The 262,274-nt window shown below is 49.6% G+C and overlaps 4 protein-coding genes across 6 annotated transcripts; 2 read left to right on the top strand and 2 right to left on the bottom strand.

Moving 5' to 3' along the window:
• The first annotated feature begins 37,159 nt into the window (after positions 1–37,159).
• On the top strand, positions 37,160–147,743 carry GNA12 (G protein subunit alpha 12). 2 transcript variants are annotated; one of them, XR_014326835.1, is made up of 5 exons: positions 37,160–37,549; positions 88,009–88,224; positions 145,652–145,702; positions 146,778–147,512; positions 147,618–147,743. XR_014326835.1 is itself a non-coding variant. In XM_082858152.1 (4 exons), exons 1-4 carry the CDS (start codon positions 37,238–37,240, stop codon positions 147,345–147,347), a joined length of 1,149 nt encoding a protein of 382 aa, XP_082714278.1. In that variant the 5' UTR covers positions 37,160–37,237; the 3' UTR covers positions 147,348–147,743. The 2 variants fall into 2 exon arrangements, 1 of the variants encoding a protein (XP_082714278.1); XM_082858152.1 differs by having other exon boundaries at positions 146,778–147,743.
• Positions 147,744–161,049: 13,306 nt separating this feature from the next.
• On the bottom strand, positions 161,050–177,283 carry AMZ1 (archaelysin family metallopeptidase 1; the record flags this gene model as incomplete). Of its 2 annotated transcripts, none has more annotated exons than XM_082856447.1 (6): positions 161,050–161,592; positions 166,241–166,417; positions 166,849–166,994; positions 167,307–167,435; positions 175,701–175,868; positions 176,980–177,283. In XM_082856447.1, the coding sequence occupies 6 exons, from the start codon at positions 177,281–177,283 to the stop codon at positions 161,050–161,052; spliced, it is 1,467 nt and encodes a 488-aa protein (XP_082712573.1). The 2 variants fall into 2 exon arrangements, with proteins under 2 accessions (XP_082712573.1, XP_082712574.1); XM_082856448.1 differs by having other exon boundaries at positions 166,241–166,348.
• Positions 177,284–203,950: 26,667 nt separating this feature from the next.
• Positions 203,951–219,661, bottom strand: BRAT1 (BRCA1 associated ATM activator 1). The gene is made up of 15 exons (XM_082857667.1): positions 219,467–219,661; positions 218,691–218,877; positions 218,466–218,608; positions 214,776–214,930; positions 212,621–212,768; positions 211,747–212,119; positions 211,355–211,468; positions 210,214–210,305; positions 209,389–209,507; positions 209,128–209,314; positions 208,827–208,900; positions 207,673–207,775; positions 207,454–207,552; positions 207,099–207,274; positions 203,951–206,775 (listed from the first exon to the last, which is right to left on the bottom strand). Exons 3-15 carry the CDS (start codon positions 218,590–218,592, stop codon positions 206,077–206,079), a joined length of 2,466 nt encoding a protein of 821 aa, XP_082713793.1. The 5' UTR covers positions 218,593–218,608; positions 218,691–218,877; positions 219,467–219,661; the 3' UTR covers positions 203,951–206,076.
• Positions 219,662–221,921: 2,260 nt separating this feature from the next.
• On the top strand, positions 221,922–261,334 carry IQCE (IQ motif containing E; the record flags this gene model as incomplete). The annotated part of the gene is given in 24 exon segments (XM_082857489.1): positions 221,922–221,956; positions 221,958–222,010; positions 222,013–222,074; positions 228,705–228,752; positions 229,820–229,865; positions 232,102–232,230; positions 233,776–233,846; positions 236,483–236,596; positions 236,716–236,766; positions 238,660–238,730; positions 240,046–240,118; positions 240,318–240,367; positions 242,578–242,741; positions 244,004–244,059; positions 245,255–245,454; positions 247,212–247,316; positions 248,582–248,672; positions 251,204–251,362; positions 252,963–252,986; positions 255,214–255,321; positions 255,788–255,909; positions 256,630–256,730; positions 257,672–257,785; positions 259,009–261,334. Coding segments are annotated over 24 exon segments (2,175 nt in total). The 3' UTR covers positions 259,137–261,334.
• Between the last annotated feature and the right edge of the window lie 940 nt (positions 261,335–262,274).

Genomic DNA, 262,274 nt, shown 5'->3' with positions numbered 1-262,274 from the left:
GCCCTGGGAGGTATGAGTTGGGGGTGGCGGGTCCTAGGAGGGGGCCGGGTTCTCTCCTCCCTGTGACGATCCATCTCTACAGCACAGGGTCTGAGTTTGCCTGGGAGTATGATGCCTTAAAAAAGTAAAAAATTCCTCCAGGGCTTCCCTGGTGGCGCAGTGGTTAAGAATCCGCCTGCCAATGCAGGGGACACGGGTTCGAGCCCCGGTCCGGGAGGATCCCACATGCCGCAGAGCATCTAAGCCTGGGCTCCACAACTACTGAGCCCATGTGCCACAACTACTGAAGCCCGTGTGCCTAGAGCCCATGCTCTGCAACAAGAGAAGGCACTGCAGTGAGAAGCCCATGCAGCGCAACGTAGAGTAGCAGTGAAGACCCAACGCAGCCAAAAATAATAAAATAAATCAATTTATTTAAAAACACAAATTCCTCCAAGAGCCAGTAAGCGATGATGCTTTCTCCAAAACGGCCCCCAGAAACAAGCTGGATGTGCTGGGTCTGGCTGGAGAAGCCATGATTCCAGAGGCCCAGCTGTGACTATTTAGGGCCAGATAAACCGCCACACGAGGAGACGCAGGAGCTGGAAGGTCTTCTGCTTCCATCTTGTTAGAGCTCTAAGTCAAACAGTAAATTTTCCCCAGGCCCGGGCAATCGTGTTTCCACTTAGAAACCGTGCTTCCTGGTAAGTACTTAGAGCCAAGGGGACAGACGTGACTGGAAAGGAGTCCCGGAGTAAAAGGCCTGCTGCTTTATTTATATTTATTTATTTAACTTTAGAATTCTCAGGCTTGTGCAGGATAACCAAACCCGCAACTCGCGTATAATTGGGGGTGGGTGGGTGGTGGACAAGAAGGGGTGAAGACAGGCCACGCTTGGAGAAAATACCTTAAAAGAATGTGTGGTGTGGTGGGGTTTTTTTCCCAAGTAATTTCAGCCAGGCTCCAGGACACAGGGCTGCAGGGTTGTATATATGTTAATCAGCTGGGGTGGGAGGAGAGAAGTGAGGGATGAGTTCCGTGCCCTGGGTCACTCCCTGCACGAAAGAAAGTCGGGAGAAGGCGGTGGGAGGCGGGGTTTGGTACCCCAGGGAGTCAGGCCATGTGAGGATTTCAAAGGAGACCCGTGACAGCATCTGCTCAAGCTCCGGGCTTCCGACTGGCCTGGGAAGGAAAGGGGCCCGCGGGGCTGGGTGGTGAGGGCGCGCGCGGAGCTGCCTGCAAAGTCTGGCTGCAGCTGGAATTGCCACACCAGGGCCTGCAAGCTCAGTGTTTCCTTTGGAGCCAGCCCAGGACGCCGGGAGGCTGCCCTGAGCCACGCAGTGGGGCGTGCAGCCTGCCCAGCGAGCCCAGGCCCCAGGGTCTGGAAACGACCCGGTGCCAGGCGGATGACACCACTGACAGACGCCTGGTCCACCTCCAAGGGCATCAGCCACGCAGCTCAGAGCCCCAGAAAGCATGTTGTACGTGTAGACCTACATTTTTCTCGGGAGAAAGTCCAGGCTTTCTCAGATTCCTGAGGGGTCCTGTAATCCCCAAAAGGTTAAGGACAATTGCTCTTGGGTTGGGCAAATATTAACAAGTTTTTGAGCTCCTACTCTGTGCCAAGCACTTCCTAAATGTTCTTCTACTTACCGATCCCAAAACTCTTCTCCATGTTATATGGGAGAAAATTGAGGCTCAGAGAGGTTAAATGACTTGACCAAGGTCACACAGCTGATGGCTGGAACTCCACCCAGGCCTGGCTGATTGGCTACCTGCAGGCTCTTAACTGGATCTTCTAATTCAGAGGCGCTATTTGGGGCCCTGGTGACATCTGTGTGCCTCTCCTCTGCTCTTCCAGTGACTGGGGAAGTGGTTGGTGTCCAGGGCAGTGTCTGGTCTGGGGCCAGGTCACTAAGTGATCAGATCGAGGATGTGGATTTCCTCTCTTGGACCGAGGCAGCCTTCTCCCGCCCAGCAATACCACCTGGGCAGGCCCTGGGTTTCTACCTAATCAGGCCACAGTCTGGGGGCGAGGTGGGTGGGAATGCAGGAAAGGATGTCTTTGAGCCCCAGTGCCATGCTGTCATGCTGCTCTCAAAAGCCATTGCATCCAAGGGCCTTGTTCTCCTGTAAGTGTGTCCATCCGGGTTGTGTCCCCCTCCCAGCCCTGTTTCGCTCCCTCTCCGAGGTTTGTCTTTGGCCGTCCCGCCAAGGTCAACCAGGATGCTATGACCACGTGATGGGGAGGCCCGGCTCCCAGTGCCCTGCTCCAGCCCATTTTATTATCCAGAGTGTTCTGCAGGGGTTCCAACAACTTCCAGAAAGCCTTGCGTCTGTGCTCTGAGGGCCTGGCACCAGAAGGGGAGAAATGCAAACTCCAGAAGGGGGTTGAGGGTGGGGGTGGGGGGACGCTGCTCCAGCTGAGGCTGAACCTTGGCTTTTAGTTTCAATTTCAAACCCCAGGAACCCAAACCGAAAGCAGCAGGAAGTGTTCCCCACGCCCACTGTTCTGGCTCCCACCCTCCCACCCGCTCAGGCCAGCTTGCTGCCCCCAGAGGCCCGCATCCTTCTGGGGTCACCGGGCTGTGGGTAGCTGGGGAGGAGAAGAGAGCCCCCGGGGGGGCAGCTCCATCCTCAAGGGGCTGTGACCAGCTTGAAAGAAGCAGCACGTGCAGCGCACCTGCCGGGCCCGTCCCCAGGCGGTCGTGGGACACGGGGACATGAGGGCATCCACCCGTCACCTGCACGGTACCGGGAACCTCAGAGAAGGGAGAGGCTTCGAGGAAACGTGGTTCACCATCGTTTTTAATCTGGAATTTCTGTATCTATTTTTAATACAACACCCAGAGTTCAAAAGCCACACGTTCTAAAAGGCCATCCGTTTTAAAATTCTCACCTCTGCCCGTCCTCGTACCCCCCATACACACAGGAAGCCACCTTTCTTAGGTCTGTGTGCCTTTCGCAGTTCTCACGCACAGACAAGCGATACCCACGCCTATTCCCCTCTGCTGCACGACCGAAAACACATTATTCACACTGTTCTCTGCCTGCCTTTATTTATTTTATTCTTTTTACTGAAGCATGTTCCTGGGGGCTCTTTCCTTATTCCTTCTCACAGCTGTCTAGTGTCCCCTGTCTGGATCCCGGCATTTCCTCGGCCGCCCGCGTCGATGACCCAGGGAACAGCTGTGCCTCTGCATCCCTTTGCCCGGAGGCCCTGCAGGACATGCTCCCCTGAGAGGGGGTTGCAGTGGCGTGTTCCCTCGCCTGGTCCACACTGCCCTCTGCCGGCCGCTGCGGGTCCTCACGGCCCGGGGCTTCTGCTGCTGCCGGCCTGGCGCCCCGCCCTGGGACTCTTCCATTCGGGCCCGTCGGACCCGCAGGGGCCGCTGGCTTCCGGAGGGCCGACTCGCCACCACCTTCGAGCCTCGGTTACACTTGGCGGTTCCAAGACCGTGACACCTGGCGCTGCTCTTTGCTGCCAAACGGTGTGTGTGGTTTGTGGACTGTGGTCCCTTCCAGGGGCTCGGGGGCGTGGGGGGGGAGTTTGGTGCTGGGACCCCAGTCCACCTCCACGAGATACAGGCCGGCCCCTCCCCCATCCTCTCAGAGACACTCGTCCACACAGGCCTAAAACTGAATTCACGCCTTCACCCCACCCATCCCTGACCCGGTCACTCAGCCAGAAACCTGGTTTTCGTTCTCTCTCTGTCTTGCCTCTCTCTGTCTTCCTGTCTGTTTCTGTCTCCGTTTCTCTCTCTCTCTCTCACACACACACTCTCACATCACTGCATTCTCCGTCACCTCATCTCACTGATTAAACCCTTTACTGCCTACCACATCGGCTTACCTCTCCCCTGTCCACCGGCCACCACCCTGGTCCAGGTGGTCCTTGTCTCTCACAGGATGGCCAGGAGCCCCTCCCACACCACACTCACCACACCCAACCACATCGGCCCTGTTGCTTTTCCTCTGGACCCTGGGGCCTCACACACACTGTTCCTCTTCTCTGAAACACTGTTCCCTTCACTCTGCCTGATTAACCGCCGCTCAGCCTTCAGGTGTCAGCTGAACCATCACCTCTGGGAGGTGGAGAGGCTCCCTCCCTGGCCTGAGCTGAGGTCCACGCCCCGTCACAACCCTCATCTTCCCGTGTTGGAATGACTGTCGATTGTCTGTCTTAACTGTGAGTGTCACAAAGGTGGAGAGCATGCCTGTTTCGTTCACCCCTCGCCTCCAGTGGCTGGGTGCTGGCGGCCTGCTGGGATGGACACACAATTAAGCAAGTCATTGCATTGCCATTGCAATTTCCCAGGGTCCAGCAAGGATGTTCAAGAGTGATGCGGGCCAGAATAAGGCAATAGGGACAGGTGGGGACCATGGCAAACTGGCAAATACATAATCCATCTAAAAGGGGCAGCTGGAACTCACCCCCAGTTGCTTGGTTGCGGGTAAGAAACAAGGCCCTGTCTTGCCAGAGCTGATTATTCAACAGAGGCGTCCCCCAGTGTTCCTACAGAGTTTGGACCAGGCCGCGTCAGGCATCCACCCCTGGTGCGACCAGCCGTGGGCACCAGCAGGCCGGGGTTGGGGGACTTGCCATTTGCAGAAAAGGAGTCATAAGTGGAGGCCCCCAAGGCACTCCCACAAGCCCCAAAGACGTTCCCCACTCTGTGATTCTGGCTTTCCCTTGTGGCCTTAGCCTTCAGAGGAGAAAAAATCCAAGCAAGACACCAGAGGGATAATTTTCCATGTGGGCGGCTCAGAGATGCAGCTCAGAGAGAAACAAGGCAGCACGTGGCCGCACCCACCCCGTGACCCTTCCTGGGCTCACAGCTAACTTTTCTCTGGGTCCCGTTGTGTTGTTGAATTTTTATGCGTTTTTTAAAATGTAAACTGAAGGGGGAGGTCGCTTCTGTCCACGGGGCTCATGGGGGTCTCCGGGGAGCTGGGCCCGGCCGGGCTCCTCCTAAGGGCCAAGTCCGCCCCTCGCAGGCCGGGTCGGGGATGCAGTTGGCCGGCCCAGAAGCCGCCGCCCTGTGCCAGGCAGCTCCCCGGCCTCTTGTTGGCAGAGCTCTGCTGATGGATGAAGCAGCAGCCCCTGGGCGGGGACGCCATGGCCCACGCAGGCCCCCTCCCCACACTCACATCAATTCCCCATCACCTCCCGTTAATTATTTGTTCGCGCCTGCCTCTGAGCACCGCTTCAGGTGAACCCTGCGGGATTGCTGCTCCCTTTGGGTTGGGGGCCTTAGACCTCTGACCTCAAAAAAGACCCTCCAAACTAGCCGAAGAGCGCCGCCCCTCCAGCGGACCAGTGCACCTACTGTGTGCCAGGCACATTCACGAATGTCATTTCCAAGCCTGGCACCCATCTGCGCCGGTGGCAAGTGTCACCCCATTTAATAGATGGGGAAACTGAGGCTCGGAGGGGACTTGCCGCCAGGAAGGGGCAGAGCTGAGACTTGAAGAGGGAAACCTCAGGACGCTCATCCCAGCTGCCTGGGGCTTGCTCCAGTTTAGGGGCGGGGGTCAAGGTCAGACAAAAGTCAGGGAGGCTGGAGTGCTCAGGAGGGAGCGCTGAAGAGAGATGGGGATGCCCCCAACCCTGTGCTGAGGGGGCCTGTGGGAGAGGCCACAGGTACCGAGATGCAGGTGGGTTTGCCTCCTTCCGTCCTGTCGCCTCACCGGCCACTCATCCGTGCTGACCCCGCGCCCTCACTCCCTGCACTGTCCCTGCTGCCAACAAAGCCCTCTGCCCACAAGAGCACTTGGGCCTGGGTCCCTGGGCCCCTGGGCTTGCCCTCCATGGCAGGGCCGCGGCGAGGCGGCAGGAAGTCTGGGGCTCCCGGACGTGGGCAGAGCCGCAGCTGCCTGTGAAGGGGGGGGGCGGGGGGGGCGCGTGGCGTGGAGGAGGAAGAGGAGAGGAGGTTTCTGGTTTGTTTGGTTACTAAAATTAGCCATTGGTGAATGAGGGGGCCGAGGGCTCACACCGTTCTCTGAGCCCAGGCTGCTTCGAAACCCCAGGTGCGTGGCTAAAAATTGTATTGAAAGTTTCCGAGCCAGTCGGGGTGACTGGAAATGAATCTCTAATACAGGAATTTCTTTCTTTCCTATCACATGTCATGCTCGGTTCTGATCTTGTTTTGACCGATGCTGCATGTCTCCTCCAGCATTTGTGTCTCTGACTGAACGTGAATGTGGGTGCGAGGCTGTGAAATTGTGTTTGCCTCAGGGTGGAGGTGGGGAGAGATGGAGAGAAGCAGAGAAACAGAAAGAGACAGACATACAGAGGAACAGAGCTCAAGACTGAAAGACCCTCATCTCCTCCAGAGCAAGGCCCGCTCTTCCCCTTCCGTGCCCCCAGCCCAAGACCTGGCACGGGGACAGCAGGCATCTCGGTGACAGGTGTGCTCAGGTGTGGCTGCACAGTGAGGGGTCCTTGGGTATCTGTGGGCCGGAGACGCAGCATCCCAGGGATGGCATGGAGACTTCTGAGCTCTAAGATAACTTCCTATGACCCACCCCAGCAAAGGGCATCTGTAAAGTGAGACTGTAAAACCTGGGTGATGTACCACATGGAGTCACTGTGAGGACCAAGCAAGTTCACACAGGGAGCCCTCCACTTGGCATCTCTGGCCCAGCTGTTGCTAACTGCAGGTCTAGTGAGGCCAGGGCCCCTTGGCTTCTCCAGTGGCATTTGCCCAAATTAGATGTTCAAAGCCAAACAAATGTGCCATTTCCCTCCCCAACCTATTCCTCTTCCCCCTCTGTATATGGCATCACACCCTCACCAGTCACTCAAGCTGGAAGGCTAACACTCAGCCTCAATTCACCTGCTCAATTCACCTCAATTAACCTGCTTCTCTCCAGCCCCCACCCCCGGCCAGCCCTCCTGACTGGATCACCCTCTGACTGGTCGACCAGCAGCAATTCTAACCCATTTTTGTGCCATGAACCCTTGGGCATCTGAAAACCCAGAGACTCTCTCAAAATAACATTTTTAAAAATTGAAGTATAGTTGATTTACAATATTGTGTTAGTTTCAGGTGTACAGCAAAGTGATTCAGTTATATATTTTTTTCTTTCCATTATAGGTTATTATAAGACATTGAGTAATAGAGTGCCCTGTGCTATACAGCATATCCTTATTATTTGTCTATTTATATATAGCAGTGCGTATCTGTTAATCCCAAAGTCCTAATTTATCCCTCCCCCCTTTTCCCCTTTGGTAACCATAAGTTTGTTTTCTATGTCTGTGAGTCTGTTTCTGTTTGTAAATAAGTTCATTTGTATCATTTTTTAGATTCCACATATAAGTGATATGATATAATATTTGTCTTTGTCTGAGTTCACTCAGTATGATAATCTCTAGGTCCATCCATGTTGCTACAAATAGCAATATTTTATTCTTTTTTATGGCTGAGTAATATGCCATTGTGTGTGTGTGTGTATATAGATATATATAGATATATATACACACACACATACATCTTCTTTATCCATACATCTGTTGATGGGCACTTAGGTTGCTTCCATGTCTTGGCTATTATAAGTAGTGCTGCTATAAACATTGGGGTGTTTTCCGGATATATGCCCAGGAGTGGGATTGCTGGATCATATGGTAACTCTATTTTTAGTTTTTTAAGGAACCTCCACGCTGTTTTCTGTAGTGGCTGCACCAATGTACATTCCCACCAACAGTATAGGAGGGTTCCCTTTTCTCCACACCCTCTCCAGCTTCAAAATAACCTTTTTTAATGCATAAAATAAAATGCACAGGCTTGCAAAGGAAACTGTCTTTGTTGAAATACAGTTATCAAAATATTTAAAGAGCAAACCCGTAATCTGGTAATTTATGCCTTTGTCGGAAATGCGTTAAATAACAATATTCACCAAGAAGACCCAGTGATGGGGCGGACCGCTGGCATTACCCCAAAGCTGTGATGAGCGTGGCGGCATTTCAGGCCACCTGTGACGGTCACAGGAGACACAGAGATGCCAGGTTTCTGTCAGCAAGCAAGTACCAGAGCTGTGCCCACAACCCTGTGGTCATCGCGTCCGTTCACAGCGGAAGGAAGCACTAACTTTCAGTTAGAGGTTAGAGAAAATGAAGATGTAATTTTTCCAGTCAAAACTCACAGACCCCCCCCCCGCCCCCCCCCACCCGGATCCTGTGCATGGACCCAAGTGCAGAACCCCTGTCGGAGGGGTCTTTCCGGAACACGACGGGGTCACATCATTCCCCTGCTTTAGACCTTCCCCCTGGGAGATGCTGGGGTTGGATGAGAGTGACTGACCCTGGCCCAGCAGCCGGCCCCATCCAGCCCCTTCCGGAACCTTCTTCCTCCTGCTTTCCACATTCAGCCGCGCTGGTCGTGCTCCCTCTGGGTCCCCCAAACTCTTCCTGTCCGAGGCTTGCAGAGATGCTGCTCCCTCTGCCAGGGATGCAGCCCGTCAGCCCTCTCTAACGCCCCATGTCCCCCCAGACAGGTTAGGAGCTAACCCCCAATACCCATGGAGATGCCCTTATTTGGAAATAGCATCTTTGCAGATGTAATCACGTTAAGATGAGGTACACAGTTTCAGTTATACAAGATGCATGAGTTCTGGGAATGTATAGCACAGTGAGAATGGGTAAAAATACTGCATCGTATGCGGGAGTTTGCTAAGAGGATACATCTTAAATTAAGAGTTCTTACAACACACAGACTGGCAACCATGCAAGGTGATGGGTTAGTTATTTAACTTGATGATGGCAATCTTTTCACAATGAATGCATCTATCAAAACATCAAGTTGTACCACTTTGAGGTACACACTTTTTATACGTCAAAGAACTTCTCTGAGTGCAACAAAGGAAAGAGGTCGTATTGGATTGAGGTTGGGCCCTAATCCAATGACTGGAGTCCTCATAAGAGAAACGAGAGGCAGATTTGGATACAGGGACATAGAAGGAAGACGGCCCTGTGAGGACAGAGGTAGGGATTGGGGCGATGCAGCCACAAGCCATGGAACGCCCGGGGGCCCCCAGAGCGGGAAAAGGCAGGAAGGATCCTCCCCTGGAGCCTTGGAGCGAGAACAGCCCTGCAGACGCCTTGATTTCAGGCTGGTGGCATCCAGAGAATACACTTCTGCTGCTTTAAGCCCATCGTTTGTGGTAATTTGTTGCGGCGGCCACGAGAAACAGACACAGGATGTCAACTCCAGCAGAGCCTGGGCTGCCTTCTCGGTCACGAAGTCACACGCCTGGCACACAGTCGGTGCTCACGAAGCGTTCGCAAAGGGTGAACGCGTTTCCAGAGATGCAAACCTCCGTCCCGGCAGGGGCGGTATTTTTGTCCTCAGCGACACAGGCACCGGGTCTCAGTGCTGACCACCCCCTTGACTCGGGCTGGGTTTGCAGTCGGGGTTGGCTCTGCCGCTCCCCACACCCCTGGGAGCCCCTCCTGAGTCACTTTCGTCCTTCTGTTCCCCAAACCTAGCAAAGCCTGGAACCACGAAGTGGTGGCAAGATGGGGGCAGGGAGCCAGTCCTGTACCCACGGTACAGGGACGAGAGACAAGGTCTGGTGTGCGGGGAAGAGCCGAGGACGGAACCAGGGCCCATCGAGCGCACGCTCGGTCCCCAAGCCCTGGCAAGAGAGGGCCCGGGTCCCACGGCAGAGGCCCCTCCAGCCTCCTTACAAGTGGCCCTGACGGTGTGTCTGACCTTGAGCATGGCTGGGGGCCCCTAAGCAGGAAGGAAGGCAGACCTCCAGACAGAGCTTGAGCCTGGGAGGCCTGGCCCAGAATTCACCTCGAGAAAAACCATCCTTCCCTGTCCCTGGAGCCCTGACAGCTTAAAATAAACAACTCCCCAGATACTCACCGGTGCCCTGTGCACCAGATGGGAGGGAGGAAAGCTATGCTGCAAGCCCGGGTCAAGTAAGAGCAGCTCGTTTTGGTCCTGCTTCTCCCAGAGAGACGGCAAGCTGGGGGTGGGACCTGGGCTGCATCCACCCAGGCAGGGGAATCCGGACACGGCAACATCTGCTGGACCCATTTCTGGTCGCAAGTGGGAAGCAGGATGGCCAGCTAAGAGCCAGAGACATTGCCATCTGAAATGCTACTTCTCACCGCCCCCCAAGCTCTCAGTGGTGCAGAAAGAAGTTAGGAGGCAGGTAGGGAAGGAGGTGCCCGGATGCCCCAAACCTGGAGGAGGGGTCAAGGCAGCGGGTGTACGTGTCGGGAGAAATCTCAGAGCAGCCGACTGATCTCGGAAGGAAAGCGTTAAATATCTCTGTTAATGTGGCCCAGCCCCATTCATACTTTATTATGCTCAGCCGCCAGGATTTATAGCCATCGTCAGCTTGAATTGCCATCAACTCCTATATTTTTCTAAGGATTTTCTTTTCTTTTTCTTTCTGCCCTCCCTTCTTTCCTTTTTTTTCTTTTTTGACTGTGCGTGCGTGTGTGTGTACGCGCGCGCCTACATGTGTGCGTGTCAATTTCAGCAAATCAGTTTCTAGGCTGGGAAGACGTCTAGTACCCTCTAGTGGTGAGAAGGGCTTCACTATGCTGTGTAGGTGTGTACACACGTGTGTGTTTGGGAGTGTGTGTACACATGTTTATGTACACGTGTTTGGGTATGCACAGACGTGTGTGTGTGTTTGGGGTGTGCATGTGATCTCTGTGTGTTTGTGTGCTCATGTACAGGCATGCACGTGTGTTTGGGTGTGTGTGCACACACGTCTGCTCATGCTGCAGTGTGGGGTGTCAGGTCTGTGGTGGTGCACACTTGGGTGCTGGGTCCCCGGTCACAGGTCACACACGTGCATGAGGACCCCAGCCCCACTGGTGGCCCGGTTCCCTCCAGGCTTGCCACTTGCCCCCCCGTGCACCCCACCCTCTTCAAATTCTCCAAAACAGGCTGCTGCCAGCTTGGCAAACCCAGCCTCCTGCAGACCCTCTCCCTCAGGCCCACGGCCCACCTTTGCATCAGAGCGACAGGGAGGGGTGGCTGGGGTCCCGTTCCCCCAACCCAGAGTTCTGCAGTCCTTGGTGACATAAATCTCCCAGGATGACGCCTTCCACGGATCTGCGGAGAAGGGGCCTCGCCTGGTCACCCCCGGGGCCACAGACTCCCCGCACCGGCTCCTGGAGCAGGAATCGGTGGCTCACCTCCTGGGAAACAACACGGAGCAGAAAGGCAGGCCATCCTGCCCTCCTCTGAGACCCAGCACTGCCCAGGAGGTCCCCAGACCCTAGAAGTCATCCCGATAAGCCCAATGCCCTCCACCGCTGGCCCAGGGTGGCCTGGCTGGAGGGGAAGCTTCTCTCCGGGCCCCCCCCCCGCGATTACTGAAGGCCCCAGGAACAGGATTTGAGCCTGGCTGGCCCCTCACAACTGTGTGAACTTGAACAGCTGTCTCCGTATTTCCAGCTGTAAAATGGGCACGGATCTGTATGAAACTGGAAAGCAACGCCGCATATATCATATAGGGTCACATACAGTATGCAGTAACAGTGCACATTCATGCAATGGAGAAGGAAATAACCAGTGGGGATGCGGCTCTTTCTCAGGGGAGAGAAGGGAAAGGATTGGGGGAAGGGACGCGGCGAGAGGGGCTTCAGCCACACCTGTCATCGTCGACTTCTTTCATAAAATCCCGGGAGAGCACCTGCACAGGAAACACTGGAACTCTGCAGCTGGAGGGCGGGGGGCCCACGACAGGCTCTGCTGCTGCCTTCTGCGGCCCTCTGTATGTTTGAATTATTCCACGAAAAGATGGTAAAATGAAGCGGGGATATTAAAACCCCTCCAAGAGCTGCTGGGAGGATGGATGCAAGGCATCTAGCCCAGAGGTGCTCACCCGACACCCAGCTCACTCCGTCCCCAGCCCCTGCGGCCAGCACCCCACCTCCTGGCCAGCCCGGACCTGGGCCAGAATGCTCCTCCCCGACCCCAGCAGACCCAGCCCGGCCAGCGCATCCTCGTGAGTGGGTTCGCTCGTGCTCAAGCTGTGCACGTTTTAGCAACACCCGGCATAGCGGCAAGACCTTCACCCGAAAGCACTCAGCCACCGGCTCAGAAAAGGGAGTGTTTCCAACATGCAACACACAAGTGATCTGCGAGGTATGTGGGCTTTTTTAATAAGAAAAAATATAGTATAATGATACATATGTGATATATAGAAATAATATATACACATATACATATATATGTGATATACATTATAATGTAATACTATAAGATGTGTTGAAGACATTTATTTTTATGTTATTGTCTATTTGGGCAAACAATGCTGGTCTCCCTTAAATCATGGCAATGTGTAGTTTTCTTTTATCATCAGTTTGTGTGTATTGAAAAAAAGGTGACTTGAAATGACTTAAAGAAAGACGCAGCTGGGGTCAGGATGGCACGTCGGTGCAGACCAAGGCCTTTTGCTCCAGGGTCTGAGTGGGGCTGACTGTCTGCCTGTGTCCACTCACCAGGCCACACCGGCTGTGGCCGCCCAGAGGATGGGCATCTTTTTCTGTATCTGAAGGAACTGTCCAGGCACCAAAAATTGTAGGGGTGGAATTTGAACTCTGGACCAGATAGGGATGTCGGGACACTCGGCCTCCTTTCTGCCCGATGACACGGGAACAGCCTGCCTTGTTGCCATCCCCCTCATTCCATGGGGCCCACAGGCCCGATGACGCCACACCCGGGTCCATGCCACGGTGGCCCAGGCTGGTCCCACTCTCCCGCTCACTTGCTGTGTGACCTCAGGCAAGCACCTGTCTCTCTCTGGGCCTGTGTGTGTCCATCTGTAAAACCAAAGGTGGGAGCTGGTTTCTAATGTGTGTTTGTTTTTTATTGGAGTAGAGTTGCTTTACAATGTGTGTTAGTGTCTGCTGTACGACGAAGTGGATCAGCTGTATGTATACATATATCCCCTCCCTCTTGGACCTCCCTCCCACCCCCTCCATCCCACCCATCTAGGTCATCGCAGAGCCCCGAGCTGAGCTCCCTGGGCTATACCACAGGTTCCCACTAGCTACCTAGTTTACACATGGTAGTGTATAGATGTCAATCCTAATCTCCCAGTTCATCCCACCCCCCCGCTTTCCCCATCATGTCCACATGTCCGTTCTCTACATCTGTGTCTCTATTCCTACCCTGCAGATCGGTTCACCTCTACCATTTTTCTAGATTCCACACATATGCGTTAGCATACGGTATTTGTCTTTCTCTTTCTGACTTACTTCACTCTGTATGACAGACTCTAGGTCCATCCACGTCTCTGCAAATGGCACAGTTTCGTTCCTCTTAATGACTGAGTAATATTCCATTGTATATATGTACCACATCTCCTAAAGGTGCCTCAACACAGACAGTCTGGGGTTCCCCCTTCTCCCCCACTCCTCTGCCACACACACACCCTGTGTCTAAACCTAGTCAGCTCATCCCAGCTTAGTGACGGGGGCAGCATTGCCTCCTGGCCCCTCCACTGGCCCCTGGTACCTGCCGGCGGGGCTGGAAGCAGGACCGGCCCAGAGGCCCCGTGGGTGCCTGGATGGACGACAGTCAGGGCACAGGGTAGAGAAGAGTCCGCAGACCCTCAGGAGTCAGGCCACCCTCCTGCCTCGCTAACAGGAGGCCTGTGGCCTGCACCTGAGGCAGCTTGCCCGGGGTCACACCAGAAGCCACTGGCACGGCCCGGACGGACATCCAGGTTCCTGGCAGGGCCTCACAGTGGGAGGGGCAGAGGGAGTTCCAGATGTTGCTCCCGGCCTCCCAGGCCAGTCGGGGGAGGCCTCAGCCCCTCCTCGCCCCTCCGCTCTGCCCCTCGGTCCAGCTTCAGGGAAGGCCCTGGCCCTCTGGCCCTGCCCCTGGCAGGGATAACCCCTGCTCCTGGGATGCCCAAACGCCCTCGCCGCTCTGTGAAGCCCCTTCTCACTGGGCCCAAAAGAAGACCCTCATTACACCTTGGCCACAGTGGTGGGTGCTGGTGGCACTCAGCCCGCCAGCCCCACCGTGTCGTCTGCTGAGGCCTGAGCAGCATTTGGGGGGGCTCCACTGAGAACGTGGCCTCCACCGTGGGCCAGGCACTTAGGAACACGCCCTGCAGAACCCTCGAAACACCTGGGATGGAGAAGCTCTCCTCACCTCCAGCCGGGGAAGGGGGAGAGCGGGCAGTGCTTTCCCAGGGCAGGAAACACGCAGCTGGGGTGTGCAGGCAGGCCAGTCTCACCGGCGGTGTGAGATCTGTCACGTGGCCCCGAGAGCACGTGTGTGACGTGTGCGCTCGGCAGAGAGGTCAACGCCGCCCAGGGCGCCCCACGCTTGTCAGGCTTTGGAAAATACCGCATTAATGTGGCAACCAGCAGCAGCAGGTTGGAAAGTGTCATCTTTGGACACCTGTGGACACCTGGACAGGTGAGCTGGGGACCCCCAAAGAGCCCCCCAATCATGCACCCTCCCCTCCCCCAACATCTCATCCCCACCTGGTCCTAGCACCTCGTGGGGCTTCCAGTGCCCGCGAAGGGGCGGGATAGGGACCCTCCCTTCACTGAGCCCACGGGAGGTTTGCACCTGAGCCAGGCAGCTACGACCAGACGGGGCGATGAAGCTCGGGGAGGTCCCACAACTTGCCCAAAGCCCCCCGCTGGCAGGACTTTGAAACTTTGGGGAGCAGATGCCACCCTGGGTTGCCCATCACTCCTTCCTGTAGGGTTTGGCAGCTGGGGCCCCCACCCCGTAGAGGAGCCCCCGTCCCGGGGCTGAGCCCATCTCTGCCCAGGCGCTCCCCACCGCCACCGTGGGCTGGGAATAAATTAAAATTCAATTTCATTAAGCTAGTGAGCGATCAATCTCTGGCTGCGGCTAACGAAGCCGGGCAGGGGGCCTCGCTTCCGCCGCAGCTCACTTGGCCTCCTCCGCTCTTGTTCGCAAACTGCTAGAGCTGCACTTTCGCCCAAATTTATGGCGCTGGCAGAGTCTGGGGCCTGAGTTACAGCTGCAGGCTTGATGGGGACTGCATTATTCTGCATCTAATCTTCACGCCCTGACAGCCAGGGAAGGGCCTGCTGCTCTCCTGGAGCCGGGCATTGTTCTCCCGCTGGCCAGGCGCTGGCGGAGGCCCGGATCCTGGGCCCAGGCCTGAGCCACCCACGCCCAGGCAGAGACCCGGAATCAGAGAGCTCAGCCCACGCGGGTGGTAACACCCGCCGAACTGTCACCCATTTCGTCGTGTAAAGGAGGGCGTGGAATCCCATTTCTCAGGTCAGCAAACCGAGGCACAGAGTTACGTGACCTGCCCAGGAGATCTGGGCCTCAACCCCGGGGCTGGCTGACAGCAGAGCTCCCTGTTGAGCCGAAGCCCAGAAAGCCGGCTCAGCCTCGGCGCTGCCAGGACACTAGGCCACGTGCCCACCAGCTGCGTCCCCGGGTGCCCGGGGCAGGCTTGCCTGTAATTGCCCAAAACAGAAGAACTCAGCAGGCCACAGAGCAACAAATAACGGGACCCACAGAATTCTAGGTTCATGAAGTAAGCGAGGGAGCCCCACGTGTCCTGACGTGCAAAGATGTCCAGGAGACACTGGCAGGTGGAAGAAGCAAACTCTGAAACTGTGTGTTATACGTGCCCAAAGCATGCATATGTCTAAGTGTGCAGGCTTGCGTGTGCACAGAAAGGTCTGGGGACGGAGATGCCACACGTCGACAGGGCGCACCTCTGGGTTTAGGGACTGGAGGCGGGAGGGCAGTGCCCGCTTCCCGCCTTGTCAGGATCTGAATGTTGCAATGAGCACGTAGTACTTCTGTAAAGGTAAACACCATAAAGCACTTCTCAAGACCCTCGTTCCCACTCACAGAGCATCTGGCCGCATCTGGAAGCTTCCACACCCCCATCTGGGCGTCAGGTGTTCAAGTGGGTCCATAGGAGGAGGGCTCGGTGGTTCATGCCCCCCACGCCCACCCCGCTGGGACCCCCTGGGCACCTCCCACAAGGACTGGGATGCCCAGCCAGCCTCCCTGTCCTATGACCTCCTCCTTGGGGGAGGGGAGTGCTGACTCAGGGGCTGCAGAGTCTCAGGGGAGACACTGGGATGGCCAGAGCTGGAAGCCCCAGGCAGGGAGGAAACCAGAAGTGTGGCCCTGACGCAACATCTCTTTCGGAGACGCTGTGGGTTCTGAGTCATCACTTCTGCTCCACTGGGCTCAGCCGGGCCTCCGCTTCTGCCCACAGCCTCTGTGAAACAGGCTGATGACTCCTACAGCGCCAGTAAGTTCCCAGAGCATCGCGTGCTCCACTTTGGGGGTCAGCAGAAGGTGATTCTCTCCCCATTTCACATTTTCCTGTTTCGAGAACGAGTGTTTATGAAAGCCTCTTTCACATCCCTGAGCGCTGCAATTCCCAGACGGGATCCCTGCCCTCCAGGGATTCACGGCTCGGAAGAGCAGCAGAACGCAGTGCATGGAGAGTCAGACAGGGACCCAGGGTGAGCCCGTGCCAGCCTGGGCAGCGGTGCAGCACGAGGGCCACGGGGCAGGGGTGCCACGCACAGTCCTTCTCTCCCAATCATGGCCTCCGCCCCGAGCCCCGGCCACCACCACCTCCCGCTGGACACAGCAAGGGTCTCCTGCCTACACCAGCTCCCTCTGCCCTCCTCTCCTCTCCAACTTCCCCCCCGGGTCCTGCGCGGGAGGGGCGGACTGCAGCCTCTCCGCAAGAGAGAGGAGAGACCCCCTCTGGTGGGACCGAGATGCTCCACGCTCGTTACTGGGCTTCTTTGCGACTTGAAACGTATTTGTCCCGTTCCTAAATAACTCGCTGCCACCCTGCTTGCAGGAAAGCCTCACTTATTTCTGCCTTTCTGCACGCAGGGCACGGGCTATTTAATCTTAGCCAGCGCGGACTCCAGCACACTGTCTCAATGAAATGCAGATCCCTCATCCCGTTCACATTCCTGCCGGCTCTCTTCCATCCTCCCACTGTCCGCAGGCCCAGCCGTCCCGGGCCACCACTGCTGTAGATCACACAGTCTCTCTTTCCTAATAACACCCTCTGCCCTTTGGCCACATCTGTCAGTGCAACTCTGAAAGCAACGGCTGATTGCTCACGCCCGTGGGCAGATCAGGCCTCCGAGAGGCCTGGGCTGGCTAATCCCCTGAGAAGCCAGGTGTCCCCCTAGTCTGGCACCCAAAGCCACGCCCAGATCCCCTGGAGGCACATGATTTCTGGAGCCCTCTGCCGGGGAGCGCGCCCAGCCAACTCCAGGGCAGGCCAGAGGGCTAGAGTTAGCTCAGAGCCCCAACCAAGGAGGGGCGGGAGCAGTGTGGCGAGTTGGTAATCGAAGGAAAAAATAAAAGCCCTGATGGGTAAGGTTCCCCAATTTCTGTGGTGTAAATACTCCTCCCCATGGCCAAGGTCAAGCGAGCTCCATGCTGCTGATGAATGCAACGTTGAGAAGAGATGCCCACCAAGTCTTCAAGGCTGATCTCAGCCGGCTCCACAGGGTGGGAGCGGGTGGGGGAACACCTCAGCCCCTCACCTCCGGGGGTACAGTTCTGAGGCATGTTCCACCAGCCTCGTGAAGATCACCAGCAAGACTGAACTCCAGCAGCCCACAGCTATAACCCGCTCTGTTGTGGGTTGAATTATGTCCCCCCAAAAAAGGTAGGTTGATGTACTAATTCTTGGAACCTGTGCATATGATCTTATTTGGAAAGAAGGTGTTTGCAGATGTAACTAGTTAAGATGAGCCCTGCAGTGGGGAGGGCTCCAATCCAATGACCTGTATCTTTATAAGAAGAGGGAAACTGGGGCACACAGAAAGGAGAACGCCATGTAAAGACATATTCAATGGCTCGAGTGGGAAGGAGGAGACATTTGGGCTGGGTATGAAAGGGTGAGTAGGAGCCCGACAGACAGAAGTGGAGGGGATGGCAGGGCATCTTCCTGGGAGTGCAGGAACAAAGCCAGAAGTACCAGTAACTTTCGTGGCAACTCTTAAATTTGTTTCAGAAATTGCCTGCAGGTCAGGACAGTCTTGACCAAAGCACGCCGCTACCATGGCACCCAAAACGGCATCTGGCATTGCATGAACGCCCTCCTCTGACTGCAGACAGATGGATGGATTTCTCTTCCAGGAGAATGAGCCTCTGAGCTCTACTTCACGATGACAACCACCCAGGTGGTTTTTGACAAGTCGTAAGTTGGGTCCCCCAGACGAATTTTTTTCCTAAAGCATTGAACTACATTCTTCAGAGCCCAGAGGCCCAATGTGCTTTGCAGTCCCATTCAGCCACTCTCTAGAAGTGGGACCCAGACCAAGCCTCTGGATATAAGTCCCCACACCTGTGAAATGCACCTGCCCTAGACCAGCCGTGTTTCTCAAACTCGAGTGGGCATAAGAATGACCAGCAAAGCTCGAACAGTGCAGATCCCTGGACCCTGTCTCCAGAATTCTGATTCTGCCGGTCTGGAGGGGGCCCGAGATTCTGCATTTCCCCTAAGCTCTCCGGTGATGCAGATGCTCTTGCACCACAGATGGCCTTTTGGGTAGCTCTGGACTCCCACCCTCCCCCCACCCCTGCCTGGATGTTCTCCAAACCCCACACAGAAGAGAAGGTTCTTAGACCTCATCCTAGAGCATCAGGCCAGCCATATGGGGCAGGGGGCTTGGAATGCCGGAGAGCACTCAGGTGGGGGTCTGGGACCAGGACCCGCACCAAGTCAGCAGGGGAGGCTTGGTCTGAGGTGGACCGGCTGTTGGAATCAAACAAATCAGAGGACAGCACCAAACCCCCAAACGTGGCCCTCAGGCTCCTCAAGACTGGCCCTTGCCGCTGTCACAGCCTCGCCTCAAACCATGATTCCAGTCCTCAGTTTGCTCCCGAGATGCTCTTTGGTCCAGTCCCTCAGAGATGTCCTGGCCCCTGCCCTCTGACACTCCTGATCAGCCCGGTGCTTTGTGACCACCTAAGGGGTGGGATAGGGAGGGTGGGAGGGAGACGCAGGATGGAGGAGATGTGGGGATGCATGTATACGTATAGCTGATTCACTTTGTTATACAGCAGAAACTAACACAACATTGTAAAGCAATGAAGATGTTAAAAAATATATATATGTTGGCTGTCGGTCATCTCCCCGCCCTCTGCCCTCGGTCGAGAGCCTGATGCGTGAGCCTGTCCCCCTCCCTGTAGCAGTAACGCTGCAGTGCTGTGGTGGCCCCGGGCGCGCACCATTCAGCTCTCCTTCCAGGAGGCAACCGCCAAGACAGCACAGTGAGCTGACGGCCTGGAGCAGCACCTGGGGCGTGAGGGGGCCGTTCCCACCCACCCGGGACCTCACAGAGCCCCTTGGGGCCGGGCCCAGACACTGCCAGAGCTGACTGCAGCCCGACGCTCTTTCTACCCAACCTCCTTCCTCCCCTCTGTCGTTCACAGGCATCAGACCCGCATCAAGGTCCGAAGGTGTTCCCTACCTGTCCTCACACCCTCTCCCCTTTATCTTGCACTGACATCACCTCCAATAAATCTCTTCCTCATCCACCACTGCCTTGGCCTCTGCTTCCCAAACAACCCAAACTGACACGTGTAACCAAACAACTACAACTGTAATGAGTTCCCTGAAATCTGTCCCCCCTCGATGGACCGCAAGCTCCTTGAGGGCGGGACTGCATCTTTCTGGTGCATCACGGAACCCCCAGCATCCAGCGTAGAGTTCCACAGGCCCTATGAGCTCAAGAATTACCCGCTGCATGAACGAGCGAGTTAATGAAGACGTCTGAGCGCAGTGGGGCGTGGACCTCACAGGCTTTCGAGGGACCTGGGACTCCACTCCTCATCAGGCGGATGGTCTCGGGCAAGTTTTAAACACACGGAGCCTCCGTCGCTTCACCTGTAAAATGAGGGTGATCACAATATTCACCTTGCAGAGTTGTTGTAAAAATTCAATAAATGGGGCTTCACTGGTGGCGCAGTGGTTGGGAGTCTGCCTGCCGATGCGGGGGACGTGGGTTCGAGCCCCGGTCCGGGAAGATCCCACATGCCGCGGAGCGGCTGAGCCCGTTAGCCATGGCCGCTGAGCCTGCGCGTCCGGAGCCTGTGCTCCGCAACGGGAGAGGCCACAACAGTGAGAGGCCCGCGTACCGGGAAAAAAAAAAAAAAACCCTGATATCAGTGGATGGACAACAAGGTCCTACTGCATAGCACAGGGAGCTATAGTCAATGTTCTGGGATAAATCATAATGGAAAAGAATATCAAAAAGAATGTAGATGTACATATAACTGAGTCACTGCTGTACAGCAGAAACCAACACAACATTGTAAATCAACTATACTTCAATTAAAAAAACAAAACTGATATCAGATTCAATTATTGGGAAACGTTTAAGTATGTTTGGTCACCTCGTGTACGCTAACCTACTTTTCCGACTGTTAGTTTTGTGAAATCTAAATACAGGTCAAATATTGCTGGATAAAACGTAGCGTCCGGGGCTTCCCTGGTGGCGCAGTGGTTGTGAGTCCGCCTGCCGATGCAGGGGACGTGGGTTCGTGCCCCAGTCCGGGAAGATCCCACATGCCGCGGAGCGGCTGCGCCCGTGAGCCATGGCCGCTGAGCTTGCGCATCTGGAGCCTGTGCTCCGCAACGGGAGAGGCCACAACAGTGAGAAACCTGCATACCACAAAAAAAACAAAAACAAAAACAAAAAAACGTAGCGTCCGAGTTGAGATGTGTTGTAAAACACACGCCAGATTTCAGAGACTTCATGCAAACAGAATAACTTCAGCTATGTCACCAACAACTTTTATATTGATTCCATGTTGAAATGATGACATTTGGCACCTATCGGGTTAAACAAAATATATTCTTAAAATTCATTCCACCTGTTTCTTAATGAGACTAGGAGACAATTTTAGGTTACCTGCATGGCTTGTGTTTGTGGCCTGCGTTCTGTTTGTAAGGTCAGATCTGCTCTAAGAGCGGGAGCAGAAGCCCAGCACGCTGGTAGCCCGCGTTCCCAGCCTGGCTCACACGTGCCCCAGCCCACGGCCCCCAGTTCTTAGGAACGAGGCCACACCCCTGTCCCGTGGAACAGGAGTGGCTCAGAGGGACCAGGTGGAAGGACGTGGAGCGCTAACACACGTGAAGCACATACACACAGGCACGCACGCACGTGCACACACTTCTTTCCGACCCTCCCTGTTGGGCGGGCAGCCATTTCCGCAGAGCAGAGAACTTAATGCAGAACCTTGACCGTTACGTTTTTTACAAAATGTGGTTCTAGAAAGACTTGGGAAGAAAATAAGATCCTGAGAACATCTGGGTTCTCCCCACTCCCAAACGGGATGGAGATCCCTCCAGTGGGGGGATGAGGAAAGGCCCAGGGGAAGCAAGCGGGTCGGATGCTACCAGGGGCTCTGAGTAGGGGTCCTGACTCTCAGGCGGTTGGGGGCACAAGAATCCCCCAGAGGCTGGACACCTGCGGACAGATGGAACCCGGGGAACTGGTAAGAGGAGGCACACACAGGGAGGCAGGGAGGACGAGGGCCCAGAGGTTGGCACGGGCCAGCGAGAACAGGCTGACACAGGGGAAACACTCTCCGTGGAGGACTGGGCACCTGGAGGACGCCTAGGGCGGGGGGATCAGATGTGACAGTGTCCCTTCAGGGGACACCAGCGCTGGGGGGCTGATGGAAAACCAGGCGTACCCCAATGCCATCAGTCCCCATAACACCCTAGAATGTAGCTGCCACTCCAGGCCAAAGGAAGGGCAAAGGGCCACCCTCAAACTGTCTGAGTTCAAATGATCACGTTTACCTGGGGTTGGCCAAGATGACTTTATGCGCCGTCAGTCTGAATAGGGGCCCGGTAGCCGTTGGGTTGAGTTACAGCAACACACAGACCTGGTTTTGCTTCGCCTGAGTCCGTGCAGTGAGAAATGCATCCCCACTGCCTGAGTGACCGCTTCCTTCTCAGGCAGCCAGGAAGCTTCCAGATCTCGGCTGTGTGGCTAAAGACAGGAATGGCCGGACCCCTGGGGCTTGAAGCACACACCCCGCGCTAAGACCCTGCAGAGGGAACAGGGCCGGCTCCCTTGGAGCTGTGTCAGGAGGCTGACCTCCCTCCTCTGGGCCGGCTGAGCGTCCAGAGGGGGCAGCCTCGCACAACCAGCCTTCCCTGGACGGCCAAGGCCAAGGCTGGTGGGCAGGAGTAGTGGTCAGTGGCAGGGCTGCTGGATGAGTGGAAGTGACGGTCACCGGCCTCCCAGTTCTGGCCCCAGTGACCCCTCCCCAAGGCCATCCTGCTTCCTCACCTACCGCTGCCCATAGCTGGGGAGGGGGGCCCCCTCAGCCCGCAGCGCTGGTCACACCTGTCTGGTCCTGGAGGGGGCGCTCCGGGCGCTAGTGAGGACCAATGGCAGCCTGGAGAGCTTGTTTGTGGCCCGCAGATGGGATTTCCCGCGCCCGCTGCGCCCTCGATTCTGGAGCCCCACGCTGGGTGTCCTGGTGTGGTGTGAGCGACACCTGGTGGTTCCAAGCGGGAACTGCAAGTCATGTTCTCCAGAACGCCAGGGACACCCCCCAGGCTGGACCCCACCCTCTGCGGGCAAACGCGGGACCACCACTGAGAACTGCCCGAGGACTTCGCACAGAGGCAGCAAGGTAAAGCTACAGGGACCGCACCTCCCAGTCAGGCGGCGTTCATTCTTTCCCTCCCCCAACACTACTGAGTGCCCCCTGCATTCAGGGCATTTGGGAGAGAGAGAGGTGCCTGGCTTCACGGAGCTCACGCCACAATGGGGGAGGCAGAGGGCAAGCATATAAGTCATGAGACAATGTCATGCTGGGTTAAGCGCCATGAGAATTTACAGTGTTCAGGAATAGAGTCCAGGCTTCCCTGGTGGCACAGGGGTTAGGATTCCACCTGCCAATGCAGGGGACACGGGTTCGAGCCCTGGTCCGGGAGGATCCCACATGCCGCGGAGCAACTAAGCCCTTGCACCATAACTGCTGAGCCCGTGATCTAGAGCCCGTGAGCCACAACTACTGAGCCTGCACTCTAGAGCCCACGAGCCACAACTACTGAAGCCCGCACACCTACAACCCGTGCTCCGCAACAAGAGAAGCCACCGCAGTGAGAAGCACGCGCACCGCAATGAAGAGTAGCCCCCGCTCGCCAACTAGAGAAAGCCCGCGCGCAGCAACGAAGACCCAACGCAGCCAAAAGTAAATAAATAAATTTATTAAAAAAAGAGAAAGAATAGAGTCCAGAATCTTTCTCAGGGCCTCCTGTGAGCCTCGTCTCAGCTTCATCTCCCAACACCAATGTTGACACAGGCCGAGCCCCACCCCCATGGAGCGCCCTGCAGGTCCTGATCTACGGTGCCGTCCAGGCCTCAGGGCCTTTGCACATGCTGTTCCCTCTAGCTGCAGAGCCCTTCCCACCTCATCCCCCGACAAATCCCACTTGTCCTTTACAGCTAAACGCAAGGGTCACCTCTTCCATGAAGCCCACCCTGGTAGTCCACGGGCAGAATCAGCCCTCTTGCCCCCCACCATATTATTCCTGCACCTTGTGTGGACTCTTCCAGAAGGTAAAAGAGTGGGGTGACCATGAGCACTGGACTTGGAGCTGGGGAGACCTCGTGTCCAGCCCTGAATGTCACTCCCTAATTTTGTCACCTTGGGCACCTTTGTTAGCCTCAGTTTCCTTGCCAGTGAAAAGTGGGACTTATAATAGCACACATCTAGTTATGAACATTTAATGCTTTAATGTCAGTAAAGTGCTCAGCACATCTCCTGGCACCCAGAAAACACATTAGGTAAATGTTAGCTGCAGCTGGTATTGGTCTTGCTGTTGGTATTGGTATTGATATTGTAATTGTATCCTGAGGCCAGACAAGCAGCTGTTTGTTGTGTGGCTTCCCAGAGAGACTCTGAGAGTCTTATCCTGTCGCGTTTTGTCTCATGGAGGAGGCTTTTCCTGTTGCCTCTGAGTTGTGGTCTGGGACTCCAAGCTGGCGGCAGAGGGATATCAGGTAACCCCAACCAGCAGCAAAGGGGGTAAGAAGGCTTCTCAGGGCTGAACAGGCGGCCAAAATGCTGCCCTGCCCTCCCCCCACCACCCCCACCCCCCCACCACCCCACCACCCCACCCCCCACCCCACCCCCCCACCCCCCCACCCACCTCCCCACCCCACCCCCCACCCCCCCACCTCACCCCACCCCCCACCCCCCCACCTCACCCCACCCCCCCACCCCCCCACCCCCCCACCCCACCCCCCCACCCCCCCACCCCACCCCACCCCCACCCCCCCACCCCCCCACCCCACCCCCCCACCCCCCCACCCCACCCCACCCCCACCCCCCCACCCCACCCCCCCACCCCCCCACCCCCCCCACCCCCCCCACCCCTCACGCCGAATCCTTCCACCCCCAGGCACATAAGCAGGAGACTGTGGAAGAGGCAGAGGGACCTTCAGGAGTCCTAGGCCAGGGCCACGGGGCAGGGTGCGGAGGGGGGAGGGCTGGGGAGCGAGTTAAGCAGGAGACTTGGGTTTTTCCCTCCCCCAACACCCAAGGCCCAGCGGAGAGGGAGGAAGAGGAAGGAAAAGCGGGCGGTTCCCTCTCTCCCTCCCGGAGAGCAGAGCAAGGCCTGGCTGCTCTGCGGAAGGGGACAGGATGAGGGTGAACTTGGATTGGAGAAGTTTTAGATTCAACCAAACCGGCGATTTTTTTTTTTTTTTTTTTTTTGCGGTACGCGGGCCTCTCACTGTTGTGGCCTCTCCCCTTGTGGAGCACAGGCTCCGGACGCGCAGGCTCAGCGGCCATGGCTCACGGGCCCAGCCGCTCCGCGGCATGTGGGATCTTCCCGGACCGGGGCACGAACCCGTGTCCCCTGCATCGGCAGGCGGACTCTCAACCACTGCGCCCCCAGGGAAGCCCTAAACCGGCGATTTTATTGCTCAAAATTCCCCGGGGAAATGACGGAGTCTGCCCGAGCCCTAGAATAAGGGACAGGAAGCAGAGATTGGAAAGAACGAATCACTAGTGGGGAAAAAATCAAATTATTTCCTTTGCAGTCCCAGCAGGCCAACAGCTCAGCTTGTCTCCCAGCGCCTGGGGCAAGCTGGTGGCCGACCCAGCCTCACTGGAGGACGGGTCACTCCCTCCACCAGGGAGTTCCATGCCCCAGACGCGCTCCCGTGAGGGTCTTGGCCCTGGACGCCCCCTGCCCCCCAGAGCCCATGCTCTCAGCAGACTCAGAGCCCATGCACAGAAATGCCCTGCTTGGTTTGATGCTCTGCTGTCCCCGTCTTGAAACTCTTAAGACCTTTGCGAACAAGGGACCCCACATTTTCCTTTTGCACTGGACCCTGAAAATTATTCAGTTGGTCCTGGAATGGTTACTTTCTTCCCAAGGTCACAGCCAGCGAATGGAACCCACTCCTAGGTCCCAGAGCTCCTGTGCAAACTGCTCCCCACGGCACCTTCCGGGGGTCTCTGAGCCCAGGCAGGCTCCCCACCTTCCTCCTTCCCCAGAAGGAAAGCTCTGAGCCCACCACCCACTTTGCCTCTCTTCTCTGAGAGCCTTGGCCTGCGCAGACCACCAGAAGAGGGGCCCCAGCCAGCAGGAGCAGGTCACCATCGGACACAGCTCTTGCCCATTTTGGGGGGCAGGCGTGGGGTGGGCAGCGCTATAGGTCCTCTAGGGCACAGAAACCTACAGGAAGTTACACAGAATTTCCAGAAGCAGCAATGGAATGAGAAGGCCAAGGGCAAAATGGGAGACAGTCCCACAACAGGAATCAAGTAAGTGCAAAGACTCAGCACTTCCCGGGCGCCAGGCTCTGTGCTGAGTTCCCTACATTACTGGGGTCAGCGTGCTAACCCGCCTAATCTTCACAAGCATGCCGCCCTGACTATTTCATCTCTATTCTACAGAATGGGAAACGAGGCACAGAGAGGTAAGTAACCGTCCAAGAGTCATCGCAGCTAGTGAGTGGCAGAGCCCCCGTGTCCCCGGGGTATACTTTGTGCCCTGGGTGTTTTCCACTTGTTATCTCTAACTGTTGCAATAACTCCACAGTGGTGATTAATGCTAACCAAAGGTTTCGGATGTCTTCGTGGTATGTGGTAAGATGGTACTTTCTGGCCCCTTTGTTGGGGTGAACTCAACTAGATCTGCATTAGTTTGGGGGTTCTCCAGAGAAATAGAACCAGCAGGAGATAATATTCATATAATGTTACATATAATATATATTATATATACAATGATTATGTAATAATTAGACATAATATCGTTCTATGTGTCCGAAGATTTATTTTAAGAAGTTGGCTCGCACGGTCGTGGAGCTGGCAAGCCCTAAATTTGTCGGGCAGCCCAGCAGGCTGGAAACTCAGGCAGGCGTTGATGCTGAGGGCCTGAGACAGAGTTGCATCTCTGGGACACCTCCGTGTTTGCTCGTAAGGCCTTCCAACTGATCGGATGAGGCCCAGCCACGTTATAGAGGGTGATGTCCTTTACTTAAAGTCAACACACCTCCAGAACATTTTCACAGCAGCATCTAGATTAGCGTTTGATTAAGTCACTGGGTACGATGGCCTGGCCAAACTGACACAGAAAACTAACCACCACCAGTTCTGACCAGTAAGCCCAGTAAGCCCTGTGCAGAACTTGCTTGTCACTTGCAGGTTGTGCATTTAATTGTCAGCGCGAAGCCCTCTACAGCTCCTCCTTTTTCTCTGCTCAGTGACCAGCAACGTTCAAGATGGGGGCTGCCAGGTCAGCCTGGGTCCTGGACTGAGGTGACATGAACGAGGTTTCCTATACAACCTTGATGTGATTGAAAGGGAAGCCAGAAAAAAAAACTCTCGGATTTGGGAGAATTTTGTGAAGCTAAACCAGGTCTAAATAAATTGGGTCCCTCTGCTTCACCCTGCATTCGTGCAACCCTCGTGAACTGGCTTGCTGTTTCTTGCGCATCCCCCAGAGGCATCCCCACATCCTAGCCTCCCCTCGTAGGTGGTGTTACGAAAGGCTCCACGCTTGCTACCGAGGATGAAATAACACACACCAACCTGTGATGTCTGAACCTTGGTCAGCGCCAAAATAGCAAGTCACCCAGCTGTCTAGCCTGCTGACCTGGCTCCTAAAATTGCTGACTGTTTGTTCCCATAAATGTTCTCCTTCTGGGGTTTGGAGGACAAATAAGTAGACCCTAGGTTCAAACAGCACCTGAGACCTGGGTCCCAAACAGCACCTGAGACCTGGGTCCCAAACAGCACCTGAGACCTGGGTCCCAAACAGCACCTGAGACCTGGGTCCCAAACAGCACCTGAGACCTGGGTCCCACAACGAACTCTTCCTTTAGAACATGTTGACTTTGGCTGAGATAGTCATCCAGCAACACAACTAATTCTCTCTTCCAAACCATGGCTGGCAGCACCCTGGAGAATCCCCTGGTCCACTTCCAAGAGAAGCGACGAGGCCTATACCCTAAAGAGTGAGCCCTCTGTGATGCTCTCAAGACCCTTGAAGACTATGCCTGCCTGCCGGCCATCCATCTACTCATTCGTCCATCCATCTGTTCATCCACTTATCCATCCACTCATCCACCCATCCATCCATCCATCTACTCATCCATCTGTCCACTTGTCTATCCATCTATCTACTCATCCCTCCTTCCATCCAACCATCCACTCACCCAACCATCCAACCAGCCATCAACTCACCCATCCATCTATCCTCCCATCTTTCCTTCCTCCCTTCCTTCCTTCCTTCCTTCCACTCGTCTACCCAACAAACAGTGATTTGAGTTTCTACTCTGTGCAAGCACAGGGCCTCCAGCTCTACACTGATAGACACAGACCCTGCCTCATGGACGTAGTTGCGGAGACAGACACTCAACATATAATTGCAGAAATAATTTTAAATGTGATAAATGCTAGGGAATGAAAAGTATGGGACACTAGGAGGAAAGATAATGGGAACTGGGCCTGGTTTGGTGGGTGTGGTGGGGAAATTTCGGGTCAGAAAAGGCCTCCTGAGAAAGTACTGTTTGAGCTCAGCTCTAACGGAGGAAAGCCTGGGAGAGAACTGAGGGTGGGAAAGAAATACCGGGCGCCAAGGCCCTGAGGCAAGAGCAGTCTTTCCCAGAATGCGAGCCAGGGTTGCCAAACTCTTCAGAGTGAATGGGCCTGTGCGGAGGCAGGAGGAGGAAACAGGAGAGACCCTCTTCTTAGTCACGTGGCGGGGCTGTGCTGGGGGAGAACCATGATGCTGTAAAGGGAGCATGGGGCTCCAGGTGAGGCCAAAAGACCGGCATTCAAATGCTGGTTTTGCCATTTCCTCAGTGCATGATTTGGGCCAAGAGACTTTACATTGCTAAGTGTCAGTTTTATTGTATGTAATATGGAGTTAGTAATAGTAACAATGATTAACATTTAGTGAGATCTTACTCGGTGCCGGTCATTCTTCTTAGGACTTTACATATGTTATTCAGTCAACAATGATTTCAACCTTGCACTATTGTAGTACTGTTATTATTCCCACTTTACAGATTAGGAAAAGTGATGCACAGTGAGATTGAGAAACCTTCTCAAGGTCACACAACTAGTAGAGCATGGAGATTTGAATGCAGGCCCATGGGCCCTGCTGTCCATGCTCTTAACTATTAGACTACATTGCCACGTGCAAGTTGTATCAGTAAGGATATGTTAGGTTATGAGGCAGTAACAAACAACCCCAGAAACTTTTTTTACTGTGATGCAGTAACAAACAAATTGAACACACTGGGCCGAGTTCATTTAGAAGGTATATTTTTCATTTCTATAACTTAGGAGTTTTTAGAAGATGTATTTATGCTAGTGATATCAAATTTCATTGCACCATGAACAGAGCATGTGGTCTACATGACACCAAGCTTTTAAAATGAGCTGAAACTTGTTTTATGGCCAATTATGTGCTCAATTTTTGAAAATTTTCCTTGTATTTGAGTATAACATTCTCTAATTACCGGGTGGATGGATAGATAGATAGACAGATAAAGAGACATATAGAGAGCTATATGTATATACAATTTTTTTTAGGTCACACTTGTTAATTGTTGCTTCAGTGATCTCATGGTACATACAAGCCACTCCACAACTTAGAGGATTAACACCTTTTCTTTGGTTGTGATTCTGCAAACTGGGCAGGGCTCAGATGGGCAGTTCTACTAGTCCTTCCAGTGGCCGTATTCAGTTGCAGATTGACTGAGGGCTTGGCTCAGCTGGGACAGTGGGGTGGCAGGGGGTCTTTCCGGGTAGTCTCACGGCCTTTACCTTTTCCCGTGGTCTCTCCAGCAGAGTAGCTGGACTTCTTAAATGGCAGCCCAGGACTCCAAAAGCGCAAAAACGGAAGCCATCAGGCTTTCTCAAGACTTAAGCCTGGAACTGGTGGAATGTCACCTCTGCCACATTCTACTAACATTTGTCAAAATGAGCCCCAGGTCTGATCCAGATTCAAGTGGAAGAAGAACCAGAAGTGGTTCATTTAGGTTTAGCGGTTTAGTGGTTCATAACGCAATAGACTACTACGATTGTATTTTTCAACTACGTCAACTATTAATTACTAAAAGAGGCGTATTCAACCCACACCCACATCCCAGCAATGATGGTGGATTCCTCAGTTTCTCCTTGAGATTTGGTCCATTTTTTCCCTTATATATTGGAGGCTATGTTATTAAGGGCATACAAGTTTAGAATGGTTATCAATACATCTTACCAGTGAATTAAACCTTTTATTGTACAAAGTGACTCTTTATCACTAGTAATGCTTTTGGACTTAAAATCTATTTTGCTTCCTATGTATGTAAATATGTCAGACTTATTTTTGTTGGTATTTGCCTGGTAAATCTCTGCATTCTTTTACTTCGCTCTTTTCTGGGTTGTTAGGTATGTCCTTTGCAAGCATGTAGCTGGACCTTGTTTTTATTTTATCCAGTCTGACAATATTGTCTTTTTTTTTTTTTTTTTGTGGTACCCGGGCCTCTCACTGTTGTGGCCTCTCCCGTTGCGGAGCAGAGGCTCCGGACGCGCAAACTCAGTGGCCATGGCTCACGGGCCCAGCCGCCCCGCGGCACGTGGGATCTTCCTGGACCGGGGCACGAACCCGTGTCCCCTGCATCGGCAGGTGGACTCTCAACCACTGCGCCACCAGGGAAGCCCTGACAATATTGTCTTTTAACTATTTTAGTCTACGCACGTTTATTCTGATGAGTCATATATTTGGATTTATTTCCACTTTCTTATTTTTCCCTATTTGTCCTGTGTTTATTCTTATGTTACTTTTTTCTTCATTTTTCACATTCTTTTGTATTGATTGATTTTTGTTTTCCCATTCCATTTTTCCCCTCCGCTAGTGTGGAATTTATACACTCTATTTCTCTACTTGTTGTGTTTACCCTAAAAATTTTAACATGAATATTTAACTTGACAAAGTTTAACATTAATCAAAATATTTATTCTCCTCTCAAACAGTTCAAAGACCTTAGAACACTTTAATTATGACTGTCCCCTCCCTACATATACACCTTTAGTGTCCAGTATTTTAGTCCTATTTTTTTCTTCACTCTGCAAGTTAGAATTATTATTGCTGTTTAATACATTCTCTAATGAGGATTACCTATATGTTCACAAAACAGCCAGCATTCCCTTTTGTGTGGCACACCTTCCTTTGGTGATTATTTTTTCTTCTTCCTGAAGCACATTGCATTAGATCACCAGGGCTGCCATAATAAAGTACCACAGACTAGGGGGCTTAACAACAGAAATTTATTTTCTCAAAATTCTGGAGGCTAGAAGTCTGAAATCAAGGTGTTGGCAGGGTTGGTTTCTCCTGAGGCCTTTCTCCTTGGCTTGTAAATGGCCTTCTTCTCCCTGTGTCTTCACATGGTCTGCCTCTGTACATTTCCTTTTCTTATAAGCACATCCACTGTATTGGGTCAAGGCCGACCCAGTGACCTCACTGTAACTTAATCACTCTTTAAGCTGCTATCTCCAAATACAGCCACTTGCTGGGGTACTGGGGGTTAGGACTTCAACATATGTATTTTGGGAAGGAGACACAATTCAGCCCATAACATACATTATTAGTATTAAATAATCTTCTATTTTTATTTGTTTGAAATGCTCTCATTGTCTCCACTTTCTTGAAAGCTATTTTACTGGGTTTACAATTCTAAGTTAATGGTTATTTTTTTCTCAATTTTTTCTCAACTTTTTTTTTTTTTGGCTGTGCCACAAGACATGAGGGATCTTACTTCCCTGACCAGGGATTGAACCCACGCCCCCTGCATTGGAAACATGGAGTCTTAACTACTGGGCCAACAGGGAAGCCTCTCGATGTTTTTAAGATATTATTTGCCACCTGGCTTCTACTTTTGTCGATGAGATATCAACTCTCCATTTATGCTGTTCCTTTGAAGATTACATGAGTCAGTACATGCAAAGTGCTTAGAATGGTGTCTGGCGCCTAGTAACTATTATATAAATAGTAGCCGTTGGGAATTCCCTGTATTCCCTGGTGGTCCAGTGACTAAGACTCAGCGCTTTCACTGCTAAGGGCCCAGTTTCAATCCCTGGTCGGGGAACTAAGATCCTGCAAAGCAGACCAGAGCAGACAAAAAAACCACACAAATAGCTATTACTATTTTCTCTCTGGATGCTTTTAAGATCTTCTCTTTGTCTTTGATGTCCTTGAATTGCATGATGGTATATCTTGGCCTGGATTTTTTTTATCAAGCTAAGCATTTCATGTCATTTGTCAATTTAAAACTCTCAGCCATTATCACTTCAAATATTTCCTCTTCCTCATTCTCTCTGTCCCCTTCTGGGACTCTGGTTAGATATATGTTCGATATGCTCCCTCTGTCTTTCCTGTTTCTTTCTTATCCTCCATATCTTTCTCTGTGTTGGATTCAAGGTTATTTTTTCAGAGCTATATTCCAGTTTATTCTCTTCATCTGTGTCTTAATCTGCAACTTACCTACTAAGTACCTATTTCAGTTATTATATTTTTTATTTTTAGATGTATTATGTGGTTCTTTTTCACATCTGCCCAGACATTTTTAATATTCTCTTATATTTATACTTTCAATACCCTCTTTTTCTTCTTTAGAGATATTAAATATATTTATTCTATGACCTGTGTTTGATAGTTCCAGCATCTCAAATCCTTGTGAGTGCAATTCTGCTGAATGTAGTTTGGGCGGACTTTTACTCATGATGCTTTATTTTCTTGTGTGTTTATTTTTATTTTTATTTTTATTTATTTGGTTGGACCGGGTCTTAGTTGCAGCAGGCAGTCTCCTTAGTTGCAGCACATGGGCTCCTTAGTTGCAGCTCACAGGCTCCCCAATTGTGGCATGCGATATCCTAGTTGTGGCATGCTTGTGGGATCCAGCACCCTGACCAGGGAATGAACCCGGGCGCCTGCATTGGTAGCTCAGAGTTCCATCCACTGTGCCACCAGGGACGTCCCAGTGATTTTGTTTTTAAATGTAAACTTACTCTCCTTGGCATTCAGTCTCTTGATAAGTGATTGGTATCCATACAACTGAGTTTACTAGTTTACCCTTTCACTGAATGTATAGTCCTTTGTGGTCCTGGGTTTATGCAGTTGTCTCCTATCAGACTCACTACCTTCAATGATCTCTAGGTTTTATCTCCTGTCCCTCACCTGTAGCCAGGAAAATAGGGCAGGTTCACAAGGGTTCAGCAGATGTCCTCAGGGCGGCTGGAGACCACCACTAGCCAGTCTAACTCTGAATTTCTGCTTCTGCTTTGAGTTTGCCCTCTGAGACTTCCTTACTCAGCTTGGTGACTCTTTCAAAAAGTTGTAATATTTTATATAGCATTTTTCATTGTTGCTGGAGGAGGGTTGTAGTGTTTTGGTCTACCACACTGCCAGAAAAGGAAGTCTATTTATTATTTCTCTCCTCCATCTCTTCCCCCGCTGCTGGAACTCTTACCAATCACATGTAACTCTCTGATCATTCCTCTCAAGATTTCCATCTCTTTATACTTTTTTTTTTTTTTTTGTGGTACGCAGGCGTCTCACTGTTGTGGCCTCTCCCATGGCGGAGCACAGGCTCCGGATGCGCAGGCTCAGCGGCCACGGCTCACGGGCCCAGCTGCTCTGCGGCATGTGGGATCTTCCCAGACCGGGGCACGAACCCGTGTCCCCTGCAACAGCAGGCGGACCCTCAACCACTGCACCATCAGGGAAGCCCTCTTTATACTTTTGCTCTGCGTTTTGAGATATTTCCTTCCTTTTATCTTCCAGTTCTCTCATTTTGTTTTCAACCCCTCTCAATGGTTACCGTTCTATCTTCTATGGGAAAAAAAATCATATGTTGTTGTTGTATAATGTCTTTTTATGCCATGAACAATTCTCCTAAGGTGGGGTGATGATGGTGACAGTGATAGTGATGACAGTGGTGATGATGGTGATGACAGTGGAGATGATGGTGGTGGTGGTGATGGTGACGATGGTGTTAGCGATGGTGTTTTCATTTGTTTACCGCTAGTTGAGATGTTCTGTTTTGTCTTCTTCTCTCTGGCACCTGGGTCCCCTTAGGCCTATTTAAATTTTCTTTTTCTTGCTCAGAGCTCTTTGGCCTTCAGTGAAAGCTTTTAGGGTCTCTTTTGCACTGATGAAAGCCGAGGTAACAAGCCAGCTGTTGCTACCCTGACGAGCACTGAGAGGAAGCTCCCAGTTGTCAGTAGCTGCAGTGTGTTGACAAGCTCCCAGGCCCCTCACCCATGCGGCTCTCCCACATCCTCCCCAGGCCAGAGTAGCCCTACAAGCTCACAGGAGACTACAATGGGACCCAAGGGGACCCTCTTCCTTTTAGGAACCCCAGAATCTTGGGCCTTATCCTAGGCTTCTGAGCTCTGATCCCCTCACTCCCACCTAGCTGGAGGGTGAAAGAGTTGGTGGCTGTTCCCTTTTCTAGAGATTCTGGAAGAGCTCTCTGTTCCACATATACGCTCCAGGCCCTGCCATCGGACACTCCCTTCTGGCTGCCCCTTAGCTCAGGAGGTAGAGTTGAATACAAGCCGGGAGGAACTTTCAGGCCACCCTTCCCACCCCCTCTGCCAATTTTTAAACACACAGTGGCCATCTGTTCGCAAATTTTGGTCTTGCTTACTCTTTTTAGGAACCATATGTTATTGCATTTATATGGCTGTGCGTTAATGTATTTAACCTGAGCTTTTCCCAGATTTTGATTTTTAATATCATGCAATGTACAGTCCTTATGAATCTTCATCGTCACGCCATTATTATTATTCTAAATTTGCAGTACCTGATTCCCAAAGCTCCATGACGATGATAATAGAAATGTTAGAAATTACTGAATGCCCATGATGTGCTAGGCCGTTACATGTGTTAACTTATTTAACACTAATTTCACAGCCCTATTTTTATCCTGATTTTACAGATAAGGAAATTAAGTCTCAGAGAGGTTAAGTGACTCATTCAAGGTCACACAGCTAATAGGGAATGGAGGCAAGCTTCAAAGCTCTCATGCCTTCACTATCTCCATACCCTGCATGGAGAACACACTGGGTCAGATTTCCAGTCCAGTTTCTGCAGTTTAATAACCACACTTCCCCTGACAAGTGACATTAGCTTCTTGGGACCTAGATTCTTCTGTTACCATAATCTCTGCCTTGCCTCCCTCCCAGCAGTGTGGAAGAGGTCAAAGAGATCGTGTACGTGGAAGCACTTTAAAAACTATAACGTGCCATACACATAATACAAATACAAATAATTGAGATTCTTTCTGAGTACACATTTCAGCTTCTTGATTTCAAGTGCTGTAGCCCTTTAACAAATGTGAAAGAGATGTCCAGAGATCTAGTCAGATCTCCAAAGTGGATACTATATAATGATTGCAGAAACAAGGCATAGCTGTCTTTAAAGATACAAGGTTATCTGTAAATGCCTGGAGCAGCTGCTCCAAGTGTTTTCTGAATCACCTTTTCTTAATTTCTTTTAACTGAATGACAGACTAACTCTAGTCCACTGCTGAATTCCACATTCCTCTCTTTATTTGTTCAAAATTCCTTTTTGTGTGTGTGTAAGAAACATTGCTTTCTTAGGCCTCTCCACTTCCTCTGCACTTCTGTCATACACTAGTGTTTGGCTTTCTGCGGAAGGCCATTTTCGCAAAGAAACAAGACTTTTATTTTTCATCATTTTGAAAGATGAGAAAGTACTAGATAATGTGTTGATTCATAAGTGGTACAAATTCACACCTCAGTAATCGACAAATGCCACACACCATGGGCATTCAAGGTCCCGAGGGAGTTTATATTTCTGAGTCAAATCCTTGAATACCGCGGTTCTATGGCAGAAACTAGGCACTCCTCTAGTCGGCGCTTTGCCTGGTAACTAGAGCAGCCTGGCTCCCTTACCAAAATGTGAACATCTCTTGATGCAAAGGCTGCATCTTCTTCATCTTCAGATTCTTCTCCAGAAGTCCCCAGTGCCTGGTGTTTTCATGATTATGCAAAACTTACTTGTAGAACTGAATGGCATCACCTTCATGAATTCTTTTTTCCACTGCGCATACCCCTCTCTAGTTAGAGGCAGAGCGGGTTCTTGTTGGCCTTTGTGTGGGACGGCATGTCAGTCATTTGTAGACTGGTCTTTATTTTAGCCACCTGGTGAGAGGGAGGGTTTGGACAGGATGATCTTTAGGACCTGTTTAATTAAACAAGGAGGTGTCCCTAATGCCCTGGCCGCCTACAGGAGCAGACCAAAATTTAAGCCTGTGAATGCTTCAAGGTTATGAAACCAAAAGACAACGCAGATAAGCCTGTTGATTTCAAGCACTTTAGCCTCTTAACAAATGTGAAAGATGTGTTCAGAGACCTTGTCAAATCCCCAAATTGGATACCATAAGCTAAAGACAACCAATCACGAACAGCTAACTAGCCTTTAAGCTGTAGTCAATCAAATAATTTCCTACCTTTGCTTTGCACTTTCTCTGTAAGTTTCCCCTGGCTCCCTGCTGCAAAGTGCTCTCAGCTGGGTTGACACCACCCTATTCGAATTGATTTTTGCTCAAATAAACTCTTAAACTTTTAAAATATGTCTTAGTTTATCTTTTAACAGATCATGGCTCCCAAAGCCCACCAGTCTCCTGGAGATGAAGAGATACCTGAGCTCCTTCCTGGAAGTTCTGACTCCCAATAGATCTGGGATAGGCAAGAATGAGTAATAAGATCAGCTAACACTTATCAAGAACTTGCTTGGGTCTAGGCATGGTGCTAAGTGTTTTACAAGTTCATGTTCTCAGTTTACATCTTCACAACCATCTGAGGTAGTTGCTATTATGGCGCCTATTTTATAGAGGAAGAAATTTAAGCTAAAAATGGGGGGGGGAGGTGGGGGTAGCTGCCTAGAAGGTTATGTAACTAGTAACGGGTCGAGAGGAGATTCCATCTCAGATCCGTGCTACAGGAGCCTTTGGCGGGGTGGGTTGGGGGGGAGGGGCTCCTGGTGATTTTGATGATCAGCCAGCTGTGAGAAACGCCGCCCAGAGGCCCACGCCACCCTTAAAGGATGCATCTGTTTGCAATGTTTGGCCCATCCCCCTCCAGTGTTTCTGGAAAGAACAGCTTTCTCTCTAGACCTAGGACGAGCAGCTGGACCTCTTATCGACATTTCCCAGCCTTCGGGTAACGCCGAGTCCACTCCGCGAGCCTCTGGGTCTCACAGGTTACCCCAGTCTGGGAACCCAGAGAGACTTTCTGTACACCTGGCACTTCTGGTCCCGCCCCGTTTCGCGACACCCCCAATCCTAAGTCCGTTCTTCGCGATTGACGTGACCCCAGAACAGTTATAATTGGTTATAACGGACTGCCGCTCCGCCTCCTCGAAGACTCCGCCTCCCTTTCATTCTGAAAGAAAGAACCTCGGCCCGGGCGCCCAATGAGAAGCGCCCCCACCCCAAAGGTCCCTCCTCTTTCGGCGCCGACTCCGCCCCCGGGGCCGGAGAGATGCCCGCCTTTCGGCGTAGCATGGCCCAATAGGAGGGCGCGACCGTCCGGACGGACGGCAGCCGGCCCAATCCCTGAGCCTCGAGCTGCGTCGCCCCGCCCCTCCGCCGGGCCGAGCGGCGGGCAAGAGCGGGCCTCGGGGCGGCGGCGGCGGCGGACGCGGCCTGAGGGAGCGGCCGGCTGCCGCCTCGCCCGCCGCGGGGTCCATGGCCTGAGCGGCCATGTCCGGCGTGGTGCGGACCCTCAGCCGCTGCCTGCTGCCGGCCGAGGCCGGCGGGGCCCGCGAGCGCAGGGCGGGCGGCGGCGGGGCCCGCGACGCGGAGCGCGAGGCGCGGCGGCGCAGCCGGGACATCGACGCGGGGCTGGCCCGCGAGCGGCGCGCCGTGCGGCGCCTCGTCAAGATCCTGCTGCTGGGCGCGGGCGAGAGTGGAAAGTCCACGTTCCTCAAGCAGATGCGCATCATCCACGGCCGCGAGTTCGACCAGAAGGCGCTGCTCGAGTTCCGCGACACCATCTTCGACAACATCCTTAAGGTACGCTCTCCCCGCGTCCCCGCCCGCACACCTGCGCCCAGGTGCGCGCAGGTGCGGCCCCGCGGACTCCTGCGCCCCGGCCGGCACCGCGGCCCACGCCTTTGTCTGCCCCGGTCTGGCCGCAGCGGCCCCGTGCCCCCAGCTTTGGGGGAGCCGGCCAAGGATGCGCACCCTGTCTCTCCGTCGGCCTGGTGGCCTTCGCCTCTGCTCTTCTCGGGGATTTGGGGACTGAGGAAGCGGGAAAGCCGCACACCTTCTGGGGCTTTGGAGGCGCGGGGGTTTTAGCGGTGGGGAGGGCCCCTCCTGGATTCAGGGTGCCGTCCTTGCCCTGCCCTCCCAGTAGGTTCAGAAGAGCGGTGTAGACTGGGGAGGAAACCGCCGCACGTCTCTCCTTTTAAACTGGTTATTAGGAAAATTTCCAACATATACAGAGTAGAGAAAATAGAAGGAACAGTAAGTACCCAGGCCCCTCTCCACAACTTCAGCAGTGATGGATTCAGCGTCCGTCTTGTTTCACCTGTACCTCTGCCCCTGTGATTTGGAAGCGAACCCCAGACACTGTATAGATTCACTGGAAAGTGTTTACAGAGCTCACAGATAAGCGTACGGTGGTTATGTTTTTTAAAATGATGCCTTATGAACCCTGAAAATTTAATAACTCCTTAACATGGTAAAGTACCCAGCCCGGTTCAGATTTCCTCCATTGTCACATAACTGTTTTGTTTGCGTTAGGATATAAATCTTTGCGTTGCAATTTTTAACATCTCTCTCAGGTGTGTTTAATCCCCAGGTGCTCCTTCTGTCCCTTGCTCCATTTTTATCATTTGCTGCTTGTTTGTAGGAAAAAAAAGCGTAGAACTGACCAAGTTTGGGTTCTAGTTTCTGTGTACTGTGTGAACCTGTAGTAGAGGGCCCCAAAGAAGGGAATTCTGGAGAAACCTGATGAGGGGAAAATAGAGCCTCTCCTGTACCTAGAATAGGGTCATTTCCTTTTTTTTTTTTTTTTCTTATAGTTTCTTACCTCTACCGTTTCCTTTCCCCTTCACCTGCCCTTTCCATGGCCCATTTTGGGGAAACCAAATTACAGGTATGAGGAAAGTTGTCTCAAAACAGAGGTAGAGGGAAGCTTGTCAAACAGAATCCTCTCTGTAGATGAGATCTTGCGGTGCCTGAGGAACTCTAAACTTAGCCAAGGGCTGTATGACCAGCCCATGGGCACATGTCTTTCACTTCACCCATGAGGAAGCTCTGGGCCTTGGTGATGAAGTGGCTCCCCGCTGGGACCTGGAACCCTGGGCTCCAGGCTTCCAGGCCTGCATCAGGAATCTCGCACCAGTATTCTCACTTGCTGTATTTGTTAGTAAAACATTTCGTTTTGATAGAAATAGCTCTTTTAGGATCCTGCCGGGAAGAGAATAATTTGAATGATAAAACACCCGTTTCCTTTTCACCTCTTTCAAAAGCCTCTCTGTGAGTCAGAGCTCTGGCCCAATACTTCATAAACTTTAAAGGCTAGGTGCCCAGTATGATCCAAGGGATTAACTGTGTGTTTAAAATTCCCCTCATCTTCTGGGGTAAAGTTCATTTGATTGTCTTCCTCTGTCACAGAGCTGGATTTTATTTTTGCGGCTTTTCTGGACCTCTTAACCAAGCAGGTTATAAGATTTGGCTGATGGACTCGCAGTTTCTTTCAACTCGGGAGGCAGAGAAAATACTTAGAATCTTAAATCTAAATCAGTGTATTAAGTGCATTTTTAGAAAACTCAGTCTTAGCTTTTCCCAATACATACAGACACTAACTTTTACTAACTTCCTTACCAGCAAGAAACAAGATTTGTTGTTAATCAGTATCCTATTTTCCTTGTCAACTTTTTTTCTTTTTTAATAATTGTAATTCCATATTAAGCTCACTTTGTCTGTTTTGACCATTTCAATGAGTAGTTAGCAATTCATCTTTCACTGTAAAACCAATAATTACCTCTCCCCTCATTTTTATTTGGACAGATCACTTTGGGAAGAGACTTTTTAAATAAATTGCTTTGTAGTGGCTCTAGTAGCAGATATTTGAATAATAACTCTTCAGAATAATATTTGTGTCTACAAATAGAGTTCGTGTTAACGGGCTATTTTTAAAGCACTAGCTTTGTGCCAGGCCTTTTCATATATGGCCTTTAATTTTCCTAATGCTTCAAATGGTATTGTCGCAGCGTAAGGTCAGTTACCTAATTCGTAGGTGACACAGCTGGGAACCAAACCTGATCTTTTTTTTTAAATTAAACTTTTAATGCTGAGAGAACTGTAGAGTCCCATGCAGTTTTAATAAATAATAGAGAGCTCCTATGTACCCTTTAACCAGTTCCCCACAACGGTGAGATCTTGTAAAACTAGTACAATATCACAACCAAGATACCGACGTTGAGAAAGTGAAGACACAGAACGTTCCCATCACAACAAGTATTCCTCACGTTGCCTTTTATAGCCACTGCCACCCTTCGCCCTCCCCCGACCTGGCAGTGACTGATCTATTTTCCAATTCTATAATTTCGTCATTTCATGAATATGATATAAATGGAGTCTTGCAAGATGTGACCTTTTGGAATTGGCTTTTATCACTCAGCGTGATTCCCTAGAGATACACCCCAGTTACTGTGTGTGTTCACAATCAGTAGTTCCTGCCTTTTAATTGCTGAGTAGTATCCATGGTAAGGATTTACCACCGTACACCATTTAACCATTCGCCTGTTGAAGGACATCTGGGTTGTTTCCAGTTTCTGCCTATTATGAATAAATCTTCTATGAACACTTGTGTACATGTTTTTTGTAAGTACATAAATTTTCATGTATCTGGGATAAATGCCCAAGAGTGCAGTTGCTCAGCTGTGTGGCAGGTGCATGTTTAGTTTTTTAAGAACCTGCCAACCTGCTTCTGAAGTGGCTGTACTATTTTATATTCCCACCAGCCGTGTATGAGTGAGTGATCCAGTTTCTCTGCATCCTTGCTAGCATTTGGTGTTGTCACTATTTTTTATTTCAGCCATTTCTGATAGGTGCGTAAGTGCTATGTTACTGCCATTTTAATTTGCATTTCCCTGTGGCTAATGATACTTTCCTGTGCTCATTTGCTGTCTGTATATTCTCTTTGATGAAATGTCTCTTCATACTTTTTAGCCGTTTTGTAATTAGGTTCCTTGTTTCTTTATTGTTGAGTTTTCAATGTTCTTTATATATTCTGGGTACCACTCCTTTGTGAAATACGTGTTTTGCAAATATTTTCTTCCAACCCGTAGCTTGTTTTTTCATCCTTTTTAACAGGGTCTTTTGCAGAGCAAAAGTTTTTAATTTTGATGAGGTGCAGTTTATCAGTTTTTCCGTTTATGGATCATGCTTTTCGTGTCAAGTCTAAGAACTCTTTACCTAACCCTAGATCCCAAAGATTTTCTCCTATTTTTAAAAAAAATTTATAGGTGTACATTTTACTTTTAAGTCCCTGATCCATTTTGGGTTAATATTTGTATAAGGTGTGAGGTTTAGGTGGAGATTTTTTTGTTTTTTCTCTATGGATGTCCAGTTGTTCCAGGATTATCTGTTGAAAAGACTGTCCCTCCTCCTTTGAATTGCTTTTGCATCTTTGTCAAAAATCAAGTGGGCATATTTGTGTGGATCTATTTCTGGGTTTTCCATTCTATTCCACTGATCTATCTCCTCTTCTGCCAATATCACACGATGTTGATTGCTATCGCTATATAGTAGGCTTAATATCAAAGTGATTTCTCCCACTTCATTTTTCAAGATTGTTTTAGCTATTCTAGGGTCTGTGCCTTTCCATTGTAAATTTTAGAATAAGCTTTCTTATGTCTGTATTAAAAAAAACAAAACTTGCTGTGATTTTGATAGCATTTGCATTAAACCATAGATCAGTTTGGGGAGAATTGACATCTCTCCTATGTTGAGTCTTCCAATTCATGAACATAGTATGTCCTCATTTATTTAGGTTGTCTTTGATTTCTTTCATCAGCATTTTGCACTTATCAACATACAGATCCTGTACATGTTTTGTTACATTTATACTTAAGTATTACATTTTCTTTAGAGCAGTTGTAAGTGATACTGTGCTTTTATTTTAAGTTTCCACATATTCATTGTTACTGTATAGCAATAGGATTGATTTTTGTGTCAATCATGTGTCCTGTGACCTTGCCAAATACATTTAATGGTTCTAAGAGCTTTCCTATAGATTCTTCGGGATTTTCTATGTAGATCATCATGTTATCTGCAAATAGGGACACTTATTTCTTCTTTCCCTAAAGTTAGGTATGCCTTTATTTCTTTTTCTTGCCTTACTGCAGTGGCTAGAACTTCCAGTATTAAGAGAGGTGAGAATAGTCATATCTTATGTTTCTTTCCTGATGTTGGTGATTTGTGTCTTCTCTTTTTATTTTTCTCAGTCTTTTAGAGGCTTATCACTTTTACTGATTTTTTTTTCCCCTGAAAACTGGCTTTTTATGTCATTGATTTTTCTGTTTTCAGTTTCATTTATTTCTGCTTTTTATTATTTTTTTCCTCTTACTTGCTCTGATTTTATTTTGCTCTTTTTTTTAAATTTCTTGAGGTAGAGACTTAGAATGTTTACTTGAGACCTCTCCTCTTTTCTAATGTAAACATTTTAAGTGCTATAAATTTCCCCCTCAGCACTGCTTTTAGCTGTAGTCACATATTTTGATATGTGGCATTTTAATTTTTATTCAGTTTCGTATGTATTTTTCTTGCTTTTGAGATAGCTTCTTTGGCCCATAGATTGTTTAGAAGTGTGTAGAGAGAGTAGAGAGATTTTCCTGTTATCTTTCTGTTCCTGATTTCTATGACTCCATTATGGTCAGAGAACATACTTTGTATGACTTCAGTTCTTTTAAATTTTTTGAGGTTTGTTTTATGACTCAGAATATGGTCTATCTTGGTATATGCTCAGTGGGCTTACGTTGGTGACTGTTCCATGGGTACTTGAAAAAAAATGTGTATTCTGTTGTTTGGTGGCGTTTTCTGCATATGTTGATTTGATCGGTTGCTTGATGGTGGTGTTGAGTTCTGTATCCTTGCTGATTTTCTTTTTAGTAGTTCTATCAGTTGCTGAGTGAGGTGTTGAAGTCTCCAACTATAATTGTCCATTTCTCCTTTAGTTCTATTGGGTTTTGCTTCATGTATTTTGAGACTTTGTTGTGTGGTACGTAAACATTTAGGATTATTATGTCCTCCTGATGGGTTGGTCTTTTTGTCATTACGTAATGTCCCTTTTGGTCTCTAGTAATTTTCTTTGCTCTGAAGTCTACTTTATCAGCTATTTTAACATAGCCACTCTTTTTTTTTTAATGAATGCTTTCATGGTATATGTTTACATCCTTTTGACCTACCCACATTGTTGTTTTGAAATGAGTTTCTCATAGACAGCATATTGTTATATTTTCTTATCTACTCTGCTGATCTGTTAATTTGTATATTCAGATGATTTACGTTTAAGGTAATTATTAACATGTTAGGGCACAAGTCTCCTATTTTATTATTTCATGTTTTTGTTTCTTCTGTTTCTATGCTTCCTGCAGGTTATTTAAACATCTTTATTGATTGATATTTTGAGTAGCATATCAATCAAAGCTTTGTATCATTTTCTTGGTGGCTGCTCTAAGCTTACCATATACATATGCAATTTATCCCAGTCTACTGGAAGCTGTGTTTTACAGCTTTAAGTGAAGTGTGGGAACTTTATTTCCATTTAGATCCCTTTACCCTCCCCACCTTTTAAAAAATGTTTATTTATTTATTTTTGGCTGCATTGGGTTTTCGTTGCTGCGCGCGGGCTTTCTCTAGTTGTGGCAAGTGGGGCCTACTCTGTGTTGTGCACGGGCTTCTCATTGTGGTGGCTTCTCTTGTTGCGGAGCACAGACTCTAGGCACGAGGGCTTCAGTAGTTGTGGCTCACAGGCTTAGTTGCTCCACAGCATGTGGGATCTTCCCGGACCAGGGCTGGAACCCACATCCCCTGCATTGGCAGGTGGATTCTTAACCACTGCGCCACCAGGGAAATCCTTACCCTCCCCACCTTTAAAATATCAGTGTCTTAAGTATTTCTTATACTTTGAGCACCACATCAGATGGTTTTACTTGAGTCATCAAATAGGATTTAAGAAATGCACGAGAAATAGGAGAATTTGTTATATTTATGCCTGTTTTTACCTATTCTGACTGTGTCCGTTCCTTGCTGAAGTTCTAGCCTTCTCCTGTTACTCTCTCCTTTCTCTTTGGAGAATTTCCCTTAGCCAGTCTTTAAGCATGGATTTGCCTGCAACAAATTCTCTCAGCTTTCCTTGTCCAAGAATGTCTTTATTTCACCTTTAATCTTGAAGGATGTCTTAGCTAGCGATTGGACTCACAGCTGACACTTATTTTCTTTTAGTCCTTGAAAAATGTGCCACCTCCTTCTGACCTCTGGTTTCAGACGGGAAATCAAATCATTCGAATTGCTGTTCCTCTGTAAGCTTGTCATGTCTCTCTGGCTGATTTTAAGATTTTTCCTTTGTCGTTGGTTTCCTGAAGTTTAATTATGATTTGTCTGGACATAGGTTTCTTTCAGCTTATTATATTTGGGGTTTGCTCAGCTTCTTAAATCTGTATATTTATGTCTTTTGCCAAAATTGGGACATTTTCTGCCATTATTTCTTCACATACTTTTTCGGTCCTGCTCTTTTTCTCCCTTCCTTCTGGGACTCTGTCGATAGGCATCTAGCTCTTGTTCCTGACCTCTGGGTCCCTGAGACTCTGTTTCTTGTGGAAACAGAGGGGTTTGTGGGGTTCTAGCTCCGGCTCTCCCTAGGCCTGGCTGACACCAGGGAAGGCGAGGGGGCGGAAGTGACACTTGGCCCAGTCCCCCCCCACCTTCTACCCTCTGGGACTGGGTGGGGTGGAGGCTCAGCTCCCCCTCCCCCAACACTGCCCTGGTTGGGGGTTGGGAACACTTCCTGTGTGTCTAGGCAGGGATGGGCGCTGAGGTCCCTGTGTGGCCCCACTGCCAGCACGACGTGGTGGGCCACTTGGAACATGCCTGGTTCTGAGGCACAGGAAGGGGATGTGGAAGGTCAGCTTCCCTTTCAACCCCACTGAAACCTCAGAGGACGATTCTGCAGTTTTTCTGTTGGTTTTTGGCTGGAATAGGGTGGGTGTTGTTAAAAACGTTTTCTGTTGTAAGACCACCCTTTTCCTGGCCCTTTGGCTGGGGAGACAAGCTGCTCTTGGAGCTCTTTCCATCTGCCTTTTGGCTTTTCCAGCTTGGAGGCACTGGCAGCACCTTATCCTGGGCTGGTAGGGACAGTCAGGACACCTGGGGGACTCGCTGCCACGTCTTTCCTCAAGTCCTGGGTCCCAGGCAGCCTGCCACCTTCTTCCCACCCCCTTTCCTATGCGTGTTTTGTTGTGTTGTTTCTAGAGCCTTTTCACTTGTAGTGGGGAGGGCCTGGGAGGAATGGAGCTACTCTGTCTTGGCAGAACCGGACCAGACGTCTTCATCTTCCTGGTCCTTGATTCCAGGTTCAGGGCTCTTCCTTCGTGATCACAGTTGTGCCTGAGTTTGAGCACATTGTTTCTTTAACTTCATTGCCTCACTCTACCCCCTTGATGGATTATTTGAATCTACTAGTTGCTTTGACTTCCTGTAACTATTATCCATAAGACTACCTAATCTTTCTTTTTATTTTATTTTATTATTATTATTATTATTTTTTTGCGGTACGCGGGCCTCTCACTGCTGTGGCCTCTCCCATTGCGGAGCACAGGCTCCGGATGCGCAGGCTCAGCAGCCATGGCTCACGGGCCCAGCCGCTCCGCGGCATGTGGGATCTTCCCGGACCAGGGCACGGACCCGTGTCCCCTGCATCGGCAGGCAGACTCTCAACCACTGCGCCACCAGGGAAGCCCTCTTTTTATTTTTATAATCATTTTTTTCTTACCATCTTTATTGGAGTATAATTGCTTTACAGTGTTGTGTTAGTTGCTGCTGTATAATAAAGTGAATCAGCTATGTGTATACATGTATCCCCATAACCCCTCCCTCTTGCGTCTCCCTCCCACCCTCCCTATCCCACCCCTCTAGGTGGTCACAAAGCACGGAGCTGATCTTTCTGTGCTATGCGGCTGCTTCCCACTAGCTATCTATTTTACATTTGGTAGTGTATATATGTCCATGCCACTCTCCCACTTCGTCCCAGCTTACCCTTCCCCCTCCCCGTGTCCTCAAGTCCATTCTCTACGTCTGCATCTTTATTCCTGTCCTGCCCCTACGTTCTTTAGAACCTTTTTTTTTTTTTTAAGATTCTATATATATGTGTTAGCATACGGTATTTGTTTTTCTCTTTCTGACTTACTTCACTCTGTATGACAGTCTCTAGGTCCATCCACCTCACTACAAATAACTCAATTTCGTTTCTTTTTATGGCTGAGTTATATTCCATTGTGTATATATGTGCCACATCTTCTTTATCCATTCATCTGTCGATGGACACTTAGGTTGCTTCCATATTTTTATAATCTTAAAGATGCTAGTCTGTCACTTCCCAAGTGGGCTTTCCCAAATGTTCATGTATTTGGTGCTTCAGAAATTATTTAATAACGCCTCTGGTGCTAGCGAGTGCCTCAGTGCATGTGTGGAAGGCTTTAAACCAGCTTGGCTTTATCTCACCGTGCTTTCCACTCCCTCATCTGTAATTTCAAGAACGATTTTTAATTAACCGATTTTTACATCCAGTTAGAGGTGAGTAAAATGTTAGCTGTGTGAGCTGTCCTTTGTTACGTGGACTGGAAATCAAATGCAGAATCGCATGGGTGCATCATTTAACCACACAAAGGCAGACTTTCCTTGTATATATACATATTGATGATTTTAAAACCTTGTGAGTAATTAAATTATTAGAATTAGTGGTCTTTTGTTGGCACTGAAACGAATTCAATTCAACAAAATTTTTGGACCGTATATCCAAGGATTTGTGCTCTGTGCTGGTGGGGAGAGGGACATTATTTATTTATTTATGGCGGTACGCGGGCCTCTCACCGCCGTGGCTTCTCCCGCTGCGGAGCACAGGCCCAGCGGCCATGGCTCACGGGCCCAGCCACTTGGCGGCACGCGGGATCCTCCTGGACCGGGGCACGAACCCGCGTCCCCTGCATCGGCAGGCGGGCTCTCAACCACTGCGCCACCAGGGAAGCCCAGAGACAGATATTTAATGACAAGTCCTGCCCAGTCCCTACCCTGCAGGCACTCTGACTAGCTGGGGAGACAGTTGCTCTTGTAACTAGTGTTCAGTCTGAGTGTAACCAGACTCAACGCCAGTGCAGAGGCAGGGAGGCGGCCCAGTGGTGAGCAGGGAAGGTTAACTGGCTGAGGTACCCAGGAAAGCCTGCCAAGGAGGCATGATGTGAGCTGGCTTGTGAGGGCCCTGCAGGAGTTCAGCAGGTGGAGAAGAACTCACAGCTGAGACCATCTCAGTGCCCTACGTTTGTCTATCAGTTAAGACAGAGTTCTAGTAAGTAGAGGTATTAAAGAATGAATGTAGGAGTGAGACAGAACTTTCTAGTGCCAAGGACTTGTAATGAGACGGCTTGCTAGGCACCTGTGGTCACGATGCTCTGTGGCTGAAAACTGGACCTTCTTCCTATGAAATCTGTGTGTGTGCATACAGTTTCAAGGAGCTCCCTGGACATGCTGAATCCCAAGAGTGGGCCTACATGTGCCCTGTGGACTGCAGTTGAAGAACTTTTGTTGTAGAATACCAAGGTTATGTTAGGTTTTAAAAAATCTTTTATTATTGTTTTTTTAGAATTGTTTGCTACATTATATTTACCTTTTTGCTAAGGTGAAGAAGACTTAGAAGAAGCCTCCACTGCTGTCTGGAATTTTTAAGCACTTTGAAACTCTTGACCTGCAGAATCTTTGTTTCTTGGGTTCCGAAGCAGCACTCTGGGCTTGATGCTACAGTGGGTTTGCGTGAGAGGGAAGCACAAATGTGCTTCTGGGGTCTGGAAGAACAGTTGGGTTTTTATTGCTTTTTTGGCAAATTGCATTTAAGTAAGCAAGTTTACTTTTACACGTGGACACAGATGGTTGGTCCTTTAGTAATGCCAAAAAACAAAAACAACAACATCTTTTTCCATTGGTTAAAAAAATCCAGAGACTGCCCTCTGGCCATTGTTGGGGATTCAGAGCACATGGACAGTTGGTTTTCCCCTCCAGCTTTCAGGTTGACATGTTGATTATTTTAACCAAATCTATTTTTCAGGGCGCAGTATTTGACCTTTAGTCATCTGTCACGTGGGATTTGGGATATAGCTGTGCTTGATGCCAGGTAGTGTTCTGTTGGCAGCTCGTAATTACTTTTTGTTGTTACATAGTTGAGAGTGGGGACGTGGATCTTACCGGTTTTAAATGGAACTGAAGATTTAAACTGAAGTCTTACCTACAGATCTAATGATAGGGTGATCTTCAAACCAAAGAAGCTAATGTTGTGAAATGGACCTAATGCTTAACTCACATTACCTGGAGGGCAGTGCCGTCCCTTAAAGACAGGCTGGTTTACTTCATGTTATAACTACTATAGTTTGGAGTTAAACAGAAGCAATAGAGTCCTCTTTGCATCTTCTGTCAAGTGGGCTGGCCAGAGCAGCTGCTTAGCTACAATGCATTGCCCTCTTAGAGTGAACAAGGTACGAAGAATAGTTGCTGACCATGTGATAGTCATCTTTTTGCATGATTCTTTTGCGCGTTAAGATATTTATCTCACGTTAGGATAAATGTTCAGGTAGGTCCAGGTATGTGGTTTATGGAATGGAAGGCATAGTTTGCATCCTGCGTTAGTGTGTCGGTTAGAGACGCCGTCGCTTCTGCCTTGGTACGGTGAACTGAACCATTTGGAACTTGTGCTCTGGAGGTGCAGCATCCAGAGGACAGAACAGCAACAGTTGTTACTCTTGAGAGTATTTGCAAGAGGATAGAGGTAGTGGGAGGGCAGCAGGGCCCTTGTCCTGGGTGCCGAGGGGAGGAAGCCGCTCCTGGTCCTGCTTTGTTAAGGAAGCACGGGCCAAGTATTCAATAGCTGACACTTCGCTCTGAACCTGGGCATCCAGTTTACTGTCTGGTCTACAAGCCACGCACCAGCCTCGTCAGATGGCCCTGTTAGACTCAGCAGCACACCGGCCTTAATGAGCATTCGCTGGTGTTAGCCAGCACACCCAGGCCTTAGGCAGTCAAGTGACTGTGTGAACTTGAGCAGAAACTCCAAACCAAGGGATTGCTCAGACTCAGAGAACTTGTGTCCTGTGCTGTGTTAATACTGTCGTTACCTCGGTGGGGTGTTCTGGTGATGTGCGCGGTGTGGGTTCCACCGAGGCCTTGAGTGCTTCTGGGGCAGCCACGGAGGTTCCCTGCCATATCCAGGGAAGGCCAGGGGAGAGGTTAGGGCCATGGGAAACCTGCACCCATCATTCCGGGCCAAGCCCTTCGTGTTGTGCTGTGTGCACGATGGCGAGTCCTCCTTCCACGGTGCTTCTCTGCCTGGTTGGCTTCAGTGGGGATGAGAAACACAAGGGAGGGCAGGGCAGGAAAGGGGACTTCCCTGGTTAAGTCACTGGCAGGACCGGGGAGCCCTAGCCTAGCTGAAGGAGGCTACCACGTTGTATTCATACAGTCGAATACAGGTTGTATGATGAGATTCACCTACACTAGTGTGACAGTAAATATCCTGGGGCCACATCACTGACCTAGACTGCAGAGAAGCTTGTAGCAAGCTCCACCGTCACTGACAGCACGCCCTGTGATGCAGATTGCATTCGTTTTCAAGGTAAATCTTTGTGCATCTCTGTAAGACAAGATACTCAGTGTTACAAGCAAAAGACTTGACATTTACCGAGAAAGGAAAGGAAGTAATTAAAGTCTCACCTTACTGCTGGTTTCCTTTACAGGTAAAAGGGAACAGCTGCTTCAGAGGTTTGTTTTTGGAATTTTTATAACACCTGTCAGCAGGATTTTTAATCTGTGTTTTCACTGACACTGAGTTCTCCATCTACAATTGTTGGCACACAGGAGATGACCCCAAAATTATTTATACTTTTTGTGGCCACTTAAAGTGTTGGGATTTTTTGTTTTTTTGTGGTTTTTTTCAAGGAAACGAAGTTCTGTCATTTTAGTTTTAGGCTGGGGAAAGGAAATGTTTTCCCCAGGAGTCTGATGACTCGATTAGGTAGATGGACGTTGAAAGCTCTGTTAGAAGCGAGCAGTGACGTGGAACACAAGGCGGGGGCAGGGGGCGGGGACTCCCGAGATGAGCCGATGAGAACACAGTAATGGGACTGTGTTTTTAAACAAACAGGCCAGAACTAGCAGAACAGACTGGTTAAAGCAGATGTCTCATTAAAAGTAATCCTCTCAGGAGGCCACGTCAACAGATCCTTACGCGTGTGTTTATGTGCCCAGAAGGAGTAATACCTTTCCTTGGTGTGGGGAGCTTCTGGGTTTGTGTTTAAAGCACCTTCTCTGTTATCTCATTGGACCCGCTCAGTAGGCTCGTCGGGGTTTTTTTTACTCTGACGGGAGGGATTTTCATTTTCCAGATGCAGTTGTATTTTTGCCTCTCTCGCCATCCCTCTGCCCCCTCTGCAGGGGGCAGGGAGGAGTGGGCTCCGGCCGCCTGCCCACAGGGGCCGGTTCTCAGCCCTAAGCTGTAGGCGTGGCCCTGCCTGTGTTGGTCCAGCTGTGCCAGGGAGCAGACCTACTTGGCTGCAAATCGAAAACCAAACTCTCCCATCTGGCTTTTATTAGTAGGAAAGCCAGTATTTTGATCTCCATCTATCTATCTCTGACTCCTGTTTTGATCTCCACGTTGACTCTAGACTTGGGAGCGGAAGAGGAAGCTGGAGACTCGGGAGTACGAGCTTGCCTGGGGCGCCCACGGGGCTGGAACTCCCTTGTTGACGGATCCGTTTGGCTCTTTTTCTGCCACGAGAGGAAATAGCAAAGTGATCATTATTTTAGGCATAAATGTAGTTGTACCCGAAGGACACCATCACTTTCTGTTTCCTCATAGAAAGTAGAAGAAGCTCACTGTGCTTACTGGCTTATGTGAGATGTTAGCGCCTGCAAGCCTAGGAGTTGCTGGGTTTCTAACCTCCCACTTCTCCCATGTCGGGGAGCTCACCTCACTGAAGGAGCTTCCTTGACATGGGGATGTTTTGAAGACTCTGACACACTTGGACCCATTTGACACAGTGTTCTGTGGAGCAGCACAAAATGCAGAGCCTCCTTCTACATGAATTAGTTCGCCCTCCTTGAGTGAATTAACTTGTTCAGCAGATTCCCCAGGTACTGGGATATAGCAAAGAATAAGACGGAGAATTCCTCGCTCCGGTGGGTAGAGCTGCCATCAGCCCCCTGCCGTGTCCTTACAGCCCATGCATCTCTCAGTGGGGTGTTCTGTAACTCCTGAAGGAAGAAAAGGCACAGCCCTGTAGCGAGCTGGAAAGAAGGAATTCACACAGAGGAAGCAGGAGCAAATGCCCTGAGGTAGGAAGGCCAGAAAGAAACTGGAAGGAATGAAAGAAGCTCTGTGGAAATGATGGGTGGAGAGGTGGGAGAGGGAACCTGGGTGAGACCTGGCAGGGCCTCCAGGCCCAGGTGATCCTAGTGGCAACAGGGGGCGGATTGCAGCGTTTCAAGCAGAGGGTTGCCTTGATCTCCTTTTTCAAAGCTCTGTCTGGGGGAATATGTTAGAGTGAGGCCGGATCAGAGAATCTTCTCCCATTCCCTAGTGGTATAGCTGCATACATAAACAGCCATGTGTGCATTTAAAAAATAATCTTACGTATGAATATAGAAAAATTCAGCAGAAGTAATCAAGGAACGAAAAAGAACATGATTACACATGTAGTTTACACACATGAACTGTATAAAATTCTGATATTTGACCCTTTTTGACTTACAAAAATGGCAGTATAATATGGTCCAGCCTAACATCTTAAAAACACTGCATCCAGGGACAAAAAGAGAGGATTCTAGGGCTGTGTTGTGTGCCTCTTAACCTCAGCTCCTCCTCCTGAAAGTAACATCGAGGAAGGAAGGTGAGTCAGCAGAATCCTGAACATTTGTACTGACAGCTTCCAGTTTGGAGAGCAGCAGCCCCGGGGCCTGGAGAGGTCTGCTCCAGCAGAGGGCCGGCTGCAAGGGCCAACCGTGCGCTGCCGCCAGAGCACGGAGCTGAGCCGAAGCTCGGGAGACGGGAGAGGAGGGCAGGTGGAGGGCTTGGAGTGGGGTTTCGGAAGAGAATCCGTAGTTTTCAGCTTTCTTCACCTCCATCCCCTCAGACATAAATTGAAAGCAACGTACATTGTCAAACTCTAATTCTGATCTGGGATGTCAACTAAGGTAGGAGTGGTATCAGGGAAATTGAAGTCAAAGAATAAAGGTTGGTGGAGAGTTAAGCAAGAGAAAGTTGGAAAGAAATGGCATGGCGCCTGTAGCGTGCAAAAGACAGATGAAAAACCAAGTCTGGAAAAAAAGGTAAACTGACACAGAAGTAGATTGCCCAAGAGTGCTTTATATTGTATAAGAACAAGAAACATCTAGATGATGTAAAACCAGAGCTCAAGGGTATAATAAAACAATAAAATGAGAGAGAAAGTGAAACTGCAGAGTTAGTGATACACTGAAAACTCGGGCAACACCGTTATAGATCTCATAAATAGGTCAGAAACAGGAAGGACCTGAATGGAAAATTAATTACGACATGGGTGGGGGGGGGTGTCCAGTCTGACTCACTGTTGATCCCCCCGTGTTTGTAGACTTAGGACTTAGAGAGACACGTGCATGTAAACTTATCCCTAAACTTCGGTGTCCAAAGGAGTCCTGCTGTGCCCGCAGAGGGAGATAAATAAAGGTGTTTTTGCCGACTTCATGGTCACTTTGCTCTCCTCTCATCTCTGTCTAAACTGTCCAGGGCAGGGACTGCAAGTGGACTTCTGTGCTTTCAGCCCATCGCTGTGTCACCCCTGTGAGCCCTTTGTACTCCCCTGTGGCAAACGGGCCTTTTAGATGTGGGTCTGTCCCCTAAAGAAGGACCTTTTTGAGTAGAGAGAACTTCATTTATTTAGCCACCTGCTAACCTGAGGTCCTCAGCAGCAGGAATATTTTCACTGGTTTCTCTTTCCTGGTGTTTAACCTTGTGCCGACACGTCATGGGAGAAGAGAACTTGGGGCGGCACCTGCAGAGTTTCGTAAGAACTCTGTCCTTTTCCGTCTCCTCCTCAGCACCACGTAACCAAAGTGACTGCTTTCGTGTGTGTGTGTGTGTGTGTGTGTGTGTGTGTGTGTGTGTGTGTGTGTGGCTTCACAGTTTTCAAACCCTCTTTCACATAATTTTCTGGTTTGTTAACTGTGACAGCTTTACAGTAACCGGAGAAAGGCAAGGTGGGGTCTACGCTACTGATGAGAAAACGGAGGTGGTCCCCCCTTTGTGACATATGTGACTCCACCTGCTGGGGAGTGGGTGACTGGGGACCATGGGGATTTACGTAGCCTCACCTTTTTAAGAAATGGGAGTATTGCTCACATGGTGATAATGTTCCCAGCAAGTTTAATTTTCCTGTATTATGACATCAGTGGTAGATTTGGGAACTTTGCTAGCATAGATGATGATTGTTACAGGTGAGCCTAACCACAACTGAATCTCACGTAGGATACGGTGCAAAACTCAGGGAAACACACACACACACCCTCACACACACACTCACACTCACTATAAAATAGTTCATGTGTTATGATACTGTCGTAAAAATATATGTAACCATACCTTAAACACTTATTTTGTTATGCTTCTGATATATTTTTATTTCTATGAAACACTTATGAATTTGGTTTTTTTAAAATACACTTTCTACAGTAAATATTATTTTAAAGACTGCCTTGGTAATAGTAATCTTATAGTATGAGTCCTTGGGAGTATAATTGCACAGTCCAGGAGTGATGATTTAATGCTTTCTTTCCTTATGTACTTTACTGCAGTTACCAGGACATTCTCATTTTGAATCGTAGGTGTTCTTAAAAAAAAAAAAAAAAATGTGGTTTCAACCTTGCTTTAGAATTTTTGTAATCTTGAATATTTTCAGAATGTGTAAATATTTGCTGAGGAGACCACGGCATCTTCAGCCTTTTAAGTGGGAACTTGCTTCTTAATTCTTGGTAACTTCAGGGAAAAGAGCTGCCAGGTTGCCTGCGTGCTCCTTCCTCTGTCTAGTACAGATTAAAACTCTTCTGACAAAGTAAAATGCCCTTTTCTAGTCTTTCACAAATTTTTTTACAATAACATTCTTAAAAATAAAAGTATTGGAGAATGTATAAGGAGAATGTTTTAAATGTAGGTGTTTTTGAAGTAGATTAAAAGACTTAAATCTTTTTTTTTTTTTTTTTTTTTTGCGGTACGCGGGCCTCTCACTGTTGTGGCCTCTCCCCTTGTGGAGCACAGGCTCCGGACGCGCAGGCTCAGCGGCCATGGCTCACGGGTCCAGCCGCTCCGCGGCATGTGGGATCTTCCCAGACCGGGGCACGAGCCCGCGTCCCCTGCATCGGCAGGCGGACTCTCAACCACTGCGCCACCCGGGAAGCCCCTTAAATCTTTTTTTTATTTTATAGGAGGATAGTTTATTTACAATGTTGTGTTAGTTTCTGGTGCACAGCAAAGTGATTCAGATATATATATTCTTTTTCATATTTTCTATTATGGTCTATCATAGGATATTGAATATAGATCGCTGTGGTATACATTAGGAGCTTGTTGTTTTTCCATCCTGTATATGAGTTTGCATCTGCTAATCCCAAACTCGAAATCCATCCCTCCCCCATCCCACCCCTCACCTTGGCAGCCACAAGTCTTTTCTCTCTGTCTGTGAGTCTGTTTCTGATTCATAGATAAGTTCACTTGTGTCATATTTTAGATTCTGTGTATAAGTGATATCACAAGGTTTTTGTCTTTCTCCTTCTGACTTACTTCGCTTGGTATGATAATCTCTAGGTCCATCCATGTAGCTGTAAATGCCATTATTTCATTCTTTTTTATGGCTGAGGAATAGTCCATTGTGTATATATACCACATCTTTAAAGACTTAAATCTTGAATTGAACCTTCTAAAACAATTTCGTCCAATGTTTGTATAGTTAATTAGGGATATAATAAATATACCTAAATAGTTATTTTCTTTTATGTTGTTTTTATAATTAATACTCAGGCGACTGTTTCCTTGAATGTGACTTTTTTTCCCCCAAATAGTTTTGACATTGATCCTGTCATCTGACCTATCTTATATAAATGACATGATCAAAGAGGAAATCATTTAGTGCTCAATTATAGATAACAGTCACAAATACCTGGTAGTTAGAGTGCCTGAAGGTGTTTCAGGAATGAGGAAAAGTTATCCCTGCACAGAGGCATTTTTATTTCAGACTGGAGCAAGTCAGGAATGCCAACTACTAATCTAATAATTCAGTGATGTGCTGGAGATTCTACTCAGTTAAATAAAAGGAAGAACAGTAGGTGTATCTACTAGAAAGGAAGGAACAAAATTAACAGTATAAGTAGTAAACCCAAAGTATCATCTAAAAGTTATTGGAATCAAAAATAGTCACAGGAGTGGCTGGATACAAAGTAAATGTTTGTGCCTGAACGTGTTTGCCTCTCTGTAATAGAAAAATCTCCCACTCATAACACCAACAAAAAGGATAAAATACCTAGGAATAAGCAAGAAGTGAATAAAATCTATTTGATGAAAGCCATAAAACTTTGCTGAAGAACATAAAAATCATGGAAAAATTGATTATTTTTTGTGAGTAGGAATTCTTGATATTGTAAAAATGCCAATTTATGAATTGAGCACACCACCAGTCAAATCCCTCTTTATTTTTCTTGGAACTTGACAGAACCATTCTAAGGTTTGTGTGATGAGTAAATGTGTGATAATAACTAATAAAATTCTGAGAATGCATTGTTTGGGGTAGTTATCATGAGAAATATTAAAGTATTATGGAGCTACCATAATTAAAGTAGGGCAGTACTGGCTCAGGCATGCACAGAGGGTCAGTGAAATAGAATAGAATCCCAGACAGACCCACATGTGTTTGGGACTTAAGAATATCATGAAGGGTTTTCAAAACAGTAGAAAAAGATGGATGATTGAGTAAATTGTGCTGTGAAAATGGCTAACCATTCAGGAAAAAAGTTAGATCTGTTTCTAATGCAATAATAAATTCCATATGGTTTAAAAATAAAAATATTAAAAAGGGGATCATGAAAAGACAGGCTAGAAAGTAGATGAACACTTTTAGGATCTCAGGATAAGGAAAGCCTTTTAAGTTATGACACCAAAGACAGAAATGATCAGGTCAGGGGGTGTATGTTTTTGACTCCATAACTTTTAAAATTCTGTTTGGCCAAAAAGAGCATGAAGTCGAGTGGGGAATAATATTTAAAACACATAGTAAAAAATTGGTGTCCTTAATCCTCTAATATTCGTCCACCTACCAGTAACTTCCGAATTTATATATGTAGCCCTGTCTGTACCCTTGCTCTTTGGACTCCTGTGTACCACATTCTCCTCGATGTCTCCACCTCTGTCCAGTGGGCATCTTGAACTCAACAAACAAAACCAAACTCCTGACCCCTCGTCCCACTCCCCTCTGACATTTCAGCTCGTGGCCCCACTGCCTGGTTGTCCAATCTGAAAACCGAATCGTCTTTAAAACCACTTTTCCCAGCATCCAGTCCATTGGTATGTCCTGATGACGCGTGTATCCTGAGTCCTCTTCTCTCCTGCTCTGTGCACAGCCTAGTCCAAGCCCCACTGGCCTCTGGCCAGTTGTGCAGTAGCCCCCCGAGTGGCCCCAGGTGGAGTCACTTTGTGGTTACTCTCACAGTTCAGATGTTTTAAATCAGGACGACAGTGTTTGAATTTCTATGGGACATCAAAAAGGTCACCTAACCAGATAGAGTTGCTTTAATATGACCTTTTTATTTTTACTCTGCTTTTTTCGTAATCAAGGTAAAATTCACATAACATAAAATTAACCACTTCAAAGTGAAGAATTCCGTGGCATTTAGTACATTCACTATGTTGTGTAACCATCACCTCCATCTAGTTCCAAAACATTTCCATCACCCCAGAAGGAAACCTTGATTGCTAAGCTGTGACTCCCTGTTAGCCCTCCCCCAGCAACCACTGATCTCCTTTCTGTCTATGCATTTACCTATTCTGGGTATTTCATGTAAATGGAATCATATCATGTGTAATCTTTTGTGTCTGGCTTCTCTCACTTAACATTTTTTTTATCAATAGCTTTATTTTTTTTTAGAACAATTTTAGGTTTACAGAAAAACTGAGCAGAAGATAGAGTTCCCACATACCCCTCCTAAGAGTTTCCCTATTATTCACATCTTGCATTAGTTAGGTACCTTGTTATTATTGATGAACCGGTATTGATACATTGACTCAAGTCCATAATTTCATTAGGGTTCAATCTTTGTGTCAAATAGCCCTTTGGGTTTTGACAAATGGATCCACCATCACAGTATCAAACAGAGTAGTTTCACTACCCTAAAAATCGTGTGTGTTCCACCTACCCATCCCTCCATCCTTCTTTCCCCCCACCCCGGGCAGCCACTGACCTTTTACTGTCTCCATAGTTTTGCCTTTTTCCAGAATGTCATATAGGTGGAATCATACAGTATGTAGCCTTTTCAGATTGGCTTCTGTCAGTTAGCAATATCCATTTAAGGTTCCTCCATGTCTTTTTATGGTCTGGTAGCTCATTTCTTTTTATCGCTGAATCATACACCCTTGTCTAGATGTACCACAGTTTGTTTTTCCGTTTACCAGTTGAAGGACATCTCAGTTGCTTCCAGTCGTTAGCGGTTATGAATGAAGCTGCTAAATACCTTGGAGTGCAATTACTGGATCATATGGTAAGAGTATGTATAGTTTTGTAAGAAACCACTACACTGTCTTCCAAAGTGGCTGTACCATTTGGCATTCTCACCAGCAGTAAATCAGAGTTCTTTTGCTTCACGTCGTCGCCAGCATTTGATGTTGTCAGTGTTTTGGATTTTAGCCACTCTAGTTCCAGTGGTATCTTGTTTTAATTTGCATTTCACTGATGCCATACGATGATGAGCTTTTTTCATCTGTTTATTTGCCATCTGTGTATCTCTGGTGAGGTTCAGATCTTTTGCCCATTATTTATTTGGGTTGTTTGTTTTCTTGTTGAATTTTAAGAGTTCTTTGTGTATTTTGGATACAAGTCCTTTATCATATATGTATTTTGCAGTTTTCTCCCAGTCTATGGCTTGTCTTTTCATTCTCTTAAGCATAATGTTTAAGAGATTCACCTACAAGATTTTTTTACAAGATTCATCTACACTGATGTTTACAAGATTCATCTACGTTGTAGCATGTATCAGTACTTCATCCCTTTGTATGGCTGGATAATATTCCCTTGTATGGGTATGCCACATTTTGCTTATCCATTCATCAGTTGGTGGACATTTGGGTCATTTCTACTTTTTGGCTCTTATTAATTAATGCTATGAATGTTTTTGTATGGACGTTTTATGTGAACATGTTTTCATTTCTCTTGGGTATGTACCTAGGAGTGAAATTGCTGGAGTATATGGTAACTGTGTTTACATTTTGAGGAACAGCCAAACTGTTCTGCAAAGTGGCTGCGCCATTTTATGTTCCCACCAACAGTGTACGAGGGTTCCAGTTTCTCCACATCCTCACCTATACTTGCTGTTGTCTTTGTGGTGTTGTTGTTGTTTTTAAATAGCCACTGTGGTTTGGGTGTGCGTGTCCCGATGGCATTGAAGATCTTTTCCTATGTTTATTTGTAATTGTTGTTCTGCTTCTGATTAAGCTCTTCTTTCTGACTTCTTCTTATTTATCAAACCTGCGTGAGGATTCATCATATTTTTATAATGATCATATATATTTGGCGGCTAATGACCATTTCTGCCACTCAGATGCCAGAGAATTGGAAATAACCAGTGATTTTAAAGAGTTTTATTATTGTTTTTAAGAGAATGTCGGGAATGTGAAATTGGAATGAAAACACCTCAAAGTCTTGTTCTTTTCAGCCGTCGTCATTGCTTCGTGCCTGTGTTTCCACAGCAGGCCTTGCGCTGGTTTGTCTGCCTTTCATCCTCCAATGTAAGCTTTCTCAGACGTTTTTCAATAAGGCCATCATCCTGCTTCCAAAATTATAGTGGTCCTTAATCTCCCTTCAGATCAAGTAATTTCCAAGCCAGGAAGGACCACAACAGCTGTGTGCTGGCACAGATACCCTCCTGCCCCTGCTGAGATGGCTGCCTTCCTCTGGTGCCTTAAGTTCTAGTTTACTTTCCTTACCACTTGGCTGCTAAATATCATCACATAAAACGAAAACACAGCCAACTGGGGCAGAGGGAAAGGCTCCCTCTGGTGCTGCGGTGGCGCTCCACTCCAGGGAGTCCCGCTTGCCCCCAGATCCTCGCTCCGCCCTTTCCGCTCTGCCCTCTGTCCTGTGGGCGGACAGTGCAGGTTTTGTGCTCTGGTCTCTGCTTGGCCAGAGGAAGGGCGGGAGGGCGAGAAGAGCATGAGATCAGGGTGTTTATGCCCCAGGCATCCTCCCTGTGCACCCACACCGTTGTGCGTAATCCTTAATTCAGGTGTGCCGTGTGTATGTTTCCCTTCTGGAACCCGGATTGACGTGGGGTGTGAATTGGTATTCCCTCTCTTTTCGGGGCAGTTTGGTGACTGAAGATGGCCACTGGCGCTTGTGCAGCCGGGGCCAGGGCGAGTGGGTGGTAGGGGGCAAGCACGGCTCCGGCGACCCGAGAGAGGGGAGCCTCCTCCGTCTGTGCTGGGCTTACTCGCCGTACCCTGGTCCAGGCCCGTCCGTGTGCGCGGGAGCCCCTGGCGGCCTTGTGCGAGTGCAGGTGCCAGCTCCGTAGGCCTGGGATAGGGCCTGGGGTTCTGCACTCCTGATCAGCTCCCGGGGAGGTTTGTGGCGCTCAGACCACCCTCTGAATAGCGAGCACAGGCACTGAAGTCGCGGTGTTCACAACACCCTGACTGCCCCCGGGGTGGCGGGGGTGCGTGCTTAGTTACACTGTGGGATGGGCACCGCACAGCCAGCAGTAATCGCCCCTGAATCAGCGGAAATTTGTGATGCTTAGGAGGCCCCAGTCAGAACAAAACCAAACAAACCCCTGTGCTGCCAGAGCTGACATTCCGTGTGGGAAACAGACGGGGTAACTTCTCTAAAATGTCAGAGGGTGAGAAGTGCTGGTGGGAAAAGAAACGGAGCAGAGGGAGGGGTGGAGGGGAGGGGCCGGGGAGACGGGCTGTCAGAGGTGGCATGTGAGCGGAGGAGGGGGTCGCGTGGGGACAGCACTTCCTGTGGAGGGGCCCCGGGAGGTGGGGCTTCCGGAGGGAGGTTAGAGACCAGGAACCCGCCGGAGCCGGTGCAGGTCCCAGGGGCCTTGCAGGCTGTCGGAGGGACTCCTCGGGCCCCACTTGAGGTTGGAGTGACGCTGCTTGCATGGACACTTGAGGGTTGCTGGCTGCCACTGGAGAGAGACCAGGGTGTTAGGAGTGGTCAGCGTCTGGAAAGGCTTTGAGGGTACTGATGTTGAAAGTAGTGTTTTTGAGACGTGGAAGCATGGTTGTGATGTGTTTAGTTGAAAAAGGAGTGAGGTTTTTTATGTTTTTAGGTCCAAATTTTGAGTGTAAAAAAATTAATGGGGGGACATAGTAATGATTTTCACCAAAATGTAATATGTATTTATTTTTAATTAAAGGGGATTTACTTTTATTTTTCCTACTTATGTAAGCACATATATTACTTTTATAGAAAATAAAAACAACTTTTCCCTGTTTCTCTGTGTAGTTCTACTGCATGTCCTTTATTCCATCAAGATCATTCATTTGCATTGCATTTTATAAAAAACATAGTTTGTACTTTGTCTACAAAATGCATCTTCAGTTTGCCTTTATATATATATATATATATTTATTTATTTATTTATTTTTGGTCGCGCATTGGGTCTTCGTCGCAGCGTGCAGCCTTTCTCTAGTTGTAGCGAGCGTGGGCTACTCTGTTGCAGTGCGCGGGCTTCTCATTGCCGTGGCTTCTCGTGTTGCAGAACACGGCCTCTAGGCACGCAGGCTTCAGTAGTTGTGGCACACGGGTTCAGTAGTCGTGGCTCATGGGCTTCGTAGTTGTGGCACACAGGCTTAGCTGCTCCGCGGCATGTGGGATCTTCCCAGATCACGGATCAAACCCGTGTCCCCTGCATTGGCAGGCGGATTCTTAACCACTGTGCCCCTAGGGAAGTCCTTCAGTTTGCCTTTTTAGTTAATTGTATGCGTCTAGCCAACGAGAATGCAAGATCCTGTGAAGTTCAAGATTTCATTTTGATGTTCTCTCTGCTCTGTCTTGTAGCAGATTCTGAGTCTTACTGAATGAATTCTGATTCTTTTGAGCAGCGACTGGGCCTCTTCCAAAACAGTTTTTTTTTTTTTTCTCCTCAGTCTGCAGAGGTTTATTATTCGCACGATTGAAAGACCGTCTAAGTCCTTCAGGTTCTTTTGTTGTCTTCATCATGGTCTCTGTTTCAGTTACTTCCCTAGATACTCTCCCCCAGACCATCCAAAAGTTCGTAATTTGAGCTCACGGAAGCTGTAATCTCAGGACTCGCTTTTGCGTAGTGCTGTCAATACTTCAGTAGATAAGTAGCCTTGTATGTAAATAGTTCCCTCTTGTCTCTGCGTAGTTATAGGAAGGCAGGTCCCTTGGGTTTAACTGTGTATTGTACGTAGTAGGGAGGAGGACCCATCAATGCATGGGGCTGGCTCCGGACCATGTGGACCAGGGCTCGTGGGAGAGGCCCCTCCCACAAAGCCTGTCATAATACCTCAGACCTGACTTTTTGTTGTTGTTGTTACGAATGATGTATGAATAATCCATAAGAATTAAAGTTACGGACTTCCCTGGTGGCGCAGTGGTTAAGAATCCGCCTGCCAATGCAGGGGACAGGGTTCGAGTCCTGGTCCAGGAAGGTCCCACATGCTGTGGAACAACTAAGCCCGTGCACCACAACTGCCGAGCCTGTGCTCTAGAGCCCGTGAGCCACAACCACTGAGCCCTCGCGCCACAACTACTGAAGCCCATGCTCTGCAACAAGAGAAGCCACTGCAATGAGAAGCCCACACACCACAAAGACCCAATGCAACCAAAAAACGAAAAAACCCTTATTTAAAAAAAAAAAAAAGAAAGTTACTTTTCTCAAAGCTATAGCAGTTACTGGTAATGGCAGTGTTCCTGAAAGACGTGTTGTTTGTAATCTGTTAAACCTCATTGAATTCGGGTAAATACGAGGTCAGGAGATGGACGTTAGGAAGCCTGATGATAAATTCCTGTAGCATCTTTTAAGTCAGTGCTTTTAGGAGTAGCTTTAGCAGACCATCTTGGAGATGGGGAGGGTTGAGAATGTTCATCTTGTTCCACTCCTTTGCAAGTCACGGTCTTTGATCTTTACTAGGGGCTTCCTAAGATGTATCTTAGACTTGGGAGATAAGAGTGCACCAGGGCTAAGGCCCTGTAATTCAGAATTACTACTCTTGGTTACTGGACACTCTGCAGATGCTAGTTCAGGCAGGTAGATCGTCTTTGAATTCTGAGAATATTGTCCCAGTGAAATGTGGGAAGGGAAACAAAAAACCCACAAAGGAGAACATCTCAAAGGAAAAGTAGCTTCCGGTAGTAGCTTCAGAATTTGTAATTTAAGTAAAAAATTCTCAAAACAGAGAATAGGAAAGCTGAGTAAATACAATCTAATCTTTTTTAACTAGATTAAGAAACTTTGGTGTCATTCTGAATCTTCATGTGTGTGTTCCATTTTTACATAGTTCTACTTGGGTGCATCCTGGAATATCAGACCTGGGCGGGCTTGCAGGGACCTGGCCTCATGCCCTTGTATCTCTCAGGCCTGGCGTAGCACCAGCACACAGCAGGCATTCAGATATTTGTTGGGTGTACGAATACACACTTTACGAGGAAGAAAGTCTGAAAGAACTTGAAAACCAAATTTTAATCTTGATGATCTTGTAAAACAAAATATTTTTCATGTTTTAAGTACATGAAGGTCAGGATTCTACTGAGCAGGAAGATAATCTAACCCTGTGTTTCCTGGCAACTAACCCTGAGCCTGTAGACTTGCCAAGGGAAGAAGAAAGCTCACCTGGTTATGTGTAGCCAGCTCTTGTGCCAAGATGGAGGGGAAAGCGGAACAGAGGGCTCAGAAAATTAATAACTGGAGGAATTGCCGTTATCCACCGGGGAAGTTGTTCAGGGGTGAATTGATTTGCTCGGGGCCACCCAGTGAGTTAGTCAGGAGTTGCATCAGTCGTTCCCTTAGGTAGAGTCATTCATACAGTTTGGGAGTTTCAAGGGTAGTAGCTCTCTATTCGTTATTCTATGTAACTGAAAACACGTGGCTCTGACTTCGCTCGCTGTCAGCTGGAGACTGCCATCCATTTTCTCACGCTGAGGGCCCTACGGCTGAAGGCGGTGCTGGTTGGCTGGTTCATTCACGTGATCTTTCACGTGGGGCGGTACCAAGACTTGGGCCCCCGGCCACCGGAAGAAGTGGGCTTCCCGCTGTTGAAATAAGGTTGGAGCGATCAGAGTGATTTTATTTCTCAGCCAGTCCTTGTAGAACATCCGCAATCTAAGAATCCTCACAAAATTCTCAAGCCTATAATAAGCGGAATGTTACTCAGAAAATCAGGGAGCATCTTTCACTTACCTGACATTTTTGTAGAATGTGTTTCCCGTGGGATTTTTGTCTGTGTTGATTAAAATGGGGCTACAGTTTCCTCTTCATAAAGTTGTAAGGAAGAGGCCGGGGCGGTCCCCTAACCAGGAGATCATAACTAACTGTGCGAGCAGGTCTGGAAATGAAGCAGCTGGCAGAGGCCCGCAAGGAAGTGAGCCACCCTGCGGTCTGCGGAAAGAGTGCCCCAGGCAGAGGGAACCAGGTCTGGGAAGCCTGGAGGCAGGGATATGCCCCTGGGGATGGGGGGTGGGGGGTCGGAGAGAAGAAAGGCCAGCGCGGGTGTAGATGGGTGAGCAGTCAGAGATGGGAGCGGCTGGGATGGGGACGTTACACAGAGTCTTGTAGGCCGCGCCAGGGATGTCACATTTAAAACTGAGTTCAGCGGGAGGCCGCTGGGGTGCTCTCAGTGGAGAAGCAAACCCTTCCGACTTGGGATTTTAGACGGGTTGCTCCTGTGTACTACTAGGTGGGGAACGTAGACGGCGCTGGGGCCGTGGGGGCGTGGGCCAGAGTGGGGGCGGCAATCCCTGGGAGGACCGCAGGCGTGCAGCGCGTTCTGTTGGGTGTCTGCTGAGGCGGGAGCAGTGGAAGTGGTTTCTGCCATCTCGCCAGCCTCGGTGCTTTCATCTGCGTAGCGGGGATAACTGTGCCTGTCTCACAGTAGTCCTAAGAGCGGAATGAGCTGGCGCTTGCTAGGCCTGTGCCTGCGCCTGGCGAGGGCTCAGCTAACACTCGCTTTGTTATTGTTGCCACCGCCGCTCCTACTGCCTTTCTCCCCGGAGGCAACTGCTGCCGTGAATTTTGTGTGTGTTTAGCCTGTCTTTATACTTCTCCTACCTACACGTATATCCATAATGCACATCTATATTTATGCCTCTAAGAGTGTATGGAAGCGGTGTCACTTTGAAGGCATCATCTCAGCGGTTTGCTTGCATCCTGTCCATGCCGGCACATACTGATCTAGTTTGTTCATTTTAACCGTCTAAGTAATTACCACGGTTTGTAATCCATTCCCTAGTAGCGCACAGTTAGTTGTTTTCTGTCTTCTTTGCGACCAGCAGTGCCTCACTGGATGTCTGCAATGCCCTGTGGCCAGAGTTTCTCTGGAGTGTATGCTTGGGTGTGGACTTGCTGGGTCATTTCTATGCAACTTTACCGGGTATTGTTTATTCCAGCTTTACTGGCCTATTGTTTCTCAAATATGTCAAATATTGCTTCTCTGGAGAGTCTTAGTGAACAAAGCTGTTAAATGAACCGGGAAACCGCAGTCCTTATTTCAGATCATGAAAAATCACTTGTGTATGTGCTTGAGTAGACAGAGTAGGGAGACTAGCTGAGTCCCTGCACTGCAGATGGGAGCAGAGGAGTGAGAGGGAACCCTCCCAGGGTTTGTTTTAAGCAGGAATCGAAAGGCTCCCAGACGTGGAAATGATGGCCTTGAAGGAGGAAGTCTACACTGACATGCCTAGAAACAGGAGGCCCAGCACACCATGCAGGGCCTTGCGGGGGCACCAGGGTCAGTCTGGAGAAAGAGGGGGTAGGAAGAGCCTGGCGGGAGCCTTTATGGTATTTTGTGGGAAGGAGTGGGCAAGGCAGGGGGAGCAGCTTCGGGTTGAATGGTGTGGCGGGCCCCTGGCAATGGGGGTGGTCCCTGCTTGTCCAGTACCTGGCGCTGGGCGATGAGGCCAGAGGAACCCTGCCTCCTGGAGTGTAAAGCCAGAGAGAGAAGGTGGTTCGGGAGGGTGGGCTCTGGACTGGTTGGTTTCCCTGTGAAAGGGAATTAGCTCACCCGGAAGGGGCAGTCTCTCCAGGATTAGCAAGTCTCCTAAGATGTCAAAGCATCATAAATAAAGAAAGTAGAAGACGTGATTAACACAAGGAGAAATCATCCGAAGGTGATCACTGTGCCGTAGGCTGGGAGTGCAGAGACACGGGAAGTTGCTCATTTTCTCCCCTGCGAGTGGGTTGCCCCTCCGAGTTCAGGTCGGCAGCAGTCAGGGCCGTACAGTCACCTGAGGAGCTTTCGGAAGTGCCCACCGTGGGCTCCAAACCCCAGAGACCCTGAGTTCATGGGCCTAGGATGCAGCCTGGGTGTCAGGATGTTTAAAGCTCCCCAGTGATGGACCGGCAGCCGAGCCTGAGAAGCACTGATCTGAGAGAGAGGATTCTGATCACCTACTCGGGGTGGTGGCGGCGGGGTGGAAGGGTCTTAACATCAGGTAAACTGCCTTGGAGGGGAGAAGCCCAAGCCGCAGAAGTCGGCCAGAGAGTGTTTTAGGCTCTGGAGGCCAGGGGTCAATATCAGGGATATTACCTAGGTACATGTGTAACAAGAAAGAAAACAAATGTCCAGAGATTGTATTGATAACGTCAAAATGCTATAGTAATGACAACTGAGTATAATTTTTTTATAATACAGATATACTGTTGAAAAGAATGGAATCCTTTTGTGGGGATAACATTTCACTTAATTGGGGTTCAGAGTTAGTGTCCTTACCATCGAATCAAATGCAGAGATTCATCTCTGAGAACCATCCTTTGCTCACAGGCCAGACACAGTCAGGAAACAGGATGCATTCGGCCCGCAGGCTGTCGTAGTCTGCCGACCTGCCCCTTCCTGGACGCAGCAAGCTGAGGGCCTGCCTACTTCTGAGCCAGGGCCAGGAGTCCACACTGCGGGCAGAGCAGCGGCCCCTCCCCTGCGGTGGTTCTCAGACTAGGGGGGCATGGGGAGAAACTTTTATTTACCCTTTGCTGTTGTGATGTGCAGCCCGCTTACCAAAGTTCATCTCAGAAGAACATGGGGCCTCAGGTGACCTCAGAATAAAGGTGAATGCTAGAGGTTTCAACTTGCCAGCAAATACGACCAACTTCCTGAAGTCTCTGCCTGGTTCCCCTGCTGTGCAATGAGGCATGTGTACTCGGGATCCTCCGTTTGTTTTCTTCTTGACCGTTTGTGAGAGAGCCTTGCCTTCTAACTTGGATAAACTAATAACCCAGAAACCCACCATCCCAAATCCCAGTGCCACTTCTGAGTTTACAGTGGCAAACTTTCAAAGATTGTTTGATAAAACGACACTTTGACATTAAGTTTCTCCTGGTTCTGAATTATATTTTATAATTGAACTGTGGTCAAGGACAAATCCAGATGACCCCCAGGGAGCCCTCACTGCCTTTGTGGCCCTGCACACACAGCTCACGACTGACTGAACGCCCTCTCCCTCACCCTCTGCCCTCTCCCCTCGCTCACCAAGCTCCAGGCCTCTCTGAGGTTTAGTTTTTCAAAAATGCTAAGCGCAGGGCCTTTGCTTCCTTTCCGCTAGGAAAGCCCCTTCCTGTCATCAAGGTCAGCTTACACAGCACCTAAGTGGCCTTCCCTGACCACCATGCTGACAGCAGCCTCCTTTACGCTTCTCTCTGCTGAGTATTTTATTTCCTTTAGATCCCGGATCGCAAGGGCTGGGTTGCAGTTTGTTTCACTTTCTGTTGAGTTTGCACTTTGAAATGCTCCTCCACTCGCAAGGAAGCTTCATGCGGGCAGGAGCCCCTCTGTCTCCATCTCTGCTGCAGCCTCGGTGGCTGCCACAGTGCTGGCACCTGGTGTCTTTGGATGAACTGAATGGGACCGAGGCTGCAGGATAGAAATGGTTTCCTCCTGTCAGAGTGCCCACTGTCCGTTAGGCTCCAGAAGTAAAGGTCATTGTGTCGCAGGCACTGCGCTCAGAGAGCAGGTGGCCTCACGGGGCCGCACAGAGGTCATTTCAGCTGCTGAGAGGTACAGGTGAGCGCGGGCACCTCGGGGACACAGGAAGGGTGCTTAGGGGGTAAGTCAGGAAGTCCTTTCTGGAAAGTGAGCCTGACAACCGTTTATAGCTGGAAGGCTGTTAGTTATAAGGGATTCACACCTGCAGGGGGACCTGATGCAGCCCCTTTTAGAGTTCGTTCCAGCTCTGACCTTCTGTGAAATTCTGGGCCATGAAAACAGGCAAAGGAAACGAGGAATTTTGTGGGGCTGTGGTTTTAAATAGGGCGGCCAGGTAAGGCCTCAACGAGAAGGCGACTCCTGAATATTCAAGACTTTACGTTTGCAGAAGAAATCCACGGACAGTTTCAGGCTGTGACTCTGACCTTATTTGCGAATTTGGACAAAGTCGAGAGGGGTCTTTATTCTGCTCCACTAATTGTCTTTAACTCAGGTACTCGGGCTTCCTAAAGACGAGCATGGGCTCACGTGAGTCAGGACAGCGGGTGGGAGCTGCCCTTCCGCCTGCTCTGAACACAGGCTCGCTGCCAGCCTGGGTGCCGGCGGGTCTTCCTCAGGCCCCGAGGAGTCCGCAGACGGGCAGGGACAGCCTGGGCCTCACATCCCAGAGTCTTCTAACCCATCCGGTGTGTCCCAGTTTTCCAGTCCTGCCTGGGCTCAGTCCAGTGCGGTCAGACCCTACCTGCACGCTGGTCCTCGGGCTCCGTTTCCACCCTGCGTTCCCTTCCTGCCTGGTCCTGCCTGCCTCTGCTCTCTGCCGTCGCTTCATGCAGCCTCGTCCTCTCCAGGTGCAGCAGGTCAGTCAGTCCCCGTTATCCGCGTGCTTCACATGCATCGGACAGGGGGTCTCCTTGGTGTCTGTGACCCATCAGCATGCTTTGCTGAGCAGGGCTGCCGTGTCCTCTGCGGAGGGGATGTGAGGCAGCAGGACCCAGCAGGCGGGAGACTTGTCACCAGATACCCTTTTGTACCTGATGAAGTTTGTACTGTGAGCATGGCATCATCGACTTTTTAAATAATTAGAAAAATACAGAGCATCATCCTGTTGAACGAGAGCATTCTGTTTCATCAAAGCTGGTAAATATTTGTAATTTTAAAACTTGGTTTCATCTTAGAGCTGTAACTGCTTCTGACTTGGGACAAAGCAATTACACTTTAAAGGTACCAAGTTCTTTTGATTTTTATATATGTATTTATCCTTAAACCCATCTAAAAATGTTGAGTAACTACTTCATTTGCCAGCTCTATCATTAGTTGGGGTAGAGGTTTTGTGGGGGCTTTGTTTGTCTTTTCTGTACTCGCCCCACATTATCTCCGTGGACCTTGAGGTTCATGGTAAATGTCCGTACATTCGTGTGGCTTTGGTGGAAGTCGTAGAAACTGGGAATGGCCGCTCGGGAGCATGAAGTCACCCGGTTTTAGCAAATTACGAAAGTCTAAAGACTGTCTGTTAATGTCTTAGCAGCTTTAAAAGAAAAAAAAGTAAGCTAAGAAAAACACTGTCTGAATGATTTATCATAATTTTGAGGAAAAGCAGATGTGGGTCTTTAAGGAAGTGTTCTTCCTTACTTGAAAACTGAAAATAGTTTTTTCACAGAATTAGTAACGAAAGGATTAACTCAGTTTGCGAGTTTCTAATGAAGAATGCTCTGAAGTGCTCGTTCTGTTGAGCACTTGAAAGCCTTTTTGTCTTGTGGCATCGCATGGCTAGGGAGACTTTCCAGGAGGTTCCGTCCACACTCTAAATAACGAATGCTTTAGGTGCTGAATACCAGATTGCCTTTGGTTTTATGTGGAAGCAAAATGTGACTTCACCTGGTTCCCGATGTGGACATTGGTGGTGTGTGTGACCTGCTGGACTGTCTTTGAACCAGTGATCAGAATCCATTCGATGGAGCGCTTGTTTCACGTGTGTGCAGCTGGAGTGCGCTGTCGACTGTTAGAAACCAGCATTGCTCCCTGTCCTGCTGGCACAGCGGCCCCTCAGTGAGGGCTGGCAGAACAGAATCGAATCGAGCGTAGCTCACTGGGAGCCTGTCAATAGAAATAATTCTCATTTTACAATCTTCTTTCCTACTCTAGAGCCTGTGGAGTACGGGCAGTGCACTTTCAGGTACATCGATTGTAGCTGGAGGTCTCTTCTCAAATGAGTTTTTTAAGATGTAGTAAACAAAAGTTTGGTAACAGTTACTCTCATGGTCATTATATAAAGTTTATCTGAGGACTGTGAAGCAGCTGACGTGTGCTGAATGGAGGTCCAGTTTGTCTTCCATGTAAGATGGCTTGATTCACCTCCAAACACGCGGGCCTGGGGCTGGGGCGTGGGAAGGCCCTGCCCGGGTGGGAGTTGGGCCTTCCTTTCTGGGTCTCTTGGTGCCAGTGCTTCCGGCCTTTGGGACACACCCCCCATATGCCACGCCTGGGGCCTTCAGGCTGGGGCTTTCAGTAAGGCTGTGCTGTCTTTCCAATTCTAATCTCTTTTGGTTGTAGAGGATGGAGTCCCATCACTTGACTACACAAGAAGTCTCTTTCTTCCGATTCTGCACCTACTGTCGACAAAGGCTGAGCTGCTGCCTCGTGTCCCTGTGAAGGAGATCTTCCCTGGGGCCCCACTTCCCCAGTTTTTTCTTCTTATCTTTCCAGCGACTGCTAGGATCTGTTGTTTGGGATCCAACTTCTTCTTCTTCTTCTTCTTAGGATCCTAAGTTCCTCCTAAAGGAAATGATGCGGTTATTATTATTACTTCTGTTATTTTACCCATTGCAGCAAACCCTGGAAATTTAAGCTAGATATTTCACAAGAGATCCCTTCCGCTCCTGGGGCTGATCCCTTTCTAATGTCAGAACTTCTCCCTACAAGAAAGTGATCGTATTTATTGTATCTGTTGACTAGGAGAAGGCATTGTACTGGAAGGCTGCTTCAGATTCAGTATGCTTTTAAAGAATTACTTGTATCTTATTAACCAGAAAAGCATCAGTATGCTTTTAAAAGAAGTAAAAAAAAGGACACTTAAAAAAAAATGTAGGGATGTTTTCCATAGTTTTCTCCTATAAATTTCATTATTTACCTTTAAAAATTAGACCAAAAATCCAATCAGAATCAACTCATGTTGTGGGTAAATATTGAAAGTTTTTTCCCAATGATGCTAGCACATTTCAAATCATTTTGAAAAGGTTGTATTAAAATGTTTTCCTTTAAGAAAAAAAAGTAATATACATATATGTGAAAATTGCTTCTACTTAAACTGTCACTTTGCAGATTTAATGTACTTGTTACTGTAAATTAAGCTGTCTCTTTGGTTGAACTTCTCCTTTAAACAGGCTTTTCTTTTATCTTTGACATATGAAAAGGAGATAGTTTTAAAAGGAATTTTCCAGACCTGTTATATAACTGAATTGCTTTCAAATAAAGTATGGGCCGGTATTAGTGTATTAACCTCAATAATGATTCCTCATGTGGTGAGATGTCCAGGGAGAAATAAATTGAAATGACTAATGATGTTTGGTTCGTGTACTATCTGACCAATTTTGGTACAAGGCAAATCTAATTGTTAATATACAATATCTCTTGCTTCAGCTATTCCTCGCTGCAGACTGGGAGATAGAAAGGATTGTTCCCCTTGTTTAGCGGATGAAGAACCTGAGATCTGTGTGTTTATCCTGTCCACATCTGTAGATCCGTGGGGGGAGACTGGAAATACGGGAGTGTGCAAAGCAGACAAAGGAGTCTTCCTCAGGGGCCTTGCGCTCCAGTGGGGGAGAAATATTATAAACCAGATAAACGAGTAAACTGTCAGGTACACTAGCTGGCTAGCAGCAAGTGCTCGAGAGAGAAGCACGGAAGGGATGGGAAGGGAACTGTCAGGTACACTAGCTGGCTAGCAGCAAGTGCTCGAGAGAGAAGCACGGAAGGGATGGGAAGGGAACTGTCAGGTACACTAGCTGGCTAGCAGCAAGTGCTCGAGAGAGAAGCACGGAAGGGATGGGAAGGGAACTGTCAGGTACACTAGCTGGCTAGCAGCAAGTGCTCGAGAGAGAAGCACGGAAGGGATGGGAAGGGAACTGTCAGGTACACTAGCTGGCTAGCAGCAAGTGCTCGAGAGAGAAGCACGGAAGGGATGGGAAGGGAACTGTCAGGTACACTAGCTGGCTAGCAGCAAGTGCTCGAGAGAGAAGCACGGAAGGGATGGGAAGGGTAGGTATGGGGTGGGAGCAGGTGGAGGAGAAGATGGCCAGGGAAGGCCTTGCTAAGCTGACATCTGAGTAAGACTCACAGGAGACAGCAGTGAGTTGTGTGGATATCTAGGGCAGAAGGGTTGCAGGCATCAAGAACCAGAAGTGCAAAGACCCCGAGGCTGAAGCACGGTGGCTGTGTGACTGGCGTGGAGCAGGCAGGAGGGATGGGGTCAGAGAAGTGACAGCGCCAGATCAGGCCTTCTGGGCTTTTCCTCTGATGAGAGAGGGTTTGGGCAAAGAGTGCTGTGAACTGACTTATTTCGAGAACAGACTGATGGGGGCAAGTGTAGACACGAGGAGACCAATTAGAAGATTCGCAGTGATCCAGGTGAGAGATGACGGTGGCTAGGCCAAAGCGATAGCCAAGGGAGTGGCAGTAAATGGTCAAGTTCTAGCCCTGTTCTGAAGGTGGCACTGGGGCACTTGCTGACAGCCGGGCAATGAGGCAGGGGTGGTGGTTGTCACCCCGTGCTGCAGGCCCCTCCTGTGGGCGTGTGGCCCGGCTCTGTCCAGCAAGGCCCTCACGACCCCTGTGAGTGTTGGCCTCCCGGGGTGGCCGCCGTGGGTGCCAGCCTGCAGGGGGAGGCACAGGCTCCAAGGGCAAGTAGGTCTCTCGGCCCCTGCCTTGGCGACCCGCAGAGAGTCCTGAAGTCACTTTCTCAAAGGCACAGAGGTGGCAGAGCCTGTGTCCTGCCGAGTCTACTGCTGAACTGTGCTGCCGTGTGTGCGCTACGTGCCGGTGTTAGAGGCCACAGCACGCTTGTCCACGTTGGTACGAGTGAGAGGAAATGCATGAACACGAAATATGTATTGAAAGTTGTGGAGACCAACTCTTTGCTCTCTGTAAGTGCTAATTAAGGCATAAATTAAGATTTTCATTTTCTGCTCCCTAAACTACTACTGGTCCATTGCATAGAGAGGTTCTGAAGAGCAGGATCAAGGAAAGGGCCCAAATAACAGTAGAGCTTTCAGGCACCTCGACCTCGTTTCACTGCACTCCTCCACGGGGCACGAAAGCGGGCTTGTCGTGTTCTAAGTGCTCTCTTTAGTGAGCTGAATAGCTGCCCTCCTCTCTGCGATGACCCATTCTGCTCAATTCCTAAGACTTGATTTGCTTGAAATGCTGCAGTGTCGAAGCAGTTCAGTGCAAGTCTACCTAACGCTGACATGTCCAAGTGTGTTTTCGGTGCCGTTTATGTTACCGTTGAGTTTTATTGTGTGGCATAGTAATTGAATTCTGCAGTAGTCATTTTATCTTCTTTTAACTTTTCTGTAGTCAGTCTTTGAGCCAGCTTCAGATGGGAGAGGTGGGGACAGTGAACAAGCCGACATGTTGTCCAGGCTATTTTTTCCCCTCTATGCCTTCTCTTAAGGCCTCATTATTTCTAGGGATTTCTGTTTATGTAGACACAAATTGATGTTAACTCTCTCATCAAATTCAAGGCTCTCCTGATTTGGAAACTTCTCCTAAGAACTCGGGCTAAATGTTTTGAATTCTTCTTTATGCCTTGATGTAAAATGTTTGATTGGAAGTGTTGACTGATCCACATTCTCTGATTGGAAGTGAGAGACTTTAGACGTCACACATGCTTGGGAAAGTCAAGCATTTTTATTAGTAATGGTTACTTTATTATTATCTTCTCCATTATTTTAGTGAACTAATTTTATTTATCATTCATTTATTTTATTAACTTATTTAGCTTATTATTAATGTTATTAGTAGGACTTAGAGGGGAAAATGAATACTTACATAAAAGCTTATTTGAAATATAGAAGGCACATGTCTATTAATTTTCTATTTTTTTCCCCTCTTTGTTGTCAGTATACACACACGCACGCATGCGTGTATGCCCACCCTAAATTTGCTTCATTTTCAGTTGCTAATTATTGTGATTTCTCATGGAGCTATGGTTTGAGAATGTGACTGGCTAAATATTACTGGAGGACAATTTTAGCAAAGCAAACAGACCAATTTAAAAAAAAAAAACTTGGGGAAAATGAAGAGTTACCAAATATAAGTGTGTAAATTAGTACAGCCTTTCTGGAGAGCAGTTTAGTAATATTTATCAGACTTCTCAAAATGTGTTCATACTCTGATCCAGCAGTTCCACTTCTAGGAATCTGTCACAGGAGAAGAGTCAGGTATGTGCAGATACGCCTGTACCAGGGAGTCCCTGACATGTGTTCACACTTCCCATGCATTGGAAACAATTCAGGTGTTCAGCAATGGGGCATCAGTTTAATTCTAGTACATCCCAGTATTGGATTGCTATGCAGCAATTACAAACCTCTGTGTTTTGAAATATTTAATGACATGGGGAAATGTTTGATATATTGCTTGAAGTGTTTTTAAAGATTTATAAAATACTTATACACACAAAGAGAATTTATATACAGAATGATACAGATAACATTCTAAGATGTTAACAAAAGTTATTTCTAGTTAGTGATATTTTTGAGGATTTAATTATCTTTTTTATGCATTTCTATGTTTCCTCTATTTTCTACACTAAAAATATTTTCGTAATCAGAAAGAAACAAATTCCATTTTAAGAAATGTGCCCATAAGCAATGCTGTCCAACAGAAACGAACATGAGCCACATATATACTTTAGCCACATTAAGGAAGGTAAAAGAAACACAAAAATAATTTTAATAATATATTTTAATAATCTAAACTACCCAAAATGTTATACTTTCAACATGTAATCAATATTAAAAGATAAAATACATTTATCTTTTCATAGTCAGTCTCTGAAATCCAGTATGTATTTATAACACATTGAATTCAGACTGGCCACCTTCCACTGCTCACCAGACACAGGTGGCTGGGGGCCTCTCTGTTGGACAGAGCGGCCACAGGCTCTTCTATTCTGTGCCAAGATAATGTATATGAGGTTTTTTACTGTTTGGAAATTAAAGTAGAATCTGAACTTGCTGAATTTCCTCTAATTTAACCAGGCGTGCAACATATATCCCATAGTTCTAGATTTAATTACTGCTTTAAAAACAAAAATTCTGGAGAATAACAGAAACACTGCGTCCATGGAAGGTCAATTCAGATGGTTCTAGCCTCAGTGCCTGCTGTCAACTGTGTGAAAAACAGCGAATAGGGCAACTTCCACCTCCTGCCTCTTTCTTTGCTCCCTTATCTCCCCAGCCACACCAGTAGAGGAAGAGAATATAGATGAAAAAACACTAGCCTGAGCCTGAATCACCCTCAGTGGCTGGGTGATTGAGCTTCCATTTTCTACTCTGTAAAATGGGCACAATACTACATACCTCTCATGGTCACAAAGATGAAGTGAGCTAACACACACGCATACCCCCATCCATGTATATCTTTCCGTATATCAGCATATCTGTCTAAACTGAAATGGGAATTCAATGAAGCACTTACCTTTACTATTTACAGTTTATTCAGATATTTACCACTGTATTTTATTTTTTTAATTCTTGCTGAATTATTTCACAATGTGAGTCCCAACTTGAATTTTGAAAACCCTGAACTAGCACATTAAGCTGTGTTATCTGTTTGTAGCCTTTGCAGGAATCTTTTCCCCTTGGAATGATAGTTAGTATTTACTTATTCTCAAGTTTCTTTAATATTTTCTGTACATAACAGGAAGGCTTCACTTCCCCTCGTACCACAGTTTGTCTTTATAACGTTTAGTGAATCATTTAGTCAGGCAGCTTCCAGTGCTCACGCACCTGGAAGAGTGGATGAGAGACAGGTTGGTTGGTTTGCGGCGCCAGGAGATGACTCCACAAGGCTCCAGTCAGCTGGCTCTTGAGTTCTGAAATTGAGTGTGGATTTTCACATTCCAGTTTAGGAGATCTGAGGAAGTCTGAACTGATGCGGAATTCCTTTCTTTTTTTTTTAAACTTCTAGGAGAACCAACCTTTTCTAGGCAGCAAAAAAGAGCTAATGGTGCTTCTCCGGGCACTTCCTACACCTAGAATTTTTCTTGCACTTCCATCTATTTCCTGAGAATTTTGCCTTGGATTTCCCATTGTCCCGTTAAATTTAATTTGTCATAAACTCACCCAAATCTCACCCCTCCCGAGCCGTCCCGTGCTCTCCGCTTTTAGATCTCCCTGTGCGCCACCTCCGTAGGCGAGAGCCTCAGCGTGCCTGCTGAGCGCCCCCCCACCTGCAGCTGCTCCTTCCCTGATCTCGTTCTGCTCCTTCCCAGATTGCGCCCTGCTTCTTACAGAGGAAATCCCAGACTTCTGAGCTTGCCACAGTCTGGCTTTACCCTGCTGCTCTCACTGATGTGACGTTTCTGGCTGTCCCAAGACCTTTCATCTACCCCAGATGGTGGTGTTTACCTCTGGCCTGTGCTTTCAATGCCCTGCCCCACTCCTGTGATAGTATTGGAAGCTCGGAGCAGGCGGCATATCGAGCACCTCTTTGGCCTTTCCCCCGTTCCCTGGCACTTTTCTTTGCCAGACAGCCTTCAGTCTGGCTGCAGGGAGACCTCTGTAGGTGGCTCTCCTGGAGAGGGGGCGTGGTGAGGGACAGTCTGTTCTATGAGAGCAATGCATTTGTTCCCAAAGCTCACAGGAGGAAGAGGTGTAGTGGGGACAGGACCCTGGCCCGGGAGGCCGTCCAGCTCTGTGTCATAGAAATGATGGCGCTGTGGTGACTGGGTTGCTGCTTGCCACATCCCCTTCCTCGCTTTTTCTCCGACCTCTAAATTAGAAGGTAGCCTCCACTCCAGCCTCAGAGAGAAACTGAGAGGAGCCGTCTGCCCTTGCTTGCTGGACTCATTAACTTAAAGAAATGTATCCTGTTTACATTTCTGGCAGCATTTCTTTTATTTGGATGCTGGCCAAAGGCAAACAACTCAGCCTAGTGGGTTTAAAAAACAACAAAAACAGAGCTTTCCAAGTACATATGCTGTTATCTAATTGGGTGAACATGCAAAACCTTAACATTTTCTTCATGTAACTTTCATTCTGTAGAGAAAGCTCATTTGATCTACTAGCGTTTTACATCTTTCTTAGCTTTAGTATTTATTGTGGGAAGAGTTTAGTAAGGAATGACTAATCTGAAAAGATTTGGTTTGATTAGGGGCTAAACTAACAAAATCTATTTTGAAACGAGTTAACAGGATTTGCAGTTTTTGGTCTTCATCCAGTAAAACCGAACACACACACACACACACACACACACACACACACACACACACACACACACACACACACTAATCTACATCCCCAGCAGACAGGGAAGCTATTCTTTGACTAAAAGTTTAAATTGCTGGATTTATAAGTTGTCTTAAAAATGTGTTCTTTGAGCAGAAGCAAGAAGAACTACAATTCTGCCACCTGTGGAAGGAAACCCACATTCACAGAAAGATAGACAAAATGAAAAGGCAGAGGACTTTGTACCAGATGAAGGAACAAGATAAAACCCCAGAAAAACAACTAAATGAAGCGGAGATAGGCAACCTTCCAGAAAAAGAATTCAGAATAATGATAGTGAAGATGATCCAGCACCTCGGAAAAAGAATGGAGGCAAAGATGGAGAAGATGCAAGAAATGATTAACAAAAACGCAGAAGAATTAAAGAACAAACAAACAGAGATGAACAATACAATAACTGAAACGAAAAATACACTAGAAGGGGGGCTTCCCCGGTGGCCCAGTGGTTGAGAGTCCACCTGCCAATGCAGGGGACACAAGTTCATGCCCCAGTCTGGGAAGATCCCACATGCCATGGAGTGGCTAGGCCCCTGAGCCATGGCCGCTGAGCCTGCGTGTCCGGAGCCTGTGCTCCACAACGGGAGAGGACACAATAGTGAGAGGCCTGCGTACCGCAAAAAAAAACACAAAAAAACACTAGAAGGAATCAGTAGCAGAATAACTGAGGCAGAAGAACAGATAAGTGACCTGGAAGACAGAATGGTGGAATTCACTGCCACGGAACACAATAAAGAAAAAGAATGAAAAAAAATGAAGACGGCTTAAGAGACCTTCAGGACAACATTAAACACAACAGCATTCGCATTATAGAAGTCCCAGAAGGAGAAGAGAGAAAGGACCTGAGAAAATATTTGAAGAGATTATAGTCAAAAACTTCCCTAACATGGGAAACGAAATAGCCACCCAAGTCCAGGAAGCGCAAAGAGTCCCAGACAGGAGAAACCCAAGGAGAAACACGCGGAGACACATAGTAATCAAATTGACAAAAATGAAAGACAAAGAAAAATTATTGAAAGCGACAAGGGAAAAATGACAACATACAAGGGAACTCCCATAAGGTTAATAGCAGATTTCTCTGCAGAAACTACAAGCCAGAAGGGACTGGCACGATATATTTAAAGTGATGCAAGAGAAGAACGTACAACCAAGATTACTCTAGCCAGCAAGGATCTATCCAGATTCGACGGAGAAATCAAAAGATTTACAGACAAGCAAAAGCTAAGACAATTCAGCATCACCAGACCAGCTCTACAATAAATGCTAAAGGAACTTCTCTAAGTGGGAAACACAAGAGGAGAAAAGGACCTACAAAAACAAACGCATAACAATTAAGAAAATGGTAATAGGAACATAAATATTAATAATTACCTTAAACGTGAATGGATTAAATGCTCCAACCAAAAGACACAGGCTTGCTGAATGGATACAAAAACAAGACCCATATGCTGTCTACAAGAGACCCACTTCAGACCTAGGGACACATACAGACTGAAAGTGAGGGGATGGAAAAAAATACTCCATGCACACGGAAATCAAAAGGAAGCTGGAGTAGCAATACTCATATCAGATAAAATAGACTTTAAAATAAAGAATGTTACAAGAGACAAGGAAGGACACTACATAATGATCAAGGGATTAATCCAAGAAGAAGATATAACAATTATAAACATATATGCACTCAACATAGGAGCACATCAACACATAAGGCAACTGCTAACAGCTATGAAAGAGGAAATTGACAGTAACACAATAATAGTGGGGGACTTTAGCACCTCACTTACACTAATGGACAGATCATCCAGACAGAAAATTAATAAGGAAACACAAGCTTTAAATGACACAACAGACCAGATAGATTTAATTGATACTTATAGGACATTCCATCCCAAAACCGCAGATTACACTTTCATCTCAAGTGCACATGGAACATTCTCCAGGATAGATCACATCTTTGGTCACAAATCAAGCCTTGGTAAATTTAAGAAAATTGAAATCATATCAAGCATCTCTTCCAACCACAATGCTATGAGATTAGAAATCAATTACAGGGAAAAAACCGTAAAAAACACAAACACATGGAGACTAAACAATGTGTTACTAAATAACCAAGAGATCACTAAATAAATCAAAGAGGAAATCAAAAATTACCTGAGACAAATGACAATGAAAACACGACGATCCAAAACCTATGGGATGCAGCAAAAGCAGTTCTAAGAGGGAAGTTTACAGCAATACAAGCCTACCTCAAGAAACAAGAAAAATCTCAAATAATCTAACCTTACACCTAAAGAAACTAGAGAAAGAAGAACAAAAAAACCCTAAAGTTAGTAGAAGAAAAGAAATAATAAAGATCAGAGCAGAAATAGATGAAAGAGAAACAAAGAAAACAATAGCAAAGATCAATAAAACTAAAAGCTGGTTCTTTGAGAAGATAAACAAAATTGATAAACATGTAGCCAGACTCATCAAGAAAAAGAGGGAGGGGCTTCCCTGGTGGTGCAGTGGTTGAGAGTCCGCCTGCCGATGCAGGGGATACGGGTTTGTGACCGGGTACAGGAAGATCCAACATGCCGCGGAGCGGCTGGGCCCGTGACCCGTGGCTGCTGGGCCTGCGCATCCAGAGCCTGTTCTCTGCAATGGGAGAGGCCACAGCGGTGAGAGGCCCGTGTACCGCAAAAAAAAAAAAAGAAAAAGAGGGAGAGGACTCAAATCAATAAAATTAGAAATGTAAAAGGATAAGTTACAACGGACACCGCAGAAATACAAAGCATCATGAGAGATTACTACAAGCAACTATATGTCAATAAAATGGACAACCTGGAAGAAACGGACAAGTTCTTAGAAAGGTATAACCTTCCAAGACTGAACCACGAAGAAATAGAAAATATGAACAGACCAATCACAAATAATAAAATTGAAACGGTGATTAAAAATCTTCCAACAGGGCTTCCCTGGTGGCACAGTGGTTGAGAGTCCGCTTGCCGATGCGGGGGACGCAGGTTCGTGCCCTGGCCCAGGAAGATCCCACATGGCATGGAGCGGCTGGGCCCATGAGCCATGGCCGCTGAGCCTGCGCGTCCGGAGCCTGTGCTCCGCAACAGGAGAGGCCACGACAGTGAGAGGCCCGTGTACTGCAAAAAAAAAAAAAACTTCCAACAAACAGAAGTCCAGGACCAGATGGCTTCACAGGTGAATTCTATCAAACATTTAGAGAAGAGCTAACACCCATGCTTCTCACTCTTCCAAAAAATTGCAGAGGAAGGAACACTCCCAAACTCATTCTGTGAGATCACTATTGCCCTGATACCAAAACCAGACAAAGATACTACAAAAAATGAAAAATACAGACCAATATCACTGATGAATATAGATGCAAAAATCCTCAACAAAATACTAGCAAACAGAATCCACCAACACATTAAAAAGATCATACACCATGATGAAGTGGGATTTATCCCAGGGATGCAAGGATTCTTACTATATATACGCGAATCAATCAATGTGATACACCATATTAACAAATTGAAGAATAAAAACCATATGATCATCTCAATAGATGCAGAAACAGATTTTGACAAAATTCAACACCTATTTATGATAAAAACTCTCCAGAAAGTGGGCATAGAGGGAACCTACCTCAACATAATAAAGGCCACATACGACAAACCCACAGCAAACATCATTCTCAATGGTGAAAAACTGAAAGCATTTCCTCTAAGATCAGGAACAAGACAAGGATGTCCACTCTCGCCACTATTATTCAACATAGTTTTGGAAGTCCTAGCCACAGCAATCAGAGAAGAAAAAGAAATAAAAGGAATACAAATTGGAAAAGAAGAAGTAAAAATGTCACTGTTTGCAGATGACATGATACTATACGTAGAGAATCCTAAAGATGCCACCAGAAAACTACTAGATCTAATCAATGAATTTGGTAAAGTTGCAGGATACAAAATTAATGCACAGAAATCTCTTGCATCCTATACACTAACAACAAAAGATCAGAAAGAGAAGTTAAGGAAACAATCCCATTCACCACTGCAACAAAAAGAATAAAATACCTAGGAATAAACCTAGCTAAGGAGGTAAAAGACTTGTACTCATAAAACTGTAAGACACTGATGAAAGAAATCAAAGATGACACAAACAGATGGAGAGATATACCATGTTCTTGGATTGGAATAATCAATATTGTGAAAATGTCTATACTACCCAAAGCAATCTACAGATTCAGTGCAATCCCTATCAAATTACCAGTGGCATTTTTTACAGGATTAGAACAAAAAAATCTTAAAATTTGTATGGAGACACAAAAGACCCCGAATAGCCAAAGCAGTCTTGAGGGGAGAAAAATGGAGCTGGAGGAATCAGACTCCCTGACTTCAGACTATATTACAAACCTACAGTAATCAAGACAGTATGGTACTGGCACAAAAACAGAAATATAGATCAATGGAACAGGATAGAAAGCCCAGAGATATACCCACGCACCTATGGTCAATTAATCTATGACAGAGGAGGCAAGGATATACAATGGAGAAAAGACAGTCTCTTCAATAAGTGGTGCTGGGAAAACTGAACAGCTACATGTAAAAGAATGAAATTAGAACACTCCCTAACACCATACACAAAAATAAACTCAAAATGGATTAGAGACCTAAATGTAAGACCAGACACTATAAAATCTTAGAGGGAAACATAGGAAGAACACTCTTTGACATAAACCACAGCAAGATCTTTTTTGATCCACCTCCTAGAGTAATGGAAATAAAAACAAAAATAAATGGGACCTAATGAAACTTAAAAGTTTTTGCAAAGCAAAGGAAACTACAAACAAGACGAAAGGACAACCCTCAGAATGGGAGGAAGTATTTGCAAACAAATCAATGGACAAAGGATTAATCTGCAAAATAAACAGCTCATGCAGCTCAATATTGAAAAAACAAACAACCCAATCAAAAAATGGGCAGAAGACCTAAATAGACATTTCTCCGAAGAAGACATACAGATGGCCAAGAAGCACATGAAAAGCTGCTCAACATCACTAATTATTAGAGAAATGCAAATCAAAACTACAATGAGGTATCACCTCACACCAGTTAGAATGGGCATCATCAGAAAATCTACAAACAACAAATGCTGGAGAGGGTGTGGAGAAAAGGGAACCCTCTTGCGCTGTTGGTGGGAATGTAAATTGATACAGCCACCATGGAGAACAGTATGGACGTTCCTTAAAAAACTAAACATAGAATTACCATATGACCCAGCAATCCCACTACTGGGCATATACCCAGAGAAAACCGTAATTCAAAAAGACACATGCACCCCAATGTTCATTGCAGCACTATTTACAATAGCCAGGTCATGGCAGCAACCTAAATGCCCATCAATAGATGAATGGATTAAGAAGATGTGGTACATATATACAATGGAATATTACTCAGCCATAAAAAGGAACGAAATTGGGTCATTTGTAGAGACGTGGATGCATCTGGAGACTGTCATACAGAGTGAAGTAAGTCAGAAGGAGAAAAACAAATATCGTATATTAACGCATATATGTAGAACCTAGAAAAATAGTATAGATGAACCAGTTTGCAGGGCAGAAATAGAGACACAGATGTAGAGAACATATGTATGGACACCAAGAGGGGAAAGTGGCGGTGGGGTGGAGGTGGTGGGATGAATTGGGAGATTGGGATTAACATATATACACTAATATGTGTAAAATAGATATCTAATAAGAACCTACTGTATAAAAAAATAAACTAAAATTCAAAAAAATGTGTTCTTTGAACAGTTTAAAGTGTTACATAGTATTGAGATGAAGTCATCAATCTGCTTAATACTTTAACTGTTTATATTTGGGCAACTGAATAAAAGTGCATGGTTATTGAAAAAATTAATACTTCAGTAACACTGTTACTGAAAGAAGGGCTTTTTAAATAGCCATTACTGAGACTTCAGTAAATTGTTTTCTGCCTTAGTTTTTTCTTTTGTGAGTATATATGGATTTTAGAATTGTCCTGGCCTTTGTGTTTTAGGAAGTTGGTTTTTTATTGAAAAAGGATGGGGCAAGATGTTTTATTATTCTGTTATGCCTGCTGTATTAGTATTTTTTAAGACTTAGCAACTCTATATCATGATGGGGATATATATAACTATCATTTCTGCAAAATACAGTGAATGTAACATTTCCAAAGACCTTAAGCTCCCGCTGAAAAGGAGGAAAAAGCGGACTCAGATTTTAAGCAGATGTCCCAGAGTAGAAAAGTTCCGTAGAGCTCAGCTTTGAGATTCAGAACAAAGTTAACAGAGAGTAGTTTTTGGCTAGAACAATTTAAAATAAGGGCAAAAGAGAGATCTTTTTTTCTTGATGCCCTTTCCCTCCAAATGAAGTGAGTAAGATATAGAAAATGGACTATAGCTCACTGGTAGAATTCAAAGTTGGTCAGCAGTTTTGCCAATTTCCCTGAATTTCTAAAAAGGAGAAATAAGGAGCCTTTTCTTCGTGTTTGGGTGAAGTTAATCTGGACCAGTTCCAGCTTGCCTGGGTGGCAGTGTGCAGTGGGAACACAGGCTGCTTTTGGATACACCGGGCTTTTTTAAGCCAAACCTATGTTCACCCCAGTAATTAGGGCAGGCCTGGTCTGTGCAGCATTGAAAGCAGTCTTGGTAAACGACGGCTCAGGCTTCTAAAGGCCTGTTTGGTTCCCTGCCTTTGCCTCCAACATCAATTCCCGAGGGAGTAGAGACTCGCTTTAACCCATGAGTGAGGCTCTGTGTGCTCCTTGGGAAGTAAACTTTTTAACTCATAAACAGAGCACTGGAAAGATAGCTCTTGTGTCAAGTCGGAGGTGCTGCATTTGAGTCGTGCGGGCAGAGCCATCATGAATGGTAGGTGTGTTGGCTGCCTGACTCGGGGGCAGGTGGGGCTGAAGTCCTGACCCAGCTCCTTGCCGAGCCTGCGGGAACCTTCCTGTGATTCACACAAAGGTGCTGTGACCCTTTGCCTAGAAGCTCACCAGAGAAATCGCTTCTCCTTTCTCTGTGCTCGGATGCTTGCTGTTGCGCGTAATGTGGAGAATGTGAGGCATCTTTGTCTCCATGGTTCTGGAACATTTTAACTATTGTCCTCTGGGGCGGTGGGGGAGTCGGGGTGATGTCGCCAGAGAGAGTGCAGGAATGGGTGGAGGAGGGGACAGGGAGGAAGGAGAGCTGAGGATTGATTTGAGTCCTGTTTCCCTTCTGGGTCGGTTCTGATGCACTGTTGCCACTTGTTGAAATTATTCGGCACTTAGGGTTTTCTGAGCCTCACCTCTTCCTACCAGTCTCTCTTCCTTTGGCCTCTAGTAATCTTCCCTTTCCACACCATGTCATTGGAACATATATCGCTGTAATTGCTAGTTAACTTTTTTTTACTTTTATTTTGAAATAATTATAGGTTCACAGGAAATTTCCCCTAGTGGTTACATTTTATGTATCTATAGTGCAATATCAAAACCAGGAGACTGACATTGGTACAATGTATGTGTGGGATTCTGAGACTAACTATCACCTGCGTAGTTTTGTGTAACCAGCGCTGCTTATCAAGATACAGAACTGCCCCGTCACCACAGAGATCCCCCTCCCCTCTCTAGTCACACTCACCCTCTTTCCTCTACCAGCCCTAATCCCTAGCAGCCACTAATTTTGTATTCCACCCCTATGATTTTTTCACTTCAAGAATATTATATAAATGGAATCACATAGTATGTGACCTTTGAGAGCCATCTAAGTTGTGTGCTTTAGTAGTTCGTTCCTTTTCATTGCTGAATAGTATTCCATGGTACAGAGGTACCACAGTCGAACCATTTGTTTTATTGAAGTACATCTGGGTTGTTTCTCGTTTGTGGCCATTGTGAATAAAGCTGCTGTGAACATTCCTGCACAGGTTTTTGTGTGGACATAAATTTTCATTCCTCTGGGATAAATGCCCAGGAGTGAGGTTGCTGGGTTGTATGTTAAGCGTATGTTGAATTTTTTTAAGAAACTGAAAAACGATTTTCTAGAGTGGTTGTCCCATTTTACATGTGCACCAGCAGTGTGTTAGAGATCACAGATCTCTGCACTTGTTGTCACTGCTTTTTGTTTTAGCTGTTTTAATAGACGTGTAGTGATGTCTCATCACAGTCTTAGTGTGCTTTTCCCCGATGGCCAGTGAACTTGGACATCCTGTTTTTCATCTGCTTACTTGCTGTGTGTGTGCTCTCTGGTGAAACAACTCTTCATGCCTTTGTCCACTTTCCAACTGGATTGTTTGTTTAACTATTGAGTTTTGAGCATTCTTTGTATATTCTAAATATGAGTCCTTTGTCAGATATGTGGTTGGCAGATATTTTCTACCAGTCACTAGCTTGTTTTTTCATTTTATTAAGAGAGTCTTTTGCAAAGCAAAAGCTTTAATTTTGATGTAGTCCAGTTTATCGATATTTTTCTTTTATGAACCGTGCATTTTGTGTCATGTCTAAGGACTGTTCGCCAAGTTGTAGGTCCTGAAGTTTTCCTCCTATGCTGTAGTTTTACGTTTTGAGTCAATTTTGTATAAGGTGTGAGGTTTAGGCCAAGGTTTTGGTTTTTTTCTTTTCCTTTGCTTATGGACATCCAATTCCTGCAACATCATTTATTGAAAAGGCTACTCTTTATTTAATTGCTTTTGGGTCTTCAAAACAATCAATTGACCATACTTATGTGGGACCATCTCTGGGTTTTCTGTTATGTTCCATTGATCTGTGTGTCTAGTCCTTCACCAATACTTCATAGTCTTGCTCACTGTAGCTATGTAATAAATCTGGAAATTGGATTCCTCCCCCTTAATTTTTCTTTTTCACAATTGTTTTAGTTAATCCAGTGCCTTTCCATATAAATTTTAGAATAGTTATATCATATCTATATCCATAAAAGATTTTGCTGGGATTTTATAGAAATTGTTAGGCCTGTATATCAATTTGGAGGGAATTGACATCATTATTATGTTGACGCTTCCAATCCATGAACATGGTATGTCCCTCCATTTATTAGATCTTTGAATTCTTTCATCAACACATTTCTTTCATCAACACATTTTATAGTTTTCAGCATACACATCCTGTACATGTTTTGTTAGATTTATACCTAAGTGTTTCATTTTTGTGTGATTATTAATAGTATTGCATTTTAAATTTCAATTTCCATATGTTAATTGCTAGTATATAGAAAGCCAGGTGACTTTTGTAGGTTGATTTTTATATCCTATATCCTTGCTGAATTAACTTGAATTCTAGGAGTTTCTTTGGTATATTCCTTTGGATTTTCTACGTAGACCATCATTTCATCTGTAAATAGGCTTAGTTTTATTTATTTTCTCTCTAATCCATGTACCTTATATTTCTTTCCTTCACCTTACCACACTGGCTAGAACCATGCAGAATAGCAGTGATAAAAGTGGGCATCCTTGTCTTGTTCTCATTCTTAGAGGGAAGCATTCAGTCTTTCACCATTGATTTTGATGTTAGCTGAGAGTTTTTGCCCATGTTCTTTATGAAGTTAAAGAAGTTCTCTATTCCTAGTTTTCTGGGAGTTTTTATTATTAGTGGGTGTTGATTTTTTAATTAATTTATTTATTTTTTGCGGTACGTGGGCCTCTCACTGTTGTGGCCTCTCCCGTTGCGGAGCACAGGCTCCGGACGCGCAGGCTCAGCGGCCATGGCTCACGGGCACAGCCGCTCCGCGGCATGTGGGCTATTCCCGGACCGGGGCACAAAACCGTGTCCCCTGCATCTGCAGGCGGACTCTTAACCACTGCGCCACCAGGGAAGCCCAATGGGTGTTAATTTTTTTAATCCACATATCTGTCTCCCTAGCCAGATTCTGAGCGTCCAGCGCTCGGACATTGCTTCATAAGCATTTTCTTTTCCCACAGTGCCTATCTCAGGGCTTCGCCCCAGGGAAGCATTAAACAAGTTTGTGGATCAGAAGGACAGGCCATGGCCACCAGTGGCAGATGGGCATATGGACCCTGAGGAGGGAGCTCACAGGAACATCTCTAACCAGGCAGTCCAGGTCCCTGGGTCTGGAGGGGAGACTGTAGCTAGTTTCTGGTCACCATTACCACTCACCTTGGTGGTTCAAGGCAGGTGCTACAGCAGAGGCAGGCAGCACGGACTCGTCTCCTTTGCCCTGGTTTGGGGTAAACCGTCGAGCTGCACACTGTCAGTGGGCGATTGTATGTTATGTGACTTATACTCCAAAAGGCTGTTCTTTGTTTTGAAAACAGCGAGTACCAGCTGGGCAGTGGTGTCCTGCCGCCCTCTGCGCTAGGGGACAGGGCACTGCTGTCCATCGCCCCAGGCCCCCAGCCACTCGGAGCCAGCCAAGGCCTTTCCAGGTAGGGAGGGGCCCTTTTGCTCTGGCTCATCCAGTACTGATGCTGCCAGGGAGTGTTCAGGGGCTCCAGTCCGGAGAACTTAGAAACTTCCTTAGATGCTGTGTTGCTAACTTTGAAGTACTCACCTGAGAAAGATGGAATAGACCTACTTCCTTCCTGCCCAGGGAGGCAGTTTTCACCACGACAGTATTTTCCACAATTTGGCCACTTTCCCTAATACTATTTTAGTTTAGGCTGTTTCTCTGTCCCCTTGACCCTGTCAGTGAGGTAAGGAAAAGGCAGAAAATCCTAACTTTATTTTTAACAGTGAGGAAATAAGCAAATCAATGAAAAATAGTTTCTCATCATCGCAAATCTAGAATGTGATCCCCCAGCTCCTGTTTTCAGTGGGCGGGCCTCTTGACTTGTGTCCATTTCGGTCTGTTTCCATCTCGTGACTGCCTGTGTGTTTACGTTCCCCACTCCTTTTAAGTTGGGATGAGCAGTGTATCCTCTGGTGTTGAGGAGCTGCCAGACTTCAGTGATGATGACAGCTGTAGTACTACAGTTGTAGTTGTCTTAAAACACTGTCTCTTTCACTGACGTGGTTCACGCTTCATTTGCAAATGTCACTTTGCTGAGTTTGTTGCCGCTTCTTCCCCATTCAATTTTCTGCCTTCCGGGACCTTTTCAAACGAGTGACAGCAAAGGGCAGGCCTGTGATGTGATCTGTGTGTCCATCTGTCTTAATACAGTTACATTCCTGGGAGCAAGACATTCATGCCAGGACAAAACAAACCAAGAGACAAGTCCTGGTTGCAGCTTGTGAGTTTTCTGCTGTATGACAATTAATGCCCACATCGAGGTTCTCTGTTGTGATTTCGCCTTTGCAGCACAATGAAATCCTTTGATTTCTTTTCTTTCCTAGGGCTCAAGGGTTCTGGTTGATGCACGAGACAAGCTTGGTATTCCTTGGCAGTATTCCGAAAATGAGAAGCACGGGATGTTCCTCATGGCCTTTGAGAACAAAGCGGGGCTGCCCGTGGAGCCTGCCACCTTTCAGCTGTACGTACCTGCTCTGAGCGCGCTCTGGAGGGATTCTGGCATCAGGGAAGCTTTCAGCCGGAGGAGCGAGTTTCAGCTGGTGAGTGAGCCCTCTGTCTGGACTACACGACTGTGTTCTTGACCTTTGGTAGAATTTCCTTTAAGAACTGTAAAAGTACAGGCAAGCTGTAAATTGCTCTAAACCCTGATATTTAAGAACAGAAACACATAACAGAGGCTAATTAAGCTATCTAAATGGTTTGAGAGGAACAAAATTAATTAACTCAGGCTAGATAAATGTTTCTGTCCAAGAAATATGAAGGATTCTTAAAATAGTCAAGATTGGTGTAACTCAAGGAACTCACATTTTCTAGATCTTGTTCATAGTAGGAAATGAATGTGTCCTTAAGAGAACTTTCCAGCTGTGAAGTATGGGTCCTGCCTGGCAAATCATGAATGTTTTCAGATCTATGCCTGGGAAGCTAACCTGAACCCTTCCAAGTTGTCCCCTTAGGATTCTTTCCTTTTATTTTAAGGTCTGAAAGTTTCACACAGCCTCGTCATCTTTGTCACTTAGCTTCATTTAGGATATGAGTCTTTAAACAGAAAATTTGGGGTGTTTAGCCTATTTGCATTGTGGTTTTTTCCTAAGTATCCTTCAACATTGACTGCATATGAAGATGAGTATCATATTTCTCCTATAACTAGAATGGATGTGCCCGGCTGATATAAATACACCCCCTGGGGGGTGTCCAGAAATCACACTGACCTTCACATCCCTTTGCCCCTGAGAAACAGGTTCCCAAGTTTTAAGTCACCGGTCCCTTTCCTTTCTTTATGGTGTTGCCATACTATGTATTTATTTTTAAAAAAGAGTTTTCTTGAGTTTTCAAACTTTACATAAATGGTTTCATCCTGTATGTATTCTTCTGTGACTTGCAGTTTTCACCCAGTATTTTGAAATTTATTCATGCAGTGCATGTGGCTGTGGTCCTTTCATGTTCGCTGCTGTCTGCTACCCTGTTGTGTGGACGTACTTGCGTGCATCCGTTCTCTCGTGCGTATACTTTGGAATCGTTTTCCATGTTTTGCTATTACAGACAAATCCGCTGCACTCTCTCCCGTGCGCCCCCAGGTGCACGTGTTCAGGGGCCTCCAGGACATCTACCAAGGAGGGGAATTGGCCAGTTATAGGGCATATATGCCTCCAAATAGACAAGATATGTCACGTTATTTTCCAAAGTGATTATACCAGTTGTGCTTCTGCCAGCAGCGCAGAGCTCCTGTTGCTCTCATCCTTGCCAGTCTTTGGTGTTATCAGACTTCAAAAATTTTTAAGAATCTCCTTTTAGCCGAAGGAGCCAAGGTATGCTCTATTTTTATAGTATCTCCTTAGGGTTTAATTGACGTTTCCCAGACTTACTGGCTGTATGTGTTTCCTTTTCTGGGAAATGCCTATTCATGTCTTTTGCCAGTTTTTTACTAGTGAGTTATGTGTATTTTTCTCATTTATTTGTGGGGTTCTGCACAGTCTGCCTGGTAATCCTCTCAGTTCAGCTTCCATGTACTCTTCACCTGATCTCCCCTGATGCTCACGTCTTACACAATCGTAGCACACTCGTCAAAAGCGGGAAACTGATGTTGGTACGGTACTGTTAATTAACCCGTAGACCTCATTCAGGTTTAACCGCTTTTCCTCCAAAAGCCCTTCTTGTAAGGCAGGATCGGGCTCCGGACGCCACCCTGCATTTAGTCCTTGTTTCTCCTGAGCCTGCTGTCAGTGACAGCCCCTCGGTCTCTCCTGGGTTTTCATGACCTTGACACATTGGAAGAGCACCAGTCAGTCATTTTGTAGAATGTCCCTATTTGGGTTTGTCTGGTGTTTTCTCATCATTAGAATGAGATGATGCGTTTTTTGGCAAGGAAACCACTGAAGTGATGTGTCTGCTCAGAGCATCCTGTCAGGGGTACACGCTCTTGATATGTCCAGTTCCTGGCGATGTGAGCCTTGATTACTCGGTTAACAGGGTGTTTGCCAGGTTTCTCCACTATAAAGTTACTACTGTCTCTGTAACATAAATATTTGGGGGAGATACTTTGCAACTATGCAAATATCCTGTTTCTCTGCAAGCTTTTGCCCACTAATTTTACTGTCCATCGGTGGATCTGAAGGATGACATTTTTATAACTCTTTCATTTCCACATTCATTCTCAAGTTAAGTTTAAAAATTAAAGTGAAAGAGTCAGATGAACTAGAAGACAGAGTTGCCATAGAAAGGAAATTTTAATCTTCTAAAGGGCAGGAATATCAGAAACAGGGAGGGAATGCACAATATCTAAGTGTGAAATCGTGGTTTAAGTCTCCCCTTCCCCCTCTGCCCCAATAGACTCACATGGTCTGGGGAAGAAGATTCTAGTGTCTTCAGAGCTTGGTTGGAAATTGCTGTTATCAATTGAGAATTTACCAAAGAAGGAAATATAAACGTCCTGAGCTGAATATTTGCAAGTAGTGTTTAACAGCATGGTGGGATGGTTTTGTGAGACTTGTGCGTTCGCCGTCCTCGGTGGGGCGCAGTGTTTTGGAGCAAGAAGGGCCCTCCTGGCTGGTACACGGAGCCCTTGGCTCGCTACACACGGGGAAATAAGCCCAAAGGTCATGGCTTCCCAAGGCCCTATCTTTTTTTTTCCAACCGTGGCATGCAGGAATCTTTGTTCCCTGACCAGGCATTGAACCCGTGCCCCGTACAGTGGAATCGCAGTCTTAACCACTGGACCACCAGAGAAGTCCCCAGGGCCCTGTCTTCTTAGCAATCACTATGAGGAACTCGGGCCTAAAAGGCCAGTCTGCTTATTTCTTTTTATAGTCACTTACTAGTTAAGCATTTCTGGGGCACCTACTGTGTGCAAGGCACCGTGCAGTATGCTGGGGACATGGCAGGGAGTAAGGCCAAAAGTGAGCCTGTCTCCAGAGAGCCTTTGCTCTGGACCTGAAGCTGGTGAGTGATTAGGGGGCGGTTGGCTCCAGGTGGGTCCGTCATCCCATCGTTTTGATCTTATGCTTCAAACAGCCCGACTTTGTGAGGGTGTGGTTACCTGACAAGTGTTCACATGTTGTGTGCTTTTGAACTGCGATGACCGAAAGCAGACATGGAGCTGCTGATTTTGTTTATTGGAGGGTAGTTGTGTGAGTGTCTGTTATTCTGATGTTTCGTACTTTTCTATATTTTTATTTAAAAAAATTATAGAGCATCTTGTTAACTCCATGGACAGTAGGCCCTTAGTAGTCTTTATGTCAAGATAGACAGTTGCAACCTAAGCGTCTTAACATGGTGTGGTCAGTTTTCTCTTCAGATCCTTTGCTTAGTGTCAGAAACCTTTCCAGGGTGATGTTTCAGCAACTAGTTTTGTTACCTTTCTTCCCTCCCCAGGCGACGGAACTCTTAGAGCCTTTGACAGTCTCTCAGTGGAGACCCAGCCGCCGTGAGACCTGCTGTCAGCCAGGTGTTAGACGCCGCCTGTTTCCTCTGCTCCCTCGGTTTTCCTTGCCATTCCAGGCAGAGGCAAAAACAAAAAGGGGAAGAAGAAAGGCAGTGTCTGGTGACTGCCTTGTGAGGACCTTTCCTCCTCAGAGGGGTCTCTCCCTGTCCCGAAAAGGAGAAGCCTTGCCCTTCTCACAAGTCACCTGTTGCTGCATAGTCACTGATGTCGACTGCCGTTTAGACACAGGACTCGATAGCACTTCTCTGGCGTCATAAAACAGAAAGGAAGATAACCTTGCTATGTTAGACCTTATCTTTTAAAACACATTTGAGGAAGACAAGCACACTCAAAGAGAAGTTTTTGTCCTACGTATAAGTCACATAAATATCGTCTACTTACATGCCCTTTCTCCAGTAAGAGAATTTCGAACTTGTTAAACACATCTGGCAAATTATCATTAACTAACGTGCTTATGATACAGCACATGGATAGTAGTTCCGTGATCTGCTTTCTGTTACATACACCTTTTAACCTGGGGTCTAGTTCTGGAATGGTGCCGCAGGGGGACTGCTGCTCTTTTGTGTGTGTGTAAGTCCTGCACTGATAGTGACTGGGAACTTGTACATCATGGTCCTCCTTGCCGGGCGGTGTGGTGGGTGCTCTTCCCGTGAGCCTTTTCTGTGTGCTGGGCACTCTGCCGAGGTCGAGTGCAGTGTCCTCACAGAGCTGGTAAGACAGATGTCCAAACAAACAGCTGGAATAAAGTGTGCCGAGAAGTATAACAGGAATATCCAGCTACATCAGGCATAAAGGGAAAAGGTAGGCAATCCCACCTGGCAGGAGGAGTGGGGAGATGTTTTTGGAGGAGATCCTCTCAAGATTAGGTAGGAACGAACCAGGGGCACGGTTGGGAGTGAGGTGGCAGGGGGAGCCTCGCCAGGGAGCTGCAGAGCTCCGCGCAGCCCGAGCAGCGGTGCTGCCCCAGGAGAGGCCGCCCAGGCCGGTCGGCAGGCTTTGGTATGCAGGGAACAGCTCTCCCACTCAAACTGCCTTAATGATAAGGGACTCGGTTGGCTAAGTGCGGGGCTGGGGGTGAGGCGGGAGCTTTACGTGTGGTTTGCGCTTCTTCTCCGCGCTTTTCGTGCCTCTGCCCCTCCTCTGCCAGGTCAGTTCTGGCCTGGCTGCCCCTGAGCAAGGCCTCGGCAGTGCCCGCCACCTCCCGGAGCAGAGGGGTCCCGTGCAGGGAGATGCTGTCCAGGGCTGCCGAGGCCTGGGTGAGTCTCCACCCCTCACCCTCCTGCCGCGGGCACGTGGTCTGCAGGCAGCACAGCGGGGGTGGGGGGTTGACCACGCGGGCCACACCGAGCAGCTGGGAGTCACCTGTAAGCAGAGGGGCCAGTGAGGGGTGTAAAGAGAGAGGAGCAGACCCGATTGCCAGTGCTTCCAGAAACCTCTGTCGGTAGCACGTACGATGGGCTGAAGGGGGGCAGACTGGAGGCGAAGGCCATGGGGGGCTCCTGTAGGAGTCCGGTTAAGGGCCTGTGAACTTGGACCTGGGCAGGAGGGGTTCCCTTAGCCTTAGGCCTTGGTCTTAGGATTTACCGCTCCTGGTTCTTTGCACAACTCTTTGCTTGTTATCTAGTTAATCGCCCTCTTCATCATCGTCGTGCCTTCCAAACATGCCGTGTGAGCCGGGAAAATCAGTAGGTACAGAGCTGCCGGGGTAAACGGAACCAGTTTTTGCTTTTCACAATTGTACTCTTGAAATTGCAGCCCAGCAGCTGCATTTAACAGCTTACTGTTCCTGTGGGTTCCGTGTGTCTTTTCTTAGAGGATTGGACAGTTACAGGGTTGTTTGGTACCTCTGCTCGAGTCCTCACCTAACTTCCTCTTGTCCGATTATGAGCTTGGCATTCGCTTGTTCAGAAGCTTGGGGAACTTTCCACAGATGAATGTTCAGCACACATGCAGAGTACAGTTTGTTCTCTCCTCGGATGCTTTTTGCTTCACACTTGGATATTAAAAAAAGTTCACTGTATTGTGAATCGTTTTTTACTTCCTTCCGGTTCCTATTTCAAAGTGGCAGGGCCTTGTGCTCTCTTGAAAATGTCTCCATCCTCTTGGCTTTGGAAGATGGAGCTGGAGGCTCAGTTCAGAGGAGGGAGTTTCTGTTGATGGCACAGTGTTTCTTGATTTCTGGAAGTCAAGTGATTCTGCTAATTACAGAGGTTTCTTTTTTCTGTAGTGTTTAGAATTGAGTCTTTGTAACACTACCAGAGATGGCTAAATTGCTAGAAAAGGCTCACTCTCAGGCTGAATTTTAGATGTAGAGGAGAGATCCATCGCGGTTGTGTGTGTGTGTGCTGCTGCGTTAGAACCAGTTGGGTGTGAGGGTTTAAGAGGAACATTACCCTGCGGCGAAGTGAGTAACGTGCTAACTACAAGAAGAATCACCGGAATTACCCGCCTAGTTCCTGACATAAAATCCACGTGTTGGGCTCAATTTTTGTAATGTCTGGGGCTTCGGAATTACTCCGGGTTTATTGCATCAGCTCACGGAGGCATGGTCCACATTGTCAGCATGGCCTGTGGTCTTTGCCCACCCCTCACCCAATGGATGTGCCTTTTAAGGGCTGGAGAACCATGGTTTACAGGTTCTCAGGCTTGGAATGCTTCTTTGGTGAAGCTCTGGGATAAAGTAGTGCCCAGAATTCTCCTTTGCATTCGTGAAACAAACATCAGGTTGTGCTGTGTGGTGCTTACACCTTTTTAGAAAAAAAAAAGAATGAACCAGTCACTTTCCAGAAAGGCCTGACACCCCAGGTTAATGTTCCTTTGGTAACTTGCCTGTGCTTTTGATAGTATTATTTTAATTGGGTTTCAAAATTCTTTCCCTGAGCTTTCTTAGTAAGGAAGTTTCTGAGGCTCTAGAGGGCGGGGCTAGATGGAAGATGGGGTGATTTGCAGCCACAGTAACTTTTTGTAACTTTCTTTGAGTCCACATGAAACAAAGTGACATATAGTGAACAGGCAATTTGGGGCATTTTCTGTGCCCAGTCCCCTGTCCTTCTAGGAAAGGAATCTACTCTATAATGGCTTGGTGGTTACTTTCAGCAACTTGAGGAACAGTGTCATGGTAGCTGGTTGACTAGGAATAAGTCCTGAAGTAGCAGCATGTTTGGCAAGTGACAGGTGACACCCGAGTGCTATTTGGGGGTAGCAGTGCTGTGAGAGTCTAGAGGTCTCTCTGCCAGTCTTGAGTGTTTCCCAGGTCCACCCCTTGTTCGTTGTAATCCTTTTGCTTCTTCCTCTTTTCTCTGCTATTAAGATATCCTATCTCTTGATTTTTTTTTTTTTTTTTTTTTTTTTTTTTTTTTTGCTGTACGCGGGCCTCTCACCGTTGTGGCCTCTCCCGTTGCGGAGCACAGGCTCCGGACATGGCTCACGGGCCCAGCCGCTCCGCGGCATGTGGGATCCTCCCGGACCGGGGCACGAACCCATGTCCCCTGCATTGGCAGGCGGACTCTCAACCACTGCGCCACCAGGGAAGCCCCTCTCTTGTTTTTTTTAAATACCGTAATCCACGGTTTAGATCAGAGGGAGACAAGGGAACCCCAGAAAGTGTGATAGGGACGGTGCCTTCAGCCCCAGATTTTCCTGTGGCACAGTCTGGAACATTTCCAAGAGTCTTTCTACTTCGAACGCCAGTGGTCCCCTGCTGTTTGTGGCAGGTGGCAAGATTCCTGGGTGTCTGTACTTTTACCGTGAAGCTGGGTTTCATGTGATGGGAAACCCCAAATAGCAGTGACTCTTCCTTTTCCCTGTCACATGAACGAAGGGGTAGCCGGGTGGGTCTCTGTCCAGACCCTTCCCCGTGTCCTACTCCGTGGCGCCTGTCCTCAGACTTGGCCACCAGCCTGCGTCCCAGCCAGACAGGAGGGGGCGGAGGGGGCGGAAGGAGAGTCCACGCTCTGCCTTTTAGGGCGGCTTCATGCAGGTGCGGTCCAGCGCGCCCGCCTCGCCCCCGCCCCTGCCCTCGCCCCCTGCCGGCTGGAACTTGGTCCTGCAGCCTCTGCCAGGGCCCTTTTTGGACCTTTTGCCTCTGAGATGACGGGGGAGGGGGGCGGTGATGGGGGGCTGCTGGTACTTTGTGTGGGCCCCAGGGAGGGCAGGGCCGGGTGTGCTATTCTCGCAGCGTTACATTCGGGCTAACTGTGAAATCTCGCAACTGTGCTTACGGTCTCGTGTGTCTTTTTTAATTTCATGGAATTCATTAATTCAGCAAATATTTGTGGAGCAGCCACCCCGTGTCAGGCACTGTTATAAATCCTGGGAAATAGTAGCGAACAAACAAACAAAAAATCCCGGCCCATGTGGAGCTGACTTTCTGACAAGAGGAGAGCGACAGTAAATAAATTAGTAAGACATGTGTGTGCACACGCACATGCAGTATGTGTATTAGTGTGTGCACGCATGCACGAGCATACATGTTGTGTGATTAGAGAAAAGTGAAGCAGGGAACTGGGTAGAGAGTGTGGAGAGGAGCCTCGATGGAGAAACAGGGTGGTCACGGGGAGTTTCCGTAGCGATTCTTGGGCCTCCCCACCTTTTGTTTTCCCTTCCATCGTGGTGGCCGAGCTGGGAATGTGGCCACAGGGCCAGGCTGCATGTCCTACTCTCCCTGGTTCGGTGCAGCCGTGGAACCAGGGTCTGAGACTGGCCCTGAAAATGACCGGACAGTCCGTCCCGGCCTCTCTCCTCCTTCCCGCAAGCCGTCCAGTGTCGAGAACGTGGGCAGTGGGCAGGCAGCGCAAACCTAAGAGGAAGCAACACACACCATGTGGCCGAGGCACCCCAGCCCACGTTGTTGAAGCCTCCATGTTTTGGCTCGTTGCCCTAACTGATGGAGCTCCCCTGAGTAGCGTTTGAGAGCTCTCTGAAGGAGACGGGAAGGCAAGCCCTGGGGGAGCAGGGAAGTGTGTTCTAGCCCAGAAGAGTAACAAGTGCAAAGGCCCTGGGGTGGGGGCAAGTGTTGTGTCGCAGAGCAAGCAAATGGGGGGCGGGGTCTTCAGAGCAGAGGGGCTTCTGGAGGTCTTGTGAGGGGCCCCTGGAAGGACTTTGGCTTTGGGCAGAGGAGTGACACGGTTTGATTTACGTTTTACTCGGATCACTTTGGCAGCTGAATGGATAAAAGAAACAGGGAGGCCCTTTGGAGGCCTTTGCCATAATCTAGGTGGCAGGTGACGGTGGCTGAACTGAGTGTGGTGGTGCCGGGGCGATGAGGAGTGGTTGGGTCTGAGCATCTGAGACCCGGAGACGAGTGTGTAGGTTACCTAGTGTCACTGCCCGTCCAGCTTAGGGATTCTTTCGGCATCAGGCCTGATGGTCGATATTGAGCCCGGTATTTTATCTTTCAAATTTCGGACACTGGTGGAGAGTCCATTTCTCTTCTTTACGATGGCTCCCAGCTGCTCCACATGTCGGGCCCAGCACCCAGAGCACAAAGCACGTGCAGCCACACCCGTGCCCATCCAAACGTGTCTGGCACCGTGCTCTCCGCCAGGACACACATTTCAGACTGTATGGCCCAGTCTTTCTGCGAAGATCAATTGCCCCTCGTTTCCTCAGGTCTTACCGTTAGGAATGCCAAGAGGAAAGATCTTGAGCTGAGGAAGGCAAAGTTAAAAAGCAGCTTAGAGACCCCACACCTCCCCCAGGTGGTGTCAGTCCCAGTGTGTGCTGGGTGGCGATGAGTTGTGTTCTGAAGTCTCCAGGTAGTATTTGCTTAGGCTTTAGTTAGTGAAAACTGAAGCCAGCAAATGGTACCAGTTTACACTCCTACCAGCTGTACCTTCTTGAATGGTGTATGAGAGGATTTTCCTCCAATCCCTCAGTCATACTAGTTTTATTCTTCTTCTTAAATTTTTACCAGTCTGATAAGTGAAAATTCCCATGATTTTTAGTTCTTTTCGTGTGTTTATTAGCCATTTATACTTATTCTTTTGTGCGTTGCTATTGATACCCTTTGCTTCTTTTTTTCTGTTGGGAATAAGCACCACTAGGTGCTCATTTTTTCTAACACATTTTGTTTTTAACTTTTTATTTTGAAATAATTATAGATTCATGGGAAGTCTAAAAGATAGATTAAAGAGGTCCCTCACATCCTTCACCCAATTTCCCCTAATGGTCAGGTTACATCTTACGTGACTACAGTCTGATATGAAAGCCATGAACCGGCCACCGGTACCCTGTGCGTGTGTGGGATTGGTGTGACCACCCTCCTGCAGCCCTCCTGCTGACCCTTTATAGTCACCCTGCCCTCCTCCCTCCCCCATCCCCCACCCCGGCAACCACTTATTTGTTCTCCATCTCTAACATTCTATCATTTGGGGAATATTGTGCAAATGGAATCAGATAGAATGTGACCTTTCGAGGCTGACGCTTGTCACTCATAATGCCCTTGAGATAGATACGCCCAGGTTGTTGCAGTATCGATGGAATATCTTTTCTGAACCATATTCCATGGTGTGGAGGTGCCACAGTTTTTTGTCTAATTATAGTCAGATACACAGACATGCACACGTACAGCTAGATATACACATACATACGTATATTTGAAGAATGCATCATTTTTTTCTGACGTCAGAAATGTCAGAAGTTAGTGAATAATTTCTAGAGAAAATGGAATTATCGGCAATTACTTTCTTAGTTTGGGTTTGATACGGTGTGTGTGTGTGTGTGAGTTTTTAACCTTTCAAACTAAATTAACTTTGCTAATGTGGTCCATAGGGGAAAATCTCAGTCTTCCTAAAACTTACTGTTAAGGTCAGAGGGACTTGAGAAACCCTCTAACCAAATCCTATTTGATACTGAGGCAGTTTGCGGCCTGGGAGTTGAAGAAATGTGCCTGAAGTGGCAAAGCTGATGAATGGCGCAGCCAAGATGAGGGCACAGGAACCTTGTCTAGCTCTTGCTGGAGGCATGTCGAGGCCTTGGACCCAGCTCTGCAGAGGGCGGCACTCTTAGTTTGCCTCTGGGGTGGCTCTTGCCTGAGGACACAGAAGCAGGAAGCGGAGGTATTTGCTATTCTTGGATCATGTGCTGGTGAGAAACTTATGTGTTCCTGCTTGTGATGCTGGCCTTTCCCCTCCATTTCATTAATCACAAAGAGTATTATATACTTACAGACCTCAAAAAAGCTATTCCTTAAAAAAAAAAAATGAAGTGTTATGCATTTTAACATAGATCTTTGTGAAAAATGTTGCTGTAAACCTTTACCTCTGGAGGGTTTGTAAGCCAGTGACTTAATGGCCCAGGGTGGAAATGTGATATATAGTAGAATCAATAATGGAATATGTTGCACGATAACAAGGCCAGAAACCCCAAAGAAAAAGAATAATGGATTTGACTAAGTAAACATTTTTAACTGTTGTATGGGAAAAGTCAGCATAAAGAAAGTTAAAAGACAGATGACAAATTAGAAAAAGAATCCGCAACATAAAACAAAGGTGTTTTCTATATGTTAAGAGAGATTATAAAACAGCTGCAGCCTGCATGAGAGAGCTCTTGTAAGTGTATAAAAGAAGACTGAGTGAAAGAAGAAGCAGGATTACCAGCCTTGCTACTAACTATGGAAATGAACATTAAAGCAGTAATGAGATAATCTTTGTCGGTTAGATTGGTGGTGATTAATAATGTCCTGGGCTGATTGGGGTCATACGAAATAGGTCCTGCATACCTATGTGTGGCGGGAGTATAATGTGATTCAGTTTCTCAGTTTATGTCAAAACATAAAGTGCTGTATCCTCTGGAGGTAGTTCAACTTCCAAGGAATTTATCCTAAAGCCATAATTATAAGATTTCCGGCTTCTAATTACAGTGGACTAGTTATCTAGAGACTTCTCCTGAAAGTAATTTAAAATGCTAGATAAAATGTTAAAAATAACTTTATGAAAGCAGCTAAGCGCTGACAAGATTATAAAGTATGACCAGGCCGAACCCTAAGAGAGAGTTGAACCTCGAGAGATAAGCAGACCCCGAGCAGCAGTTATTTCCTGAGAGAGCTGGTGATCTAAACCATGAACTGAGCTATGATGTTTGACAGACTTTTCAGGGGCTCAGAAAGAGGTAGAAACTTAAGATCACCAAAGTTGAGGAATTGGCAGGAGACTCTTCCATAACAAGCTGGGACCTCAGAGGGTGAGGATGAGCCATAAGGAAACCCACAAAACGGGGAGAGACGAGAGCTTTGCTTGGCTGCTGAGCCAGGGCAGGGAGGAGGGAGGAGGCAAAAGAAGACCCCCCTGTAGACTGCGTCCTCAGGGGACTTGCCCCCCAGAGTTACAAGAGCAGTCCAAGAACCCCAGTGCTCTGAATTTAGGTTAAAGTGACACCAGACAGGTAGTGTGCCCAAGTAGCAAATGGAAACCCTCTCTGGAAAAGACACTCGAGTCCTAAACCTTGGAGATTCCCCACAAATGATGTTTTTGAGGACAGAGGGCATCACAGAGATAGCCAAAGTCACAAGGAGACAGGGCACAATGCCTAGAATCAGAGGAAAGAACAGGCAGCAGAAATGGACCCACAGTCTTCAGGTATTAGACGTATCAGACACAGGTTTTGAAACAACTATACTTTATACCCATGTAAAGTTGTACATATAAAGTATGTGTATAAACAACTATTCTTTCTACATATATAACTTTATATGTGTATAAAGAAATAAAAGTTAGAAAATATCTTCAGGAAAAACTGGAAACTTACTAAAAGTGCTGTAACATATTTTGAAAGAACAAACCAGAACTTCTGGAATTGAAAAATACAAAAACCAAAAGTAAAAACTCGGTAGTTTGTACCCCATAAAAGAGAATATTAATAAAGTAGAAGAAATATTGGAAGAAAGTATCAAGAATGTAGAACAGAGAGACAAAAACAGGGAAAAGATGAAAGATAGGTTGAGAGGTATCAAGGATGCAGTGAGAAGGTCTAATATACCTTTAAGGACTTACAGAAAGAAGACCAGGGCAGGGGCAGTACTGGAACAGGTAGCGGCTGACAGAGTGTATCAGATCACAGGGTCAAGAATCCCAGTGAATCCCAAGCAAGATGAGTAATTTAAAAAGGCTATAACTAGATAAATCATAACGAAACTGCGGAAAACCAAAGACAGAGGAACATCTTAAAAGTAGCTACAGAAAAAGGTAGAGATTAACTCTCAGTGAGTGACGGTATGACAGCTTTCTTCCCCAAAGCTGCAACAGAAGCCAGAAAGATAAACGATACTTTGAGGTCATGCCTGTGAGAGAATGTAACTCCTAATCTAGAATTCTGTAAAATTGAGGGCACAAAAGGGACATCTTCAAACAAAGTTGATCATCAGCAAATCCTCCTAAAGGAATCATAGGGGCTACACAGGAAGCAAGAGGAAAGGGATTCCAGGTGGAGGGTTTGAAACACAAGAAAGAATGGAGACTAATTTGCCTGGTATTTTTTCTTTTGTTGGTCATGCTTTTGGTGTCGGATCCAAGATCAGGAAGGTTTACCCCTGTGTTTCCTTCTTATATTTAGGTTGTTCAACTACATTGTGGTTGTCTATCCATTCTGGGTGAATGTTTGTATATGGAATGAGGTAGGGGTCCAGTCTCCTTCTCTTGCACATGGACATCCGCTGTTCCAGCACCATTTGTTGAACATCTGTTCTTTCCCCATCAAGTGGTCTTGGCACCCTTGATGAAAATCAATTGGTCATACATGTCTGGGTTCATTTCTGGATTCTCAGTTCTATTCCATTGGTCTATGTATCTGTCCTTATGCCAGTAACACACTATTTTGATTACCGTAGTTTTGTAGTAAGTTTTGAAATCCGGAAGCGTGAGTCCTTCAGCTTTGTTTTCTTTTTCTCATTGTGGTTTTGGTTTGCATTCCCCTGAGGATGAATGATGTCACACCACTTTGGAAGAAGAATAAAGTGGGCGGGACTTGCTCTTCATGGAGGTCAGCAAACTACTGCCTGAAGGGGAACTTTCCTTTGGCTTATTTTTGTTTGAACCCCTAGTTTAAAAAAAAAAATTTTTTTTTTACATTTGAAGAAGAAGAATATGCAGTAAGGATGACTGTATGTGGTCACCATAACCTAAAACGTTTACCATCTGGATCTTTACAGAAGAAGTTTGCTATCCCCTTCTGTAATAGATACTGAGATTTATTTTTTAAAACAATTTAATAACCAATATAGTGGAGGTATTGGAACAGAATAAGGTAAGCAAATTGGTGGAACCACATAGGGAACAATGAAAATGGATCCCTATACACACACCCAATTTCAAATGGCTTAGAGACCTAAATATGAAAAGCAAAACGATATATCTTTTAGGAGGTGATATAGAAGAATCTTCATGATCTTGGGGGTGGGGAAGAGTCGAAGTCATTAAAACTGCAGATGCAGAAGGAAAAGATTAATACTTTGACTACCATCAAATTAAGAACTTCTGTTCATCCAGAGAACACGTTCACCATCTATAACCTGCAAAGGAAACGTGTCCAGAATGTTTAAAGAACCTCCACAAACCTGCGAGAAATAGGCAATTCAATAGAAAAATGGATTCAAGGCTTGAAAGGCATTTCTGAGAAGAGGAAATGATATTATACGCTCACCAGATTTCAGAAACTAAGACATTTGACAGTTCCAAGAATTGGCAAGGATGTGGAGTAACAGGAACTCTCTTATTGAATACATCCTGGTGCTGGGGTGGGGGGTGTAGACTGGGGCCCCCAATTTAGAAAACAGATTGGTATTGTTCACTAAAGCGTAAGATATGTATTCCTTGTTGCTGAATAGTCCCACTCCTAGGAACACATAAAGGCAGGTATGCAAATGTTCATAGCAGCATTATTCATAATTGGAAACAATCCAAATGTCCCTCAAGAGTAAGATGGTAAATACACTGATTTTTATTCCTGAGTACTGCAGAGAACGTGGGCAAAGGACAGCTCCCCTCAATAGATGTGTGACGTTGAGCTAAAGAAGGCAGGCAGGGAAGAATACGCATTGCGCGCGTGCACTTTCATGCCATGAAACGTACATACGCACAGCATGATTACCTTAAAAATGCAGCCACCGTGCTGAGGAACACATGCTAATGGGATAAAACTACAAGGGAGAAGTGACAGGTTAAGAAATAGTATCACCAGCATCAGCATAGGAGTCAGAGAGCATATCATGAGGGCATTTCTGGGGTGCAGGTCATGGTCCGCTCCCGGCCCTGGGGGGTTGCTGTTTTGTCAGTTCAATTGTGCATTTTTCTTTTATGCACTTTTCTTATATGATGCCATAATTTATAAGAATAATGATAAGAATTTGAAAGGGAAAATATAATTAGATGAATACACAGAAATTATTTGTGAACAGTGTTGATTGTATTGCTTATAAAAGGAGAAACAAAAAGGAAATAATCTAAGTACTGTCCAGTAGGGGTTGGCTGACTAAATTAGAATACTGACCACGCGACAGAATGCTATACAGCTGTTAGAAAACCTAGAAGAGAACTGTGTGTTGGCATAGAAGGAAGTCCCTGAAAAATCAAGTGGGAAAAGCAGATTAAAAATCAGTTATATATACAGGAGAGTCCTGTCTCTGTTTAGAAAGTGAAAAAATAGTGTGTGTGTGTGTGTGTGTGTGTGTGTGTGTGTGTGTGTGTGTGTATAAATGCATAGAAAATCTAAAGCTGGAGAAAACATCCACTGAACCATCTCAGTTGTTATCTTCCTTTTTTATTTTATATATGTTTAAAAGTACAAAAATATATATTCTTAAAATTACCTAAAAATTTTAATTGAGGTAGAAATATGTATTATTTTTGTAATCAGAAAAGGCCATGGAAACATTTTTAAATGAATTAGAAAAATTAATGTCTGCAGAAAACAATTTTATAAATCTTATGCATTGTTTCTGAAAGAAATCTTAGGGTTTAAATAATTCTCGTTAGCTATAACGTACTATTAATCTGAAAGTTTCGAAGGATGGTAGCGTCAACCTCCTTCCCACCTACTTTTACCACATTTCAACAAATTTAGTCAACCTCAGCAAGTGCTCAGTGAGCTGGAGGAATGGGAAGAGCCCCGGCCTCACTCATCACTTTTGCTCCATAGTTGTGGAGCTTCAGCTCCGCAATCAGAGGGCAGCAGTGCCTTCCTGTTAGGTCGACTCTGAGAAGTGTGGTAGCCCCGGGCACCACGCCTGGGGTGCAGTGTTTGTTTAATTATCCAGGTCACATATGCGGAGTTTCTCCTGTGCTCCCTGCAGCCATGGGCTGCAGAAGGAGCACCTCACCCCTTCCCCTCACCCAGAGCCAGGGTCCAGACGCCTGCAGAGGGAACCTGCCTCACACAGAGGGTGGAGAAATCCATGCGAGCGGGAATCATCGGTCAGGGTGTGGTGGAGGAAATCAGACCTTAACTTGGACGGGGTTCTATTGAAAGATGGAATTCTCAAAGGAAGCTGGGAGGGAGGAGGGTGTTGATGGTCGATAAAATCCATAAGTAGTAATCAGACTTTGAAACACTTAGTTAACTTGTGAAAGAAGCACCTAGAAAACTCAAGGGTTGCTCTATTCTGGCTGCCCTTAAAAAGCTTTTCTGAGAATTTCTCATTTAAGCCAACTGAAACAGTTGATTTATTAACTTGTTAGACCTTTTTTCTTTTTTCTAAATTTTGGTAAAATATGCATTTTTCTTTTTTATGTCTCTTGTCACTAAACCTTTCTAGCAGACCAGTGTTAACAGTTGAGCAGGTGTATCCCAGTGAGTCTTGGGAAAGTTCAGGTTAAGGGGCTGCAGCTTAGTCTGTGTGTGTGAGCATTTCCTCCAAGGGATCGATTCCCTGTGGATGTGACTGCAGCTGTGGCTTACCACTCAGTACAGAGGTGAGAAGATGGGAAGCGTTCCTCATCTTCTGAACTTGGAAGGCATCTTTGCTAGGATCACCAGGAACCCCTCAAAAGTTTTTATTAATATTCTCTGCTTGTAAGTAGTTTCAAGGTTTAGAAGTACCTCAGAGTTATTATTTAGGAGCCTTTCAGATCTGAGTGGGCGGATTCCACAGCAGTAGTATTTGCCCCACGGTGTCTGTCTGAGTCTGCTCGGGCTACCATAACAAAATACAGCAGGCTTGGCGGTGTAAACAGCAAACATTTATTTCCCACAGTCCTGGAGGCTGGGAGTCCAAGACCAAGGTGCCAGCAGATTTGGTTCTTGGTGAGGGCCCTGCTCCTGGCTTGCAAACAGCCGCCTTCTCTCCTCACGTGGCCTCTTCTTTGTGCCCTTGGAGAGAGAGAGCTCTGGTCTGTCTTCCTCTTCTTACAAGGACACTAATTCCATCGTGGGGACTCCACCTTGTGACTTCATCTAAACCCAGTTACTCCCGAAGGCCCCACCTCCCAATACTATCGCTTTGGGGTTTAGGGCTTCAACACAAGAATTTGGGGTCGGGGGGACAAACAGTCAGTTCACAGCCGTGTCCCTTCCCTTGCTCCCTCTTCCTCACTACCTTTCCCAAAGGCAGTTAATTAACCAGCCTCTTTTTCCCTCCTCTCACTCCAGTCCTCTGTGTTTATTTCTATAAGGAGACAAGTTTTATTACGTGTTCAGCTACATTACCAGATCTGTGTCATCATTTTCATATGCTGGAATAAGAATGCATTATAATTAAAATGGGATTTCCCTCATTTCCTGCCAAGAGTTTTAAACTCAGAGAATTAGATTGCATTAAATTTTTTATTTTAAAAGAGACCCCAGCCCCATGAACTTTGAGAAAATCAGAATGCAGTGAGAGAAAAGTAGGGACCAGGGTTTGAGTTTGCCCGGTTTAGAATGCTGATGTAGAAATAGTAAGGTAGCTCTGAGGCGCATTCAGCCCTGATGAGCCACAGGACAAGGGAGCTCTGCTTTTTGGCTTCTTCCTCTGCCATTTCGAGTCCGGTACAATGTTAACAAAACTCGTTACAGGAATCTCTGGGCAGTAAATGGGTTTCATTCCTTGAAACACAAGTTAATTTTTATTCACAGTCTGGCACCTGCTCCTTCCATGACAGTGTTTCATTGTAAAGTTCTTAAAGACCAAACTAATGGTGGGAATGAGATGCTTTGGTGACATGGACACACGACACTGGAATAAGCGGTTCTGGTTGGAACTTGTTTTAATAAGGCTTTGATCTCCCCCCTTAAGCGATGTTTGATATAAAAGGAATGCCGTTTGGCTGTGGTCTGTTGCACTGGGCATTCTGCATCATTCTGGGGCATTTTAGCAAATCCTCCAGAGCTTTTTTCTGAGTTTGTATTCTCAAGCAGTATAATGGGACAAGCCTGCCTGTCTCACCAACACAGTTCATGTTTCAGACCAAATGTGACTGTCCCTGGAGTCCGGGCGTCACTCCTTGCTCTGCTGAGCCAACGGGGCAGTGACTTCTGCGGTGACCAGTGCAGCCCCCAGGTCCCCTCTTCTGCTTAATCCAGGCTCTGCTGTCAACTTGCTGATCATCGGCTGCTTGTTCTTGCATCTCTCTCCTTTTCACTCTCTCTTTCACAATTCTCACATTTCAAATATTTTATCCTTCAGTTTCTCTTCCAGGATACCTTTCTCCACCTGGCTTTTGTCCACGGGGATGCGTTCCTCCTCTTTGCTGGTGTCGTGGCAACTGCAGAATTGCAGAAGTCTGCTCTAGCCAGAAAAAGACTGGCGGCCTGCCAGCGCGGCCCCAGGTGTTGTCTCGGGGAAGGATTGGGGGTGGCTGAGAGAGGGAAGAGGGCAGCAGATAAGCGGGAGCGAGCCACAGAGTGGAAGCCAGGCGTCCTGGCCTGTCCTTCTCTGACACTAACTTTAATCACTCACACTCCTCAGAGCCCTCATTTCCTTCTTCTCACTGTCTCACGGGTGTGCTGCCTGCCAAGACAGTGTCTGCGGAAGTGCTCTGAAAGCACAGGCACCAGGTAGAGGAAAGTTACAAGGCTGCTGTCCAGATGATACCTTCAGTATCTTTCAGCGGTCCTCATGTATTAACAGAGCTGGCAAAGAACTTTGGCCACAGTTCTGTTTGAGACACTGGGCAGAGTGGTCCTCCTGAGCTCTGGTGACTAAGACAGAGGGATTGCGAATCAAGGCTCTATTTTCAGATATTTTTTCTTCCTCTCTGTTATTCTTTACCTGTTCTTTATCTTCCAGAACTTCTTACTTAAATCTCAGTCTCCCAAGACTGTTCAGGATGGCTCTATCTCATTCCAGTCAATGTATATGGTGATATTTAGCCCCAAACAAGGTTTTAAAATACAGAAAAAGCAGTGTAGTAACTCCAGAAAATGGACAACTCGATCAAGCCTATTACAATAAAACCTTAAAACCCAAGAAACTAGTTGCAGTGGTTGCCTATAGAGAGGAGAGTTGGGTAGCTGGGAGACAGACTTACTTCTCCAGTGTCCCACTTCCCACCCTCCCTTTTTTTTTTTTAACTTTTAATTTTGTGCTGTGTTGTATTACCTATTCAAAAATTTCCTGGTTTCAAACCTTACTACAAAGCTATAGTAATTAAAATAGTATGGTATTTGCATAGAGACAGACATTTTGACCAATGGAATACTATAGAGAACCCAGAAATAATCCCTTGCATATATGTTCAAATGATTTTTTGACAAGGGTGCCAAGACCATTCAATGGGGAAAGGACAGTCTTTTCAACAAAAGGTGCTGATGCTGGAAAAAACTGGAACTTCACATGAATGAAGCTGGACCCTCGCCTAATACCATATACAAAAATGAACTCAAAATGGATTATAGACCTAAACATAAGACTGAACACTATAAAACTCACAGAAGAAAACATAGGGCAAAACTTCATGACACGGGATTTGGCGATCATTTCGTGAATATGACGCCAGTGGCACAGGCAACAAAATGAAAAATAGACAAATTGGATTCTACAAGAAAATTATAAGATTTTGTGCATTAAAAGACACTATCAGCAGAGTAAAAAGGCAACCCACAGAATGGGAGGAAACATTTGCAAATCATGTATGTTATAAGAGATTAATATCCAGACCATATAGAGAATTCTCCAAACTCGACAAAAAAATAAACTCTCTGACTCAAAAATGGACAAAGGACTTGAACAGACACTGCCAAAGAATATATGCAAATGTCCAGTGAGGATATGAAAAGATGCTCAACATCACTGATTATTAGAGAAATACAAATCTTCCACCTCATACCCATTAGGATGGCTACAGTGTTTTAAAAAATAAGTGTTGGTGAAGATGTAGAGAAATTGGAACCCTTGTGCACTGTTGTGGGATTATAAAAAGGTGTGGCCACTGTGGGAAACAGAATGGCAACTCATAAAAAATTTAAAATAAGATTACTGTGTGATCCAGCAGTTCTACTTCTGGGTATACTCAAAAGAATTGAAAGCAGGGTCTTGAGATATTGGTACACCCATGTTCATAGCTGCATTATTCACAATAGCTAAAGCATGAAAGCAACCCAGGTATCCATCAGTGGATAAATGGATAAGCAAAGTGTGTTGTATATACATACAATGGAATATTATTCAGCCTCGGAAAGGAAGTCCTGTCACGTACTGCAGTGCGTGAATCTTGAGGATCTTATGCTAAGTAAAATAAGCCAGTCTACTAAAAGAGAAATACTATATGATTCCAGTCATATGAAATACTTAGAATATTCAAAATCATAGGCACAGAAAGTAAAATGGTGATTGCCAGGGGCTAGGAGCAGGGGAGAATGAGAAGTTATTTTTTAATGGTTGCAGAGTTTCTGCTTTACAAGATTAAAAGAGCTGTGGAGAATAGTGGCAATGCTTGCACAACATGATGAATATATTTAACACCACTGAACTATTAAGCAGTTGTATATAAAAGACAAGAAGGGGGGGAAAAACAGAAACAACGAAGGTAACAAGTAGAAAACAGTAACATATGTGACAGATGTTAATCCAGCTATATCAATAATCCCAAAATACTGGAGATTAAACAACATACTTCTGGAACTTCTCTGATGGCACAGTGGTTAAGAATCTGCCTGCCAATGCAGGGGACACAGATTCAGTCCCTGGTCCGGGAAGATCCCAGATGCCGTGGAGCAACTAAGCCCGTGCACCACAAGTACTGAGCCTGCACACTAGAGCCTGCGAGCCACAACTACTGAGCCCACATGCCATAACTCCTTAAGCCCATGCACCTAGAGCCCATGCTCCACGACAAGAGAAGCCACTGCAATGAGAAGCCCACGCACTGCCAAAAAGAGTGGCCCCCATTCACTGCAACTAGAGAAAGCCCGCGCACAGCAATGAAGACCCAACACAGCCAAAAATAAATAAATTTTAAATAAATAAACAATACACTTCTAAATAACACGTGGGTAAAAGAAGAAATCTCAGGAGAAATTTTTAAATATTTTGAACCAAGTAAAAATGAAAAGACTTATCAATTTGTGGGGTGCAGCAAAAGCAGTGCTTAGAGGGAAATTTGTAGCATTGAATGCTTATAGTAGAAAAGTATCTAAAATCAATTATCTAAGTTTTCACCTTAGAAAATTAGAAAAAGAACAGCAAATTAAGTCCAAAGTGAACAGAAGAAAGATTTAAAACAAAGAATTAAATAGATGAAATCGCAAACAGGAAATCAGTAGAGAAAATCAACAAAACGAAAAGCTGTTTTTTGAAAAGATCAATAAAATCGATCATCCTCTAATCAAGCCATCTAAGAAAAAAAACATATAAGTTACTGATACCAGAAATCAGAGAGGACATCATTACAGATCCCATGGTAATTGAAATGATATTAAAGGAATATTATGAACAACTCTGTGCCCATAAATTTGATAACCTAATGAAGTGAACCAATTCCTTGGAAGTCACAATCAGCCAAAACTCACACAAGAAGAAGTAGATGCTCTGAATAGGCCTTTATCTATAAAAGAAATTGAATCAATACTTAATTACCTTCCTAAACCAAAAGCACCAGGCCCAGGTGGGTCCACTGGTGAATTCTACCAAATATTTAAAGAAGAAGTTATACCAATTCTCTGCAGTCTCTTTCAGAGGACAGAAGCAGAGGGAATAGTTCCTAACTCATTCTATGAAGCTAGTACTACCCTAATACCAAAATCAGACAAAGACATTCCCAGAAAAGAGAACTGGAGAACAGTCTCTCTCATGAACATGATGCAAAATTCTCAACAATGTTAGCAAATCAAATTCAAAAATGTATAAAAAGAATTATACACTATGACCAGGTGGGCTTTATACCAGGTACATAAGGCTGGTTCCACATTCAAAAGTCAGTGATTTGAATTCATCAAATCATCACATCACATCAACAGAGTAAAAAAGAAAAATCACATGATTATATCAATAGATACAGAAAACTCATGTGACAAAATTCAGCACCCATTCGGGATAAAAACTCTCAAACTAGGAATAGTGGGAAACTTTCTCAACTCAGTAAAGATGATCTACAAAAAACCTACAGCTAATAACGTCATGCTTATTGGTGAGAAACTCAAAGCTTTCCCATTAAGATCATGTACAAGGTAACAGTGGCCCCTCTCACCACTTCTTTTCTACATCATATTGGAAATCCATGCTAACGCAGTAAGGCAAGAAAAGGAAGTAAAAGGTATACAGATTGAGAAGGAGGACATAAAACTGTTTGCAGAAAACGTGATCATCTATATAGAAAATCCAAAAGAATTGACAGAGAACTCACAGAACTAATAAACAATGATAGCATGGTTGCAGGATGCCAGGTTAATTTCCAAAATTCAATTGTTCTCCTATATACCGATAATGAACAAGTGGAATTTTAAATTTAAAATACAATATCATGTACATTAGTGCCCCCCAGCCAAATGAAGTACTTCGGCATAAACCTAATAACAAAATATGTACAAGGTCTACATGATGAAAGCTACAAAACTCTGATGAACAAAATCAAAGAACTAAATGGAGAGATATTCCATGTTTCATGGATAGGAAGACTTGATATTGTCAAGATGTCACTTCTTCCCAACATCTATAGATTCAGTGTAATCCCAATCAAAATCCCAGTACATTATTTCATAGATATCGACAAACTGATTCTCATGTTTATATGGAGAGGCAGGGACTCAGAATAGCCAATACAATATTGAAGGAGAAGAACAAATTTAGAAGAGTGATGCTACCTAACTTTAAGGTATGTCCCAGTGGTTGCCTGGAGACAGGAAAGGACTGCAGGAGAGAGGAAGGGACATGTAGGAACTTTTGAGGGTGATGGATTCATGTTCATTACCTTGAATGTAGTGATGATCCCCCAGGTATATGCATATGTCAAAAGTTAATAAACTGTACACTTTGAATATGTGTAGTTCCTTGTATGTCAATTATACCTCAGTTATGCTCTTTTTTAAAAAAATAATTTTCTTAATTCACTGGATCAGGTTTTAAATGGATTCTTTTCCTGGTGCCATATGAAAGTAACTCATTGAAAGGCAGCTTCTTTGAATGTCACTGTCTTTTTTTTTTTTTTTTTTTTTTTAAAACATGTACTCAGTTCTCCAATACCTGGGATGTGACTTGATGATGGGGAGGGGAAGGAAAAGACTGCCTTTCTTAAAGAGTTCCCAGAACAAAGCAATCTGGGTGCTACCCTAAATCCCAACTGATAATACTTTGTAATGTGTAGCCTATGTGCCATAATACTTTCCAAAATCTGAAATATCTTTTTTTAATTTATTTTATTGAAGTATAGTTGATTTACAATGTTGTGTTAATTTCTGCTGTACAGCAAAGTGATTCAGTTATACATATATATACATTCTTTTTCATGTTATCATCCATTATGGTTTATCATGGGATATTGAATATAGTTCCCTGTGCTATACAGTAGGACCTTGTTGTTTATCCATTCTATGTATTATAGTTTGCATCTGCTAATCCCAAACTCCCAATCCACCCTTCCCCCACACCCCTTCCCCTTGACAACCACAAGTCTGTTCTCTATGTCTGTTTTCTTTTTCGTAGATAAGTTCATTTGTGTCATATTTCAGATTCGACATATAAATGATATCGTATGGTATTTGTCTTTCTCTTTCTGACTTCACTTTAGTATGACAATCTCTAGGTCCATCCATGTTGCTGCAAATGGCATCATTTCATTCTTTTTTATGGCTTAGTAGTATTCCATTGTATATATGTACCAAATCTTCCTTATCCATTTCTCTGTTGTTGGACATTTAGGTTTTTTCCATTTCTTGGCTGTTATGAATAGTGCTTTATGAACATAGAGGTGCATGTATCTTTTCGAATTATAGTTTTGTCTAGATATATGCCTAGGAGTGGGATTGCTGGATCATATGGCAACTCTAGTTTTCTGAAGAACCTCTATATTGTTTTCCATAGTGGCTGCACCAATTTACATTCCCACCAACAGTGCAGAAGGGTTCCCTTTTCTGCACACCCTCTCCAGCATTTGTTATTTGTAGTCTTTTTAATGATGGCCATTCTGACCAGTGTGAGGTAGTACCTCGTTGTAGTTTTGATTTGCTTTTCTCTAATAATTAGCGATATTGAGCATCTTTTCATGTGTCTGTTGGCCATCTGTATGTCTTCTTTGGAGAAATGTCCAAGTCTTCTGCCCATTTTTTGATTGGGTTTTTTTTGTTGTTGTTATTGAGTTGTATGAGCTGTTTGTATATTTTGGAAATTAAGCCCTTGTTGGTCTCTTCATTTGCAAATATTTTCTTGTAGGTTGTCATTTTGTTTATGGTTTCCGTTGCTGTACAAAAGCTTGTAAGTTTGATTAGATCCCATTTATTTTTGCTTTTATTTCTATTGCCTTGGGAGACTGACCTAAGAAAACATCGTACGATTTATGTCAGAGAATGTTTTGTCTATGTTCTTCTCTTCTAGGAGTTTTGTGGTGTCATGTCTTATATTTAAGTCTTTAAGCCATTTTTAGTTTATTTTTGTGTATGGTGTGAGGGTGTGTTCTAACTTTATTGATTTCCATGCAGCTGTACAACTTTCCCAACACCACTTGCTGAAGAGACTGTGTTTTCTCCATTGTATATTCTTGCTTCTTTTGTTGAAGATTAATTGACTGTAGGTGTGTGGGTTTACTTCTGGGAGCTCTATTCTGTTCCATTGAGCTATATGTCTGTTTTTGTGCCAATACCACACTGTTTTGATTACTGTAGCTTTGTAGTATTCTCTGAAGTCTGAGAGGGTTATGCCTCCTGCTTTGTTCTTTTACCTCAGGATTGCTTTGGCAATTCTCGGTCTTTTATGGTTCCTTATAAATTTTTGGATTATTTGTTCTACTTTTGTAAAAAATGTCGTGTGTAATTTGATAGGGATTGAATTAAATCTGTAGATTGCTTTGGGTAGCGTGGCCATTTTAACAATGTTAATTCTTCCAATCCCAGAGTGTGGGATATCTCCATTTCTTTGAATCATCTTCAGTTTTCTTTATTAATGTTTTGTAGTTCTCGGCATGTAAGTCACCTCCTTGGTCAGGTTTATTCCTAAGTATTTTATTTTTGATGTGACTGTAAAAGGGATTGTTTCCTTGCATTCCCATTCTGATATTTCATTGTTAGTGTAAAGAAATGCAACCGATCTCTGTATGTTAATCTTGTATTCTGCTACCTTGCTGAATTCACCTATCAGTTCTAGTAGCTTTTGTGTGGAGTCTTTAGGGTTTTCTATATATAGTATCATGTCACCAGCATATAATGACAGTTTTACCTCTTCCCTTCCAATTTGGATACCTTTTATTTCTTTTTCTTGTCTGATTGCTGTGGCTAGGACTTCCAGGACTGTGTTGAATAGAAGTGATGATAGTGAGCATCCTTGTCATGTTCCAGATTTTAGCAGGAAGACTTTCATCTTTTCACCATTGAATATTATATTGTCTGTGTGTTTGTCATAAATAGCTTTTATTATGTTGAGATATGTTCTGTCTATACACACTTTGGTAAGAGTTTTTATCAATAATGGATGTTGAGTTTTATCAAATGCTTTTCTACATCTATTGATGATCATGTGGTTTTTGTCTTTTCTTTTGTTGATGTGGTGTGTCACATTGATTGAATCATCCTTGTGACCCTGGGATGAATCCAACTTGGTTGTGGTGTATGATCTTTTTTATGTGTTGTTGGATTCAGTTTGCTAATGTTTTGTTGAGAATTTTTGTATCTATATTCATCAAAGATATTGGCCTGTAATTTTCTTTTTTGGTAGTGTCTTTGTCAGGTTTTGGTATCAGGGTGATGGTGGCTTCAGAGAATGTCTTTGGGAGTGTTCCCTCCTCTTCAGTCTTTTGAAAGAGTTTGAGAAGGATCAATATAAGTTCTTCTTTGTATGTTTGGTAGAATTTGCCTGTGAAGCCACAGGACATCTTAGGACTTTTTTGTTTGTAGGGAGTTTTTTTTTTAATTACAGACAAAATCTGAAATTTCTGAATTCCAAAATACATTTATCTAGTCCTAAGTGTTTCAAGGAAAGGGATTGTAATACAAATGAAATGAAGAATAAAAAATTAAAATTTGAAATAAGCCAGTCAAGAGATAACTCTAACTCCTAAAAAGACCGGGAGATACTTGTTCTCATGTGTGTGAGAAACTTACATAAAGAGTATTCATGTCATCATTGTTCACAATAGCAAAACACTGGCAATACCCTAAGTGGCTGTTGATAGGCTCAGCTAAGTTTTTGTACATGTATTCAGTGGAATGCTGTATAGCAATTTCTTTTTAATTTGGACACTTATAATACATAGGTTAACTTATAATACATAGGTTAACTCAAAATGGATCAAAGAACTAAACCTAAGACCTAAGACCTAAGAACTAGAAACACTTAAAAGAAAACTGGTGGAGAAGCTTCATGACATTGGACTTGGCAATGATTTCTTGAATAGAACCCTGAAAGCACCGGCAACAAAAGCAAGAATAGACAAACGGAACGACATCAAACTTTTGTGCACCAAAGGGACACAGTCAACAGAATGAAAAGGCAGCCTGTGGAATGGGAGAAAATATTTGCAAATCATATAGCTGATAAAAGGTTAATATCTAAAATATATATATATATATATATATATTAAAAACCTCTACGACTCAACAGCAAAAAACAGCCCCTATTTTTAAATGAACAAAGGATTTGAATAGATATTTCTGCAAAGATGATAAACAGAAATGGTCAACAACATATGAAAAGATGCTCAACCTCAGTAATCATCAGTGAAATGTAAATCAAAACCACAGTGAGATATTACCTCTCACACCTGTTAGGATGGCTATGATAAAAAGAAAAAACAGAAAGTAACAAGTCTTGGTGAGAATAATGAGAAATTGGAACCCTTCTGCACTGTTGCAGGGATTGTAAAATGGTGCAGGTGCTGTGGAAAACAGTATGGTTTCCCCAGAAATTAAAAATAGAACCACAACATGATCCAGCAACACCACTTTTGCACATGTATACAAAAGAATCCAAAGTAGATTCTCAAAGAGATAGTTGCATACCCATGTTCATATCAGCATTACTCACAATAGCCAAGCAGTGGAAGCAACACAGGTAGGTGTCTTTTGACAAATAAACAGATGAACAAAAATGTGGTCCATCCAAACAGTGGAATATGATTCAGCCTTAAAGAGGAAGGAAATCTTGTCACATGCTACAGCAGAGATGAACCTTGAAGACATTATGTTAAGTGAAATAAGCCAGTCACAAAAAGACAAATACTGTGTGATTTCACTTACATGAGGTACCTACAGTAGATTCATAGAAACAAAGTAGGATACCAGGGGCTGAGGGAGAGGAATGGGAAGTTGTTGTTGGATGGGTTCAGAGTTTCCGATTTTCAAGTTGAAAATATTCTGGAGACCCATTTCACAACAATGTGAGGGTACTTAACACTATGAGCCACACACTTAAACATAGTTAAGATGGGAAGTTTTATGTTACTTGTTTTTTACAATTCTTAAAAAAAAAAAGATATGTGTGTGTTAATATGCAACAGAGCATACAAGATACATTGTTGTGAATAAAAACAGGATACAGAACTTCCAACTTGTTACTGATTTTCTTTACCTTTTTAAAAAAAATTTTTAATAGATCTTTATTGGAGTATAAATGCTTTACAACGTTGTGTTAGTTTCTGTTGTACAGCAGTCAGTCAGCCATATGCATACATACGTCCCCGTCTCCCTCCCATCCTCCCTGTCCCACCCCTCTAGGAGGTCACAAAGCACTGAGCTGATCTCCCTGTGCTGTGCTGCTGCTTCCCACTATCTGTTTTACATTCGGTACTGTATATATGTCGATGCCACTCTCTCACTTCGTCCCAGCTTACCCTTCCCCCTCCCCGTGTCCTCAAGTCCATTCTCTACGTCTGTGTCTTTACCTTTAATTGAATGTTTGAGCCACAAAATTCAGGAGTTCTCAGCTTTAGAGAGTTCCCACTATTCCTGCTCATTCATTCACTTAACAAAATCTCGTATTGGCCTCTGCCATCGATCAGCCTGGCAAAACTGGTGTTACCTTTCCTTTAAATTTTAATGAAAGTGATAAATGTCAAGGGTTAAAATTTTGGAAAATTAGTTGGGGTTCCTTGGATCCGAGTTCCTAGGATTATGCCTCCCGTCCCTTCAAGGAAAGGTCTTCATTTTCCTCATGATGCAGATTATTACTTTTTCACTGCACAAAATCTAACAGACCTACCTCAACACTTTGTGCATTCAGCCTGAACAGAAGCATTTTAAATAATTAATTCTTCCTTAAGTCTCCAAGGATTTCATTCCTTAAGAGGATCGGGCCAAAGTAAGTCCAGCTGTAATTAATCTCTGCATTCCCTTCAGGATTCGTTGGCACCTGCTGTGAGAAATGAGAGAGGAAACTTCAGGTGCCTCCCTAGAACCCAACTGTGGCTGAAACCTCCAGGGCCATTTATTCAGCTTCCCTCCAGTCCCAGAGAAACAAAGACGGCTCAACTGCACGCATGTGCAGCTACGGTTGAGAGGACAGGCCGTGGCTCTGCTGAAGCCAGCTGACAGGCACTGGATTAGAGACGGTTTTGGTTTCTTTCCCTCAAGGAAGAATATTAGAATTGAAGCCTTAGAAATTGTTTTGAATTCTTTTTAAAGTTATCACTTTCACAAAATACTTGAGTAAGAAGAAATTCTTTAGCATTAGGTGAAATGAAATTATGAATGTGGATCCCTAAGCTGTGGTAGAGAAAATCATCCATTTATATGGTGGAAACAAAACCTGCTCTCCAGATGCCAACGGAGAGGAGTCTGGATTATGAAATAAAAGTGCGCTCCCCCATGATACTAACACGTAAGCTATTTGTTAGGAGGAATGGTTTGGAGGATTCAAGTAGCTGAACAGATAAACTTCGTGCATAATCTCAACTGGAATCTAGCCAGCAAATTCCCAGGAACGTGAATGATACACCAGTGAATAATAAACAGTAATAAGCCAGAGAGGCCACCAGTACAGCAGCCTTCGGGAGACTCTAGAAAACGTATGCCTTTTAGGGGAGAGCCGTGGACCTGTCCTCCCGTAACATCTTTATGGGACAGTTCAGTGCATGACCAGGCAGACACGGTGGTCCTATGTGTGAGTCCCTAAAGCAGCCCTTCTGCAGAGCGGCACCATCTGATTATTACCTGTGCAAGAGGATTTCTGGAAACAGACTCTGAGTAGGTATTTCACTGGCTGACTTTTTGAAGTATTGTTAACAGCCTTCCTCAGATAGCATTTGTGCCCATGTTTACAAGCATAGAATGTCTCCGATTATCATTTTTAATGTCTTTAACTTTTTGTTTGACATCATTTCGAACTACAGAAAAGTTTCAAGAGGAGTGCTAAGGACTCCAGTCATTGGCTTACTCTCATTTTCTCCCCACTGCCTTTCTCATTCTCTATCGCATATAATTTTTTCTCTGAATGCTTTTTTTTTTTTATCCTTGTCTTACGTCAAAATTGTAAGACACGGACGGCCTGATATACTTCCAGTCAGATGCCAAAGTGTTTTAATAAATTAACAAGGATAGTGATTTTCTCCCTTTTTCATAAGGACACATTGTAAAGAGGGCTTTGTTTCTAATTTCTAAAAGAGGGTACACTTTTAGTCTAATGTGAAGGAAGATTTTGACAGTGAATAGATGTGAGAAAAATGGGGAAAACGCGGCTAAGCAGGCCTCTCTGGGCAGAATATGTCCAGGCCTCTCACGATGCTGCGGCTCCCAGGGAAGAGGGGCCGTTTGCTTCGGCCCAGACCTTGCTCCAAGGACGTCTCGGCAGAGGGGATGCACTCGGGGAATCCCTGGACTAGAAGGTAGATAGGCCAACACCAAAATTCGCTTTCGCCTTCCTTCCTTAGGGGGTTCTGAGAGGCCCAGACTCGCATCTGCACAGGAAGGAAGGTCAAGCTCAGACCCTCCAGGGGTCCCAGTGCCATCCTCCTCCACTCACTGTGGCAGCACCAGCCTAGGCCTGGGGGGGCCGGGGATGGGGGCTCATGCAGGAGCCTGTCGTTCCATTTAGTGACAACTTGGTGTCCGTTTAAGTGACGTTCAGGGCCTGTGTAACTTCCAGCCGCTATTTTGTTAAATAGCTGTGGTTTAATAAAGATGATAACAGACTTTATAATTGGAGTTTTACCTGCCCTGAAAATTTTGAGCCCCTGAAATAGTTCTTAGACCTGAACCAATGTTCACCTCCTTAGGAGTCTTTAAATGGAGATGATTAATTCTCAGTATGAGCAAAACAGCATTTTTGAATAAATAACTTGATTTTATGGAAACTTCCTTTTTTTATGCAGCTTTTTTAAAGTGTACAAATCAGTGACTTTTAGTAAACTTACCACGTTGTGCAGCCATCACCATAAGGCAGTTTTAGAGCCTTTCCATTGTCCCAGTAAGGTCCCTCGCGCCCATGTCCACTGAAGCCTAGTTCCCAGTCCCCGGCAGCCCCACATCCACGTTCTGTCTCCGTAGATTTTCTGGATATTTCCTATAAATGGAGTCATACAGTGTGTGGCCTTTCGTGCCTGGCTTCTTTCCCTTAGCTTAATGTGTTCAAGGTTCCTTCATATTGTAGCATGTGTCAGTATTCCATTCATTTTTATCCCTAGATAGTATTCTGCTATGTGGGTAAACCTTTCCTTTATCTATTCACCAGTTGTGTGATGGGCATTTGGGTTGTTTTCCACTCTTTGGCCAGAAGAAGAACGCTGCTATGAACATTCTTATGCATCATTCTTAAAGGAAATATAAATATATTAATGGTGCTTACGAGAGGGAGGAAAGTTTGCTCTTTGGGGGTGGTTTTCACGATAGGTGGTATTTTATTTTTTCCCTGTCTTTCCTCTTACCCAACATTGCATGAGAATTTAGGATCCCTTAACGATGGTGAGTTGGTGGTCGGTTCTGGTGAAAGGAAAGGGCAAGCCTGTCTCTCCAGAGAAACTCCGTGGAGCACCATAAATCAGCAGTGGTGGCCCCGAGAGGGAAGTTCCCCTCTTTCTCTCATTATTGCTCATTCCGGCCTTGGCTGAAGCTGGTCACCAGGAACAGCTTTTAGTTTATGAGGTTGGAAGCGGGTCGTATAATCTCTACTTTGGCTTCTCAGTGGATATTCTCTTTTAAAAAGGAACTTGGTCTACTAGTCTTAGTGCCGGATGTGATAGAACGTTGTGTCTTCCCTGAGCTTTAAGAAGCAAGATTTTGTGAAATAACCCTACAATTCACCCTTTTATTTACTGAGCTTAAAAAAGTGTTTTTTGGAAATGTCAAGCAAAACTCCCCATCTGAGAAGGTGGAAAACATGTTGTTTTGAGAAGCAATTTATTGACACCTTTCAAATGTGCCCTTTGTCAGGAGGCCCCGCTGCTCGGGCTGTGGGTGGCTTACGTCTCATTTGGCTCTGCTCCTGAGCAAATCCCTGATGTTGTTCTAAGGAGGAACCCCAGAAGTAGCCCGGATTGGGGTTTCCACACGTTCGTGGCTGCTCCACCGGGGCGCGCCCTCTGGGACGTGGCAGTTCGCTCAAGGGCCAAGGTCGAAGTTCTCTCTGGCCGGCTCTGGTTCTTGAGGGAAGAAAGCCAGCTGGATGTTTATTTCACATGCCATTTTCTGCTGCGGAGAAAAGAGACAGGGATTGATCAGGAAGCCTAGTTACTGACAGAGGTTGGTTCTCCAAATGGCCTGGCAAATCAGTTTCACAAAAGTAATGTCTTAAGACTCATCTTGTGTCTTGAATTGCATGTCACCTTTATAGGTGATTTTGACAGGCTGGTCTTTGTATTGAATTGTCTCCTTTGGTGACAAACTAGAACCTAAATAAAGAACACTTTATTCAGCCTGATTTGTTTTGTAACGTAACCTTTTTTAACGCAGAGGTTTACTGATGTGATTTTTTTTTTTAGGTTAGTTTTAAGAGTAGTTACTGGAAGTGCTGAATTTTGAAGTACCACAGCATGACCCAGTAATAAATACAACACAGGTACCAGTCAGTGCCTGCTTCCAGAATCTTCTTTACGATGCTTCTCATTGGGAAACATACATGTTTTTGTGGCAGCTCTCTCCGGGTATTGCACATCTTGAAATAATTCTTTTTTGTCTAGATCACTGGTCCATTTACAGTTGAAAAATGAGTTAGTACACGTCTGCAGAGCTTCATCCCACCCAACAGAGCTGCGTGGTGGCTGAGGTCGAGGCAGCCCGGGTAGCTTTTCCAAACGAGCATGTGCTCAGACAGTTGGCAAGGCCAAAGGAAGACGCCCTTGGCGGGTTACCTGTGCTGGACTCCGTGTGTTCTGTGCCAGGTGAAGCAAATAAACGTGGGTGCTGAGTGCCCACTGGCCCGCCCGCAGCCATGAAGCCGTCCTGTTCTAAACCTCCCTGGTTCCTGTCACATGTCGCGGGGACCGAGCCTCTCCTGTGAATTGTAATACCTTTGGCACTTACACTAAGCCGTGTGTTCTGGTGGGGTTTTCCTTTTTGGTGGGGGGGTGTCTCTTATGAAATCCTGTTTAACTTCGGGTCAGCAGCAAACTGGAGGCATGGCTGAGGGTGGAGAGGCAGTGGGCTCGTGGGGGGGCCCCAGGTGCAGAGGGCCTGCGGGCGGGGGTGCCGAGCCCGGGGTCCTGGTGTCCGGACCTGCCCGCCACGGGGGTGAGCCGCTGGCCCCCGCCCACGGGAGTGTCTGGCACGGCCCCACCCCTGGCCTCCCGTCCTCCCCGCCGGCCGCGGCTCCGGTTCCCTGAGCAGAGCTTGCCTTTTGCTGATTCCGAGCGCCAAGCGGCGAGCCCGCGGGTGAGTCAGGCTTTGGCAAACAGAGGGCTGCTTTGAGCCCTTCTCTTCCCCTTTTGTTCGGCCGAGGTGGGGGAGGATGGAGCGGCCCGCTGCAGGCGCCCTGGCCCGGCCCTGGCGCCCTTCCACCGTGGGGGCGGGGCCGTCCGGACGACGTCCCCTCTCGTGCCGCTGCCTGGGCGCCGCCTCCCCGGCCTTCGTGGCAGGAATGGGATTCCCATGCTTGTTCCGATCTCTTAACTTAATTCCTGGGAAGTGCCCTCGCGCTTATCCCTGGAGGCTGGCGGGTGGTCTCTGGTCGTGGGTTACAGCCCAGCCCTGCAAGTGGAGGGGTGAGAGCCTGGCCTTGGGGTTGAGCAGCCTCTTTGACCTTGAGCAAGTTAGCTTCTAAACTTTGCTTTCTTCCCCTGGGGAGCAGGAATAATCATACTATGTTTGGATCAAAGAAGATAACATATGTCGCCAGCATAGCACAGTACCGGGCACCGAGAGCCTATTATTGGCGTTGTTGTCCAGCAGGGTGAGTGGTTTCCGCTGATCCAGTCCCTTGCGCATCTGTGATTGTCCATAAATCAAGTACCTATGAGCATTTGTTAGCCAGGCACTGTGCTAGGCCCTTATAACTCCTCCTAGAAATGAAACCTGTGTTCACCTCCTCAACCTCAGAGTCAGAGCTTTGTGGTGTCTGAAACAATATTTTTGGCATGTCTTGATTTCACGGATTTCTCCACTGCTTTAAATTTTTCTTTAGGGGCTGGGGGCAGAGCTGGTAGTCGTGGTAGGAATGAGGGTAGAGCCCAGCATCTCTGCAGGCATGTGAGGTGGTCAGGTGACGCCGGGCTCCTGTAATGGCTAAGCTGGTGGGCAGCTGGACAGCCTGTGCTGTTCTCAAGTTCAAGCATTTTGTTGGTGTGACAGATGGGATGACGTGGGCTGGTTGGGAGCTGAATTTTAAGTGGCCATCTAAAGAGCTGGTTGGCACCAGCCACTCCCAGAAGTGTGAATGCAGCCCTTCTAGCTGCTGTCTCTTCACATTTTTATCGCAGCTGTGCTGGTGAGTTTTTGTTTTCCAGGAGCCCATTCTGGCAACTGTTCATGATTTTTGTTAAAGTAAATTCAAGTAAACGGGAAAGAAGAACCATTAGTTTCCAGATTGTAAATCAAGTGAAACTTTATGTGGGTTTAGGGTTGAGAGGCTTGTTTTGGAAGCATGTGTGCTGTAAAGTGGGAATTGTCTCTATCCTTAGGAATTAAAAGAGACGAGCTAGTCATGATTCTGGAGAATCCCACAGTCACTTCGATTAGCTACAGAAGAGGATGTAGGTCTTTAAGCTTTCTCTTTCTGCGTAGCCTGAACACCATCGGGTAAAAAAAAAAACAACTCACTGGGTTTTCTCCTTCCCTTTTACTTCTGTGGTATCTCAGAGTCTGTCACCAGGTCAGCCATCTTACAGCCCTATGTAGCAGGAGGTGTGGTCTCAGCCGAGGAACCACGCCCCTTGGAGAGCCCACACCCCAGAGAGCCGGCCCCCGCGGTGAAGCCCCCCCCCCCCCCCCCCCCGGAGCTGGGGCTTGAACTTCACATGAACTTTTGTGCAGGTCGTCGTCTTTTTCCTTCCATAAGTATAACTCGAAAAGGATTCCCACGGCTGAGATCCAGGTGATGTAGGAAACCAGAATGGGTTTTGTGAGGTCTGTGCTGCATTTTGACTCTGTTTAAATTTTATTGCTTTGGGTTGAAAATAACAAGCCGTCCCAAGATGAGACAGGGACCGTGAGGGTTGACCTGGCTGACCTTGTCGAGACTGTGGAAAGGATAGGATGAGCTGGAGTGAGGAACAGTTCTCCCAGAAGATGCTCCCTCCCTACCACACCCCGCCTCCGCCCCCCCCCCCCCCCCCCCCCCCGCCAAAAAAAAAAATGCTGTGAGGAGAGACCCCTTCCTACCAGGGATTTGACAGCCGCTCTGCTTTGATTCTTCTGGGGAAGCAAGTGCTCTGTTGCCAGGGCGGCCCCTCCAGCTAAGTCGACATCCCTGGAGGAAAGATTAGCATTTGGAGCATTTGGTAGCTAAATTTAGCTCCCTGGATAAGCTGCCAGTAGAAGGAAGTGAAGATGGATTTGGGGGGAGGGGGTTGGGAAGATTTAAAGGGGCAGCGACAGGTTTTAAAAGATGGTTCTGGGACACTTGTGGGATGTGTGTGCTTGGCTGGATCCTCCCAGGCTCCCATGTGGCATCTGTGAGCATGGTCACCGACCTGCCATCGTGTCAGAGGTGTGTCTTTGGAGCAAAGAATAAACTGTGCCCAGAAGTAAGGAAAACCATAGTGTGGACTTCTGGGTGGAAAGGCATTTTTAGCTCTTAAGTGCTTCACGTTGTGTGTGGGAAAGACCAGTAGGATTGATTACTTAGGTTTGTCAACGAGCAGTGATCAGCCCCGCTGAGGTTCTGATGAAGCGCTTGTTGACTCAGGGATGTGTAGGGAATGAGATGTGTGGACTTCACAAAAGGCAGCTACCCAGAAGTAAGCCTGAATCATTTGTTTGGGTAAAAGTGACCTCTCTCCTACTTGGAAAGCCTGAATAATTCATAATTTACTATCGTTTTAGTCATCTCTCAAGTTTTCTACTTCTTCCCCAAGGCAAAAACACGGACAATAGGAAAGAGCAGAGCGGAGACTCCGACTCTCCGAAAACACACGGGCCTCATCACATGGTGCTTTTTTCTTTTCTCAGCCATGTGCCCCACCTAGATATTGCCAACAGAGGACTTCCTTTCTGAGTTTTACTTCCTCAGCCTTGAAATACCAGGTGTTTTTCTATTTTAATGCTTTAAATATTGAGTATCTGTGTTGTTTTATGTGTTTATAGTCATATGACAAGGCCACTTGTGGCAGTCCGGTGGCAGGAGATCAGGTGGTAGAAAGAAAGTAGCCCCAATCGTGGGACTTGGAAAAAAGTGGTGGAATGATTATATTTAATGAGATCTGCACACTTTTCAGAAAAAACACTTGGAGGGAGTGGCCAGACCTCAAGGGTTGTTTTGTAATGCCCTTCACTGTGTTTCCTTCTCTCTTGCTCTTTTTAAAAATTGTAAAATATATAGATGTTTTTCATATCCTGTAGAGAAGAGGGTTTGAAAACATATTTAGTTTAAAACAGTTTAAACGTTTAAAAAATAAGCCAATCACGTCTGTACCTTCCCCTCAGATTAAGAATATCAGCGGTAACTTATAAACCCCGTGGACCCCACCGTAACCACCGTTCTGATGGTATTTTTACCGCCTGTGTATCCCTAAACAGGACCAAGGAACCATATGACTTCCCATTGGCCAGGTTACTTAAACACTGTTTCAGTTTTCTCATCTGTAAAATGGGGATAACAGTATACCTCCCTCCAGTAGTGTTGGAGGATTCATTGAATCAATAAGTGAAGAGCACTCAGAACAGTGTCTGGCCCGTAGGAAGTGCTACATGCGCTTTAGCGACTGTGACTGTTGCATTATGTTTAGCTCTGCCTGTTTTCAAACTTCATGTGAATAAAGAATAGTGTAAATCTCTGACTATGACTTGTCTCTCCAGCTCCCCGTTTTGTTTTGAGATGCGCACGGTGGTGGTCCCCTGATATTCGTTCTCCTGGGTTTTCTGTTCTAAGACGATGCTGCAGTTTATGCATGAGCTGCGCATGGACCTGGGGTCGCTTCTAGCCTTGGCTTTGGTGATTATGCTGCGCCAAAGCTCTCTAGGGCAGTGGTTCTCAAAGTGTGGGCTGCAAGGCCCTGAGACCCTTTCAAGGGCCCCACGAGGTCAAACTGCTTTCATAATAATACTAAGACATTATTTGCCTTTTTCACTTCCATGCTCCCAAGAGTGTAGAGCAGGGTTTTCCAGAGGCCACGTGACATGTGACAATGTCATCACTGGTGGCTAACTAGGGATACGCTTGTATGTTTTTGTATTTTTAAATTCTCTCAGGTTTAATTTCTAATACGATACATATTGGTAGTTTGGGAGCTGTTGCGTTTTGGAGGCCTTTTTTCTTTGTGTTATTTGAATGTTAGTAAAAGTACAGGGGCTTTCCATAAAAAGCCTGAAGAAACCTGACTCATCCTATTTGTTTTGAGTTAGCTAATGACTAATGCCTAAGCAAAAGATTTTTCAGACATTTATTGGGTTTTTAATGCTTCTATTTTATGTTAATCGGGAAGGAGGAGGAATCATTTCTTAGTATTGCCATTCTGATGGGGGGTGGGGGAGAGCAAGCTTTTCTAAATAGGTCCTAGACAGCAAACAGAGGTCAGGAATTCACTGTTATTAAAGGAAATAATGTTTAAGCTCACATTAAGATTCAGCTTTGAAAAACTACGCATCTTCATTCAGTAGCTACTAATGCAAGCAGATATACAAGAGAAGTGACCTTTTTCTCTGATGGTTCGTGGGGTTTTGCCCTAAGAAATGTATTAGTTCAATTGCTGTTTACAAGTTATTACAGTGTAGAAACTTCAGACAATAGCACAAATGTGTGTCTCACGGTGTGTACCAATCAGGAGTACTGCTGCCCCGGGTTGACGGCGTCCCCTGCTCTGGGTCTCGCCAGGCTGAGGTCAGGGTGTCAGTGCGGCTGCAGTCTCATCTAGGCTCCAAGGTCTTTGCCAGCTGACCTGTCTTTGGCAGAATTCATCTCCTTGCAGTTGCTTGACTGAGATCTCCCTTTTTCTGCTAGTTGTTGGCCGGGGACCACTCCCAGCTCCCAGGGGCTACCCTCGGTTCCCGGCCATGTGGCTCCCTCCTCTCACAACATAGCTGCTTCCTTTCCTGTAGGCCAGCAGGAGAGGCCTCTTTGAAAAGCTCAGCTGATTAGATCAGGCCCACCCAGGATCGTCGCCCTTTGAATGAGCTCAAGGAGCCGTCCCATACCAGTGTTCTACATTTTCCAACGAAGAGGTTTTTTACTTTTTTCTTTTTTAATCGTTTTGGCTAGTGCAATAAGGCAAGAAATATAAGAAAGGAAATATAAAGCATACAAATCAGAAAAGTTCCTCTTATCAGATGACATAGAAAAATCCCAAGGAATCCACCCCAAAAGCCACAGAACTAGTAAGTCAGTCCATCCAGGTTACAGGATATAAAATCAACATAGAAAAAAAATCAGTTTTATTGCTATATACTAGCAATGAACATATTGAAACAGAATTTAAAATGCAGTACCATTAACAATTTCTCCCCCCAAAAGAGAAAAACTTTGATGTAGATTTAGCAAAACATATATAGGACATATAAAAACTATAAAACATTCATTAAAGAAATCAGAGAAGATCTGAACTGATGGAGAGACATACCGTGTTCATGGATTAGGAGACTCAACATAGTAGAGATGTCAGTTCTCCCTAAATTTATATACAAACTTTAATACAGCTCCTACCCAAATCTCAACAAAATCTTTCGTAAATATAAGTATGATTATTCTAAAATTTATACGGAGAAGCACTAGAATAGCCAAAACAATTTTGAAATTGAAGACTAAAGTGGGAGGAGTCACCTCTACCTCACTTCAAGACATTTTGTGTAGCTACAGTAATCAAACTGTGTGGTGTTGGCAAAGATATAGACACATAGGTCAATGGAACAAACCAAAGATAGCTCCATACAAGTATGCCCAACTGATTTTTGACAAAGGTGAAAAAGCAGTTCAGTGAAGGAAGAATCGCCTCCCGATGATTATTATTAAATGGTGGGGAGCAATTGGATATCCGTAGGAAAAACAAGGAAGAAACAAAGGACCTTGACCTAAGCCTCATACCTTATACAAAAGTTAACTCAAACTGGGTTATAGACTTAAATGTAAAAATGTAAAACTATAAAACTTGGAGCGAGGGCTTCCCTGGTGGTTCAGTGGTGCAGGGGACGCGGGTTCGTGCCCCGCTCCGGGAAGATCCCACATGCCGCGGAGCGGCTGGGCCCGTGAGCCATGGCCGCTGAGCCTGCGCGTCCGGAGCCTGTGCTCCGCAACGGGAGAGGCCACAGCAGTGAGAGGCCCGCGTACCGCAAAAAAGAAAAAAAAAACTTGGAGAGAATAACATAGTAGAAATTCTTTGGGACCTGAGGCTTGGTGAAGAGTTCTTAGATATGACACCAAAAGCATGACCCATAAAAGAAAAAAATCGTTTTGGGGGGGAAAAATCAGTTTTGTTTTCATCAAAATCCAAAACTTTTGCTCTGCAAAAGACCCTCTTAAGAGCATGAAAAGACAGGCTACAGACTGAGAGAAAGTATCTGCCAACCACGTATCTAACAAAGGACTCAATATCTAGAGTATATAAAGAACACTTAACATTCAACGGTAATAAAACAATCCAAGTAGAAAATGGACAAAAGATAAGAGATTGCACCTAAGAGGACATACAGATGGCAGACTTCACTAGCTATTGGGTCACTGCGGATTAAGGGAAATGCAAATAAAAACCTTGTGGAGACACTTCTTAGAACGTGAAAACTAGCGAACACCACCAAAGGCTGGTGAGGATGTGGAGAAACTAGATCCCTCATACATCGCTGGTGGGAATGTACAGTGATATAGCCATGCTGGAAAACAGTTTGGGAGTTTCTTTAAAAAACTAAACATACTTAGCATAAAACCCTGCAATCACATCCTGGGCATTTTTACTCCGGGGAAATGGAAACTATGTCCATACAAAAGCTGTACGGGAATGTTGATAGCAGCTTTATTTGGAATTCCCAAAATGTGGAAACAACCAAAATGTCTCCAGATCGGTGAGTGGTTAAATAAGCCGTGGCACATCCATACCAGACGTTACTACTCAGCAGTAAAGAGGACAAACTGTTGATACACACGACAACTTGTTGAATCTCAAGGCATTTTGCCGAGTGAAGAAAAAAAGCCATTTTTAAAAGGTCACTTGCTGTATGAGTCCATTTACAGTACATTCTAGAAAAGGCAAAACTGTACAGACAGAAAACAGGTCAATGACTCTAAACTGTAGAGACGGCAATCAGATTAGTGTTTGCCAGAGACGAGGACTGGTAGAGGAGAGAGGGTGGGTGTGGCTGTAAAGGGGGGCTGGACAGAGATCTTGTGGTGATGGATCAGTTCTCTATCTTGATCGGGGGAGCAGAGCCTGTGGGGGGGTGGCTCATTACGTGAATCTACAGATGTGATTAAAGTGCATAGAACTATACACATATGTTGTACCAATGTCAGTTCCCTGATTTTGATATATTATAATTACATAAGGTGTAACCATTGAGAGAAATGGGGTGACAGGTACACTAGACCTCTTTCTGCTATCTTTGCAACGTCCTGTGCATCTAGTTATTTCAAAATACAAAACATAGCAAAACAAAAAAAAATTTATTCCTAAATATTTTATGTTTCTTAGTACTACGTGGAACTGTTTTTTTCAAATTTTAAATTCCAGTTGTGTGCTGCTAGCATGTAAGAATACACTTTTTTATATATATTTATTTATTTATATTTATATTTATATATATATATTAACCTTGTGTCTTGTGAATTTGCTACTCACTTCTTGGTCAAGCGTTAGCTTTTCTGTAGCTTCCTTAGGATTTTGTATGCAAACGGTGATGCGCTCTGCAAATTCAGTCTTGCTTCTTGCTTTCCAGTCCTTGTGCCTTTCATTTGTTTGCTTGCGTTTTTGCACTGGCCAGGCTCTCCAAAACCGTGGTGACCAGAAGTGGTAAGAGTGGGCATCCTTGCCTTGTAACCAGTCTTAGGGTGAACGTAGTCAGTATTTCATCATTAACTGTGATGTTAGCTGTAGGTTTTTCATAGATGCCCTTTATCAGAGTGAGAAAGTTCCTCTCCATATATACAGTTTGATGAGAGTTTTCAACTATGAATGATGTTGAATTTTATCAGATGCTTTTTCTGCATCTATTGAAATGTTCATCTTTTCTCCTCCTCGTTTTGTTGAAATGGTTTTAATTTTCTGTTTTATTGATGTATTATCCTTTTTATACAGTGTTGGTTTTGACTTGTATGGAAAAACACATTCCTGTGTGTCTCCTTTACTGTTCACAAGAACACTGCTGTGCCTAGATGTGTGGGGATTTCCCCCACACCCAGCAGTTCTCAGATTCTCCAGACACCAGTTGGGTGTCCTACAATTTAACTCAATTCTGACAGTATCTACCTGGAGGTAGCATAGATCCCAAGGTTGAAGGCTCAGTCCCACAAGACTGTCCCCCAGTCACATACTTCACATGCCAATCACAAGTCCAGATTGTTACCCGTATAATCTGAATCACGTTGCTGTTTGCCTGAAACATTGTAAGTCAACTATACTTCAATAAAAAATAAACTAAAAAATAATTTTAAAAAAGATTCTCTTATTAGCCTTTTTTTTTTTTTTTTTTTTTTTTTTTTGCGGTACGTGGGCCTCTCACTGTTGTGACCTCTCCCGTTGCGGAGCACAGGCTCCGGACGCACAGGCTTAGCGGCCATGGCTCACGGGCCCAGCTGCTCCGCGGCATGTGGGATCTTCCCGGACTGGGGCACGAACCCGTGTGCCCTGCATCGGCAGGCGGACTCCCAACCACTGCGCCACCAGGGAAGCCCTCTTATTAGCCTTTTAATGTCTGTAGTATTGGTAGTGTAACTCCTCTTTCATTCCTGGTACTAGTGATTCGATTTCTACTTTTCTTACCTGACTACTCTAGCTAGGAGGTGATCAATTTTGTTGATCTTTTGAAGAACCAACTTTTTGGCCTTGTTAATTTTTTCCATTGTTTGTTCATTTTCTATTTCAGTGGTACCTGGTCTTACTTTATTATTTCCTTTTTTCTACTTACCTTGGGTTTACTTTGCTCATTTTTTAGAAGCTCTTTGAAATGGAAACTTTGGTCAACGTTTTTGGATCATTTTTCTTTTCTAATTAAAAAAAAAAAAACCCTACAGATTTCTCCCCTAAGTACTACGTTAACTACATCTCACAGATTTTGGTGTTTTATTTTCATTATCTTTCCATTGAAAATACTTTGTAATTTACTTTGTGATTTCTTCTTGGTTTCTAGCATTTCCATTTGAATCTTGGAGTTTCCATCTCTCTGCTTATATTACCCAATCTATTCTTGCAGGTGTCTCCTTTTTCCATTAGTGACCTTGGTATATTAGTCATAATTATTTTAATTTCCTGATCTGTTCATTCCAAAGTTTTTGCCAAATCTGAATCTGGGTCTTATGCTCGCTTTATCTCTTCAGACCGTAATTTTTGCCTTTTAGTATGCCTTGTAATTTAATGAAAACCGGACCTGATGTGTCAGTTGCTGGCTCCAGCCATGTCTTCTGTTCCTGGTAAGCCGTAATTCTCTGTATTTGCCTGTCTCTCCAGTTGGGAGAGCAACAGTTGGCCCTGAAACATCAATTCTCTGATGGATCTAAGAAGAGCTGTTGATTTTCAGTTTGTTCAGCTTTTTCTTTGTTGTGAGGACTGGAGTGACTACTGCCAAGCTCTTTACATGTCAGACAAAAAAAGTGTGTGACGACTCCTTTCACCCGTGGATTATTTTAGAAGTGTGTTGTCTAATATCCTTGGTATGGTTTTCTTCATATTTATTGTGTTTGGAATTTGTGGAGCTTCTTGGAATCTGTAAATTTATGTCTTTGACCAAATTTGGAAAGTTTTCTGCTTTTTTTTTTTCTTCTGCCTGATTCTCCCTGTTCTTTCTTGTTGGATTCCAGTTAAGGTATGTTCAGCCTTTTGAAATCACCCCCAAAGATGCTGGAGTCATTATCTTCTTTTATTCATCTTTTTTTTCTCTCTCTTTTCGGGATTGGATAATTTTTATTGCTCTAATTTCAAAGTTCACTAATTCTTTCCTGTGTCATCTCCAGTCTGTTAAGTCCATCAGTTAAGTTGTTTATTTCATATATTATACGTTTTAGTTCTAAAATGTCTATTTGGCTGTCTTTGTATTTTGTGTATCTGCCAAGATTTTTTTGTCTTTATTCATTATAAGCATTTCTTAATCTAACTGAACATAAAGCCTTCGTCTAATAATTCCAATGTCTGGGTTGAGTTGGTATCTATTGATTAATTTTCCCTTGAAGATGAGTGCCATTTTCCTGGCTTTCCATACATTGAGTAATTTGGGATTATACCCTGGACATTATGAATGTTGTTTTAGGGACTCTAGATCCTGTTATGTTCACCAGTCAGTGTTGAATTTTTTGCTTTAGCAGGCACTTAACTTGGTGAGACCTAAAGTCCCAGCTCTGTCATGCCTGTGTTGGTGGTGGCTCAGATATCAGCTCAGACCCCTTCCAGGGCCCTGTGCACGAGTGGTTGAGGGACAACCAGAGTCTTGGGCAGCGTTTATACACAGAATCTGAGGTTTCCCTCCTCACCCCCTGCCAGCCCTGGTTGCCCAGGCTCCTTCCCCTGGTTCCTCTGGCCAAAGAGATGGGAGCCTTTCCATCAGAATGTTACTTGTTGCCACATCCCACCGGACTGTGGCTGACCTCGGGCAAAGCCACGGGAATTCGCCCGGTGCCGCTCGCTTCCTCCAAGTTGCTGCTCCCCTCCAAAAATGGGCCTGCTTTTACTCACTCTCCAGAACCCTCAGATCTTTGTTGTTTTGTATTTTGACCAGAGTTTATGGTTGTTATCTGCAGGAGACTCTCTTTGCTAAGAGTTTAATCCTTCATGCCGGAAGTGGAACCACAGGAATCGTTTTTAATGATTAAACATGGAAAGTTTTCCCTCTGAGATAGAAGCAGGCAAGCTGCAGTGTCTAACCAGCTCCACTGAGCACTGTCTTAGAGCCCTCAGCCAGTGCTCTAAGGCAAGAGAGAGGAAGAAATCAAAATGTCTTCCTTTACAGATGATGTGCTTGTATACCTGGAAAATTAACAGGTAAGTACAGACACACTGTTGGGATGAATGTGAAGCTTAGCAAAGTTACTAGACACAGGCCAATGTACAAGAATCAGTTGTATTTCTATACACTAACAACAGAATTAGAAAACAAAAAATGTTTAAAGATGCTGTTTAAGAAGCACCATAAAAGGATAAATACTTAAGAAGAAATCTAAGACAAGACGTGTAGAACCTCTGTGCAGAAAAACGTATAAAGCATTACCAGGAGGAATTAAAGGCTGTTCAGGTTTGTTGTGGGGAGGGAGGGTAGAGATTGACAGCTGGTTTCAGAACTAAGAGGGAAGTGCAAAGGGCCAACACCGTCTTCAGTTCAAGCACCAAGATAATTAAGGACAGCAGCGAATTGCAAACCTTGAGAAATACAGGCATCTATAAGTCCATGTAGATAATGAAGAGAGAAACAGGAGAGAAGGGAGGACTCTTGTTTACAAGAGAATGTCAACCACAGACCAGTGGTTGTAGCACTGATTGGAAAACCATTTTGCAACTGTCATGGTGAAGATTGGAAACATCACAAAAACCCCCACCTGAGGCGGGGGGGCAGCTGTATTCTTCAAAAAGATCAGTGTTTGAGATTAAAGGAGGCGAAAGAGACATGACAGCTAAATGCAGTACTTGGTTCTGGACTGAATTCTGTGCTGGAGGAGGAAATGCAGCCAGGATAAACGGATTACATCAACATCAAGTCTCCCAGGGTTACAGGGCCGTAGAAGCAAAGGTCCTTGTTCTTAGGACGGGTCCACTGAAGTTTTTAGGGGTAAATGGACAACTTCCTCTCAAATGCTTTTAAAAAACAAAATATATACACTGTTGACCCTTGAACAACACGGGGGTGGAAGGCGCTGACCGCCACGCAGTCAAAAATCCGAGTCTAACTTTACACTTGGCCCTCTCCATCTGCGGTTCCACATCCGCAGATTCAAGCAGCCTCAGATCATGTAGTACGTATTTATAGAAAAAAATGTGCATATGAGTGAACCCATGCCAGTCAAACCCATGTCGTTCAAGGGTCAACTGTAAATTGAAGGGAAGAGAACAAAGGTTAAAGCAAATGAATGAGGCACAATGTTCATGATGGGTGAACCCACACAAAGGGTGTACAGGTATTCTTTGTATCCTTCTTGCAACTTTTTCACGTGCGCTTCTATCCCTGCCCCGGTGAGACTTGGAACTTGGGTTCTGGATGCTACATTGCAGAGGCTGTAATCCTGGTGTGAATTTCCCCAAGATGTAGAAAGGCGATAGGCAGCCATGGTTATGACACGCCCAGTATATCATGTACTAAGTTTCTAGGGATTCTGTGGTGGAGGCCATAAAAATTGGCTAAGCCCTCATCTTCCCTACACCCCATGGTGCTTTCTTATCTGGAGAAAGAGAATATCTAAAAACATGCTCTGGAACTTCTTTTTAGCTCATTTTTCTATGATGATCTGGTCCCTGAGATACAAATGTAGAATCTAAATCCATAGTTTTAAAAGCTGAATCTGTAATTTGGACTGTTAAACTTTTTCTGGAACATTTAACATAATGAGCCTAACAGATACTCATATACCCACTCCCAGTAGTAACATGTGTTTACACTTTGCCATCTTTGCTTCTGATATATAAAAATCCACGACTTCATAGTGCTACAGACATAACCACCATAACACCCAGACAAGACCATGAAGAGATGCCACTTCACACCCACCAGGATGGCTACAGTTTAAAAATCAGAAAATAACAAGTATTGGTGAAGATGTGGAACCTTTGTACCTTGCTGACGTGAATGTGAAACAGTGCAGCCACTGTGGAAAATAGCTTGGTGGTTCCTCAAAAAAATTAAACATAGAATTACCATGTGACCCAGTAATTTCACTCCTAAGTGGACTATATACCCAAAAGAACTGAAAACAGATGTTCAAACAAAAACTTCTACATGAGTGTTCATAGCACTATTCACAATAGTCAGAAGCTGGAGATAATCTAAATGTACATCCGCTGACAAATGGATAAACATAATAGGGACCATCCATTCAGTGGAATATTACTCAGCTGTAAAAAAGAATGAAGTCCTGACAGCTGCTACAACATGGATGAACCTTGGAAACATGCTGGGTGAAATAAGCCTGATGACACAAAAGGGCACACAGTGTGTGGTTCTGTTTGTAGGAAAGATTCAAGGCAGGCAAATCCATAGAGACAGACCACTGAGTGGTTGCTGAGGAATAACTGCTTATGGGCACAGGGTCCCGTTTGGGGTGACGAAATGCCTTGGAACTGGGTACAGGAGGTGGTGGCACAGCCTTGCCAATGTGCTCAATGCCTCTGTGTTGCACACTTTAAAATGGTTAGTCCTGTCATGTGGATTTTACTTCAATTTAAGAAACTGAAGAATCCCAGGCACGAGGGGCCTGGCGCTCTGGCCTGTGGCTTCAGCCCCATTGCACAGGCCAAGGAGACCCACCCAAGCCAGGCCAGCCTCCAGGGCCTGTTTGGGCCTTTTCCTGGGGTCTCACCTTAGTTGCCAAGCGGCAGCCGTTGTCAGGATCTCAGGTGGGGGGCTTGGAGCTTGGGTACAGGGACTTAAGCACAAGCCCGGGCACAGGCCTGCACAGCAAAGCTAGAGAGCCCGTGCTCCAGGGCAGAAGGTCGAGGCCTCCAGCTTGATACACTGTTAGCGTCCTTTGTTTCAGTTTGCCTAAATTTTGAGGGGGTGATTATTTTTTAATTTAATTTTGCTTTTAATTATGTAAGATGTTTAAATGGTTCTAAAGTCAAAATACATTCAGAGAGGTCTGCTTCCACCCCGTCCCACCTTCCCTGTTCTCCCCTCCCTGTACATCATCGTTTTTACTTCTTGCTGGTTTATCCTTCAGTGTTTCTTTTTTAAAATATAAGCAAATCGTATAGATGTTTTCATTTCCCCACCATTCCTTCTACAACAGGAATCACACTGTTTTCTATTTTGCACCTTGGTTTTTTATCTGTCTGTAAGTCACTCTGTAACTGTCCCTAGAGGCCCCTCATTCCCGTCCACAGTTGATGGTACGGGCATTTGGCTCGTCCCCAGTCTTCTAATGTTGTCATAGTGCTGCAGCCAGCAGCTTGGTGCATCTTCTACTTTGCCAGTGAATCTTTTGCCTGATATATTAGGATTATAATTAGCAACAGACAGTTATAGGCACCCAAAGTAAAATGTGAGAAACTTAATTTTTCTAATACATATTAATATGATGCTTAATCTTTTTCCAATTACTTTCAGAGCTGTGATAACAATTTTAATCTCGCAAGATCCCAGTGAGATATCGTAGTTACTAATTTAGCAAAGCCTGATTTCAAAGTTTCTTTGGGGGAATTATATAATTTTTTTAAGTATTTTTTTAACATCTTTATTGGAGTAAAATTGCTTCACAATGCTGTGTTAGTTTCTGCTTTATAACAAAGTGAACCAGCTGTACATATACATACATCCTCATATTTCCTCCCTCTTGCGTCTCCCTCCCACCCTCCCTATCCCACCCCTCTAGGTGGTCACAAAGCACCGAGCTGATCTCCCTGTGCTCTGCGGCTGCTTCCCACTAGCTATCTGTTTTACATTTGGTAGTGTATATATGTCCATGCCACTTTCTCACTTCATCTCAGTTAACCCATCCCCCTCCCCGTGTCCTCAAGTCCATTCTCTACGTCTGCGTCTTTATTCCTGTCCTGCCCCTAGGTTCTTCAGAACCAATTTCTGTTTTTTAGATTCCATATATATGTGTTAGCATATGGTATTTGTTTTTCTCTTTCTGACTTACTTCAGTCTGTATTACAGACTCTGGGTCCATCCACCTCACTAAAAATGATTCAATTTTGTTTCTTTTTATGGCTGAGTAATATTCCATTGTATATATGTGCCACATCTTCTTTATCCATTCATCTGTCGATGGACACTTAGTTTGCTTCCATGTCCTGGCTATTGTAAATAGAGCTGCAGTGAACATTATGGTACATGACTCTTTTTGAATTATGGTTTTCTTAGGGTATGTGCCCAGTACTGGGATTGCTGGGTCGTATGGTAGTTCTAGTCTTAGTTTTTTAAGGAACATCCATACTGCTCTCCATAGTGGCTGTATCAATTCACATTCCCACCAACAGTGCGAGAGGTTTCCCTTTTCCACATCCTCTCCAGCATTTATTGTTTGTAGATTTTTTTATTATGGCCATTCTGACTGGTGTGAGGTGATACCTCACTGTAGTTTTGATTTGCATTTCTCTAATGATTAATGATGTTGAGCATTCTTTCATGTGTTTGTTGGCAGTCTGTATATCTTCTTTGAAGAAATGTCTGTTTAGGTCTTCTGCCCATTTTTGGATTTTTTTTTTTTTTTTTTTTTAATTGAGCTGCAAGAACTGCTTGTAAATTTTGGAGATTAATCCTTTGTCAGTTGCTTCATTTGCAAATATTTTCTCCCATTCTGAGGGTTGTCTTTTCGTCTTGTTTATGTTTTCCTTTGCTGTGCAAAAACTTATAAGTTTCATTAGGTCCCATTTGTTTAGTTTTGTTTTTATTTCCATTTCTCTAGGAGGTGAGTCAAGAAGGATCTTGCTGTGATTTATGTCATAGAGTGTTCTGCCTATGTTTTCCTCTAAGAGTGTTATAGTGTCTGGCCTTACATTTAGGTCTTTAATCCATTTAGAGTTTATTTTTGTGTATGGTGTTAAGGAGTGTTCTAAGTTCATTCTTTTCCATGTAGCTGTCCAATTTGCCAGCAACACTTACTGAAGAGGCTGTCTTTTCTCCACTGTATATCCTTGCCTCCGTTATCAAAAATAAGGTGACCATATGGGCGTGGGTTTATCCCTGGGCTTTCTATCCTGTTCCATTTATCTGTAATTCTGTTCTTGTGCCAGTGCCATACTGTCTTGATTACTGTAGCTTTGTAGTATAGTCTGAAGTCTTGGAGCCTGATTCCTTCAGCTCCATTTTTCTTAAGATCACTTTGGCTATTCTGGGTCGTTTGTGTTTCTATACAAATTGTGAAAATTTTTGTTCTAGTTCTGTGAAAAATGCCATTGGTAGTTTGATAGGGATTGCATTGGATCTGTAGATTGTTTTGGGTAGTATAGGGTAGTTTGATAGGGATTGCATTGAATCTGTAGATTGCTTTGGGTAGTATAGTCATTTTCACAATGTTGATTCTTCCAATCCAAGAACATGGTATATCTCTCCATCTGTCTGTATAGTCTTTAATTTCTTTCATCAGTGTCTTATAGTTTTCTGCATACAGGTCTTTTGTCTCCTTAGGTAGGTTTATTCCTAGGTATTTTATTCTTTTTGTTGCAGTGGTAAGTGGGAGTGTTTCCTTAATTTCTCTTTCAGATTTTTCATCAGTGTATAGGAATGCCAGAGATTTCTGTGCATTAATTTTGTATCCTGCTACTTTACCATATTCATTGATTAGCTCTAGTAGTTTTCTGGTAGCATCTTTAGGATTCTCTATATATAGTATCATGTCATCTGCAAACAGTGACAGCTTTATTTCCTTTTTTCTGATTTGGATTCCTTTTATTTCTTTTTCTTCTCTGATTGCTGTGGCTAAAACTTCCAAAACTATGTTGAATAATAGCGGTGAGAGTGGGCAACCTTGTCTTGTTCCTAATCTTAGAGGAAATGGTTTCAGTTTTTCACCATTGAGAACGATGTTGTCTGTGGGTTTGTCATATATGGCCTTTATTATATTGAGGTAAGTTCCCCCTATGCCTACTTTCTGGAGGATTTTTATCATAAATGGGTGTTGAATTTTGTCAAAAACTTTTTCTGCATCTATTGAGATGATCATATGGTTTTTCTCCTTCAGTTTGTTAATGTGGTTTATCACATTGATTGATTTGCGTGTATTGAAGAATCCTTGCATTCCTGGGATAACCCCACTTGATCATGGTGTATGATCCTTTTAATGTGCTGTTGGATTCAGTTTGCTAGTATTTTGTTGAGGATTTTTGCATCTATGTTCAGCAGTGATATTGGCCTGTAGTCTTCTTTCTTTGTGACATCTTTGTCTGGTTTTGGTATCAGGGTGATGGTGGCCTCGTAGAATGAGTTTGGGAGTGTTCCTCCCTCTGTTCTTTTTGGAAGAGTTTGAGAAGGATAGGTGTTAGCTCTCCTCTAAATGTTTGATAGAATTTGCCTGTGAAGCCATCTGGTCCTGGGCTTTTGTTTGTTGGAAGATTTTTAATCACAGTTTCCATTTCAGTGCTTGTGATTGGTCTGTTCATATTTTCTATTTCTTCCTGGTTTGGTCTTGGAAGGTTGTGCTTTTCTAAGAATTTGCCCATTTCTTCCAGGTTGACCATTTTACTGGCATATAGTTGCTTGTAGTAATATCTCTCATGATCCTTTGTATTTCTGCAGTGTCAGTTGTTACTTCTCCTTTTTCATTTCTAATTCTATTGATTTGAGTCTTCTCCCTGTTTTTTCTTGACGAGCCTGGCTAATGGTTTATGAATTTTGTTTATCTTCTCAAAGAACCAGCTTGTAGTTTTATTGATCTTTGCTATTGTTTCCTTCATTTCTTTTTCATTTATTTCTGATCTGATCTTTATGATTGCTTTCCTTCTGCTAACTTTGGGGGTGTTTTGTTCTTCTTTCTCTAATTGCTTTAGATGTAAGGTTAGGTTGTTTATTTGAGGTGTTTCTTGTTTCTTGAGGTAGGCTTTTATTGATATAAACTTCCCTCTTAGAACTACTTTTGCTGCATCCCATAGGTTTTGGATCATTGTGTTTTCATTGTCATTTGTTTCTAGGTATTTTTTGATTTCCCCTTTGATTTCTTCAGTGATCTCTTAGTTATTTTGTAGTGTATTGTTTAGCCTCCATGTGTTTGTATTTTTTACAGATTTTTTTTCCTGTAATTGATATCTAGTCTCATAGTGTTGTGGTCGGAAAAGATACTCGATATGATTTCAATTTTCTTAAATTTACCAAGGCTTGATTTGTGACCCAAGATATGATCTATCCTGGAGAATGTTCCATGAACACTTGAGAAGAAAGGGTATTCTGTTGTTTTTGGATGGAATGTCCTATAAATATCAATTAAGTCCATCTTGTTTAATGTATCATTTAAAGCTTGTGTTTCCTTATTTATTTTCATTTTGGATGATCTGTCCTTTGATGAAAGTGGGGTGTCCCACTACTATGTCTCCTACTATGATTGTGTTACTGTCGATTTCCCCTTTTATGGCTGTTAGCATTTGCCTTATGTATTGAGGTGTTCCTATGTTGGGTGCATAAATATTTACAATTGTTATATCTTCTTCTTGGATTGATCCCTTGATCATTATGTAGTGTCCTTCTTTGTCTCCTGTAATAGTCTTTATTTTAAAGTCTATTTTGTCTGATATGAGAATTGCTACTCCAGCTTTCTTTTGATTTCCATTTGCATGGAATATCTTTTTCCATCCCCTCACTTTCAGTCTGTACGTGTCCCTAGGTCTGAAGTGGGTCTCTTTTAGACAGCATATGTATGGGCCTTGTATTTGTATCCATTCAGCCAGCCTATGTCTTTTGGTTGGAGCATTTAATCCATTTACATTTAAGGTGGTTATTGATATGTATGTTCCTATTACCATTTTCTTAATTGTTTTGGGTTTGTTATTATAGGTCTTTTCCTTCTCTTGTGTTTCCTGCCTAGAGAAGTTCCTTTAGCATTTGTTGTAAAGCTGGTTTGGTGGTGCTGAATTCTCTTATCTTTTGCTTGTCTGTAAAGGTTTTAATTTCTCCATCGAATCTGAATGAGATCCTTGCTGGGTAGAGTAATCTTGGCTGTAGGTTTTTCTCTTTCATCACTTTAAATATGTCCTGCCAGTCCCTTCTGGCTTGCAGAGTTTCTGCTGAAAGAGCAGCTTTTAACCTTATGGGGATTCCCTTGTATGTTATTTGTTGTTTTTCCCTTGCTGCCTTTAATATTTTTTCTTTATATTTAATTTTTGATAGTTTGATTAATATGTGTCTTGGCGTGTTTCTCCTTGGATTTATCCTGTATGGGACCCTCTGTGCTTCCTGGACTTGAGTACTTCCTTTCCCATATTAGGGAAGTTTTCAACTATAATCTCTTCCAATATTTTCTCAGTCCCTTTCTTTTTCTCTTCTTCTTCTGGGACCCCTATAATTCGAATGTTGGTGCGTTTAATGTTGTCCCAGAGGTCTCTTGAGACTGTCCTCAATTCTTCTCGTTCTTTTTTCTTTATTCTGCTCTGCGGTAGTTATTTCCAGTATTTTATCTTCCAGGTCACTTATCCGTTCTTCTGCCTCAGTTATTCTGCTATTGCTTCCTTCTAGAGAATTTTTAATTTCATTTATTGTGTTGTTCATCATTGTTTGTTTGCTGTTTAGTTCTTCTAGGTCCTTGTTAAACGTTTCTTGTATTTTCTCCATTCTATTTTCAAGATTTTGGATCTTTACTATCATTATTCTGAATTCTTTTTCAGGTAGACTGCCTATTTCCTCTTCATTTGTTAGGTCTGGTGGGTTTTTACCTTGCTCCTTCATCTGCTGTGTGTTTTTCTGTCTTCTCATTTTACTTACCTTACTGTGTTTGGGCTTTCCTTTTCGCAGGCTGCAGGTTCGTAGTTCCCGTTGTTTTTGGTGTCTGTCCCCAGTGGCTAAGGTTGGTTCAGTGGGTTGTGTAGGCTTCCTGGTGGAGGGGACTAGTGCCTGTGTTCTGGTGGATGAGGCTGGATCTTGTCTTTCTGGTGGGCAGGACCACGTCCGGTGGTGTGTTTTGGGGTGTCTGTGACCTTGTTATGATTTTAGGCCGCCTCTCTGCTAATGGGTGGGGTTGTGTTCCTGTCTTGCTAGTTGTTTGGCATAGGGCGTCCAGCACTGTAGCTTGCTGGTCATGAGTGGAGCTGGGGCTTAGCGTTGAGACGGAGATCTCTGGGAGAGCTCTCACTGTTCGATATTGCGTGGAGGCAGGAGGTCTCTGGTGGACCAATGTCCTGAACTCGGCTCTCCCACCTCAGAGGCACAAGCCTGACAGCCGGCTGGAGCACCAAGACCCTGTCAGCCACACGCCTCAGAAGAAAAGGGAGGAAAGAAAGAAAGAAAATAATAATAATACAATAAAGTTATTAAAATAAAAAATTATTTAAAAGGAAAAAATTAAAAAGTAATAAAAGAAGAGAAAGACGAGAGCAACCAAACGAGGAAACAAATCCACCAATGACAACAAGCGCTAAAAACTAGACAAAAGAACAACGGACAGAGCGAGCCCGGGACAAATGGCAAAGGCAAAGCTATACAGACAAAGGCACACAAAGAAGCACACACATACACTCACAAAGAGAAAGGAAAAAATATATATATATATTATATATCTTCTGGGAAGTCTGAGGTCTTTGCCTGCGTTCAGTAGGTGCTCTGTAGGAGTTGTTGCACATGTAGATGTATTTCTGATGTATCTGTGGGGAGGAAGGTGATGTCCTCCATCTTGAAGGTCTATCCTCTAAAGTATTTTTAAAAGTTCTCTATTCAAACAGGTTGTGGGGTTAGCATCTCTATTAAATGGAAATTAAATCATAAATTCAATATTTATTAAGTAATGGAAATGAAAATCTGACATTTAGAGTAGTCTGTTGTTTTACTATCCAGCAGTTCTGAAGTTTGTCTCCTGATTTGCTGTGTCTGAGCGACTGAACTAAACTTTCGAATCCTCGTGCTCACGTTGACAAGCCCTGTGTTAGAATTCTACAGTTACTTCCGCTGAGTCCAGGAACACAGGAACCGCTCGTGTGTAGACAGATACAGGACTAGGAACTGGAAAGCTGCCTGTCCCGAAGTGGGCGTTAGTGTTTGTTTCCTCTGTAACCGCTCGCTGGCCCTTGCTTGCTTCCTGCCTCCACCTTTGCATCTCCGACTAACCCACGCCCACCTCTGTCCTTTCTCCAGCCCCTGCGGGGCCTCTGCCAGTGTTCTTGACCTGGACGGGCTCTCTTTCATGCACACAGCTCCCCTGTGACACTGACAGAACGGACCAGAATTCAACCAAGTATGGGAGACTGGATCGATTACTGGCAGAGAAAGAGATGTGACCAGAGTGGGCTTGCTCCGCGCTGCAAGAGCTGAGGCTCTGTCCTCAGGCCTAAATGGGCTGAATGGGTGCCTGAGGCCGACGTGCGACGGAGGAGCGGCTTCAGTATTGCGGGGGCTGTCACGGAGGGTGGGGTGGGTGTGCAGGAGGGTCTGTCTGATGGTGCCGGACAGAAAGAAGCCTTGAATATGGAGCCCTGAGTGTGTATGACCTCTGCTAGAGCTGTGGGTGATAGAAGCGTCCAGTGAAGATTTGGTGAAGAACAGAGTCCATTTGCCAAAAAGATGATTCTCTTCGCTGGTGCTATGAGCCTGGCCCCTGCGCACGTCCCTCATGTCACGCTCGGCGTCTGTGCCTAGCACAACTGCACGGGCCCCAGATAAACCTGCTGCTACTTCTTGAAACAGCCCCGTCTTCACCCACGAGGCCCCACCTCAGCCATCCATCCGGAGCTAATAAGGGTCAGTGCTTTGCCGGGAGCGTTGGGCCAGGAGGGCGGGCTGACGTCAAGTATGTGTTTGGTGGCCTCTGAGCTAATGAATTTGTTGTGTTTTGTCTAATCCATGAATCCATGTTTTTAGTAATCTTAAGTGATATAGATTTTTCAAACCAAGCAGGATTGTAAAAAGCCTGTTTTCCATTTACTCCTTTTTGTTAGACCACGTTGCCCCAGTAGCTATCAGGAGAAGACTCTGGGATCATGTCGCCTCTTTCTACCAAGGTGCTATCTTAGTGCATTCAGGCTGCGGTAATAAAAATGCCACAGACTAAACAACAAGCGTTTATTTCTCACAGTTCTGGAGGCTGGACGTCCATGACACAGGCAGATTCAGTGTCGGGTGGCGGCCCACTTCCGGGTTCATAGACAGCGTCTTCTCGCTGTGTCCTCACGTGGCAGAGGCAGGAGGGAGCCCTCCGGGGTCCCTCTGATACGGGCACTGATCCCATCGTGAGGACTCCCTCTTCATGACCTCAGCACCCCCAGAGGCCCCACCTCCTAACACCATCACACTGGGGAATAGGCTTCAGCGTGTGAATGGGGGGCAGGGGGCACAGACATTCAGTCTGTAGCAAAGTCTGAGCGGTTAATCTCAGGTTAGCATCTCAGGTTCTGCCAGACACTATTCACTGAAGACATGACCGCGTTCTCCTGGTGTTGAGGATAGATCAGAAGTGTGAACCTGGACCTTTAAATGAGCTGACGCTGTGGGGATCGTGAAGCCTATTGCTACATGTCCAGTGGAGTGACGTGCTCTCCAGTCTCTGACAATAAACCACAGTGACCTCGACCGCGGTTCCAACTCAGCCCAGCAGGATGGCGCGGCGCGCCCAGGTTATGGGCCAGTTTCTGGTCTGAGCACGTTGGTTTCTCATCCCCTCCTGTCCCCTTCCCACCAGCCCTGCATTGGAGAGCAGAATGGTGTAGTCCTCTGCCTTACGGTTCAACAGCGGCTCTAACGCGGACCCGGTGGCTTATTGTCCAGGTGAAGCAGGATTTCTCCCCTCTCCGATGTCATACATGATTCTTCCTGGAAAGAGTCAAGGCCACCAACCATGCAGAGCAGCAGAGTCACCAATAAGTCACCGCCTTTGAGGTTGTGAAACAAGCTGGTGGGATGATTAAACAGACCGTTCTGGTGGAGAAACAAACTGTAAAGGTCCGTTTATGTTAGCATTTGGTGTGTTTTAAGGTCCATTGGTCCGACCCTGATTTCAAACGCAATCGTTGGAAATAAAGTCAAACTGGGGGAAAAGGATTTGCTCCCCTTCTTAATAGTCTGTGTTTAGCTCATGCCTACTTGTGTCCTCGGGACACTTTGCAGGTCACGTCTGCGTGTCAAGGTTCTGCCCTTGCACCCATGTCGCGGTGCCTGCCACCGGGACGACTGTCATTCCGCGGTGACAGAACATGGCCGGGGTATCTGCGTTGCCGTGACTTTTTGTGCCCAATCAGGCCAAGACCCCTGGCCGGGTGGTGGTGGGAGCGGGGGCTGGTCCCACTGTCTTTGTGCCTGGAGCCCCCGCCCGAGTCGGGCAGGAGGCTGGCTGTGGGCCGCCCCCGCTGCCCCGCCTTCCTGGAAGGATGCGCGGGGGACACGGGCAGTGCCTTGATTGTTCTTGAGCTCTCATCGTGCCTCCGACGGCCCCGAATGAGAGGCGGTGGGGGGTAAGAGAGATGGGAGCTTTGGGGAAGGAGTAGCCATAAATCAGGTGAGTTGGCGTCCACTCCGGCAGCTCTTCGCTCACCAGCTGTTTCCTGTCCGGCCATGGGAGGAGGCAGGCTGTGCCAATCGGCGGGGCACGATCGGCAGCTGCGGGAAGGGGCACGACCTCCCGCCGCACTGAACCCAGCTTCCCCTCCACGGGGAGGAGCTGTGTGCGGGCTGGGGGCCGCGGCTGGAGGCGAGGTGTTCGTGCCGGCCCGGACTTCGGCCTCCCAGGGCAGAGTCGGCCTGTGCCCTGACAGCACGGACGCCCAGGAGGAAGGTCGTATCGCAAATCGTGGTCTGTGCTGTGACGCGGGGAAGGTGTGTTTCTGTTCCTTAAACAAAATGTTCTCTGCCGAATCACCCCCAGGCCTCCATTTTAAAATGGGAAGGTTGATTCTTCACTGAAGGAAGCCCACCCGTCGGCTTCTTCCTTCAGGCCCGGAGGAGGCCCGTGGGGAGGGAGGAACCAGGGCTTGCCGCTCCTGTCTGTCTTCATCGTCTTTTACGAAGTCTCAGCTCAAGCTGCCATCTAGGACCTTCCAGATGATCTTCCTCCTTAAAAGCCCAGAGTGCCACCTCCTTGCCACCCTCCACTGTCGTGAGAACACGGGGCTGGCGTGGCTTCCCTGGGGGACTCTCCCAGCGTCCTAGCCGGTCCCTGTCTGCAGAGTGAGGCTCAGGGTGCAGCCTCGCAGGAAGCCGTGTCCTCTGGGCACACGGGGTATAATCAACATCCCACTTTTTAAGGGGAGCTTTTGCCCGTTCACTTCCACTGCCTCTGTTCCCTCCATGTAATCGACATTGAAGGCCCTCTGAACGCTCCTTATGCCCCGTGAGTGCCGCCGCGTTGGGGGGTTCAGTCCTCCGAGAACAGGACCGTGGGTGATTTTCAAGGTCACTCTGGCTATTGAACGGCCCTGGTTTGTATCGACGTTCAGTCCGGAGAACGTCCAGTGGGTAGAGAAAGACTGGTCATCCCAGCACGGAAATCCAGACCAAAGAGTCCCCTCGTTCGAGGCTGTAAATCAGGTCATACAAATGTGTGACGTAATAATGGAATGTCAGGCCTGTTTCCAGAAACTGGTGCGTGTTTTGTCATGTACCTCAAAGACGGGCCTTCTTCAAAGACGGTGGCTAGAGTGCCTTGGGCCAGCTGTCCAGGAGCGAAACCATTCACAGACACTTAATCTCACGCACTAGCTCCCTGGTGGCGTGGCCTGGAGCAGGCCAGTCTCCATATCTGGGAAGGAAGGGAGGCAGCACCCTGCCCATCACCAGGATCAAGCCAGGGGCGCTTTGGAAAACACAGTCTGAATTTGAACCTTGGGATCAGAGCTAGAGAAATTGCATTTTTAAATTTTAATTGTTTTTAATTTTAAAAAATACATGTATGCTATTAGCCTGTTTACTTTGCCTTCCTGTTTACACAGAGGCAAAGTAGCAGTCATTTTACCAAATCAGGGTTCCTCAACCTAGACTGAGTTGTGACTCTATTTCCTCCACGACAGGGTGAATCAGTGAAGTACTTCCTGGATAACTTGGACCGGATTGGCCAGCTGGTGAGTAAGACCCCCACCCCAGGAGTCTGTGATCCAGGATTAGAAAACATTTGTGTGGAGACCAAAGCAGCCCAAGCGGTGAGGGCTTTCTCCATCCTCATGAGCCGTGTTTGTGGTGTCAGGTGACCGCAATGCCATTATTGCTCCTAAAAAATTAGCGATAATTCCTTAATATCAAGTCAGTTTTGAGACTTTCCCAGTTGTCTCGTTAGTGTTTTCTTGTGGCTGCTGCTTTATTTCAGTAGTTTGAATCAACATCCTATTACAGTCCATCCATTGCAACTGGTCCATGGCACTTAGACTTCTTTTATTCTTTAGGTTTCTCCTTCCGTCTTTTCCTCCTTTCAGTTTATTTGTTGGAGCAATTGCATTATTTCTCCTGCAGGGTTTCTCGCATCTCAGTTTTGCTCTTCCACCCCTGCAGTGTTGTTGAAGGTGTTTCTCTCCCCGCTCTGTGCCTCATGAATTGGTAGCTGGCGCTAGAGGCTTCAGCCCTGTTTGGATCTTTGGCGAGGATGATGCATGAGTGCTGGTGTGCAGTAATCACTGGAGGATTGTTAATAGTGCAGGATCAAAGTGGTTTGAGTGACCACAGTTGCCCGCGTGTTGCTAAAGACTTCAAGAGTTCTCCAAGAATAACATATTAAATATATTGCAGGCTAAATTTAAATAGCGTTGCAAAACCTGAGTTAAATCAGTTCATAGTAAGGGTTTGGAATGCGTGTGCCCTAGAAGTTAGAAAAACAGAAAGGTAGCTGTGGTGCAGGGAAAAAAAAGATGGAAGTCTCCTGTGGAGAAGAAAGTCGATGAGATTGCAGACTGGGGCCTAACAGTGAAGATTCTGATAACCCTTCCTCAGCCTGATGAGCCTTTGTTCATTTTGAAGTGAGCTGTTTAGTTCCTTCACTTTTTGTTTCATGGTGAATTTATATTTTTGTAATTGAAAGTTGCTTCTGGTATTTGGTTCAACTTCTCTCAAAAGTCACTGTAACTCTCTTTCCTTCCACCCCATCTTTTTGTTCTTGTTTTCTCATGTTCTTCCTCTCCTGAATTTCTCCCTTATCCTATTTTACAGAATTACTTTCCTAGCAAGCAGGACATCCTGCTGGCGAGGAAGGCCACCAAGGGCATCGTGGAGCATGACTTTGTCATCAAAAAAATCCCTTTCAAGATGGTGGATGTGGGCGGCCAGCGGTCTCAGCGCCAGAAGTGGTTCCAGTGCTTTGATGGGATCACGTCGATCCTGTTCATGGTCTCATCCAGTGAGTACGACCAGGTCCTCATGGAAGACAGGCGCACCAACCGCCTGGTGGAGTCCATGAACATCTTTGAGACCATCGTTAACAACAAGCTCTTCTTCAACGTCTCCATCATCCTGTTCCTCAACAAGATGGACCTCCTGGTGGAGAAAGTAAAGACTGTCAGCATCAAGAAGCACTTCCCAGACTTCAAGGGTGACCCCCACAGGCTGGAGGACGTCCAGCGCTACCTGGTCCAGTGTTTCGACCGGAAGAGACGGAATCGCAGTAAGCCACTCTTCCACCACTTCACCACCGCCATAGACACCGAGAACATCCGCTTCGTGTTTCACGCTGTGAAGGACACCATCCTGCAAGAGAACCTGAAGGATATTATGTTGCAGTGAAGGAGGACGCCCCTCACTCTTGTGGTCCTTCAGCAGCCTCGCCGGCCACAGGCCAGATCTCCCCGGTGTCCCGGAGCGGGTTTCCCGAATCCGTGCCCTCAACACCTGGCTCAGGGATGCCGTGAGGCCCGCCACGCTCTAGGCCAAAGGACGTGACACTTTGATGTTAGCTACTGAATCCTGGGGACTAGTGAAACTACTGAAAATCCAAGCGATCACTTTGGTATTAATGTGTAATGCTTAATAACACAGCTTTCTCTCTTTTTACAGAAACTATTCCTTCTCTGACACAATGTAATCGAGGACTGCGTGTGTGTGCGCGCACACTCTGTCTTTAATGACAGAAACACGAAAACCGACATCTCTGCAGATGGCTTTTCTCTCTAACTCGAGAGTGCTTGGTGAGGAGTGTTGCCGGGGCGGCGGGGGGGTGGTCTGTAGGAGGTGAAGCGCGGGCTGTCGCCACCACTTCCCCAAGGGAGCACGCTGCCTTTTAAGTCTCTTGTGCCGATGTCCCAAGAGGCCCTGGCCCGGCCGTCAGATGAGAGGGTGGCAGTGAGAGCTGGCAGCGTGGACCTAAGGCCCCACAGCCTGCACTTTCTTCCCGCCCTGCCCCCTCCCCTCTGCACAGGGCAGTGCCCGCTGCCTCTGTGCCCACCCTCCCTGCCCCTCGGCAAAAACTTCAACCAGCTGGCCTTGCAGATGATTCTTCTGTCTTCTGAGTCGTCTCCGACGCTGCAGTCGGCTGCAGGGAGCCTTTCCTTCTTTGGAGGAAGTGGAGAGCTCCTTTCCTCTCAGGGGCTTCCGAGAGCTGGCGGCATTGCCAGCGGAGCCCTCGTTAATGCCCCTGGGCTCCGCGCTGCCTCCTGGTGGCCGAGAATCGAGGTTCTCATCACGGTCTCTTGCTTCTACTAACGTACACATGTAGCAGGAAAACTGTTGGACGTGGTCTCCTCTGAGTGAAACTGCAGAGGCTGTGAATGTCGACGCGAGCTGGTCAATCTTACACTCAGTTAACTTGTCCGGTTACTCTGTCCAGGTGTCTTTCACTGTGTTTAAAAATACATTGCATTCCAAACTGGTCCCCGCTGTGTATTACTCTACTCAAAAGTGTCTGGCGTGTTGAGGACCCTGCCTAGCATTTAAAAGAGAAAAAAGCTTCCTCTGTCAGTGGCACCAGAATGTTCCTGTGGTTGAGTAACCGTCCCCGGGCCCCATCCCCAGGCCACACTGTTCCCGGTCCTGCGTCCCTGGTGAGTGGCTTGCTTGCCTTCACCCAGCAGATAAACAGGGATCTTGTGGCAGATGCTGGCCCAGGAGGAAAGGGAGGAAAGAAACTGCTTCTGAGTCAGCCTTGTTATCACAGGGTTTTAATGAGGAGACGACATGAAATCCTGTCTCTCTGGGCGCTCGAGGCTTCCTGTCGATGTTCGCTGGGGTTTCGGCTTTTTTTTGGCTGGAGAAAAGTTGCTGTTTTTGTACTGCTTCCTGTGGCTCTTCATAAACTGAGAGGGCGAGCCCCGGGATCGGGGCCAATGACCGGGGCCGATGACCGAGGCCGAAAGGAAAAAGAACATTCTCAACGGGCTGCGTCAGGGCGGCCCGAGACCCCGCCGTCGCTGCTCAGAGGACCTGTCCTGGGGCACGAGCGCTCCTCGCCCGCCGGGTTCCAGGTCTCACACGTGTGTCGGGACCCACGCGCTTCCTCACCAGCCTGGCAGCGCTCCCTGTGGTCTGGCGGAGGGGCGGTCGGCGTAGCCGGTGCAGGTGCCCGTCCGAACGTCTTGCTGGCGAGTGGGGTCAGCATGGTCGGCAAGCGCCGTTTGTCCTTTAAACCGTCTGACGCGGCTGCTGGTTTGCTTTCGGAGGCGGAAGCGAGTTGGTATAGACAGGGAAGCTGAGCGGACTGGGAAGCAGGGGGGACGGCCCGAGGGGGGCCCCTGCCCGGCCCAGAACTGACCCGCTCTCCCCCCTGCGGCCGGGCTCCCCTCTTCACGGTCAGCTGAGTGGACGGCTTAGTCCTGGCGAGGCGCCCGGCCCTCAATTGCATGATTGTCGGCATCCGAGAAGAAGACCGCTCTTTGCAAGGTCAACTGAAACCATTTACAGCCTTTCTACACACAGATTATAGTCACTTTTCTCTCCAAAACCTTAGGCTTTTCTATCTTTTTAATTTCACTGTTGCCCTCGATTATTGTCTTTCTTTATTGAGGTAGTTGTGCCCCATCTGTTATTACAAAACTGTAACAATAAACTTCCTCAAGCTAAGACATTTTCCTCATAGTTATACTGTTTACACATAAGGACACGTACGTTTTTTACTGAAATATTTTTTTAACCCTTCAGTTTGTAGAGAAATTGTTTTAAAGATATTGCATTGTAGCTTTGTAATTTATATAGAGAGTTCTCTAGACTCTTTATTCTTGTAATTTTTTTACTTCTTTGATAAAAATGAGTCAGGTTATTTCAACTCCAAGATCAGGAAATAATCGTGAAACAAGATTATTAGTTATGACTAACTAACTTGGGCATCCTGGGAACAGACACTAACTTGGTATCGTGAGTAAAGGCACCGTTAGGAGGAGAGCAGTCGGGGTGAACTGCTCACCACTTACACTTTGCACAGCATTTTAGCATTGGCAGGAGGGGCTGGTTTGATGATCTGACCACCTTCAGTCTCTGGATGTATCCTCAGTTTTCCTTTGCGTAATAGAAAATAACTCAGCATGTGCAGTCAACATTAATTTGACAGTCCCCAAAATTCAGAGCAGTTGGATAACTCCTAATGTTCCTTGAAGGTTCATTACTTGTCGATCACAGTTTTTATTTCCACGTGGGACACAGGAGCGCTGTCACTGAGTGGATGCCTCTAGAACACGACTTCAGGACAAGGAACGGGGCAAATACATGTAAAGACACGTGTGTGTGTGAAGGAGGGATCCTGCTGCCCTGAGACCTGGGGGCCCGAGGTGAGGACCTGGTGATGGACGTGGACGTGGCCAGAGACAGGAGGCTGGGACAAGCCCAAGGGAAGGCAAGGGTGGGAACTCTTTCTCCGCAACCCCGTGGGGTGACCGTCCCCATCACAAAACGAAGAAACCTCTGATGCAAAGTGCGAATGATTCCCAGCCGACGGAGCTCGTGGCGCTCAGGATTCTCTTGTAGAAAAGGCACGTATGTATTGTCCAGTGGCCATCACCTGGGTAGGCGTTGTGTGCGTCCACATGTGGGGAAGGCAGAACTGCCCCCCCGCCCCCAGAGAAACTTGTACTCGTCATTATCCACGTGGCTGAGGGCTAAGGTCTTTGAGTTCCAGTTTCCCCATTTGTAAAAGTTGGATCAGATCACGATGCTCAGCTCTGGCGCCGCAGTCAGGTCACCTGAGGAGCTTTGCAAAGCCCTGGGCTGAGCCACCCAGAACCTGTGCAGTACAGGCATCACGTGGACGCACTCCTGGTTTCCCAGGTGGTTGCTGTGCAGCCGGGGTCACAGGCCATGAAGCAGAGGACCATGGAGGACTCCCTCCAGGCCGCTGGAATTGTGGTCCACAACGTGCTGGCCCCCGAATCCTCCCCTTGCTGTGACCTACGACCTGCCTCAGGAAGAAAGTGATGCTGGGTTTTCTGTTGTGGTTTAAGTGAAGAGCAGAAGTTCCCACTAAGCCTTCAGCAGCATGTCGGGTGGTCCTTTCAGGCCTTTTGACGCCACCTTCTCCGTAAGGTACATCAGATGCGCTCAGCAACCTCATTCCTCAGTGATGCACGGAACTTTAGAGAGCTCTGCTTGAAGGAAAGGACAAGCCCCTTTACAGTCTGCCTGGCGGCGCTAGGGAGAGGTGGGCCTTGCGTGTGGGATTCCCGCGTTTCACGGACTCGGCATTCGGGGCGGGCGCAGGCCCTGGTGCCAAGGTTGCTGCTGGGCCTGCAGCTGGCGGGGGCTGAGAGCTCGGCCCCCTGAGCAAGGGCTGCTTTACTGACTGCGTTTGTGAGGCGCCTGCTGGGCCCTGAAGAGGGTGGTGGCGGGTCCCCAGAGGAAGGAGCTGCTTGGTTAAGGCGGCTCAGAGGCCGGCACTCGCCGTGTTGACAGCCCTTAACGGCAGGTGGCACGCGGTCCGTGCTGAGTTCAGGGAAGGGGAAGGCTCGCTGTGGGTGGAGGGGAGCCCCTGGGGCGTGGAAGGGCCACTCCGCTTCCTCGGTCCCACTCTTGGTGTGTGGTTCCTGCCTTCTGCTGGAGGAGGACTTCACGGCGCACGAGGCCCAGCTGCTCGTGTGGGCCCGCCCTCTCCTGCCAGGTCCCGCCCTCCGGAACCTGCTGGAACTAGAGGCTGGGTGTTCGTTGGCGCGCAGGATGGCGCTGAAATAGGTGGTTTCGGTTTCCACACCATGTTGGCATCTCTTCAGGTGAAAACCTACTTCAAAGCACAACAGGTTGCTACCTGCCAGAAGCACCCCCAGTGCCCGCCTCTCGCTGGATGGCATGGGATGCGCCACACCCAGAGCGGCTCCTCGGTGTGGACCGCACACCTGCAGGGGTTCTGCTGACCCTGACGGTGGTCGTGAGCCCCTAGGAGAGCGGAGCGCTGCTCAGCGTGGGAACTTGCTACGCGAGCCTCCCGCCCCAGGTCACCGCAGGAAGGAGCGGGATGTTGCCAGCCCAAGTGAGTTCTCAAGCATCCTAGCAGGATGGATGTTCCCGGGAATCGGCGTCTGAGTACAGCAAGAGGTAGGAAATGGGGTGGAACTCAGAAATAGACCGTGAGATTCCTGCCCCAAAACGCAGAACTTGTAGGGCAGCAGGCCCTCCCCGGCAGCCTGCGATTAGGGTGTGGAGTAGCTGAGAACAGGCAGGAACTGCTCTTGTATCCCACCCGACCTGTGACTCCTCCCCCCTCCTCAGATCCAGCGAGGACCTTGGCACGTCGCTGTGAGGTGCTTGTTATAGGGACCCGAAGACTGTTGCTGTAAACGCGGCCCCGTGGCTCGCTTCACAGAGAAGCGCACACCTGGCTCCCCCTGGAAACTGGGTTCTCCGCTTCTGAGCTGGTTGTGAAGGTAGTGTTTTTATTCCGGTGGTTTTCTTTGTGTGTGTGTGTAACACAACCCACAGTGAAACGCTAGAGCAGCTACTAGGGGTTCCTGGACCAGCCCACGTTTCCTCCCGAGCAGGCAGCCGGCGCTCTGATTGTGCGGCCGGCAGAGTGTCGACGGGGCTGAGCCGCGCGGGCTCACAGTCATCCTGATCTGTCTGTTCCAGGCTTGTCATCGGGCGCCTTTTTATTAACACAGTTTATTTTGTGCTTTCAAAAGCCAAGTGATTCCCCCAAATGAACATCACCGCAGCTGTTCACAGTCAAGGTGGAGGTTCCCCGCGGGACCGCATTTCCCGGCAGCTTGCAGAGCCAGACCGCTCTGGTGGCCCAGGCGGTGTGGGCACTGGGGAGGGGTGGACCGCGCATTCCGCCTGGTGAGGCTGACCCGGAGTCCGGCCGAGAGAAGTCCAATGTAGGGGCAGCCGAGAGCATGACCCTTGTGAGTCGGGGGAAACAGGCCCTCCGCTGTGGGTTCTGCTGCTTCCCGGTGCTGGGCCAGGGGCCCAGCTCTTCAGCCGACTTCAGAATTTCTCCAGTCGGGAAGGAACTGAGAATGGGGTTCCAGGAGGCCCCACCCTGAGTGGTAACTGGCCGGGTGTGCTGCCGCAGCAGCCTGGGCGCTTTACGGCATCTCACGGGACTGCCACGCGCCTTGCAGCTGAACCCTCTGCCCTGGGGCCTTAGCCCCTCCGCTCAGGGCCCGGCCCCCGGGGACGCCCCCCGCAGCCTTGGGGGACGCAGGAGGTCTGTCCGGCTGCCCTCTGAAGAGGTCCGTGCCCACGCCGGGCAGGGAGCACTGTCACCTAGGAGACTCTGGAACTCAGGTCACACACGTGGAACCAGCCTTGATCTGACAGTCGGGTAACCAAGCCGGTTCTCCGTGGCTTCCCTCTTCACCCAAGCTTTCTGGACGAGCCCGGGCACCTTTTCCAGGTTCACCGGCAAACAGGTGGCCAGAGCTCTCACTGCGGAGTCTGTGGAGGCCGGGGCCAAGGCCTGTCCCAGGAGGGCTCACGGGCACCCAGTGAAACTTTCTGACCATCATCTTAACTGTTAGATGCTCTAACAAGCCTGTTTATCAAGAAATTTAAAAGAGATCTCTATTGAGTCTGCCCATCTCTAGGATCTTAAAGCATTACCTTTTGACCTGTTATGCAAATGGCAAAACATTCCAAGTGTCTTTTCCTTCAGTCCATTCGAAGCAGCTAAAATTGGCAGGCATGTTATTCTGAGTTGACACGAGCGCAGCCAGGAAGTTCAGTGTTGTGTGCTCGGCCCCCTCCGCTCTGCCACGTCCTCAGCTCACCTCCTCAGCTCACCTCCTCAGTGCTGTGCTGTGGCCCCTGTAGGGCGTGGGGGACCCCGTGGCGGGGCAGGGCTGTGGGGGTAATCTGCTGCGGCAGCGGCTGCAGAAACAGAGCTCTGAGCTCTCCCGGGCTCGCTCCACTCGGAAAGGAAGTCAAGGGCCACAGCCGAGTGCTGGGTCACGGGCGCCGCCCCTGGGGTGTCACTGCAGCTCCACACCCCTCCCCTCCCCCCCATAATGGCACCAACAGCGGGGACAGGCCTCGGTTTACAGATGCTGTGTTCCAGGTTAAGAGATACATGATGCAGTGTAAAAAGTGTATTGTATAGCTACGGGGGTTAGTTTAACATGTTTTGTATATACGACTTTTATAAATCTATTAAAACTTGCCATAAATTACATTCTTCTGGTGTGTTGCGTCCCTGGTGCCCCGCGGCAGCCATGAGCAAGGCCCCCTGAACGGGGAGCATGTTACTGGGTCCCTGAGTGCGTGTTCATTGTTGTTTGTGTCTGTGAGCTTCCTGGGTGAAGCTCCACCCCTGGGGCGGGTGGCCAGGGCTCCAGTGGGCACTGGGCAGGAGAGGGGTGGGTGGGTGGTTAGAGCCTGGGGTCTGGGCCTCGGACTCTGCTCCCTCATCCCTTCCCCTCCCTGGCAGGGATCCCACGTACTCTCCAGTGTTTACTCAACCATAGGGTCAGGTATGTCTCAACGACGTCACAAGTACAGACTGTAGTCTGGATGAAATGCAAGAACACAGCTGAGTGACAACGTTGAACCTCCAGGGTCACCGCAGAAAAAATGTTGTAGGTAATGTTAGTAGAAGTAATGACACTCCCCCCAAAAAAAGAAAAGGTAGCCTTTTTGTTATGTCGCATCAAAAACATCAACCTTCACCCTGAGAAGCATGCATACGAGGAACAAGCATTTATGAAGTGAGCCAGTGCAGTGGATAAGATTTTTTTTTAAACTTTGGGCAGAGTGACCAGAGCAGAAGAGGTGTCTAGTGGATGTGTGTTGGGTGGACGTGTCATGGATAAATAAAGACTCTCCCAGTCTGTCCACATCAACAAGGATCCGAGTCTCTGAGAGGAGGCCCTTCCAAGGAGGAGAACAGACCATTCCGTTTCTAGAAGGTGCACACACAGTGAAAGCGCTGGCCGCACTGCAAGTCGAGTCTAACGGGCACTGTGCATTCCAAGCAAGAAGGAACTACTTATTACATTCAAGTGATGAATTCTCTTGTTTTCAGTTAGACTTCTAGAATTTCATCCTCTTCCCTCAGGATTCAGGTTTTGTAGCATTAATTTGGAGATTGAAAATGTAATATGTAAGCATTAAAAAGTTGAATTACACAGAATTTATTCTGTACGTCGAAGTCATCCATAATCCCGGTATTAAGATGCCTACGTGTACGTGTGTTTCCACTTGGCTTCTGGACTTTTAAACATAAGAACGAGGCCGATCGAGTCGTTTAATCAAGTTGTGATTGAAGCTCACGTAATCCGACGAAGGTGTTGCCACTGAGAAAGGCCTGTTTTGGGGGCCAACAATGGGGGGGACGAGGGGCCACGGTCCCCTGGACCTTCCTTCACCTTTTTCAGGCCTTGCTTCTGCTCGGAGCGTGTGACAAGCCGGGGTTGAGCTAACGGGAGCCCCACTTTTACCGGCTGCTTCAGGGAGAAGCGGGAGAGGGCCGGGGAGGCCCGAGGACAGAGGAAGAAAGAGGAGTGTCGACCTCTGCTCCCAGAAGCTCCTGCAGCCTGGGTCCCGCTCACCTGAGGTGAGGTGGCAGCCCAGACGCCACTGTCCCCACCGTCCACCGAAGGGGACTCTCCCCAAACGGACGTTCAGAGGAACGGCCCTGGTCCTTCCCCAGGGGCAAGGGCGGACGATGACTCAGTGCCAGTTCAGGTAGATGGGGAGCCCCTCCCTGCACCTTCTGCTGCTGGCACAGGTGGACCTGCTCCCCTGCGCCCCTGCCTTTGACACGAGGTGCTGCTCTCAGAAGAGCTGCCGTCTGTACCCTTGGGCCCCCGTGGGGCTCTCTCCTCTCCTTCCAGGAATGCCTTTGCCACCAGCTCCGTCCCCCCATTGAACCAGGAGGGCGGCAGGGCTTCCCCAGGGGCGTCCCCACTGACAGTCCGAGCTGGGCAGGAGGACAGAGGCAGACACAGCCCCCGCTCCCCGCCGCCCCCCAGCATCCCCCCAGCTTCGGCCGCAATCACCGTCCAGCGTAGACGGTCAGCCCCGCCCCCCGTTTGAAATCCCCTCTTGCTTTGGGCAGGCACTGCGAGAAACAGTGAAAATAAATCACCTTTTGTGGCTCAAAGGCTGAAGGAGGGAAAGAGGAGGAGCCGGTCGGCCTTGGCGGGTCAGCGCCGCCCCGGGAGCGTCCCGCCTCGTCCCGCCTTGTCCCCGTGGCAGGTGAGTGCAGACTGCAGGCGCCGCACCGGCCTGGGAGTGGGTTTCCTGACTGGTTCCCCGCTGATCACCGGCCAGTGAGAGGCCGTCAAACAGACATCCCCGTGGTGACCGCGGGACACCATGAGGACCACACGGTAAATGTCTCAGACCATCCGGGGGACGCGAGGGAAGCCACGCGGGCCTGGCTGTAGGGCGTTTCAGCTGCGTCGTGGCCGGGAAGGACAGGAGGGCTCAGCAGAGAGGATGCTGACGGAAGCGCTGGGGCAAGGCATGTGCGGTGGCCTCCCGGGGGACCTGGCTTCCCTTCCGGTTAGTGTGCGGAGAGCCGGGGTCGTGCGCTAGGTGGGATGCCCCACGGGTCCCCTCCAGCAGCCCAGGAGTCGCCTTTTCGACCAGCGCGTCCTCGGCCGCCCTGGCTCGCCGCTGGGATAGGGGCATTGGACTGAACACGTAGTGGCCCTGGGACGCCTCTTGGAAATTGTTTTTTAAAATAAACCCCTGACGGAGCTCGTTTTCATCCGTCTCTACCCAAGAAGCAGAGTTCAAAAACAAGCCTCGGTTATTCTGGGCTCTCCCAGATGGGGGCGCTGGAAGAGGCAGGCTCTTCGCACGGGTTTCAGCAGCTCCCAAGGCCGTGGTGCTGTCAGCCACGCAGCAGGCATTTCCCAGATTCTTCTCGGTGCTTAGTTTCCACAGCCTGTCGTTCTAGGGGCCGTAAATCTGCTGCTTCCTGGGGTTTCCTTGGAACCGGGCTCCTCTGTGGACAGTCGTCCCTACAGCCACCAGGATGCATCTGGCTCCACTAGAGACTCCAGCGCTGGGGCAGGCGGGGGTCGAGGGCCGGCCGGGCCTCGGGTCCCCGGCGCCAGCCGCCCTCTGCAGCCTGGCCGCAGCGGGCAAAGGCGGCCTGGAAGAGGCCTCTGTCCACTCCCAGGCGCGTGGGCTCCAGCGCAGGTCAGGAGCCGCCCAGCAAAGCCCTGATCCTCCCGGTCTTCAGGGTAAAAATAGTCCTGCTGGGGCCTCGCCCTCTTTCTACAAACAAATCAAAGCCCCAGCAGCTCCGGGCTCTGTTTACCTTGGCATCTTCGCCCAGAGAGCCAGCCACCCACCCACCCAGCCCATTCCTCGGCCCTCTGGGGAGTCTCTGGCCCAGAAGTGCTGCAGCCACTAGGCAGCTTCCTGGCCACCTTAGAAGCCAGGGCAGAGCCAGCAGGGCTGCGGCCCAAGTAGGGAGCCCGGGGTGCAGACCTCCCAAGCCTTGTGCTTTCCTCCTGACTCTCTGCCTGCTCAGACTTCCCCGGTGTGCTTTCCTAAGACCCGGAACACGCAGGGCTAAGTCAGAGCAGACCCGCTGGGAATCTCAGGCCCTGCTTTGCAGCCTCAGGCAGATGAGCAAACCTCTCAGCTCCCTTAACCATAAAATGGGATCAGGGTATCTACCTTGCAGGGATGTAAGAAATTCCCTGGTACTTAGAAGGACAGGTTCAAAGGGGGGCTTTATTTGCAAGGACGAGCTCCCTGTCTTTCCGCAGACGGATGAGGGTCTAGCCGCCTGGCCCTGCCTGGCAGGTCTGGAGAGTAGCTCCTGTGGCCCCGCGAATGGACCTTGTGTGTGTGTGTGTGTGTGTGTGTGTGTGTGTGTGTGTGTCCGTCTGGAGAGTAGCTCCTGTGGCCCCGCGAATGGACCTTGTGTGTGTGTGTGTGTGTGTGTGTGTGTGTGTGTCTGTGTGTGTGTGTGTGTGTGTCCGTCTGGAGAGTAGCTCCTGTGGCCCCGCGAATGGACCTTGTGTGTGTGTGTGTGTGTGTGTGTGTGTGTGTGTGTCCGTCCCTGGAATGCTACAGCCGCTCCTTTGAACTTGGTGGGATCTAAATTTGGACTCTTCGTTTTAATATTAGCTGCTCGGCTAAGCTATTGTGTGTTTATTTTTTTAAGCCCTTTCAGAGATTGCTTTCCTCCCAGAAAGGTCTGAATCAGATGTCCCACGGGACAGTATTAACAGGCCCACATCCCTCCCCCGACCCACGCTCTGGAAACGGGGGCCGGCGGAGGGGCTCCCGGGCTAATCCCACTTTCCTGCCCCGCAGGTGGGGAGGAAGGAGTTGAGAACGGTCCTCCTCTCCCTCCGATGATGAGTTTGGGCTTTGGGGAAGAAGAGGGGGAAGAATGAGAGGCAGGAAGAGGGTCTGCCACCTCTTGACCAGGGCCCTGCTTCCCATCGCCCCTAACCAGGACACAGTTTCCACATGTGCTGAGGCACGCGTGGATGTCCCAGCCCCATCTCACACGGGAACGGTGACACAACGCCACGACCCCAAAGTATTTTTAGCTCCATTCAAGCCCCTCTACCCGGTCCCACCAGAGAGTGAGGGGCTCCGAGAGGGTCCGTGGGAAAGCTCGGAGACCGCTCCTCCTGACTTGCACGGGGGCCTTTGACAGATAAGGAGATGAGAAAGCATGAGATGAGATGATACTGACTTGGTGCTTTTGCCTAAGTAAAAACCAGGCCCTTGTTTCTCGGAAACCGTTATCTGAAGCTATTTCAGCTCAGCCCCGTTAAGGTGCCCAGCTGTACCACGTCTGAGCCTGAACTTGGTGAGCCGTGACTTTGCTATGGGAGATGGCGTTCGTTATCCCCTCCTCTGCCAAAAGCCACTCCCTGGGGACTGTCCCCAACTGCTCTCCACCCCCAGCAGGGGCAGAACCTGGGCTGATCCTTGAGCAGAGGAAGGAAGCAGAGGAAGGATCTCCGCTCCTAAACGTTTTAATTTCAAAACTTTCCTCCCAGCAGCTGTCTTTAAAAAGTGTCCTCCATCTGCAACTGATGAAGCCCGTGGAGGAAGTGGCTTGTCCCTCCCCACTTCAGAATGCTTTTTTGGGACACTCATCACAGTTGGGAGCCAAAGGCCACGGTTGCAGACAGACAGCACTAAGAATCTCGTAACGACCCCCTTGAGCTCCCTCCCTCAGTCTGAGCCAGGCTCTTCTCTCTTCGTCACCTGTGTGTGTACTTACATCATTCCAGTCGTTAATCTTTTGCAGAAGAAAAACAGGTAAGATTTTGCCGCAGGTATGATGGCCAGTCTGAGCAGCAAATGCTAACTGGGGCAGGTTTTTCCTGTTTTCTCACCTCCCGAGCTCTTCCAGAAGCTCACCACACCCCTATGAGGAGGTGGGATCTGCATCCCCGCCCTGTGTGTGAGCCGGGGTGAGCCTTTCAGGCGGCCTTAACGGAGGATGGCTGGGTCCCGAGAGGCTACACGTCCTCCACGTGACTCCAGGAAAGCCCTCCTTTGGCAGCCAGCCGCCATACTACGCGGAAGCCCAAGCCACCCGGACAGGACAAGGCCCTGGCCCTCGGCCGTCACACGGCAGCCCTGTGAGTGAGCCGCCCTAGAGCAGGACGCTCCAGCCCAGCCCCAGGGGTACGCTCTGTCCACACTGCAGCTGAGCTGGGTAGGTTGCTGGGGTTTCAAGCCACTAAGGGGTGAGTGGTTTGTTCACAGTGGCAGACACCGAGGCCTCCTTCCCTTCCTCCATCACGCTCTCTGTGGGGTCGGCCCCAGCACACTTTCTGCAGAGCCTGGCTCATCCTCGTCTCCCCATCAGTTACCTCTGGAGCCTTGTGCTGCATCTTCAACCCCATGGAACAGAGAATGCGGGTCTGAAGAGCTGCACCCTCGCTGCATTATTTTCAGGATGGGCTCATCCCTTCCATCTTTCTGGGGCTGGAACCTACACCACAAGGAGGCTTCAGGCGTCCTTGCTTGGGGGGCGACCCTCCTGATTCTATATTTGTAGTTTGTACTGTTTTTCTTAGAAGGCCCCCCCAGACTGTCTAAGCTATGCACGAAATGTAGGAGCTGCTCCCGTTCGTGCCTCTCTCCAGATGGGAAGTAGCTGCGACTACTCATCACTCCGCGGGAGCTCTGCTGTCCAACGAGAAGCATCTCTCCCCAGGACTCCTGAGCAGCAGCCCGGGGCATTTGATAATGAAAACGGTCAGTCGGTCAGGAAAACCTAACAGTCAAATGTGTGTGTTGCACATAAAGGAGTTTCCAAGAACCGGAAGCAAAGTTCGACGAAATTAAAGGCAGACAGACAATTCTACTGGGGTGATGGGTATTTTAACATCTAAATCACTTGTTCTCTCAGCAACTGGTCAAACGAGACCAGAAAAAACACAGACACAGGTGTTTTGAACAAATCTCATCTCCTTGCCCTCACTGGTGTTGGGGTCCAGGCCACCTTTGTCAGAAAACTGTCCTGAGGATGGAGCCGCGGTTTGCTTTCACCTCTGCAAGTCACAGCACGCAGCAGCACCTTCAGACCTGCACACGGGACACCCTCCCTTCCCGCAACAGTTGTCAGAAGAAGCGGCACATCTCTGGGCACGTGGTCTGGTAGGTGGTGGCCACCCGGAACTTTCAGGGAGACGCCCACGCCAAGTTCCAAGGGTCAGAGTGCGGTTAGCGCCGCACAAAGGGGCCCTTTCTATGGGCTTGGGGTCGGGGGAGGCGGGGGACCTTGTAGGTTGCAACACGACCCCCTTTGCCCTCCTTCGAGCGGAGGACCCACGTTGGGGCCTTGCAATCTGAGTTCGCCGTAGCAGAGCCCCGAGCCCCAGGCCGCAGGAGAGACAGGCACCTGCCCGGCACCTGCTCTGTGAGGTCGGGTGCGGCCCGAGGACGGCCCTCGGGGTACCTGGGACCCCGCCCCCCCCCCCACCCGGCCGCGTCGTGAGGCTGCGGTTAGGGCTGGGGGTGCGGGGTCCACGTGCAGACGGATCGCCTTCCGCTTCCCGAGACACCGTCCCTTCCGCCCACAGCCGGGCCCGCAGCGCCCTGGGGCCAGGCAGGCGCTGGACAAGACGCACCAGCCGTGCTAATTGTCCTCCGCCTTCCAGCGCCGCGGGGACGCCTCGGCCCTGGACGGTTTGCGAGCGCTCAGCTTCCGCCTGAGGGAGGAGAACTTGTCGCCCAGGACTCGGCGCAGCCCCGCGCCGTCTCGGCCGCAGGGCGGGTCCTGCCGGGGGGCCGGGAGCCGCCCCGTGAACAGGTCCCAGCGGGCCAGGGCGTCCACGGCGCCGTCCACCCACGCCAGCTCCTCCTCAGTCACGTCCCTCTCCAGGGCCTGGATGCAGGCCGCCAGCCAGCGCCCGTGCTCCGCCAGGGCCTCCCCCGGGCTCTCTGCGGCCGCCAGGGAGCCCAGCCCGTCCTCAGGCTCCAGCTCCGGGCCCGCGGGGAAGGCGTGGCTCCAGGCGTCCGGGGACAGGGGCTCCGACAGGCCGCTGCCAGGCTCCGAGTCGCTCTCGCCCCACAGGCCCGAGTCCGCGCTGCAGGGCAGGGTGTCCTCCGACACGGACGGCTCCCCGGCCGCCGGCCCAGGCCGCGTCCCCGCCGCCGCTAGCGTCCAGGTGTACAGTCTCTACGAGGGAGAGACGCGGGCTGAGTCGGCCTGTCCGGCCCCTTCCCTCGCCAGGGAGCCGCCAGGAGACCCAGCCCCTCTCCCGAGGGGACCCCACTGTGCCCACGACCCAGGGCGAGTGGCGGTCTGGTGCCACAAGGGCCCTCGGAATGGAGCCTCTAAAGACAGCGAGCTTGCAGGGGCTTTGCGAGCCCGACCGTTATTCGGGGATAAACTGAGCTGACTTGTTAACACTCTGCTCAAAGCAAAGGGAATCATGGTTTTCCTACATCCCACTAGCACCTCTGCGCGTGGTGCATGCGGGCATCAGAGACGCCCGCGGTCAGCTACTGCCCACCTCCTCCCCACTCTCCTTCCGTGATGGCTGAGAACCGGCCGTGGTGGAGTCGTCACACGATGGAAACTGGCAGATACGCCCAATCGAGGATTTTTCCTTAGAGGACGCTTACCAGCACACCACCACCGACTGATGGGAACAGATCCAGAGCAGGCCCAGGGCGCCCCCCTCGAGGTTAGGAGTCGCGGGAAGGCACGCGTCAGGGGAGGGGGACGAAGGGTCTGAAAGTTCGGATCCGATAGGCAAGCAAGACCCCAAGAAAGGAAGTGGTGAGAAACCCCAGACCTTGTGCAGGCCGCGGCAGCCCCGCTTCACCTTACACGCACACGAGGATGATGGGCAGCTGACAGCCAAGCCCCCAGCCCTGCGCTCGGTGGGGCGGGCGCTCTGGTGACGGTGACGCCCTGGCCCGGCGCATCCTGCTGAGCGCCGTCAGCCAGTCGGCAGCAGAGGCACCTCCCTACGGGGGCACTGCCTCTGGGTCCCCTCTGCAGCGAGGCAGGCCGCCTCCTCAGTGCCCCTCGACGCGCTATTTACCCCAGAGACATTCAGGGGAGACCCAGGCCGGGAGGCAGCTCAGACCTGGACATGCCCAGCCCCGTGTTCAGGGGTCCCCGACCAGCAGCAGCCTGGGAGCCCGTTAGAAACGCAGAGCCAACCCCTCCACAAGCACCAGATCATAAACTCCTGCCTGTCCAAGAGCCTCTCCCCCGAGCCCAGCCCCCGGACCCAGTGGGCTCCAGCAGCTGACCATCTCCTAGAGGAGGACGGGCTTCCCAGAACCTCAGACACAACGCGATTCACTTAAAGCGTCTGGCTTAAAACTTTGGGTCTTAAAGTTGAGCCCAAGCTGTTTTGTTGGTGGGCCTATGCCTTCATTTGAACAAAAAACTTTTTTAACTTGGTATTTTCAGCCAAAGGTGGATTTAAAGAAGAAACTACCACTCTTCCAAAAGACTGAAGAGGAGGGAACACTCCCAAAGACATTCTATGAAGCCACCATCACCCTGATACCAGAAACAGAGATACCCCCAAAAAAAGAAAATTACACACCAATATCTTTGATGACTATAGATGCAAAAATTCTCAACAAAATATTAGCAAACCAAATCCAACAGATTTAAAAAAGTTCATACACCACGACCCAGTGGTATTCATCCCAAGTTCACAAGGATGGTTCAATATATGCAAATCACTCAATGTGATAACACCACTTTAACAAAAGAAGACAAAAACCACATGATCATCTCAACAAATGCAGAAGAGCATTTGATGAAATTCAACATTATGATAAATACTCTTACCAAAGTGGGTAGAGAGGGAACATATCTCCGCATAATAAAAGCCACTTATGACAAACCCACAGCCAACATAATACTCAACGGTGAAAAGCTGAAAGCCTTCCCACTAAAATCTGGAACAAGACAAGGATGCCCACTCACACCACTTCTATTCAATATAGTATTGGAAGTCCTAGCCACGGCAATCAGACAAGGAAAAGAAATAAAAGGTATCCGAATTGGAAGGGAAGAGGTAAAACTGTCACTCTCTGTAGATGACATGATACTATAAATAGAAAACCCTAAAGACTCCACACAAACGCTACTAGAAGTGGTTGCATTTCTTTACACTAGCAATGAAACATCAGAAAGGGAATGTAAAAAAGAAAATACCTTTTAAAATTGCACCAAAAAATTGAAATACCAAGGAGGTGAAAGTCTTATATGCTGAGATCTATAAAACATTAATAAAGGAAACTAAAGATGATTCACAGAAATGGAAAGATATCCCATGCATATGGAGTGGAAGAATTAATATTGTTAAAATGGCAACACTACCCAAAGCAACCTACAGATTTAATGTGATCCCTGTCAAATTACCCATGACATTTTTCACAGAACTAGAACAAATAATCCAAAATTTTATATGGAACCATAAAAGACCCAGAATTGCCACAGCAATCCTGAGGGGGGGTGGGGGGAAGCAGGAGGCATAACCCTCCCAGACTTCAGACAACACTACAAAGCTACGGTAATCAAAACAGTGTCGTATTGGCACAAAAACAGACATATGGATCAATGGAACAGAATAGAGAGCCAAGAAATAAACCCACACACCTAAGGTGAATTAATCTTCAACAAAGGATACAAGAATATAAAATGGGAAGAAGATAGCCTCTTCAGCAGGTGGTGCCGGGAAAGTTGGACAGCTGCATGTAAATCAATGAAATTAGAACACACCCTCACACCATGCATAAAAAGAAACTCAAAAGGGCTTAAAGAGTTAAACATAATACATGACACCATGAAACTAGACGAGAGCATAGCCAAAACATTCTCTGCCATAAATCATACAAATGTTTTCTTAGGTCAGTCTCCCAAGGCAATAGAAATAAAAACAAAAATAAATAAATGGGACCTAATCAAACTTACAAGCTTTTGCACAGCAAAGGAAACCATAAATCAAACGAAAAGACAACCTATGAAACGGGAGAAAGTTTTTGCAAATGAGGCGACCGACAAGGGCTTAATCTCCAAAATATACAAACAGGGCTTCCCTGGTGGCGCAGTGGTTGGGAGTCCGCCTGCCGATGCAGGGGACGCGGGTGCGTGCCCCGGTCTGGGAGGATCCCGCATGCTGCGGAGCGGCTGGGCCCGTGAGCCATGGCCGCTGAGCCTGCGCGTCCGGAGCCTGTGCTCCGCAACGGGAGAGGCCACGACGGTGAGAGGCCTGCCTACCGCAAAATATACAAACAGCTCATACAACTCAATAACAAAAAAAACAAACCACCCAATCAAAAACTGGGCAGAAGACCTAAATAGACATTTCTCCTAAGAAGACATACAGATGGCCAATAGGCACATAAAAAGATGCTCAACATCACTTATTATTAGAGAAATGCAAATCAAAACTACAAGGAGGTTTCACCATACACCGGTCAGAATGGCCATCATTAAAAAGTCTACAAGTAACAAATGCTGGAGAGGTGTGGAGAAAAAGGAACCCTCCTACACTGTTGGTGGGAAGGTAAACTGGTGTAGCTACTATGGAAAACGGTATGGAACTTCCTCAGAAAACTAAAAATAGAATTACCATATGATCCAGCAATTCCACTGCTGGGCATATATCCAGACAAAACTCTAATCCAAAAAGATACATGCACCCCTACGTTCACAGCAGCACTATTTACAAAAGCCAAGACATACAAACAACCTGAATGTCCACTGACAGATGAACGGATAAAGAAGATGTGGTACATATATACAATAGAATACTACTCAGCCATAAAGAAGAATGAAATAACGCCAATTGTAGCAACGTGGATGCAACTAGAGATTATCATACTAAGTGAAGTGAGTCGAGAAAGACAAATACCATATGATATCACTTATATGTGGAATCGAAAAAATGACACAAATGACCATATCTACAAAACAGAAACAGACTCTCACAGACGTAGAGAAGGAACTTGTGGTTGCCAAGGGGGAGGGGGGTGGGAGAGGGATGGATGGGGAGTTTGGAACTAGTACATATAGAATGGATACACAACAAGGTCCTACTGTATAGCACAGAGAACTATATCCAATATCCTGGGATAAACCGTAATGGAAAAGAATATACAAAAGAATGTATGTATGTATATATAGATAGATAGATAGATGTATAACTGAGTCACTTTGCTGTACAGCAGAAATCAACACAACATTGTAAATCAACTATACTTCAATTAAAAAATAATAAAAGATTTTTAAAAAGAGAAAATAACCACTACCTGCCTTTGAACTGTGAACTCAGAGTAAAGTTTCTGAGTTTGCAAACGAACTTCTCCGTTGGATAAGGTTTCTCCCTGCAGTGGAGCAGTTGGACCCGGTTCCCTAGGGTCCCTCTTGGGCCCGGCTCCCCGGCAGTGCCTCGTGCGGACAGCAGAGGGCAGCATCGCCGCGCTGGCTCAGCCCCCGCGCAGGGCGGGGCCGGATTAAGAGCAGCGCCTGCCTTTCCACAGTGATTCTTGGTTAGTCTGGTTCCGCCTCCTCCTCCGGAGGGGCTGTGAGCCAATCAGGGAGAAAGTGATGCTGGGGAAGGCCCCTTGGTGATGCCAGAACCGGCCCGAGTACAGGAAGCTCTAGGACAGGGTCTAGTACACGGTCAGTGCCCGGTAAAGACGGGCTCTGATTAGGGTTGCCTGGGAAATAAAAGCCATGCGCCCCTGTGGTGACAGCCACCGGCACTGGGCCAGGCGCCTGGCGGGGGACTCAGCCAGACCCACGAGACCCGCAGACCTGTTCACCCCTCCCCCTGCCCGCGACTCACCTTGTACCTGTCCACGAGCTTGAAGCCCAGGATGTGCTGCAGCTTCCGAAGGCAGATGGGGCAGAGGTCCGGGGGCCGCCGCAGGGCCTCGTCCAGGCTGAGGGTGCCCTGCATGAGGCAGCGGAGCCAGCGGCAGTTCCCCAGGCCCAGGAGGTGGCAGAGCTCGTGGCACGTGACCTGAGGGAGAAGGTCCCCACCGCCTTGCATCCTGGAGCCCGCCACCCGCTGATCCCCGGGACCCCTGGGTGCGGGGAGAAAGGCAAGCTGGCGTGGTCAGCTCTGGGGGCCTCAGAGCATGGAGGTTGGGTGTCAGACAGACGAGGGCTCAAATCCCAACCCTGCCACTTGAGAGCTGTGTGACCTTGGACAAAGCGCTTGGCGTTTCTGAGCCTAAGTGGCCATAGTCCCTGAAGTGAAGGATGGTCCTCAGCACCGTGAGGACGGGACAGCGTAACTGCTGGACCCAGGGCTCGATGGCTGTCCACTCACGCCCTTCCGTCTGATTCCACACCCTAGCATCTTCCTGGAGCTCGCCAGAACCCCCAGCAGCCCCTCCTCTTCCTGTCCCCCGTCTCCTCCTGCCACCTGGGCAGCACCCCAACACCCACCTTGCAGCACTGGACCATTCCCAGGGCGCTGAAGCACACGGTCCGGCCTCTGTCCTGCAGGGGTGCCTCGGGGGCCAGGTCAGGGGTGCTGGGCCCCCGCTGCAGGGATTCCCCCGAGAACCGCGCAAAGCTGCAGACGCCCACTTCTGGGGAGAGGCAGAGAAGCGGAGGCACCAGGAGTGGCCTCAGCTCAGGGAGCCCACGGGCAAAGCCACCCTCCTCAGGATGCACGGGTCCTAAAGGCCCCGCCCTGCCAGCGCGTTTGCCAGGCAGACAGCCCCTGGCCCAGGAGGGGCGAGAACTGGGGCTGCAGGTTCAAGAGAGCACTTCCATATATGCCCATTCCTCCCCCAGGAGCGGTGCTGGGAGAAGCAGCGAGGGGATGACGTCCCCACGTGTTCCAGGCCCTGTACCCAAGCCTCAGCGCTGAGGCAGGAGGCCCCCAGGTGCCGGCTCACCGTGCCCCGGAAGGAACGTGCCGAAGGTGAAGGTCCAGGCCTCGCGGGGGTACAGGTCGGACAGCGTGAGGCCCAGCACGCATAACGCATCGCCCGGTTTGCTGCTCTTCAGGAAGGACAGGATGCCGTCTGCGGGGACAGGGCCAGAGCAGGCAGTGAGGAGGCGGCTGGCGCCCCTCTCTGGGCCCATCCCCCGCTTCCTCCACCTGGGACCAACTCGTCCCACAGTCGGATGCAAGCTAGTGACATTCCAGGAAAAACTCAGCAGCCAAGCTGCACCGTGTGAAGCGGGGGCTCCGGGCCTGGGCCTCGGGGGCAAGAAAGAGCTCAGGTTTGGAAAGGGTAGTCCAAGGGGGGACACCAAAAAGGCCGCCGGGCCAATGAGGCCAGTGTTCGTGGGAAGAGCCGTTGCAGCCTCCGGCAGCTGATTGTTGGCCCCAAAGACGTGGCATCTCATCCCCGGGACCTGTGCGTGTGCTCCTCACCTGGCAGAACGAGCAGATGGGATTAAATTAAAGGTCTCCCAGTGGGAAGGTGATTCTGGATTACCCAGCTGGACCCGATGGAATCACCAGGGTCCTCCCGAGAGGAGGCAGGAGGGTCAGAGAGAGCTGAAGGGGCCACAGCGCCGGCTCTGGAGGAGGAGGGGCTGCAAGGTCACATTTCACCTGAAATGTGACCTTACTTGGGGACAGGGTTTGCAGATGTAATCAAGTTAAGGTGAGGTCAGTAGGGTGGGCCTAATCCAATTCGCCTGGGGTCCTTCTAAGAGGAGAAGCGACACGAGCTACGTGATGATGGAGGCCGAGGCTGGACCAAGGACCGCCGGCCGCCACCAGGGGTGGAGGAGGTGGGGAAGGGTCCCCCGGAGCGCTCACAGGGGCGGGGCCGGCCAACACCTTGGCCTCAGGATCCTGGTCTCCGGACCGCGAGATAACACCCTTCTGTGTTTCAAGCCTCCCAGTTCGTGGTGCTCCGCTACAGCGGCCGCAGGAAACGAACACAGCCATCTGCACCACGTAATCTGACCACGGGAATCCAACCCCTCCTAGCCTCTGCACGCCACCTGCTGGGTGACCCTCCCGGGCCCCCCTCCTTCCCAGTGGCCCACGAAGCCTAGGGCGGGGGAAACAGCAGTCCTTTCAGCAGTCAGCAGAGATGGACACCCGGACTCCAGCACCACAGCCCCTGGGGCAGCTGGACAGATGCTGGGTTTCCCCCGAGTCGCGCGGAAGCAACGGCAGGCGTGGTGGCGCCGCACGGGGCAGGAGCGGCGGGGCCCAGGCTGGCCATTGCTCCTCGGGCCCCGCTCAGACCCTCGGGGGGGCGGGGGAGGGCTGTGCCCAGCGAGAGACCGAGGCTGCAGTCTGGGACAGAGAAAGGGGCACGCCACCGTTGGGACGGCACCCACCCGGCCAGTAGTCCCTGTCAGCCCCAGAAACTCAACGCCGGCTGTAACAGCACACTACCTGCCGCTACAAGATAATCAAACAAGCCGAGTGAAACACAAAGAACAGCTTCTTAGGGCATCGAAGATGGGGGACGGGTGGCTACAGGAGGGCACGGAGGAAGGCTTGGGGGGGCGAGGCAAGCTGTTCTACGCACTCTTATGGTGATGGCTACGTGATGTGTGTGTGTGGGTCAGGACTCAGAACGGTTACACCCAGAAGGAATAATTTCTCTATATGTAAATTATGCCTCAATAAACAGGACTTTTAAAACACCAGAGACCTACTGAGAAACTAGAAACAGGGAGAAGATTAGAATCCCAAGAGATGAAGCTGAGCTGTTTCTGAGATGGTGGATGGGAAGGTGACCCTGATGACACAGCCCCTGCTCCACCTGCTACCCCAAAGGGCCGCACCCAGGGAGAGGAGGGCTGTACTCCTGGGGTCATCAGGGTGGCCCAGACCGTCAGCTCCCTTAGGTGCCTGGCCAAGGAGAAATAAAATCCTCTCGTGGAAAAACTACGTCATCCCAGGCCACAAATTCTTCTAAAAGTTAAGCTAATTTTTCACATAAGACGCCCAGCTAACAATCAAAAATAAGACACACAATGAGGCAAAACAACCAACACAGAATTCGCGGAAAGAGCAACACGGGCGCTCGGAATGCTGGACTCGCGGACGCGGACCATAAAGCAGCCATGCCCATAGATATAAACGCTAAATGTAACTTCAGCCGGGAATTGGGGAGGATGAAAAAAGTGACGCTGGGACTTCCTGAGCCCCCAGCTCAGGGGGCCCAGGTTCCATCCCTGGCCAGGGAACTAGATCCCACACGCAGGCCACAACTAAGAGTTCACATGCCATAACCAAGGAGCCCGTGTGCTGCAACTAAGGAGCCCTCGAGCCACGATTAAGGAGCCCGCCTGCTGCAACTAAGACCTGGCACAACCAAATAAATAAATAAATTTTTAAAATTTTTTTAAAAGTGACACTGCTGCATCAAAAAGAATAAAATACCTAGGAATAAACCTACCTAAGGAGGCAGAAAACCTGTACTCGGAAAACTATAAGACACCGATGAAAGATCCTGGGACAAGATGACAGAGTAGAAGGACCTTGAGCTCACCTCTCACGAGCACACCAAGAAATCACAACTAACTGCTGAACGACCATCAGTAAAAAAGATTGGAACCTACCAAAAAAGATATTCCACATCCAAAGACATAAAGAAGAAACCCAAAGAGACAGTAGAAGGAGCACATCCACAATATAATCAAATCCCATACCCTGCAGGTGGGTGACCCGCAGACTGGAGAACAATTATATCACAGAAGTTCTCCCACAGGAGTGAGAGTTCTGAGCCCTACACCAGTCTCCCCAGCCTAGGGGTCTGGCATTGGGAGGAGGAGCCCCAGAGCATCTGGCTTTGAAGGCCAGTGGGGCTTGAGTGCAGGAGCTCCACAGGACTGGGGAAACAGAGATTCCTTCCTCTCTTGGAGGATGCACACAAGGTCTTGTGTGTACCAGGACCCAGGGCAAAAGCAGTGACTTCATAGGAACCTGGGCTAGGCCAACCTGCTGGTCTTGGTGGGTTTCCTGGGGAGGCCGGGGGCAGCTATGGCTCACCATGGGTCCAAGGACACTGGTGGTGGAGATACTGGGGGATATTCATCAGTGTGAGCCCTCCTGGAGGCTGTCATGTTAGCACCAAGACCTGGCCCCACCCATCGACATGTCCAGAGTTGGGGCGCCTCCGGTAAAACAACCAACAGGGCGAGAACACAACCCACCCATCAGCAAACCGGCTTCCAAAGACTCGCTGAGTCCACGGCCACCTCTAGACACACCCCTTGACACGGCCCTGCTCACCAGAGGACCAGGACCCAGCTCCATCCACCAGTGGGCAGGCACCAGCCACTCCCACCAGAAGCCTGCACAAAATTGATAAACCTTTAGGCAGACTCATCAAGAAAAAAAGGGAGAGTGCCCAGATCAATAAAATTAGAAATGAAAAGGAAGTTACAACCAACACCACAGAAATACAAAGAACCATACACAAAAATCTGTTACATTCCTATACAGTAACAATGAAAGCTCAGAAAGAGAAATTAAGGAAACACTCCCGTTTTCCATAGCATCAAAAAGAATAAAATACCTAGGAATAAACCTACCTAAGGAGGCGAAAGACCTATACTCTGAAAACTATAAGATGCTGATGAAAGAAATCAAAGATGACACAGACAGAAAAACATACCATGTTCTTGGATCAGAAAAATCGATATGGTCAAAATGACCATACCACCCAAAGCAGCCTACAGATTCAATGCAATCCCTATCAAATTACCAAAGACATTTTTCACAGAACTAGAAAAAAAATTTTTAATTTTTATGGAATCACGAAAGACCCCCGAACAGCCAAAGCAATCTTACGAAAGAAAAACAGAGCTGGAGGAATCAGGCTCCCGGACTTCAAACTATACTACAAAGCTACAGTAATCAAAACAGCATGGTTCTAACAAAAAAACAGAAATGTAAGAAAAGATACTATAGAATTCCTAGAGGAAAGCATAAATCATAGCAGTACTTTTTTGGATCTGTCTCCTAAGGCAAAGAAAACAAAAGCAAAAATAAACAAACAGGGCCTAATTATACTTAAAAGTTTTGCAGAGCAAAGAAAACCATAAACAAAACGAAAAGACAACCTACAGAATGGGAGAAAATATTTGCAAATTATGCAACTGACAAGACATTAATCTCCAAATAGTTCACACAAATAGTTCATAGAGCTCAATATAAAAAAAAAAAGAACCCAATCGAAAAATGGGCAGAAGATCTAAATAGACATTTCTCCAAAGAAAACATACAGATGGCCAAAAGGCACATGAAAAGATGCTCAATATCACTAATTATTAGAGAAATGCAAATCAAAACTACAATGAGGTATCACCTCACCAGTCAGAATGGCCATCATCAAAAAGTCTACAAATAATAAATGCTGGAGAGGGTGTGAAGAAAAAGGAACCCTCCTACACTGTTGGTGGGAATGTAAACTGGTGCATCTCCTATGGAAAACAACATGGAGCTTCCTTAAAAAACTAAAAATAGAGCTATCATATGATGCTACATTCCCACTCCTGGGCATGTATCCAGAGAAAACCGTAATTTGAAAGGATACATGCACTTCACTGTTCATTGCAGCACTATTTACAATAGCCAAGACATGGAAACAACATAAATGTCCATCAACAGATGAATGGATAAAGAAAGGAGATGTGGTATATTCATACATGGAATATTATTCAGCCATAAGAAAGAATGAAATAATACCATTTCAGCAACATGGATGGACCTACAGATTATCATACTAAGTGAAGTAAATCAGAGAAAGACAAATATCATATGATATTGCTTATATGTGGAATCTTAAAAAAAATGATACAAATGAACTTATATACAAAACAGAAACATAGAAAACAAACTTCTGGTTACCAAAGGGGAAGGGTGGGAGGGATAAATTAGGAGTTTGAGATTAACATATACACACTACTATATATAAAGTAAGTAACCAAAAAGGACCTGCTGTATAGCCCAGGGAACTATACTCAATATTTTGTAATAACTTATAAGGAAAAAGAATCTGAAAAAAATAGATATATATGTATGTATAAATGAATCACTTTGTTATATACCTGAAACTAACACAACATTGTAAATCAACTATACTTCAATTAAAAAAAAAAAACCAGTGAGCGAATAATGAAGCCAAAAATAAAAATAAATAAATATATGTTAAACTACCCTCACGTTCCTGGATAAATACAAGTGAATTGTAATGTATTTTACATATTTCTAGATTTGATTTGCTAATATTTTACATTAGAGTTCTTATTATATGAGAAATTGGTTTCCAATTTTCCTTACTAATAATGTCTGTAAAATTTTGGTATCAATATCTTGCTGTTCGTATTGAAAATGCAAAGTGTTTCTACTTTGTCTCTCTTTCGGAAGAACGAAAAAGGCACTGATGAAAGAAATTGAAGATGACACAAACAGATGGAAAGATATAACCATGTTCTTGGATTGGAAAAATCAATATTGTTAAAATGACCATACTACCCAAAGCAATCTACAGATTCAAAGCAATCCCTATCAAATTACCAATGGCATTTTTTTCACAGTACTGGAACAAATAATTTTAGAATTTGTATGGAAACAAAAAAGACCCCAAACAGCCAAAGCTATCTTGAGAAAGAAAAACAGAGCTGGAGGTATCACACTCCCTGAATTCGGGCTATATTACAAAGCTACAGTAATCAAAACAGTATGGGGGACTTCCCTGGTGGTGCAGTGGTTACGAATCCACCTGCCAGTGCAGGGGACCACAAGTTCGAGCCCTGGTCTGGGAAGATCCCACATGCCGCAGAGCAACTAAGCCCATGCACCACAACTACTGAGACTGCACTCTGGAGCCTGCGAGCCACAACTACTGAGCCTGTGTGCCACAACTGCTGAAGCCCATATGCCTAAAGCCTGTGCTCAACAACAAGAGAAGCCACCACAGTGAGAAGCACACGCACCGCAGCGAAGAGTGGCCCCCACGTGCTGCAAATAGAGAAAGCCCATGCGCAGCAACAAAGACCCAACGCAGCCATAAATAAATAAATAAATAAATAAAAACAGTATGGTACTGGCACAAAAACAGAAATACAGATCAATGATACAAGATAGAAAGCCCAGAAATAAACCCATGTACTTATGGTCAATTAATCTATGACAAAGGAGGCAAGAATATACAATGGAGAAGAGACAGTCTCTTCAATAAGTGGTGCTGGGAAAGCTGGATGGCTACATGTAAAGAATGAAATTAGAACATTCTCTAACACCATATACAAAAATAAACTCGAAATGGATTAAAGACCTAAATGTAAAACTGGATGCTGTAAAACTCCTAGAGGAAAACAGGCAGAACACTCTTTGACAGAAATAGTAGCAATATTTTTTGGATCTGCCTCCTGAAACAAAAAAAAAGCAAAAATAAACAAACAGGGACTAATTAAACTTAAAAGCTTTTGCTCAGCAAAGGAAACCATTGACCAAATGAAAAGACAACCTACAGAATGGGAGAAAATATTTGCAAATGATATGACCAATAGGGGTTAATATCCAAAATATATAAACAAGTCATACAATTCAACATCAAAAAAACAAACAATCTGATTAAAAAATAGGCAGAAGAACTGAATAGACATTTTTCCAAAGAGGAAATGGAGATGACCAACAGGCACATGAAAAGATGCTCAGCATCACTAATCATCAGGGAAATGCAAATCAAAACCACAATGAGGTATCACCTCACACCTCTCAGAATGGCCATCATTAAAAAGAACACAAATAGCGAGTGTTGTCTAGGATGTGGAGAAAGGGGAACCCTCGTACACTGTTGGTGAGAACGTAAACTGGTGCAGCCACTGTGGAAAACAGTATGGAGGTTTCTCAAAAAACTAAAAATAGAGCTACCGTATGATCTAGCAATCCCACTCCTGGGTATATATCCAAAAAAACCCAAAACATGAGGCCCAGTGTTTATAGCAGCATTATTTACAGTTTCCAAGATATGGAAGCAACCTAAATGTCCATCGACAGATGAAGGGATAAAGAAGATGTGGTGTATATACATACATACACACACACACACACACACACACACACACACACACACACACACAATGGAATACTACCCAGCCATAAACAAAAATTAAATATTGCCATTTGCAGCAACATGGATGGACTTGGAGAGCATTTTGCTAAGTGAAATAAGTCAGAGAAAGACAAATACTATATATCACTTATATGTGGAATCTAAAAAAATAACAACAAAATATAACAAAAAGAAACACACTCACTGATATCGGAACAAACTGGTGGTTACCAGTGGGGAGAGGGAAGGGAGGGGGGGCAATATAGGGGGAGGGGAGTAAGAAGTACAAACTATTAGGTGTAAGATAAGCTACAAGCATATCCTGTACAACACAGCAAATATAGCCACTATTTTATAACTATAAATGGAGTATAACCTTTAAAAATTATGAATCACTATATTGTATGCCTATAACTTATATAATATTGTACAGCAATTATACTTCCATAAAATTTTTAAAAAGTGACACTGCTAATTTGAAAATCCACTAAAAACTACAGAACTGAAAAATATAACTGAAATTTGGAACTCTATCTATGGGTTTAATAGCATATTAGGTGCAGCTAGAGATAGAATTAGTTAACTGGAGGGTAAGAATAAAACTGGGATGAAATACAAGGAAAGGGGAAGAGAGTGAGGAGAATGAACATGCATCCCGTTGGAGTCCTCAATGGGGGAAAGAATGAGGCAGAGGCAGTATTGGAAGAAAGATCATGGCTGAGAATTTCCCACAACTAATGGAAGACATCAGTCCACTCATCCCAGATCCAACATCAGCCAGAGACAGAGCCCCAGCCCTTTCCTGGGGACCTCCCTACACTTGCGTCTGGGTCTGCTGTACATCGGAGAGCCCCCAGTTCATCTGCGCCTCTCAACCCAGCCTCATTCTCCAGCTGCCAGTGACCCCCCGGGGAATGATGGGGTCAGAGAGCTTTGTAAAGACAAAAAGCTAGAGGGGCCTTAGAAGGCTGTGGCATCTGCTCTGTGTGCCCTTGAGTTTTCCGGCGGACAGAGGGCTGTGTGGTCCAGTCTCCAGACACTTCTGAGCGGGGAAGGGAACCCTTGCCTCAGTCTTCCTTTTCTAAAGGCTGGGAAATAGATATTCCCTCCCCCAAGAAAAGCAGGGGGATTCCTTCCTTCTCCTAAGCTCCTCCCTCCCACATTTTGCCTCCAAAAAGGGCTTTTTGCCAAGCGGCGGACGCCTGCCCTTGCGCTGACCTGACCTGTGCCCACACCGCACGCACTCACCTGTGTGGAGCTGGAGCCTGTCAGAGTCCTGACTGGGGCGTGATGAGCAGTGGATGGACGCAGCCGCCACCGATGGCAGGCACCTGACCTGCAGGCCCAGGAAGAAGGCCTCTGTGCAGCTCCGCAGGTGGTCCAGGAGCGCGCCGCCCGCCGGCCCCTCGCTCAGATCTGGGGGTGGAGCAGTGCCATCAGGCCCCCTGCCCGCTCCTCGGAGCCCCCACCTGCCTGTGCCCAGCACCCTGGACACGGACCAAGCCTGGAAGCCAGGAGACCTGCGAGAAAGTGGCTGCAGTGTCCCCAGGCCAGCGGCTTGCCCAGGAGGTGATTAGAAATGCAGGTGCCCAGGCCCACCCCAGATCTCTGGAACCAGAACCCGCATTTTAACAAGATGAGCTGTCAGCGGGGAGACAACATGGATGGTTTGGGAGTTTGGAAGCAGAGTCTACAGACAGAGATGGCCGACTGGCCGGGGGCAATGGAACAGGAGGGGTGCCTGCAGGCCTCTGGTCCTCAGGGGCAGGAGGGCGGGTAATGAGCCTGCGTGCGGCAAGGTCTGCCTTGGCATGCAGAGCCAATGGCCCGCCCGCTCACCCCCAGCACCTGGCCAGCAAGCCCCAGAGAGCCTGGCCGAGGCATCTCGGCCCTTGGTCCACGCACAGCCCCTCACACCTGGTGTCCCCAGTCTGAGCGCTGGAGGACCAGGCAGGAGCCCCCGAGTCCCCGCCAGGCCCTGCCAGTGTCTCCAAGTACAGCTTCGGCGTTAAGAGCAGGGCGCTGGGGTCAAATCCTGCCTCTGCCAATCACCAGCTCTGTGACTTCCCCTCCCAGCCTCAGTGTCCTAACCCATGAAGCGGGGTGACCCTGACCCCAGCACCCCGCACCACAGAGGAAGCAGCCAGTACAGTGCCTAGGACAGCGCTGGCTCCAACAGGGCAGGGCCAGGACGGCACAGGTGGACGAGGCGGCACCCGCGGGTAGAACGGGGCAGTGAGCTGCCCAAGGGTCCCAAGGCCCTGGGCTTTCTGAACAGTGTGGAGCTGGGGTGAGGGGAGAGCTGAGCCTCACCCCCGAATCCCAAGCACACCAGCACATCCCCCTTCGCATCAGGTCCTGCCTGGGGTCCGGGCACAGACATCCCCACCTCGTGCTAGACCTAGGCCCTCGCCACCTGCCCCGGGGTGTCCTGATGGCCCAGGATGCCACCCTCCAGCTCATCGCCACTTGCTGCCCCACGGGCTGCGGCTGCCCATGCCCGCCGGTACCCACGGGCTGCAGGTACCTATGGGCTGCAGGTAAATGTGCTTCCGAGCCAGGCTCTGCTTCCGGGGCGCCAGGGCAGCGTGGAAGGTCTCGAAGTCCTCGGGCGCCTCCGGGCGGCTGAGGAGCCAGTCGAAAGCCGAGTGGATGAGCAGCGGGCGAAAGAGCGTCCTCCGGGGGCTGTAGGCCTCGGCCAGGAAGAGCCGCTCGGCTGGGGAGAAGGTGGACGCGTAGAGCTGCCGCAGGGCCGGGTCGGTGGACAGCAGCGCATCCTTCAGGGCCCGGGGGCCGAAGCTGAACTCCTGGGCCGGCCGGCACTGCAGCATGACGGGCCTGGCCGCGCCGGGGAGGCCCCACGGCCGCCCATGCACCGCCCAGAGCCTGGCCACCAGCTCGCCCACGGCCTTCCCTCGGGCCGAGCGCAGCGGCCACGTGGGCTCCCGGCACGTGGACCAGAGGCCGAGGGCCTGCGAGGCCCAGCTCCGCCTGGCGTCGGACCTCCTTGGCAGCAGCAAGCGGCTCGGACGCCCTCCGGCCCGTCGGCACCTGCGGGGAGACGCCCGGCTGAGCCTCCGGCCGTTCTCAGGCCCGGGAAAGGGGCGCTGTGGGGAGGAACGCACCCTCCAGGACACGGCACCTGCACCCAGCCAGGCCAGAAACGCCGTTTTCTCCTCTTCTCGGGGGCCGGGTCTTTAACCAGCACCAAGTGTGGGGAAGCATCCTCCCTCCCCCGAAGCAGGGATGCGGTTTCCATAGAACCCTGGTGAGGACAGCGCGGACTCGCCCCTTCCCAGCCCTCAGGAGGGAGGGCGCGCTGGCAGTGAGACCCCCCACCCTTGTGCTGAGCACCCACAAAGCCAGAGGCCCCTCCACCGGGAAACCAGCCACCCCTGAGCCCCCTGTGGTCACCCCACCGCCTGGGCCACCTCAGCACCTGCAGCCACCGGCTTTCCCAGCAAGGGCCCCGTGGGCCTGCGGATGAAGCCGTGCTGCCCGAGTCCGCGTGGCCAGGCCAGCCAGCGGCTGGACGAGTATCTGTGGGGAAGGAAAGCAAACCCCACAGTGCCGGCTGCAGAAGTTTCCTAGCACAGGCGAGGGGCCGGCACACGTGCCGACCACGGAAGCGTCACTAGGGAGACGTGGGGAAGCAACAAAGGGGGAGGCCAGGCAGGGAGGGGAGACGCGGCGGGGCGGGGGGACAGATGGGCGGGGAGAACGGTGACAATGTCACTTCACAAAGTGGGGTTTTCCTCCCGACACAGGAGCAGGGTCTGGCTGGCGCATCGCATCCCGGGTTCATCAGAAACAACGCGCCCTCCCACCGCACACCCTGAAAAGCTACCGGGAGGGGATTGGCTGCTGTGGGCTTGACTGTGTCTCGGAGGGGGAGGCGACGGAAGGAACAAGCCAGAGAAGAGAAGATGCACAAAGTAACAGATCGGGACCAAGGAGAACAGCGCTCCGGCGGGTCCCTGATTTAGAGAGTCAGGCAGACGCGCAAACCCATCTCTGCAGAACACAAAGCCGCGAGGCCGGGAGCGGCCGAACTGGAGAAACAGGAACGGCCTTGTTTTTGTGGGAAGAATAAAGACACGAGGCGGTACTCCCTTTAACTAACCTCAGTTTAAAATGTTCATCCAGAAAATAAAGGCATATACGTGTGTGTGTGCATATATGTCCACGTAGACATATACACATATATTCCTAAAGGGGGGAGATTGGGTGCATGTATAATTTATAAATCTTCCTCCAGAAAATTATACACACGTGATTTTTTTCCAGGGATATTATGTATATATGTGCATACGTACACATACATACACACATGGGTGTGTTTTTTCAGTTAATTGCTGGCTTAGATGAAGGGAAAGGAGCCAGGATTGAACACCTACTGAGATTCCTGCCAGCAGAGAGCTTTAAGCATTTCTGGCTGCATATATACTTTACCAATTTACAACCAATTGTGTGTGCGATCTTACATCCTCTTGACTTGGTATATTACGAGTGCTGTCCCAAATCCTTAAACAGTCTATTAAAAAATGCCATTTTTAATGGCTGGACAAAAACGCCACAGTGAACATCTTCGCATATGGCTCTGTGTTTCCATTTCCTCAGGGGAGATTCCCAGAAGATACTGTGTGTGGATGTTTAAAGAATCTCGATTTGAAGGGATTTCCCTGGTGTCCAGTGGCTAAGACTCTGCACTGCCAATGCAGGGGGCGCAGGTTCGATCCCTGGTTGGGGAACTGAGATCCCACAGGCTACACAGCACAGCCAAAAGATTAAAAAAAAAAAAAAAAAATCTCGGTTTGTATAGCCAAATTGTGATTTGTATAAATTGTGCTTTTGTGCAAAGCGATTTGTATTTGCTTTCCAGAAAGGCCACACCAAGCGGCAACCCCACAGCGCCCCGGATTTCTAAGTAGTCAGCAGCCAATAAAAACAATCACCAAGAGCACTGAATACCCCGCTGATTCCAGGCGGGGCTCTAACACCCAGGGAGGCGGGACAGTTATTCTCATTTTCAAGAGGGTGAAACTGAGGCAGAGAGGAAGGTTAAAACTAGCTTAACCAGAGCCACGCAGCACATGAGAATCAGAGGTGGGCTTGGAACACACCGATTGTCAAGGAGCCCCGTGTCCGTCCACCTTCTCAGGACCCCTGCCCAGACCCCCGTCCCTGCCGCCAGACACTAGGGTGAAACTGACAGGCTGCAGTGGGACGAACAACCTGCTCCTGGGCTGTCGGGAAGAACGCCAGCCACTTGGGAAGCACATCACAGGCCGAGCATGGAACGGCCGCGGCGGCGAGTTCTCCAGGAGCCCAGACCACGTGCCAGGAGGACCCAGTGAGGACTGTGTGACCAGAAGGACATGGTCAACATTTCCAAGGGGGGCGGGTGGGCAGGGTCCCGGCGCAGGAGCCCCTGTGGCTCCCTTCCTTCCCCGCCCCGACAGTCACCGCGTGCCTATTCATCCGTGGGGCTCGGCCTACACCTGTGGATAAAACGGGTCCCTGGCCTCGCGGAGCTGGAATGCTAGAGATTTGGGCGGACCATAAAAGGCAAGAAAAATACGTATTGTCTAACGTGTTAGGTGATTAATGGCACCTGAAGAGGAGAAGGCCGATCAGGGCATGGGGCTCAGGAGGGCCAGGGCTGCACGGCCTTTTTCCAGAGGGTGACCAGAGCGGCTTCACTGAGAAGCTGGGCAGACTGGCAGGAGGGAGCCGGGCAGGGGGGCTGCCGAGTGGCGGGGCATGTGCAAGGGCCCCGCTGCACACACACAGCGCACACAGGGGGGTGCAGGGGCAGCGGGGAAGCCGGCGTGGTTCTGGGGGGGGGGGAAGGGAGGGAGGGAGGCAGGGCCACGTCGTGCAGCCTCCAAGCCGTGTGTTCCCCGAGCTCTGGCCTTCCCCACCCCGGGGGCGAGGAGAAGGGGCTGACATGAGCAGCGTGAGGCTGCAAGCCGGGCTCTAGGAGCTCCCGCCCCACCCCCGGTGGCCTGGATGTGAAGGCAGACCCTCCAGGAAGCTTCAGGCGTGCCTAGTGGGCCACAGGGACCCGGGCGCTCAGGCAACCCTGAGGAGGGAGCGCCCTGAAGGCCAGCCGGGGCTCTGACCTGCACTTGGCCCTGTGCCCTTCAATCCCCCTGGGCCTCAGCCCGCTTCCACCTGTCTCCCTTGCCCTGAGCGAGGCTGGGCCCAGCAGAGAGGAGGTGCTAGCTACAGTCCAAGGTCCGCCCTGAGCCCCGGGAGCGGCCTTGAGTGCCGACACCGCATGCATCTCACCAACTTATTTTTGTTTCGAAATGCAGCCCACGGGACCCCGGTACCTGCTCCGGGCTCTCTCTCCCCAGCCCCTCCGCTCACCAGCACCCTCCCACAGCGAGCTGGAGGCTTCTCTTACCGCTACAGCATTCCCTGCTGTCACAGCCAGCTCAGAATTATTCTTTCTGTAATTGGGAGTGGCCTGTAAATTGCTCCTCTGGGGCCGCGGGGGCCTTCCAGACGCCCAGGAGGGTGTGTGTCACAGCTTTGCTAAGGAGGTGAGAGTGAGACAGACACCGACGACGTCCGAGGACATCCCTCCTCACAGGTCCACCATCTGTAAGCCACAAGTCACTTCTTGACCAGCACCTCCTCTGAACCCACACCTTCCTGAAACACAGCTGTTAGCATTCGCATGTCTTATAGGCAAGGCCATGGAGGCTCAGAGAGGCGAGGCCACTTGCCCAGGGTTGCACAGCTCACCAGGATTCAGACACAGTACTCCTGACTCCCAACAGAGAAGCAAGGCAGACGATAAAAGGCAATAAAAATAAATATTGTCTAGTGTCGCTCTGGGCCTCATGTGCAGGACCTTCTCCCACCCCCGAAGAGTCTTTCCTGCCAGCACCCACTGTCCCTTACCACCCACCGACCCCGCTCAGGGCCTTCACTGCCAGCAAACACCTCAAAGCCAGGCAAAGCCTTGGGAAACGAAAAATGCCTACTTTTTACCAAAAGTTCAAGGGCCCTGGCACGTCCATCGCAGGAGTGACTTGGGCCCAAACTGTAAACCTCAGATGGCCCAGAACCGGCCAGGTCCCTCTGGTCCTGTGCACCACAGGGACCCGAGGCACAAGCGGTGTTTCCAAGGAGGCCGCAAGCATTTCCACCTTAGGGCCCGTCTACACCGTTATGAGCCGTGTGGGATCCTAAGGGCCTTGGTTCATGAGGTTACATCGATCATACGCCGCGTCTGAACTTAAAAACGAGAGCTGTGTGCAACACAAGGACACAAAGCACCGCCTCCACCAGCAGCGCCCACCTGACGCCACGGCTCGGTACTGCTGTGAGCGCTGTTGTGACCTGAGTGAGGGTCCCCAGAACACACCTGGAGAACCACCGTTTCACCCTGACTTCTCCCCCCGGGACAGCTGATTGCAGGCCCGCAGGGCCGTGTTGAGCACGCGTGTGTCTGCAGCATCCACGTGGGAAAGACGGGCCTGGCGTGAGGCAGAGACGCCCAGAGCACCTGCCGCGGTGCAGAGCCTCTGGCCTAACAGCCATGCAGAAGCCCAAAGAGCTCGGAAGAAGTGGCCACCTTGGCCCCGGACCGGCGCGGGCTGGCGGGTCAGGGGGAGGCTCCAGGTTGGGCCCCAGGGTGTGTGGCAGGTGTGTCCTGTCCATCCGCATGGGTTCCACTCTCTCCGGGGTCCGGCCATCTGTCTGCCCAGATAGCATTTCCTCTCAAGACGCCCGGGCGGCCACACTCTCTTCCTGGGTCACTCAGGGAAACCCTGGCCCTTCGGTCCTGCCAGGTCATTTCTGCACAAGACCACCCCTCGTGCAGAAGCAGAAGCTGGACGTGGGCAGAGACCGAGGCTGAGCCCCAGGCCAGGGGGTGCCGAGCGAGGGAGCCGCGGCCAGAGCAGGGCCTTCCCGGCCCTCTCCGCAACCCGCCAGCCCGCTAATCTTGGCAACAATGAACGCTCTCCTCTGCCCATAACGTGGGGCAGCAGCTGCGGAGCAGTGGACGCTGGCCTCGCGCCTGAGCCCTGCAGGCATCATCTCATTCAAGCCACAAAACCCTGTGCCGCTGCAGGTGCTATTAACAGCGCCCATGTCTCAGATGGGGAAACCGAGGCCAGGTCCAATCTCAGAGCCATGCCTCACACTGGAGCCAGAACTCTTAAAGTGCCAGTGGGCTTCCAGAAGCAGAGAAGGTCTCACCATCAGTACACGGTGGGATGTCTCTGCCCTGCCCCTGTTAACACTGGGACCGCGGCCAAATTTTTCAGCCCGCCTCCCCTCCCCCTGAGGCGCCCACGTCCCCCTCACCTGTCCACTGTCCTGCCCAGAGGCCAGGGAAGGGCGTGTGCTGGTACAGGCCGCTTCCACTCCCATGGGAGGGCCTGCTGCAGGAAGGGCAGGCGGCCCCAGACCCCTCAGCCCGGGCACCTGCTTCCCAATCCGACTGGACAGATGCCTCAGACTTTGGCAAGAAAGCACGCTCTGGTTCTTGTTATTCTGAATACGCTTCGCAAAACATCCCGGCAGCTGCCTCGAGTATTCACTACTGTCTGCCTTCTGAGCAGCCCCACGCAGAGGGGATGTAAAGGGTTTGTGGCTTCACACTTCTCGGAGGTTTCCATCTGCTCAGAGGGGAACCGAGGGCGGCGATCACGGGGAGAGGGTCTCCGCGTCCGACCCCTGCTTCCTGTTGCAGGGCCCTCACCTCCCTGCCCTGGCTTCACCCTGACAGTTTCCTTTCCCACGACAGGCAGGGGAGGACCCAGCCTTCCCCTCTGACCCTGGCAGCATTCTCAAGTTTGGCACCGCTGTGGAAGCCCACACCCTGTTTTTCTGAGCTGGAGGTGTTCCTGGGAAACAGGAAGACAGCACCGGGCCGGCTTCTCCACCAATACCTAGGTGGTCATGTGGCCCCCTTCCCCGCACCCCCAGGCTCTCTGGGGGCGTTCCATGCCCACCTGGCCGGCCAGGAAGTGCACTCTTCCCGTGCCTGGCCCTGGGCTCTCCCACAGCCTGTTTGCTCCCATCGCCAGGACGCAAAACAGCCCGCAGGTCGCCCTCCCGTGGGGAGCAGAAGCCCAGGAGGGGTCCCCGAGCCCCTTCCCTCGCCCGGCTCCCCTCTGCGGGCCCAGGCCGGGAAGTCTCGACTCTGGCGCGGAGCACAGAGCGCGGCACTGCGCCAAACACTCCTCGGCACACCGGTCCCCGACACCCCACCTCCCGCCCCAGCGCGCCCTCCGTGTCCGCGCGGAACCCGCGCCCGAGCGCGCCTGCCGCCGCCAGAGCGTCCTCGGGGCTTGCGCGGCTGGACTCGGCGCTGCGGCGCGGCCAAGGCGTCCCGACCCGGGCCCTGCGCCCCGCTCGGTACGGGGTACCAGCGTCGTCCCACCCAGCCCGCCGGTCTCCTCTCGGTCCCCGTCCTGGGTCCCCGCGCCCCTCGGCCTCCCCGCCGCACCCCTACCTCGCAGCCCCGGTCCTCCTCGCCGCGCGCCCGGGTCCTCCCCCGCACCCTCCGTCCGTCCTGCGGGCCGCGCACTCCGGTTCCTCCCCACCGTGCGCCCCCCGTCCTCCCCGCTGCGCCCCTACCTCGCAGTTTGCGCCCTCGGGAGCCGGCAGAGGCGGTGCCAGGCGGGGGGGCAGCGTGGGCACGTGGCGTGGGCCACGGAAATCGGGGAGGTCTCCGCGTGACGTCAGCACCGAGGGGCCGGGACCGAGGCGGGACCCGGTGGAAAGTGTAACGCGCCGCCTGGCCGTGGGCGCCACACCCCCTCCTGCTGCTATGGGTGCATCACGCGCGGGCCACCAGTGGGCAGAGTGCTGGCAGGAGTCCCCGGTCCTCAGACATGGGCTCCGACCTCTGCTGACTCCTTGTAAAGCGCGCTTGCGACGCCCCTGACCCTCCCAGAAATACCTGGGGTAGAGGCGGGGCCTGAGACGCTAAAGCCAAAGCAGGTGAGAGAGGTAAAGCGGCGCTGCCCAGGTGAGGCCCTCAGGTCATACAGGTAAACGAGAGCTGCCCAGGAAAGGGGCTGGCATCGGGGTCACCTCAGCACTGTGCGGGCACGGCTCCAGCACATGACACACAGCCCAGCCCTGTCGTCACTGGTTCCCCGGGAACTTCCCCTTCATTTGGCGGCCTCCCTATTAAGATGTAGTAATGATCTTCTTAGAAGTGTTTATACGCCAGGCACAATATACTAAATGCTTTACACGTGCTGTCTCAAGTCCGGGAGGTAACTGTCCTTTTTGTCCCCATTTCACAGATGAATCTCTGAGGAGGCAGGGGAAGTGACAGGCCCGTCCAGAGGGCAGGGCCGGGGCTGAGGACCCCCAGCGCCGGTGAGGGCGGGGGCCCAGCGCCCGGCCAGGGGAGCAGCACGGGCTCTGTGCTCGGCACACGCTTGCAGCACGAACGCCGTGGGTCCTCAGAGAGGGTCCAGGCGGCCTTTATCCCCAGAGATGAAAGGCAGGCAGCCCTTGTCCAGGGAGCTCCTACCACACGCTGTCTCTGGGTCCCCTTGTCCCCTGAGAAGGGCCCTGTGCTCCTGCCACCACGCTGCAAGGCCATCAGCCTGTGGCCCGCCTGCCATGTCTCCCGCCGCGAAGTCAGGATTTCGCTGTGCGGCTCCCAGGGGGCCGGCACGGCCGCGGGGACATCCCCACGTGGCGGGGCTGCTGCTGACGGAGGTGGAGGCGTTTGGCCCTCTGAGCCTCACTGTGCTCCTTTAGAGCAGCGTCCATCAGCTGCTGAGATACAGAGGGACGTGCCTGGGCCCTAGGAGGCTCGGCGGCCTCTGTGCTTTTCATCGTTCTCCTCAGGCCGCCGGAGGGCAGGGGCAGCTGCTCAGGGTTCCCTCCTTCCTCCTCTCCACAGCTCAGCGCGGGGACCCACGGTGGCACGGGGCCCTGTCCTGTGTCCTCACTCCTGACAGAGCATGCGGTTCAGGCCACAGGCCCTGTGGCCTTTCCTGCACCCCCTACACGGCTCCCCTTTCATCGGCACAGAGCCCAGGACCCCAGTGCAGAGGCGGAAGGTCTAGAAGGCAGGGTTGCGGGGGCTTCCTGAGCGCTGGAAGCTGCCCGAGTCTCTGTGACCCTGAGTGCCTTTTAGGGGGTTTCTGCTGTGCACCGCCCCCAGAAAACCTTGCCCGAGGACAGTCCTGTCTGGGAGGATTTTGCAAGGACTTCCCAGCAGCCCGAGGAGGTGTAAGAAGCGTCCGGGGCCACAGGGTCAGCGGTCAAACATCTGGGCTCTGGATCAGCTACTCAAGCTGCTGGACCAGGAAAAGCCACCCCCCGTCTTTGAGCTGTTTGCTCACAAGGTGTCAGTGATCCCTGTGGTGTCTGTGGAACCGGGCGGAGCGACGGGGGGGACCATGTTGGTCCCCATCTGACTGACACTCAGCCGCTCTCAGGCCACCTGCCCTGGAAGCGTTGGTCTGGGGAGCCCCGAGAGAGCCCCAGAACGCCCATCCCAGAGGGAAGTGCTCCAGCCATGAGTCACCTTGTCCCCTCCCGGGCTCTGGCCTGGTCCCACAGCAGAGAAGGCCTGGCCCCGGCACCGCCCACCCTCCCCCCAACCCCGCCCCCCGGTCTGCTCCCCGTCGAGCTTCCCTAAGCAAGGGAGACTAGACAGCCCGCTGCTCCCTCCCCAGCCCCAGGGTCATCAGGCCTTCCTGACAGTGCACTGATGTCCCGAGACGTGCAGGTGGGCCGGCCGTTACAGGCAGATGCACAGAGCAGAGTGAGGGTCCCATCACCCACACAAGCTGAGCCGCGCATTTCACCCCTGGTTTCCTCCCACCTGTGAGACCCAGGCAGACGGCTGTTAATTCAACAGCTGCTATTCTGGGTCCCGACTCTCCACTGGGCTCCAGGTTAGGACCAAGGAGGCGCAGTGAACAGGTGAGGTGCGGGACAGGCACCCCATGTCACGCCAGGGTCCCCTGGGTGGCTGGGAAGAATCTCCCGCCTCTTGGAGAAGCTTCCCCTGCACTCTGGGAGGTGAGGAAGTGCCTGCCCGGCTTCCGTGAGGTCTCTGTCCCACTAGGGTCCTGTCTTGGGGGACAGGGCAGAGGGAGAGTCAGCCAGAGGGAGGGAGGGCTCAGTTCTCAGGACATGCACCTTGAGTGAGGGCCACCATTTGTCCCATCTCCAGGTCACGGTGGCTGGTCAGCATACTCCTGTCCAGTCCCCACAGCCAGCGGGATGAGGACGGTGCTCCTCCACCCGGTGCCCCAAGACGGGAGAGGACCCCCAGCACAGGGAGGAGCCCGGCCGTGAGGGCCGGCATTATCGCTCCGGCCCCAATGGGGAGACTTCCTCCAGCTGCCCTTTGCCTCTTTGGAACCCTTTATGATAAGGGCTTCCTTTGAGCCGAATGCTACCCCAGCTCTGGGCTGCCAGCTTCCAGGCCTTCCTGGCAGGGCCGCCCACCCCTGCCTGCCCAGCCTCATTCAGGAGAAATGCCCCCACGGATGGCTGAGGGATGTGTCACCGTCATCCCTGGCACTGCAAGGGAATTCTGTTTAAGCCTTAAGAAATGATGCTACAACAATAGATGTCCATTGTAGAAGATTTGGAAAATTCTAAAAAACTTAAAAAAAAATAAAGATCCCATAATCCAACCATCAGGAGGTAACCTCTCTGCCTTTTTGTCAGACATCCTTCAAATAATTTTTCTCTCAACATGTAAATACAGTATTCTGTTCTGCCGGAGGCTTTGTCACATGACACCCTTCCCGGTCAATAGCCCAGAACTGGCATCCTAATTGTGTTGTCTGCACTGTTTTGTTTCATGGAGGATTCACCTGGCTTGTGACATTTTGGGTTTTCCCAGTTTCTCACTATTTTACATGATATATATTATAAAAAATAATATATATATTATGTAAAATAATGTATATATATAATATAAATAGTATATATATATCTATATCACTGTGATAATCTTGTTTTCATAAATCTTTGTTACACAGGTTTCTGATTTTCTCCCCTTAGGATAAATTCCTGCAGATTGCGGGTCACAAGCCTACACCTTTTTTTTTTTTTTTTTTCTTTTTGCGGTAAGCGGGCCTCTCACTGCTGTGGCCTCTCCCGTTGCAGAGCACAGGCTCCGGACGCACAGGCTCAGCGGCCATGGCTCACGGGCCCAGCCGCTCCGCGGCACGTGGGATCCTCCCGGACCGGGGCACGAACCCGTGTCCCCTGCATTGGCAGGCGGACTCTCAACCACTGTGCCACCAGGGAAGCCCAGGCCTACACTTTTAACACGTGTAGCTACCAGGATTTTCCAATTTATTACTGTGGGGGACCGAGAACTCGGAACCTGAGAAATCCTTGGTGTTCTGTCCCGAAACTGGTTATTACACAGAAGGCGTGGGATACCCACCTCCCCACCTGCCCCATCCCTGGTGTGGCCAGGAAGAGACAGGAACTGGAAGAGTAATTACCTATCAAGCCTGGGGTGCCATCTCCTTTCAGCTGCCCAGTTAGCACATGAAGTTGGAAATCCAGGCGAGCCCCCTGTTCACCCAGAAGGATCCTCGCCCTAAGTTGGGGGATGCCTAGTGCCAGGGCCCCCAGAAAGGAGAGGCGGCCTACGGACGCCCAGCCCAGGGCCAGATGAGGCTTCAGGCAGCCAGTGGCCAGGCAGTCCATCCCCTGCACACAGGACACGTGCATCTCAGACCCCAGACCTCTCTAGTGAAGCCACCTCGCTACAGCCAGATCTAGAAATGGGCAGTGATACGGGGTCTCCTGTCCCTTCAGCCCAATGAGAAGGTGCCGCACCCCATTGCACCTCAGTTTCCCCGCAGTAGGTTTAACAGAGGCCCCCAAAAGATGTGCCCACCCAGGCCCTCAGAATGGGATCTTATTTGGAATAAAGGTCTTTGCAGATGTAATTACGGTAAGAACCTCAAGATGAGATCATCCTGGCCTGTGGTGGGCCCTAAATCCAATGGCGGACAACACTGAGGTACCACCTCTCACAGGTCAGAACAGCCATCATCAGAAAGTCTACAAATAATAAATGCTGGAGAGGGTGTGGGGAAAAGGGAAACCTCCTACACTGTGGGTGGGAATGTAAATTGGTACAACCATTATGGAGAATAGCGTGGAGGTTCCTCAAAAAACTAAAAATAGAGCTGCCATATGATACTGCAATCCCACTCCCAGGCATATATTCAGACAAAACTGTAATTCGAAAAGATACACGCACCTCTATGTTCATAGCAACACTATTCACAATAGTCAAGATGTGGAAACCACCTAAATGTCCATCGACAGATGAATGGATAAAGAAGATATGTGTATATACATACACAATGGAATATTACTCAGCCATTAAAAAAACCCGAAATAATGCCATTTGCAGCAACATGGATGGACCTAGAGATTATCATACTAAGCGAAGTAAGTCAGAGAGAGAAAGACAAATACCATATGATATCACTTATATGTGGAATCTAAACTACGACACAAATGAACCTATCTACAAAACAAAAACAGACTCACAAATACAGAGAACAGACTTGTGGTTGCCATGGGGGAGGGAGGTGGGGGAGGGAAGGATTGGGAGTTTGGGATTAGCAGATGCAAACTAGTCCATATAGGATGGGTAAACAACAAGGTCCTACTGTACAGCTCAGGGAACTATATTCAATGTCCTGTAATAAACCCTAATGGAAACGAATATGAAAAAGAATATATATATGTATAACTGACTAGGCTATACAGCAGAAATTAACACAACGCTGTAAATCAAGTACAATTCAATAAAATGTGTTTTAAAAGATAAAAGTTTAAATATAAAAATAAATAAATAAATCCAGTCAGGGGGGCATCCTAAGAGACAGAAGAGGAGAGACACAGAGGGAGGAAAGCCAGGTGACACCAGAGGCAGATGTGGAGGATGTGGCCACAAGCCAAGAGACCCCAGAGCCACCCGAAGCTGAAAGAGGCAGGAAGGATCCTCCCTGGAACCTCTGGAAGGAGGGTGGCCCTGCCAACACCTTGATTTTGGACTTCCAGCCTCTAGAAATTTATTTAAGAAAATTAATTTCTGTTGTTTTAAGCTCCTCCCCTCCCCTGCCGCTCCGTTTACAGTCATTTGTTACGGCAGCCTCAGGAATCTAATGCAAGTTGGAAAATAAGAAAATGCTTCATATGGTTGTTATAAGGGGCAGGAAAACATCCAGAATGTTGTCAGCACTCGGTAGGTCCTCAGAACACGGCAGCCACTCATCCAGCCAACACTTAGACACCCGCCGTGTGCCAGGTGCTGTGCTCAGGGGACACGGCGCTTCCCTTCTGTCCACGGGCGGCAGACAAGGGGGAGAACAGACATCGCATGCGGGCAGAGGAGGAAGGAGGGGCTGAGGGGCTCGTGCCATGTGAGATGGGCAAGATAAGCTGAGCTGCGGTCTCCAGGCAGAGGTAGGGGTCCTGCCGGCCAGAAGGGACAGCATGGGCAGAGGCCTGGACGTCAGGGTGGGCAGGGCCTGTGGGGAGTGGAGTCGTCGGTGGTCAGGTGTCAGGAGTGCAGGGCTCCATGCAGCAGGGCTATCTGGGGGAGGTGAGAGCCGGGGAGGGGGCGGGTCAGGGAACCGGAACAAGGCCAAGGGGGCCCAGATGGCCCAAGCAGGGGTTTCCTCACCTTTCACTAGGGCACCTGGGAGCAGTGGGGGGGAGGGGTCAGGCAAGTGACGTTCAGGTGGGAGGTGATGGGGGCTGAGCCAGGGTCCAGGTGGGGGGCCATGGGGAGGACCTCGGACCTGGGGGGCTTGGGGTCTGCTTGGATGGGCAGGGATGCGAGTCGAGGCCTCCCCCAGGTCATGGCCTCCTGGGGAACCACCCAGCAGCCAATCTAAATTGACTATTTCTTGTTATACAGCAGAAACTAACACAACATTGTAAAGCAACTATACTCCAATAAAGATGTTAAATAAATAAAAATATTTTCTCTGTAATAAAGAAGGAAAGAAAAGAAAGGAAGGAAGGAAGGAAGGAAGGAAAGAAGGAAGGAAGGAAGGAAGGAAAGGAAGGAAAGGAAGGAAGGAAGGGAGGAAGGAAGGAAGAAAGAAAGAAAGAAAGACCGGTTCCTGAGTGCCAGCCCACACTAGGCGCCCTGGGACCTCACCCGCACAGCTCAGGGCCGGCTGGGGCTCCCCTCAGGCCTGGGGGACAGAAGCCCCTGGCGTTAGAGGTCGGATGAGTGGGCTTGGCCCGCACCCCAGCAGGAGAACGGCCCTCCTGCGGGCGCGGGATCGAGGTGAGGCGGGGCCCCAGCCTGGCCCAGCCCCTCCTGGCGGCAGCACCGGTCGTCCCCACCGCCCGGGTTCCACAGGCTCAGCAAATGCTGGAGCGGGAATGGGGGTCCTCGGCATCCAGGGGACGGACCCCCCTCTTTGCATCTGCGTCTGTCTCCACCTCCTGGGCATCTTGCTCCCTCCCTCTGCCTCGTTCTCTTCCCCACTGTGGTTTGTGCGGTCAGCGGACCAGAGAGGACCCCCACGTGCCGCTTCTTGAACGGAAACAGAGAAGCGGGCCATGGCCTCTGAGACATCTCCCGGAGCACACACGCTCTCCTCAGGATGTGCCCCACGCCTGGCGACACCCGTCCCGGCAGGTCAGTCTGCACTCTGGGCACCTGAAGACGTTCCCCTCGCACCTGCGTGCCTCCCATTTGGGCTGCGGGCAGCCACAGTCCCTGCATGTGGTCCCCAACAACGACAACAGCAGCTCCATCCTCAGGTGCCCAGAGCAGGGCAGTCGCAGGCGGTTCTAGGACTGAGCCTGCATCCTGCTCAGCCGTGACAGCGGTGACTCCAAACAGACTGGCTGCCTCCCCTCCTGCCCCCCATTCCCTCGACCGTAGGACGTGGCCATCCCACCCCCACCTGGGTGGTCATAGGGGCTGACGGGATCAGCCAGGACGAGGGCATCGTGAGGAGGAATGCCATCAGCGTTCTGGAAGGTTCCTGACCTCAAGGCACCCTGCCTGGCACAAGTGGCCCAGCTCGTGTGTGGTGGACACAGGGGTCTCAAAGGCTCAGGTTGTGGTGATCTGGCCAGGGGACCCACCTGAGGCCACAGCACTGGGATTTGGGATGTTCTCACTCCCAGAGATGACCTGCCCCTGCTTGCCCCACTAGGGAGACCCGGGGAGGCCCAGCATCTAGTGGGAGCAGACCCCTAGGTGGTGGGCTGTCCTGGGCAGGCCTGTGAGGAGACAGGGCCCTGGCCACACCAAACCCTGCCTGAGGGGGTCCCAGCTTTGCAGCCGGTTTGAGTCCTCAGAACCCCTGATCCAGAAGCTTCTGCAAGCAGGCACAGGAGTGGGGGGAGGGTGGTCAGGGAAGGCGATGCGGGGAGGGTCCCAGGTGGAGGCAGAGTCGGCCTGAAGAGGCCAGGCTGCATCTGGTCAGCCGCTGGAATCTCTCTCGACTGCCCACAGCCCCAGGCCAGGCACCTGGCCTCACCTGGATGACGGCTCAGGCCTCCCGTGGCCCCTTCCAAGCCACACATCCAGAGCCAGGTGAAGCCACGTGGCCACAGAAGCCTTTCAAGGACTCCCCTTGCTCTTAGGTTGAAGCCCAACCTTCCCACGGAGCCCGTGAGGGCCCTGGCCACCCACCCATCACACCACATCCTTACCAGCTGTCAGCCGCCCCGGCTCTGTCTGAGCCCCTCACCACCCTTTCTCCCTCTGGGGCTCCTCTACCTAGAAGGTACCTCGGCACCCTGCAACCCCAGCTGGGATTCCCAAATTAGGGTAAGCCCCAACCTCATGGGGGTGCCATAGGGCTCCGGCTCCCCCCACCCCCGGCTGCCCTCCCCATCTGCTCCAGCCCCTCCCCTCTCCTGCCCCGTCTCACCTCCAGGTCTCTGCCAGCCAGCCAGGCCCCCACCTGAAGCACCCGTCCCCCTCCCCTTCACAGGGAGGACTCCCTCTGCACACTTAGGTTTCAGGTCCCACGGTTGCTTCTTCCCAGAAGCCCTCCAGTCACGCGCTTCCATCGACACGGTTACCTGGCCAGTGTCTGTCTTCGGCCCGCAGCTGCACGCTGGGGGTTGCGGGTGTTCCTGGTAGCACCTAGTGCAACGCCCAGCCCATAGTGAGCGCTCAGCCCAGGTGGGTGTGCTGCCACGCGTCACAGCACGGCACGCACCTCCCTGCGCACGGCCAGCATCCCTGCCTGCACGGCACTCCGAGCGCACCCACACGGACACACCTGCCCCCGGCACACACGTGCACACGCGTGCGTGCTCCCACTCCCTCCCAGCACGCGCTGCCCCGAGCACTCACCCCCCCCCCCCCCCAGTCACACGCACAGCCAGGCGGCCTTGCTCACGCCGTCCCCCCACCCTCACTCCAACAGGCGCGGAGCTGCTGTTTGCTGCCTCTGCCTGCGGCGTGTTTGCCAAGCAGTTTCCATGGCGACACATCTTGGCTCTGACAGGAGCAGTGGAGTGCAGGGAAGACGGACTCCGTGGAAGGGACGAGATTCGAGGTCTCTGCGTCCTCGGGCTCCCAGGCAGGCAAGGGCGGGTGTTCCCATAAGTGGAGACACCACCCCCGCCCCACCCTGAACTAGGCCTGCATCTGAGAAGAGGCTCCAGGACTTCTTCTGGGCTACCTGCTCCAGGACGTAAGTCGCTCAGCCATTCAACAAACCTTGTACGCTGGCTACAAAGCTGCCTGAGGAGTAGGCCTGGCTCACAAGAGCTCATGGTCATGTCCTGAGGCTGGACTGTTGTCCCACTGCCCAGCTGAGAGCCCATCCCAGACAGGTCATTGGGTCCCTGAGCACCAAGGCCTAGCCGCCCACCTTCTGCCCACGTGGGGCAAGGACGCTGGGCTCCCCCTCTGTAGATCAATTGCAAAAGCAACCCTGATTCTGCAACCCTCCCTGAACCATCATTCCCTTTGCTGCAACTCCTGTGAAGTAGGGGAGCCTCTTCCCCACCCTTGAATCTGAGCCTGCCCTGTAATTTGCTTTGGTTAATAAAAGGTGACAGAGTGACGCTATGCCAGTTCTGAACTTAGGCCTCAAGGATGACGTGCTTCCGCCTGCTCTCTCATGGGCTAGTCTGCTGGAAGGTGAGAGAACATATGGGTCATCCTAGCTGAGCCCACTCTAGACCAGCTACCCCCCAGCGAACCCACCACAGATGCAAGAGAGCAAGCCCAGAGCAACAGTCCTGCCAGGTTAGCCCGCAGACCCTTCAGAAACAATAAAATGTTGTTTTGTTACTGACCTGAGATTGTTTGTTACACAGCAACAGCTAACAGATACACCCTCCTCCAAGGGCCCTGGCCAGCAGCCACCCAACCTCATGCAATCAGCACATGCTGAGTGCCCTACAAGCTCCCCCAACACGCTGAGGGCTGGGCTGGAGCACGTGAGCTGTACACAGATCTGCTGTGTGCCAGCCCTGTGCTGGAACCTAGGGAGGGAGATGACCACCTCTGCCTTCTAGGAGTCTGCAGCACTGAGAGGGCAGCTTTATGGGTCCCCCCTTACAGGTGGGAGAGGCTAGGTGACCTGCCCAAGGCCTGTCATAGGCAGGAGCAGGTGAGCCTGGCCACAGAACCTGGCTGGCTCAGAGCTTTCTGCTTTTCTCCTCTTGGACACCTGTTTGGAAACACTTTACTTCCTGGGTAACTGCACCTATTAGGTCATTATTGGAGTGATTTTTCAGCCCCTATTCGCTGAGGACTGTGGATCGGTGTTACTGCCCGCTGGGGCATCTGAGGGGCAGGGCCCCTCCGTCCCTGAGCTGAGAGCCAGGGCCCCTCTTGCAGGGGCCTGTGTGAGAGCCATCCAATTTCCCCCACTCTCCTGTCAGCACTTCAGTGTTCCTAACTGGTGGTCTTAAGCACTTTACCCAGCATTTCCCGCTGTTTTCAGTGAGACGGCTGGCCCAGATAATCTAGCCTGCTTCCACCGGGAAAACATATCTGCATGGCAACAGTGCTGGCGTGCAGCTGCTGCACCTTGGTCAGGCACCCCAACCAAAGCTCATCCTGTGGCCTCACGGGGTAAAGGGGCAGAAGCCAGGGCCAGTCCTGTCCAAGTGGGGAGCATCACAGGACACCCAGCAGACCTCCGACTGAAAACCTGGAGGAGGAGAGCAAGACGGCGCAGGAGGGGGCACGGAGCTCGCCTCCCAGCATGAGCACGCCAGAGACACAGCCACGCGAGGAGCGACTCCCACTGAAAGCAAACCGGAGACTGGCAGAGACTCCTGTGCTACCAAGGCTGTGAGAAAGATGTGTACGGACTCGGGAAGGAAGGGAAGAAAAGCGACCACGTCGGGGCTCGTGCCCCTGGGAGGGGACACAGAGGAGGAGGGGGGTTGCATGGGCTTGGAGCTCCTCCCTGGGGAGTGAGTGGTTCAGACCACATATTGGGGCACCCCAGCCTTGAGGATCCACACCGAGAGAATGAGTCACGATGGCTGGTTTGAACACCAGTGGGACTAACAGCAGGGCTGTAAGAAGCCTAGACTCCACTCGTGAGGCGTGGGCGCCGGCTTGCTTACTCCTGGAATAAGGCAGAGGAAGCAGATGAAGCCTACCCGGGGCTCTGGCTGCTTGCCCGGGATCGCCCCAGCCCCGCCCCAGCCCCCGCCCCAGCCCCCGCCCTAGCACAAGCTGCAGCCCCTGCCCCAGCACACCCAGCCCCCGTCCCAGCCGCCCCCACCCCGCCCCAGCCCCCGCCCCCCACCCGAGCTGAGCACCTGCTCCGGCCCCTCTTGCTCCAGCACTGCTTCCCCTTTGGGGGCAAAGATGCCGCTGCTGGGAGCAGGGAGAGCGCACACTTGGAACAGAACCAACTTGGACCCGACCCTCAGGACAGCTGCTCCAGCAAACTGGGACCCGCCCTGACAGGGCAGTCACGGCCACTGAACAGACGAGAAGCTCCAGCTCACACCTGGCTCTGGCTCCAGCCCCTTTACATCTCCAGCCACACCCCCTACCAAGGCGACAGCTGCCAGCACAGCCTGGGGGAAGACATGACTCTTGCCCACTTCAGCTCCAGCTCTCCCAGCAAAGCCAACGGGCACATGCAGACCGTACAGGGACGCTCCCACACAAGGACATGCCTTAAAGACTGGGATAGGTAACTGCTTCACCTAATTTCAAAGACATAGAAAACTAAGCAAAATGAGAAGACAGAGGAATGTGTTTGAAATGAAAGAACAAGAAAAAAACTAAAATAACAACTAATCAAACAGAGACAAATAACTTACCAGATAAAGAGTTCAAAGCATTAGTGATAAGAATGTTAACTGATCTGGGGAAAAAAATAAATGAATGCAGTTAAAATTTTAACAAGAAACCAGAAAATAGAAAAAGAAAACAGTCAGAACTGAAGAATACTATAAAGAAAATGAAAAACACACACAGAAGGAATTAACAGCAGACTAGGTGATAACAGAAGAATGCATAAATGATGTGAAAGATAGAATAATGGAAATCACCCAATCAGAACAGCAAAAAGAAAAACACATTAAAAAAAAAAGAGAACAGTTTAAGGGACCTTTGGGACATCAAACATACTAACATTTGCATTAAAGGAGTCCCAGAAGGAGACTTGAGTTGAAAATGTATTTGATGAAATTATGGCTGAAATCTTCCTGAACCTGAAAAAGGAAACAGATATCCAGGTACAGGAATCACAGAGAGTCCCAAACAAGATGAACCCAAAGAAACCCACACCAAGACATATCGTAATTAAAATGGTAAAAGTTAAAGAAAGAATTCTAAAGGCAGCAAGAGAAAAAAAAAGTCACACACAAGGGAATCCCTATAAGGCTATCAGCTGATTTTTCTGCAGAAACTTTGAACAGCCAGAAGGGAGTGAAAGAGAAGTAAAGAACTCAGAAAAGCAAAAACTAAGGTTCATCAATACTAAACCAACCCCCCCAAAATGTTAAAGGGTCTTTTCTACGTGGAAAAGAAAAGGTTACAACAAGAAGAATCTATAGGAAGAAAAAATCCTACTAGTAAAGGCAAATACATAGAAAAGGCTGTGGATCAACCAATTAAATAAGATAGTATGAAGAGGGGACTTCCCTGGTTGGGAGTCTGCCTGCCAATGCAGGGGACACAGGTTCGATCCCTGGTCCAGGAAGATCCCACATGCTGCGGAGCAACTAAGCCTGTGCGCCACAACTGCTGAGCCTGCGCTCTAGAACCCATGAGCCACAACTACTGAGCCCGTGTGCCACGGCTGCTGAGGCCTGTGCACCTAGGGCCCGTGCTCCTCAAGAGAATCCACCACAATGAGAGGCCCACGCACCGCAACGAGGAGTGGTCCCTGCTCACCGCAACTAGAGACAGCCTGCGCACAGCAGCAAGGACCCAACGCAGCCATAAATAAATAAACAAATAAGTTTATAAAAAAGATAGTATGAAGATTAAAAACAAAAAAATTATAAAATCAACTATAACTACAGTAAACAGTTAAGGAATAAACATGAAGATGTAAAATATGACATCAAAAACACAAAACGTGGGGGAGAAGAGTGAAAAACAGATCTTTTAGAATGTGTTTGAACTTAAATGACTATCATTTTAAAACAAGTAGATAACGTTATAGGTCAACATATATGAATACCATGGTAACCACAAATCAAAACCTACAATATATACACAAAAACGACAAAGAAAGGAACACAAACATACCACCAAAGAAAATCATCAAACCACAAGGGAAGCTACTAAGAGAAGAAGAAAAGAACAGAGAACAACTACAAAAACAACCAGAGAACAAGTAACAAAATAGTAATAAGTACATACCTACCAATAATCACTTTAAATGTCAATGGACTAAATGCTCCAATCAAAAGACTTAGGGTAGCTGACTGGATTTAAAAAAAGACCCTTCTATACGCTGCTCATGAGAGACTCATTTCAGAGTTAAAAATACACACAGACTGAAAGTGAGGGGATGGAAAAAGATATTTCACACAAATGGAAATGACAAGAAAATTAGGGTAGCAATACTTATATCGGACAAAATAGACTTTAAAACAAAGTTTATAACAAAAGACAAAGAAGGGCATTATATAATGTTAAAGGGATCACTACCAGAATAGGATATAACATTTGTTAACATATATGCACCTAAGTATATAATGCAACTACTAACAGACATAAAAGAAGAAATTGACAATAATATAATAACAGTAGTGGACTTTAATACCCACTGACATTAATGGACAGTCATCCATACAAAACAATCAATAAGGACACAGTGGTCTTCAACGACACATCAGTTGGACTTAATAGATATCTACAGACATTCCATCCAAAAACAGAAGAATACACATTCTTTTCAAGTGCACATGGAATGTTCTCCAGCCTAGATCACATCCTAGGCCACAAAAAAAGTCTCAACAAATTTAAGAGGATAGAAACTATATCAAGCACTTTTTTCCCAGTCACAATGGTAAGAAAATAGAAATCAGTTACAGGAAGAAAAATGGGAAAAACACAAACACGTGGAGACTAAACAATATGCTACTAAAAAACCTATGGGTCAATGAAGAAACCACAGAAAATCAGAAAATATCTCGAGACAAATGAAAATAAAAACACAAATGTAAGCAGTTCTAAGAGGGAAGTTTATAGTGGTACAGGCCTATATCAAGAAGTAAGAAAAATATCAAGTAAACAAGCTAACCTACCATCTAAAGAAATTTAAAAAGAAGCACAAAGCCCAAAGTCAGCAGGAGGGAAATAATAAGGATCAGAGAGAAAATAAATACAACAGAGATTTTTTTTTTTTTTGCTACGTGGGCCTCTCACTGCCGTGGCCTGTCCCGTTGCGGAGCACAGGCTCCGGACGCGCAGGCTCAGCGGCCATGGCTCACGGGCCCAGCCGCTCCGCGGCATGTGGGATGTTCCCGGACCAGGGCACGAACCCGCGTCCCCTGCATTGGCAGGCGGACTCTCAACCACTGCGCCACCAGGGAAGCCCAACAGAGATTTTTAAAATAAATAGAAAAGATCAATGAAACCCACAACTGTTTTTTTAAAAAAGATAAACAAAATTGATAAGCCTTTAGCCAGGCTCATGAAGAAAAAAAGAGAAGACCCAAATAACAAAATAAGAAATGAAAGAGGGGAAATAACAACCGGTATCACAGAGATACAAAGATTCGTAAGAGAATACTAAGAACAGTTATAGGTCAACAACTTAGACAACCTAGAAAAAAAAAGGATAAATTTCTAGAAACATACAGTCTTCCAAGACTGAATCAGGAAGAAACAGACAACATGAACAAACCAATCACTAGTAATGAAACTGAATTTGTAATTGAAAACAAAAACAAAAACAAAAAACTCTCAGCAAACAAAAGTCCAGGACTGGACAGCTTCAGAAGGGAATCCTACCAAACATATAAAGAAGAGCTAATAACTATCCTTTTCAAACTATTCCAAAAGATTGAAGAGGAGGAAACACTCTCAAATTCATTCTATGAGGCCACCATTACCCTGATAACAAAACCAAAGACACTACCAAGAAAAGAAAGAAGGAAGGGAGGAAGGGAGGAAGGGAGGGAGGGAGGGAGGGAGAGAGGGAGAGAGAGAGGGAGGGAGGGAGGGAGGGAGGAAAAAAGAAAATCTCTGATGAGTACAGATGCAAAAATCCTCAACAAAATATTAGCAAACCAAATTCAACAATATATATATAAAAAGGATCATACACCATGATCAAGTAGGATTTATTCCAGGGGTTCAAGGATGGTTCAATACCTGCAAATCAACCAATGTGATACACCACATTAACAAAAGGAAGGATAAAATTCACATAATCATTTCAATAGATGCAGAAAAAGCACTTAACAAAATTCAACACCAATTAATCAAACTATCATAAAAGTTGGTATAGAGGGAACATATCTCAACATAATAAAGGGCATTTACGACAAAACCACAGTTAACATCATATTCAACAGAGAAAAGCTGAAAGCTTTTCCTCTAAAATAAGGAACAAGACAAGGATGCCCACTCTTGCCATTTCTATTTAACATAGTATTAGAAGTCTTAGCTGAACCAGACAGAAAAGAAATGGAAAGATATCCCATGTTCGCAGATTAGAATAATTATTATTGTTAAAATGTCCATATCACCCAAAGCAGTCTACAGATTTAATGCAATTCCTATCAAAATACACATTACATTTCTAACAGAAATAGACCAAATAATCCTAAAATTAATATGAAAGCACAAAAGACCCTGAATAGCCAACATAATCTTGAGAAAAAAGAACAAAGCTGGAGGTATCACACTCCCTGATTTCAGACTATACTACAAAGCTACAGTAATTAAAACAGTATGGTACTGACCCAAAAACAGACATGTATACCAATGAAACAGAACAGAGTCCAGAAATGGTCGATTAATCTACAACAGAATAGAGAAGCCATGCATTTATAGTCAATTAATCTACAACAAAGGAGGCAAGAATGTACAATGGAAAAAGGGGTGGGATAGGGAGGGTGGGAGGGAGGGAGACGCAAGAGGGAAGAGATATGGGAACATATGTATACGTATAACTGATTCACTTTGTTATAAAGCAGAAACTAACACACCATTGTAAAGCAATTATACCCCAATAAAGATGTTAAAAAAAAAAAAAAAGAAAGAAAAAGACAATCTCTTCAATAAGCAATGCTGGGAAAGCTGGACAGCTACATGTAAAAGAATTAAATTATTACATTTTCTCACATCATATACATAAACTGAAGATGGATTAAAAACCTAAATGTAAGACCACAAACCATAAAACTCCTTGAAGAAAACATAGGCAGAACACTCTTTGACATAAATCATAGTTTTTTGGGGTTTTTTTTTTGGATCTATCTCCTAAAGCAAAGGAAACAAAAGTAAAAATAACCAAATGGGACTTAATAAACTTACAAGCTTTTGCACAGCAAAGAAAACCACTGACAAAGCAAAAAGACAACCTACTGAACGGGAGAAAATATTTGCAAATGATATAACCGATAAGGGGTTAATATCCAAAATGTATAAGCAACTCAACATCCAAAAAAAAAATAACCCAATTAAAAAATGGGTGGAAGTCCTGAAGAGACATTTTTTTCCAAAGAAGATATATAGATGGCCAACAGGCACATGAAAAGATGCTCAACATTGCTAATCATCAAAGAAATGCAAATCACAACCACAATGAAATACCACCTCACACCTGTCAAAATGGCTACCATCAAGAAATCTACAAATGATAAATGTTGGCAAGGATGTGGAAAAAAGGGAAACCTTGTGCACTGTTGGTGGGAACATAAATTGGTGCAGCCACTATGGAGAACATTACGGAGGTTTCTTAAAAAACTAAAAATAAAACTACCCTATGGTATGGCAAGTCCACTCTTGAGTATATTATCTAGAAAAAATGAAAACACTAATTTGAAAAGATACATGCACCCCAATGTTCATAGCAGCACTATTTACAATAACTAAGATGTGACAGCAACCCAAGTGTCCATCAATAGATGAATGGATAAGTACACACACACACACACACACACACTGGAATATGACTCGGCCATAAAAAAGAATATTTGTCCATTTGCAGCAACATGGATAGACCTGGAAGGTTTTAAGCTTAGTTAAATAAGTCAGACAAAGACAGATATTATATGTTATCACTTATATGTGGAATCTGAAAAATGTAACAAATGGATATAACAAAACACTCATAGATATAGAGAATAAACTAGTGGTTACCAGTGGGGAGAGGGAAGGAGGGAGGGGCAAAATAGGGGTAGGGCATTAAGAGGTATAAACTACTATATAAAATAAATAATCTACAAGGATATATTATACAGCACAGGGAATATAGCCAGTATTTTATAATAACTTTAAATAGAGTATAACATATAAAAATATTCAATCATGCTGTACATCTGAAACTAATATTATATATCAACTATACTTCAAAAAGCAGAAATAGTAAACTGAAAATCTGGAGTTATGCTCTCAGGGTACTAATGACTCAGAATTAAACCTGCCCCCTCCATCCTGCTCCGTCTCAGGGAACCGCAGACAAGACTGACTTGTGCTAAGAGAAGCAAAATCAAAAATGCAGCAAAGTTCCTGAGAAGTCAGAGCCACAGATCTGCCCTTTCACTGATTTGAGACCCCGCGATGTGTACGCTGGTTGGGCAGAGACCTCCAAGCAGTGAATTGGGAATGATGGGGGCCCCTTCACCCTAGGCTTCCAAGAATCCCCACATATAAGTTTTTGAAGCCACACATTTAGATGACCAAGAACATGTGAAAACAACAAGCCACGAGCAGACACGTGTGGCTTTTGTGTCCTGGAACTGGGCGCACTGTGGCAAACCCCGCCTGGTTGGTCCCATGCACTTGACCCTACTGCATTCCTGAGTCCTTCGTAGTCAGGCATGGCCAAATGACTGAAGTCTGGGCCAAAGAATGTAGGTGATAACAACTGTGCAACTTCTGGGCCTCACCCATAAAAACCTCTATCTGAACCTCCATGCTCTTCTCTCATTCCTGGATGCCTGGCCTGGGCCCAAACTCTACGGGAATCTTAGGAACCACGGGTTGATGATGAGAAGGCACCAGAATGAAGGGACCTGGGTCCCCATTTCACCACCTGGGGGAAAGCTGCCCAATGGAGAAACACCTACAGTGCACTACTCTGTGGTTAGTGAATAAACCTGCATTAGTTTAAGCCATGAAATTTTAAGGTTTGTTTGATAAGCAGCTAGTGTTACTGTAATACAGACATGGGTTATAAAACAACGGAGCTTCTTAGGTTTGAAGAAGTCAAAGGTAAGCTTGAAAATATCGGCACAGAACAGGAAGCTAAAGTGTTAACAAATTTTTAAAAGCACAAACACAACATACAAAAATCAAAAGACGGAAAACAGTGGAGAGATTAAAAGATGTGGAGAGAACAATGAGATCTCAGATGTATAGATTTCTATTCTAGGAGAGAAAGAGAAGGGGGTGGTGCTAGAGAGAGAACCTGGATCAGAGGAAAGCACTTTGAAAGCATAGCGGCTGAGAATTTGCCAGAACTGGTGAAAAACACCAATCCAGATTCAAGAATCCCAAGAATAAATTTAAAAATTCTCACCTATCCATGGTAGTAAAATTACAGAAAAACCAAAGACAATGGGAAACTTCAGAACATCCACTGAGAAGACAGGCTCCCTCCAAGAACAGCAGGTAGACGGACAGTGACCTCTTGGCCGCAGCAATGGAAGCCAGGGGATGGTGGAATGCACTCAGTGTATTTCAGTGTGTTGGAAGGAAACAGCCACTAACTTAGAATTTATGCTCAATATATTCAAGTATGACAGTGAAGACAGTTTTAGACAAACCAAAACACATACTTTTATCACCAGGCTCTCCTGTTACGCTTGTTAAAAATGAAGGTTCAAGGACTTCCCTGGTGGCACAGTGGTTAAGAATCCGCCTGCCAATGCAGGGTACACGGGTTCGATCCCTGGTCCAGGAAGATCCCACATGCTGTGGAGCAGCTAAGCCCGTACACCACAACTACTGAACCTGCACTTTAGAGCCTGCAAGCCACAACCACTGAGCCTATGTGCCACAACTACTGAAGCCCATGCACCTAGAACCCATGCTCCACAACAAGCCACCGCAATGAGAAGCCCACGCACCACTACGAAGAGTAGCCCCCGCTCACCACAACTAGAGAAAGCCCACGTGCAGCAATGAAGACCCAATGCAGTCAAAAATAAACTTTTTTAAAAAATGCAGCTTCACGGGCCCCACTGTGGACCTCCTGCTTCAGAAACTCAGATAGAGGGCCCAGAAATCTAAGCACTGCCAAGCGATTTACACAGTCACACACTGGCGATTTTCCAGGGTATGGACTAAGGCAGGGCTTTGCAGGAGACTGTGCTGGAGACGTCAGGTGCCCAGCCTGAAGGGTCTTGTGTGCCAGCCTGTCGACAATGGGGAGACACAGTAGGGTCTAGGCAGGGGAGTGAGAATAACCAGGTTTAGACAGATTGCTTCAGCCAGAGAGGGTACGAGTAGAGGAAGGGAAGGCTGCTGGAAGGAGGCCCTTTGAGAAATGACTTCAGGAATCCACTAGAGAGAGGCAGTGGACACAGCTTAGTGTTGTCACACGTGCAGGGTCCTTGTCCTATCCCAGTGCAGCTGACCCACTGGCACTAGACATGCAGGTCCAGGGCTCAGAGAAGTCTGCCAGGAGTCCTAACCTGTCAGTGTGAGGGTTGTGTGTGAAGCCAGGGAACTGAATTAAATCACTCAGAGGAGGTGGGCAGAGCAGGAAGAGAAAAGCTGATCCACACAACCTTGGGAACAGCAGTGAAGGGAGAGGGAGGACTAAAGGAAGGAGCTAACACCTTCTTGTTGACTATGTTCTTTGTGAAGTCACAATGTCAGGCATTTTATTCACCATGTCTCAGTCAGTTCTCAACAGCTTGGGGAGGTCCAACCCCATTTCATAGACAAGGCCAGGCTGAGTGGAATTAAATGACCGGCCCAAGGACAGAGCAGCCTGTAAGTGGTGAAGCCAGGGTTTGACCAGGTAGGTCCGTCTGATGGGCGTTTGCCTTAGTGAAGGAGTGAGAAGACAGATCTGCTAGGCCTGCACCAAGAATGCAAATTCTGCCCGAGACAACACCAGCTGCTTTCCACAGGGCACAGCATCTCCCAGGAACAGGTCCCCTGCTGTCCACACACACCTCTCCCTACAAGAAGTTTCTATGACACAGCAAAGGACATGGGTCTTTCCAGAGGCTGGGGGGTCTCCACCTCTCAGCCCAATCTAAAAGCTGAGGATAGTAAGGGGTTTTGCCAAATGCCTTTCCTGCAGCTGATACGACTGGGCTTTTCCTGCTTTACCCTGTTGATGTGCTGGATCGCTCTGATTTTCAAATGCTGAACCAGCCTTGCATACATGAAGTAGACCCCACTTGATCTTGGTGTGTAATTCTTTTTATACATTGTTGGATGCAATCTGCTAATATTTTGTTAAGGACTTCTGTATCTATGAGAGATACTGGTTCCTAGTTTTCTTGGATATTTGTCTGGTTTTGGTATTAGGGTAATGCTGGCCTCATAGAATGAGTTAGGAAGTATTCCCTCTGCTCTATCTCTGGAAAACTGTAGAGGACTGGTATAATTTCTTCCTTAAATGTTTTCTAGAATTCACTAGTGAAACCACCTGGGCCTCATGCTTTCTGTTTTAGAAGGTTGTTAATTACGGATTCAGTTTCTTTAACAGATACAGGCCTACTCAGATCATCTATTTCTTGTATCAGTTTGTCAGACTGTCTTTCAAAGAATTAGTGCATCTCAGGTAGGTTATCAAATTTGTGGGCACAGAGTTGCTCCGTGTTCCTTTATTACCCTTTCAATTATCATGGGATCTGCAGTGATGTCCCCTTTTATTTCTGGTACTAGTAATTTGTGTCTTCCCTTTTTTTTCTTAGCCTAGCTGGGGGCCTACTGACTTTACTGATCTGTTCAAAAACCAGTTTTTGGCTTACTTGATCTCCTCCATTGATTTCCTGTTTTCAATTTCATTGATTTCTGCTCTAGTTTTTATTATTTCTTTTCTTGTGCTTACTTTGGGTTGAATTTGCTCTTTTTCTAGTTTCCTAAGGTGGAAGCTTAGTTTATTGATTTTAGATGTTTCTTCTTTTCTCATATACACATTCAATGCTATAAACATCCCTCTGAGCACTGCTTCTGCTGCATCCCACCAATTTTGGTAAGTTGTAATTTCATTTTCATTCAGTTAAAAATATTTTAAAGTTTATCTTGAGATTTCTTCTTTGACTGTGCTGGGTGCTTTAGAACACTGAGACACTTACCTCTGGGAGGCAAAGAGTAAAATTCCCATTTTACATATGGGGGAACGGGTCAACCCAGGGTCACATGGCTGGGAAATGGCAGAGCCCGGGCTGCTGTACTGTCTGTCTGGTCCCCTGAGGACCAGCCCAGAGCTGAACTCCCCTGATGTTGCCACTGGCGACTCTGCGTGCCTGGTGAGTTGAGATGGTGAGCTCTGAACCGTTACAAGGTCAAGCTGGTCCTGGGGTTCAGAGACTGAACGCCTGGCTTGGCCGGGCCTGGGGTCGCCATCGATGGGGGCCAGGGACCAAGGCCAGACTCCCCAGCCTGAGCTGCCTGCTCTCTGACCTTGGGTGTCCCTGGGGTATGGTGGGATCCAGGCAGAGGAACCACCCCTCCACGCCAAGGAAGCACGTGGCCACTGTGCAGAGGGTCCCCCCCAGATGTTTCTCCAAGCCCCCACCAGGCCTGGGGCCTACCCTGGGCAGTCTTAGCACACTGTGCTGACCCAGTGGCACCGTCAAATCACACTTATTTTGAGTAGAAAATAAGCCACTTCTTCAGCAACACATCAAAATGTGGGGCTCTTTGAGCTTGCTGGGCTCACCTGGTCCTGGCTTCCCTGGAGGGTCCCTTGTGCAGCCAGGCCAGACTAGAGCCCTCAGGATGGCAGGGCCCAAGGAAGGGACGTGGTGCAGCAGCAGGGTCCTGGGGAGGTTGCCACTAGGCTGGTCAGTAGCAGTCGGCCTCGTTCTCCCCGAGGACGCCCACGGCAGCCAGCATGTCCTGCAAGAGTGACTGGGGGCTCTTCTCCACATGGTCACTGCTCTCAGCCAGAGTGTCCCGAAGGCCCTCCAGGTCTATAGACCTCAGCAGAGCTACGACGGCCCCGGGCTCCAGGTACCCCAGGGGCTGACCCTGCTCACCTGCCTGCCATCTCTGCAGGGTGGCCTCCACAGAGGCCACGTTGGGACTGTCCCCCGCCTCCTGCGGGCTGCCACAGGGAGCAGCCTTGGCCCTCAGGAATAGGAGAAGATCACAGGACTTCTGGGCCACAGGTCGGTCACAGTCAAACAAGGCACGGAAGGCAAACTCAAAGAGCTGCACACGGCAGAGCACCTGCAGGGCCTGGGCCAGCACGCCAGGTGGGGCTGTCTCTGGCAGGGCCACGGCATAGGGACAGTGGGAGCCGCGCTGACCCAGCAACTGCTCCAGGAACACCAGTGCCAGCTCGAGGCCCTGGGCCCGCACCTCCCAGTCCAAGTCCCTGCTCGCCGCCTGGAGCACTCCAGCCACAAACCGCTCCGCGTCTTCAGCTACATCAGCATGGCCATCCCTCAGCCACTCAGTGAAGACCTGCATGACGGCCCTCCGGGGGAAGCCCTCCGAGTCTGTGGAGAGGATGTGCAGAAGCTCCACGAGCAGGCTCTCCTGGAGGACAGAGTGGGAAGAGGGTGGAGGGACCAGGGAAGTCGAGTTCCTGCTGACGGGCTCAGGGTGCAGCAGGGAGAACCCCCATGAGGACCCCTGCCATGCTCGGCTTCCTTCAGGCGATGTGCCCTTCAGCCCCCCAATCTGCCCACCGTCAAACAGGGGTGGCCGTGCCCAAGTGACAGGGCTTCCAGGAAGCGGAGCCGGAGATTCAGGGGACACGCCCGACCCCGAATGCCACCCCTGGATGGCAGACCCACTCCACTCTGGCATCAGGACAGCCACCAGGTGGGCGCACGGCCACAGGACCCACTGCCTCCTACCTGCTGAGCCCCTGGGCACTCAGGGCTGGCAGGGGCGGCACACAGCCCCCAGCTAGACAACTGCCCTGTGGCGGTCACTGCGCTCGCGCGGACGTAACTCTCAGGGTCTCGCAGAAGCTGCTTGGTGAGCTCGGGCACCTCTGAAGCAAGGAGCGCTTGTCTGAAGCCGGCCTGCCCTGGGGGTCCAAGAAGCCACAACCAGCTATGACCGAAAGCTGAGTCCACAGCCTCTCCTCCCTCCCCAAAAGCAGCCTAGGTAGTCCGAGTTCCCAACTACCTGGGGACAACGGTGTGCCAAGGCCAGGCCAGCCCTCCCACAGGGACCCCAGCCCCCGGCGCCGCACCCTGCACTCACCTCCCCAGTGTCTGGTCATTTGGGTCAGGAACTCGAGGCCTGAGTCCCTTACCTCCCAGCAGGGGCTGCACAGGCGCTTCTGTAGCACAGGAAGCAGCTCTGGGGCAGGAGGAATGGTTCAGAGGGCCCGGGCCATGTCCACCCTGACTCCCACCCAGCCCCCAGTCGCCTCCATCCCTGCTCCTCCCTCAGTTCACCCCTGGGAGGGGCTGGGATCACCTCTGAGGAACAGCTGGGTGTGGGGGTCCAGGTCGCAGCAGCCGGGGGTCTTGGGTGAGCTCAGGAGCCACCTGAGTGTGGCCTGGAAGGCCTTCTTCAGAACCTGGAGCGGGAAGAGTGGGGCTGCAGGGCCAGGAGGGGTGAGCTGGCCCGCCTGCCCCCGTCCCCGCCCTGGGGTGTAAGATGGGGATGGGATACGTGGGGACAGGGAACACCGGACTTCATTTTTACGAGGCAGAAGCCTCTGGAAGTGGCCGACTGGCATCCAAGACTAGAGAGAGAGAAGAGGAGAGGCCAGCTCTTGTCAGGAAGCCCCACTACCAGGGAAATGAAACTTCTGCACCAAAACAGCAGGAACTACCCACGGCACCTTTTCCTGAAAGCCCCGGAACCTGCCAGGCTTATCATGCAATCTCCCCACTGCCTGCTCAGTACATATGCTATTCCTGCACCCCCAGAGCATGACTCAACCCCGGGGCTACGAGAACGGGGAGATTTGCAGGAAACCGCAATGAGAGTTGGGACCCCAAGCGTAAGGCCCACCTGGTTCTAGTTTACATCTCTCATGGAGAATTCCCTGTAAGACTGGATCCTCTCCCTGCTTTCCACGGCCCGGCGACCCCTCACTCAATCTCCACCAATGCCAGGCCCTGGGCCGAACGCTGTGCAGCTGCCTGCCCCTTGAAACTCACTTTAAGAAGCAATTCTGGGGACTTCCCTGGTGGTGCAGTGGTTAAGAATCCGCCTGCCAATGCAGGGGGCACAGGTTCGGGCCCTGGTCCAGGATGATCCCACATGCCGCGGAGCAACTAAGCCCGTGCGTCACAGCTATTGAGCCTGTGCTCTGGAATCCGCGAGCCACAACTACTGAGCCTGCGAGCCACAACTGCTGAAGCCCACTGCACCTAGAGCCCGTGCTCCACAACAAGAGAAGCCACTGCAATGAAAAGCCCGTGCACCGCAACGAAGAGTAGCCCCTGCTCGCCACAAGTACAGAAAGCCCGCGTGCAGCAACAGCCAAAATTTTTAAATTAATTATTTAAAAAAAAAAAAGAGACAATTCTGGCCCCAGAGAGGCCTGCAGGGGTGCCCTGCCTCTGCCTTCCTCCCCCTCCTCTTCCCTCCACCCTCCACCCTGCACCCTGTGCGTGTACCATGGAGCTGGACTCAGGGCTCACGAGGTACTCCAGGAGGACGGAAAACACCTGCGTCACCAACTCTTGAGGGCCTGAGACAGACGTGGATGGCTGAAGCACCCAACCTCCTACCCTGGGGCCTCCCCAGCCCACAAGTATGGCAACCCAAGGAAAACAGGGGACAGAACCCATCGGTCAGCTGAATCCCAGCCCCTGCCCCAGAGGAGACATGCAGAGGACAGCAGTCTTGGGACATCTCTGAGCAGCTGTGGGGCTCGCCCAACACCCGAGCTGTGCAAGAGAAAACATTCTCACTTACCGGTCCCCTGAGACAGCGCCCCCAGGAAATCCAGGGCAGCTCGCTGGACCCGGCTACAGCCCACCAGGATCGCACAGAGACGGCTGCCCATATCGGAGGTAGGGGCTGCTGAGCCACTGCAGAGCCGCAGTATTGTCACCGCAGCCCCAAGCAGGGGCGCCTGAGGCCAGGGCGAGGGGCGCTGGGGCTGGGGGAGGACGGAAGGTCAATGCAGGCCACAAGTCCCACTGCCAGTGTGGACCTGGGCCGGGCCGTACCTACCAGCGGCTGCAGCAGCCCCAGGTGGGCCAGAGCACAGCACAGGAGACCCACACAGGCCGACTTGGAGGAGAGGAGCGCGTCCACCGTCATAGAGTTGCCTGCGGTCCCCTCCAGCAAGCCTAGAGGGCGACCAGAAACAGCTCCTGGTTAGCGGGCACCTCCTGTGTGGCCACTGCAGGCCTTGCCGCTGGTCACTGCTTCATACCAGAGACCAGGCCCGGAGGTTCCGAGCAGGTGGCTCATCCAGGGTGGCGTCCAGCCGGCCGGAGCTGAGGTCTGAACCTGTCTGCAGGGCTCTCAAGCAGTCCCACTCTCCCTACAGCCCACGCCTGGGCCGGTTTCCCCTGGTCAGAGGCCCATCTCTACACTCAACATGGGGCTCCGAGGCAAAGCTGGCCCCCCTTCTCTAATCCTCACCCCATCGTGCGGCTGAAGCAAGACAAGTCGCAGCGAGGAAACTCACTCTCCCATCACAGAACTGACCTTCTGGGAGGACAAGTGCCAAGCCCGTGTGCCCGCTCTGGGTCAGGAACCATCCACGTGGCCCAGGCCCCCGGTAACCACCACCAACTGCCGGGTCAGCTACTCTGGGGGCCACTCCAGCTGATGCCCACAGGGGGCAATGCTGCCCTATGAACTCCCAGGCAGGGACGTGAGCAGTGGTCACACCTGGGACGGCAGCCTACACCACAGCCACCTTCACTCTTAGGTGGGGTGGCAAGCCAGGTGTCCCGCTGCCCATCAGCCCGCCCTGGCCCCAAGGACATTCTCAGGACCCCAGGGTCCTGCCTTCCTGCACCTGCCCACCCTTCCCAAGCAGCCTACCTGGGAGTCCAGGGGCCTGAGCAGCAGCTTCCAGGACACAGGCCAGGGGCTGGAGGAGGATGCCAAAGGCCTGGGTCCTCAGTGCCTGTGGACTGAGGACAGAGGACACGGTGAGGGCTGTCCCCGCCCTCAGGCAAGCTGGCTACCCTCCTAATATCCCCAGCAAGTCTGGGCCAAAGGGGTCAGTGCTGGGGATCTGGACACCCCCTTGAGAAACAGCCTCCCTGTAAGCACTGTGACCAGCACTCACACCACTGTCAGGGGACTCGAAGGAGCTGCGAGAGCGCCACCCAGGCCCCAGGAAGAGCCTGGGGAAGGCCTGGCCACACCCACTCCGATGGGCGGTGCCTGCTCAGGGCCAAAGGGATGGGATGCCCCAGCTCCTGGAAGTACTCCCAATGCTGAGATAGCCTTTCCTACGTTCCAGAACATGGTCTCGCCTCTCACCGACGTGCTTGGGCCCAGGGTGGTTGGGAGGCCAAGCTGGTACAGAGCTCTCCCTCCAAGCCAGCTGCCCAATCCTTCCCTCTCCCTTAGGACCACTCCCTCTCTCTGAACATCTGGAGACCCTGGAGCCCAGAGCCAGGCTTGCATCGTAACCCCAGCACCCTGTGCCCACTTTCACCCCAGACCTGGGCCAACAAGACCAGCTCTAGTCCGCCCGAAACCCTGGAATGACTTCTCTTCCTTCCCACCTCTCCAGACCCCACACCCCCTTCCTGGTAGGGCGCATCTCTCTCTCCCTCTGGGAATCTGTCCTGTCACTCCTGTCTACTGGGTCCCCCTCCACCGTCCCACAGCCCCCAGCACGCCCCACCCCAGTGGCATGCGCGCAGGGTGGCCCAGGATCCACAAGGCGAGGCCACTGGGGAGGTGGCAGAAGGCAGCTGAGCAGGTCCTGGGTATGAGCCCAGCCCTGCTCTGAGCAGGGCTGCCCCAAGATCTCTTATCTTTGGGGAGCCTGTGAATAAAGCTATTCCACCACTAAACAACGGAGAAGCCGGAGCCTGTGCCAACACCTTGGTGATAACCCACGACTGCCCGGCCACGCCCCGGCCAGCTGCCTCTGACTGATCTCTGGTTTCAGGAGCTCCCCTGAAGCTCCCTGCCCGCCTCACACAACATGAACCCCAATCCTTACCAGTCCTGCAGTTTCAGGATCCCCAAAGCCAGAGGCCCTGCCTGTGTGGGGCTCAAGTGGTTCAGTGTCTGGGCCAAAGTCTCCCACAGGCCACGGTAAGAGCTCGGCGCAGAACTGCGGAGAGGAGCCCAGGAAGAGAACGTCATTCCCCCGTCCAGCCCACACCGTGCCCAGGGGGCCGCCGTGGCCTGGGCTGGGAGTGCCGGCTGAGACGGAAGGCCTTTCCCAGGTGTGCGGGCTTCCAGACCCCCTCTGGTGTCCCCTCTACTCGAGGCAGCGCTCTCGGGCAGCCAGGGAGATGTGGCCCAGGTGTGATGGCTGCCCCAAGACTTCCCCAAGAAAACAAGCCCCACCTCCTGCCCACCCCACCAGCTGCGCCCTGGGGGCCTGACCGGGCCACGCTGAGGAGGAGATCCACGAGCGAGTGTGAGGCTGGGACAGGGTCTTTCTCGAGCAGGCGGGCCACGAGGGGGCTCAGCCGCACCCAAAGGCCTTGCGTCCAAAGGCCGTGGCAGTGCCCGAACGCAGTGGTCAGGACACTCAGGGCCTGTGTGACCTGCGGGACGGCTGTGGAGCACAGGGAGTCTTCGATGTGACCCACGATCTTCTGGGCACATGCTGGCCAGTCACAAGCCTGCGGACTGCGGTGGCCCTCGGCTGGGCCCTGCATCGCCAAGTCCAGAATGTGCACCAGGAGCTGCCCGGCTGCCGAGGCCACAAACAGGCTGGGATCTCCCTGCAGGGAGAAGATGGTGTCAACTGCACCTGGGGGGCGGGGAGGGACAACGGGTGGGGAGAGAAACAGGGTTCAGCTGGAACAGAGTCCATGGTGACAGGAGAGATGCTGAAACCACTGACCAGCTTCAACCACTGGACTTCAGACCCTCACAGACAGAACTCAGAAACCACCCAATGCGGAGGCACTGTCAGAAGCCCAGCCTCCCCACTACTCAGAGGCAGTGGAATCAGAATGGAGGGTTCACAGGGCAGGGGCTTTAGAACCCTGGCCACTTGGGATTCTTCTCGTCGGTTTCAAAGCCACCCCAACTGCTGGGTCTCACCTACAAGCCACAGGACACCGTACACCCTTGAGGGGCCTCCAACCCTTGGTTACCCTGAATGTTCCTCACAACAGCCCTACGATACCACAGCCACTTTCACGTTCAGAGGAAGAGACCCAGCAAGGTGCGGTGATTTCCCAGGAGTCGCAGAGCATCAGGCACGGCAAGGGCAGAGGCGGAAGGCAGGGCAGACGGGGGCACTCACCACAGGCGGCGAGGAAGCGCAGGGCACTAGGATGCTGTGCCAGGGTGCGCAGGCCCTGGATCCAGCCGCTGCGCACAGCGGGGGCCGTCCAGGCCGCTCCTCCGAGGGGGCCCACCTCCCCAAAGAGCATGGGCAGCAGCTCCCCCTGCTGGGAAGCAGAGAAGGAAGTGGGGCCTGAGCAAGTCCCCAGGGGGCCCCACATCAGAGACGGCTTTTCTATCCTTCACAGCTGGTCGAGGCGCTTCTTTGGGGGAATTTCTCGTGAGCGGCCGACACAAAGAGCCTGTGAGAGGTGGCAGGTGGCCACCAGAGCAGGCCGATGGCAGCCACAGCACTGCCAACTGTGCCTTCCAGGGGAGAGAACTTCGGAAGGGAGAACTGGGTTTTACATAAAGCCTCATCAACCCTGTCACAGTTCACTTCAGAAACCCTTCCCCCAAACAGCCCACCAACTGCAACGCCAACGGTCCCCCTCTGACCGTGACACGCTGCACTCAAGGACCCCAAAGGTCTCCACGGCCTACTGAGCTCTTGTGCTTGGCACTCGGGGCCCTCCAGGGCAGCTGCCCTCCTCCAGGTGTCCCCTACCCTGGATCCCCCAGCACACCCCCCCCATACACCTGCTCAAACCCCTTACAACCCGGCTGCAAGACCACTGCCCCTACGAAGCTGACCACCCCGCCCCGTCAGCAGGCAGTGGCTAACTCCCCGCTCAATCCCCACCTGCTCGTGGACGTCCACAGGACAATAACGCATTGTCCTGATCTGCTGCCACGTGCACAAGGCTCTTGTTCACTACAGGGTGCCAATGAGTGGGAAACTCGGGGGCTGCCTCTTACCAACGGAGCCCCTCACTGGTGTAGCTACTAGCTCTGAGCCTTGTCTATCTTGACAATAAAATGCTGGTCCCCACCCTCAAGTCATCTCAGGATCCAGGGTAAGGGACCACGGGGCCTCGGAGACACACTTCCAATCTCTCAAGGATGACTCTAACTCCGCAGTGGCCTCGAGGCCTTGAGGGGTGTTGCTGGAGGCGGCAGCTCACAGGGCAGGTCCTCTGTGGGATCTCGCATCACCGAAATGCGCCCCCAGAGCTGCAGCCTCTCCCTGGGGGCAGCTTGCAGCCAACGAGAAGGTACAAAGGCTCAGCCCCCCACCTCAGGTAGTCTGTCCACATGTCCGCTGCCCAGGCACCGTCTACTGGTGAGCATCTGGCTGCTGAAGGGCCCTTAGGGCTACCAGACCCCCTGGGAGGCTGTGAAGGGCCAGGTGAAAAGGGAACAGGAGCCCAAGCCAGTGCCACGGGCCCAGGACAGAAAGCAACCTTCCACTGCGACTCAGAGCCCGAACCTGCCCGTGTCCCTTGTCCCCACGTGCAGGGGGCCGACCACCAGACTGAAGGGCAGTCAGTGGCCTTCTAAGCCCCTAAAGCCATGGTCAACCTTGGGAAGGAAGAGGAGGCCGTGGAGAAGTAGAGACGGGAACTGGGAAGTACTCAGGAAATCAATGAAGTTGGGGAAGGCCATCTGATTGGGACTGAGGATTTACTTTCAGAGAAACAGGTGGTGTAACAGAGCATTCGAACAGTGCGGCTCTTCGGGGTCTAGTGTGAGCTCTGCCAGCTCTGTGGGATTCTTATATTGAGCCTTCACTGTCTCCTAATCCAGGAGAAAGATGAAGACTCCTGACCTGCTTACTGGCCAGGGCGCCCAGGATAACATGAATGTGATTTTGTAAACGGAGGTGTTCTACCAACTGCAAAGCACCAGAGGTATGGGTGGATTATCACACATGAAGTCATTTCCTAAAACACACTTCCGTGTGGAACATCCTGGGAAGCCTGTCCCACAGCGAGCTGGTGTGGGCTGGGTCCCCGGAGCCTGCACTGCTGAACTGAGGAACACCCATGAAGGGCAGCGCCAGGGCAGAGAGCCAGCCCCAGCTCTGCCGTATTTTAAAATGTTCACCGTTCACCCCAACATCATTCCTGGTCAGTTCTTCAAAGGAGAACTATACTCAGGAATAAAAACCTTGTGGTACACATCAAGACATGGGGGCAAAACAAGCTTCAGAGACTCAGGGTCATGACAGCCACCAGTGCTTTGTGTACCTGCAGGAGAAGGTGGGTCACTCAGGTGGGAGGACCCAGGCTCACCTGAAGATACTGGAAGCAGTTTTCCTGGGCTGCAAATATCCCTGCAAGGCGGAGTGAGAAGGAGAGGATTCTGGAACTTAGGTCCTGGGATTTCAGCACGTGGAACAGCAGCTCTACCAGGCAGGGATTTTCCTGTAGTAACAGGAGACTGGACCCTGGAGACAGGCCCAGCCGGGAAGCATGTTACCAGGGGCACAGTGCATGCCTCCCTAAGGGACCATTCTTCTGGCAACCCCCAGACTCCCTTTCTCTCAGGCTATTAGACTCAGCAGTCCAACCGGGAGGAAATCGTTGCAACAACTGCCACAAAGGATCCATTAACTTTAATTCAATGAGGGGGACAAAACAGAAAGCCAATACCTTAACAACAGGCAAGGGGCTGGGACAGAATATACAAGTGGCCAGCAAACCACGAAAGATATTCTGCCTTGCTGATTACGAAAAAGAAATGCAAATTAAAGCAGAGGACAATTTTCACCTCCAACAGATACTTTTCTCTTAAACTGAGAATACGAAAGCGAGAAGCACAATGGAACAGGCATTCTTTTCCAGATGTGGCATCCAAAACATCTATAGGCAACTGCTCTGTCATTCCAAAGCACTGACGGGTGGGGGAGGTGAAGGGGGAGGAAACCTGGGGCAACACTGGGAGGGCTTCCACTGCGAGGCCCTTGTGAAAGGACAATGAGGCACAGTAAGGAGGGAAAAACAGGGTGAAGGAGAGAGAAGCAAGAATCAAAGAAACCAAAAACAAGTGGGCAAACCTAAAAAAGCACTGACTTTAAAAATTAAGTAACTTTTGAAGGAGTTTAAAACAAAACATAATCAAAATACCAGACAACAAAACACGGAAGACTGGACTCAGCTGGAGTTAAAGTGCCTGAGGCTCCGTGTGTGGTTGGCGCAGAAGACAGAGATTCTAACTGACTTTCAACTTTTACAATCCAGTTTGCACGTAAGACTAACCCCTAAAAACGTAAGTGGAATGCTTCAAAACTTCACTTCAAAACCAGAAAGACTGAAAAAACAAAAGCTTTATTAATCCAATGGGGGGGCAGAAAAGGAGATAAAAGGCACAACAACAAGGCATGGAAAAAATGTTTTAAATGCAAAAGAATATAATAAAAATAGGTTCAAATATAACAGTAAACTCAACAAATGAAACAAATGAAACTGTCCATTAGAATAAAGAGCTGTGCAGACTAGATCAAGAACCAAAGGCTAGCTTCACACTGTAAGAAACAATGAAGCGTGACAACACAGAAGGCCAGATTTGTAAAGACTGAAAAGATACAGTTGGCAAATCCTAATTTTTAAAAAGCTGCTGCAGAAAGAGTAATATCAAACAAAACTGACTTTAAAGGAAAAAGCTCTGTCAGAGCTTTAGAAAGAAAGTCATTGCTCCAACAGCCAAACCCTGGAAAATATAACAGTCTAAGACTGTACATACCTAACCTAACTTCAAAATATACAAAGGGGGAGAAAAGACAGAATTTCAAACAGAAATTGTTGAATCCACCATCTTAGTTTAAGATTTTCACATATCTCTCAAAAACAATTAAGCAAACAAATTAGCAAGAACATCACAGGTTTTAACAACGTAAACTTGAACTAAGGAACAAGTATGGAGACTATATCCTTTTCATCATGTACAACACTGAGGAAAATACATACAGGCTGGGGGAGGAGGGAAGAGGTTAACTGCTAATGGACACCAGGTTTCTTCTAAGGGGATGAAAATGTTGCAAAATTAACCTTTGGATGGTGGCAAAACTGTGTGAATTTACTGAAAACCACTGAATTACACACTTTAAATAGATCAATTTCATGATATGTAAATCATATCTCAAATAAAGCTATTTAAAAATAATTTTTAATAGAGTTAACCATATGATCCAGCAATCCCATTCCTGGGCACATATCTGGAGAAAACCATAATTCGAAAAGATACATGTACCCCAAAATTCATCGCAGCACTATTTACAACATCCAAGACATGGAAGCCACCTAAGTGTCCAGTGACAGATATGGATAAAGATGTGGGGTGTGTGCGTGTGTGTGTGTGTGTGTAGAATGGACTATCACTCAGCCATAAAAAAGGATGAAATAATGCCATTTGCAGCAACATGGATGAACCTAGAGGTTATCATACTAAGTGAAGTAAGTCAGACAGGGAAAGACAGATATCTTATTACTTATATGTGGAATCTAAAAAAAAAGATACAAATTAACTTATTTACAAAATAGAAACAGACTCACAGACACAGAAAACAAACTTATGGTTACTAAAGGGGAAGGGGGGGTATAAATTAGGAGTTTAGGATTAGCAGATACAAACTACTATATATAAAATAAACAACAAGGTTCTACTGTATAGCACAGGGAGTTAGAGTCAATATCTTGTAATAAACTATAATGGAAAAGACTCTGAAAGTGTGTGTGTATATATATATATACAAAAAAAACAAATCGCTTTGCTGTACACCAGAAACTAACACAACACTGTAAATCAGCTATACTTCAATTAAAAAGATTTTTTTTTAATTTAACTACTAGGCCACAATTGAGGACTCTATAAATACCAAAAAATAATATCCTATAGAGAAATCTATAGAACATGTGCAAAAATGGTCTGTGTACTACGCCACGATAAAAGCCTCAACAGATAAAAAAAATCAAAATACAAATACTTTCTAACTCCAACCAAATAAATTAGAAATCAGTAATAAAAAGACTGAAAAAAACCCCATGTCATGAATCTAAAGATACCCTTTTAAATATTGATGATTTGTGGATAAAGAAATATTATAATGAAAAGTATGAAATATTTGGAAGTAAATCACAACAAAAGCAGCACATAGTAAGACTTGCAGGGTGCAGCTAAAGGGATACCTGCAGAGACATGTGTAGCCTTAAATGCCTCTATTAGAAAACAAGACAGACCTAGATATTCAACTCAAAAGAGAGTAAAAGAACAGGATAAACCAAAGAAACAAAGAGCAGAAATTTATGACATGCAATCCACACGAAAACAACTATCAGACAGACATTTACATGAGCAGATTTACGTACAAAGAAAACCATTACGTCGTTATTTATAATAATGACAGGTTACAAACACAGACATTTAACAACAGGGGACTAATTGTAAAATTAACATCCATTCACAGAGCAAACTGACATACAGTCAATAAAATCAACGTGTCAGTGGGGAAACACGCACTAGGACAGTAAGAGAGAAAAAGCAAGATACGTTATATTTACGGTGGGACCTCATTTTTATAAGAAAAGTACAGAATTATGACGTGTTAGGAAAAAAGGCTGGAAGGAAAAAATTGTTCGGAGTGGTTTAATCTTCCTCTTTACTCCTCTGTGCTGTTCAAATTTTATTTAAAGAATATGTATTACTTACATAATCAGAAAGAAAACCCGATTTCTTAATACAAAAAAAAACAAGGTAAGGTTGTCCCGTGGCCTCGGCAGCCACCTAGCGTGGCCTGAATACCGGGCGGCCTGCAGCTCAAGCTCTCCTGATCACCCCCTTAGGTTCAGCCTGCCGCGTCCCCAAAGCCAGGGGGAATGTTTAAGGTGTGAAGGAAGGACACCGGATAGACAGGCCTTCCCGAGGACACGGGAGCCCGGCACCCTCTGGCCTCCGGGGAAAATCAGCAGCGGCACCCTCACCCTTACCTGCTTCGGTTACCGCTGTAAACCAGTCCAGCAGCTTCTCCAAACAAGTGTCATCTGCCACAGGCTGCCCGGGGTCTGCCAGGACGGCACAGAGCGCAGGGAGGAGCCGGGAGCACTCTGGGTCCATGACGAGGCTGGGGCTCCTGCAAAGGCACTGTCAGGGCCAGCCCCCGCCTGCCCTAGCCACAGGCATCCCCATGCCCGCCCAGGCCCCAGAACTCTCACCTCAGCCCAGGCGACCACAGCCTTCAGACGGAAACTGCAAGTCGCCGGGATGGACGTAAAGCCTCAGCTCAGGAGGGACCGGAGGCTGTCAAGAGCAAGCAGAGCCCTCCATCCTGGCGCTGGAGATGGGGGGAATCTGCAGCACAGCAGGAGGCCTGAGCAGCTCAAAGTCGGCCAGCCTGGGACCCTGGTGGGAGGGGAGATCGAAGGGAGCACGAAGCCGAGCGAGGCTGCGGGCGGGCCCGAGGGAGGGGCGCGTGCGCGCTCTGGGGCCGGCCACGTGCAGGAGGCAGAGCGGCTCAGGACGAGTCGTAAGTGGCTCAGTCCAGACTGGCGTGTGTCTGTCCCTCCCAGGGTCAGTGTGAAAACCCTGCAGCAGCAGTGTGCGGGGCGCGGGGGCGGGAACCACTGCCGGTTCCTCCCGGGCGGCAACTGGACCTGCGTGTCCGGCCTGGGAAGGGCCCAGGGAGCCCGTGGGTCCTGTGCTCAGGTAGGGCTCTTGCAGGGGGGTGGGGTGGCCAGTGACTCTGTGTGCCGGGTCAGGAGCAGGCCTGCCTGGGCTGGGGCGTCTGTCTGTCCATCCCTGGCCAGGCTAAGTCCTTGCGCAAGGCGCCCTCCCTGTGGACCCCGCTGAGGACGCCAGGCCGGCGGCCGCGGTGGTGCCGGGGCCCAGCCCGGGCCACGCACGCGGCCCCCAGGCTGCTCTCCGGCCCCGAACCCCGACCCCACGGGGCCCGCCACAGCGACCGCGACCCCTTCGCTGGCGCGCGCCTCACCCGCTTCACGTCCGTCACCGCTGCAGGCCCCGCCCCGTACCGTGCGACCTGCCGGGCTTGGAGGGGGCGAGGACGGGAACGGCGGGCGTGGGGAACCGTGAAATCGCCCTGGAGATGACCCCGAGAGCCCAGAGGGCCCAGGCTCGGGGGACGAACTCAGGCTGAGAAGGACCGGCCGCCGCCGAACGAATCCACTCACCCACCCCCAGCGGGACGCCCACAGGTACGCGCCCGAGGATCCGGCAAGCTTTGCGCCCGGAAGGCAGGGCTTTCGGCGGAAGGGGCGTGGCTATGTGCGAAGGGGCGTGGCCTCGTCGGCCAAAGGGCCACGTGTCTAGGCGGGCAAGCGAAGCAAAGCGCCAGCCGCGTAGTAGACAGATCTTCCTCCGCTCGGAATGGGGTTTCATCCCGTTTGTAAGTCCAAAATGCATTTAATGTCCCTAAGCCACCCAACATCATAGCTTAGCGTAGCCTACCTAAAACTTGCTCAGAACAATTCCATTAGCCTACAGTTGGGCAAAATCATCTAACTCAAAGCCTATTTTATAATAAATCGTTGAATATGTCATGTAATTGATGGAATACTGTACTGAAAGTGAAAAACAGGATGGTTGTCTGGGTACAGAATGGCTGTAAGTGGATGGTTTTTTACCCTTGTGATTGCGTGGTTGTCTGGGAGCTGCGGCTCGCCGCCGCAGCCCAGCGTCATGAGAAAGGATCCTACCTACCGCATATCGGCAGCATGGGAGAAGATCAAAATTCCAAATTTGAAGTACGGTTTCTACTGAATATGTATTGCTTTCGCAGCACTGTAAAGTCAAAACACTGTAAGTGGAAGCATGGAAATTCTGGAACCGTCTGTAACTAAGAGAAAGTAAGTGAAACAACAGATGCAGGAAGGGCAGGGGGTTTGCGGAGCCCCAGGAGAGGAGCAAGAGATACTGGCGCACAGGTAGGTTAGATCCTGAAAGCACTTGTCTGCCACGTGAACAATACCCCGAGGAAGCAGATGGAAGTTAAGAAGGTGAGAGGCCTGGTAAGATTCACCTTTTATACACAACTCTGGTGGCAGCTCAGAGGAGAGCATGTGGTTTCTTTTAGGATCCATCAGGGAAGGTGTAAATAGGGAACCAGAACTTGGGGTACCGACTGTACCTGACACCACTCCGGAAACAGGGCTTCACAGAGCAGAGGAGCGCCAATGAGTGAAGGGGATAATTTCAGAACAAATAAAATTTTGCCATTTAAAATACCACTCAAGTAATTGGACCAGCGGCAAAGCGTTACCTGGTAGCTTGTTTTTTTGAGGTGCTCACCATGTGCCAGGCACCATGCTGGATTTTAGCTGTTTTCTCCTTTAGTGCCCGCAAAAGCCCTGAAACTGTTTCTACTTTGCAGACAAGGAGACGATGGTGAAACTACTAAACCCGAGCTCCTGAGCACTAACCAGCTTGTGGGGAGACAGCGTCCGACCACCGTGTGGCTCACCCCCTTTGTCGTACAGATGAGGAGACCGAAGAAACGAGGGTCATGGACTCATAATAATTGGTGTTAGAATTCGAACAGTCGTAACCTGCCAGGCAGTCCTCCTGCTACACCACGCTACCCTGTGTGGACACTCATTCATTTGTTCACCTCATAACAGCGTACTAACACTGTCACACTGCGCTCACTCTGGAACCGGCAACTGCACTAAGCAGTTTAGAGATACTGACTCATTTGATCCTCACCACAACGCTTTTCTCCAATTTCTATTTGAGGACACAGGCACAGAGAAGTTATGACTTGCCGGGCACCAAATACCTATTGATTGAGCACCTGCTATGTGCCAGACCCTGTTGCAAAGGAGAGAGATACAGCCGTGAACAAAACACAGCCCTGCCCCAGAGAGCTTACATGCTAGACATGGGAAGTTCCTGTAGATCATAAAGGCCAGGGGGCTGGAAAAATAAAGCAGGGCAGGGGGACAGAGTAGATGCCCTTGGAGGTCTGTATGAAAAGAAAGGGCAGGTTATACTTGCTAATAATTTAAATAAACTTCGCAGCCCAACTCGCCTAAAGATCTTCATGATGCACACTGAATACAGTGAGTGCGAACTCTTATTTTTTATTGTCCTGTGGCTACATCAGAACCCTTGAGCCTAAGGTACCGAGATCAGGAAGATGGTTTTCCGAATGCCAGGCGTTCAGAGCTGGCAGACTGTGGACACCGCAGAAGCCCCTTGTCCCTTTCATCTTAACCTAATAAATATTAATATCCGGCTCTGGTGACTAGTGCACAGGTTCGCATTGCAGCCTTGGCGGCGGCTGGACCGTTCCAGCTCCGCCCCGCTCTCCGCCCCACACTCTGGGCGCGCAGCCTGTCGACCCGCCGGGGCTCCCCGAGCACGCTTACTGTCGGCCCGCCTCGCGGGGCGCCGGCCACATCCGGGGCTCGGGGGCCCGCGCGGTTGCCATGGCAGCGGGGTCGCGGCGGGCGCGCGGGCAGGCCCCGAGGCTGGCGGTCGGCGGAGCCCCAGAACCGGACGGCCGTACTTGCAGCGCCTAGGGGCGATCGGGCAGCGCCGCCGCCATGTCCCTGAGCACCGGGGAGCCGGCCTCGGAGATGGTAAGCGCGGAGGGCGGGGAGGCCCCCTGACTGCCTCCCCTCGCCGAGGCGCGGGCTGGAGGAAGGGGGCGCAGGGCCGGCGACCGCCGGTGACAGCTGCCATTGTTGTTACCGCATAAGAGCGGGCCTCCGGCCCCCGCCCGCGTGCGGCTGGCCGGGCGTCGCCGCCCCTCGCCCAGCCTCCAGCCACCTCTAGTCCCCCGCTCGTCCTTGCACTGGCCGTCGCTTCCGGAAAGCTCTCCCGGACACTGCGCCCTCGCTGCTCGGCGCCTGCGAAGCCGGGCCTGTGCCGAGCCAGCGACCGCGGCCCGCCGGGTGACAGAGCTTACTGCGTAAGTGTCCGCCCACCCCGTGCTTCCAGGGCGGGGGACTTGGTTTACCTAGTGTTTCTGGCGCGCCAATCATCTGCTGGAGACGTTATTGTGGATGAATAAACTGCATTCCAGTGGCGTGGGGTGGGGTGGGGGAGAACAAGGTAGAAAAACAGATCATGTCCATCAAGTCAGAAAGTGGAAAGTGCGCTGCAGAAAATAAAACAGCCCATGTGACGGAGGTGGATTGGGGAGGCTGCTTTAGACTGGGTGCCAGGAACAGCCACTCTGAGAAGTTGGAGTGTCCTGATGTCACTGATGAGAAGGAGGCATTCTGGTAAAGATCAGAGACCAGTGGGACCAGCAGGTGCAAAGGTCCTGGGGTGGGAAAGTGCAGTGGTTCCAGAGCCTGAAAGAAAGCTTGCTGGGATCTCCTCAAGGGCATGGGTGTGGATGGAAGGGAGCCAGGGGCCTGACCATGGAGAGCCTTGCAGGCCATGCACGCAGTTTGAATTTATTCGGGCCACAGTGGGAAGCCTTTGGAGGGCTCCAGACAAAGGGAACCTGGCTCACTTTGCTTCCTTCTCCCAGAGATGGCAGTACCCAGCATGGCTGTACAGAGCTGACCCCAAGCAGGGGCTCAGTGCTGCTGCCACTGGAGCTGCTGAAAGTTTCCTACTTGTCCCTCAAGGCACCAAGTCCTGCCTCATCTGGAAGGCCTGCCCGTCTACAGTGGCCTCAGTTACTGCTCCTTCAACTTCTCATATTGTTATTATAAATGTTATTCATGCCCAGTAGAGAAAATCAATTACCCATAATCTAACTGCCTACAGAAAACCACAGTTAATGTTTGGTGTATTTCCTTCCGACCTTTTTTCAGCGCATCTTTTTTTTTCATGTGCTTTTGAAAACTTGAGATCATTTTTATATTGTTTTGTAACCTTTGCCGTTTTATTTATTCCTAGCATCTTCCCATATCCACACATTTTCAAAAACATGATTTTTAAAATTCTAACTTTATATATATATACATATACCTGAATCACTTTGCTGTACACCTGAAACTAACACAACATTGTAAATCAACTCTACTTCAATTTTTTAAAAAAAGAAATACATCAAAGACAAATACTGTATCATCTCACTTATATGTGGCATGTAAACAGCAAGGAGTTACCATATTGCACAGGGAACTATATTCAATATCTTGTAATAACCTATAATGGAAAAGAATTTGAAAACATATATGTCTGATATAACTGAATCAGTTTACTGTACACCTAAAACTAACACAATGCTGTAAATCAACTATACTTCAATTAAAAAAAAAATTTTTTTTTAAACTCTCACGTGGGAATTCCCTGGCGGTCCAGTGGTTAAGACTCCGTGCTTCCACAGCAGGGGGCACGGATTTGATCCCTGGTGGGGTAACTAAGCTCTCGCCTGCCGTGTGGCGTGGCCTAAGTAAATAAATAAATAAATATTCTCGACAATTATTACTCATGCAAAAATGGAACGATAATATTTTTAGAAAACAAAACGCTAACCTAATAGGATAGCCCTATTTTAGCTCTCCATTTCCTTGCTTTTACTCTTTTTTTAAAATTTATTTATTTTATTTACATTTATTTTTGGCTGCATTGGGTCTTCATTGCCGCACGCAGGCTTTCTCTAGTTGCGGCGAGCAGGGGCTACTCTTCCTTGCGGTGCGAGGGCTTGTCATTCCGGTGGCTTCTCTTGTTGCTGAGCTCAGGCTCTAGAGCACAGGCTTCAGAGCACAGGCTTTGTAGTTTTGGCGCACGGGCTTCATTGCTCCGTGGCATGTGGGATCTTCCTGGACCAGGGCTCGAACCCGTGTCCTGTGCATTGGTAGGCAGATTCTTAACCACTGCACCACCAGGGAAGCCCACTTTTACTCTCATGTTTTCATGTTTGTGCTGTTAGAAGCAATGCTGCTGTAAACGTTCTTGCACATAGAAGCGTTTGTTAAGCCCCTTATACATGCCGGCCTCTGAGGAGACAAAGACAAGCTGAGCCCCAGTGCCTTGGTCTCCAGGAACCCAGTCTGTGGAAGAGGCTGGGGCAGGGCTCTCCGGGCATTCAGGAGACTCGCCGCCCTTGGCCCAGGCTAACTGGCAATTTCTCTGCTGAGCTTACGTCTGTTCTCAACCAGACAAGAACCTCCTGTGAACAGGCACTGTCCAGTCTGTCCAATCCCCCGAGTCCCTTGGAACACAGCCGCCTCTGGGCTCGCTCGTGAACCTCACAGAGCACTTAGTGCGGTGCCAGGGAGCCCACTGTGCCGTGGCCGTGAGCAGGCCCCGCTGGCCAGGGCAGAGCCACAGGGGTGAGGTGGAGCCTGGGCGTGGTCCCTGGTGATTTAAGGGCCAACGCTTCTAAAAGGGCTCACAGTTTCTAGAGCAAGATGATAAGAGCATTTACAGGGCAGGGCGTTTACTACTTGTAAGATTCTCTGTTCCTGCTCTACGGCTCTGCCTGCGCTAGAAGCCTTTGTCCACCAGGTCCAGCATCTGGGCCCTTCAAAAGTAGTTTCTATCGCCTGCTCTTTCCCTGTGTATTGGTCACACTTTCCTGTTTCTCTGTGTGTCTCGTCGTTTTTTGTTGAAAACTAGACATTTAGGTAACATATTACAGCAGCTCCTCCCCACGGGGTTGATGTGGCTTTGCTCAGTCGTTCGTTTATGTGCTGAGTGACCTGGCCGAGCTAACGTGTGCAGTCGATTTCCCCGCACCGTGCAGCCTCTGTTTCCCTGCTCAGATCTTTTCTTGTTTAAATCTTTTAGCCCAACTACCTAGGGGTTACCCTTGGGTCAGCAGAAGCCACTTGTTGGTCAGAGGTTGTGTTTCACCCCCTGGGCCAGTCGGATTTTCGCCCTTGACCATTGAGCGGTGTGTGTGTGTGTGTGTGTGTGTGTGTGTGTGTGTGTGTGTGTGTGTAGGCCGCTGTCACAGTTCAGGGGTTTACATCTTTGCCCACGCACAACGGGGAACTAGCGCATATGGGTTTTCCCTCTCCCATCTCTCCTGAGAGGGCGACCTTGGACATGCGTGTGGCTCTCTGGACTTCCGGGGATGCCTGTCATTGTACTTTGAAGCCTGGCTTCCTGGGGTCTGCTCTTGGGTCAGGGTAGTTTATCATCAGCCAGGGTTTGGTCAGCAGCTGCGCCAAAGCCCCAGCACCACCAGGGCTCGCGCCCTTGGGTTGACGTGGGTGCAGCGTGGGGACTGTGTCTGCGTTGGCCCAAGCCTGCTCTGACAGAGCACTCCAGGGCTTGCCAGCGGCCTCCCTGAGCCTCAGGGCTGACCGCGACCTCAGGAGGGCGCTCTGGGCTCTTCACCTTCCGGTTGCTCTGCCAGTGAGCTCTCTGCCGCGTGACCGCGGAGCTGGGGGCCTCGGGATCGCTCCCCACTTTGTCTGCAACTTGGCAGTGGAATCAGGGAGGCGTGCAATTCTCCACTCTCTGGTGCAAATGCAGTCAGTCCCCTCGGCACAGCCGTCGTCCTGCCTCTCCCTTTGGGGAGGACCTCTGGGCCACTGCACAGCAGGGACAGCGCAGTGTTTCCCCGGAGTGACACTCCTTCTGGGCCTGCCCCTCCCTGCGTGGACCCTCTGCTCTACAAGCACAGGGGAGTCTTAGCCTGCCGCCTCTGGGGTAGAGCTTACACCCTACTTCTGGGAGCTGGGGGCAGGGGGTCCACCACCACCCGTGCTGTGTTGACTGCACCCGCCCGGAGGAGAGCTCTCTGGAATCCTTTCTATCAGATGGAGACGGGGAGCTGAGGGGTGCCTCTGACTCTCGACGTTCTTCCCTGGACTTAGTAGATTTTTTTGAATCAATTTTTCTCCATAGCTGTGTGCTTTTGTCAGTTTCCAGAAACTGCAAAAGATGGTTTCGTGGCTTCTTCTGTTAAAGGGTTGTTTGCTGAGGAGAGGGCCTTCCACGCTCTGGACGATGCCTCCTGGATGAATGCAGTCCTTCCCCACTTTTACCATATACTAAGTCCCCGTATGTTCCTGCATCTCTTTCTGGACACTCTGTCTTTTTTCCCCAGTGTTTTAGTTAGTATATATTTAATGCTTTAAAAATCCTGGTAGGAGAACGTGTCCCCCCTGTCGACGAGGAAGCTGCGATGCAGAGGGGTGAGGGGCACGGCCACCATCACCGCCCTGCGATTCCTGACTCACGGTGCATGAATGCGATATCTCGTGTAGGAATGCGTGGCAGCTCAGATCGTACTTGGAGAAGGAAGAATGACTCGGCCGTTACCGTGCGCTTTTGTTTCTTTTTTAAATACCGTGTATGGTCTCTTTCATGCTGCTGACTGAGGGGTGGATCTTGGGCTGTTCTATGATTTCAGATACTCATATTTTGCTTGTTTAGTTCCTTCTGACTGGCAGGATGGAGGGTGGCAGAGTTTGAGGGGGACTGACTGGGGGGAAGCGATGGTGTGGGTGAGCCCACCTACGAACACAGAGACCACTTTGCTGTGTTCACCACACACGTAACCTCATTCCCTCGTAGAAACTGCAGGTCCTTAAAAAGTTTTCAAGACGTTGTTCAGAACAAAGAATAGTGACAAGTATTCACAAAAGAAAGTCTTGCTACTCTTCTATGCAGTTGTTAACAGCTCACCTTCATGGTTGGCGGGCTGCCCTTTGTGATGCCAGGGGGCGAAGACAGAGCCTTTGGCTTTCCTGATCTCCTACATCGTGTGTATACCAGTCCCCTCCCTTCCCTGCCTCAATTTTGCACATCATTTCCATATACTTGGTTCAATGAAAACTTTACAACTATCGTTTGCTATTTATACCTTAAAATGTCACCTGTTTAATGACATCAAAAAAGTAATTCAGTGGCTGATTTTTTAAAGATTCTGTTTGTTTGGAACGCACTACCTTCCCTTCATCCCCCGAATCCAGTCCCTCCGCACCCTTACGCTGGACTCTCCTTGTTTAAGAGGCGCGCACCGGAAGGGTGCCCCCTGTGACAGCTGCCCCCTGTCCGTGTGATTGTGCGGCCCCACGTTTTTAGTAAAAGTTCAAGCGGCCAGCAGAATTGTTGCTAACGTACTGATAGTTAACCTGGTAGACGATACACGTGCTTTCCAGAATGCAGTCCAGTCCCGCTACAGCACTGCATGGACTCAGCTACGCTCCAGACAGCTCGCTGAAACGTAATTACACCGCCACCCAGATATGGCATTATTGGTTCATAACGGGCGCATTCAGTCCTAACTTCAGTATCAGCGTTTTAGGTCAACTGTACAGGACGGTGGAGGGAGTTTAGAAATTGTTCTGCTTTCTCTCCTTGTAGGGTTTAAACCTGAGTAAGTGTGTTAACACAGACACATCATTCTCTTGGGAAAGTTCCCATTTCTCCTTGACATGCCAGTGCCGATGTTAGTACAGATTTTATTACACTCCCTGGGCCAGGGCAGATCACTGGAATCAGAAGGTAGGAACCTCCATACGCCCAAATAACTCATGTACTGATGGATACGTGAATGACTGATTTGTTCTCACCAGGATGTAGTCACAGGTTCCTTGTGCTTTGATACAAAGATGAAATACTTTCATCAAGAACCGTTCGTTGGGGGAGGGATAAATTAGGAGTATGGGATTAACAGATACACGCTACTGTATATAAAATAGATAAACAACAAGGATTTACTGTGTAGCTCAGGGAACTATATTCAATATCTTGTAATAGCCTATAATGAAAAGAATCTGAAGTATGTACATATGTGACTGAATCACTGCTGTACAGCTGAAACTAACACAGTATTGTAAACCAACTATACTTCAATTAAATTAAAAAGAAAAGAAGTGTTTGTCAATTCTGTGGAGATGGTGTCGCTAGACTGACAGGCCTGGAGCAGCCCTGCCAGCAGAGTTTTGTGTTTTTTTTGTTTTTTTTAAACATCTTTATTGGAGTATAATTGCTTTACAATGGTGTGTTAGTTTCTGCTTTATAACAAAGTGAATCAGTTATACATATACGTACGTTCCCATATCTCTTCCCTCTTGCGTCTCCCTCCCTCCCACCCTCCCCATCCCACCTCGGTGGTGTGTGACCACCTAGAGGGGTGGGGCCAGCAGAGTTTTGTTCTGTGTCCCCACCTGTTCCTTCGGATGCGACGGGACAGACTGGCTGCTCCTGCTGTGGACGGATGCTCTGAGTTGGATGGGGGCTCTGCGGCCGCAGCACGGCCTGGCCCGGCCGCTCCCACACTGTCAGGGTGACTGTGGAGCCAAGCTGGCGCCTGAAGCTTTCGCTGTTCGCATCTCTTCCTCCAGGGAGATGACAGCCTGTCTGCAATAACCTTCGACTCTGACTCAGAGACGGTGAGTGCAGGGGGGGGGGGGCGTGGCTGCGGTGCTCACACGCGGCCCCCCCACAAGTGCTGTGTTTAGCGCCCCATCACAAATTCCACCTGCTGCTCTGAGTTTGAAAAGCTCCAGGCCCTCAGGTGGATTTGAATAACTTAGATGGTAATTTTAAAACTTTTACCCGGAAGTTAGTCGTGAGCTGAGTACTTTTGAGGCTGATGACAAGTTATCCTGCACCTGGTTTTGGCCTGCACTCCCCCCAACCCCAGCCCCCCAGTCCTGACACGTAACGGCGGGGGGGGGGGGGGGGACGGGAGCAGAGCTCCGTGATGCAGTCGGAGGCTGAGGTGTGAGAAAGGAGACCTTGGCAGGTGCTCACCTCCCAGCAGATAAATTCTAGCCTAACCACAGCACGGAGCCCTGGGGGAAGGCGGCCCCAGCACGTCCTACCGCAGCTCTGGGGACTCCAGGGGCGGCATCCTGGGCCTGTTGTCTGAGGTGCAGGACCTCCGCAGAGCTAAGAGTGTTCCCTTCACGCCACTGAGGGCATGAGCCCAAGATGCTCCCGGGAGGAGGAGGGATCGGGACCAATCTCCTGGGGGAAAGTTAGCCTGCACGGAGCACTTCAGTGTTCCCGCTGGCAGGGAAGTAAGTGGGTTTCTGTGTCCAGCGTGAAGCAGATCGGGGAGGAAGGCATGGAAGGGGCCCCCGGGCTCCAGGTGGGCCACTCCTGCTGCACCTTCCCCTCTGCCTCACTCTCAGGTTTCATCTTGCTGAGTCCCGCCTGCGGACAGTCACACCCCCGTGCTCCAGGGGGGCGTGGGGATGGCTGGTGGTACCTTCAGGGCGGATTTGAGGCGGGACACCTCCGTCTCTGCTGGACGCAGGCCGGGCTGCTGCTCCTGCGTCTGGGGGCGTCTCCCTGTGCCCTGTGCCCTGTGCCCTCCTTTGCGTGCACTCTGCTTCGGCCAGTTAATCTGCCGCCCCCGCCCATCCTGAACACCCCGGTGCTTCCTGGTTGGGACCGTTGGGGCTGCTCGAGAAAGCTCAACCTGCTTTCCATCGTTTCTTCTTCCTTTCAGAAAGTGAAAAGGAAAAGTTTCCACAGACCTCCCCCTACATCACCGAGTAAGTATGACCAGGCCCCTGTCCCTCAAGTTTCCACAGTTTAACTCAGAAAATGGTGGTTGGAAGCCCTCCTTCCCCAGCGTCCTGCGAGGAAGATCAGGACCGCCTTCTTCTCTGAACCCTTAGGGCCACTGAGGCAGGGCCCGCGAGGGCTGAGGTCCCGAGCTGTCACTGTCCCATTGAGCCCCCCTCCTCCCTCCCACACACACAGTGCTTCGCGGCCTTTCACGTTCTCTTTCTTAAGTCGCCATACGCTTCCCAGCGCTGCCAAAGGGAAGACAACGCAGGATTTATTCCTCGAGACACAAAGCTGTTCATCTGGGTGCTTTGCTGAATTTTATGTTTCCCGAGGCCTTTGTGACAAACCAAATCCTAGATTGGCTTCCTTTTGCTGCGCACAAGCCTGTGGCCTTGCCTGACTTATTATCTATGTGTGTGTGTACCATATGCGTAGGCTTACGTTTCTTATATACATAAGTATTTGAAACATACTGTCTTATACATGACACACTCAGAGAATACAAGTGAACTTTCATATTAGCCCAGGAACAACATAATCAGAAAGATAGATTCCTGCAAAGAGAAGAAAGTATGTTTCACATCACAAACAAATACGAGTGTTAGAAAGAAGCATCTGGCAATCTGGAGTTTGGAGGTCCCGGCTCTCCTTCCGTGGAGAAAATTGAGAATTGATATAAAGTGAAAGTATGGGTGTTTGTGTTTTAAACCTTCTCTTTTCAGCCCATTTTGTTTCAGTCCTTCTTGTCTAGAAAGTACCTAAGGTAAATGTCAGACATCTCTCATTATTCTTGCTGGAAGTCAAGCATTTCAAGTGTTGAAAATGCTAGTAATCAAATTACTCTTATCTCGATTTCTGTAAATGTCAGAATTGTGTTTCACGTAATTTAGGATGGCCAGAACCCCCAAAGCATTCAAACCCCCTGAGAGGTGTGCTGTCACTCAGTGGCCCTGCCCCTGCCCGCCTCCCAGCGTGCTCTCCCCCGGCCATGCCTGACGCCTGTCCCCGCAGCAGCGCTGATCCCAGGCACCTTGCTCATCCAACATGGACACTGTGACAGGACACTCTGTGTCCCCTCCCTGGGACACCCCCAGCCCGCCCTCCTAACACTCCCTTAAGAGGTGTGCGCCTGTCTGATTTCCGGGCCGTGACAGAAGGAGTCATGCCTGTCCCGTTCACTTCATGAGTGGTTCTCTTCACTGCCCAGTCCGGGGCCACGTGGGTTTGCAGCTACCCGCGCTCTGAGATTTTCGGGCTTCACAGCGCTCCGGGGAGGCTGGGGCGGGCGGCCAGTTTCCGGTCCTTCCACGCCGACAGGTTTCCACCGCCTGCTGCCTTTTTCCTTCTTCCTTTGCAGCTCTATCCATAGGCGTACATGTTTGGGAATCCTTACTACTTATCGATAAATCCCATACATTTAGGAGGGAAATGTCATTTGTGGGTTTTTTCCGATCGCTAATTTACCTTCATAAATGAGCACTCCAATGTGTCTTTACTCCTTCACCCTAAACAATAATGGGAAATTTTCCATAAATTCTGAAGCCATGGAAAAATCTTAGAAATTTTAAAAATTAAATGTATTAGATTTAGAATCCCAGGACCTTCTACAGATATAAATTTCTTTGGTATTTAAGAAATATAAGCATATTTTATGAATAGCTTGGTTTTGCATAAGTTTGCATAATCTCCATAAGATTCCAGATTAAAATATAATTTTAAAACCTTTCCGTTGTTTTGATGACAAAATCAAAAATGCCCTGGAAAAGTATAATTTTTTCCTCCTTTCTTCTAGCCGTTTTACATATCAAGTTCTAAATATTATTACTTGCACGCTAGGTATTGACAGCAACATGAAAAAATATTTACAGTGTTAAGTATAAAGGATACAAAATTGTGTGTTCACTATGACTGCAGCTATATAAAAATACATATGCCTCTGAAAAAATTGAATGGGAAATTAAGTACTGTAATATTGGTAGAATTTTAGATTCATATTTTAAAATAAATGTCCCGTTATTTCTCTATAATAAAAAGTAAAAAACAAATGTAAGTATACCTACCAATCATAACTACAGTTTTCATTTTGTCGGAGTGTGTTCATCTGGGGTTGTCACGCCCTTGGGAATGTTTTGCTTTACCATTTCTGTCTCTCTGAAGCACGTATGTTGAGCGGGCATTGATACCTTGCACCTCTAAAACCACACGTTGGCTTTTCAGAGTCACCTTATCACTCTAAGCCGCGAAAAGTGGCCTCCTGGAGGTCTCTGAGGACAGCCGGCAGCGTGCCCCTCGGGAGCCGAATGTCCTTAACCCCCCAGAAGCTGTGGCTGGGAAGCTCAAAGCAAGGTATGTGGTCGCCCGGGAGAAACCCTTCCTGCTCGAGGGGAGCGTCTTAGAAATCTCGGGTGGTGACTTGGCACGGAGCGTTTAATACGACTCGTTGGAGCCGCACTGTTTTTGATCTTCTCAAAGACATCGCGCCCCACGGCTTTTACGCAGCATGTGGTGTGGTTCCTGACGTTTGCCGCCTGGGTCCTGGCTTGTCTGGGCGCTGCGGGAAGTCGTGTGTTGGAGCTGCTCCTGCTGGCTTGAGGAGTTGTGTGAGCTGTCCCGTGTCACACCAGCAGCTTGAGATTGGGTGTGCCGGGGATACGCACACCGCAGGAGTGGGCAAACGCCACACGTCAGGGCTTTGTTTATTTTGCGGGCCGGTGGCTGGACGTTTCTCACACACCACTGGTCTCCCTAAGCTTTCTTCAACCCTGAAGACTGATTATTAGAGGCAGCGCCTTACGTTGTCTCTGCTTGTACCTGTCATATTAAATCCATGCACGTTGAAACCAGGAAGTCTGACCCCAGCCCTGAAATCAGACCTCACCTTGGAGCGTGCATGGACCAACAGCCTCCCCCAGCAGCACCCCTGACGATTTGACCGAAGCGGAAAGAATGCAGAGGTCAAATCTCAGGCGTTCTTCCAGGCACGGTGAGCACGTTGATGGTGACACAGCCACGACTGAGGAACAGCAGAGCGGAAGGGCATGGGGATTGGTGGGTGTGCTCTGACAGTGAGATCTGGGGCTCCCTCAGTCAGAGTGTCCTGAGGACAGTGGCCCCTGAAAGTCCATCCTGCCCTCCTAGAAAGCGGCTTTCCCGATGTGGACAGAGACATCGTCCCGGGCTTCAGTGGTGCCTATCTCCCTAAACTTAGAGTTGTATTTAAATTTGTTGTATAAACAATCTCAGAAATGAGAACTGCAAGGATAATAAAAACCCCAGATGTCACCAGAAAGAATCGGTTGGTTTTCATGTTTCCGTCTTCCTGTCTGATCTTACCCACGTGCTTCCTCCCTCCTTTACTGCTTTGCTTGTCGGCCCTGGCCCCGTGGGAAGCACAGAGGAACCTTGTCCTGGTGCCAGGGATGGTCACCTTGCCGCACTGCTAGCTGGCAGCGCTGTTTCAGGCTGGTGTGTTTCAGAGTCCTGACCCCTTAGGGATCACATGAAAGCAGAGAGCAGTGTACACTGTACCTACCGTTAGACATCGGACTGGGTGCTGTCACCTGCGTGATGACATGACCACGTTTGTTTTTGTTTGTCTTTTTATCTGTTTGCTGTTTCAAATCTAAAGACAGCACTTCTCCTTTTGACCCCCTCCATTAATCCTTTTACTATAATTAAGCCCCGTGTTCACATCTTTTAGTTTTCTCTTGCTTCTTCTTTCTATATCAATACCGGTTTTGGTTTCCTTACTTCTGGGGAAAGAAGTTAAAACAAGAAAAAGAAAAAAAAAAAGAATAATTTCATTAACCTCCAGGTTTCCCTTAAGGTGTGGCCAAGAATTCCTTCTACTTTGCAGAAAGTCTTTTCAGAGGGTTGTGTGTCTCCCTGCAGGTTATGTTCCTGGGACCCCTGTCTACAGAGAGATGGAGGGCATGTATGACGAGATCATCGAGCTGAAGAAGGTGGCGTTTCCCTCTGTTCTCTGTTGACTTTAAGCGGGAAAGCCCTCGGTAACGTGGATGGAAAGTCACACCTGTGCTGGGATGTGTCACGTGGGAAATAGGAGCTGTAGAGTGACAGCTGAGTTTAAACCCCGGCCCGGTGCCTGAGCAGCTGGGCGGCACTGGCTCACGGAGAGGGCCTCGAGCCCGCTGTGAGAGGAGCCTGGACAGCAGTTAGAGCCCGCCGTGCTCTGCTTCTCCGGCCCCCACGGTGGACAGCACCCGGGGAGGTCTAGATTAACTCCAGTCCCTCTGCGCCCTGAGACTTGGCCTTATGATAGGTCTTTTGGTGTTATTATTATCAATAACTTCCCGTTTGCATAATTCTTTGGTGGTAAGGGCATTTCACAGGCCTGATCTCAGTTGATGTCCACCAGGGCCCCAAGAGATATAGGTCATAGCCTTGAGATTCAGAGAGGTGAGTAGTCTCTCCAAGGTTAACCAGTAGTAGCACCAGGATTTCCATCAAGGTCACCTGCCACCCGTTCCCTATGGCACAAACTGTACTGCAGTAAATGACATCATCCTCACCTGCTTCACCGTCACCGCTACACCAAACCGGTCTTTAACAGCCGCACATATTCTTGTGCCGCTGGAGAAACGACTGGGCTTCCTTCCCTTCCGTCACGTGAGTCTGTTCACAGACCTGACGTCCCGACCCCAACCCTGCCCCGCCAGCTGAGCCGCGTCCGGCGGGCTGTGATCAGTCTGGGCAGCGTTAAGCAGGGCGTTGGCAGCCAGCGTGCCCAGAGCACGTGAGGAGCCTAGAAGCCATCTCGCCTGAGGGGCACCGGGCCAGGGCCCGTGGACGGGACCCAGCCCTCACCCGCGGGAGCTGCACAGCAGTGCAGGGCCCGCCCGATGAGTCAGGACGTCCCTGTCCAGAGATGTGTTAAGTGAATCGGGCACCGCAGGGAGGGTTGCTACCTTGGTGAGGGGACCGTACCGCGTGAGCTCTGAGAGCCCTGAACAATCGCCGCAGCGACACTCTCAGGAGGAACCTGCCTGGGGCCAGAAATGGGTCTCTGGGTAAAAGGATGCTAACGTCACTCAAACTAAATAAGCCGAGCTTCTCTTCAGAGAGGAGAGACTTTTATCTTCAAGACTCTGTCGCTTTGGCAGCTGGGGCATCAGGGTAGTTTTTCTCGGGCAGGTAATGCCTCAGCTTCCTGTAGAAAAACGGGGCTAATCATAATACAATTTCACAGGGTTTTGTGAGGATTCGATAAAATGGTCCACGAAGGGGCTTTAGTACCGGGCTTGTAGCTGTGCTAAGCACGAGGAATAGGGAAAAGGGAGGGCACTTTTCTGGAATCCATATTTCTGGAAGCAGAATTCCCGGTATTGGATTTCTTATCTTTCCCAGTGACCGTACATTAATCGACTAATTCACTAAACACTTGTGAGGGCCAGTGTCTCTCCTGCCGGCTGTGGCCATGTGGCCGACTCCCCAGGCTTCCCTCAGTGGGACGCACACTGGGTTGGAATTGTCCTTCCAGTGCTGGGGGCTGGCTGTGTTCAGACACTTCGGACTCTCTTCTGAGCACTACGAGTCCCTTGAAAGGAGAAGGGCTTCTCCAGGATAACTGGCTAATTTGGGGGCAGGCTGGTGCTGGAAGCTGGTTAACCACGGAACTAGCTGACCCGCGTGGGCATTTCCAGATGAGGCTTACGAGCACTGGCTTAACCTTACGCTTTTCAGGCTGTGGGGCTTCCCGGACTAGGGAAAAGCTTTTTCAAGTGAGGACGTTGAAAACAAACTTTAAAAATACCCTACCATCACCATTTCATAAAAGAACTATATATGTCCGAAATAATAGGAAGGGCATAATTTCAAAATACAGGAGAGTGGTAAAAATTGAATAAACTTAGTTTTATGGGGCTTCCCTGGTGGCACAGTGGTTGAGAGTCCGCCTGCCGGTGCAGGGGATGCGGGTTTGTGCCCCGGTCCGGGAAGATCCCACATGCCGCGGAGCGGCTGGGCCCGTGAGCCATGGCCGCTGAGCCTGCGCGTCTGGAGCCTGTGCTCCGCAGCGGGAAAGGCCACGACAGTGAGAGGCCCGTGTGCCACAAAAAAAAAAACAAAAAAAAAACCAAAAAAAAACTTAGTTTTATGAAAAACTGACAGTCTTCCCTCTAAGTTCACCCCAGACTGGTGAAAAGTTCATCCACAGGTAAACGTTTGGGAACCACTGCTCTGACCAACTGAGCCTTAGTTGAGGATAAGAATTGTAAATGGACATAAGACTGTGATAGTATGTGGTGTGTGAAGAACATGGGCTTTGTCACACGGACATGGAGGAGAGCATGTCACATGGGCACCTTCCAGAAGTGCTGCTGGCAGTATCGATTGGGGGAGCAGCGTTTGTCTGTGGCAGGGGTGCTGCTGGCATTGTGTGGGGCAGAGTTCCTAGTTGCCCGGGTAGCCCTGCACCTAACGGGGCAGTTACCCCCTGGCCCAGCCTTCACCACCCACTGCACACGCAAAGCCCTGATTGGGAACCAGGCAGCTTGTAAAACACCTCTCCAACTCAGTGTTTCACCAGGGTGTGTGTGCGTGCGTGTGCGTGTGTGTGTGTGGTCCTTCTTTCCTTCAGTCATTACACGTGCACAAAAGCAACATGGATCTGATAAGAACAAAGCTTCGGCGCTTAGAAGAGGAAAACAGCAGAAAGGACCGGCAGATAGAGCAGCTTTTGGATCCTTCCCGAGTAAGTTCCGGGCCCTGCACCGCGGTGCCCCGAGGCAGGCGTGGGGCGTGGCCAACGCGGGGGCGGGGGGGCGTGGCTAGACCACGTCTTGTCTTCATTCCTCAATCTGCTTCCCGCAGGGCCCGGATTTTGTTCGGACTCTGGCAGAGAAAAGGCCTGATACTGGCTGGGTGAGTATAATCTCCAGCAAAACAGATAACCTGTCCACTGAAACCTTACCTTTCAAACAGCCTGTAGAGAGATGCCTTTTCTCTACAGCACTCATACCAGAGGAGGAGCAGATTCGGGGAAGGGCTCGGGACCTCCTGAAACCCTACTCCACGGAGCCGTAGGGATTACAAGAAGATGCTGGGGGGCTCTTAGTGGGAGTGGGAGGGAGGCTGAGCAGGCTTAGCACAAAGGCCGGAAATACACTGTAGAAAAAGGTAGTCACAGTGGGGGACTTAGCCCGCCACACCTAAGAAACACCCGTCAGGCTTAACAAGTGATACTGATTTAAGACAGAGAAACAAAGCAGAAACAGAATTAGACCTTAAAACACATACAAACCCCTCTTGTGTGTTATGTAATAATACATAACAGATTGAATGAAACAAAATTATGGCAAATGGAGCCAGTATGATGAATGCTATGGCAATAAAAGATAGCAGTTGGAGAAAAATGTATCACAATAAACCTCACATGAGTCAAGGAAGTACATTTTTTAAAAAAACCTGATATGCTAAAAGAAAACTGGAAAGGATCCAATTCTGAGATTATTGAACACAAAAATCACATTAATGATGCAATTAATAATGGGTTTGATAACATAAACTTAAAATTTATAATAAAAAGGGCTTCCCTGGTGGCGCAGTGGTTGAGAGTCCGCCTGCCGATGCGGGGGACACGGGTTCGTGCCCCGGTCCGGGAAGATCCCACATGCCGTGGAGCGGCTGGGCCCGTGAGCCATGGCCGCTGAGCCTGTGCGTCCAGAGCCTGTGCTCCGCAACGGGAGAGGCCACAACAGTGAGAGGCCCGCGTACCGCCAAAAAAAAAAGAAATACTTGCCCGTGTGCACAAGGAGGACCGGCCGGGAGTTTCTGTAATAGCAAGAGTGGGTTACAAATTAAGCATTTATCAGTAGAGGAACGGGTAACTAGAATAACATCGATCTGTAGGAACTAGTGGGGACAGATCACCAAGACGGCCTATTGAGTGGAAAGAACAAGCTGCAGAATGACGGGGGGGGGGGGCACCATTTGTGTAAACAACAGCAAAATGCCAGACTTTCAGGGGCTGTGCACACGTGTGTGCGTGTGTAATAAGGCCTAGAGAATGCACAGGAAGTTGATAACAGTATTTAGTTGACAGGGGTCAGCTCCAAGGATATAGTGTCATCTATAATTTTTTTTCAAGAAAATGTATTCATGTATTACTAGTATAATTAAAAATTACCGTAAAATCCAGTTAAAAAGTTGTTTGACTCTTCAAAAAGAAAGAAAGGAATGTTCTTTCGGGAGTACAGGGTGTTATCTCCCAAAGTGTCCCATGAACAGAGAACAGGAGGCATGGAGACGGAAGGGCGTCTCAAGGCCTCTGTCCAGCTGCCCGGCCTCCTCCAGGCCCGCTCCCTCCCAGGGGCGTGCTGGGGACCGGGGTGTCCTGGGCGGGCTAGGCTTGGTGAGTTTTGCATCCAGGGACTGAGGTGGCTTCCTCGAAGGTAACTGTGCAGCGGCCTGTCCTTCCTCCAGAGGGTGGCTGTGGAATGGGATGGAGGGGACGGCGGCACCTTTTGAGTGGGAGCATCCCCTGTGGCCCCACTCACCGGCCCCTCTGCTCTGAGCGGGCAGGACAGCCTGGCCCTGTCTCTCCAGCTGAGTCTAGAAGAGACGCCAGCACTGATGGGGAGGACAGCTAAGCAGGAAGGCGCTCTGGCAGGAGGCTGTGCAGGTGCTGCCGGGTCAGCGGGCCGGGGACACCCACCCCCGCCCGGGGAATGGGGCCGGCTGAGCCCCTGGCGGGAGGGGGAGGGCGAGGCCATGGCCGCAGAGACATCAGCTTGACGCGTCCTGTTGCCTTGGCAGGTGATCAGTGGGCTGAAGCAGAGGATTCTCAAGCTGGAGCAGCAGTGCAAGGAGAAGAACCACACCATCGAGTACGGAGCCTTGGGGGGCCGGCCGGGGTCGGGGGGGTGGCCCAGGCTCGGGAGGGGCCCGCTGGGCGCGCACCTGGCCTGCCTCCGGCTCCACGTCCACACTCGCTATGCCCTCAGCTCCAGCTTCCGTTCCCACCCTGCCCCCACGTCTGTGTCCAGCATCGCCGTTCACCAAAACGGGACCGTGAACAGCCGCGCCTCTTCCATCCGACCCTAAGGAGCAGTGTCCCCCTTTCCTCTTTTCTTGTTCCTGTTCCACTGAAGAAGTGCTTTCTCTCCTTAGTCTTCTGTGGTCACTTTTCATCTCCAAGATGAATTGTATAGACCTTGATACAAGCCCTTAACGCTTGGTCATCTCCCCTACCTGCTTCTCTCACTGTCACGCACTATCCTGGTGCTGTTTTTTTTTTTTTATTATTTTGCGGTATGCGGGCCTCTCACTGCTGCGGCCTCTCCCGTTGCGGAGCACAGGCTCCGGACGCGCAGGCTCAGCGGCCATGGCTCACGGGCCCAGACGCTCCGCGGCACGTGGGATCTTCCCGGACCGGGGCACGAACCCGTGTCCCCTGCATCGGCAGGCGGACTCTCAACCACTGCGCCACCAGGGAAGCCCCCCTGGTGCTGTTTTTAGGGCAGCAGCGCGGACTCCTTTCCTGCTGTTTTATCACAGAGGAGAGCCTTTCCTAGCTGTGTTTGAGTTTACTTAAGGAAATCTGAGTTTTCACTTTCTGTTGTATCCTCTTTATACAATAGAACCCCCCTCCTTTGTTTCTTGCTGGAATCGTCAACTTTAAAATTTTTATCATTTGCCGATTTCTTCTGTGCTTCAGAATCCTGAACTCTGTAACTTTACTTTCATTTCTCTGTTAGAGCCTTTTCCCCAAAGTCTGTTAAGTGTTGAGAACAAGGGGAATTATACAGGCAATACAACTTGAAAAAAATGATTCTCTTTCCTTTAAAGAACCATTCCCTCCACCTTCCCCAAAGATGACTCTTCCCGACTACCCCTGAGGTCTTTCTTCACAATTACTGCGGTTTTTGAAGACAGGCCCTTGTTAGCAAAGAATACCTGCCGGGGGTTGGTTACCTCACCCTGGAAAGGGGCAGGTCCAACGAGGAAGGGCCCTGTAGGTGTGAGAATTCTCTCCTCGGCCTTGTGCAAGGCCACGGCCAGCTGAGGGCCGGCTCAGGCTTCGCTTCCCAGCCCGGTTCTCTTCCAAAGCCCATCCTTCTCCCTGTTCCGGGAAACAGGCTTCCTCTTGCTCTGCCCGGGAATGCTGGCACTGCCATGTCAACTCTGAACTTGGGTTTTTAGCAAACTGCAGACTGATATGAAGACCACTAACTTGGAGGAGATGAGGATCGCCATGGAGACGTATTACGAGGAGGTGCGTGCCCTCCTGCCCCGGGGCGGGGGGCGGGGTCGGAGGGTGGGGGGCCAGCTGCACTGAGGGGCCCTCTTCTAGTTCATCTTAACTTGAACACAAATCAGCAACTTAGCGCTCACTTCCTGCCACTGGGCGGAAGTCAGGAATCACTGCCGTTTTTTCGTTTTGTATTAAATGCATTTTAATTTGGTGTTTACAGATTCATCGTCTCCAGACTCTCCTGGCAAGTTCTGAAACGACAGGAAAGAAGTATGATCCTCTCCTTGGGAGCCATGTTTCATGTGTTGTTTTCATGTTAAACTGCTGTCAGAGCAGGGTAGGCCTTAGGTGGGGCCTGCAGACACTGCCCTGACTTGGGAGCCTGCGCCCATGTTACTCATGGTTAGAGCTGGCGTGTTTCCCTTTGGGATGTTACAGATGTGCCCCCACAGTTGCCATGTAACAGCACAGTCGGTGCTCTGGGCTCTCATTGTTCGTACTACTTCACAGCTTCCAGCTTAGACTTAGAAAACACTGTTTTTCAAAGCAGATCTTCCTTTTCGGAAGACATTTAGTACCAAGTACAAGTTCATCTTGCCAAATAAGTTTATTAGGAGAGACATCAAAGTTTCCTTATCTCGTGGATTTTCCCTTGTCCCTTTCCCAGGTGATAGCAGGCTTTCAACAAATTAGGAAAGGAGGGATCCCTTATCTTAGATTTGGTTGTGTCACCAGCCTGTGCAGTGAATTACTGACATTTATTGAGCATTTACAATGTGCCAGGCACGGTCTTCCCTTTTTTCCTTTCCTCCTAGTAGTTTAAAATGAGGGCTGGTCGGGACTTCCCTGGTGGCACAGTGGTTAAGAATCTGCCTGCCAGTGCAGGGGACACAGATTCAAGCCCTGCTCCGGGAAGATCCCACGTGCCGAGAAGCAGCTAAGCCCGTGAGCCATGGCCGCTGAGCCTGCGCTCTAGAGCCCGTGCGCCACAAATACTGAGCCCACGTGCCACAACTACTGAAGCCCGCGTGCCTAGAGCCCGCGTTCTGCAACAAGAGAAGCCACCGCAGTGAGAAGCCTGTGCGCCGCAACAAAGAGTAGCCCCCTCTTGCCGCAACTAGAGAAAGCCCGCATGGAGCAACGAAGACCCAATGCAGCCAAAAATAAATTAATTAAATAAAATAAAATAGAGGTGGCAAACTTTCTGTAAAGGGCCAGAGGAGTCGATTCCCATTATTCACAGTGTTATGTTCTGTAAAGTGTCCACGAACACTGAATTGGGAAATGCTGAACCAGTGCTTCTAGGGGAAGCACGGAGTTCTGTTCCTGAGACCCTCTGGTCACAGCTTTCCCATCGCCTGACCGGCATACAACCCGCCTTCATGTGTGTTTCTGTTTAAAGGCACCTTATTTAGTGTCCGTTCTTAGCACTGAATTCTTGACCAACCGCGCCGTGACTCAGGCCTGAAAGAAGCTCTGACACGTGTGGTTCCTCCCTGAACTGTGTCACAGCCTCCTAGCAAGTAAGAACTATGCTGCAGGGGACTGCTGAGAGCGGTGAAACCAACAGAAAGCACAAAGAGGAGAAAAGACCTCGAAATCCACCCTGTGGATAGGGCGAGACCTGAGACCAGATGCGGACGGCGCTTGTCCCCCCAGCCGGGAGTGAGCCCGCCTGCAACTCAGACCCACAAACTGACCGCAGAGGCACCACAGGCATCGATTTGGGGGTTACAGATACGTTTTAGTGAGTAGGCGAATTTGCAAATATGGATTCTGTGAATAAAGGGGATTGACTGTATTTTAGACTTATTTTGCGGAATAAAAGGCAAGATCAAAACTATTATCTAAGGGGCTTCCCTGGTGGCGCAGTGGTTGAGAATCTGCTGGCTAACGCAGGGGACATGGGTTCGAGCCCTGGTCTGGGAGAATCCCACATGCCGCGGAGCGACTGGGCCCGTGAGCCACAACTACTGAGCCTGCGCGTCTGGCTCCGCAACAAGAGAGGCCGCAACAGTGAGAGGCCTGCACACCACGATGAAGAGTGGCCCCTGCTTGCCACAACCAGAGAAAGCCCTCGCACAGAAACGAAGACCCAAACAGCAAAAATTTAAAAAAAATTAAAAATTAATAAAACTCCTACCCCCAACATCTTTAAAAAAAAAAAAGAAAAAAAACTATTATCTAAGTACTTACGGAACAACAGAGAATAAATGTCCACAAGTTCCTTAGTGGTCCTGTTTAATGTCCACTGCTAATGACTGAACACAGTATTTCGTTACACAGGCTCGCTGATGAGAAGAGCGGATAGCAGTCTGCTTGTCTGGGCTTCAGAGTTAGTGTTCCCTGTTCAATCGCAAACGTTCACCAGCAGAAACCACGCTGAGCGCCCAGGCCGCCGAGCGCCCACCCCTCACTCAGGACGCGTCTTAAACCAGTTCAGGCACCAAACCTTAGCCGCTTGGTCTCGTTCCTCCTAGGCCTCCAGTGGAGAAGAACGTCGGCCTTAAAAGGCAGAAAAGAATGAGCAGCGCCCTCCTGAGCTTGTCCCGGAGCGTCCAGGAGCTCACGGAGGAGAACCAGAGCCTGAAGGAGGACCTGGACCGCGTGCTGAGCGACTCCCCCACTGTCTCCAAGATAAAGGGTACCTGCTCCCCAGAGCCGCCAAGGGGGGAGGCGGGGCTGGGGACGCCAGGAGGGGCCCCAGGATGCGGGCGGCTGCGGCCGCAGGGGAGTCGTGGCCCTCCTTCCCCCGCGCACCCGGGCAGCGCTGCTCCAAGGTGTGTTCCAAAGCGGCGGCAGCCTGCTGAGCGCCAGGCGCCGCTCTAGACACAGAGCTAGAGCAGCGAAGGCGCTCTTGCTAAGACGAGAAGCCGGCAGGTCAGATGCCGGCCAATGGTAAGAGCGCGGGTCAGGGGGCCGCAGGGCGGGGAGGAGGAGGGGGGCCGGGGGGGGCACCAGCAGGCGCAGAGCCCCCGAGTGTCCCAGCATGTCTGAGGCCGGGGGCCCAGCCTGCGTACGTGCTGGCCATGGACACAGAGGTGAGGGCGGGGGAGAACAGGGCCCTGCAGGCCACTTAGGGGACAGAGGGCTGGAGCAGGGGTGGGAGGGTCTGCCTCGCCTCTCGAGGACCCCCTGCTCCTGTGCTGAGTGGACGCCATGTAGGAAAGGGCCTCGCAGGGGCCGCTGGTGGCCTGGCCCAGGTGGCACGGCAGTGGTGAGAGGTGGCCGGGCTCCGGTGCACATGGGGAGTGGGTGTAGCCTGTGAGCACACGGGGTCCGGGCTACTGAAAGGACAGGCGGGGGTGGGGGACATGGAGCGAGCATGCCGGGGGGTGGGTAGGCGGCCGGTGGAGGGCGGTGCGTCGGTGAGTCGGGGGTCGGGCGGGGCCCTCGCCAGGAGGACCGGTCCTGGAGGCCGTCGGGGACCAGGTGACCCAGCGAGAGTCCGGTCACCCAGCGAGTGAGTGGGGGGAGGATGGACCAGCTGAGCCGCTTGAGGGGCCTCCAGGAGCGTGTGGGTGTCGGGGAACACACTGGTGGCCGGGGGGCTGGGGCCGAGGCCGGGGCCTGGGATGTGGCGGAGTGGACTTGCTGCTGAGCTGGAGAAGGGCCGTCTTGGCAGGCTGGTGAGGCCAGAGCCCGACGGGGTGGAATCGGGAGAGAAGGCCGCACTGAGCCCTCTCCCGACCGCTTGTGTCGGTAAAGCCGCGGTGAAAGGGAACAGACGTCGCCGTGGGGCCGCCCTCGGCACCTCAGGTCTGCCGGGCGTGGGGCCGCCGGCCGTGGGGGCCAGCCTCTGGAGGGGATGCCATCGGACCGTGCTCCAGACGGGAGGTCCGGGCTGAAGGGGCCCGTCGGGACGGCTGTACGAAGGGCGCCCATCACACCCCGCTGTCCCATCAGGCTCGGTGGAGTGGAGCAGGCCCCGGCTGCTTCGGCGGATCGCAGAGCTGGAAAAAGTGAGTGTGGCCCCGCCACGGCGCCTTCCCTGCTCAGGACCCGCCTGTGTGGGAGCAGCGGGTCTTAGAACACGGGGCAGACACAGCGCCGCTCCCGGGACTTACGCAGGGAGTCATGTAAATGGTGGCCGTCTGTCCGCAGACGGCACGCGGACACGCTGACAAGAGGAGACTTACGGGTCCGGACGAGACCTAAGGGCATGTCATGCCTGTCCCTCGTGTCACAGACGGCAAAGCATGGTCACACGACACACCGAATCGTTTCAGGCTCTCGTGGGCACCCGTCGCTGGGTGCGTAGGATCCCAGAGCCTTTCAGACACCCAGCCTGCCGTGCACCTGGGGGCTTTTTACTACCAGTCACTTCCCAGATTGTTTCTCACCACTCGTGTAGTGTTTGAATTCTCAGAAAACTGTGCATCCGCACTTTGCCAACCAGGAAAGTTAGGAAGTTACCGTTTCCTCATATCCCCCATGTGAATTTGCAAATGTCGTCAATCTGGTTCTGTTGAACTGGGTCAGAAGTGTCCCTCCCTTTTGAGTACTGGTACAGTGTCAAGTTAGAACTGTCCACTGTTTGGATGCAGAGGAAACCTAGAGGGGAGCAATAAAAAACAATCGTTTCACGTATTTACAAAGCAGAGAACTTAAGTGTCTATAAATTGTGGGTAGTTCAGGAATAAAGCTTGTTAGGAAGGAAGGGCAGCCAGGGGTGGTCCAGAAGCCGGTGGGGCAGCGCTCTTCCGCTCCGAGAGATGCTGACATCAGTGGGACTCTGAAGGCGCTCGGTATCTCCAGCTGGCAGAGCTGGGTCGTCCTTGACGTGTGAAAGCACAGAGGCTGAAAATTCCAGACGTCCTAGGGAAATAATAGGGTAAACAAGCACAAAGGAAAGCAGTTTACGATTTCACCTTCCGTGCTCTGCTGTCTGTTTATTACCGCACCTGCCCCATCCCGGCTGGGTCTGCGTGCTCCCTGCTCCAGAGGAAGAGAGTTCTGGGGGCGGGGATGCCCTTCCATCGCCCCCAGGACTCTGGTGGAGCAGAATTGTCCCCGGTCAGCGTCCCAGGCTTCTCAGAGCACACGCAGAGCTCTTCCCATTCCCTTGCTTGGGATGAGTTTCCCCTTGGTCGTTGTCTCTTTCCTAGGAAAGTAAAGTAAGAAATAACGTCTAACAGATGCCTGTGTTGCCTCCAGAAAATAAGTCTGATGGAAAGCCCCAAATCCCACGCTTCAGAGGTGGTCAGGTCTACCCCGCCGGCTCACTCGGTGTCCAGCTCCACGGTGCACCGGCAGCCGCGCCCCGACCGCCAGGAGGAGAGCGAGCGACTGCGGGGGGTTGTGAAGAGCCTGAAGGGCGAGCGGAATGCCCTGCACACCCGGCTGCAGGAGCGAGAGTACGTTGTCCCGCACGGCTGGCGCCCGGCCACCTCCGGGAGAGGTCCTGCTCCCGTGACTTGTGTAGTTGCTGGACTTGAGCTGTTCTGGGGATTTGGGGAAGGCTCAGCTCATGGCAGTCGTCACACAGATACGTTTCTACGATTCTAAAACTTGTGATGTTTTAGTTGTGAAATGAAGGCAGCTTTAGTGGGGAAAAGGAGACACTGATTGGCCGTATGACGTCACGAAAAGCACAGGGCGGAGGGTGCCACTTAAATCTCTTTACACGGAATTCCAGACGGCTTTCCAAATTCTTTACACGGAATTCCAGACAGCTTTCCAAATTCTTTACACGGAATTCCAGACAGCTTTCCAAATTCTTTACACGGAATTCCAGACGGCTTTCCAAATTCTTTACACGGAATTCCAAACGGCTTTCCAAATTCTTTACACGGAATTCCAGACGGCTTTCCAAATTCTTTTTCAGAGAAGCATTGACTGTGATTGATTCGTGTAAGATAACAGGCCATCCATCAGGTCTCTTGCAGAAGGGTTTAAAGATTCAGTGCTATGTTTCCAACACCTAATCTGTGCATCAAACAAGACAGTGCTGTGGCGCGTGGAGTAGTCAGTGTGACCATAAGAGTGTGGAAGGCGAAGCCTCAAGGTTCTGCTCATTTGCCCTTCGTTCTCTAGTGTCTCGCTCTGTAGCCCCCTTAAAACGCTCCTGTCTCCTCCACCCGTTGTTTACGTGTGGCTTCTCCAGTTGCAGTTCTGTCGCAAGCAGGCTAAACCCATGCACCTTCTGAGATGGTGTTTCTGAGACCTGGCTACTCAGAGTGTGGCCTAGGAAGCCAACGGCCGCAGCATCAGCTGGGGGCTGGTTAGAGATGCAGACCCTCGGGCCCTGCCCACCCGGGGCTGGTTACCTTGGCCTGGCCCAGATCTCCTGAACCTGACTCTGCATCTAATGAGACCCCCCTGGTGATTCACGTGCACGTCGAGGTCTGAGAAGGACCTGTCTCTGCTGCCTTCTGTTCACAGCAGAAGGCAAATCCCTTCCCACTCCACCTGTTTTTTCACCTCCAGTCGAAGCCTAATAGTGCATCCATGTGCTAGGTTCTTTATAAAAATTAGGCCAGTCATTTTGCACGGTAAATAGCATCTCTGATTATCTCTTAAGCCGTCGCATGGCACGATAATAACTTCCACTCGGTGAGCCCTTACCGTGTGACACTCCTGGTGACGTATGTCATTCACGTGAGGTCACCACCACGGTGAGCAGTGGAACGTTTTAAAGCCACGTTCTCAGCGAGGCGTCACCCGTGGGGCACAGGCAAGCTCGGGTGGAGGTGCCTGGGAACCCTCTTGTCTTCGAGGCCTCAGCTCAGGCTGCATCACCGTCTGGTCCATGGCGGGTCCCGGGAGCTCTCATCTCAGGAGCAGATTAGGCACCCAGCTGTGTGACCGCTGGGTTAATGCCTCTCCCCGCGGGACGGTGACGCCCGTGAGAGCGGGGCCTGCGCCTCGTCCGGTAGCCCTGCTCCGTCCGTTGCCCACGCGCACGGGAGGCGCTCAGTAAATAACCAGGCGCCCCCGGCGCTGCTCCCAGATCCCTGCAGTTACAGAGAAGGGCCTTTCTTCATCCTCATCCATGCATAAGGAAGGAGGTTGGACCCCTTACGTTTTCTGAAAGCTCTTCGTGCTCTGGTGACCCAGGTCACTGCGAGCCTTTGTTTTAGTGACGCTGAAATATCTCTGGTTCCTCGTTCAGTCTGGAGGTGAAGCAGCTACTGCAGACAAAGGCTGACTTGGAGAAGGAGCTGGAAAACATGAAGGAGGGTGAGAAGGAGGGAAGAGAAAGAGAGGAGGCTTTGAGGTGAGTGGACGAAGTCGGAAGACACGCAGCCCCAGGCCCTTCCTTGTTCCCCAGCCCCGCCCACCCCGGCGCATCCGCGCTCAGCCCGCATCGAGAGCGGCCCGTACAGCTCCAGCCCGATCACATCGCCCCTCTCCTGAGGTCCTCCCGTGGTTGGCTGTTTCCCTCAGAGTAAATATCCGACCTCTGGGGAAAGGCTGCTCACGGTTGGGCCAGTGTTTGCCGCTCTGGCATCACGGCCCCCGGCCCGCACCCTCCTCCAGCACGGCCGCTGCGGGCAGCCTCAGACGCGCCCTGATTCCACACCCCGGGTCCAGACGCCACCTCCCACGCTCCGTCCTTGACCTCTGTCCATCGTAGATAAAAAGTGGACGCATGGCAAATGTCCGTCAGCTGGTGAAGAGAGTAAAAACGGAAGTACGTCCGTACAAAGGGCTGAGGGCTGACACCTGCCACGACGTGAATGAGTCAGAAACCTGATGCTCCCTGAAGAGGCGGACAGAAAAGCCCGCATACCGTGCAATTCGCACATATCTGGAATGGGCCGATTAATAGAGAAGACAGCGGCTTAGGGGTTGCTGGGGGTGGGGGAGGGGAGAGTAGGGAGTGGCAGGTAAGGGGCTCCTGTCTGGGGTGACAGAACTATCCCGTGATTAGATAGTGAGGCTAGTTGCACAACGTCGTGACTACACTAAAAACCACTTAATCGCATATTTTAAAATAGTGAATTTGGGGTTATATGAATGTTATCTCAGTAAGAAATGCCCAAAAAAGTAGGTTAGAAATCTGCGCAGAAATATTTAGCACTCAGAATAATTAGTATGACACGGATTACCGAAATGAATACCAAATTGTATCTTCAGAATAAACGTGACTAGACTTTGCCAAAAGCCTAGAATTAAAGTCAATCAGAATGGGCGGGCGTACAGTGAAGAATTATTTTTACCTTGCCTCTGAGATCTGTAGCAAGTACACGAGTTGTCTTTCCTTCCACTCGCCTTGCTTGTTAAAAACCCCAAAGGATACCCGCGCATTGTCCACGCAGTCGGTATTCTTTCCGTTCCTCCCACGTGTCAGGAGTGGGGTCGGAGGGGTCGCCCTGGGCAGTGCCGGCTCCTGGGCAGTCAGGTGGTGGCGGGGCACCCACCTCGTTCCCGGGGGGCGTCCTTGCCAGCTCTGCAGGCCGCCACCCCTCCTGTCACGTACAGACATCTTACACGGCGTCATGGCAAGTAAGGTGTCACTTTCTTCCCTTCCCACTTTAGGGAGGAAATTCAAGCACTTACCAGGAAGTTTCAAGAACTGGAAGAAAGTAAGAAAGGAGGGGAGGAGGACCCCGAGGAAACGAGCCCGGAGGTAGGGTTGTCTGTGTTTTTACCTCCTGTCCGGCATGGCGGGACTCTGAGCTGATGCGTTATGGTTCTGACTGTCTCCGTGCCCGGAGTTTTGCCTGAATCCAACGTTGACAGTCCAGTTTCCTTCTACCATCACAATCGATTTCTATAAATTGCGTGTATTGAATCCTGGAGTTCTGCACTAATTATCAGTTAACTGACTTTTCAAACTAGTATTCGCGTCTTAGATAGTTAAGCCGGTGAGTGAAGATCTTCCCCAAACTTCAAACAAAAGTTTAAATATCCAACAAGGGTTGCCGTTAGAAGGCGAGAAGGAGTTTGGGAAGGCCCCAGGGAAGGCTCGAACTCTCAGTGAAGAACCGGGAGGTTCAATGTAAATTGCAGAGTCTGACACTGACACGGGGGCCGGCTGGGAAGGCGCTCGCCGGGGCCGGCACGGCCCCTGCCCCTGCCCCTAGGCCGGGGGTTGGGTGACTGGGGAGCCGCAGCTCCCTCCGCAGGGCCCGTGGGCAGGCAGGCAGGCGGTGAGTCTAGGCTGACCCTCCTCCCTGTCCCCTCGCTCCCTCCATTTCTATGGACACGACGGCAAGGGTCTCCCCTGGCTCCTCCCTGAGCACCTTCTTGAACCAGGGGAGCCCTCTGGCCCCCGTCGGCCCAGTGCCACCTATGCTAGAACTTCTAGTGGCGAGAGTGTGTCTCCTTGCTAATCCTTTTTTTTCCGATTAATGGATTCCCCAGATGGCAATTATCATCTCATATCTGTTAACACAAAAAACTAATAACTGAGGCATTGAAACCCTGTGGCTGCAGTTTGCCCCAAGGGGAGCCTGTCGTGTGAGTGTGTGACAGGGAAGACCAGCCTGGCCGGGGCGTCCAGCGTGGGTGCACGCTGAGATGGGCAGCCGTGCCGCCCTCTTCTGCGACGCTGGCTACAGATCTGAGTAACACGCCGAATCCACCAGGACGGCCAGGCTTTACCCGGCACATGTTTTAGCCGAGAAGTTCTGTTGCTTCAGAAAGCGACTTGCTGTTTCGGTAGCCAGTAGCCTGACGGGGACTGGCCTCTAGGAGAGGGAGGGCATACCAGGTGCGGGGTTGACTGATCTGCTGAGAGTGGAAAAGAAAAGTGTTTGGGTTTGTTTTTTTTAAAAATCTAGCCGGGCCTCCCTCTTGCAAGGTTTTCTTATTTAGCTGGAGTCCTGTTTCAAGGCCTCTCCTTTTAGCATCTGATGCTACATATCAACCCCAGCACAAAAGGGAAAGAGAAAAGCCCTAAAAGGGAATGTGGAGAAGCTGACGAGTGTGTCTCTCTCCAATTACAAGTTGAGACAAACCCCAGGCCACCGACTGATTCGGCAAAGGAAAGGTGGCTCTCCTGGCGCATGCTGGCTGGAGCCCCGGGGGTTGTGCGGTGCCCTTGACCCCGCATGTCCAGCTGGCCACACGTGGGGTGGACGTGTGGGTCCACCTCAGTCCCTTCCGTTGTTCAGGAAAGTAGGCTTTCTGTGTTACCCGTATGGGTGCATCTCCTTGGCTGCTTTTCCAGTGCTTTAGAGAGTGTTCTGGGTCCTGCAGAGGCACTGTCCTCCTGTGCAGGAGATTGGCCACCCTGCCCGATGGGCCCTTTTCGGGAGACCCCTACCTACCCAAACGCCCGCGCTGTCGGCCCCAGGTGGCTGCGGCGCCGGGCCGCTGACTGCCCGGCGTGTGGCGGGCAGAGCCGCGCCGTTTGTCTCCTCGAGGCTCCTTTCCCAGTGGGATGCTCACGGTGCTGACCGGCCCGTGGCTTGTCCGCCGCAGGCAGCCCTGACCCCTGGGGGGCACCCGACACACGTGGATTGGAGAGTTCTGCCTATTCCTGGAGCTTTCCCTTAGGGAGAAAAAATATTTTCCACGTCCACCGGAACTGGCGGTAATGGCTTTGTCTGTGCAATTCATCTGGTTCTGCGCTCCCACTGCAGGGGACACAGGTTCAATCCCTGGTCCGGGCAGTTCCACGTGCCACGGGGTCCGGCCAAACAAACAAACAAACAACCAAGCTAGGAATCTATTGCCTTTTATCTCAGAAGTCCCATTTTTGTAATCCAGCATTAGACGAAAAGGGAGCCGGTGAAAGGACCTCCCGGGAAGCAGGTAATGGGTGCACTGACGTGACCGAGCTCAGAAGGTGCGCTGTGGTTACCTGATGACGCCACAGGTCACGTTGCTTCCCCTCCTCGCGGGAGAGTGCTACCCCCAGAGTTTACAGGGTTAACGAAAACCGACTTTCACCCTAGTTACTAGCAAATGTGTTAGCTCTCCAGAGACTTCTTTTGTCGTCTGGCATGCTGAGTGGTGTGGACACTGATTTTTTTCCTCTAAATTAAAGTCTAGTCTGAGAAGCTCTGCCTGACACTGATTTTTTTCCTCTAAATTAAAGTCTAGTCTGAGAAGCTCTGCCTGCATCCTAATATCCTGCTTCCTGGCCTGATAGCCGGCTTCTCCGCCCCCATCCCCGACCCAGTCACCCTTCTCACCTTGGACTTCCTGCAGACCCGGGAAGCGCCCCGACCCCCCGGTCCCTCCCAGACGGACTCGGAGCTGGACACGAGCGAGGGGGGCTCCTCCCGGCCCCGCTCCGGCTGCTCCGAGGGGAGAAGAGACGCCGCCGCCCGGCTCCTGCAGCGCCGGTGGAAGGGGCACCAGCACTGGGTGAGAGTTCCCTCGCCCGCCGGCCCTCTGCCGCCCACATCCTCACTCGCCAGCCCTTCCTCCGTCCCTTTGCCGGGGCGGGCTCCGTGCCAGACGCCCTAGACACGTAGGAAAACGTAAGGAGGCAGAAGATAGCCTCCGGAGACCCGGGGTCTCGAGCGGCGAGGGCGAGAGGAAGGCCGCGCCTGGAGCCCGTGTGGGCGAGCTGGGGGGTGCCTGCCGCGGGCCGGGCAGTGGCTGGTCTGGAAGCCTCTGTCACCTCCCGACGGGTCCCAGAACGCAGGCTGTGGGTGCAGCGCCCCTGCAAGCACGGGACTGAGCTTAGGGGTCTCGCTGGCGGTTCGGGCCCCATGGCAGCCCTTCGCTGGGGCTCCCGGGATGGCCGTCTTGTCAGGAACGGGGAGAGTCTGTCTCGGGGCTGCTTCTCAGGGGACAGCGGTGTGGGTGACGGGACAGCAGGGCTGCGCGTGGGGTCTCAGACCCGGGGGTGGGCTGAGTAGGGCAGCAGGGGCCGCCGGCTGCGCACGGCAGACCGGGAGCCGCGATGTCCCGTGGTCTCTCTTGGGGGAGGAGTGGGGCTCCTCTCATCAGCTCCTGGGGGGGCTCGCGGAGATGGGGCTCGCGGAGACTGCAGTGGTTAAAGGACGGTGCTCTCTGATGACGAAATGCTCTACAAAAGCCCCCTCCCCCCGTTTGATAGAACGCACACGACCCTTGTTCCCCCAGCTGGACAAACAAACAGAAACTGGAGCTCTCCACCTGCCCGAATAGTGTAAGATCTTAGCTCCGGAAATCTGCCGGTGGAGGGTTTTTTTAATCATGGCTTCTTCCCAACTTTGATGACGAAAATTTACAAAACATAGAAAGTGGAAAGAACTCAGTATCTTCAGCGAGGTGCTAATTCTCGCCCCCCACCTTGGTTCAACAACCAAGTGCACGTTTAGCCACATTTCTTTTCTGCACGTACTGTTTTTTCCAGAACTGTTTGAAAGTAAGTTTTAGACGTTATGAGTCTTCAGTGCATATCTTCTAGGAATGAGGATGTACCACTTAACCATAGTACCGTGACAGCACCGGAGAAATTCCCCCGCCACCCCGTGATTTTGATGACTGGTCAGACTTGGGAGTCAGTGACCCAGACCCTGCACGGGGGTCCCCTTTGTAACATCACCAGCGGGCAGTGTCCAGCCGCTCTGTGGACCTCCAGAGAGGACACAGCATGTTATAGGACAGTTCTGGCTGGGGGAGGGGCTTCCTCACACGGAGCCTAAGACAATCCCGTCTCAGTGGTCCCTGCGAGTCACTTTGCCGTGCAGCCGGCCAGGAACTGCAGACGCCCCCGTGGCGGCCTGGGCTTCGGCTGTGATTCGCCTCCCGGTCACGGTCACGGCCGCTCGCGTCCTCCTTCGCTGTTGCAGGCGGGTCTGCATCAGCTCCATCAGCCTCTCCCGGAGCCCCTTGGGTATGGGTGGCGGGCAGGGGGCTGACTCTGCTGTTGCGTCGCTGTTGGCTGTGGTAGGGGGGGGGGGACCAAGGGAAGAATACGGTATCACGGAAAACTCATCCTCATGTTAATTCATAACTGATCTCCTTATTTCAGAAAAAACAGGCCGTTCTGGACGAGGTAAGCCAGTTTTATTTTACTAATTTCAAAATACGTATTTTTACTTTGGTTCAAGTGACTGTGCGGAGATCTCAAGAAGCGTCATTGAGTCCGTGTTTTCATGAACCCAGGCCAGGCCCCAGCACTGAGTTAAAATACTGAAGTGATGTTAACATCAAATAAATACTTGGATAATTTCACACTTTCATAATTCATTCAGTCATTCATCATTCTCTCAACACACTTTTATTGATCGTCAGTTCTGTGGGCCCTCAGGACACAGAGAGACGTTAAGACAGACAGGCCAGTCCAGGATGGAAGCGGGGTTAAGGGGCACGTCCACGGCGCTGTGGTGTTCCTGCTCACCAGGGCCGGGAACGTCCCTGCAGCGGGGGCGGGCCTTGAGAAGGAGAGGGACTCACTGAACTGGGGAGTGAGAGGAAGGGCATCCTGGGCAGGAGAATTTGGCAAACAAAGCCCTGGGTAAGGGAAAGGGTGTGGCTTGCCCGGGAAAAGGAGAGCAGGGGTGTGACAGAATGCGGGTCAGAGCAGAGGAGAACAGTAGGGTATGTGGTAGACAGTACGCATCTAAGCCGCCGGGACCCTCGCCCGGCCTCCCCACCGGCCCCAGCTTCTGCTCTGCCCTCCCACGGCCTATTCCCTTTGCAGCCACCTGGATGATGTTTTTAAATGTTAAACCACATCACTCCGTAATGACTCCTCTCACACTTGGAACAAAACCCAAAGCTGTTCCCTGAAGCCCTGCGTGCGCTGCTCCCCGGTCACCCCTCCGGCCCCGCTCAGTCTGGAGGCGTCTCTGGCATCCTTGAAAATATCCAGGCTGCTCCTGCCACAGGGCCTTTGCGCCTGCTGCACCCTCTGCCTAGACGGCTCCTCCTCCAGACACTCACATGTCCTGCTCCCGGCTTTACTCAGGTCTCTGCTGAAACACGGCCTTCCCTGGATGCCGCACCACCGGCACTCCCCAGCCCCGCGCCCTGCTTTAGTCTTCTTCATAGCTCCTGTCCCTACCCGATACTTCACCCTTTTTGCAACTGTTTGCCCCTCCCATTAGAATGTAAGTTTTGCGGACGCAGGGTCCATCCCGTGTTTCTGCTGCTAGGTCCCTGGTTCCTAGAGGGGTGCCTGGCGTGCGGTCGGCATTCAGTAAACGTTTGTGAGCGACTGAGGGGACGAGGGTCCCTGGAAGGACCGTAGAGCACATTTATGAAGCAGGCGGCGGCCTGTGTGCTGTCGATGGTGTTCCGCCCTTTCCCCTCCGGTGTCCCCTCCTCCCTCAGCCTCCAGGGTGATGACAGACCCGCCGTGTGGGCTGTCGTGTGGGCAGCATGGCGTGCAGGACGCCTGCTCCCCTTTCTGGCCTGCTCGGTCAGCACCCTCTCCCCTCCAGCGGGTGCGGTGGCTTTCCTGTGAACCGCGTGGTGGGAACCTTCTGGGTTTGTCTAAATACTCATTTGCTTTTAGTGCGTTATTTTGTCCTTAGTAACTGATGTTCTCTCGCCTCTTTGCTGTCTCCTAACCCCTGTTTGTGGCATTTCCTTCACTTTGCGTTCAAGGAAGACAAAGATGTGTTCTTTTGGTGACTGTGATCATGGAAGCATCTGAACCTCTAAACGCAGGTTCAACGGTGGGGCTCAGCGTGCTAGAGTGTCGTTCTCCTAAATGTTATGGAGCCGTAAGCCCGTGCTCAGGACTAGAGGCAGGACCCCTGAAATAAAAGTGCCGCCCCTAAACTCCGGAACGTTGATCTCAGAACTTACAGAGCATCCACGTGTATCTCTAAAGAAAATGATTTAAGATTGAGGTCGAAGGATACGTAATTCCTTTGTCATAGTCTGAGATCAGGCTCCGCCCTACTTGACTTTAGAAGTTGTACGTGGAAAGCGTATGGAGTGGAATAACTATTCCAACACGGAATAAACGATCTCAGCATGAAAACATAACTACGTGTAAAATACGGAATCACATTTGCAGCTAAATGTAATAGCGTTTAACAGGGCCTTTTCCTTCCCAGAGCAGTGGCATGTTTCTCGCTGTAGGAGGTTGTGGCGAATGAGGGAGAGAGGCTCCTTCAGGCACTGCCGAGATTCTGCGGCAGAAAGGGAGCCCTCTTCTCGGCCGTTGGAGCTTCTCCCTCTGGGACACCCCAACCCGTGTCTGCCGTCTTCCAGGGAAACTGACACCCGTCTCCGTCTCCCCCCACCCCCCACCCCGCTGCCCCCACTAGGCTGCCGTGCTGCAGGCGGCTTTCCGGGCGCATCCGGCACGGGCGAGGCCATTGCCTAGTGGAGTGTGCAGCCCGGACCCCCCTGCCATGCCAAGCCCTCCCACCCAGGTAACCCTCAGGGGCTGCACACGGGCCCAAGTCCTAACGTTCTCTCTCCATTTCTTCCCACGCTTTGTCGGCGGGACAAGCGTAGACGCCTTTGGGTCCTCGCGTCCTGCCTCGCCCGGGGCGTGTGCCTCGCCCTCCAACCCCTGGCACCCGTGCCCCCCCCAGGGTTGAGCTTCAGGAGCCGAATGGCGTTGAGGTGCTGGGACATCGAGTACCGTGTCCATCTTGGGGTCAAGACAGAGGCTTAAACTACAGCAAAGATAGGAGTCCCCCCCTGTGGACCCCAGACACCGAGTCTAAGAATCTCTAGAGCCCAAGTAACCTGCAGTCAGGAAACTGCTGATGAAATAGTTAGTAACGAGGCAGCACCCGAGTCGGAACCGCGCTCCTAACCTGGCGCCGAGGGTCCACGCGCAGGAGGTGGCGGGGGCTCATGCGGTTCTCTTCCCCACCGTCGCTGCCCCAGGACTCGCCCGAGCCCTGCGTCCCGAGCCCCGTCGCCCAGGCCGAGGGGGACCCGTGGCAAGAGGAGGCCATCACCATCATCCAGTCTGCCTTCCGGGCACACCTGACACGGGCCAGGCACGGGTAAGTCCACCTGGCAGGCCTACCTGTGTTCTGTATCGCGGGGCAGTGCCGGACACCTGCGGGGGCTGCCCAGCCGGAAAGGCACAGGGTGTGTCACCAGAGCATAAGCTACACCCACCCACTGGGTGAGGTGGGCCACAGGCTCCGGTCCTCGGAAAGAAGCCTTTCTAGGACCGTTTCCTCCTGCTGGGAGAAAACAGATGGGAGGGGTTAGCTAGCGTGGGGTTCGGGGAGCCCTCGGTTTGCAGACTGCCTGTCGGCCTGTGCCGATGCCCTGCCGCTTCCTGAAGGACGCCGTGGCGTGACCCGTGTTCAGGACGACGTGGGTGTCGTCAGAAGCCTTCCTGCAGCAACACATTCTTGTCAGTGGCGCCGTGCCTGCCGGATCCGCCGGGACTTGGTCAGGACTGTCCCGGCTGCAACGGCTCAGACCCTGTATGAGTCACCTCGGGCAAAGAGTGGGACTTACAGCGGGCCAGGGGCCGAGCTCGGGTTGGGGCCCGTCCCTGGTGCAGCCAGCCACGGCCGGGGGTGCAGGGGACACGCCCGAGGCCCCTCACAGCCCGCCTGTCTCAGGACCTGGGCCCGTCGGCCTCGCATGATGTCTCAGGACCTGGGCCCGTCGGCCTCGCACAATGTCTCAGGACCTGGGCCCGTCGGCCTCGCATGACGCTGGCCTTCCCTAAAGTCAGAATCAGCTAGTCTCTCTCTCTCTCCCAGTGCTGCTGGTCCACGAGCTGCCCCTGCAGCGTTTCCCGACAGACCTGCTTGGGCCCCACACAGTGCACCCTCCTCTCCGCCCTTCCCTGCAGCCTCTCCTGGTAATTGCATTTCATTTTGGATTTCACGCAAGGGGCAGCTGGCCTTCTGAGGTTTCAACCAAAAGAGCTACCACCGTCCCGGAAGCTGGGACGTGTAAAGTCGTGTCAGGGGGCTCGTCCCATGGCCACCTGCGAGCTGGGTACCGCCTCGGCCACACCTTCCTGTCACAGCTCCGTCCCCTGTCCCTTGGGTCGTAGGGGAAAGAGCCGGCCCCAAGCGACTTCGCGGAGCCCGACAGGCTGGCCGGTTCCGGGGTCGGTGACCGCAACCCACGCCGCCGGAGCTTCGTGGTTTTGATTTTTATTCTCAGCTCTAACTAGAGCAACGCGGTGTCCCTCCTTTGGGCCAATGTTTTTCCTGTTTGTTGGTTTTAAGTAAAACTTTGCTTGTATTTCCTCTTCTGCTTCATTAAGATCCAGTAACAGTCAGTGGAGAAATCCCTGGACTGGCAGGGGCGCACAGCCCATGGTGAGGCCCGGTCCCGGCTCTGCCCCACTCCAGACTCGGGGTCCTCCCCGGGCCTCACTCCTCCTGTGCGAGAGCCCGAGGGCTGGGCAGGGCCCCTTGCGAGTCGCTTTCAGTCCCCAAATGTATGATTCTGCCTGTACTTCAGGTCCTCCTCCCTCAGACTGTAACCGGGACACTTGCTCGGACCATCTCTGTGCGCCAGAGGGGGCACAGAGGTGGCGGCGTGAGGTCGGGGACTGTCACTAGACAGCGCGTACTCTTGAGTCTCGTTTGCGAGCGTGGCGCGCGGGCTGAGTTCTGAGGTCGCAGAGGCGCAGTCGGAGAAGGGCAGGTGCAGGAAGGGCGTGGTGCTTCGTAACGAGGGAGAACTGTAAAAGGAGCAGTTTATCTGAACAGAAGTGTGCGCCTAGGAAGATGGGTGGGTGCGACGAGCCTGTGAGGATGGGAGCCTCCCACGTGCCTGTCGTTTCAGGGCAGGAAGACAGCGAGGGGAGCAGCGGGGAGACCGCGGAGGCTCCGGCTCCCGGGGACGGAGCGCCGAGGCCATGGGGGCCAGGGACACCGGCAGCCCCGCCGCCCTTCTCTGGTGAGTGTCGGGTCGCGGGGGCCCTTCCGGGGCTTGCCTGACCTGGAAACCGCCACGTGTGAAAAATCGTACTCTGTCCTCTTCGGTAATCTTGTCTGGCTTTGTCAGAGCGAACTTTGAACTTTGAGGTTCTGTCCAAAACCTCCGTCTGTAAAGCTCTCCAAAGGCTGCATATTATTCTCCCAAAACCAGTTTCAGGCGGATTTCACCAGACCCTACGTTTGGCGACCTTTAGATTCCTCGATCAGGGCTAAAGGGCCTGTGTATGCCGCCCTTTTCTCCTCTTGTTAAATGCGTGTCCTTTCAAAGCGGCAGCTCATCCTCCTGCCTGAAAAGTGCCACTGCTGGCCTCGTTCGGGCCCTTGTTTACACGAGGAAACGGTCTCTGTGAAAACTGCACATGGACCCCTTGTTTGATCTGATTGTGAAAGTGTTTTTAAAGGGAAAGAAAAACTGAAGCTAACCTTGAAAACTGCTGTTTTTAATTTCATAAGTTTTTCCACTCTCATAGTCTTCTTGACAGTTACAGAAAAAAAGCTGACACAGTTACAGTAACCGCAGCACGCGGGGTGGTGATTTCCTTCCTTCTTTTATCTCAAGTCAGGGATTGGTTCCTTTTTTATTGGCACTTTACTCTGTGAAGCAGTCAGAGCAGAGGCCGTCTTCTGGGGCTGGGAGTACGGGCCCCAGGCCCCAGGGGAAACTGCCCCTTCCTCACATCCCATCCAGGTGGCCACTGAGGGCGCAGGGGGTCTGCAGGGTGGTCGGCAGGCGCATCCCAACCTAGGGTCGATTACGATGAATAGGTTTAGATGTGCGTGAAGAAAGGAGCGAGAGCTCGCGGGTGGTCCCTGGGTGTTGGCCTGGCGTAGCCCGCCCCCTCCTCCTGCGGGGGGCGTGTCCTCCCAAGGAAGCCGGGGGCCACCGGCTGCATCTGCCCACGAGTCACAGCCGGCCTCCCGGGCCGCAGACTCCCGGACGCACGCTACAGTGAGGGCGACGTGCAGAGAATCCCCGCCGCCGACTTGAGCCTCCCCCGTGCCGCCAGCCTTCACCTTTCGCGGCTGTTTTGCTTTGGGGAAACTGGCCGATGCTTGGGAGCTGAGCGCAGAGGGTGCGAGTAGGCTCTAACGAGGGTGGCCGCGTGGCGTGGCGTGGCGTCCGTCAGGCCTGCCCCGGCGGCGCTGAGCGCGGCTGTGACCGCCGTCCCTTCTCTGTTGCAGCGGAGCCCTCTCCCTCGGGGCCGCAGCGCGCCACGACTCCGCCCGCGGAGGACGTGAACTCCGATGACTCCGACGAGATCGTCTTAGCTCCGCCTGTGCCCACGAAGAAAATCGTCTCCCCGCCCTAGGCCCCTACGGTCGCCCGGCACGTGGCGATGCCCTGTCCGGGCAAGGTTAGGTTCAGAGGACAGAAGCACTCAGACCGGAAAGGAACTTATCTTGTGGGGAGGAGAACAGTACCTACTTGACACCTCACCTCCGTCCCCGGTTTTTCTCTTTCGTTTTGCCCGTTTGTTTGTTTGTTGAGGGAACCCCGAATGCCTCTCTTTATTTTATCTCTGGGAAGGGGTCGCCTACGTTCTGCAGCCCCGGCTGCAGGCCCGCGTCCCCCCTACCCCCGGTGGTCTTCATGCTGGACAGACACACCTTCCCCGGGCTGCGGGGCAGCAGGGGGCCCGGCCGAGACACGTCCTCTCGGGGCACCTCCGGCCACCTGCGGCCGTGCAGGCGAGGGCTGCTTCATCGGCGCTGACGCCACTCGGCCACCAGCTCCAGGACAGGCAGCGCGCCTCGGGAGAGCTGATGCGAGAACTCTCGCTCTCAGCCCGAACGGAGGGCCCTGCGCACCAGGGAGAGCTTAGTCCCGGGCCACCCCTCCGCCTCCGCGTCGCCAGCGGGACCCCCGGCGCCCCGACAGCGCGGCAGCCCTTCCCGTGTTGCACCTCAGGGGCTCCGGCTCAGACTTGTCCTTCTTTCAGAAACTCCTGGGCCCTCCTCACAGCGGTCAGAGGCTCCCGGCTCCAGCACGGGCGAGGTGTGTGGCCAGGAGGATCTGTGTTGCCCTGTCCCGTGAGAGAGGCGGAGGGATCTCCCAGCCCCGGCCACCCGGAGTCAGGCGGGGGACCCGCCAGCCCCTTTCACCGCTTAGGTGCCGGTCATACGGGGGATTGAAAAAAGTTCAGCCAGGGGGCCAGGCTTGTGTCATGTTTTCTTTACTCGGCCTGTGAGTTTCCAAGTCCGTTTTTTCTTCTGTTTCCCCCGCTGGACTGATGGCTAACTCGGGTGAACTCACTGCTGACCTTTGCCTTGTTTCATCCACTGGGTCCGTTCCTCCTCTGGGTGCCGGCTCAGCTAAAGGCCTGGAGGAGCCAGTCCACCAGTCAGGCACCCAGAGGGTGATGAAGGCGATGCCCGCGGCCTGCAGGTCCCCAGGGGGTCATTCTCCCCCCCCCACCCCATTCAAAAACGGGCATTTCTGCATCACTCCTTGCTTTCAGGAGCCCAGGGCTCTGGGGACCTATGACGGATGGGCCACTGTCAGGACGTCCTCGCCTGGTCCTGGAGGAAAAGGCCGTGTGTGCAGCGGGCTGGCCGTCGGCAGAGCTGGGATGGGCAAGGTCAGCCCCGGGACCTGAGTTTTCCAAGAAAATGCTCCTGAGAATTGCAGATACGTACATTCATCTGCCTGTGCTCTTTGGGCCCAGCAGTGTTGATCTAGTAAAAGTAAGCAGCCTTGAAGACACCTCAGTAAATGACTTAACTCAAGGCTGTGACCCTCTGACGCCGTGTGGATCTGTTCCCTGGAGAATGCCAGGTGCCCAGCGTGCTTGCGGGGCCCACGGCTTGGGGCTGGGGTTCTAGGGCTGCCGGAGCAGCACAGTGCGGGGCGGGACAGGGACCTGGGGCCTACAGGGCCTGCCTTCTGTTTGCCTGCCTCTGTGCCGCCCCACTGGACGGGCCCGGCCGCCCTGCAGACAGACCAGAACGCTCGTCCCAGCAAAAAGACCGATGGCATTAGGAAAAGGACGGCCGCCTAGCTCAGAGCAACCAGCGTGAGAGCTGCAGAGCTTTGCTTCGTTTTTAAGTAATAAATACCCTCTGCGGAAAGCCCCGTTCACCTTCAAGAGCTGAATAGAATTTAAATTCCACGAGAAGCCGTCTAAGCCAATTCAAACCCCCGCTGTGGTTTTGGAAGCAACGTTTGCTCTCGTGTGGCTCAGAAATTCTGAGGACTGGAGAGTGGACACTCAGACCTGCCCGGGGCCGGCCGGCAGCTGCTCCAGGTGAGGACCTCCCCGAGCTCCCAAGGGCCTGTTAGCAGCTGATCACGCCGGGTAAGCATCCTTTGAAGCGAGAGAACCCACATCTGGGAGTTGAAATGTGAAGCCACCAGGTGGCTGCAGGAGGCAGTGGTGGACTCGCTGGTCTTTGACCTCTGTATTTAGGAACACTCTGACCTACGCGTAATTTGTACGCAAGTCTCTCGGAAGGCATAAGCTTTTCCCTCTGTGCTACTCATCGTTGGCCTTTGTAAATAAAAGCTGTTTTCCAGGATCTCTGCCTTGACTGCCCTATAAACCCGTGACCTTTCATGACCTCTGGGTGTGCCACTGCCGTGGCTCATGCTGCACAAACCCTGTGCTTCTGGGCTCCTGGCTTTTGCATTGCTCACAGCACAGCCCTGGGAGCGCAGAGCCGGCCGGAGGGAAGGGTCCCACAGCCAGCTCCCCGCCGTGCGGGACCTCGCGCATCTGTCTTTGAATTTCTCTTCCTTGTTCATCAGTGAGGACTTGAGCATCAAGAAGTGAAAATGAGGGAGTATTTCCCCCAATCCTAGTTTTTGTTTTAGGAGCAGGGAAGGAATCATTTGCTGGGGACTCAGACGGACGTGAATGAGCCCAAAATAGTGGACATCTGGAGAAATAATGGTTTTCCACTATTTTGTTGGAAAATCGCAGCACGAGGTGCACCTGTGGCTTTGTTCACAGGCGGATGCTTGCTGGGCCCTCGAGTATGTCTGACGCCCCTACGGGGACTGGTCTGTTGGCTCCAGCACCGGCCCGAGCGGATCACCGTGTGTCTTGTCACGGGCAAATGGGTCACTTGGAAGACTTGGCACTTTCAGAGGTGCTGGTTGGCCCTTGAAGAGGTTGTGACAGAGGAGAGCAGGGTTCATCAATCCCTTAGCCCGGCCACACGCCTGCTGCCACCTACTCTCCCGTGAGGCTGGGGCCTGGCAGCAGAGAGGCAGCCTCAAGGGGGGAGGGGTGGGGGGTCTCAGCTGGAGCTGGTGAGAGGAGAATGGAGGACTGTCCCCCCTCGGGCCTTCACCCAGCAGGAGGAGAGCCGGCAGGAAGGTGTAAACGTGTGGACACGTACTTGTGCACAAACACATGGGATCCCTCTCCCCACTCGTGCCACTGGCCTTCCTTGCTGTTGGCAGCTCTCTTCACTTCAGAGGTGGAGCCCAGCTTGGTCTGCACGTG

Source organism: Leucopleurus acutus, assembly GCF_964270905.1.
Source record: "Leucopleurus acutus genome assembly, chromosome: 16".
NCBI classification, from domain to species: domain Eukaryota; kingdom Metazoa; phylum Chordata; class Mammalia; order Artiodactyla; family Delphinidae; genus Leucopleurus; species Leucopleurus acutus.
The sequence above is the reverse complement of the archived record's forward strand: the minus strand, read 5'-3'. Positions and strand labels throughout refer to the sequence as shown.

Coding starts and splice junctions, on each gene's coding strand:
- GNA12 (XM_082858152.1), top strand. CDS start 37,238: ATGTCCGGCGTGGTGCGGACCCTCAGCCGCTGCCTGCTGCCGGCCGAG. Junction 88,225..145,651: donor GGAGGAGCGAGTTTCAGCTG/GTGAGTGAGCCC, acceptor CCTCCACGACAG/GGTGAATCAGTGAAGTACTT. Junction 145,703..146,777: donor TGGACCGGATTGGCCAGCTG/GTGAGTAAGACC, acceptor CCTATTTTACAG/AATTACTTTCCTAGCAAGCA.
- BRAT1 (XM_082857667.1), bottom strand. CDS start 218,592: ATGGACCCAGAGTGCTCCCGGCTCCTCCCTGCGCTCTGTGCCGTCCTG. Junction 209,508..210,213: donor TCAGGCCCCTGGACTCCCAG/GTAGGCTGCTTG, acceptor GTCGCCCTCTAG/GCTTGCTGGAGGGGACCGCA. Junction 207,776..208,826: donor GCCCTGAGTCCAGCTCCATG/GTACACGCACAG, acceptor TTCCCGCTCCAG/GTTCTGAAGAAGGCCTTCCA.